The sequence below is a fragment of the Salmo salar genome, chromosome ssa25 (genome assembly GCF_905237065.1).
Source record: "Salmo salar chromosome ssa25, Ssal_v3.1, whole genome shotgun sequence".
NCBI lineage: Eukaryota > Metazoa > Chordata > Actinopteri > Salmoniformes > Salmonidae > Salmo > Salmo salar.
In genome coordinates this window covers 35,980,978-36,269,335 of record NC_059466.1, presented here as the reverse complement: position 1 = coordinate 36,269,335, position 288,358 = coordinate 35,980,978, and the positions used below count along the sequence as shown (strand labels likewise).

Sequence of the window (288,358 nt, the reverse complement as noted above, 5' to 3'; positions counted from 1 at the left end):
CCACGTTTGCCGTTCAACCCGGATTCACTCCAAACTTTGATCTCCTGCTTACATTCATTATAATTTCTGCAGAAAATGGAAACCTATAGGTAAGTTAATGATAATATGTTCATGCAGTATACTTTGACTAGATCGGTAGTAAAACATGGAAGTGAATTTAATGTATTATGTGTGGGCAGAGGGAATTAAGCTATTATTCATATTTCACATCACAAAACATTCACTTCATTTTAAGGGGTCTTTATTACAGTGTGAATACACGTCTTGTAGTTAATTGTCATTACAACATGCAACTAACTGGTGGTAATTTCAGTGTGTAATTACAGGGGTTTTAACAACAAATGTTACCATGCTTGTCGATTTAGTGTTAGTTTCATAACTGCATCTGATTAATTAATAACTGTCACAAGCTTTTAATATCATGTGGACAGATACACTGGGTGTCCAATATTACAAGGGTTGGAGGCTCAATAGGCTCTAATTACCTACCAGTGAATGCGCACTCTTCAAAATCTCTTCAAAGTCGTTGCTAGCACATGCCCCCAAAAAGTGTACCATGTGGGTTAACTTGGTTGTTACATTACAGCCTTATTATAAATTGGATAAAATAGTTTTCCTCCCTCATCAATCTACACACAATACCCCATAATGACAGAGTAAAAACAGGTTTTTAGACATTTTAAGAAAAAAAACTAAACTATGAAATAACACATTTACATAAGTATTCAGACCATTTACTCAGTACTTTGAAGCACCTTTGACAGTGATTACAGCCTTGAGTCTTCTTGGGTATGCAGCGTCGCTGCACAGCTTTTTTCAAGTATCTCCAGAGATGTTCAATCGGGTTCATGTCCGGGCTCTGACTGGGCCACTCAAGGAGATAGAGACTTGTCCCGAAGCCACTCCTGAGTTCTCTTAGATGTGTGCTTAGGGTTGTTGTCCTGTTGGAAGGTGAACCTTCGCCCCAGTCTGAGATCCTCAAAGCAGGTTTTCATCAAGGATCTATCAGTACTTTGCTCCGTTCATCTTTCCTTCGATCCTGACTTGTCTCCCAGTCCCTGCCGCTGAAAAACATCCTCACAGCATGATGCTGCCACCACCATGCTTCACCATAGGGATGGTGCCAGGTTTCCTCCAGATGTGACGCTTGGCATTCAGGCCAAAGAGTTCAATCTTGATTTCACCAGACCATAGAATCTTGTTTCTCATGGTCTGAGTCCTTTAGGTGCCTTTTAGGAAACCAAGCGGGCTGTCATGTGCCTTTTACTGAGGAGTGGCTTCTGTCTGGCTACTCTACCATAATGGCTTGATTGGTGGAGTGCTGCACAGATGGTTGTCCTTCTGGAAGGTTCTCCTGTCTTCACAGAGGAACTCGGGAGCTCTGTCAGAGTGGCCATCTGGTTCTTGGTCACTTCCCTGACCAAGGCCCTTCTCCCCAGATTGCTCAGTTTGGCTGGGCGGCCAGCCAGTTCTAGGAAGACTCTTGGTGGTTCCAAACTTCTTCCATTTAAGAATGATGGAGGCCACTGTGTTCTTGAGGACCTTCAATGCTTCAGACATTTTTTGGTAACCTTCCCCAGATCTGTGCCTCGACACAGTCCTGTCTCGTAGCTCTATGGACAATTCCTTCGACCTTATTGCTTGGTTTTTGCTCTGACATGCACTGTCAACTGTGGGACCTTATATAGACTGGTGTGTGTGCCTTTCCAAATCATGTCCGATCAATTTAATTTACCCCAGGTGGACTCCAATCAAGCTGTAGAAACATCTCAAGGATGATCGATGGAAACAGGATGCACCTGAGCTCAATATTGAGTCTCATAGCAAAGGTTCGGAATATTTATGTAAATAATGTATATTTTTTATAAACTGGCTAAAATCTCTAAAAACCTGTTTTTGCTTTGTCATTATGGGATATTGTGTAGCTTGATGAGGAAAACAATTAATTTAAGAATTTAAAATAAGGCTGTAACGTAACAAAATGTGGAAAAAGGGAAGGGGTCTGTAGACTTTCCGATTGCACTGTAGATGCCCTCACCCGCTAGTGACATAATGCTGACTCTACTTTGGTCTGACCCCGCTACAGGCTTTCCAGCAAGAACCAGACAGATGTGTCCATATTCAGAGTTTTATTCTCTAGTTCACCATCACACATCAGCACACACACACATAGAAGTGATTTTTGTGTGGTTCTAAGGAAGGCAGAATAAACTAACATTAGGATCCATATACAAGAGGCTAATGAAATATACATACAATAGTAAAGAGATGACGTGATATATATGGCATGCTGTTCTAACAGTGGATGCTATAGTATAACATGCAAACACTTGGATATTCACACAGCAGGAATATAGAAGTACCCAGAGAGAGAAATAGAAGGCCTAGGCACTTAAGATTTATGTCCCTCTCTCAGGCCTGGCTACAGATCTTATCTGATCTTAGAAGGCACTGTTACTAGGCTCCTAGGTCATTAATCAAAGTGCACATGCAAATAGTATTTGTCCCTTATGGAACCTCTAGAAACTCTGCAATGTTGCCCTCTGATACAGTAGTATCATCTCTAGGCTATACATTGCAGCGGTAACATACAAACAATATAAACCTTGCTGATACACATACTGAGTATTCAACAATGATAATGACCTTAACACTTATTACAAATGTAGTAATGATAACCACACTAAACCGAGGTAGCATGCACGGGATGCACACAAACAATGCTATCATTAGCTGGAAGCTATCAAAATAACATTACTTATCTACAAATATCTAGCGCAGGGCAGCTATAAACAACAATCATCACACCAAATGTCCCCAAATTTACATGCCAACGGACACACACAACACTCTATTAACCTGTTAGGACTAGGGAGCAGTATTTACACGGCCGGATAAAAAAACGTACCCGATTTAATCTGGTTATTACTACTGCCCAGAAACTAGAATATGCATATAATTATTGGCTTTGGATAGAAAACACCCTAAAGTTTCTAAAACTGTTTGAATGGTGTCTGTGAGTATAACAGAACTCATATGGCAGGTAAAAACCTGAGAAGATTCTGTACAGGAAGTGCCCTCTCTGACCATTCCTTGAGCTTCTTGGCTCTGTTTATTGAAAACTGAGGATCTTTGCTGTAACGTGACACTTCCTACGGCTCCCATAGGCTCTCAGAACCCGGGAAAAAGCTGAATGATGTAATTCCAGCCCCTGACTGAAAAACATTATCGCCTTGGGTAAGTGGCCGATCAGAGGACCATCAGACTGAGGCTCGTGCACGAGGGGATCCCATGTTTTTATTTTCTCTCTCTTTGAACGTAAACACGCTTTCCCGGTCGGAATATTATCGCTTTTTTACGAGAAAAATTGCATAAAAATTGATTTTAAACAGCGGTTGACATGCTTCGAAGTACGGTAATGGAATATTTAGAATTTATTTGTCACGAAATGCGTCGTGCGCGTCACCCTTCTTTACACTTCGGATAGTGTCTTGAACGCACGAACAAAACAGAGGACATTTGAACATAACTATGGATTATTTTGAACCAAACCAACATTTGTTATTGAAGTAGAAGTCCTGGGAGTGCATTCTGACGAAGAACAGCAAAGGTAATAACATTTTTCTTATAGTAAATCTGACTTTGGTGAGGGCTAAACTTGGTGGGTGTCTAAATAGCTAGCCCTGTGATGCCGGGCTATCTACTCACAATATTGAAAAATGTGCTTTCACCGAAAAGCTATTTTAAAATCGGACATAGCGAGTGCATAGAGGAGTTCTGTATCTATAATTCTTAAAATAATTGTTATGTTTTTGTGAACGTTTATCGTGAGTAATTTAGTAAATTCACCGGAAGTTTGCTAGTATGCTAGTTCTGAACGTCACATGCTAATGAAAAAGCTGTTTTTTGATATAAATATGAACTTGATTGAACAAAACATGCATGTATTGTATAACATAATGTCCTAAGATTGTCATCTGATGAAGATCATCAAAGGTTAGTGCTGCATTTAGCTGTGGTTTGGGTTTATGTGACATTATATGCTAGCTTGAAAAATGGGTGTCTGATTATTTCTGGCTGGGTACTCTGCTGACATAATCTAATGTTTTGCTTTCGTTGTAAAGCCTTTTTGAAATCGGACAGTGTGGTTAGATTAACGAGAGTCTTGTCTTTAAAATGGTGTAAAATAGTCATATGTTTGAGAAATTGAAGTTATAGCATTTCTAAGGTATTTGAATAACGCGCCACGGGATTCCACTGGCTGTTACGTAGGTGGGACGAAATCGTCCCACTGGCCCTAGAGAAGTTAACCTCTCTAGGGTCGGCGGGACGAAATCGTCCCACCTACTCAACAGCCAGTTGAATCCCGTGGCGCGTTATTCAAATACCTTAGAAATGCTATTACTTCAATTTCTCAAACATGCATGTTTTGTTCAATCAAGTTCATATTTATATCAAAAAACAGCTTTTTACATTAGCATGTGACGTTCAGAACTAGCATAACCCCCGCAAACATCCGGTGAATTTACTAAATTACTCACGATAAACATTCACAAAAAACATAACAATTATTCTCTATGCTATGCACTCGCTATGTCCGATTTTAAAATAGGTTTTCGGTGAAAGCACATTTTGCAATATTCTCAGTAGATAGCCCGGCATCACAGGGCTAGCTATTTAGACACCCACCAAGTTTAGCCCTCACCAAAATCAGATTTACTATAAGAAAAATGTTATTACCTTTGCTGTCTTCGTCAGAATGCACTCCCAGGACTTCTACTTCAATAACAAATGTTGGTTTGGTTCAAAATAATCCATAGTTATGTTCAAATATCCTCTGTTTTGTTCGTGAGTTCAAGACACTATCCGAATGGTAAAGAAGGGTGACGCGCACGACGCATTTCGTGACAAAAAAATTCTAAATATTCCATTACCGTACTTCGAAGCATGTCAACCGCTGTTTAAAATCAATTTTTATGCCGTTTTTCTCGTAAAAAAGTGATAATATTCCGACCGGGAATCTGTGTTTAGGTTCAAAGACGAAAGAAAATAAAAACATGGGGTCGACTCGTGCACGCGCCTCAGCCCATTGTCCTCTGATAGAGCACTTGCCAAAAGCGCTAATGTGTTTCAGCCTGGGGCTGGAATTACATCATTCAGCTTTTTCCCGCCTTCTGAGAGCCTATGGGAGCCGTAGGAAGTGTCACGTTACAGCAAAGATCCTCAGTCTTCAATAAACAGAGTCAAGAAGCTCAAGGAATGGTCAGAGAGGGCACTTCCTGTACAGAATCTTCTCAGGTTTTTGCCTGCCTGCCATATGAGTTCTGTTATACTCACAGACACCATTCAAACAGTTTTAGAAACTTTAGGGTGTTTTCTATCTAAAGCCAATAATTATATGCATATTCTAGTTTGTGGGCAGTAGTAATAACCAGATTAAATCGGGTACGTTTTTTATCCGGCCGTGTAAATACTGCCCCCTACCCCCAACAGGTTAAGGAAACAGCATAATAAAGGTCCGTCAGCAGCAAACACTTGATTCTTTCTCAAGGTGGCAGGTGAACACGCTCTAACTTGGGCGGAGCCCTGGAGTGCGCCCAAGCGCCCTGATTGGTTGGATGAACAGATGCGTGAAGGGTCTGAAGGCCATTCAGATTGAGAGGGCCGGCTTTTTTCTTTTTACAGCCGCCCCTGGATTTCTGGTGGAAATCCACACATCTTAAAAGGCCTCAATGTGGGACTTAGTTCTGAAAGGGCCTAGTTCTATCCAGCAGGACAGGTAGGGCAGAGGGGCAGAACAGCGAAGGGACCAGACAAGGCCGGGTCCAGTCCTAGTGTGCATCTGGCCGAACTAGAAGGGCAGCTGATCACTTTAGAGGACCATGCGGGCCAGTAGGGTACTGGCTCCGGTGTGCATAAGGGGCTTAGGGGCCGCCCCAAGAAGAAGGTGCACGGAGACGCAGCGACAGTCCTGTGCCGCCCCATGGAATACCACTGGTATGGCGGAGGATCTTCTGACTCAGCTGGTGCTTTGCAGCTGGGGCCCATCCGTGTGCGCCGAGTACAATGCCGGAGGCTGGCTACAGCTGGAGGAGGTAGCTTGCCTACTGCCGCAACGAAATTTGGCATTTCGGCCACCGCTGTCGTTTGCAGGTCACTGGTTGGTGACTCTCTCCCCACTGCTGAAGACGATGGCTCCCATGGTGGAGCAGGTGGGGACCCCTGGACGAGGCTTTTCAGGGATCTGGAGGCAGGTAACGGCTGGGCCCCAGAAACGAGGTCAGGTGGTCTCTCGTGTGGCAAGGGCTGAGGGTCGTCCAAGTCAGGGAGCTGAGGGCCTAGCAGGGCAAGAAACTCAGGGCCTGACACGGCAGGGGACTTGGAACCTACTACTGACACTGAGGACTGCAACCCAGGTATGGAGGGAAGCTGCGAGCCTAGCTGAGCAGGGAACTTTTAGCCTAGTGCTAGTGTAAGTGAATGGGCGCCGGCTGAGGTTGAGGGCTACGAACTGGCTAGGGACAGACTGCATATCTAGAGAAGCAGATAACTCTGAGCCAGCGGGACAGGAAACCAATGGCCTAGAACAAGGGCAGGTGGTTTGGCGTGTAGCACTGAGGGAGCTGACTGCTTTTTGACTGAGGCTGCAGACCAACTGAGGTCAGAGAACCTATTGCCTAGCGGAGCAGTGGACTGAAGGCCGACTAGAGCTGGAGACAGCAAAACTAGAACGGCTGAAGGCTGGGAGCCTAGTGCTGATAGTGTTGGGCCTAACAGGGAAACTGACTCTGGACCTGAGAAGGTCAACGACTGAGGGCTAGTAGAGCTGGAGAAACTGGTACCTTTGAACCTAGCGGGTCAGGAGCCTGATAACCAACCTGGGCTAGGGACTGAGGGCCGACTAATGCTGGAGATAGCTGACCTAATGCAGCTGGAGACTGAGGACCTAGTGCTAGGGACTGAGGACTGAGAACCCAACACAGGTAACTTGTGGTTTAGCAGGGCAGAAGGCTGTAAGCCTCACGGTCTAGGTGTCTGTGGACTGACTGTTTCTGGAGACAGCGAGGCTAGTGCAACGAACTTAGGGCCTAGTAAGGCAGGAGGCTTTAAACCTTTTGAGATAGGCAACTGCCTGCCAACTAATGCAGGGGGCTGAGATCTGAGCAGGACAGGAGACTGCAGACCTGAAGATGGGGCAGATAACTTAGGGCCTAGCATGGCAGGGGGCTTTAAGCCTGGTGGACTAGGATGCTGCATACCCAATAAGGAGTGGTCTGCGGTCCATGCAGGGCAGGATACTTAGGGCCTGGCAGAGCAACAAACGTAGGGGCTACTAGTGCAGGGAACTGTAAACCTAGAAACGGCAGAGGACTGGGGTCTAGCACTATGGCATTAGTCCGGGAACCTAAGTCAGAACAATGTGAACCTGCAACTAGGTGCCAGAAACTGAAGGCCGGGTACTGGCAGAAACTGAGAACTTACCAAGGGGGCAGGATTGACTGGACCTACCGGGAAGGTAGGGAGCTCTAGACTTACTTGAGAGGCAGGAAACTTGAACCCTACAAGAGAAGTAGGGAATTCTAAACCTGACTCTCCCAGGAAGGAGAGTTCCCTTCCCTGACCCTACCGGGAGGGAAGGGAGCTCTGACCCTGTCCAGGAAGGAATGGAACTCTGACCCTACCAGGAAGGAAGGGAACTCTGACCCCCTGGGGGAGGCAGGGAACTGGACAACTAGCTCAGGGGGACATCAGGGGTGATTTCTGATGGGTCACCTGCAGTGATGTCTGGCGGGTCCCCTGAGGCAAGGTCTGGAGGTAGGACCCTCGGTGCTGGAACTAGCTCGGTGTTGGCAGGCGGGGCTGGAGAGGCCCCAGCTTCCTGGCTGCACTTGACATCTGCAGTAGCTGCAGGCTGTGGCACTATTCTAGGAGCGGGCGAAGAATCCATTGCGGGCTTGGGCCTGGAGCAGGGAGGGGCCCCTGAGGGAGAGCAGGTAGAATCTTTGTGGCTGAAGGTTCCACGGTAGCATACAGTCGAACCTCGAGCACCAGAGTGTCTGCCTCGGCCAGCAGGGGGCTCCCACTAGGAGGAGAGGATGGCTCTGCAACGGCAGCCAGAACAGGCCACATGGCAGCGGCTGGCTGTGGCTCCACGACTGGAGCAGGAGTCTACTCAACTGTGGCTAGTCGAGAAGCTGGCTGAGGAGGGGTGCAGACATAGGTGTCGTGGACTGTGCACTCTGGAGTTGCCTTTATCTGATGGGGAGCTGGACAGCAGAAGCGGACCTAGCGATCTGTTGGGTTGGAAGGACCTAACAGGACGTCGGTCGAAATAACCTTTTTGTGCAGCTCATGAAACATAGGACCAACACTTTATATGTGGTGTTTATATTTTTCTTCGGTATATGGCATGCTGTTCTAACAATGGATGCTATAGTATAACATGCAAACACTTGGGTATTCACACAGCAGGAATATATACAACAACAACAAAAAAATGCATGAAATTAAATGTATGCATTCACTACTGTAAGTCGCTCTGGATAAGAGCATCTGCTAAATGACTAAAATGTAAATGTATATATAGTATGTAGCCAGAGAGAGAAAAAGAAGGCCTAGGCACTTAAGATGTATGGCCTTCAAGCCTCCCGAGTGGCGCCGCGGTCTAAGGCATTGTGTCAATACAGGTCCTGGTTCAATCCCAGGCTGTGTTGCAGCCGGCCGCGACCGGGAGACCCATGAGGCGGCGCACAATTGGCCCAGCGTTGTCCGGGTTAGGGGAGGGTTTCGCCGGCCGGATTGTACTTGTCCCATCACGATCTAGCGACTCCTGTGGTGGCCTGGGCGCAATGCACGCTGACACGGTCACCAGGTGTACGGTGTTTCCTCCGACACATTGGTGCGGCTAGCTTCCGGGTTAAGCGAGCATTGTGTCAAGAAGCAGTGCGGTTTGGCGGCGGCATGTTTTGGAGGACGCACGGCTCTCGACCTTCGCCTCTCCTGAGTCTGTACGGGAGTTGCAGCGATGGGACAAGAATGGTACTACCAATTGGGGAGAAAAAGTAATTTTTATATGCACTACTGTAGGTAATCACGCACAGTATTTTACCAGCAACAAGGCAATTTGATGGAAAATGCGCAGGAACATTTGCATATTGTTTTTATGCAGATTTTAGAATATTTGTGTGAAAATCTGTCGCCAATTGGATGGAAACCTAGCTAGTGTTTCCTTTTTACATTTATGTTATAAACAATATCCTAAATCTAAAGCTATCCACCAATCAGACAATATCAAACCACCACCTATCCTGCAATGCAATTTGTGATTCTGTTATGGTTCTTCATGTTGATCAGCAAGCCTCTGACATATGTATCCATTTTCACCTTCAGAACACACATTGTCATGTGGACTGTCCTGTGGTTAGTAGCAGTCTTCCTGTGTGCCTCAGGTAAGTTATTCTCATTGCCTCAATAGAGACATGGTGTAGATGCAAGTTTAGGAGGGGTGGTAATGGTCAGCAATACATCTCAATTGCTTATAGTGTTATGTTGTCTTAAACTCATGTCTCTTGTTGTAACACATCCTTAACCTCTGTGGATATTCAGTATATCTTCAACTGAGACATGGTTCTGAGGTGCATGTTGTTTCTTTTTTCCTCAATGAAGACTGTTAATCAAGCAGAATCTTAATAATTGCAGTTGTCTCTCCTCAAACCTTTTTGTCACACCCACACATTCTCAGTTCTCCTTTCTACTCCCCCTCGTGTGTGTGTGTGTGTGTGTGTTTAAAGTAATATCCCATTCATCCATCTATCTATGTGTGTGTCAAATCAAATCCAATCTAATTTTATTTGTCACATGCTCCGAATATCCTCCCACATGTCACACATCCTCAGTTCTCCTTTCTACTCCCCCTCCTGTGTGTGTTTACAGTAACATCCCATTCATCTGAGTGTGTCAAATCAAATCCAATCAAATGTTGTTTGTCACATGCGCCGAATACAACAGGTGTAGACCTTACCGTGAAATGCTTACTTACCAGCCCTTAACCAACAATGCTGTTTTAAAAAAATAGAGTTAACAAAATATTTAGTAAATAAACTAAAGTAAAAATAAAATTCATAAAAGTAACACAATAAAATAACAATAATGAGGCTATATACACAGGGGTACCAGTATCGAGTCAATGTGCGGGGGTATAGGTTAGTCGAGGAGTTTGTGTGTGTTTACAGTAACATCTCAGTCATCCATCTACGAGTTTGTGTTTACAGTAAAATCCCAGTCATCTATCTACAATACCATTATTATTTTCACATGCACGTATACACTTTTCTTTGTATATCTCAATGAAGACTGTATATCAAGCAGGCCCACACTGTTGACCTTTGAGAGAGAAAGATATAACTTTTGTTATTGCTGCTTGGCAGCTTCAGGACAAGAAGAGACTTCATCAGCAAAAAGTTGTTTACTCCGAATGGGAAACATTTCGCCAAAAAAAAAGGTTTATATTGGACAAATTCAGCCTGGGTCTTACCAGGACACACAGGGAGCCCTGCCACAGGCATCCTGTGTAACACAGCTGAAGTCAAGCCTGGGTGGGGGGGCTTGACTTACTACAAGTTTAGATTACAAATTTACCAATCTAAAAACATTTAGCTGACATGGGCTAATTGAGTGACTGTTCATGCACAACCAAATTTCGAAATTGCACCTTGTATGTTCTATTATTCTAACTCTCAACAGTAAGTTGAGACCCCAACTGAGTTCCTGTGTGTGAAACTGGTCCGCGGGCCTACAGAAGGGGGGCCGCATGCCAGTTGCCCATCCCTGCTCTAGGCCATTGTCATAGTCCTGGAGGGCCGATGCCACTCGTTCCATAGTCAATAAATCCATGAATTCTCTTAACCAAATGTCCATGCTAAGCACTGCGGTTTGCACTCTTTCCATTTCATAAGTATTGTGCATTTGACTGTTAGGAAGGCCAATGCAATGATACATTGCGTGGTTCTAGGTTGGATATTGTCCACCCTACTTCCTAACAGGCACACCACAAGACAAAGTGGGATACATACACTCAAAATTCCAGTCAACATATAATCTACATCACTTTTAACGACTGGACATTTCCAAAACAGATTCATTGGTGTACCAACCTCACCGCAGCCATGCCAACACAAATCTGAAAGGCTTTGATCCATGTTTTTCAACCTGTGAAGTGTGATATAATCCCTGTGCAAGTCCTTCATTTTAATAATTGTATACCTTAGACAGTTAGATATTGATGTTGTGTTTTTCCATATTGCATCCCACTGTGCTGCGGTGAGAGATATACCCAAGTCCTGTTCCCAGTGTATCGGAGTAGGGCTGTTGCTGTTAAGGGAGGAGAGGCGAATGGGCTTGTATAAGGCGGAAACCATTCCTTTCCAATTAGCAGCATCCCTCAACTAAGTCCATCACACGTTTAGATCCCACATCAATACCCTTTGAGGAAATACATTTTATTATTGACTTGAGCTGTAAATAGGGTGGAAATGCTATATCATTCAGGCCAAACTCTGCAATCAAATTTTTAAATGGTATGATATCACCATCCCTTATGACCTGCCTCACCTGAATGATGTTTTGGCATTGCCAGGTAATATTAGCCAATGTCTGTTTCCCAGAAGTAAACAAGGGGTTGTTCCCTATTGGACATGAAGGGAGGAATGCTCCATTGATAAATAACCTTTTATGAAGTATCTTTGCCACTTCACATGGAAACTCCAGTAGTAGGTTATTTATCTTACAGTGGAACTTGGGGTAATACCATAGTGATAAGGAGATTGTCTTATGTTCTGTCACAGTTTTCTCCTCTAGCCACTCCCAGCTGCCTGCTATTGTCCCATTTCTATTCTCCCATGACAATAGGCATCTTGCATTATAAAACAAGTAATACTAATAAACATCAGGAACACCTAATCCACCCTTGCTTCTTGACATGGACAGTTTTTATGGTTAATTCTTGGTTTCTTATCTTTCCACAACAAGCCAGAAAATAAACGACGTATCTCTTTAAACCAGTACTGAGGAAACTGAAGTGGTATCGCTGACCCAAGGAATGATAGTCTAGGGAGGATGTTCATCTTTATCACTGCTCTACCCCATAGTGATGAAGGTAAAACTGTCCATCCCTTAATCTCAACCCTAATGGTTTTTAGGAAACCTGGTCCATATAGATCAAATATCTTACTGATATTTATCCCTAGGTATTTCATACCTTGTGGTTTCCATATGAAGGGAGGTGTGGTGGTTCAGGAATATCCTCACCTCTTACTCCAATTCACTTTATATCCAGAAAATTGGGCAAACCCTCTTATAAGCTGTAGCACCCTCGGTATGGAACAGCTGGGATTTGAAAGTGTTAGTAAGATATCATCAGCTTATAGGTTGGTTTTGAAGTCATGACCATGTTATGTGTGATGATTGTGAGGTGCTATACAAATTCGACAGACAAGATGGGGACTTCAAACAGGCCTATTGTACGTCAAGAGAACTGTAGCCTACAGATGGGTTAAATGGAAACTGAAATCTGGACACTGACTGTAGGTCTATAACCTCTCATATAGCCTTAATATTAACTCCTGCAGAATTAAGCATTTATTGCAGTAAAATGTTACACCAAATGTAGGCAAAATTTTGACTTGGCAACAGGAGAGGAAATATGATTTCTTTCCTTCAGCATCTTGAGAGAATGCAAATGACACCTACATAACGTCTGTAGAGGTGCACCTAGTGTTTTTTTGTTTGTTTTTGTGTTGGAAGGTGATGTCGGACCAGAGTTTACACACCAATCATTTTTTTTATACCACTACATCACTGGCTAGTGGTAGACCTATTAGAAGTTCATGGTAATACACATTGTAGCCTAGTCTAGTAAATTGACCTTGTGTGTTAGGGTGACCATCCCGTTTTCCCCGGGACAATTTCAGCCCTATTTCAGGTGTCCCGACTTTTCAGGCTACAAAAAAGGTAAATTTGTCAGTTTGACGCATCAATTAATGTAGGCCTAATCAATGGCAATCGCTGAATGTCATTAGGCACACATTTTGGTGTTTTGTAAACACCCAATAAAGACCCCCCCCCCCCTTTAATTGAAATCCTATGCAGTCTTGTCTGTTGTTTTGTAGTTTGATATTGAGCTATTGTAATTTGTGCTTTGGTGTAATTGTTATGTATTGAAATCTCAACACTAATATTCAACCTTAAATTGTGGGTTAAGTTTTTCTGGAGGAAAGGAGGGTCGAGGTGAGGAGGAGTATTATTTAGGATACTGTTTGAAGAGGTAAGGTTTCAAATAAAATCTAATTTTATTTGTCACATGCGCCGAATACAAGATGTACAATACATACAATATGACTACAACAACCTTACTGTGAAATGCTTAGTTACAAGCACTTAACTCTTATTTTTGGCTAAGAAAATATTTACGAAATAAAAAAGTAACGAAATAACAATAACGAGGCTATATACAGGGGGTACCAGTACCGATTTCAATGTATGGGGGTACAGGTTAGTTGAGTTAATTTAGGCAATATGTACAATAAGGTAGGTGTAAAATGACTATGCATAGAGAATAAACAGCGAGTAGCAGCAGCGTAAATGTTAAGGGGGGGTTAGGGTAGCCTAGTGGTTAGAGCGTTGGGCTAGTAACCGAAAGGTTGCAAGTTTAAATCCCCGAGCTGACAAGGTACAAATCTGTTGTTCTGCCCCTTCACAAGGCAATTAACCCGCTGTCATTAAAAATAAGAATTTGTTCTTAACTGACTTGCCTAGTTAAATAAAGGTAAAATAAAAAAAATTGATTAGCTGTTCTGCAGTCTTTTGGCTTGTGGGTAGAAGCTGTTAAGAAGCCTTTTGGACCTAGACTTGGCGCTCCTGTACCGCTTGCCGTGTGGTAGCAGAGAGAACAGTCTATGACTAGAGTGGCTGGAGTCTTTGACAATATTTAGAGCCTTCCTCTGACACCACCTGGTATAGAGATCCAGATGTTTTTGGAAGATGGGCAGGGACTCTGCTGTCCTAGCTTCAGGGGGAAGCTGGCTCCACCCTTGGGGTGCCAGGACAGAGCTTGGACTAAGCTGAGCGGGAGCGGGGTGACATGAGAGAACTTGGGAAGGTTGAAAACCAGGTGGGCTGCAGCATTTTGGATAAGTTGCTGGGGGTTTGATGGCATAAGAGGAGAGCCCAGCCAACAGTGAGTTGCAGTAGTCCAGACGGGAGAGGACAACTGCCTGGATTAGAACCGTCACCACTTCCTGTGTGAGGTAGGGTCGTACTCTACGGATGTTGTAGAGCATGAACCTGGAGGAGCGGGTCACTGCTTTGATGTTTACAGAGAACGACAGGGTGTTGTCCAGGGTCACGCCAAGGTTCTTTGCACTCTGGGAGGGTCGACACTGTGGAGTTGTCAACCGTGATGGAGAGGTCTTTGAGTGGGCAGGCCCTCCCCGGGAGGAAGAGCACTTCAAGGTTGCGCTTAAGGTGGTGGGCCTACATCCAAGTTAAGATATCTGCCAGGCCTTCAGAGATGTGTGTCGCCACCTGGGTGTCAGAAGGGGGGAAGGGGGAAAATAGTTGTGTGTTATCCGCATAGCAATGATAGGAGAGACCATGTGAGGATATGACGGAGCCGAGTGACTTATAGAAAAAAGAGGAGAGGGCCTAGAACCGAGCCCTGGGGGACACCAGTAGTGAGAGAGAGAAAAGGAAACAAAGTAGTGATCCGAGACCTGGAGGGGGGTTGCAGTGAGATTAGTAGGTGAACAGAGACCTGGAGGGGGGTTGCAGTGAGATTAGTAGGAGAACAGCCTCTAGTAAAGATGAGGTCAAGCATATTGCCTGCCTTGTGAGTTGGAGGGGATTGGGAAAATGTGAGGTCAAAAGAGGCAAGGAGAGGAAAGAGTTGGAAAGAAATGAATCGAAGGCCGACGTCATGAGGTTATGTGTTTAAAGTAATAACCTGTCATCATTTCTAATCTCTCAAAACATGATGTCAAATATGATCTCAAACACCACCTGCACTGCCAGCTAATTGACTGAACAAAAATAGAAATGCAACATGTAACAATAAAGATTTTACTTAGTTACAGTTCATATAAGAAATCATTCAAATGAAATAAATGAATTACGCCGTGATCTATAGATTTTACATGACTGGGAATACAGCTATGCATCTGTTGGTCACAAATACCTTAAGGTAGGGGCGTGGATCAGAAAACCAGTCAGTATCTGGTCTGACCACCATTTGCCTCATGCAGCGTGACACATCTTCTTTGCATAGAGTTGATCAGGCTGTTGAGTGTGGCCTGATGGCCAACTCCTCTTTAATGGCTGTGCGAAGTTGCTGGATATTGGTGGGAACTGGAATAAGCTGCCGTATAGTGCCTTGCAAAAGTATTCATCCCCCTTGGCTTTTTTCCTATTTTGTTGCATTACAACCTGTAATTTAAATGGAATTTTATTTGGATTTCATGTAATGTACATACACAAAATGGTCCAAATTGGTGAAGTGAAAAAAAAAACAACAAAAAAAAAACATTATATGAAATTAAAAACGGAAAAGTGGTGCGGTCATATGCTATGAAGCCCCTAAATAAGATCTGGTGCAACCAATAGCCTTCAGAAGTCACATAATTAGTTAAATAAATTCCACCTGTGTGCAATCTAAATGTCACATGATCTGTCACATGATCTGTCACATGATCTCAGTATATATACACCTGTTCTGAAGGGACAAAGTTGTGGAGAAGTACAGATCAGGGTTGGGTTATAAAAAAATATCAGAAACTTTGAACATCCCACGGAGCACCACTAAATCCATTATTAAAAAAATGGAAAGAATATGGCACCACAACAAACCTGCCAAGAGAGGGCCGCCAACCAAAACACATGGACCAGGCAAGGAGGGCATTAATCAGACAGGCAACAAAGAGACCAAAGATATCCCTGAAGGAGCTGCAAAGCTCCACAGCCGAGGTTGGAGTATCTGTCCATAGGACCACTTTAAGCCGTACACTCCACAGAGCTGGGCTTTACGGAAGAGTAGCCAGAAAAAAGCCATTGCTTTAAAATAAGCAAACACGTTTGGTGTTCGCCAAAAGGCATGTGGGAGACCCCCCAAACATATGGAAGAATGTACTCTGGTCAGATGAGACAAAAATTGAGCTTTTTGGCTATCAAGGAAAATGCTATGTCTGGCACAAACTCAACACCTCTCATCACCCCGAGAATACCATCATGCTGTGGGGATGTTTTTCCATCAGCAGGGACTAGGAAACTGGTCAGAATGATGGATTGTGCTAAATACAGGGACATTTTTGAGGGAAACCTGTTTCAGTCTTCCAGAGATTTGAGACTGGGACGGAGGTTCACCTTCCAGCAGGACAATGACCCTAAGCACACTGCTAAAGCAACACTCGAGTGGTTTAAGGGGAAACATTTAAATGTCTTGGAATGGCCTAGTCAAAGCCCAGACCTCAATCCAATTGAGAATCTGTGGTATGACTTAAAGATTGCTGTACACCAGCAGATCCCCTCCAACTTGAAGGAGCTGGAGCAGTTTTGCCTTGAAAAATGGGCAAAAATCCCAGTGGCTAGATGTGCCAAGCTTGTAGAGACATACCCCAAGAGACTTGCAGCTGTAATTGCTGCAAAAGGTGGCTCTACAAAGTATTGACTTTGGGGGGTGAATACTTTCTCAAGCCACTGTACACGTCAATCCAGAGCATCCCAAACATTTTTACATTTACATTTAAGTCCTTTAGCAGACGCTCTTATCCAGAGCGACTTACAAATTGGTGCATTCACCTTATAATATCCAGTGGAACAACCACTTTACAATAGTGCATCTAAATCTTTTAAGGGGGGGGTTAGAAGGATTACTTTATCCTATCCCAGGTATTCCTTGAAGAGGTGGGGTTTCAAGTGTCTCCGGAAGGTGGTGGTTGACTCCGCTGTCCTGGCGTCGTGAGGGAGCTTGTTCCACCATTGGGGTGCCAGAGCAGCGAACAGTTTTGACTGGGCTGCGCGGGAACTGTGCTTCCTCAGAGGTAGGGAGGCGAGCAGGCCAGAGGTGGATGAACGGAGTGCCCTTGTTTGGGTGTAGGGCCTGATCAGAGCCTGAAGGTACGGAGGTGCCGTTCCCCTCACAGCTCCGTAGGCAAGCACCATGGTCTTGTAGCGGATGCGAGCTTCGACTGGAAGCCAGTGGAGAGAGCGGAGGAGCGGGGTGACGTGAGAGAACTTGGGAAGGTTGAACACCAGACGGGCTGCGGCGTTCTGGATGAGTTGTAGGGGTTTAATGGCACAGGCAGGGAGCCCAGCCAACAGCGAGTTGCAATAATCCAGACGGGAGATGACAAGTGCCTGGATTAGGACCTGCGCCGCTTCCTGTGTGAGGCAGGGTCGTACTCTGCGAATGTTGTAGAGCATGAACCTACAGGATCGGGTCACCGCCTTGATGTTGGTGGAGAACGACAGGGTGTTGTCCAGGGTCACGCCAAGGCTCTTAGCACTCTGGGAGGAGGACACAAGGGAGTTGTCAACCGTGATGGCGAGATCATGGAACGGGCAGTCCTTCCCCGGGAGGAAGAGCAGCTCCGTCTTGCCGAGGTTCAGCTTGAGGTGGTGATCCGTCATCCACACTGATATGTCTGCCAGACATGCAGAGATGCGATTCGCCACCTGGTTGTCAGAAGGGGGAAAGGAGAAGATTAATTGTGTGTCATCTGCATAGCAATGATATGAGAGACCATGTGAGGATATGACAGAGCCAAGTGACTTGGTGTATAGCGAGAATAGGAGTGGGCCAAGAACAGAGCCCTGGGGGACACCAGTGGTGAGAGCACGTGGTGCGGAGACAGATTCTCGCCACGCCACCTGGTAGGAGCGACCTGTCAGGTAGGACGCAATCCACGCGTGGGCGGCGCCGGAGATGCCCAGCTCGGAGAGGGTGGAGAGGAGGATCTGATGGTTCACGGTATCAAAGGCAGCAGATAGGTCTAGAAGGATGAGAGCAGAGGAGAGAGAGTTAGCTTTAGTAGTGCGGAGAGCCTCCGTGACACAGAGAAGAGCAGTCTCAGTTGAATGCCCAGTCTTGAGGGAGCTCAATGGGTGGGATGTCTGGTGAGTATGCAGGCCATGGAAGAACAAGGACATGTTCAGCTTCCAGGAATTGTACACAGATCCTTGCGACATGGCGCCGTGTATTATCATGCTGAAACATGAGGCGATGGCGGTGGATGAATGGCACAACAGTGGGCCTCAGAATTGTGTCACGGTATCTTTGTGCATTCAAATTAGATCGATAAAATGCAATTGTGTTCATTGTCTGTAGCTTATGCCTGCCCATACCATAACCCCACCGCCACCATAGGGCACTCTGTTCACAACGTTGACATCATAGAACCGCTTGCCCACATGACACCACACACACATTCTGCCATCTGCCCGGTACAGTTCAAACCAGGATTAATCCATGAAAAGCACACTCCAGTGTGCCAGTGACAATGGAAGGTGAGCATTTGCCCACTGAAGTTGGTTACGACGCTGAACTGCAGTCAGGCAAGACCCTGGTGACGACAATGAGCACACAGATGAGCTTCCCTGAGACGATTTCTGACAGTTTGTGCAAAAATGATTTGGTTGTGCAAACCCACAGTTTCATCAGGTGTCTGGGTGGATGGTCTTAGGCGATATAGCAGGTGAAGAAGCCGGCTGTGGAGGTCCTGGGCTGGAGTGGTTACACATGGTCTGTGGTTGAGGCCGATTGGACATACTGTCAAATTCTCTAAAACGACTTTGGAGGTGGCTTATGGTAGAGAAATTAACGTGAAATTATCTGGCTACAGCTCTGGTGGACATTCCTGCAGTCAGCATGCCAATTGCACACTCCCTCAACTTGAGTTAACTTTGGCATTGTGACAAAACTGCACATTTTAGATTGGCCCTCTATTGTCCCCAGCACAAGGTGCACTTGTGTAATTAAAATTCTGTTTAATCAGTTTCTTGATATGCCACACCTGTCAGGTGGATGGATTATCTTGGCGAAGGAGAAATGCTCACTCACAGGGATGTAAACACATTTTTGCCCAAAATTTGAGAGAAATAAGATTTTTGTGCCTATGGAACATTTCTGGGATCTTTAATTTCAGCTCATGAAACATGGGACCAACACTTTCAAAGATGTTGCATTTATATTTTTGTTCGGTATATGTCCCAAATGAATTGAAAAGATCGGCACCACATGCCCCCATGATGACTTCTAATCATTATTGATCCAAGGAGGAGCCCAATGCAGCTAGACGCTGCTTAATGGAAAACATGGTCGTTGTGGATGTTGTTTCAAAGCCAAACAATGAAATGGACATCACTTTCTAAGGTGATGATTATAGTTATAGGGCAGAATTTTATATTTTCATAATTAATAGGCTGACACCAGGGCGGCAGGGTAGCCTAGTGGTTAGAGCGTTGGACTAGTAACCGAAAAGTTGCAAGTTCGAATCCCCGAGCTGACAAGGTACATCTGTCGTTCTGCCCCTGAAGGCCTTCACAACGACTACCTTATACACACAAATGTAAAGGGGTATAAATATATGAATGAGCGATGGCCGTTCAGCATAGGCAAGATGCAGTAGATGGTATAGAATACAGTATATGCATATGAGTAATGTAGGATATGTAGACATGATTAAAGTGGTGTTATTTAAAGTGACTAGTGACTAGTTTTACTGGAAACACACACACACTCGCAGTCTTGTTTAACTTACCTTGTGGGGACACACAATGTACACTGCATTCGGAAAGTATTCAGACCCCTTGACCAAACTGAGTAATCGGGGGAGAAGGGCCTTGGTCAGGGAGGTTACCAAGAACCCATCTCTGCAACACTTCTCCAGTCAGGTCTTTATGGTAGAGTGGACAGATGGAAGCCACTCCTCAGTAAAAAGGCACATGACAGCCCGCTTGGATTTTTCCAAAAGGTACCTAAAGGACTCCCAGACCATGAGAAACAAGAGTCTCTGGTCTGATGAAACCAAGTTTGAAATCTTTGGCCTGAATGCCAAGTGTCACGTCTTGAGGAAACCTGGTACCATCCCTATGGTGAAGCATGGTGGTGGCAGCATCATGCTGTGGGGATGTTTTGCAGGGACAGGGACACTGTCAGGATCGAGGCAAAGCTGAATGGAGCAAAGTACAAAGAGATCCTTGATGAAAACCTGCTCCAGAGCACTTCAGGACCTCAGACTGGGGCGAAGGGTCACCTTCCAACAGGACAATGACCCTAAGCCCACAGCCAAGACAACGCAGTAGTGGTTTCGGGACAAGTCTCTGAATGTCCTTGAGTGGCCCAGCCAGAGCCCGGACTTGAACCCGATCAAACATCTCTGGTGAGACCTGAAAATAGCTGTGCAGCAACGCTCCCCATCCAACCTGACAGAGGTGGAGAGGCTCTGCAGAGAAGAATGGGAGAAACTCCACAAATACAGGTGTGCCAAGCTTGTAACGTCAAACCCAAGAAGACTCAAGGCTGTAATCGCTGCCAAAGGTGCTTCAACAAAGTACTGAGTAAAGGGTCTGAATACTTATGTAAATGTGATATTATGTATTTTTTTTAAACCTGTTTTTGCTTTGTCATTATGGGGTATTGTGTGGAAATTGATGAGGGGAAAAAAACAATTTAAATCAATTTTAGAATAAAAATACCTAACAAAATGGGGAAAGAGTAATGGGGTCTGAATACTTTCCGAAGTCACGGTAAACATTCAAAATCCTATTTTCCCTAAACCTGACCGTAACATTAACCCCAAAATCTAACCTTAACCCTAAACCTGACCGTAACATTAACCCCAAAATCTAACCTTAAGCCTAAACCTGACCGTAACATTAACCCCAAAATCTAACCTTAACCCTAAACCTGACCGTAACATTAACCCCATAAATCTAACCTTAACCCTAACTCCTAAACCTGACCGTAACATTAACCCTAACCTTAACCCTGACCCTAACCTTAACCTAATTCTATCCCTAACACTAATTCTGCCTTAACCCCAAACCCCCTAGAAATAGCATTTGAGCTTGTGGGGACTAACAAAATGTGTTTGTGTTAGTTTACTATTCGTGTGTGGAATATACCCACAGGTATAGTTAAACACATCCATAGATGGATGACTGGGATTTCACTGTAAACACACACACAGGAGGAGTAAAAAGGAGAACTGAGGAAGTGTGGAAGTTTGTGTGGGTGTGATAAAAATGTATAGATACAATTGACTAAGTCAGATTTAAGATTCTGCTTGATAAACAGTCTTCATTGAGATATGAAAAGTGTGTGCGCTTGTGTGTGTGTGTGTGTGGTTCCAATAATGTGATGTGATATTGCACAATAACCGTTATGAGAGAAACCACATGCCTCCTTTTTAAAGCCTGGTTCTTCTTGTTTACTGTACTCCTCTGTGCCAAGGGGAGATTTTGTTGTTGTTGCCATTTCCCAATGTTTGTTCTTATCTTGTTAAAGACCAATGCAACTTCCCTAAAACATGATTGAAATTAACCTTGAACCTGCTCAACTGGGCTTTAAAAAAATATTCTAGCCCATTTGGAGCCGCTCCAAGCTATTGTGGGACAAAACGTCCTTCTGCAATGCCCCTGCAAGAAGAGAAACGAGAGAATGGACATTAAATGGCAGTTAGAAGACCATACCACCGTGCTTCACCACAGTGGGAGTCATAACACCACAAACATCGGGGAAGGATATCAAAACAGGGTCAGTCTCTTTCAGAATGAAGACAAAGACAACTGTTCCCTGCTCCTCTCAGGCATCACTGTCGCAGACAATGGAATGTACAAATGCTTCTTTCAAACCGAGACTTTGGTCTACATTCACATCACTCTGAATGTGGTTGGTAAGACATTGGTTTTGCTTGTTTTTTTGTTCATTGTCATTCTGCTATTGGTTGATTTATTTGTTTTCTCCAGCCCCCTTTTCTACTTCATAAATTACTCCATTTCAGGCATGCTGTAGTTGATTTATCTCTCCTCTCCAGCCAGCTACAGTGTCTGTATGTACCAGGTACTAGACCAGGCTTCGGTGGGTTTCGGATGGGGAGAGGGGTTCGGGGTGTACCAGTGTAAAGCCAACGGGGGATACCCAAAGGGCCAGATTCACTGGAAGATGGGTGGACATCCTCTGGTGAACACCTCCAGGAGGGATGAGACCCACCTGGATAACTCTACAGGACTCTACAGTCTGACCAGCAACCTGACCATGGATCGGAGTCACGGTGAAAAACTGCAGTGTATGGTGGAGAACACAGACCAGGCTTCTAAACTCAACTCCACCTGCAAGGAAAAGCCTGGTGAGTACAGGAGACTAGTGACACCAGTAGCCATAACACAGCAGCAGTAAATCATGGTACTGTAGTCAGAGTGAGGAGTTTCAGCCCCATAGTGATTTCATTGAAGAATGTTGGTTAGAGTCTCAGCTTGTACCCAAAAATCCAAAAACATCTGCATAGGAATGCATGAGAATGAAAAGCTAGGAGTGGCTGCATGCGCATGTGTGTGAAAGTGCATGAGGGTGGGGGAATCTAGGGGCAAGCACAGGCATAAATACAGAAAAGGAAAAACAAACTCTAAGCTAGAGTGAAACTACAGAGAAACAACAGCGTTATCTTTGGGACTAAACTATTAGCATTACCAATGTGTAGATAATAGTGTTTCCTCTGGCTGAACACAAATGTTTGGATAAAAATGTAGAAGCTGGAATACACAGTGATGTGTTGAAGAGTAGTAGACAAAGAAAGTTACACTGCTGTGACAAATAGGGAGGAAGTTAAAGTTTCATTTGGAAAGCCTTCTCACCACTTGGTCAAGTTACACTAAGAGGTCTGCCTTTTCAAATTCCTCAGCTTTTTGGCTTCTCCGTCTCTCATCTAAAACGTGTTTTTGGAGCATTTCATAGTTTGCATTAACTATTTATATGTTTTCTGTTTCCTCCCTGCTTTCCAGTATACATTAGAGAGAGTCTATTGGAGAGTCCTGATAAAGTAGCAGTAGCAGCAGGTGTGTCTGTCAGCGTGGTTGTGATGCTTGTTGCGGGAGTCCTGCTGGTGATCTTCTTACTGACGAGATGTCACCGGCGTGAAACGTCAACGGTGAGCCCTTGTCCTTATTATACCACTGTGATATCAGTCCAAGTGTTAATGCTGCTTGGATCTAGAAAAAATGCCAGCATCTGGGCACAAAACAGAGAGCGAACTGCAAAGGTGTTCGAATTACAAATAAAAAAAGACTAATAACACTAACAAACCTCATACCGTACTTACACATTCAATTTGATATTGATGCACCTAAATAGTGGTTGAATAGAGCAGTTTCAGTCCTTGTGTGTGATTCATGTTTTGTTTTGCCTGGAAGAAGCAGAGAGACATGGAGGAAAGAAGCGTGACCCAGCAGTTGAACATGTATGAACACTGAGTGTGTGGAGCATCTTCTCCCTCTGATACAACAATCTCTCCTCAACTGACGGACGACAAAATGGAGGATGGTGACTTGCAACAAGACAATCTGAAACTTAAAATAATGCCTGTGTTCAAAGTAGCAATGTGGAGCAGCATTGAGCAATGTGTTGTACTGTCATGTCTGAACTATATTCTGTGGTCATTATGCGATGAGGCAGGAAGTGAAAGAGAAGTGGAGAACAGCATGATGGGAGAAATGACTGGTCAAGGGACTGAACATGAGCTGAACTCAGTAAATGAAGTCCAGAGAAATCCCAAGAAATAAAGTAGACCTAAGGCAGCCTGTATATTGCAATTATAGAGTTTACTAACTACAGGTACATTCACATTTCTAAGAAGAGAAGCAGATGATACAGGACTACTATAGTTAACAAGAGTTTCCATGATGGCTGTTACATACATCTACCGCATGTTCCTAGTGTTACCCATTTGAATCATGTTGATAATTTATGTTGATAATTCATGTTGATAATTAGTTTTCATGTACAGCAGTCATTTCGCCATTTAAATGTGAATTTAATTATCTGAATATGTGAAGAATTGGACATGATCAATGTTTTCATTGCTGCTTATTATTTTTATTATTATGTAGCTTGCTGTGAAACAAGCATGTCATGGAATGACTAAATCAAAAGATTAGTAACTCTTTGGTCCAGGGTCCGTTTTGTTGTATTATTAACCATATTGGTTAAGCTTACAACACAGGAAGAGCTGATCGGAAATCAGGGAAATAAAATTACTTTTTATAGGTCTTGTCCCGAGGGACCAATACAAGTTTCACATCTGTGTTCATATTTATTTTGTGAGAAAAAAAACTACAGACATTATACAAATACACATATATCCACCCACCCCTCCCCTTTCCACCCACATGACCTGCTTATTTGAGTACAAATATCAAAGTTGTGATTTTAAACTGTTAATTGTTGGAGTCCCTATGTTGATACTTGGTTGCCTGGGTGGTAGGTACAGTGTAGTTAGTCATCATTAAGCAGTAAGAGATTGGCAAGACAAGGGATTGGTTTAGATAAAATGCTTGATAATGATGAAGCCACAGACTGCCAAAAGGAGAACATCTGTTTTAATATTTTTATACCACTTTTATACCAGTTGTATTTTATGCTGTAAGTGACAATACTGGCTGTTTTTCTGTGTGTGAAAGTATTGTTCAGTCGTTTTTATGTGTTTGTAGTGTTGGAAAGTAGCTGAAATTGTCTGCCCTCTTCCCTCTTGGTGTTTCTTTTTCAAATAAACTGTATGTACTGTGAATATGAAATTAGATAATAAACACTATATTAAATGCCATAATAAACCCTATATTAAAGCACAGCATTGATTGGCACTGCTACGCAGATGATACACAACCTCACATTTCTGTGTCACCAGAGGATTCTAGCTCCACGGATACATTATTAGACTGTTTTAGTGAGTTAAATACTTAGACGGCTCACAACTTCCTCCAGCTAAATCAAAACAAGACCGAGCTACTTATTGTTGGAGCCAAAGCACAGCGAGAGAATCTAGCAGCATATTTTAATTCACAGGCAATAAAGCTAAAACACCAGGTAAAAACCTAAGTGTTATTTTTACATTCCGAAGTAAACTTCGAATCACACATTAGTAATGCGACCAAAATTGCTTTTAACCACCTGAGGAACATTTCGAAGGTGTGGACGTTTCTCTCTCAGGCTGATACAGAGAGACTCATCCATGCTTTTATTACATTCAGGTTTGACTACTGTAATGCTCTGCTGTCTGGTCTACCCAAGAAAGCCATTGGTCAACTGCAGAACATACAGAATGCTGCAGCACGGGTACTGACCGAGAGCACACATTACACTGGTTTTAAGGTCTCTGCACTGGCTGCCTGTGAGTTCTGTAAAGCATGTCTGAAATGTTCTGTATAAAAAAAAGCTTGATTTGATTAAACGTCAAAATATAAATGCAATATTAAATGCTACATTCTAATCGTCCCTCTGTCTGAGATGCCCTCTGTCACATTGACTTTAAGGATTTACTCTTTGCAAGAGTCAATTCAGTTTCAACACTATATTTCCGAGACCAATTTAAACCTCATTAAATTGTTGACTTATCTGATGGCATGCCATAGTTAAGGTAAGTCAAGTAAGTCAACAATTGAATGCGATATCTCAGCTTACTCATCATCATAATGTCATGGGCGTCGTAAGGATTGGACCAAGGCGCAGCGGGTAAAGTGCTCATCTTCTTAATTTATTAAAGAAAACACTTAAACAAAATAAACAGATGACGAAAACAGTTCCATAAGGCACCCAGGCTATACAGAAAATAACCACCCACAAAACACAAACCCAACTAAATATGGCCTCCAGTTAGAGACAACGACAACCAGCTGCCTCTAATTGGAGGTCATTGCCAAAAACCCAACATAGAAATAGAAAACTAGATACACATAGAAAATATAGAACATAAACCAAAAACACCGAACCACACAAAACAAACACCCCCTGCCACGCCCTGACCAAACTACAATGACAAATAACCCCTTTTACTGGTCAGGATGTGACAGTACCCCCCCAAAGGTGCAGACCCCGAATGCACCTCAAAAACAAAAAACCCCAAACTTAAAGGGAGGGAAGGGAGCGTGGCCACCGTCAACAACGGTCCCTGTGCTACACCCCCCCTTCCAATCCTCCCACTACGGAGGTGGCTCTGGCTCTGGGCGTAGCTCCCGTTCAGAAGACCCTAGGCTGGGAAGCGCCGCCGGAGCCTTCCGGCTGAGGAGCGTCGCCGGAGGCTCAGGAGCGTCGCCGGAGGCCCAGGGCTGAGGAGCGTCGCCGGAGGCCCAGGGCTGAGGAGCGTCGCCGGAGGCCCAGGGCTGAGGAGCGTCGCTGGAGGCCGAGTGCTCACAGCAGGCACTGGCTGTACCGGGTTATGGAAGCGCACTGGAGGATGAGTGCAGGGAACAGGAACAGGACGTACTAATGGCAGAGTGTTCACAGCAGGCACTAGCTGTACCGGGTTATGGAGGCGCACTGGAGGGTGAGTGCGCGGAGCAGGAACAGGACGTACTGGACTGGGCAGGTGCACTGGAAGCCTTCGTGCATGAGGCTGGCTTTGGAGGCGCCAGACTAGTAACACGCACCTCAGGGCTAGTACGGGGAGCAGGAACAGGACGTACTGGACTGGCAGGCGCACTAGAGGCCTGACGCGTTGGGACTGGCTTTGGAGGCGCCAGTCTAGTAACACGCACCTCAGGGCTAGTGCGGGGAGCAGGAACAGGACGTACTGGACTGGCAGGCGCACTAGAGGCCTGACGCGTTGGGACTGGCTTTGGAGGCGCCAGCCTAGTAACACGCACCTCAGGGCTAGTGCGAGGAGCAGGAACAGGGTAAACTGGACCGAGGAAATGCACTGGTGGCCAGATGCGCTGCACTTCTCCCTGGCTGCCGGCCAACTCTCGCCTGGCAACGCTGCGGAGCCCTTATTGACCGCACCAGACTGTGCACGCGTATGGGCGACAGTGCGTATCTCTGCATAACAAGGTGCTTGCTTGATCCGTCGCTCCCCATAATAAGCACGGGGAGTTGGCTCAGGTCTCCATCCTGACTCTGCTCAACCCCCCGTGTGTCCCCCCCAAAAGAATTTGGGGGATGCCTCTCGGCCTCATGTAGCTCCCTTAGTTTCCTCTCCCAGAAACGTCGTTCTGCCTCCCACTTCCATCCTTCTCCTCGGTGCTCCAATCCCCGTTGCTTGGTCTTGTTTGGTGGGTGGTTCTGTCATGGGCGTCGTAAGGATTGGACCAAGGCGCAGCGGGTAAAGTGCTCATCTTCTTAATTTATTAAAGAAAACACTTAAAATAAACAGACGACGAAAACAGTTCCATAAGGCACACAGGCTATACAGAAAATAACCACCCACAAAACACAAGCCCAACTAAATATGGCCTCCAGTTAGAGACAACGACAACCAGCTGCCTCTAATTGGAGGTCATTGCCAAAAACCCAACATAGAAATTGAAAACTAGATATACACATAGAAATAGAAAATATAGAACATAAATCAAAAACACCGAACCACACAAAACAAACACCCCCTGCCACGCCCTGACCAAACTACAATGACAAGTAACCCCTTTTACTGGTCAGGACGTGACACATAAATCAGCTGTGGACTGATTTCTACTAGAGCGGGCGGGTATATTGTAGTCTTGTTCATGTAAAGATAAAGGTTTCAAGTTAAGCTATACTAGACCTCAGCTAAAAGCTGCAAAAGAAGGAGTTCTTACTATAACCTTAATCACAAGTTGATAGTTTTATCTATAGTTTTATAATAGATATTAAACGATGTAGCTATATAGTTTACACAGGGCACACCCATACTCATAATAGTTTATACGCGTGTTACAGTAATCACAGGAGTATGTCAACCTCCACCTTCACTGGTTTCTCTTCTAATACTACTAACAGATGGTATTACCTAATATCCATCTACTATGTACTTTGAATGTCAATATTCGACTAATAATAACTTAAAATATATGCATCCTTGACAGATGTCTTTCTACGTGTCCTGGAAGTTTCATGATCAAGATAATGTTCTCTCGGGATAAAATTATCTTTGTTCAAGATAATATCAAAGAATAAAATCTGAAAGGTCAAGAGCACAGGAGGTTGGTGGCACCTTAATTGGGGAGAGCGGGCTAGTGGTAATGGCTGGAGCGGAATAGTATCAAATACATCACACACGATGCCTTTCCATTTGCTCTGTTCTAGGCATTATTATGAGCCATTCTCCCCTAGTTCCTGTGGTGAAGAGTGGATATGAGAGTGTTAGCTACTTCCTGGTTTGCCTAGTTTAATCATAGTCTGTTGTAGCAGTGACGTGTCCAGTTTCGTTGAGATAACTGTTGTTAGAACATGAAATTCCCTCTGCCTCTGTCTAGACAAGCCTGTTTGTGTAATCCTCAGAGGACAACTTCGGCTTAACATTTAGTAATCAAGGGTAATCAATGCTTCCCACAGTTGTGTCAAATTGGCTGGTAAACCATTCTTGATACACATGGGAAAGTGTTGAGCATGAAAACCCCTGCAGCGTTGAACTTCTCTACACAAACCGGTACGCCTGGCACATACTACCATACTTCGTTCAAAAGCACTTAAATCTTTTGTCGTGCCCATTTACCCTCTGAATGGCACACATACACAATCCGTGTCTCAAGTGTAACAAGACTTAAAAATCTTTCTTTAACCTGTCTCCTCATGTTCATCTACACTGATTGAAGTGGATTTAACAAGTGACATCATAAAGGGATTATAGCTTTCATCTGGTCAGTCTATGTCATGGAAAGAGCAGGTGTCCTAAAATGTTTTGAACAATCAGTGTATATACAGTATACAGTTGAAGTCGGAAGTTTACATACACTTAGGTTGGAGTCATTAAAACTCGTTTTTCAACCACTCCACAAATTTCTTGTTAACAAACTATAGTTTTGGCAAGTTGGTTAGGACATGTACTTTGTGCATGACACAAGTCATTTTTCCAACAATTGTTTACAGACAGATAATTTCACTTATAATTCACTGTATCACAATTCCAGTGGGTCAGAAGTTTACATACACTAAGTTGACTGTGCCTTTAAACAGCTTGGAAAATTCCAGAAAAATATTTCATGGCTTTAGAAGCTTCTGATAGGCTAATTGAAATCATTTGAGTTAATTGGAGGTGTACCTGTGGATGTATTTCAAGGCCTACCTTCAAACTCAGTGCCTCTTTGCTTGACATCATGGGAAAATCAAAAGAAATCAGCCAAGACATCAGACATTTTTTTTTAGACCTCCACAAGTCTGGTTCATTCTTGGGAGCAATTTCCAAATGCCTGAAGACACCATGTTCATCTGGTCAGTTAGGATCACCACTTTATTTTAAGAATGTGAAATGTCAGAATAATAGTAGAGAATGATTAATTTCAGCTTTTATTTCTTTCATCACATTCCCAGTGGGTCAGGAGTTTACATACACTCAATTAGTATTTGGTAGTATCGCCTTTAAATTGTTTAACTTGGGTCAAACGTTTCGGGTAGCCTTCCACAAGCTTGCCACAATAAGTTGGGTGAATTTGGGCCCATTCCTCCTGACAGAGCTAGTGTAACTGAGTTAGGTTTGTAGGCCTCCTTGCTTGCACACGCTTTTTCAGTTCTGCCCACAAATTTTCTATAGGATTGAGGTCAGGGCTTTGTGATGGCCACTCAAATACCTTGACTTTGTTGTCCTTAACCCATTTTGCCACAACTTTGGAAGTATGCTTGGGGTCATTGTCCATTTGGAAGACCCATTTGCGACCAAGCTGTAACTTCCTGACTGATGTCTTGAGATATTGCTTCAATATATCCACATAATTTTCCTCCCACATGATGCCATCTATTTTGTAAAGTGCACCAGTCCCTCCTGCAGCAAAGCACCCCCACAACATGATGCTGCCACCCCCGTGCTTCACGGTTGGGATGGTGTTCTTCGGCTTGCAAGCCTCCCCCTTTTTCCTCCAAACATAACGATGGTCATTATGGCCAAACAGTTCTATTTTTGTTTCATCAGACCAGAGGACATTTCTCAAAAAAGTACGATCTTTGTTCCCATGTGTAGTTGCAAACCGTAGTCTGGCTTTTCTATGGCGGTTTTGGAGCAGTGGATTCTTCCTTGATGAGCGGCCTTTCAGGTTATGTCGATAAAGGACTCGTTTTACTGTGGATATAGATACTTTTGTACCCGTTTCCTCCAGCATCTTCACAAGGTCCTTTGCTGTTGTTCTGGGATTGATTTGCACATTTCGCACCAAAGTACGTTCATCTCTAGGAGACAGAACGCCTCTCTTTCCTGAGCGGTATGACGGCTCCATGGTCCCATGGTGTTTATACTTGCCTGCTATTGTTTGTACAGATGAACGTGGTACCTAAAGGCGTTTGTACCCCTGTGTATAGCCTCGCTATTGTTATTTACTGCTGCTCTTATCTCTTACTTTTGTAATGTATTTTCTTAACACTGCATTGTTGGTTAAGGCCTTGTAAGTAAGAATTTCACTGTTGTATTTGGCGCATGTGACCAATAACATTTTATTTGATTTGTATTCCTACAGTTTGTGTAATCTAAGATGAAATGTTTTAGTGGTTTTGATTGTTGCTGCAGGGGGTTGATCAGCTTTAATATTGTGGTTTTTATAAATGTACTTATCTGCATTATTTCCAATATATTTCTGGGTAAATATGTATTTTTGAAATATTTATTATTATTTTCCCCTAACGCTACCACCCCCCACCCCCTAATTGGAGTGAACTAATGGACAAAATACAAAAGGCTTCTACTTCCAGCTTATACATACAATACACATTTTACGGACAGAGTATACACTACTCATCTTGTCTTTTTGTTATTTTTAGTCCAACTCTTGAGCTCCACTCAACCCCTCCTATCTATCCCTAAACACCGTCCAGTTTAGATTTTCCATATATTTTTCAACTGTGCTGTGATGTTTCACAAAAGTTCTGAATGTTTTTATTCTCATAGTTTCTACAGATTGTAAATTAAAGACAATATTTTTTTGTGAAGAGTATTATATTATTCATCGATTGACTATGGCTTTTCAAACCACCCAGCAGTGCTCTTTGCAGAGTTAGCTCCAGGTAAATGTTGCAATTCTTCAGCCATTCCTTAACCTTCGACCAAAAACAAGCTATATATGGGCAGTACCAAAACAAGTGATCTAATGATTCTGTATCTTTGCAGCAAAGTCTTCAGGGTTCGGATGGCTGTATCACCCATACAGTGCATTTGGAAAGTATTCAGACCACTTGACTTTTTCCACATTTTGTTACGTTACAGTCTTATTTTAAACTTGATTACATCATTTTCCCCCCTCATCAATCTACACACAATACCCCATAATGACAAAGCAAAAACGTTTTAATTTTTTTTAATTTTGCAAATATATTAAAAACACTGAAATATGACATTTACATAAGTATTCAGACCCTTTACTCAGTACTTTGTTGAAGCACTTGAGGAACGAACAGTAGCTATAAAAAGTGATTGAGTAGGCTGCATAGATTTCATGACTAGAAGCTCAAAAGACGAAAACGTCTTTTTTTTTGTAAATTGAAATTTGCTATCGTAAATGTTAGCAACACCTCCGCCTTTGCGGGATGCACGGGGGATATGGTCACTAGTGTAACCAGGAGGTGAGGCCTCATTTAACACAGTAAATTCATCAGGCTTAAGCCATGTTTCAGTCAGGCCAATCACATCAAGATTATGATCCGTGATTAGTTCATTGACTATAACTGCCTTGGAAGTGAGGGATCTAACATTAAGTAGCCCTATTTTGAGATGTGAGGTATCACGATCTCTTTCAATAATGGTAGGAATAGAGGTCTTTATTCTAGTAAGATTGCTAAGGCGAACATCGCCATGCTTAGTTTTGCCCAACCTAGGTCGAGGCACAGACACGGTCTCAATGGGGATAGCTGAGCTGACTACACTGACCGTGCTAGTGGCAGACTCCACTAAGCTGGCAGCCTGGCCTGCACCCTGCTGCCTGGCCTGCACCCTGCTGCCTGGCCTGCACCCGATCTCATTGTGGAGCTAGGGGAGTTAGAGCCCTGTCTATGTTAGTAGATAGGATGAGAGCACCCCTCCAGCTAGGATGGAGTCCATCACTCCTCAACAGGCCAGGCTTGGTCCTGTTTATGGGCGAGTCCCAGAAAGAGGGCCAATTATCTACAAATCTATCTTTCTAGCTGATTTACACGCTGAAGCTATGTTGCGCTTGGTGACCTCTGACTGTTTCATCCTAAAATCGTTGGTGCTGACGTGGATAACAATATCCCTATACTCTGTACACTCGCCAGTTTTAGCTTTAGCCAGCACCGTCTTTAGATTAGCCTTAACGTTGGTAGCCTTGCCCCCTTGTTAACAGTGTATGATCGTTGGATGATTCGTTTTAAGTCTAATACTGCGGGTAATGGAGTCGCCAATGACTAGGGTTTTCAATTTGTCAGAGCTAATGGTGGGAGGCTTCGGCGGCTCAGATCCCGTAACGGAAGGAGTAGAGACCAGAGAAGGCTCGGCCTCTGACTCCGACTCGCTGCTTAATGGGGAGAACCGGTTTCTGTTTCTGTCTGGCTGCGAGGACTGTGCGAGGGGATTTATACAACTATCTGTACTTACTGGTGACTCAGACACTGTTTCATCCTTTTCTACACTTAAATTACCCTTGCCTAACGATAGCGTCTGAAGCTGGGCTTGCAGCACAGCTATCCTCGACGTAAGGTGATCGTTCTCCTGTATATTATGAGTACAGTAACTTCAATTAGAAGGCATCATGTTAATGTTACTACTTAGCTTCGGCTGGTGGAGGTCCTGACAAACCACGTCCAGGTAAAGCGTCCGGAGTGAAAAAGTTGAATGAAAAAATTCGAGCGAGGGTAAAACTAAAAATATAAACGGTAATTAAAAAGTAAAAACCTTAAAGTTGGCAGGTAGCAAAGTACGGTTAGCAACAAAACGTACAGCAACACGTAAACAAGTCTACAAGTTGTGTCACTACAAGAGTGTCATAAAGTGTATTTTCTTAGTCCAAGTAAAGTGACACAGGATGGTCATAATGCTTCTTGACAGTGTCAAACTATATTTTCAACAAGTTATTTAAAATATGATGGAAAAAAACATGACTGCAAATAATTAATTACAACAACAACAAAGGATTTAAGAAACAAACTTACAAACGAAAGGAAACTTCTTGGCAGATGGAAAAACACATCTGAATAAATGTGGGTTTTGACACTTAAAAGGTGTCATAACCAGCCATACAAAAACTCAATATATGTCACAACAGGTGTAAATATGTGTTTGATAGTGTTCTGACCATATTATGACAGGTTATAACAAGTTATGTCAGCTGTTATGACATATTATTACATGGTTATGACCGTGTCATAATGTGTTATGACGCTAGGTGTCAAGTGAAGTGTTACCAAACATGCTAATAACGGTCCTCTGAGTACATCAGGAAAACGGTTTGATATACCTCAACTGGTATGCCATCCAGCCCAGGAATTTTCATGGACTTAAAGGCTTCAATTGCATCAAGAAGTTCCTCCTCTGTAATTTGGCCTTCACATGAGTCTTTCTGTACAGCTGTTCATTTTACTTTATTAATTGGAGAGAAAAAAATCGTTACAATTAACTTTGGTTAGTGGAAATTGAAACTAAAACATATGCTTAAAATACTTTACTTCCGCTTTCAAAATATTGTTTGCTGAATCATGGGTGACAAGTTGCAGTAAATTATTTTTGGTAGCATTTATATGTTGAAGATTAACAAAGAATTTGGTGCATTTTTCTGCATATTCCATCCAGTTGCTGCAAACTTAGCTATACTTGAGTGTCTGAATAGGGGAGGAACTGAAGTGGAAACAGGAAGAGCAGATGAGAGGGAGCAAAGATGAGCAGTGAAGCTTAACAAGACACATAATGTTGTGTAAGATATGAAACATATCCATGACGGCCCTCTTAATCCTCCCAGCTGTGTTTGTTTTTGCACTGGAGAGGTAAAGTACACTGTAGCCTAACATTGTCTTGTTCATCTCCCAGGGCTGAGTATTTCAGTGAATCCTATTTCTATGGATTTATGATAACACTTTCCTCATTGTCATTTAATGTAATTTATCCTGATTTAGCCCAAGCCATGTTTATAAGGAGGCTAAATGGTTCAGTTTGGTAAAGCCACAGATTATCCATTACATTGACCAGATCAGTGGCATAGCCAGAAATTCGTTGGTGGGTGGAACAACAGGCACAACTGCGATATACCAGGATGTCACCTGTCCTATATATCAGTACCCTCGTAAGAACCTAAGCATTACAAAAGTTCTATTCGATCAAATAAGCCACATGTAGAAAATAAGCCATTCAATTTGACCCTCTCTCATTGACCTCCATACAAAAACTCCTCTCTTGGTGAGTGAAAAAAACTCAAAGATGCCACCTGCTGGAGAAGACAGATTGTGGGCCCAGTTATCCCTCTCCCTTGGGAAAGACTACGGACATCCCTGGTACCCAAATTTACAGCCTGACACTAAGAAAGCATTGTTGTAGAGCGTTTAACACAAAATCCGGGGAGTGGCCAGCTGAGTATAAGACTATATCATCTGCATATAAATTGATGAGAGAGCTTCCTACTGCCTGAGCTATGTTGTTGATGTAAATTGAGAAGAGCGAGGGGCATAGGATTGATCCTTGGGGTACTCCCTTGGTGACAGGCAGTGGCTGAGACAGCAGATATTCTGACTTTATACACTGCTCTCTTTGAGAGAGATAGTTAGCGAACCAGGCCAAAGACCCCTCAGAGACACCAATACTCCTAAGCCGGCCCACAAGAATGGAATGGTCTACTGTATCAAAAGCTTTGGCCAAGTCAATAAAAATAACAGCACAACATTGCTTAGAATCAAGGTCAGTGGTGACATCATTCAGTCCTCCTGTTAAACCTTCCCAGGTAGTTTTTGCTGGCAACGTCAACAGCATGATGTTAGTTAAAACTTGTAAAATAAAGTTGTTTATTTCGATGGGCGGGGCAGAAATAACTTCTGGATTTGGTCACCATGTCCAATTTCTTCCATCCCAATTGATTTTAGTTTGAGTAGGATAGCAGCCTACACGAGAAATAACTTGTAATATTGGTAGTAACTATTTGGATGTCACTGTGATATCAAAGATAGTACAGTATATAGGCAGAAACTTATTCTCCAATAGAAATCCCAGATCAAGCTTGTAGGCGATGTCATGGTGATGTCATGCAGATAAACATGTCTTCGGGTCCAACGGTCATCTCGCACCGAACTGCCCATGTCTAGGCCATCAAATCAAAGACACTCCTACGATATAAAGTTGTTTTTGACGAAAATGTAAATGTGTCAGTTTGTCTCTTTTACGAGGCTGGAGTAATTGCATGTTCAACTACTTAAGACATTGGCTCGAATCTAGGTTGTGCCTTTAGATTGAGAAAATTAACATCTAAAGTAGAATTCTTCACTTCTCTAATTGACTTCTCAAACTTCAAACGCCGGCCTGGTCAGCTTGGTCTGCTTTGCAAGCGTTCCAGGAAGTCTTGCGATGTTGCACCTTGTTGAACCGAAGACATTAAAACAAGGGTTGCGGTCTAAACACTTAAAAGGACACACCCTATCCCCTCAGACCTAAAATTAAGTGGACACTTCTGATGACATATCATGATGTCTGACAAGTATACACTTGCAGGGCAAGGGGCGAGGGAGGAAGGAATGAATTTTAAATGGACCACCCTTGGCCGGAAATTCGTCACTCGTTCATTCCGCAATTATTTGGTTTTCAGCCACCGGTAGCTTGTGGGTGCTTTATATGCGCTACAGTCAATTATGAGTGCATGTCTACTTACATTAAATATATAATTATTAAAATACACCTACTGTATGACAGCTAGCAAATTAATTAGCTAACTAACATTAGCCTGCCGAGCTACTTCTGAAGAAGGAAAATGTTTTATTTATACAATTTCCAAAAGATAAAAACTAAATATGTTTTTGTTTGGTTATGTAGTAGCAAAATTTCTACCTTATTTGCATTTGTTTTTACTTACACTTGTATGTTGACTTCTCCATTGATGTTGTCTTAAAATTTTCGCAGACTTTTTTTAGCAGGATGTACAATCTTGAATTGAATTATGGGGAGTTTCAGGCCGTAGTGAACATAATTGTACACTTGCAAAGCCGACTAAAAACGAGGGCTGAGGGGCTTACATTGCAAACTTCCCTTGCTTGGCTAATTATTTGAACCACTCTCCAAGATGGAGACGGGGATTCCCCCAAGGGCATAAGGCGAGGGTAAGCGGACGAGGGTGTGTCTTTTAAGTGTTTGGACCGCAACCCAGGTGTTGAACGCACCAGACGCAGTGAGGCTATTCCTGACTACTACAGCAGGAGGCAGCAATAACACCAGATTCTAGAAGAAGACGAAAAGGAAGAAGAAGAAGAAGAAGAAGAAGACGATCTGAAGCGGACCAGGAAGTGACGAGATGTTTTGATTGACAGAAATTTGAATGAAGATAGACTGAGACAAAATGTAGGTTTATATCAAACAAAAAACAATTTCGCTTTGTTTTGAAGGTAAGGTCGTAGTCTCTCAAGTCCTAGTCATCTAAATGTTCTCAGAAGCATTACAGCAAACATACTAGCTAGTTTATCTAGCCTAATTTCTAACTTGCTAGCCACGTTAGCATGCTACCTCCAAGCCACAAATTAATCGGGTATCTATGGGAATCGTTGTCCAAGCCACTACAAAGATGATTCCTCGGCTTGCTAGCAACTGCTTATTCATAGATAACCTATCCATAAGCTTCATTACCAAAGTGTATGTTGTAGTTAGATCAAGTCCTAGGTTAATCTGAGCGGATTGTGTAGTGGTAGCTATCTATTGTAATGTTTAATTGTTTACTCAGGTGCATGGTTCCTCTAAATGTAAGACGCCTGTATGAGTGACGCACACCACCATATAACTCCACCACCATGGGCCAGCGAAGGAGGGGGGCAGCTGTCCACGCTCCCCCAGCCAACAGACACCCTGATGGGCTCACAGTGGCTCCCCAGGCCCCTGCCAAGAAGCACAACATCTGCATGGTGTCAGACTTTTTTTACCCCAACATGGGAGGGGTGGAGAGCCACATCTACCAGCTGTCTCAGTGTCTGATAGAGAAGGGTCACAAGGTGGTGATCGCCACCCACGCCTACGGCTGCAGAAAGGGGGTCCGCTACCTGACCAACGGGCTCAAGGTGTACTACCTGCCCCTGCAGGTGATGTACAACCAGTCCACAGCTACCACCTGCTTCCACAGCCTGCCGCTGCTGCGCTGCGTGTTTGTCAGGGAGCGTATCACCGTGGTGCACGCCCACAGCTCCTTCTCCGCCATGGGCCACGATGCACTGTTCCACGCCAAGACCATGGGCCTCAACACGGTGGGTAGCAGTCTAACAGAGTTGTGGGTAGCAGTCTAACAGAGTTGTGGGTAGCAGTCTAACAGAGTTGTGGGTAGCAGTCTAACAGAGTTGTGGGTAGCAGTCTAACAGAGTTGTGGGTAGCAGTCTAACAGAGTTGTGGGTAGCAGTCTAACAGAGTTGTGGGTAGCAGTCTAACAGAGTTGTGGGTAGCAGTCTAAAAGAGTTGTGGGTAGCAGTCTAAAAGAGTTGTGGGTAGCAGTCTAACAGAGTTGTGGGTAGCAGTCTAACAGAGTTGTGGGTAGCAGTCTAACAGAGTTGTGGGCAGTGAAACTAAGCCAATTTTGACCGAAGGTGGTGCACTTTAGGGAAGATGATGCCATTGCAGGCGCGTCCTAGAGCAAGATGATAGCATATAAAGTTCCTAAAATAGTTTTTGTGTGTCCATTTAGTATAAATAACTACGTTGTTGTCTGTTTACAGGTGTTTACTGACCACTCCCTCTTTGGTTTTGCTGATGTTAGCTCGGTGCTGACCAATAAGCTGCTGACGGTGTCTCTGTGCGACACCAATCACATTGTGTGCGTGTCGTACACCAGTAAGGAGAACACCGTGCTTAGGGCAGCACTTGACCCCGAGATTGTTTCTGTCATCCCCAACGCTGTCGACCCCACAGACTTCACCCCCGACCCTTCCCAGCGCTATGATGACAGGATCACCATCGTAGTGGTCAGCCGCCTCGTCTATCGTAAAGGTAAAGAGGGGTGAGACTATATAATGATAAATGTAGACCCCACATAGCAAAAAGATGAACTATGTGCGCTTGTCATTTATCAATAAACAAAGCCTGTAGATATGATTGTAGGAATGTGAAGTCTCAACTGCTGCTTTTATACTTTTTTTAGGAATAGATCTTCTGGGTGGGATCATCCCAGAGCTGTGCCTCAAACATCCCGATCTACATTTCCTGATTGGTGGAGAGGGACCAAAGAGAATCGTGTTGGAGGAAGTGAGAGAGAAATACCAGCTACACGACAGGTATAATTAATCAGTGATGTGTGTGGGTTGGTATATGTTTGAGGGTGTAGGTGTGTGTGTCTGATTTGCTTCTCTCTCTCCCCAGGGTGCGTCTCCTGGGGGCCCTTGAGCATAAGGATGTGCGGGGGGTCTTGGTCCAGGGACATATCTTCCTCAACACCTCCCTGACCGAGGCCTTCTGCATGGCTATAGTGGAGGGGGCCAGCTGTGGACTACAGGTCTGTTTGCCTACTGAATATTAATCCATATTCATCCTCTGTTGCCCATACCTGGACACAAACTAGAAGGTGGTTGTACTGTTTATTGCTAGGTTTTGGGCAAAACAAAAAAATGATACAAATGCTGATAAATCCAATTGCTGCATGCCAATTGTCTGGCAGAAGAGACATAATACTTTTTAGCCAGTTTATTGCTGTAAATACCGGTTGATGTAAATACATTTGGCTGGTCCTGCTTTTAGGTCTATTGGTTCATTTGCAACATTTAGTGGAATTAAATTGGCGTGTGTGCACAGTATATTCGTTATGTATCTTATTTATCACGTGTACAGCATACAGATACAGATTCTTTGAGCGGAAAATCTGTCAGACAGCGCAAGAGCTACTGCTAAAATATCTCAAACAGCAAATGCATATGCAATGGAAGGCAGGCTACATCAATGTGACACACACCACATTACAATGAGCTGGAGGCAGTATCCATTTTGAAAACATATACTTTATTGTTTGAAATCTAAAAGTTTTACTACATATTATGAGGCATGTCTTACCATGCTTCAATGTAGCCTAGCCAAAATCAGACCATATCTGTAGAGGCAATTATTTTAAATCCACTTTCTTTCATTGTCCATTAGCCAGAGACACAATACTAGTCATATTATCAACCCATGCTAGTTGTTCCGTATTAGATCTCCCCACTTTCTACATTTCGAATGGATATTTTCATCTCTGTCACATGAAATCACTCATGTGCAGTGCGCTTTGGACAATGCTGTTTTCCCACTAATTGCATTACAGAATGAAACGTTTATACTATAGTAGATTGACAGGCTAGTGATTTTGCTGTTTGTGACTGGTCTTGTTGTCTGAGGAAAAGTTAATGTGGACAGTTATTCTAACATCTTCAAAGTGCACATCAGAGTTCAGTAAAAAAGACCGCACATCGTTGCACCCTCATCTTTGAATATGAATGACCATGTTACCACAAGCACCGTGGGTGGACACCCTAATCAGGTTACGCACCCAATGCATATGGGTCTGGGAATTTTCTCAAATGTCCAGTAAATTAAAATGCTGCCTGTCAAATGTCCGGCGCCACATTTTCTTTACGGTAACCCTGGTTGGTATCTGCATGTGGCTGGTTGGTATCTGCATGTGGCTGGTTGGTATCTGCATGTGGCTGGTTGGTATCTGCACGTGGCTGGTTGGTATCTGGTTGGTATCTGCACGTGGCTGGTTGGTATCTGGTTGGTATCTGCACGTGGCTGGTTGGTATCTGGTTGGTATCTGCACGTGGCTGGTTGGTATCTGCGTGGCTGGTTGGTATCTGCACGTGGCTGGTTGGTATCTGGTTGGTATCTGCACGTGGCTGGTTGGTATCTGCACGTGGCTGGTTGGTATCTGCATGTGGCTGGTTGGTATCTGCACGTGGCTGGTTGGTATCTGGTTGGTATCTGCATGTGGCTGGTTGGTATCTGCATGTGGCTGGTTGGTATCTGCACGTGGCTGGTTGGTATCTGCATGTGGCTGGTTGGTATCTGCATGTGGCTGGTTGGTATCTGCATGTGGCTGGTTGGTATCTGCATGTGGCTGGTTGGTATCTGCATGTGGCTGGTTGGTATCTGCATGTGGCTGGTTGGTATCTGCATGTGGCTGGTTGGTATCTGCATGTGGCTGGTTGGTATCTGGTTGGTATCTGCACGTGGCTGGTTGGTATCTGGTTGGTATCTGCACGTGGCTGGTTGGTATCTGGTTGGTATCTGCACGTGGCTGGTTGGTATCTGCACGTGGCTGGTTGGTATCTGCACGTGGCTGGTTGGTATCTGCACGTGGCTGGTTGGTATCTGCATGTGGCTGGTTGGTATCTGCACGTGGCTGGTTGGTATCTGCACGTGCCTGGTTGGTATCTGCATGTGGCTGGTTGGTATCTGCACGTGGCTGGTTGGTATCTGCACGTGGCTGGTTGGTATCTGGTTGGTATCTGCACGTGGCTGGTTGGTATCTGGTTGGTATCTGCACGTGGCTGGTTGGTATCTGCACGTGGCTGGTTGGTATCTGGTTGGTATCTGCACGTGCCTGGTTGGTATCTGCATGTGGCTGGTTGGTATCTGCACGTGGCTGGTTGGTATCTGCATGTGGCTGGTTGGTATCTGCACGTGGCTGGTTGGTATCTGCACGTGGCTGGTTGGTATCTGCACGTGGCTGGTTGGTATCTGCACGTGGCTGGTTGGTATCTGCACGTGGCTGGTTGGTATCTGCACGTGGCTGGTTGGTATCTGGTTGGTATCTGCACGTGGCTGGTTGGTATCTGGTTGGTATCTGCACGTGGCTGGTTGGTATCTGGTGCTGGTTGGTATCTGCATGTGGCTGGTTGGTATCTGCACGTGGCTGGTTGGTATCTGCACGTGCCTGGTTGGTATCTGCATGTGGCTGGTTGGTATCTGCCGTGGCTGGTTGGTATCTGCACGTGGCTGGTTGGTATCTGGTTGGTATCTGCACGTGGCTGGTTGGTATCTGGTTGGTATCTGCACGTGGCTGGTTGGTATCTGCATGTGGCTGGTTGGTATCTGGTTGGTATCTGCACGTGCCTGGTTGGTATCTGCATGTGGCTGGTTGGTATCTGCACGTGGCTGGTTGGTATCTGCACGTGGCTGGTTGGTATCTGCACGTGGCTGGTTGGTATCTGCACGTGGCTGGTTGGTATCTGCGTGGCTGGTTGGTATCTGCACGTGGCTGGTTGGTATCTGGTTGGTATCTGCACGTGGCTGGTTGGTATCTGGTTGGTATCTGCACGTGGCTGGTTGGTATCTGGGCTGGTTGGTATCTGCACGTGGCTGGTTGGTGTCTGCATGTGGCTGGTTGGTATCTGCACGTGGCTGGTTGGTATCTGCACGTGGCTGGTTGGTATCTGGTTGGTATCTGCACGTGGCTGGTTGGTATCTGGTTGGTATCTGCACGTGGCTGGTTGGTATCGGGCTGGTTGGTATCTGCACGTGGCTGGTTGGTATCTGGTTGGTATCTGCACGTGGCTGGTTGGTATCTGGTTGGTATCTGCACGTGGCTGGTTGGTATCTGGTTGGTATCTGCACGTGGCTGGTTGGTATCTGGTTGGTATCTGCACGTGGCTGGTTGGTATCTGCACGTGGCTGGTTGGATGGTAGTCTGCTTGTTATTCTTAGCATCGGTGGATTGAGTATGTATGTGGTTCATGGAAGTGTGTGTGTGTGTGTGTGTACAGTGAGGGAAAAAAGTATTAAAATGCAAATTTATAACATTTTTGACATGCATTTTTCAGGATTTTATTTCTTGTTATTCTGTCTCTCACTGTTCAAATTAACCTACCATTAAAGTTATAGACTGATCATTTGTTTGTCAGTGGGCAAACGTACAAAATCAGCAGGGGATCAAATACTTTTTTCCCTCACTGTAGGTGGTAAGTACGCGTGTTGGAGGGATCCCTGAGGTTCTGCCTGAGGATCTGATCACCCTGTGTGAGCCCACCGTGCGTTCTCTTTGTGCCGGCCTGGACAGTGTCATCGCTAGGCAACGATCGGGCAGCGTCGCCTCCCCAGCTTCCATCCACGCCCACGTCTGCACCCTCTACACCTGGAGGAATGTCGCAGAGAGGACAGAGAAGGTAGGCTCATACATGAGTAATATATTTAGCATGTTTTCTAAATCTAGACTGATACACTGCCATAATACCTTTAATTGACACACTGAGATATTGATGAGGTTTAATTCATTGATACTAACTCTGTGTGTGTGTCTGCTCTCTGTTCTGTCAGGTGTATGACCGTGTGGCTGGGGAGAAGGTTCTTGCTCTGGACAGACGGCTGCTCAGACTGAGAACCCACTGTGGCCCTGTGGCAGGCTCCATCTTTGCCTTCTTCGCTGTCCTTGACTTCCTCCTCCTGCTCCTTCTCCGCTGGCTCCTCCCAGACTGCCTCATAGACGTTGCCATGGACGCCACAGGCCCCCAGGGGCTATGGAGGCAGGGCTTGGGCGATAGGAAAGGAACTCTCTCTAAAAGTGCCATGTTGACAAAGGAGAAGCCAGGTGGTCAAAATACCAAGCTATGATGATAACTCCACGCAAACACAACTCCTTATCCTCAACATAACTGTTTAAAAAAAATCTTAGCTTGACCTCTGACCCCACTACCTAATCACTGTGGATGCTGACCACTCATTGCAGAATATTTTAAGGGTAACCCTGATGTTTACAATAGGATGAGTGTTCTTGCTCAATGCGTTTTATTCTTTGTAACCCCTGAATGAACCCCAAAACTGAAGCACTTCTGTATTAATGTTTCACTCCTAGTTTTTGTATTTTAATTTCTTTATCAATGCTTTGCACTGAAGGTTGGAGGGTATATCGTTATTACAAAAATGCCACAATGAATGCCACTGGTTGCCATAGACAGCAGTATAAACTTTAAGGGGAGTCTGTAATAGCATAGTTTTGTATTCCAACCCCTCCCACTAACCAAGTTCCCTTCCTTGTCCTTTTATGCTTGAATTTCATTTTTTGTAGTTCTCTGCTGTTTAACATTTTTACTCATATCATGCTTTGCCAATGTCTTTGATGGGTGGTTCCTCTGCTTTGGGGATTTGTTTATTTTTACAAATGTTTGTGAGCTCATGCTTAAGGCTGTGTGTACCCTGATGATGCACTGATTCCTGAACCTTGACCTATGATGGAAATAAGTAAAGTCTGTTGCAGGATGACCTATTTTATCACCCTTTTTTCTGATCATGGATTTTCAATAGCTAGGGCCTCAAACTTCTTGTATGTCCTAGAACAAAAACATCACCGTTTTCACTGTAAACATCTTGCCAGACGAAACACATAGCAATGAAAGGGGAGGAGGTAGGAATTACATTCCTATCTTTTCAAGGCTGAGGGTAATGCACCATTCACACATCGTTAGGGTTGTAGTCTGGGTAACGTTAGGGTTGTAGTCTGGGTAAATAGCATCATTGTTGTCACTATAGAAACACATTTTCTGCCTAAAGTGGTTAAGGGTATTCATGAGGGTCAAATGTTTCAAAGAGATGTAGGAGAGAGTATGCAGGAGAGGTTCCAGAGGTGCTGGACACACCCATCCCCCCCTATACATGTAACATACTAATCTAGCTCAATAGTTTTAGAACAAGTCTGAAAAGTCAATATGGTATGTATGTAGCCCTCATTCAGACTGTTTGTGAAGACTGAACCACGGTTTGGTAAAAACATGTTTTTTTGCACTATTGAAAAGTTTTTACTTTCAAAATACCCAACTATTCACATTCCAATGTCGATGTTCTACAGGCACCATGTTTTGACTGGCTGTTTTGAAGTGATGTCCCTGAAGGAAACAGTGAACCGGACTTGAATGATGTAACGACACAGATATGCAGATAGCTTTACTACTCCCCTCTTAAAATTGGCTTTCAGAAAGCCCTAAACAGATTTCTTAAATTCAATCGCACCTTATCCAATTATTTTTTTTCTTACGCCACAAGGTTGTCCTCTGCACATGTTGAAATACCACACCTTATCACCTAGATATCAGAATAGACACAGATGTTCCATTTGTGTGTGTGTGTGTGTGTGTGTGTGTGTGTGTGTCCCCGTGTCTATCCGTCCAATGCTTACCTCTATTATCATGCAACGGGTCCCCAATTCCACGGAAAGGGGGGTTGTAGGGGTGGTAGTCCTTTCCTCAGGGTTGGGGGGAGGAGGTAGCTTGGGGCCTGATAAGAGGTCTGTGAAGGCCAGCAGTGGGCAGACAGGTTTGTGGATCCCACCCATAGCTGGTTCATTCACTGTGGAGGAGGCTGCTGTTGTTTGACCATGGTTGGTGTGCAGACGGAGATGGTCCTGTCCAGTCGGCCTTGGAGGGGACCCTTCCACATCTATGGTGGACTGGCATGCAACTCGCTCATGGCTGGTATGGTTTTCTCTTTTTCTTCTGCTGCTTTGTCAAAGTAAATACTGTTTAGCAAGTTTGTGTTCTGTGAGAGCAAGAAAGTTACACTTACAATTTGAGAGAGGCCAAGAGATCTTCAGTGTGTTCTGTGCTTTTGTCTGTGGTATTGGTGTTGTTCAACAGAGAAGGTTGGTGTCCTGAATAAACACATTATACAGTATGTTTTCTTAAGAGTTGAGAACCAGAGTTGTTTCAGATATTTCAGGAAGTTGGTTGAGGCGATGAGAGAGAGAGAAAATGGAAAGAGAGAGCAGTTAGGTCAAGATATATTGGTGTGTTTTTAGAAGAAGAATACTGTCTACCTACTGTTTGAATCAAATGTTGTTTCCATGTAATTTCAACCAAAAACATTAGATGTGATGACGTTGAATCAACGTGGAAAACTGATTGAATTTGAAGAACAAAAGTAAACAACTTAAGGGAATTTTGTATTTTAAAATGATATGGTGAAATATTTTTGTTGACAAATCCAACCAAATGTAAATGAAAACTAAACGTTGAACTGATATCTGTGCACAGTGGGTAGCCTGATGTATGTCCCGAATAAATATACTGCCTATCATTTTCTTAGTGAAAGTAAGGGAACCAAAGTCTAGTTTAGTAATACCCAGTGGTTATAGTTAATCACGTCCACATACACATACACACTTCTGAAACCATTCATGTTCACCACACAGTGCACATTTTTTATTTCAGTCCATTTCCCATCTTCAGTTTAACCATTCCCCCCACAGAGAGACAAACATATTTGCATGAGGGGGTGTAGAAATTGATAAGCTATATTTGTGATGTTAGCCTGTAGCCTATTGCTTCTCCATGGGACATAGATGTGAGAGTGTTCCATTTAGGATGAAACACATTAGCATTGCCGGTGTAGTCATTGGAAATCAGATTACCCGCTGCTGATGCATTACATGGATCTCTGAATCTGTGTGAGCACTGCAGGCAGGCAAGCAGGAGAGGTGTTGTTCAGCATATCCTAGTAGTACACGAACGGATATGAGGGCTACCCTGAGCGACCTCTGGGATCACTTAACATAAATTGGAGCATTGGGGGTAGAGATGCCTGGGGGCTTTAACACGGAACCCAAACCGGCTGCGCGCGTGCGCCATCGTGCATACATTTATTTTGTCCCCCTACACCAAACGCTATCACGACACGCAGTTTAAAATATCAAAACAAACTCTTGTTGCCTTAGCGATGGCCGGAAACCTTCGCTTAATCTCAGACCGAACACGTTGAGTACTCGATATGTGAGTTCGCGACAGAATCAAGTCCATCTCAAAAGCTAGTTGTCGATTCATCGAGGGCCTTCGGAAGCCTCTTTATCGACAACAGTCACTACTACATTCTTCTCAATTTTTCCCCCAACTTTCCCCACATTTTGTTACGCTACAGCCTTATTCTAAAATGGGTTAAATAAACACATTTCCTCAGCAATCTTACACACAACACCCCATAATGACAAAGCATTTTTTTTGTTGCAAATGTACTAAATATAAAAAAACAGAAATACCTTATTTACATAAGTATTCAGACCCTTTGCTATGAGACACGAAATTGACCCCAGGTGCATCCTGTTTCCATTGATCATCCTTGAGATGTCTCTACAACTTTATCGGAGTCCACCTGTGGTAAATTCAATTGATTGGACATGATTTGGAAAGACAAACACCTGTCTATATAAAGCTCCACAGTTGACAGTGCATGTCAGAAAGAACTAAGCCATGAGGTTGAAGGAATTAGCTGTAGCGCGCTGAGACAGGATTGTGTTCAGGCACAGATCTGGGGAAGGGTACTAAAAATGTTGGCAACATTGAGGATCCCAAAGAACACAGTGGCCTCCATCATTGTTAAATGAAAGAAGTTTGGAACCACCAACAACCACCAAGACAAACTGAGAAATCTGGGGAGAAGGGCCTTGGTTAAGGAGGTGACCAAGAACTCAATGGTCACTCAGAGTTCCTCTGTGGAGATGGCAGAACATTCCAGATGGACAATCATCTCTGCCGCACTCCACCAATCGGTCCTTAATGGTGAAACATGGGGATGGCAGCATCAGGCTGTTGGGATGTTTTCAACGGCAGGGACTGGGAGACTAGTCAGGATCGAGGCAAAGATGAATGGAGCAAAGTACTATGAGATCCTTGGAGAAAGTTTTCAGAGTGCTCAGGGCCTCAGACTGGGGCAAAGGTTCACCTTCCAACAGGACAACAACCCTATGCACACAGCCAAGACAACACAGGAGGGGCTTCGGGACAAGTCTGAGTGGCCAGATCCCGGACTTGAACCCGATCAAACATTTCTGGAGAGACCTGAAAATAGCTGTGCAGTGACACTTCCCATCCAACCTGACAGTGTTTGAGAGGCTCTGCAAAGAAGAATAGGAGAAACTCCCCAAATAAAGGTGTGCTAAGCTTGTAGGGTCATACCCAAGAAGACTCAATGCTGTAATCACTGCCAAAGGTGCTTCAACAAAGTACTGAGTAAAGAGTCTGAATACTTATATTTATGTTCATATAAAATTTGTAAAAGTCAGTTTTTTGCTTTGCGATTATGGGGTATTGTGTGTAGATGAGGGGGAAAATGTATTTAATCTATTTTAGAATAAGGCTGTAACGTAACAACGTGGTCATGGTCTGAATACTTTCTGAATGCACTGTATGTTACAGATACATCAGCATGTAGATATGCAGAGTAACAATACTGTACCTTAATAGAGAATGCCTCAAGTAAATGTGAAAGTCACCCAGTAAAATACTACTTGAGTAAAAGACAAAGTGTTTGATTTTAAATATCAAAAGTATAAGTCATTTAAAATTCCTTTATATTAGGCAAACCAGATGGCACATGTGTATTTGTTATTTACAGATCGTCAGGGGCACATTCCAACACAGACATAATTTGCAAATTAAGCATTTGTGTTTAGTGAGTCTGCCAAATCAGAGGCAGTAGGGATGTGCAGGGATGTTATCTTTGGGGTGTGATTTATTTTTTTAATGTTTATTTTTTTTGGACAATTTTCCTGTTCTCTTAAGCATTCATAATGTAACAAGTACTTTGGGGTGTCAAAGAGTGTATGGAGTAAAAAGTACATTATTTTCAATGGGAATGTAGTGGAGTAAATTGTCAAAATATAAATGGTGAAGTACAGATTCCCCCCCCCAAAAAAAACCCCCCCTGCTGTAGTAAAGTATTTACACCACTGGTAGTACTTGAGTATGTGAGACTACAGTTCCCTTACAGTGCCTCTCATTTGAACTCTCCTGGCTGTTCCAACAGGTTTGTCTGCTGCATATTCATTTACTTCTATTGAGACGAGCCAGTTAGTACAACCAGTTTGGGGAGGAGAGAGGAAGTCGGTGTGGTTGTTTAGTTCTCCCAGGTAGTGTTTTCTGTGATACTGGGGCAGGAACTGGGCTTCAGTGTCTCTGAGGTCCAGGAGATTGATTGTCTGATAATGATGTGCTGTGTTTGGACAGGTTACAGTCTGGGGGACCAGTATGGGAAGAAAAAAAATGTATGAAATGTATGCATTCACTACTAAGTCGCTCTGGATAAGAGCGTCTGCTAAATGACTTAAATGTAAATGAATGATTGTGTGTTTCCACAGACTTGTGGTCAGACAGGACTCCTCTTCACGATGCCGCCTACCAGGGTAGACTCCTGACCCTGAGGACTCTGGTCTCACAGGTACACATTCAAAACCATGTCTTACAGTATAAAGCTGCCATAAAAATCACCTACTGACACTAAAAACACACGTCACATAGACATGAAGTCCTCCATCTTCTCTACTCTCAGGGGTTTCCTGTGGACATGCTGACAATGGACAGGGTCTCTCCCCTCCACGAGGCCTGCCTCGGAGGACATTACGCCTGCACCATGTTCCTACTGGAGAACAGGGCCAATGTAAGGACACCATTTCTTTTCTCTCGCTCAAACTAGGAAGAATCAAAGGTGATAAATGATTTGTGTTTTACCAATATAGGTAGCGTCTAACCTAAAGCCGCTTCATGTGATTGCTCCCTGTGTGTCTGCAGGTGGAGATGGTATCGACTGATGGAGCCACACCCCTCTTCAATGCCTGCAGCAGTGGGAGTGTTGCCTGTGTCAGACTGATTCTACAGTACAGCCCCAACACACATGCTGTCCATCACCTGGCTTCACCCATCCACCAGGCTGCAAAGAGAGGTAAGTGTGCATGTGGATTTATTTTATGTGCAGTGTGACTCAGAATGACCATTTCATGCAGCATGATGGTATAATGGTAGACATTGTACTCAGTAAAAGTTGTTTCCCTCCCCAGGTCACAGGGAGTGTCTAGAGGTGTTGCTGTCCCATGGATTCCACATAGACCTGGAGCTGCCTGGTGTGGGAACCCCTTTGTACACAGCCTGTCTGGCCCAGGCCACCGACTGTGTGGAGAGACTGCTGCAATCAGGTGTTGATGTCCAGGGTGGGTGTGGTCAAGACACACCATTACATGCTGCAGTGCGAGGGGGAGAAATCAGGGTGGTGGAGCTTCTGATGGACTACGGGGCTGATGGGAGTTGTAGGAATTCAGACGGGAAGACTCCTCTGGAGCTGGCAGCTTGCGACAGTACAGTCAGAACTACAATACAGAAAAGAGGTGAAAATACTTGTTTATTAATGCATTCACACGCACATCCACGCATGCATGACTCTACCCAAATGTCCCACTGGGGAAACAATGTTTGAATCAACGTTGTTCCCACGTCATTTCAATGAAATGAACTTGAACCAACATGGGATAGACGTTGAATTTACGTCTGTGCCCAGTGGGCTATTACAGTGTATGTCTACTGATGGAAGGCTATCAACGTATTTTCCATGTCTGACATATCTCCTTCCCCTTCTTCGTTCTACCTCTTTCTCCCCAGGTCCCTGCACTCTCTCTCAGCTGTGTCGGTTCTGCATTCGGAGGAGTTTGGGACAGGCTCGTCTGGACAGAACATCAGCCCTCTTCCTCCCTTACAGACTCCAGGCTTTCCTGCTTTACCAGTAACACTGAAACGGCAACCTTTTTACAAATGTTTGGTCGTTTGTATTTTTTTATAGCTATTTTAATCGACTTCTACTTGTTCAATGTTTTTAGCAGTGAGTTGGTGACTGAACAAATGAATGGTTTTGTTTTTCTTGGTTTAATAGAAACTGGGTTGACTGACTTTTGTAGCGTTTCTCTTCTCAAGGTGCTGTATTTTTCTAATAAAATGATCATATTCAACATATCCAAAGTGGCGTTTCTTTTGTCATAAACCCCTTATGTTGACGTGGACATGTATTTGGGTAACTTAAACAGTAGGGGAAGCCCCATCACATACTGTATCAACCCCTGAACCCTGGCCTAGCCATCTACGCCCTGTCTGGGCATTGCGAGTGCATCTCAACAGTCATCAGTGGCTTCTTCTCCTTGATGCCTTTCCTTTATCTGTGAGAAGAGGGGATTAAGGAGCTGACTGACAAAGGAACAAGAGAAGAGGCATAGCAGATGAGGTGTGACTCCAGGGTGTTTCCTGTCCTCCTCGTAGGCCAGTTAGATTGAGATTGAAAAGGTCATATCGTCAAATGCCTGATGGCCAATCAGGTCTCCTGAAACAGATCACCTATGGCTCATTAATGACATCATGGGATGCTGGAGTAACCATAATGATTGTTGTGATAATTAGAGCCAAAATATCACTTAGGATCTAGACCAAACTATGAATTACCTTGAGGGAGTCCAGAGAGAATCTGCCCTAAGGCCTTTACCATGGAGACAGTGTGTTAAAATTCACTGTCTGGAGTAAATTGGTTGCACCAGATGTCTTCCACTCTCAGAAAGTTTGGTTGTTTGGACCGTTGAGTCATTCACTTCTATTGGTCAGGCAGCTCAGTGGGACTCCAGCAAGTGTTACATTGACTAAATAGATTTTCAACAACTAGTAAACACTTATTGACCCTGTTAGTGTGTCTGAGTCACTACACAGGAGGGTTTACACAGGACATCAAGAATTGAACATGTCCAACTGCCTTGGAAGAGCTGACCAAATAAATATGGCTTCCCTACATGTCACCCTATATAGTATAAACGGTAGGTCTATAGAGCTAATCTACGTCAGTGTTTCCCAAACTCGGTCCTGGGGCCCCCGCTGGGTACGGGTTTTTGCCCTATCACTACACGGCTGATTCAAGTAACCAACTCATCAATCTTTGGTTATTTGAATCAGCTGTGTAGTGCTAGGGCAAAACCAAAAACGTTTACCCAGGGGGGGCCCCAGGACCGAGTTTCGGAAACGCTGATCTACATGAGGTATTGATTTGCCTGATAGTGTTTTGTGCAATGTTCTCAGAGTTGTGAATGAAAACAGAACAGAGCTGGTTCAATCGATTTCCAGAATCAAAGTGTTGAATGACTTCGCAACATCTTCACATTCTATATGACGACCTTAGGATTGAGAGAAAAAGAACTGAAAAAAGTGTGAATAGCAAATGAATAGTCCTAAATAGGGCTGTGTCCAGCCTTAAAGACAAGGTTAAGCTGAATGAAAAGTCAAAACACAACACTAAAGAACATATAGCTATTAATGAAACAATCACTGCAAAACGATAATAGGAAATGCGTGTCCAAGCTCTCATGGACACCAGAACAACTGTGTGTGATTGCTGGTGTCTACACAGCCATCTAAGGTAAGTGATGTAAATTAAGTAAGAGCTTCCTTGATTGGCCTTTAGTGATTTCGAATATATTGGGTTCTGAGCTTGTAACCATGTTTCAGTAGCTCCTTGTTCAATTTATTATTCTAGTCCAGTCCTAAGTGAGGACGTCCAGCACTTTAAGCATCAGCTGTCTGACCAGCTTACCGATCACTGTACCTGTACACAGCCAATCTGTAAATAGCACACCTGACTACCTCATCCCCATATTATTATTGACCCTCTTGCTCTTTTGCACCCCAGTATCTCTACTTGCACATCATCTGCACATCTATCACTCCAGTGTTAATGCTAAATTATAATTATTTTCGCCTCTAGGGCCTATTTATTGCCTACCTTCCTACTCTTCTACTTTTGCACACACTATACATTGACTTTTCTATTGTGTTATTGACTGTACGTTTGTTTATGTGTAACTCTGTGTTGTTGTTTGTGTCTCACTGCTTTGCTTTATCTTGGCCAGGTCGCAGCTGTAAATGAGAACTTGTTCTCAACTGGCCTACCTGGTTAAATAAAGGTGAAATAGAAAATGTAAAAAAGCTGAATAAAGCAAGTGGTTAGAATGTTGAATACTGCATGTTCCCTGGAGGGACATGCTATCAAAATCCAATCAAAGTGTATTGGTCGCATACATAGTTAAGCAGATGTTATAACGGGTGCAGCGAAATGTTTATGTTACTAGTTACTAACAATGCAGTAAAATGTCAAACAGGTACACAAATCTTTAAAATAATAATAATGAACATGTTAAAATGTCTGAACGAATCCAATTAACCCAAATAGCAATGTAACAGTAATCTAAATGCAATCTATATGTATCTACACCAGATTAATTTACACAATATATACTAAGAATGATAAGTACAGCAGTAGCTATATTAGAGTGAGCTATGTCAAGAACCCAGTATATAAATTAATATGCGGTGTGTATAAACAGTGTAACTGCGAGGCAATGTACAATAGTAGAAATGATAGAACGAGCTATGTCCAGAACAAAGTATGTAAATACACAGTGCAAAACCTCATGGCAAAATATACTGGACAAAAATATAAACCTAACAAGCAACATTTTCAAAGATTTGACTGAGTTACAGTTCATATAAGGAACTCAGTCAATTAAAATAAATGAATTAGGTCGTAATCTATGGATTTCACATGACTGGGCAGGGGCACAGCCATGGGTGGGCTTGGGAGGGCATAGGCACACCTACTGGGGAGCCAGGCCCAGCCAATCAGAATGAGTTTTCCCCCACAAAAGAGCTTTATTACAGACAGAAATACTCTTCAGTTTCATCAGCTGTCCAGTTGGCTGGTCTCAGTTGATCCTACAGGTGAAGAAGCCGGATGTGGAGGTCCAGGGCTGGCGTGGTTAAACATGGTCTGAGGCCGGTTGGATGTACGACCAAATTCTCTCAAACGAAGTTGGAGGCGGCTTATGGTAGAGAAATGAACGTTCAGTTCTCTGGCAACAGCTTCGCTGATATTCCTGCAGTCAGCATGCCAATTGCACGCTCCCTCAAAACATCTGAGGCATTGTATTGTGTGACAAAACTGCACATTTTTAAGTGGCCTTTTATTGTCCCCATCACAAGGTGCACCTGTGTAATGATCATGCTGTTTAATCAGCTTCTATATATGCCACATATGTCAGGTGGATGGATTATCTTGGCAAAGGAGAAATGCTCACTAACAGGAATATGAACAGATTTGTGCACAACATTTGAGAGAAATAAGCTTTTTGTGCGTATGGAACATTTCTGGGATTTTCTATTTCAGCTCATAAAACATGGAACCAACACTTTACATGTTGTGTTTATATTTTTGTTCAGTGTAGATAGAATTACAGGAATTTAGCTTCCAGACCAGAGTCCGGAATATACAGTAAATATATACTGCATGTATGAGAATGGTGCGTATAGACATTATGTTAATTGAAAAGGTGTGTAGAATACAGTATATACATATGAAGTGGGTAAAACAGTATGTAAACATTTTTAAAGTGACCAGTGTTCCATGACTATGTACTGTACATAGGGCAGCAGTGTCTAAGGTGCAGGGTTGAGTGCCAGATGGTAGCCGTTTAGTGACCGTGTCTAAGGTTCAGGCAGAGTACTGGGCAGAGGCCGGCTAAGCTGTTTTTCAGTCCCTCTGTACCAGCTTTGATGCACCTGTACTGTCTCTGCCTTCTAGATGTTAGCAGGTTGAACAGCCCGGATGTTGGGGAATGTGTTGATGAAAAGTACAGGACAGCAACATCGAAATGCCACACACCATCACTTTTCAACCATTTAATCAACACTAAACATCATAATGTAGGCTACATAAAAAATATAACAAATGTACTGCTAAAAATATATTGCCACTAATTTTTAACACAATAAAAACTTTGGCACTGTAAACAAGACAACATAAGCTTGTTCTACAAATAAATGTAGATCAAATAACATGATGGCGTGCCAAGCTGTGCTTTTACAGAGACACCAGAAAATGCTCAAACAACAACAAAATATTCAATTCACCCAGAGAGAATTACTTTTTATATTTATCAAACATTGAGAAACACAAGTATCACTTTGGACAACATCAAACTACTCTTGGACATAACTCAATTTTCATCTGACCCAAACAATCAGATATACAGTGCATTCAGAAAGTATTCAGACCCCTTGACCTTTTCCACATTGTGTAATGTTACAAACTTACTCTAAAGTTGATTTAAAAAAATATATATTCTCATCAATCTACACAAAATACCCCATAATGACAAAGCAAAAACATGTTTTTAGAAATTGCTGCAAATGTATTACAAATTAAAACTGAAATATCACCTTCACATAAGTATTCAGACCCTTTACTCAGTACTTTGTTGAAGCACCTTTGGCAGCGATTACAGCCTCGATTCCTCTTGGGTATGACGCTACAAGCTTGGCACACCTGTATTTGGGGAGTTTCTCCCATTCTTCTCTGCAGATCCTCTCAAGCTCTGTCAGGTTGGATGGGGAGCATCGCTGCACAGCTATTTTCAGGTCTCTCCAGAGATGATCGATCGGGATCAAGTCCAGGCTCTGGCTGGGCCACTAAAGGACATTCAGAGACTTGTCCCAATGCCACTCCTGCTTTATCTTGGCTGTGTGCTTAGGGTCGTTGTCCTGTTGGAAGGTGAACCTTTGCCCCAGTCTGAGGCCCTGAGCACACTGGAGCTGGTTTTCATCAAGGATCTCTCTGTACTTTGCTCCGTTCATCTTTCCCTCGATCCTGACTAGTCTCCCAGTCCCTGCCGTTGAAAAACATCCCCACAGCATGATGCTGCCACCAACATGCTTCACCGTAGGGATGGTGCCAGGTTTCCTCCAGATGTGACGCTTGGCATTAAGGCCAAAGAGTTCAATCATGGTTTCATCAGACCAGCGAATCTTTTTTCTCATGGTCTGCGAGTCCTTTAGGCAAACCAAGCAGGCTGTCATGTGCCTTTTACTGAGGAGTGGCTTCCATCTGGCCACTCTACCATAAAGGCCTGATTGGTGGTGTGCGGCAGAGATGGTTGTCCTTCAGGAAGGTTCTCCCATCTCCACAGAGGAACTCGGGACCATCACATCCCTGACCAAGGCCCTTCTCCCCAATTGCTCAGTTTGGCCGGGCGGCCAGCTCTAAGAAGAGTCTTGGTGGTTCCAAACTTCTTCCATTTAAGAATGATGGACGCCACTGTGGTCTTGGGGACCTTCAATGCTGTAGACATTTTTTGGTACCCTTCTCCAGATCTGTGCCTAGACACAATCCTGTCTCGGAGCTCTTGGGACAATTCCTTCGACCTCATGGCTTGGTTTTTGCAATGTCAACTGTGGGACCTTATATAGACAGGTGTGTGTCTCTCCAAATAATGTCCAATCAATTGAATTTACCACAAGTGGACTCCAATCAAGTTGTAGAAACATCTCAAGGATGATCAATGGAAACAGGATGCACCTGAGCTCAATTTTGAGTCTCATAGCAAAGGGTCTGAATACTTATGTAAATAAGGTACTTCTTTATTTTTATTACATTTGCAAAAAATTCCAAAAACCTGTTTTTGCTTTGTCATTATGGGGTATTGTGTGTAGATTGATGATGGAAAAATTGAATTCATCAATTTTAGAATAAGGCTGTAACGTAACAAAATGTGGAAAAAGTCAAGGGGTCTGAATACTTTCCGAATGCACTGTACTGTAGTCTGATCCGTACAATGAACTGTATACAGATATTTATATCTCTTCAACCAATGCTGAGATGTTTATGAGTTGAGATGTCTATGAGTTTGTAGATAGAACGTTTCCAAGCCTTTGATGCAGGACTGACTACTCCTGGGCAGCTGTTGTTAAGGAAGTTGATCTTTCAGTGTAGGCTACAGAATTCAAACACTCATATAAACAACAATCTAATATGTATCTTTCAAAGCACTGAGGTTGTTGGTGTTTTAGTCAGCTGGAGATATCCCTACAGAACTGTCCTTTAGGCGCCGGTACACAACGGCAGCTCCAGTACCTCTCTTCATAACCTTGTCCTCGGCATCTTATTCACACCTGGTTGGGTTGTCATCTTCTCTAAGAACTTCTCTAATGGATCAATACAGTTCTAATGAGAAACCAGAACAGAACTGCATCTCCAGAGGACTGAGACACATTGGTTTGCATACATAGCAGTAGCTGTTAAGATGATAAATTCAAAACTTAAAATCAGAGGTGTAAAGTAACTAATTACAACTACTCCCGTTACTCTAATTGAGTAGCTTTTCCGAGGACTTGTACGAGTACTTTAACTACTTGTAATATTTTTTTTTAACTCAATTACTTTTTCTGAGTACTTTTTAAATTAGCTACTTTTTACTTTTACTTGAGGAGTTTTTTTACACCAGTAAATGTACTTCTTCTTGAGTAAAATGTAGTTAAAGTAACAGTACTTCTACTTGAGTAGGATATTTCAGTACTCTTTCCACCCCTGCTTAAAATAAAACACTTTTTATCAATCATGGATCATGGGATGCATATACTGAAGCCCTGCATATCAACCATAGAATTAGAATGAATGAATGGTGCTACAATAGCAACACTTGGAGTTAGAACACAGGCCCACTACAGTATATGGGTTACAGCCATAAATTACTCTGTGATTTCATTGGGTAGCAGTATGTCAGTCTTGGAATGTCACTTCTACAAGTCTAAAGCATCATCTTTAGCACAGTCACTACACACAGCCTTCCTGACTAACATGAGCCTCGATGACGAGGCTGAAGTTAGCCAGAGACTGATTGTTGCTCTTGACCGAGGTCAGTCGCGTGTTGCTCCGCCCCGTGCTCTGAGCATTACAGTTGATTGGTGGATGACGGCGGCAGTGGAGCTGCTTGTTGAACTGCTTCTGGAAGCTGTTGCTGAGCAGGTAGAGGGCAAAAGGGTTGACACAGGAGTTGGTAAAGGCCAGGACGCGGGCACACACGCTGGCGATGAAGTGTCCCAGGGACGTGTCCACCTGGCCGTAGTGGTAGGAGCGGTACAGGTAGATCACATGACTGGGGAGCCAGCACACAGCGAACAAACCCACAAAAACCAGGACTGTCTTAGCCAGACGCTTCCTGGACTCAATCTGTGGGGATGGTAAAGAAAGCATCATTCAATTGGAGTATTCAGAAGGACACACACACAAACGCATACACACATTTCTTATTTTCCCATTTGACTATTTCCCATGTCTCATTAAATGATAAACACCTAAATGTCCAGTGTCCAGACACACATTCACACACCTGTTTTTTGATGTGTAAGTGTGCCTCCACGGGCATGTCTGAGGCGCTCTGGATCAGGCTGCGTGCGATGAAGCAGTAGTACACAGAGATGATGAGGAGGGGGATGATGTAGAAGATGAGGAAGAAGGCCATGGAGTGGATCTTAGGGTGCAGTTCCCCGGCGTGGGGGTAGGGAGCGCATGTCACAAAGGTGTCGTTGGTCTGGCCGATGTTGAAGGTGTGAAGGTCGGAGAAGACCACCTCAGGAACGGCCAGGATCATGGAGAAGAGCCATATGGCTGCTGCTCGGAAGCAGATCTTAGCTGTGGACGTCTGGATGTCCATGGGTTTGACAATGGCCTTGTACCTGGGACAAGCAGAAAACTAATTTGATTACATTTACCAGTCATTTAGCACAGGGGTTCCCAACCATTTTTCCCCAAGGCCCCTTTTTCACATTTGAAAATAGATAGGCTATTTAATAATTATAATAATAGATAAGGAAAATAAAGTCTAGACCCGATTTCCCCAAATGTTACTCCGTTAGCAAATATGTTTTATTATGATAATTATACATTCTCTTTTACAGAAAGTGAAGAGATCAATTGATAGCGACAGAGCCACACATTGTATAAGATTACTTCCCAAGCAAAGTCCAATTTCGTTGACTTCTTGACTTTAGAAGATCGTAGCTTAGCTTCTGAATATCATAGAGACAAACCAAAGATATTCATTCCCATGTGCATCAGAGTCGCGTCTGTCACGGGCGTCGTAAGGAGTGGACCAAAATGCAGCGGGTATATTGATCATCTTCTTTTAATTTATTAAAGAAAAACACTTAAACAAAACAAACGATGAAAACAGTCCAGTAAGGTGCACAGACTATACCGGAAACAACCACCCGCAAACACAAGTGAAAAACGAACACACTTAAATATGGCCTCCAATTAGAGACAACGACAACCAGCTCTCTCTAATTGGAGGTCATTGAAAAACACAACATAGAAATAGAAAACTAGAATAAACATAGAAATAGAAAATATAGAACATAAATCAAAAACCCTGAAACACACAAAACAAACACCCCCTGCCACGCCCTGACCAAACTACAATAACAAATAACCCCTTTTACTGGTCAGGACGTGACAGTACCCCCCCCAAAGGTGCAGACCCTGAATTCCCCTCAAAACAAAAACCCCACAAAAATAAACCCCCAACTTTAAGGGAGGGTGGCCACCGTCAACGACGGCTCCCGTGCTACACCCCCCCCCCCATCCTCCAACTACGGAGGTGGCTCTGGCTCCGGCCTTAGTCCCTATTCTAACCTGCCCACCCCCGCTGAAGGCTCAGGGCTGTAGACCACTGCTGAAGGCTCTGGGCTGAGGTGCGTCGATGGAGACCTTGGGCTGAGGTGCGTCGCTGGAGACCTCGGGCTGAGGTGTGTCGCTGGAGACCTCGGGCTGAGGTGCGTCGCTGGAGACCTCGGGCTGAGGTGCGTCTCTGCAGGCTCCGGACTGCGGGCCGTCTCTGCAGGCTCCGGACTGTGGGCCGTCTATGCAGGCTCCGGACTGTGGGCCATCTCTGCAGGCTCCGGACTGTGGGCCATCTCTGCAGGCTCCGGACTGTGGGCCGTCTCTGCAGGCTCCGGACTGTGGGCCGTCTATGCAGGCTCCGGACTGTGGGCCGTCTATGCAGGCTCCGGACTGTGGGCCGTCTCAGCAGGCTCCGGACTGTGGGCCGTCTCTGATGGTTCCGGACTATGGGCCGTCTCTGCCGGTTCCGGACTATGGGCCGTCTCTGTCGGTTCCGGACTGAAGGACGTCGCCGGAAGCACTGGACGGGGAACTGTCGCCGGAAGCTCTGGACGGGGAACTGTCGCCGGAAGCTCTGGACGGGGAACTGTCGCCGGAAGCTCTGGACGGGGAACTGTCGCCGGAAGCTCTGGACGGGGAACTGTCACCGGAAGCTCTGGACTGGGACTGCGCACTGAAGGCCTGATGCGTGGGGCTGGCTTAGGAGGCGCCAGACTATTGACACGCACCTCAGGGCTAGTGCGAGGAGCAGGAACAGGACGTACTGGACTGGGCAAGAGCACTAGAGGCCTGATGCGTGGGGCTGGCTTTGGAGGCGCCAGACAATTGACACACACCTCAGGGCTAGTGCGAGGTGCAGGAACAGGACATACTGGACTGGGCAGGCGCACTAGAGGCCTGATGTGTGGGGCTGGCTTTGGAGGCGCCAGAACAGTAACACGCACCACAGGGCTAGTGCGAGGAGCAGGAACAGGATACACTGGGTCTTGAAGACACACTGGAGGTCTGGAGCGCACGGCCTGCACAACCCGTCCTGGCTGAGTTGTTACTGTAGCCCGGCACAGGCGGAGTGCTGGCACAGGGCGAACTGGGCTGTGCTGAGGAATGATGGCTGCCGTGCGTAGAGCAGGCGCAGGGTAGCCTGGGCCTAGGAGACGCACTGGTGGCCAGATGTGCTGTGCCGGCGCACTTCTCCCAGGCTGGATGCCCACTCTAGCACGGCACTTGCGGAGGGCTGGTATCGACCGCACCGGACTGTGCGTGCGGATGGGCAAGACCGTGCGCACTTCCGCATAGCACGGTGCTCTCCATGCCAAACGCTCCCCATAATAAGCACGAGGAGTTGGTTCAGGTCTATTGCCTGACTTACCCCAACTCCCCGTGTGCCCCCCCCCAACAAAAATTCTGGGGCTGCCTCCTCTCCTCATGAAATGGAGGATATAATGCCTCATACCTCCGTCGTTCTGCCTTTGCTGCCTCCAGTTCCTCCTTCGGTCGCCGGTACTCCCCAGCCTGCCTCTTGTTTCTAGCTTAAAGCCCACCCTCCCCCCAGATCCTTTATCATTAAAGAAACAATTGTCTCACATTGCTCTGGATTAAAAGAACCAGAGAATTCAATGAAAAGCAGCTGGTGTTGGCTAGTTGAGTTTGATCATATCTGTAATAAGAGAATATGGATGCAATATACATAAGGGTACTTCAGGACTATCAAAGAGTGCTATAAAGGCATTTGGTAATTAATGTATGAAAAAGAACAACTCTCATAATAAAACATGGATTTCCTGAATCAAAATCCATTGCTTATATGGCATCAAAGTTCTGCAAATAATTACAAAAACCTTTGTTAATACAACAAAAATATATATACGGTACGAGTCAAAAGTTTGGACACACCTACTCATTTTCTTTATTTTTACTATTTTATACATTGTAGAATAGTAGAGAACACATCAAATCTATGAAATAACACATATGGAATCATATAGTAATCAAAAAAGTGTTAAAGAAATAAAATATATTTTAGATTCTTCAAAGTAGTCACCCTTTGCCTTAATGACAGCTTTGCACACTCTTGACATTTTCTCAACCAGCTTCACCTGGAATGCTTTTCCAAGTCTTGAAGGAGTTCCCACATATGCTGAGCACTTATTGACTGCTTTTACTTCACTCTGCGGTCCAACTTATCCCAAACCATCTCAATTGGGTTGAGGTCGGGTGATTGTGGAGGCCAGGTCATCTGATGCAGCACACCTAAGGACAGATTTCCCCTGGTCTAATGTATATTGCTCGTGTTTCTTGGCCCAAGCAAGTCTCTTCTTCTTATTGGTGTCCTTTAGTAGTGGTTTCTTTGCAGCTATTCAACCATGAAGGCCTGATTCACACAGTCTCCTCTGAACAGTTGATGTTGAGATGTGTCTGTTACTTGAACTCTGTGAAGCATTTATTTGGGCTGCAATTTCTGAGGCTGGTAACTCTAATGAACTTATCCTCTGCAGCAGAGGTAACTCTGGTTCTTCCTTTCCTGTGGTGGTCCTCATGAGAGCCAGTTTCATCATCGCACTTGACGGTTTTTGCGACTGCACTTGAAGAAACTTTCAAAGTTCTTCAAATTTTACGAATTGTAATGTCTTAAAGTTTGGAGCGAGCAGTCGCACCACGCTTCGCTCCACAGGTAATATTCCACTTCGCTACATTACAACGGCTTGATTTGTTTGATCTGAGCAATTCTTCTTAGCTAGCTACATAGCCGTCTTTGTATCAAAGATAATTTTGTAGTTTAGAGTAACTGAGTAATTATCGAGGCTAGCTATCTTCGTCCTCCTAACGTAGTCAACACTGCTAGCTGCTAGCTAGCTAGTCATCACCGTTAGCTAGCCAACTTCTACCGACTAGCAGCACCGCAGAAACTATTACATTACAACGCAACGACTTGATTAGTGTGGTGTTAGTGTTGGTTAGCCAGCTACATAGTTGTCTGTGCTGTCTCTGTATCTAAGATAATTGTGTAGTTTGAGTATTATCGAGGTGTGCTAGCCAGCCGCGACGCGGCGCCAGACTTACTCAACACACCTAGTCATCATTAACCCACTGCCAGCTAGCCATCCGTTACCGACTAGCAGCGCTGTAGTTACTAATACTAAACAACGGAACGATTTGACTAGTGCAGTGTTACCTAGCTAGCTACCTAGTTGTCTTTGTCATAACTTGATAATTGTTAATTGATAATTGTTAGCTAGCCAGCCATCGAGGTTAGCTAGCCAGCTATTTCCGTCCCCCGCGACGCCATTTTTCCTAACCTAGCCAACTATTACCGACGAGCAGCATTGTTGAAACTAAATACACTACAAGGAACGTCTTGATTAGTGTTATGTTAGCTAGCTAGCTACAAAGTTGCTTTGTATCATGACAAGGTGTAGTACTGAAACTACCGAGGTTACCTAGCCAGCTACACGTTCAAAGTCAACAACGCAGCCACTGCTAGCTAGCCTACTCCACCAGCCAGCAGTACTGTATCATTTTAGTCAATAACATTTTTGCAACGTAAGCTTAACTTCCTGAACATTCAAGACGTGTAGTCCACTTGTCACTCCAATCTCATTTGCATTAGCGTAGCCTCTTCTGTAGCTTGTCTACTATGTGTCTGCCTATCCCTGTTCTCTCTCCTCTGCACAGGCCATACAAACGCTCCACACCGCGTGGCCGCTGCCACTCTAACCTGGTGGTCCCAGCGCGCACGACCCACGTGGAGTTCCAGGTCTCCGGCAGCCTCTGGAACTGCCGGTCTGCGGCCAACAAGGCTGAGTTCATCTCAGCCTATGCTACCCTCCAGTCCCTAGACTTCCTGGCGCTGACGGAAACATGGATCACCACAGATAACACTGCTACTCCTACTGCTCTCTCCTCGTCCGACTACGTGTTCTCGCATACCCCTAGAGCATCGAGCCAGCGGGGTGGTGGCACTGGAATCCTCATCTCTCCCAAGTGGACATTCTCTCTTTCTCCCCTGACCCATCTGTCTATCTCCTCATTTGAATTCCATGCTGTCACAGTTACCAGCCCTTTCAAGCTTAACATCCTTATCATTTATCGCCCTCCAGGTTCCCTTGGAGAGTTCATCAATGAGCTTGACGCCTTGATAAGTTCCTTTCCTGAGGATGGCTCACCTCTCACAGTTCTGGGTGACTTTAACCTCCCCACGTCTACCTTCGACTCATTCCTCTCTGCCTCCTTCTTTCCACTCCTCTCCTCTTTCGACCTCACCCTCTCACCTTCCCCCCCTACTCACAAGGCAGGCAATACGCTTGACCTCATCTTTACTAGATGCTGTTCTTCCACTAATCTCATTGCAACTCCCCTCCAAGTCTCCGACCACTACCTTGTATCCTTTTCCCTCTCGCTCTCATCCAACACTTCTCACTCTCCCCCTACTCGGATGGTATTGCGCCGTCCCAACCTTCGCTCTCTCTCTCCCGCTACTCTCTCCTCTTCCATCCTATCATCTCTTCCCTCTGCTCAAACCTTCTCCAACCTATCTCCTGATTCTGCCTCCTCAACCCTCCTCTCCTCCCTCTCTGCATCCTTTGATTTCCTCTGTCCCCTATCCTCCAGGCCGGCTCGGTCCTCCCCTCCTGCTCCGTGGCTCGACGACTCACTGCGAGCTCACAGAACAGGGCTCCGGGCAGCCGAGCGGAAATGGAGGAAAACTCGCCTCCCTGCGGACCTGGCATCCTTTCACTCCCTCCTCTCTACATTTTCCTCTTCTGTCTCTGCTGCTAAAGCCACTTTCTACCACTCTAAACTCCAAGCATCTGCCTCTAACCCTAGGAAGCTCTTTGCTACCTTCTCCTCCCTCCTGAATCCTCCTCCCCCTCCCCCCCTCCTCCCTCTCTGCGGATGACTTCGTCAACCATTTTGAAAAGAAGGTTGACGACATCCGATCCTCGTTTGCTAAGTCAAACGACACTGCTGGTCCTGCTCACACTGCCCTACCCTGTGCTTTGACCTCTTTCTCCCCTCTCTCTCTAGATGAAATCTCGCGTCTTGTGACGGCCGGCCGCCCAACAACCTGCCCACTTGACCCTATCCCCTCCTCTCTTCTCCAGACCATTTCCGGAGACCTTCTCCCCTACCTCACCTCGCTCATCAACGCATCCTTGACCGCTGGCTACGTCCCTTCCGTCTTCAAGAGAGCGAGAGTTGCACCCCTTCTGAAAAAAACCTACACTCGATCCCTCCGATGTCAACAACTACAGGCCAGTATCCCTTCTTTCCTTTCTCTCCAAAACTCTTGAACGCGCCGTGCTTGGCCAGCTCTCTTGCTATCTCTCTCAGAATGACCTTCTTGATCCTAATCAGTCAGGTTTCAAGACTGGGCATTCAACTGAGACTGCTCTTCTCTGTGTCACGGAGGCTCTCCGCACTGCTAAAGCTAACTCTCTCTCCTCTGCTCTCATCCTTCTAGACCTATCTGCTGCCTTTGATACCGTGAACCATCAGATCCTCCTCTCCACCCTCTCCGAGCTGGGCATCTCTGGCACCGCGCACGCTTGGATTGCGTCCTACCTGACAGGTCGCTCCTACCAGGTGGCGTGGCGAGAATCTGTCTCCGCACCACGTGCTCTCACCACTGGTGTCCCCCAGGGCTCTGTTCTTGGCCCACTCCTATTCTCGCTATACACCAAGTCACTTGGCTCTGTCATATCCTCACATGGTCTCTCATATCATTGCTATGCAGATGACACACAATTAATCTTCTCCTTTCCCCCTTCTGACAACCAGGTGGCGAATCGCATCTCTGCATGTCTGGCAGACATATCAGTGTGGATGACGGATCACCACCTCAAGCTGAACCTCGGCAAGACGGAGCTGCTCTTCCTCCCGGGGAAGGACTGCCCGTTCCATGATCTCGCCATCACGGTTGACAACTCCCTTGTGTCCTCCTCCCAGAGTGCTAAGAGCCTTGGCGTGACCCTGGACAACACCCTGTCGTTCTCCACCAACATCAAGGCGGTGACCCGATCCTGTAGGTTCATGCTCTACAACATTCGCAGAGTACGACCCTGCCTCACACAGGAAGCGGCGCAGGTCCTAATCCAGGCACTTGTCATCTCCCGTCTGGATTACTGCAACTCGCTGTTGGCTGGGCTCCCTGCCTGTGCCATTAAACCCCTACAACTCATCCAGAACGCCGCAGCCCGTCTGGTGTTCAACCTTCCCAAGCTCTCTCACGTCACCCCGCTCCTCCGCTCTCTCCACTGGCTTCCAGTCGAAGCTCGCATCCGCTACAAGACCATGGTGCTTGCCTACGGAGCTGTGAGGGGAACGGCACCTCCGTACCTTCAGGCTCTGATCAGGCCCTACACCCAAACAAGGGCACTCCGTTCATCCACCTCTGGCCTGCTCGCCTCCCTACCTCTGAGGAAGCACAGTTCCCGCTCAGCCCAGTCAAAACTGTTCGCTGCTCTGGCACCCCAATGGTGGAACAAGCTCCCTCACGACGCCAGGACAGCGGAGTCAATCACCACCTTCCGGAGACACTTGAAACCCCACCTCTTCAAGGAATACCTGGGATAGGATAAGGTAATCCTTCTAACCCCCCCCCTTAAAAGATTTAGATGCACTATTGTAAAGTGGTTGTTCCACTGGATATTATAGGTGAATGCACCAATTTGTAAGTCGCTCTGGATAAGAGCGTCTGCTAAATGACTAAAATGTAAATGTAAATGATGGACTGTTGTTTCTCTTTGCTTATATGAGCTGTTCTTGCCATAATATGGACTTCTTCTATATACCACCCCTACCTTGTCACAACACAATTGATTGGCTCAAATGAATTAAGAAGGAAAGAAATTCCACAAATTAACTTTTATCAAGGCCACACCTGTTCATTGAAATGCATTCCAGGTGACTACCTCATGAAGCTGGTTGAGCGAATGCCAAGAATGTGCAAAGCTGTCATCAAGGCAAAGGGTGGCTACTTTGAAGAATCTGAAATATAAAATATATTTTGATTTGTTTAACACTTTTTAGGTTACTACATGATTCCATATGTGTTATTTCATAGTTTTGATATCTTCACTATTATTCTACAATGTAGAACATAGTAAAAATAAAGACAAACCTTTGAGGTGTGTCCAAACTTTGACTGGGACTGTATATATTCACCTGTAATAACGGGTGACGTGTGAGGAATGTAAAAGTAATCCCTATTTATTTGCCTAGATTGGTTACATTATTGATATTTTCCTTAAATTCTGCTGTTTTAAAAGCATGCGTAGGGCAGAGAACTGCAGTGACAGGTAGGGTGTTAATGCATCAGTTTGAATGTGTATGGTATTGAGTGGGTCGTCTGGGCTAGAGGTCGACCGATTAATCGAAATGGCCGATTAATTAGGGCCGATTTCAAGTTTTCATAACAATCTGTAATCGGTATTTTTGGCCACCGATTTGCCTATTTAAAAAAAACAAATGTACACCTTTATTTAACTAGGCAAGTCAGTTAAGAACACATTCTTATTTTCAATGACGACCTAGAAACGGGGGTTAACTGCCTTGTTCAGGGGGGATTCGGGGATTAGTTTTTTCAACCTTCCGGTTACTAGTCCAACGCTCTGACCACCTGCCTTACATTGCACTCCACGAGGAGTGACAACCTGTTATGCGAGGGCAGCAAGAAGCCAAGGTAAGTTGCTAGCTAGCATTAAACTTATCTTATAAAGAACGATCAATCTTAACATAATCACTCGTTAACTACACATGGTTGATGATATTACTAGTTTATCTAATGTGTCCTGCGTTGCATATAATCGATGCGGTGCCTGTTAATTTATCATTGAATCATAGCCTACTTCGCCAAACGGGTGTTGATTTAACAAGCGCATTTGCGAAAAAAGCACTGTCGTTGCACCATTGTACCTAACCATAAATATCAATGCCTTTCTTTAAAATCAATACACAAGAATATATTTTTAAACCTGCATATTTAGTTAATATTGCCTGCTAACATGAAATTGTGTCACATCTCTAGCGTTCATATGCAACAGTTTAGGCCGCCTGGCTCGTTGCAAACTAATTTGCCAGAATTTTATGTAATTATGACATAACATTGAAGGTTGGGCAATGTAACAGTAATATTTTGACTTAGGGATGTCACCCGTTAGATAAAATACGGAACGGTTCCGTATTTCACTGACAGGAAAAACGTTTTGTTTTGATAGTTTCCGGATTCGACCATATTAATGACCTAAGGCTCGTATTTCTGTGTGTTATTATGTTATAATTAAGTCTATGATTTGATAGAGCAGTCTGACTGAGTGATGGTAGGCAGCAGCAGGCTCGTAAGCATTCATTCAAAACAGCACTTTCGTGCGTTTTGCCAGCAGCCCTTCGCAATGCATTGCGCTCTTTATGACTTCAAGCCTGTCAACTCCCAAGATTAGGCTGGTGTAACCGATGTGAAATGGCTAGCTAGTTAGCGGGGTGCGCGCTAATAGCGTTTCAAACGTCACTCGCTCTGAGACTTGGAGTGGTTGTTCCCCTTGCTCTGCATGGGTAACGCTGCTTCGAGGGTGGCTGTTGTCAATGTGTTCCTGGTTCAAGCCCAGGTAGGAGCGAGGAGAAGGACGGAAGCTATACTGTTACACTGGCAATACTAAAGTGCCTATAAGAACATCCAATAGTCAAAGGTATATGAAATACAAATCGTATAGAGAGAAATAGTCCTATAATTCCTATAATAACTACAACCTAAAACTTCTTACCTGGGAATATTGAAGACTCATGTTAAAAGGAACCACCAGCTTTTCATATGTTCTCATGTTCTGAGCAAGGAAATGAAACGTTAGCTTTTTTACATGGCACATATTGCACTTTTACTTTCTTCTCCAACATTTTGTTTTTGCATTATTTAAACCAAATTGATCATGTTTCATTATTTATTTGAGGCTAAATAGATTTTATTGATGATGTATTATATTAAGTTAAAATAAGTGTTCATTCAGTATTGTTGCAATTGTCATTATTACAAATAAATAAATAAATAAAATCGGCCGGCTTGTTTGGTCCTCCAATAATCGGTATCGGCGTTGGAAAATCATAATTGGTCGACCTCTAGTCTGGGCCAGTAAGAAATTAAGACTGAGTGGACAGCTCTCTGGTTGCTCACTAACTGAGATAGGCCAGTCTGCCTGTCTTCACCTCACTAAAGGAACATTCACTCTCTCTTTCAGCTCTGACTAATAGCCTTCTAAGAACTTTTTGAACTCCAGGTTCCAATGATGAAAGAACTTTGATGGACAAAGAACTCTGCACAGTAAGAACAGAGGAGCTGAGAACATAGTGGGATAGAATAATAGAACAGAATAGAACACAGCTCAGGAGCCTGCTGAGCAGTCACGCCTTTCCTGTTCACTTTTCAATATTTGGTATTCAGTTGTGTAAAGCGCTCTGCAGATGTGGCTACCTTGCGCGCTCTGAATAAATATCATTCAAATGCTGAAAACCCTCCCACTTGCTGGCCAAGAGAGAATGGTTCAGAATATTAAGGATCAATGAAAGAACAAAATCTAAATATATGCCTATTGTCTCTGTTTCAGCACTAATTGGTAGATTTTAAAATACTCTGACCATGTAGATTATTTAGGTTTAGGAAAGTATTTATAATTTCCTGCACTAACCATGGAATTGTTTGATAACACAGCCAAGTTTTGCTCCATATGTCAGGTTCAAACTGTTACCGCTTGGTCAGCGCTAACAATTTAATTAGCCTACATGTCTTTTCCTTATATTATCAACTGTTACTAATGATCCTCAGTAACAACCACACAGACTTGACGGCGTTTACAGAGGAAGCAAATGAAGGTAAACGAAACAATGAAATGAAATGGAATGATAAGGTATACCAACTGAAGGGAACTAACAGTAAATTGGCAGTTGAATATGTGTGGTTATTAGGCCTACTGATGGTCGATACTGATAGTGGCTAATATTTAACATGATAGAAATAGGAAACAGAGAAGGTCGGGGTAGCCTATAATTTAGACATTCCAGAGTGCCCATCCCTGGAAATGTATGCACGTCTAAATCGGGTCGGAATCGGCCCCTTGGTGTACTGTCAAATGCAACAGTTTTCTTTGCATCACGAGGGCAATTCTAAAGCCATTATCAACATGTTGAAAATGGCTTTTATGGTGTCTCTGTGTGTCCTGACAAGTGATTTAATGTCCATGGGACTTAAGCACTGTGAGTTATACACTCTCACTAAAAGCCAAAAGCGGCCATTTAAGGACAAATTCTGCCATTATTTCTAAAAGTGGCGCCACAAATGCCACAAGGGGTGCCATATCTCTTTTTTTCTATTGATTGAAATAACAGAGTTTTGAGGAGTGAATTGATGAATAGGACAAAATAAAAGATTGGACTTGAATTACATTAGGCCTACACAGAATGAACATGTCATGAATAAACAAGATCCCTCTTTATAGTATGCGAGCTAATCCCCACCAGTTCACTCTCTCTTCTGTCTGCAGTGAACAACATCTGCAACCAGGCTGAAAGTGTAGGCTAGTGTAATAATGTGTCACCTAATTACACGACCTGCCTGTTCGTGCTACCATACCTGCCTGTTCATATTACAATGCCAAAGAATGGTTGGAAAACTTCAATGAAGGCTGTTCTTTTGTTTTTACTTTTACTTGAAAAAGTTAATTTAACTTCCCGTCGGAGGGATTGAGAAAACAACACATTTGATTCTAAAAGCCTTACCTATCTGCAGAGAGCGCAGTGAGTGTGAAAACGGAGACGCCGACGGAGGTTAGTTGGATGAACGGGATGAGTTTGCATCCCACCCGGCCGAAGAGCCATTTGTCCGCGAGGTACCGGCTGGCGTCCACCGGAGCGCACGTGACTAGAAGCAGCAGGTCCCCGAGCGCGAGGCTGGACATGAACAGGTTGGGCACCGTCCGCATGGATTTAACTGTGATAAACGTCCTCATTAGCGTGACGTTACCAATAAATCCAATAATAATTATTAATCCGTAGACGGTGGCGATAGCAATACCGGGCAGCCAAATGTAGTGCGTCTGAACCTCTGTGTTGATACTGGACACCTGCGATACGTTAAAAATCATGTTCTCTGGGTTTAAAATGAACGAGTCCTCCAAAGACATAGTTGGTGTCTTCTTTCTTGAAAGTTTGTAAAAAATATATTCATAAAGTTAAATGAAATGTTGTGACTCATAACTCATAACTCCCAAAACCAATTAAAAATAGTGTAATGAAACAGCAGGCAGGGAGCAGGTCTCGAACCCTCGACCTTCAAGCCCGAAGTCCGGCGCGCTATCGACTGTGCTGCAAAAGCATGCTCAAGCGTCAGAGTCGATATCCGCGCGTATAAACCCAGGGTCGTTACAGTAGCCTAATAGCATCATAAAAAGCTGAAACTAAACCTTTAAATATCTGGGCTCATCTGTAAAAGAGACCTTGGTCTCAGTAAAAATTACATAAAAATATAATAATTTGAATGATGCAAAGAATGTCAAACTATCATATATATATATATATATATATATATATATGTATATGTAGGGTTCTCTCATCAACCCTCATCGTATATTGAGTCGGCATCTGTGTGGGGGTTATAAACTCACTGACGGCGTACGTCACTCGCGCCCTGCCCTATTCGGTGGAAAAGTTGCGACAAGTGGATGGATGGACTTAACTCAGGAGATCCGGTCCATCACGCAACCAATGTACACTACTGGGATGTTTGTTTGGTGCATAGACGTAGGTTTGGTGCGCCTTATTCACCTTCATATTCCCTTTGCATTAACTCAGTCCCAATCCAGCCTGTGCTCTGTCTGTCTGACCATTAGAAACACCGTTGTCATGTATAACTGTAATTTGCTTGGGTAAAAAATACCCCAAATAACGGTGATTTAAAAAAAACACAACATTCTATCTACTGTCTCAAAAATTCAACTACATCACATTGTCCTCGTTTATTTTGAGCCTGTGGTAAGTGTTAATTCTCTGATAATAACCCAGCCCACTGTAAATTGGTTTTGTCAAGATCCTCACCAGGAGGCCAATAATTGAGCTGGGATAATGATGGAATTGACTGAATATTCATCACACATGGAATGACTAAGACGTTTTCGTGATGGACACACATGAATTTCCCCTTTCACGTTTCTCATTAAATGATAAACACTAAACGTCCAGTGTCCAGTCTGTTATGTGTATACATAACAGTGAAATTAACTATTTTCTGTGATTCACTGACTGATATTACAGCTCAAAAAATGGGTTATATTGTCACATACACCAGATAGGTGCAGTGAAATGAGTTTTTTTACAGGGTTAGTTATAGTAGTACGGCACCCCTATTGAAAATGTAGGTTAAGTGCCTTGCTCGACGTCAAAACGACAGATGTTTAACCTTTTCGGATCGGATATTCAAAACAGCGACCTTTTGATTACTGGCCCAAGGCGCTAACTGCTAGGCTACCTACCGTGACCGGTCTTTTGTTGAAATACACTGCACTCTATGCCACAAAGACAAGGGGACCGTTGAATTATAGACACACAGGATCTGAATAAAAATTCACCTATGGAAATCAAATCAAATCAAATGAGCAGTAGACAACAATTGTGCAAATCAAATATGCTGATTTCTCAAGAGGTCTGCTGAGAAAATGAAGCCTTTAATGGGCAGCTACTTATTTCAATCCTTACATCATCATTCCCTAATGAATCTTTGTTCTTCTCAATTAGATGATTCATGTTATTCCCTGATTAGAAAGTTATTGTTATTCCCTGATTAGAAAGTTATTGTTGTTAAACCAGCTCTGTTCAATGCTCAGGCTGTGCTGACAAAATGAAGCTTTTAATGGGCAGCTACTTACTTCAACCCTTACATCATCATCCCCTAATGAGTATATTAGATCTATGTGTGGCTGCATACCTGAAGGCTGCCCTAACCCATATCAGTGGAGATACTGCATGCCAACCTCGGTAGTCCCCAGTGTTCCTCCCAAGGATTGGAATATCTCTATTGCTTCTGTCTGGTTGTTTGATATTTATTGAGCACCACAATCAACTCATAGCCAAAGGAGGGTCTGTAATAATGAATTACATCATGAATTATCCAACACCCTCAAGAGTCCACCTGCAACTTTGCATGAATATTTGTTCAGAATTCACAGCATTCAAGGATAAAGTTGACATCAGCAGTTGATGTTAGCATTCCAAGGGTACAACTTTGCTCTCAGGAAATTAAGCTGTTAGTTTATATATGTTTATATATGTACATGTAAAATGTAATATATGTACATAGTTTCATATTTCTACCTCATCACTAGTAGCAGCAGTAGTAGTATGATTATTACAGTGTCTAGTATTATTAGGGTCTAGTATGAGAAACAGACGCCTCACAAGTCCTCAACTGGCAGCTTCATTAAATAGTACACGCAAAACACCAGTCTCAACGTCAACAGTGAAGAGGCAACTCCGGGATGCTGGCCTTCTAGGCAGAATTCCTCTTTCCAGTGTCTGTGTTCTTTTGCCCATCTTAATCTTTTCTTTTTATTGGCCAGTCTGAGATATGGCTTTTTCTTTGCAACTCTGCCTAGAAGGCCAGCATCCCCAGGGGCCTCTTCACTGTTGACGTTGAGACTGGTGTTTTGCGGGTACTATTTAATGAAGCTGCCAGTTGAGGACTTGTGAGGTGTTTGTTTCTCAAACTAGACACTCTAATGTACTTGTCCTCTTGTTCAGTTGTGCACCGGGGCCTCCCGCTCCTCTTTCTATTCTGGTTAAAGACAGTTTGCGCTGTTCTGTGAAGGGAGTAGTACACAGCGTTGTACGAGATCTTCAGTTTCTTGGCAATTTCTCACATGGAATATCCTTCATTTCTCAGAACAAGAATAGACTGATGAGTTTCAGAAGAAAGTTATTTGCTTCTGGCCATTTTGAGCCTGTAATTGAAAACACAAATGCTGCTGCTCCAGATACTCAACTAGTCTAAAGAAGGCCAGTTTTATTGCTTCTTTAATCAGGACAACAGTTTTCAGCTGTGTTAACATAATTGCTAAAGGGTTTTCTAATGATCAATTAGCCTTTCAAAATGTAAACTTGGATTAGCTAACTCATCATGCCATTGGAACACATTAGTGATGGTTGCTGTGATGGTCGCTGATAATGGGCCTCTGTACGCCTTTATTTCTGTATTTCTGATCAATTTGATGTTATTTTAGTGGACAATTATTTTTAGCTTTTCTTTCAAAACAAGGACATTTCTAAGTGACCCCAAACTTTTGAACGGTAGTGTATCTCTTGTCCCCCTATTTTAGGTTGGTATAAAATGCTACCATCTGGCTCGTCACATGCATTGTAGTCCACAGGCAGCTCCTGACGACTTATCCTGAATTTAATTCCGCTGCTCTATCGACCGCTACATACGTTCAGTCTGAATTTGCAAGTTGTTTGTGTGACTTCAAAATGAGGGGTGTTGTATAAAACAAATGATTGGATAATGTCTAGCAAATCTGACCAATCAGAGTATCAAAGTTGACAAAAGTCATCATGTAGGCTGGCTCTGGCCCAACACATCGGTTTCTGAGACCAATCAGAAGTCAGAATGTGTTCCTATTCTAGAAATCATAGGAGAGGGAGGCAAATCTAGAGTCATCGTGGAGAAGAAACCTCAGTTTGGCCGTAGCGATGTGGATGGGTAGCCAGGCTTATACAGCTTATTAAAGAGCCTGATAAAGTGAGTCTACCCAGATGCTGGTAAATGTCACACTGCAGATGATAACCTTTTTTACATGTTGTAATTGTATTTCATGTAAGCAATGTTTTGTATTGCTTTCATGATTAGGGAAAACATTTGAAAACAGTACAACTCAAAGGGGAGCAGTGTGACAGTGAGTCCTGTTTTGTTGCTGGTGATTGTGGCTTGATGTTTTTGGGGTTGGGGCGAAGAGGTGACCAGTAGGGGGTGACCAGTTTAGCCACTTCATTGCTCTCAGTCACGACTCCTTAGAAACTGTAAAATAATAACACGTGAACCGAATGACATTCATCCACTCCATAACAGCACACTAATGGTTTCCCCACGGAGAGTGTTATCCACTGATTGAAGGAGGCACAATAGCCCCTCATACTTGATAAATAGATCTCCAAAGGTCCTCATCATTGCTCGGTACCTCGGACTAAAAGCAGCAGATGATGTCTCATGCCGTGCACCACTTCAGAGAGAGCACACTAGTATCTCACTAAAATAGGTGCAATTTTCACAACTAGGCTGTGTTGGAAGATCCAGTACAGTCATGTGTACCAGTCTAGTTTGTAGTATACTTTGGTGTGAAATAGTCTAATATGCTGCAAAGTCCATATTTTATACCTTAACTGGTCGAATATAGGAATATTCTAAAAACTTTAGGTCACAATCTCAAAACATTTAGGATCCAGCATCCCAGAACATCCTCCTATACCCAGCAGGGTATAAACATATTATAGGAGTAGACATGGCACAAAGCATCTGCGCCTGTCCACGGTTCTGCATTGGCTCTCCCGCATGCCACAGAACTGTGTTAGCCTGCTGAAATAACACCTAGATATTAGAATTTGATTAATCAATCACATGGGTTCTAACGTTTAGTAGTTTGATATTACAGGAGTAAAATCGATTGTCTGTTTTTTCAGAGTGCTCTGTGATATCTGATTACCACTGAGATCTTGCTCAAGCATTGCCAGGCTGGAAGTTATTATTATTAATTTTAGATAAGGAAAGGGCACAGGTTTCAGAGCATTGATGGCATTTTATTTTTCTAACTCAATCACAAATGACATTCAGCCTCTCTCCCTGTCTTCACTTCAATGAAAGGGGACAGAATTTACATCATAGTTCAGATTATTATCTGGATTTCCCAGGCAACCAACGTTCCCCTCTATCGCATAGAGAACTGATTATTTGTGTCTAAAATGAACTCCTCTCTATTGTTCAGTTCATTTGTCTGAAATAGACTGTGGATATCCCAGAGAGAAATCAGTTATTTCTAAAAGCCATAGTTTGAATGACTCATTCAAGACTCCTTATGCAATTACTACCTCCCATAGGGTTAGAACCAGCAGGAAACAATTACCACCTCCCATAGGGTTAGAACCAGCAGGAAACAATTACCACCTCCCATAGGGTTAGAACCGCAGCAGGAAACAATTACCACCTCCCATAGGGTTAGAACCAGCAGGAAACAATTACCAACTCCCATAGGGTTAGAACCAGCAGGAAACAATTACTACCTCCCATAGGGTTAGAACCAGCAGGAAACAATTACCACCTCCCATAGGGTTAGAACCAGCAGGAAACAATTACCACCTCCCATAGGGTTAGAACCAGCAGGAAACAATTACTACCTCCCATAGGGTTAGAACCAGCAGGAAACAATTACTACCTCCCATAGGGTTAGAACCAGCAGGAAACAATTACCACCTCCCATAGGGTTAGAACCAGCAGGAAACAATTACCACCTCCCATAGGGTTAGAACCAGCAGGAAACAATTACGACCTCCCATAGGGTTAGAACCAGCAGGAAACAATTACCACCTCCCATAGTGTTAGAACCAGCAGGAAACAATTACGACCTCCCATAGGGTTAGAACCAGCAGGAAACAATTACCACCTCCCATAGGGTTAGAACCAGCAGGAAACAATTACCACCTCCCATAGGGTTAGAACCAGCAGGAAACAATTACCACCTCCCATAGGGTTAGAACCAGCAGGAAACAATTACCACCTCCCATAGGGTTAGAACCAGCAGGAAACAATTACCACCTCCCATAGGGTTAGAACCAGCAGGAAACAATTACCACCTCCCATAGGGTTAGAACCAGCAGGAAACAATTACCACCTCCCATAGGGTTAGAACCAGCAGGAAACAATTACCACCTCCCATAGGGTTAGAACCAGCAGGAAACAATTACCACCTCCCATAGGGTTAGAACCAGCAGGAAACAATTACGACCTCCCATAGGGTTAGAACCAGCAGGAAACAATTACCACCTCCCATAGGGTTAGAACCAGCAGGAAACAATTACCACCTCCCATAGTGTTAGAACCAGCAGGAAACAATTACCACCTCCCATAGGGTTAGAACCAGCAGGAAACAATTACCACCTCCCATAGGGTTAGAACCAGCAGGAAACAATTACCACCTCCCATAGGGTTAGAACCAGCAGGAAACAATTACCACCTCCCATAGGGTTAGAACCAGCAGGAAACAATTACCACCTCCCATAGGGTTAGAACCAGCAGGAAACAATTACCACCTCCCATAGGGTTAGAACCAGCAGGAAACAATTACCACCTCCCATAGGGTTAGAACCAGCAGGAAACAATTACCACCTCCCATAGGGTTAGAACCAGCAGGAAACAATTACCACCTCCCATAGGGTTAGAACCAGCAGGAAACAATTACCACCTCCCATAGGGTTAGAACCAGCAGGAAACAATTACCACCTCCCATAGGGTTAGAACCAGCAGGAAACAATTACCACCTCCCATAGGGTTAGAACCAGCAGGAAACAATTACCACCTCCCATAGGGTTAGAACCAGCAGGAAACAATTACCACCTCCCATAGGGTTAGAACCAGCAGGAAACAATTACCACCTCCCATAGGGTTAGAACCAGCAGGAAACAATTACCACCTCCCATAGGGTTAGAACCAGCAGGAAACAATTACCACCTCCCATAGGGTTAGAACCAGCAGGAAACAATTACCACCTCCCATAGGGTTAGAACCAGCAGGAAACAATTACTACCTCCCATAGGGTTAGAACCAGCAGGAAACAATTACCACCTCCCATAGGGTTAGAACCAGCAGGAAACAATTACCACCTCCCATAGGGTTAGAACCAGCAGGAAACAATTACCACCTCCCATAGGGTTAGAACCAGCAGGAAACAATTACCACCTCCCATAGGGTTAGAACCAGAAGGAAACAATTACCACCTCCCATAGTGTTAGAACCGCAGCAGGAAACAATTACCACCTCCCATAGGGTTAGAACCAGCAGGAAACAATTACCACCTCCCATAGGGTTAGAACCAGCAGGAAACAATTACCACCTCCCATAGGGTTAGAACCAGCAGGAAACAATTACCACCTCCCATAGTGTTAGAACCGCAGCAGGAAACAATTACCACCTCCCATAGGGTTAGAACCAGCAGGAAACAATTACCACCTCCCATAGGGTTAGAACCACAGCAGGAAACAATTACCACCTCCCATAGGGTTAGAACCAGCAGGAAACAATTACCACCTCCCATAGGGTTAGAACCAGCAGGAAACAATTACTACCTCCCATAGGGTTAGAACCAGCAGGAAACAATTACCACCTCCCATAGGGTTAGAACCGCAGCAGGAAACAATTACCACCTCCCATAGGGTTAGAACCAGCAGGAAACAATTACCACCTCCCATAGGGTTAGAACCAGCAGGAAACAATTACCACCTCCCATAGGGTTAGAACCAGCAGGAAACAATTACCACCTCCCATAGGGTTAGAACCAGCAGGAAACAATTACCACCTCCCATAGGGTTAGAACCAGCAGGAAACAATTACCACCTCCCATAGGGTTAGAACCAGCAGGAAACAATTACCACCTCCCATAGTGTTAGAACCAGCAGGAAACAATTACCACCTCCCATAGGGTTAGAACCAGCAGGAAACAATTACCACCTCCCATAGGGTTAGAACCAGCAGGAAACAATTACCACCTCCCATAGGGTTAGAACCAGCAGGAAACAATTACCACCTCCCATAGGGTTAGAACCAGAAGGAAACAATTACCACCTCCCATAGTGTTAGAACCAGCAGGAAACAATTACCACCTCCCATAGGGTTAGAACCAGCAGGAAACAATTACCACCTCCCATAGGGTTAGAACCGCAGCAGGAAACAATTACCACCTCCCATAGGGTTAGAACCAGCAGGAAACAATTACCACCTCCCATAGGGTTAGAACCAGCAGGAAACAATTACTACCTCCCATAGTGTTAGAACCAGCAGGAAACAATTACCACCTCCCATAGGGTTAGAACCAGCAGGAAACAATTACCACCTCCCATAGGGTTAGAACCAGCAGGAAACAATTACCACCTCCCATAGGGTTAGAACCAGCAGGAAACAATTACCACCTCCCATAGGGTTAGAACCAGCAGGAAACAATTACCACCTCCCATAGGGTTAGAACCAGCAGGAAACAATTACTACCTCCCATAGGGTTAGAACCAGCAGGAAACAATTACCACCTCCCATAGGGTTAGAACCAGCAGGAAACAATTACCACCTCCCATAGGGTTAGAACCAGCAGGAAACAATTACCACCTCCCATAGGGTTAGAACCAGCAGGAAACAATTACCACCTCCCATAGGGTTAGAACCAGCAGGAAACAATTACCACCTCCCATAGGGTTAGAACCAGCAGGAAACAATTACCACCTCCCATAGGGTTAGAACCAGCAGGAAACAATTACCACCTCCCATAGGGTTAGAACCAGCAGGAAACAATTACCACCTCCCATAGGGTTAGAACGCAGCAGGAAACAATTACCACCTCCCATAGGGTTAGAACCAGCAGGAAACAATTACCACCTCCCATAGGGTTAGAACGCAGCAGGAAACAATTACCACCTCCCATAGGGTTAGAACCAGCAGGAAACAATTACTACCTCCCATAGTGTTAGAACCGCAGCAGGAAACAATTACCACCTCCCATAGGGTTAGAACCAGCAGGAAACAATTACCACCTCCCATAGGGTTAGAACCAGCAGGAAACAATTACCACCTCCCATAGTGTTAGAACCAGCAGGAAACAATTACCACCTCCCATAGTGTTAGAACCAGCAGGAAACAATTACCACCTCCCATAGTGTTAGAACCAGCAGGAAACAATTACCACCTCCCATAGTGTTAGAACCAGCAGGAAACAATTACCACCTCCCATAGGGTTAGAACCAGCAGGAAACAATTACTACCTCCCATAGGGTTAGAACCAGCAGGAAACAATTACCACCTCCCATAGGGTTAGAACCAGCAGGAAACAATTACTACCTCCCATAGGGTTAGAACCAGCAGGAAACAATTACCACCTCCCATAGGGTTAGAACCAGCAGGAAACAATTACCACCTCCCATAGGGTTAGAACCAGCAGGAAACAATTACCACCTCCCATAGGGTTAGAACCAGCAGGAAACAATTACCACCTCCCATAGGGTTAGAACCAGCAGGAAACAATTACCACCTCCCATAGGGTTAGAACCAGCAGGAAACAATTACCACCTCCCATAGGGTTAGAACCAGCAGGAAACAATTACTACCTCCCATAGGGTTAGAACCAGCAGGAAACAATTACCACCTCCCATAGGGTTAGAACGCAGCAGGAAACAATTACCACCTCCCATAGGGTTAGAACCAGCAGGAAACAATTACCACCTCCCATAGGGTTAGAACCAGCAGGAAACAATTACCACCTCCCATAGGGTTAGAACCAGCAGGAAACAATTACCACCTCCCATAGGGTTAGAACCAGCAGGAAACAATTACCACCTCCCATAGGGTTAGAACCAGCAGGAAACAATTACCACCTCCCATAGGGTTAGAACCAGCAGGAAACAATTACCACCTCCCATAGTGTTAGAACCAGCAGGAAACAATTACCACCTCCCATAGGGTTAGAACGCAGCAGGAAACAATTACCACCTCCCATAGGGTTAGAACCAGCAGGAAACAATTACCACCTCCCATAGGGTTAGAACCAGCAGGAAACAATTACCACCTCCCATAGGGTTAGAACCAGCAGGAAACAATTACCACCTCCCATAGGGTTAGAACCAGCAGGAAACAATTACCACCTCCCATAGGGTTAGAACCGCAGCAGGAAACAATTACCACCTCCCATAGGGTTAGAACCAGCAGGAAACAATTACCACCTCCCATAGGGTTAGAACCAGCAGGAAACAATTACCACCTCCCATAGGGTTAGAACCAGCAGGAAACAATTACCACCTCCCATAGGGTTAGAACCAGCAGGAAACAATTACCACCTCCCATAGGGTTAGAACCAGCAGGAAACAATTACCACCTCCCATAGGGTTAGAACCAGCAGGAAACAATTACCACCTCCCATAGGGTTAGAACCAGCAGGAAACAATTACCACCTCCCATAGGGTTAGAACCAGCAGGAAACAATTACCACCTCCCATAGGGTTAGAACCGCAGCAGGAAACAATTACCACCTCTAATAGGGTTAGAACCGCAGCAGGAAACAATTACCCCCTCCCATAGGGTTAGAACCAGCAGGAAACAATTACCACCTCCCATAGGGTTAGAACCAGCAGGAAACAATTACCACCTCCCATAGGGTTAGAACCGCAGCAGGAAACAATTACCACCTCCCATAGGGTTAGAACCGCAGCAGGAAACAATTACTACCTCCCATAGGGTTAGAACCAGCAGGAAACAATTACCACCTCCCATAGGGTTAGAACCAGCAGGAAACAATTACCACCTCCCATAGGGTTAGAACCAGCAGGAAACAATTACCACCTCCCATAGGGTTAGAACCAGCAGGAAACAATTACCACCTCCCATAGGGTTAGAACCAGCAGGAAACAATTACCACCTCCCATAGGGTTAGAACCAGCAGGAAACAATTACCACCTCCCATAGGGTTAGAACCAGCAGGAAACAATTACCACCTCCCATAGGGTTAGAACCAGCAGGAAACAATTACCACCTCCCATAGGGTTAGAACCAGCAGGAAACAATTACCACCTCCCATAGGGTTAGAACCAGCAGGAAACAATTACCACCTCCCATAGGGTTAGAACCAGCAGGAAACAATTACCACCTCCCATAGGGTTAGAACCAGCAGGAAACAATTACCACCTCCCATAGGGTTAGAACCAGCAGGAAACAATTACCACCTCCCATAGGGTTAGAACCAGCAGGAAACAATTACCACCTCCCATAGGGTTAGAACCAGCAGGAAACAATTACCACCTCCCATAGGGTTAGAACCAGCAGGAAACAATTACCACCTCCCATAGGGTTAGAACCAGCAGGAAACAATTACCACCTCCCATAGGGTTAGAACCAGCAGGAAACAATTACCACCTCCCATAGGGTTAGAACCAGCAGGAAACAATTACTACCTCCCATAGGGTTAGAACCAGCAGGAAACAATTACCACCTCCCATAGGGTTAGAACCAGCAGGAAACAATTACCACCTCCCATAGGGTTAGAACCAGCAGGAAACAATTACCACCTCCCATAGGGTTAGAACCAGCAGGAAACAATTACCACCTCCCATAGGGTTAGAACCAGCAGGAAACAATTACCACCTCCCATAGGGTTAGAACCAGCAGGAAACAATTACCACCTCCCATAGGGTTAGAACCAGCAGGAAACAATTACCACCTCCCATAGGGTTAGAACCAGCAGGAAACAATTACCACCTCCCATAGGGTTAGAACCAGCAGGAAACAATTACCACCTCCCATAGGGTTAGAACCAGCAGGAAACAATTACCACCTCCCATAGGGTTAGAACCAGCAGGAAACAATTACCACCTCCCATAGGGTTAGAACCAGCAGGAAACAATTACCACCTCCCATAGGGTTAGAACCAGCAGGAAACAATTACCACCTCCCATAGGGTTAGAACCAGCAGGAAACAATTACCACCTCCCATAGTGTTAGAACCAGCAGGAAACAATTACCACCTCCCATAGGGTTAGAACCAGCAGGAAACAATTACCACCTCCCATAGGGTTAGAACCAGCAGGAAACAATTACCACCTCCCATAGGGTTAGAACCAGCAGGAAACAATTACCACCTCCCATAGGGTTAGAACCAGCAGGAAACAATTACTACCTCCCATAGGGTTAGAACCAGCAGGAAACAATTACCACCTCCCATAGGGTTAGAACCAGCAGGAAACAATTACCACCTCCCATAGGGTTAGAACCAGCAGGAAACAATTACCACCTCCCATAGGGTTAGAACCAGCAGGAAACAATTACCACCTCCCATAGGGTTAGAACCAGCAGGAAACAATTACCACCTCCCATAGGGTTAGAACCAGCAGGAAACAATTACCACCTCCCATAGGGTTAGAACCAGCAGGAAACAATTACCACCTCCCATAGGGTTAGAACCAGCAGGAAACAATTACCACCTCCCATAGGGTTAGAACCAGCAGCAGGAAACAATTACCACCTCCCATAGGGTTAGAACCAGCAGGAAACAATTACCACCTCCCATAGGGTTAGAACCAGCAGGAAACAATTACCACCTCCCATAGGGTTAGAACCAGCAGGAAACAATTACCACCTCCCATAGGGTTAGAACCAGCAGGAAACAATTACCACCTCCCATAGGGTTAGAACCAGCAGGAAACAATTACCACCTCCCATAGGGTTAGAACCAGCAGGAAACAATTACCACCTCCCATAGTGTTAGAACCAGCAGGAAACAATTACCACCTCCCATAGGGTTAGAACCGCAGCAGGAAACAATTACCACCTCCCATAGGGTTAGAACCGCAGCAGGAAACAATTACCACCTCCCATAGGGTTAGAACCAGCAGGAAACAATTACCACCTCCCATAGGGTTAGAACCAGCAGGAAACAATTACCACCTCCCATAGGGTTAGAACCAGCAGGAAACAATTACCACCTCCCATAGGGTTAGAACCAGCAGGAAACAATTACCACCTCCCATAGGGTTAGAACCAGCAGGAAACAATTACCACCTCCCATAGGGTTAGAACCAGCAGGAAACAATTACCACCTCCCATAGGGTTAGAACCAGCAGGAAACAATTACCACCTCCCATAGGGTTAGAACCAGCAGGAAACAATTACCACCTCCCATAGGGTTAGAACCAGCAGGAAACAATTACCACCTCCCATAGGGTTAGAACCAGCAGGAAACAATTACCACCTCCCATAGGGTTAGAACCAGCAGGAAACAATTACCACCTCCCATAGGGTTAGAACCAGCAGGAAACAATTACCACCTCCCATAGGGTTAGAACCAGCAGGAAACAATTACCACCTCCCATAGGGTTAGAACCAGCAGGAAACAATTACCACCTCCCATAGGGTTAGAACCAGCAGGAAACAATTACCACCTCCCATAGGGTTAGAACCAGCAGGAAACAATTACCACCTCCCATAGGGTTAGAACCAGCAGGAAACAATTACCACCTCCCATAGGGTTAGAACCAGCAGGAAACAATTACCACCTCCCATAGGGTTAGAACCAGCAGGAAACAATTACCACCTCCCATAGGGTTAGAACCAGCAGGAAACAATTACCACCTCCCATAGGGTTAGAACCAGCAGGAAACAATTACCACCTCCCATAGGGTTAGAACCAGCAGGAAACAATTACCACCTCCCATAGGGTTAGAACCAGCAGGAAACAATTACTACCTCCCATAGGGTTAGAACCAGCAGGAAACAATTACCACCTCCCATAGGGTTAGAACCAGCAGGAAACAATTACCACCTCCCATAGGGTTAGAACCAGCAGGAAACAATTACCACCTCCCATAGGGTTAGAACCAGCAGGAAACAATTACCACCTCCCATAGGGTTAGAACCAGCAGGAAACAATTACCACCTCCCATAGGGTTAGAACCAGCAGGAAACAATTACCACCTCCCATAGGGTTAGAACCAGCAGGAAACAATTACCACCTCCCATAGGGTTAGAACCAGCAGGAAACAATTACCACCTCCCATAGGGTTAGAACCAGCAGGAAACAATTACCACCTCCCATAGGGTTAGAACCAGCAGGAAACAATTACCACCTCCCATAGGGTTAGAACCAGCAGGAAACAATTACCACCTCCCATAGGGTTAGAACCAGCAGGAAACAATTACCACCTCCCATAGGGTTAGAACCAGCAGGAAACAATTACTACCTCCCATAGGGTTAGAACCAGCAGGAAACAATTACCACCTCCCATAGTGTTAGAACCAGCAGGAAACAATTACCACCTCCCATAGGGTTAGAACCAGCAGGAAACAATTACTACCTCCCATAGGGTTAGAACCAGCAGGAAACAATTACCACCTCCCATAGGGTTAGAACCAGCAGGAAACAATTACTACCTCCCATAGGGTTAGAACCAGCAGGAAACAATTACCACCTCCCATAGGGTTAGAACCAGCAGGAAACAATTACCACCTCCCATAGGGTTAGAACCAGCAGGAAACAATTACCACCTCCCATAGGGTTAGAACCAGCAGGAAACAATTACCACCTCCCATAGGGTTAGAACCAGCAGGAAACAATTACCACCTCCCATAGGGTTAGAACCAGCAGGAAACAATTACCACCTCCCATAGGGTTAGAACCAGCAGGAAACAATTACCACCTCCCATAGGGTTAGAACCAGCAGGAAACAATTACCACCTCCCATAGGGTTAGAACCAGCAGGAAACAATTACCACCTCCCATAGGGTTAGAACCAGCAGGAAACAATTACCACCTCCCATAGGGTTAGAACCAGCAGGAAACAATTACCACCTCCCATAGGGTTAGAACCAGCAGGAAACAATTACTACCTCCCATAGGGTTAGAACCAGCAGGAAACAATTACCACCTCCCATAGGGTTAGAACCAGCAGGAAACAATTACCACCTCCCATAGGGTTAGAACCAGCAGGAAACAATTACCACCTCCCATAGGGTTAGAACCAGCAGGAAACAATTACCACCTCCCATAGGGTTAGAACCAGCAGGAAACAATTACCACCTCCCATAGGGTTAGAACCAGCAGGAAACAATTACCACCTCCCATAGGGTTAGAACCAGCAGGAAACAATTACCACCTCCCATAGGGTTAGAACCAGCAGGAAACAATTACCACCTCCCATAGGGTTAGAACCAGCAGGAAACAATTACCACCTCCCATAGGGTTAGAACCAGCAGGAAACAATTACCACCTCCCATAGGGTTAGAACCAGCAGGAAACAATTACCACCTCCCATAGGGTTAGAACCAGCAGGAAACAATTACCACCTCCCATAGGGTTAGAACCAGCAGGAAACAATTACTACCTCCCATAGGGTTAGAACCAGCAGGAAACAATTACCACCTCCCATAGGGTTAGAACCAGCAGGAAACAATTACCACCTCCCATAGTGTTAGAACCAGCAGGAAACAATTACCACCTCCCATAGGGTTAGAACCAGCAGGAAACAATTACCACCTCCCATAGGGTTAGAACCAGCAGGAAACAATTACCACCTCCCATAGTGTTAGAACCAGCAGGAAACAATTACCACCTCCCATAGGGTTAGAACCAGCAGGAAACAATTACCACCTCCCATAGGGTTAGAACCAGCAGGAAACAATTACCACCTCCCATAGGGTTAGAACCAGCAGGAAACAATTACCACCTCCCATAGGGTTAGAACCAGCAGGAAACAATTACCACCTCCCATAGGGTTAGAACCAGCAGGAAACAATTACCACCTCCCATAGGGTTAGAACCAGCAGGAAACAATTACCACCTCCCATAGGGTTAGAACCAGCAGGAAACAATTACCACCTCCCATAGGGTTAGAACCAGCAGGAAACAATTACCACCTCCCATAGGGTTAGAACCAGCAGGAAACAATTACCACCTCCCATAGGGTTAGAACCAGCAGGAAACAATTACCACCTCCCATAGGGTTAGAACCAGCAGGAAACAATTACCACCTCCCATAGGGTTAGAACCAGCAGGAAACAATTACCACCTCCCATAGGGTTAGAACCAGCAGGAAACAATTACCACCTCCCATAGGGTTAGAACCAGCAGGAAACAATTACCACCTCCCATAGGGTTAGAACCAGCAGGAAACAATTACCACCTCCCATAGGGTTAGAACCAGCAGGAAACAATTACCACCTCCCATAGGGTTAGAACCAGCAGGAAACAATTACCACCTCCCATAGGGTTAGAACCAGCAGGAAACAATTACCACCTCCCATAGGGTTAGAACCAGCAGGAAACAATTACCACCTCCCATAGGGTTAGAACCAGCAGGAAACAATTACCACCTCCCATAGGGTTAGAACCAGCAGGAAACAATTACCACCTCCCATAGGGTTAGAACCAGCAGGAAACAATTACCACCTCCCATAGGGTTAGAACCAGCAGGAAACAATTACCACCTCCCATAGTGTTAGAACCAGCAGGAAACAATTACCACCTCCCATAGTGTTAGAACCAGCAGGAAACAATTACCACCTCCCATAGTGTTAGAACCAGCAGGAAACAATTACCACCTCCCATAGTGTTAGAACCAGCAGGAAACAATTACCACCTCCCATAGGGTTAGAACCAGCAGGAAACAATTACCACCTCCCATAGGGTTAGAACCAGCAGGAAACAATTACCACCTCCCATAGGGTTAGAACCAGCAGGAAACAATTACTACCTCCCATAGGGTTAGAACCAGCAGGAAACAATTACCACCTCCCATAGGGTTAGAACCAGCAGGAAACAATTACCACCTCCCATAGGGTTAGAACCAGCAGGAAACAATTACCACCTCCCATAGTGTTAGAACCAGCAGGAAACAATTACCACCTCCCATAGGGTTAGAACCAGCAGGAAACAATTACCACCTCCCATAGTGTTAGAACCAGCAGGAAACAATTACCACCTCCCATAGTGTTAGAACCAGCAGGAAACAATTACCACCTCCCATAGTGTTAGAACCAGCAGGAAACAATTACCACCTCCCATAGGGTTAGAACCAGCAGGAAACAATTACCACCTCCCATAGGGTTAGAACCAGCAGGAAACAATTACCACCTCCCATAGGGTTAGAACCAGCAGGAAACAATTACCACCTCCCATAGGGTTAGAACCAGCAGGAAACAATTACCACCTCCCATAGGGTTAGAACCAGCAGGAAACAATTACCACCTCCCATAGGGTTAGAACCAGCAGGAAACAATTACCACCTCCCATAGGGTTAGAACCAGCAGGAAACAATTACTACCTCCCATAGGGTTAGAACCAGCAGGAAACAATTACCACCTCCCATAGTGTTAGAACCAGCAGGAAACAATTACCACCTCCCATAGTGTTAGAACCAGCAGGAAACAATTACCACCTCCCATAGGGTTAGAACCAGCAGGAAACAATTACCACCTCCCATAGGGTTAGAACCAGCAGGAAACAATTACCACCTCCCATAGGGTTAGAACCAGCAGGAAACAATTACCACCTCCCATAGGGTTAGAACCAGCAGGAAACAATTACCACCTCCCATAGGGTTAGAACCAGCAGGAAACAATTACCACCTCCCATAGGGTTAGAACCAGCAGGAAACAATTACTACCTCCCATAGGGTTAGAACCAGCAGGAAACAATTACCACCTCCCATAGGGTTAGAACCAGCAGGAAACAATTACCACCTCCCATAGGGTTAGAACCAGCAGGAAACAATTACCACCTCCCATAGGGTTAGAACCAGCAGGAAACAATTACCACCTCCCATAGGGTTAGAACCAGCAGGAAACAATTACCACCTCCCATAGGGTTAGAACCAGCAGGAAACAATTACCACCTCCCATAGGGTTAGAACCAGCAGGAAACAATTACCACCTCCCATAGTGTTAGAACCAGCAGGAAACAATTACCACCTCCCATAGGGTTAGAACCAGCAGGAAACAATTACCACCTCCCATAGGGTTAGAACCAGCAGGAAACAATTACCACCTCCCATAGGGTTAGAACCAGCAGGAAACAATTACCACCTCCCATAGGGTTAGAACCAGCAGGAAACAATTACCACCTCCCATAGGGTTAGAACCAGCAGGAAACAATTACCACCTCCCATAGGGTTAGAACCAGCAGGAAACAATTACCACCTCCCATAGGGTTAGAACCAGCAGGAAACAATTACCACCTCCCATAGGGTTAGAACCAGCAGGAAACAATTACCACCTCCCATAGGGTTAGAACCAGCAGGAAACAATTACCACCTCCCATAGGGTTAGAACCAGCAGGAAACAATTACTACCTCCCATAGGGTTAGAACCAGCAGGAAACAATTACCACCTCCCATAGGGTTAGAACCAGCAGGAAACAATTACCACCTCCCATAGGGTTAGAACCAGCAGGAAACAATTACCACCTCCCATAGGGTTAGAACCAGCAGGAAACAATTACCACCTCCCATAGGGTTAGAACCAGCAGGAAACAATTACCACCTCCCATAGGGTTAGAACCAGCAGGAAACAATTACCACCTCCCATAGGGTTAGAACCAGCAGGAAACAATTACCACCTCCCATAGGGTTAGAACCAGCAGGAAACAATTACCACCTCCCATAGGGTTAGAACCAGCAGGAAACAATTACCACCTCCCATAGGGTTAGAACCAGCAGGAAACAATTACCACCTCCCATAGGGTTAGAACCAGCAGGAAACAATTACCACCTCCCATAGGGTTAGAACCAGCAGGAAACAATTACCACCTCCCATAGGGTTAGAACCAGCAGGAAACAATTACCACCTCCCATAGTGTTAGAACCAGCAGGAAACAATTACCACCTCCCATAGGGTTAGAACCAGCAGGAAACAATTACCACCTCCCATAGTGTTAGAACCAGCAGGAAACAATTACCACCTCCCATAGGGTTAGAACCAGCAGGAAACAATTACCACCTCCCATAGGGTTAGAACCAGCAGGAAACAATTACCACCTCCCATAGGGTTAGAACCAGCAGGAAACAATTACCACCTCCCATAGGGTTAGAACCAGCAGGAAACAATTACCACCTCCCATAGGGTTAGAACCAGCAGGAAACAATTACCACCTCCCATAGGGTTAGAACCAGCAGGAAACAATTACCACCTCCCATAGGGTTAGAACCAGCAGGAAACAATTACCACCTCCCATAGGGTTAGAACCAGCAGGAAACAATTACCACCTCCCATAGGGTTAGAACCAGCAGGAAACAATTACCACCTCCCATAGGGTTAGAACCAGCAGGAAACAATTACCACCTCCCATAGGGTTAGAACCAGCAGGAAACAATTACCACCTCCCATAGGGTTAGAACCAGCAGGAAACAATTACCACCTCCCATAGGGTTAGAACCAGCAGGAAACAATTACCACCTCCCATAGGGTTAGAACCAGCAGGAAACAATTACCACCTCCCATAGGGTTAGAACCAGCAGGAAACAATTACCACCTCCCATAGGGTTAGAACCAGCAGGAAACAATTACTACCTCCCATAGGGTTAGAACCAGCAGGAAACAATTACCACCTCCCATAGGGTTAGAACCAGCAGGAAACAATTACCACCTCCCATAGGGTTAGAACCAGCAGGAAACAATTACCACCTCCCATAGGGTTAGAACCAGCAGGAAACAATTACCACCTCCCATAGGGTTAGAACCGCAGCAGGAAACAATTACCACCTCCCATAGGGTTAGAACCAGCAGGAAACAATTACCACCTCCCATAGTGTTAGAACCAGCAGGAAACAATTACCACCTCCCATAGGGTTAGAACCAGCAGGAAACAATTACCACCTCCCATAGGGTTAGAACCAGCAGGAAACAATTACCACCTCCCATAGGGTTAGAACCAGCAGGAAACAATTACCACCTCCCATAGTGTTAGAACCAGCAGGAAACAATTACCACCTCCCATAGGGTTAGAACCAGCAGGAAACAATTACCACCTCCCATAGGGTTAGAACCAGCAGGAAACAATTACTACCTCCCATAGGGTTAGAACCAGCAGGAAACAATTACCACCTCCCATAGGGTTAGAACCAGCAGGAAACAATTACCACCTCCCATAGGGTTAGAACCAGCAGGAAACAATTACCACCTCCCATAGGGTTAGAACCAGCAGGAAACAATTACCACCTCCCATAGGGTTAGAACCAGCAGGAAACAATTACCACCTCCCATAGGGTTAGAACCAGCAGGAAACAATTACCACCTCCCATAGGGTTAGAACCAGCAGGAAACAATTACCACCTCCCATAGGGTTAGAACCAGCAGGAAACAATTACCACCTCCCATAGGGTTAGAACCAGCAGGAAACAATTACCACCTCCCATAGGGTTAGAACCAGCAGGAAACAATTACCACCTCCCATAGGGTTAGAACCAGCAGGAAACAATTACCACCTCCCATAGGGTTAGAACCAGCAGGAAACAATTACCACCTCCCATAGGGTTAGAACCAGCAGGAAACAATTACCACCTCCCATAGGGTTAGAACCAGCAGGAAACAATTACCACCTCCCATAGGGTTAGAACCAGCAGGAAACAATTACCACCTCCCATAGGGTTAGAACCAGCAGGAAACAATTACCACCTCCCATAGGGTTAGAACCAGCAGGAAACAATTACCACCTCCCATAGGGTTAGAACCAGCAGGAAACAATTACCACCTCCCATAGGGTTAGAACCAGCAGGAAACAATTACCACCTCCCATAGGGTTAGAACCAGCAGGAAACAATTACCACCTCCCATAGGGTTAGAACCAGCAGGAAACAATTACCACCTCCCATAGGGTTAGAACCAGCAGGAAACAATTACCACCTCCCATAGTGTTAGAACCAGCAGGAAACAATTACTACCTCCCATAGGGTTAGAACCAGCAGGAAACAATTACCACCTCCCATAGGGTTAGAACCAGCAGGAAACAATTACCACCTCCCATAGGGTTAGAACCAGCAGGAAACAATTACCACCTCCCATAGGGTTAGAACCAGCAGGAAACAATTACCACCTCCCATAGGGTTAGAACCAGCAGGAAACAATTACCACCTCCCATAGGGTTAGAACCAGCAGGAAACAATTACCACCTCCCATAGGGTTAGAACCAGCAGGAAACAATTACCACCTCCCATAGTGTTAGAACCAGCAGGAAACAATTACCACCTCCCATAGGGTTAGAACCAGCAGGAAACAATTACCACCTCCCATAGTGTTAGAACCAGCAGGAAACAATTACCACCTCCCATAGGGTTAGAACCAGCAGGAAACAATTACCACCTCCCATAGGGTTAGAACCAGCAGGAAACAATTACCACCTCCCATAGGGTTAGAACCAGCAGGAAACAATTACCACCTCCCATAGGGTTAGAACCAGCAGGAAACAATTACCACCTCCCATAGGGTTAGAACCAGCAGGAAACAATTACCACCTCCCATAGGGTTAGAACCAGCAGGAAACAATTACCACCTCCCATAGGGTTAGAACCAGCAGGAAACAATTACCACCTCCCATAGTGTTAGAACCAGCAGGAAACAATTACCACCTCCCATAGGGTTAGAACCAGCAGGAAACAATTACCACCTCCCATAGTGTTAGAACCAGCAGGAAACAATTACCACCTCCCATAGTGTTAGAACCAGCAGGAAACAATTACCACCTCCCATAGGGTTAGAACCAGCAGGAAACAATTACCACCTCCCATAGGGTTAGAACCAGCAGGAAACAATTACCACCTCCCATAGGGTTAGAACCAGCAGGAAACAATTACCACCTCCCATAGGGTTAGAACCAGCAGGAAACAATTACTACCTCCCATAGGGTTAGAACCAGCAGGAAACAATTACCACCTCCCATAGGGTTAGAACCAGCAGGAAACAATTACCACCTCCCATAGGGTTAGAACCAGCAGGAAACAATTACCACCTCCCATAGGGTTAGAACCAGCAGGAAACAATTACCACCTCCCATAGGGTTAGAACCAGCAGGAAACAATTACCACCTCCCATAGTGTTAGAACCAGCAGGAAACAATTACCACCTCCCATAGTGTTAGAACCAGCAGGAAACAATTACCACCTCCCATAGGGTTAGAACCAGCAGGAAACAATTACCACCTCCCATAGGGTTAGAACCAGCAGGAAACAATTACCACCTCCCATAGGGTTAGAACCAGCAGGAAACAATTACCACCTCCCATAGGGTTAGAACCAGCAGGAAACAATTACCACCTCCCATAGGGTTAGAACCAGCAGGAAACAATTACCACCTCCCATAGGGTTAGAACCAGCAGGAAACAATTACCACCTCCCATAGGGTTAGAACCAGCAGGAAACAATTACCACCTCCCATAGGGTTAGAACCAGCAGGAAACAATTACCACCTCCCATAGGGTTAGAACCAGCAGGAAACAATTACCACCTCCCATAGGGTTAGAACCAGCAGGAAACAATTACCACCTCCCATAGGGTTAGAACCCAGCAGGAAACAATTACCACCTCCCATAGGGTTAGAACCAGCAGGAAACAATTACCACCTCCCATAGGGTTAGAACCAGCAGGAAACAATTACCACCTCCCATAGTGTTAGAACCAGCAGGAAACAATTACCACCTCCCATAGGGTTAGAACCAGCAGGAAACAATTACCACCTCCCATAGGGTTAGAACCAGCAGGAAACAATTACCACCTCCCATAGGGTTAGAACCAGCAGGAAACAATTACCACCTCCCATAGGGTTAGAACCAGCAGGAAACAATTACCACCTCCCATAGGGTTAGAACCAGCAGGAAACAATTACCACCTCCCATAGGGTTAGAACCAGCAGGAAACAATTACCACCTCCCATAGGGTTAGAACCAGCAGGAAACAATTACCACCTCCCATAGGGTTAGAACCAGCAGGAAACAATTACCACCTCCCATAGGGTTAGAACCAGCAGGAAACAATTACCACCTCCCATAGGGTTAGAACCAGCAGGAAACAATTACTACCTCCCATAGGGTTAGAACCAGCAGGAAACAATTACCACCTCCCATAGGGTTAGAACCAGCAGGAAACAATTACCACCTCCCATAGGGTTAGAACCAGCAGGAAACAATTACCACCTCCCATAGGGTTAGAACCAGCAGGAAACAATTACCACCTCCCATAGGGTTAGAACCAGCAGGAAACAATTACCACCTCCCATAGTGTTAGAACCAGCAGGAAACAATTACCACCTCCCATAGGGTTAGAACCAGCAGGAAACAATTACCACCTCCCATAGGGTTAGAACCAGCAGGAAACAATTACCACCTCCCATAGGGTTAGAACCAGCAGGAAACAATTACCACCTCCCATAGGGTTAGAACCAGCAGGAAACAATTACTACCTCCCATAGGGTTAGAACCAGCAGGAAACAATTACCACCTCCCATAGTGTTAGAACCAGCAGGAAACAATTACCACCTCCCATAGGGTTAGAACCAGCAGGAAACAATTACCACCTCCCATAGGGTTAGAACCAGCAGGAAACAATTACCACCTCCCATAGGGTTAGAACCAGCAGGAAACAATTACCACCTCCCATAGTGTTAGAACCAGCAGGAAACAATTACCACCTCCCATAGTGTTAGAACCAGCAGGAAACAATTACCACCTCCCATAGGGTTAGAACGCAGCAGGAAACAATTACCACCTCCCATAGGGTTAGAACCAGCAGGAAACAATTACCACCTCCCATAGGGTTAGAACCAGCAGGAAACAATTACCACCTCCCATAGGGTTAGAACCAGCAGGAAACAATTACCACCTCCCATAGGGTTAGAACCAGCAGGAAACAATTACCACCTCCCATAGGGTTAGAACCAGCAGGAAACAATTACCACCTCCCATAGGGTTAGAACCAGCAGGAAACAATTACCACCTCCCATAGGGTTAGAACCAGCAGGAAACAATTACCACCTCCCATAGGGTTAGAACCAGCAGGAAACAATTACCACCTCCCATAGGGTTAGAACCAGCAGGAAACAATTACCACCTCCCATAGGGTTAGAACCAGCAGGAAACAATTACCACCTCCCATAGGGTTAGAACCAGCAGGAAACAATTACCACCTCCCATAGGGTTAGAACCAGCAGGAAACAATTACCACCTCCCATAGGGTTAGAACCAGCAGGAAACAATTACCACCTCCCATAGGGTTAGAACCAGCAGGAAACAATTACCACCTCCCATAGGGTTAGAACCAGCAGGAAACAATTACCACCTCCCATAGGGTTAGAACCAGCAGGAAACAATTACCACCTCCCATAGGGTTAGAACCAGCAGGAAACAATTACCACCTCCCATAGGGTTAGAACCAGCAGGAAACAATTACCACCTCCCATAGGGTTAGAACCAGCAGGAAACAATTACCACCTCCCATAGGGTTAGAACCAGCAGGAAACAATTACCACCTCCCATAGGGTTAGAACCAGCAGGAAACAATTACCACCTCCCATAGGGTTAGAACCAGCAGGAAACAATTACCACCTCCCATAGGGTTAGAACCAGCAGGAAACAATTACCACCTCCCATAGGGTTAGAACCAGCAGGAAACAATTACCACCTCCCATAGGGTTAGAACCAGCAGGAAACAATTACCACCTCCCATAGGGTTAGAACCAGCAGGAAACAATTACCACCTCCCATAGGGTTAGAACCAGCAGGAAACAATTACCACCTCCCATAGGGTTAGAACCAGCAGGAAACAATTACCACCTCCCATAGGGTTAGAACCAGCAGGAAACAATTACCACCTCCCATAGGGTTAGAACCAGCAGGAAACAATTACCACCTCCCATAGGGTTAGAACCAGCAGGAAACAATTACCACCTCCCATAGGGTTAGAACCAGCAGGAAACAATTACCACCTCCCATAGGGTTAGAACCAGCAGGAAACAATTACCACCTCCCATAGGGTTAGAACCAGCAGGAAACAATTACCACCTCCCATAGGGTTAGAACCAGCAGGAAACAATTACCACCTCCCATAGGGTTAGAACCAGCAGGAAACAATTACCACCTCCCATAGGGTTAGAACCAGCAGGAAACAATTACCACCTCCCATAGGGTTAGAACCAGCAGGAAACAATTACCACCTCCCATAGGGTTAGAACCAGCAGGAAACAATTACCACCTCCCATAGGGTTAGAACCAGCAGGAAACAATTACCACCTCCCATAGGGTTAGAACCAGCAGGAAACAATTACCACCTCCCATAGGGTTAGAACCAGCAGGAAACAATTACCACCTCCCATAGGGTTAGAACCAGCAGGAAACAATTACCACCTCCCATAGTGTTAGAACCAGCAGGAAACAATTACCACCTCCCATAGGGTTAGAACCAGCAGGAAACAATTACCACCTCCCATAGGGTTAGAACCGCAGCAGGAAACAATTACCACCTCCCATAGGGTTAGAACCAGCAGGAAACAATTACCACCTCCCATAGGGTTAGAACCAGCAGGAAACAATTACCACCTCCCATAGGGTTAGAACCAGCAGGAAACAATTACCACCTCCCATAGGGTTAGAACCAGCAGGAAACAATTACTACCTCCCATAGGGTTAGAACCAGCAGGAAACAATTACCACCTCCCATAGTGTTAGAACCAGCAGGAAACAATTACCACCTCCCATAGGGTTAGAACCAGCAGGAAACAATTACCACCTCCCATAGTGTTAGAACCAGCAGGAAACAATTACCACCTCCCATAGTGTTAGAACCAGCAGGAAACAATTACCACCTCCCATAGGGTTAGAACCGCAGCAGGAAACAATTACCACCTCCCATAGGGTTAGAACCAGCAGGAAACAATTACCACCTCCCATAGGGTTAGAACCAGCAGGAAACAATTACCACCTCCCATAGGGTTAGAACCAGCAGGAAACAATTACCACCTCCCATAGGGTTAGAACCAGCAGGAAACAATTACCACCTCCCATAGGGTTAGAACCAGCAGGAAACAATTACCACCTCCCATAGGGTTAGAACCAGCAGGAAACAATTACCACCTCCCATAGGGTTAGAACCAGCAGGAAACAATTACCACCTCCCATAGGGTTAGAACCAGCAGGAAACAATTACCACCTCCCATAGGGTTAGAACCAGCAGGAAACAATTACTACCTCCCATAGGGTTAGAACCAGCAGGAAACAATTACCACCTCCCATAGGGTTAGAACCAGCAGGAAACAATTACCACCTCCCATAGGGTTAGAACCAGCAGGAAACAATTACCACCTCCCATAGGGTTAGAACCAGCAGGAAACAATTACTACCTCCCATAGGGTTAGAACCAGCAGGAAACAATTACTACCTCCCATAGGGTTAGAACCAGCAGGAAACAATTACCACCTCCCATAGGGTTAGAACCAGCAGGAAACAATTACCACCTCCCATAGGGTTAGAACCGCAGCAGGAAACAATTACCACCTCCCATAGTGTTAGAACCAGCAGGAAACAATTACCACCTCCCATAGGGTTAGAACCAGCAGGAAACAATTACCACCTCCCATAGGGTTAGAACCAGCAGGAAACAATTACCACCTCCCATAGGGTTAGAACCAGCAGGAAACAATTACCACCTCCCATAGGGTTAGAACCAGCAGGAAACAATTACCACCTCCCATAGTGTTAGAACCAGCAGGAAACAATTACCACCTCCCATAGGGTTAGAACCGCAGCAGGAAACAATTACCACCTCCCATAGGGTTAGAACCAGCAGGAAACAATTACCACCTCCCATAGGGTTAGAACCGCAGCAGGAAACAATTACCACCTCCCATAGGGTTAGAACCAGCAGGAAACAATTACCACCTCCCATAGGGTTAGAACCAGCAGGAAACAATTACCACCTCCCATAGGGTTAGAACCAGCAGGAAACAATTACTACCTCCCATAGTGTTAGAACCAGCAGGAAACAATTACCACCTCCCATAGTGTTAGAACCAGCAGGAAACAATTACCACCTCCCATAGGGTTAGAACCAGCAGGAAACAATTACCACCTCCCATAGGGTTAGAACCAGCAGGAAACAATTACCACCTCCCATAGGGTTAGAACCAGCAGGAAACAATTACCACCTCCCATAGGGTTAGAACCAGCAGGAAACAATTACTACCTCCCATAGGGTTAGAACCAGAAGGAAACAATTACCACCTCCCATAGGGTTAGAACCAGCAGGAAACAATTACCACCTCCCATAGTGTTAGAACCAGCAGGAAACAATTACCACCTCCCATAGGGTTAGAACCAGCAGGAAACAATTACCACCTGCCATAGGGTTAGAACCGCAGCAGGAAACAATTACCACCTCCCATAGTGTTAGAACCAGCAGGAAACAATTACCACCTCCCATAGGGTTAGAACCAGCAGGGAACAATTACCACCTCCCATAGTGTTAGAACCAGCAGGGAACAATTACCACCTCCCATAGGGTTAGAACCAGCAGGAAACAATTACCACCTCCCATAGGGTTAGAACCGCAGCAGGAAACAATTACCACCTCCCATAGGGTTAGAACCAGCAGGAAACAATTACCACCTCCCATAGGGTTAGAACCAGCAGGAAACAATTACCACCTCCCATAGGGTTAGAACCAGCAGGAAACAATTACCACCTCCCATAGGGTTAGAACCAGCAGGAAACAATTACCACCTCCCATAGGGTTAGAACCAGCAGGAAACAATTACCACCTCCCATAGGGTTAGAACCAGCAGGAAACAATTACTACCTCCCATAGGGTTAGAACCAGCAGGAAACAATTACCACCTCCCATAGGGTTAGAACCAGCAGGAAACAATTACCACCTCCCATAGGGTTAGAACCAGCAGGAAACAATTACCACCTCCCATAGGGTTAGAACCAGCAGGAAACAATTACCACCTCCCATAGGGTTAGAACCAGCAGGAAACAATTACCACCTCCCATAGGGTTAGAACCGCAGCAGGAAACAATTACCACCTCCCATAGTGTTAGAACCAGCAGGAAACAATTACCACCTCCCATAGTGTTAGAACCAGCAGGAAACAATTACCACCTCCCATAGGGTTAGAACCAGCAGGAAACAATTACCACCTCCCATAGGGTTAGAACCGCAGCAGGAAACAATTACCACCTCCCATAGGGTTAGAACCAGCAGGAAACAATTACCAACTCCCATAGGGTTAGAACCGCAGCAGGAAACAATTACCACCTCCCATAGGGTTAGAACCAGCAGGAAACAATTACCACCTCCCATAGGGTTAGAACCAGCAGGAAACAATTACCACCTCCCATAGGGTTAGAACCAGCAGGAAACAATTACCACCTCCCATAGGGTTAGAACCAGCAGGAAACAATTACCACCTCCCATAGGGTTAGAACCAGCAGGAAACAATTACCACCTCCCATAGGGTTAGAACCAGCAGGAAACAATTACCACCTCCCATAGGGTTAGAACCAGCAGGAAACAATTACCACCTCCCATAGGGTTAGAACCAGCAGGAAACAATTACCACCTCCCATAGGGTTAGAACCAGCAGGAAACAATTACCACCTCCCATAGGGTTAGAACCAGCAGGAAACAATTACCACCTCCCATAGGGTTAGAACCAGCAGGAAACAATTACTACCTCCCATAGGGTTAGAACCAGCAGGAAACAATTACCACCTCCCATAGGGTTAGAACCAGCAGGAAACAATTACCACCTCCCATAGGGTTAGAACCAGCAGGGAACAGTTACCACCTCCCATAGGGTTAGAACCAGCAGGAAACAATTACCACCTCCCATAGGGTTAGAACCAGCAGGAAACAATTACCACCTCCCATAGGGTTAGAACCAGCAGGAAACAATTACTACCTCCCATAGTGTTAGAACCAGCAGGAAACAATTACCACCTCCCATAGGGTTAGAACCAGCAGGAAATAATTACCACCTCCCATAGGGTTAGAACGCAGCAGGAAACAATTACCACCTCCAATAGGGTTAGAACCAGCAGGAAACAATTACTACCTCCCATAGGGTTAGAACCAGCAGGAAACAATTACCACCTCCCATAGGGTTAGAACCGCAGCAGGAAACAATAGGAATAAAAGTAATCATAAGACATATCATTTGAATAATAAATAATCTATTAAAAGCACTTTCCTGAACGTTGTGAACTCTCTGAACTATATTACCATTATTGATATAATGTTGTCTTTGTGCCGCTCATTGTGCCGCTCATTGTGCCGCAATGAGTTTTAGCACCACGGACAGCAACTGGTCCGACGGTCTAGCCGGAACCGCGAGAACATCTGTGCATTCCGCCCTCATCCTCTCCCGTTTGAAAAATATTTCTCAACGGGGGGCTCCGGCCAGCTAAGGCACTCTTGCTTTGATCTGCAACGCAAAAAAACGTGACTACCTTCTGTTTATGGACATCGTGCATCATATATAGCTGAGTCCTGTCTACTCGCATTGCATTCAGTGATCAGAGGGGAATAGAATGTTCCCATAGTCCTTTTTGGTCTATAGGCCTACTAACTATGTCCAACTTTGTTTGGTTTTAAACTAAATGAAAAAAAAGTATACTTTACATTTGACCGTTCATTGCATGATAAACAAACCGTGTGTAAACTTGTGCATATACTACCATCTACTGGTAACACGTCTGTACTTGGAAGGCATGTATGGCTATGAGATAAGACTTTGACTGATTGCTGGTCTGTGATTTTTCTGATCAAAAGTGGTTGGAATAATTTGCTTTAATCGATTGATTAACAAAAATAATTGTCTTCAAACACTAGGCACATGTGATGTTGGAATAATAATAACACATCGGCACTGATTGAGGGGGATAGAGAATGCGGTGTTGAGAATACAAGTCCCATAAATCTTAGGTAGTTTATGGTTGGTAGAATAAGACATTTCCGGGTTCCATGAAGACGCCCGATCATCACCAATATTAGGCTACTAGACATTTTATCCAAGGCGTTTAACAGTCAGTGGTTGGCTATTGGCCAGTGCATTGCTTCTTTCCATTGGTGATGGAAAACACCTGTTGCTTTGCCAACCGTTTCGCCAACTACAAAGGTGCGTTTCTCGTAGGTCAAGGCGTGGAATCGGTGGTACCCACGGTCAATGCCTTTATAGAGAAGATTCTAAACAAGGTGCCACTCGGATCTACCGACTGCGATGGTGGGCTATACGACGGTCCCGCTGGGGTGGCATACATGCTGTACCATGTCTCCGAATGTGCTTTGTTTTCCGACCACAGGGATACTTCTCTCAAAACCTCAAAGCAGATCATTGACGTGTCTGTGGGGTACGTGGATGGGGAGAAGGACACAAACATGCAGGCCTCCTTTCTCCTCGGCGGGGCGGGCATCTATGCCGTCGCCGCGATGGTGTATAAAGCCCTGGGCTTGGCGGACTTTGTCAAGCCGCTTACCAAATTTCGGAACCTGTGGAAGATATGCTCACCCATCAATTTCTTGGAGTGCGGCTCTGACGAGCTGTTCGTGGGGCGGGCAGTGTACCTGTGCGCTGCCCTGGTGCAGAAACAGAAACTGGGGATAGAGGTGAGAGCCTGAGGGAACAGGGAAACTACCAATTACTAAAATCAAAGAATGATTAGGCCTACTGAACAGGAGAAATATGACCTGATAAAATAATGTATCTCTACTGGCTCTCTTGGCTCCATATTCCCTGATCTCAAACATTACTTTAATGAAATAACACTTCTCAAATCTAATTTCACAGATTCTTAGCAAGGATCAGATCCAGGCCATTTGCCAGGCTATCATAGAGTCTGGTAAACAGTATGCCACGCGGAAGAGAAAACCCTTTCCTCTCATGTACTCCTACTATGGGACTGAGTATTTGGGTAAGTAGGCCTACATGGTTGAGTGGCAGGAGGCGGGATGCTAATGAGTTTATATTGTCATGAGGGCCTTAAATGACCTCTTTGTCATTTGTGTGACGCCTTCGCTCTTATCTGAAAGGACTAGATAGGTGAAAGCCCAGTAGCAGCCACAATACCCAGACCCAGACCCACCGCCTTAACAGAACACAGTACCCAGACCCACCGCCTCAATGGAACACAGTACCCAGACCCACCGCCTCAACAGAACACAGTACCCAGACCCACCGCCTCAACAGAACACAGTACCCAGACCCACCGCCTCAACAGAGCACAGCACCCAGACCCACCGCCTCAACAGAGCACAGCACCCAGACCCACTGCCTCAACAGAGCACAGCACCCAGACCCACTGCCTTAACAGAACACAGCACCCAGACCCACTGCCTCAACAGAGCACAGCACCCAGACCCACTGCCTTAACAGAACACAGTACCCAGACCCACCGCCTTAACAGAACACAGTACCCAGACCCACCGCCTTAACAGAACACAGTACCCAGACCCACCGCATCAACAGAACACAGTACCCAGACCCACTGCCTCAACAGAGCACAGCACCCAGACCCACCGCCTCAACAGAACACAGTACCCAGACCCACCGCCTCAACAGAACACAGTACCCAGACCCACCGCCTCAACAGAACACAGTACCCAGTACCACCGCCTCAACAGAACACAGTACCCAGACCCACCGCCTTAACAGAACACAGTACCCAGACCTAGAGCCACTGCCTCAACAGAGCACAGCACCCAGACCCACCACCTCAACAGAGCACAGCACCCAGACCCAGACCCACTGCCTCAACAGAACACAGTACCCAGACCCACCGCCTCAACAGAACACAGTACCCAGACCCACCGCCTCAACAGAACACAGTACCCAGACCCACCGCCTCAACAGAGCACAGCACCCAGACCCACTGTGAACAGAACACAGTACCCAGAACCACTGTCAACAGAACACAGTACCCAGACCCACCGCCTCAACGGAACACAGTACCCAGACCCACCACCTCAACAGAACACAGTACCCAGTCCCACCGCCTCAACGGAACACAGTACCCAGAACCACTGCCTCAACAGAACACAGTACCCAGACCCACCGCCTCAACAGAGCAAGGCACCCAGACCCACCGCCTCAACAGAACACAGTACCCAGACCTAGACCCACCGCCTCAACAGAACACAGTACCCAGACCTAGACCCACCGCCTCAACAGAACACAGTACCCAGAACCACTGCCTCAACAGTACACAGTATCCAGACCCACCGCCTCAACAGAACACAGTTCCCAGAACCACTGCCTCAACAGAACACAGCACCCAGACCCACCGCCTCAACAGAACACAGTACCCAGACCTGGACCTACCACCTTAATAGAACACACGTGTTTCATGTGTCCAGCATTTGACTGCAAGAGTCACATGGAATCAGAGAGGCTGTCTTTTTGAATGGATGCTGGCTATTGAATCGTGCTTTATGTTGGTATGTGCTGCTTGTGTGTGTGTGTGTGTGTGCACCTGTGTTTCTCTCCCCAGGTGCGGCCCATGGCCTGTCGTCGGTGCTGCAGATGCTGCTGTGTTACCAGGAGGTACTGAGTGGAGGTGACAGGGATCTGGTCTGGCAGAGTGTGGACTTCCTCATGAACAAGGAGCAGAACTGTAACTGGCTGGCCGAGCTCGGAGCCATGACAGAGGGGAGAATGAGCTGGTGCACTGGTGCCATGAAGCCCCAGGTACACTTTCAATCTGGCTCTTAAAACCTGTTAGGGACAGACGCCTCACCAATATCCAATGGTATAGAGTGGCGCGATTTACAAATACCTCAAAAATGCAAAAACTTCAATTTCTCAAACATATGACTATTTTACACCATTTTAAAGACAGGACTCTCCTTTATCTAACCACATTGTCCGATTTCAAAAAGGCTTTACAACGAAAGCAAAACATTAGATTATGTCAGGAGAGTACCCTCCCAAAAATAATCACACAGCCATTTTCAAAGCAAGCATATATGTCACAAAAACCAAAACTACAGCTAAATGCAGCACTAACCTTTGATGATCTTCATCAGATGACACTCCTAGGACATTATGTTATACAATACATGCATGTTTTGTTCAATCAAGTTCATATTTATATCAAAAACCAGCTTTTTACATTAGCATGTGTTGTTCAGAACTAGCATACCCACCGCAAACTTCCGGTGAATTTACTAAATTACTCACGATAAACATTCACAAAAAACATAACAATTATTTTAAGAATTATAGATACAGAACTCCTTTATGCAATCGCGGTGTCAGATTTTAAAATAGCTTTTCAGTGAAAGCACATTTTGCAATATTCTGAGTAGATAGCCCGGCCATCACGGCTAGCTAATTTGACACCCACCAAGTTTGGCACTCACCAAACTCAGATTTACTATAAGAAAAATTGGATTACCTTTGCTGTTCTTCGTCAGAATGCACTCCCAGGACTTCTACTTCAACAACAAATGTTGTTTTGGTTCGAAATAATCCATAGTTATATCCAAATAGCTCCGTTTTGTTTGTGCATTCAAGTCACAATCCGAAGGGTGACGCGCCGGCGCATTTCGTGACAAAAAATGTCTAAATATCCCATTACCGTACTTCGAAGCATGTCAAATGCTGTTTAAAATACATTTTTATGCGATTTCTCGTAAAATAGCGATAATATTCCGACCGGGCGACGTTGTATTCGTTCAAACACTGAAAGTAAAACATGGAGTCGTCTTGTGCACGCGCGCTCCAGTGTCATTGTTCTCAGAAGGACCACTCACAAAAACCCCTGCTGTTTTTCGCCCAGAGACTGGAGAGCTATCATTACACTTTCTGGCGCTTTCCTAGAGCCAATGGAAGCCTTAGAAAATGTCACGTTACAGCAGAGATGCTGTATTTTTGATAGAGATGCCCTAGTAGGAGAACAAATTGTCAGACAGGGCACTTCCTGTATAGAATCTTCTCAGGTTTTGGCCTGCCATATGAGTTCTGTTATACTCACAGACACCATTCAAACAGTTTTTTTGAAACTTTAGAGTGTTTTTTATCCAAATCTACTAATTATATGCATATTCTAGTTTCTGGGCAGGAGTAGTAACCAGATTAAATCGGGTACGTTTTTTATCCGGCCGTGAAAATACTGCCCCCTATCCCTAACAGGTTAAAACCTGTTATGGCTAGGGGTTCCGCCTCGACAATATCCGGTGAAATGGCAGAGCGCGAAATAAAAAAGAAATAATTTGAAATATTTAACTTTCATACATGCACAAGTGCAATACACCAAATTAAAGCTTAACTTCTAGTTAATCCAACCACAGTGTCCGATTTCAAAAAGGCTTTACGGTGAAAGCATACCTTGTGATTATGTTAGGTCAGCGCCTAGTCACAAAAAAACATACAGCCATTTTCCAGCCAAAGAGAGGAGTCACAAAAAGCAGAAATAGAGATAAAATTAATCACTAACCTTTGATGATCTTCATCAGATAGCACTCATAGGACTTCATGTTACGCAATACATGTATGTTTTGTTCGATAAAGTTCATATTTATATCCAAAAATCTCAGTTTACATTGGCGCGTTATGTTCAATAATGTTTTGCCTACAAAACAGCCGGTGATTTTGCAAAGAGCCACATCAATATACAGAAATACTCATCATAAACGTTGATGAAAGATACAAGTGTTATGCATAGAATTAAAGATAAACTTCTCCTTAATGCAACCGCTGTGTCAGATTTCAAAAAGCTTTACGGCGAAAGCACACCTTGCAATAATCTGAGTACAGCGCTCAGCCACCAAAACAAGCCATTCAGATACCCTCCATGTTGTGGAGTCAACAAAAGTCAGAAATAGTATTATAAATATTCACTTACCTTTGATGATCTTCATCGGAATGCACTCCCAGGAATCCCAGTTCCACAATAAATGTTATTTTTGTTTCAATAAAGTCCATATTTATGTCCAAATACCTCCTTTTTGTTAGTGCATTCAGTTCACTAATCCAAATGCACAATGCGCGAGCACTAAGTTCAGACAAAAAGTCAAAAAAGTTCCATTACAGTTCATAGAAACATGTCAAACGATGTATAGAATCAATCTTTAGGATGTTTTTATCATAAATCTTCAATAATATTCCAACCAGACAATTCCTTTGTCTTTAGAAAGGAAAGGGAACGCAGCTCGCGCTCACGGCTGCGCACGAGACTTAGCTCATGGCATTCTGCCAGACCCTTGATTCAAACAGCTCTTATTCTCTCCCCTTTCAAAGTAGAAGCCTGAAACAACGTTCTAAAGACTGTTGACATCTAGTGGAAGCCTTAGGACGTGCAAAATGACCCCATAGACACTGTAAATTGGATAGGCAATAACTTGAAAAACTACAAACCTCAGATTTCCCACTTCCTGGTTGGATTTTTCTCAGGTTTTTGCCTGCCATATGAGTTCTGTTATACTCACAGACATCAATCAAACAGTTTTAGAAACTCCAGAGTGTTTTCTATCCAAATCTACTAATAATATGCATATCTTAGCTTCTGGGCCTGAGTAGCAGGCAGTTTACTCTGGGCACGCTTTTCATCCGAACATGAAAATACTGCCCCCTATCCCAAACAGGCTAATTGATTGATGTACTGATTTAGATAATATAGATACGATAAGAGGTAAGTGGTTTCCCAGGTTTCCAATGTAATTGATGCTCATGCCTCTTCCCAGGTGTAGCCTACCTCTTTGCCAAAGCCTATCTGATCAATAGGAAGCCCCAGTACCTGGACACATGCATCCGCAGTGGGGAGCAGGTGTGGCAGAAGGGCCTGCTGAAGAAAGGTCCAGGGATCTGCCATGGGGTGGCAGGCAGCGCCGACGTCTTCAAGTTACTGTATCGCCTCACAGGGAACTTCAAATACATCTACCGTGCTCAGAGGCATGGAGGCTCAGTTGGACAAATCACTGCTGTTCTCTGTTTCCCTCTCTCTCTTTCTCTGTCTGCCGTACTCTTCAAATCAAATCAAATCAAATGTATTTATATAGCCCTTCTTACATCAGCTGATATCTCAAAGTGCTGTACAGAAACCCAGCCTAAAACCACAAACAGCAAGCAATGCAGGTGTAGAAGCACGGTGACTAGGAAAAACTCCCTAGAAAGGCCAAAACCTAGGAAGAAACCTAGAGAGGAACCAGGCTATGAGGGGTGGCCAGTCCTCTTCTGGCTGTGCCGGTGGAGATTATAACAGAACATGGCCAAGATGTTCAAATGTTCATAAATGACCGGCATGGTCAAATAATAATAATCACAGTAGTTGTCGAGAGCGCAACAGGTCAGCACCTCAAGAGTAAATGCCAGTTAGCTTTTCATAGCCGATCATTGAGAGTATCTCTACCGCTCCTGCTGTCTCTAGAGAGTTGAAAACAGCAGGTCTGGGACAGGTAGCACGTCCGGTGAACAGGTCAGGGTTCCATAGCCGCAGGCAGAACAGTTGAAACTGGAGCAGCAGCACGGCCAGGTGGACTGGGGACAGCAAGGAGTCATCATGCCAGGTAGTCCTGAGGCATGGTCCTAGGGCTCAGGTCCTCCGAGAGAGAGAAAGAAATAAAGAGAGAATTAGAGAGAGCATACTTAAATTCACACAGGACACCGGATAAGACAGGAGAAATACTCCAGATATAACAGACTGACCCTAGCCCCGCGACACATAAACTACTGCAGCATAAATACTGGAGGCTGAGACAGGGGGGGTCAGGAGACACTGTGGCCCCATTCGATGATACCCCCGGACAGGGCCAAACAGGCAGGATATAACCCCACCCGCTTTGCCAAAGCACAGCCCCCACACCACTAGAGGGATTACTTCAACCACCAACTTACTATCCTGAGACAAGGCCGAGTATAGCCCACAAAGATCTCCGCCACGGCACAACCCAAGGGGGGGCGCCAACCCCGACAGGAAGACCACGTCAGTGACTCAACCCACTCAAGTGACGCACCCCTCCTAGGAACGGCATGTAAGAACACCAATAAGCCAGTGACTCAGCCCCTGTAATAGGGTTAGAGGCAGAGAATCCCAGTGGAGAGAGGGGAACCGGCCAGGCAGAGACAGGAAGGGCGGTTCGTTGCTCCAGAGCCTTTCCATTCACCTTCACACTCCTGGGCCAGACTACACTCAATCATAGGACATACTGAAGAGATGAGTCTTCAGTAAAGACTTAAAGGTTGAGACCGAGTCTGCGTCTCTCACATGGGTAGGCAGACCATTCCATAAAAATGGAGCTCTATAGGAGAAAGCCCTGCCTCCAGCTGTTTGCTTAGAAATTCTAGGGACAATTAGGAGGCCTGCGTCTTGTGACTGTAGCATACGTGTAGGTATGTACGGCAGGACCAAATCGTAAAGATAGGTAGGAGCAAGCCCATGTAATGCTTTGTAGGTTAGCAGTAAAACCTTGAAATCAGCCCTTGCCTTAACAGGAAGCCAGTGTAGTGAGGCTAGCACTGGAGTAATATGATCAAATTTTTTGGTTCTAGTCAGGATTTTAGCAGCCGCATTTAGCACTAACTGAAGTTTATTTAGTGCTTTATCCGGGTAGCCGGAAAGTAGAGCATTGCAGTAGTCCAACCTATAAGTAACAAAAGCATGGATAAATTTTTCTGCATCATTTTTGGACAGAAAGTTTCTGATTTTTGCAATGTTACAGAGATGGAAAAAAGCTGTCCTTGAAACAGTCTTGATATGTTCTTCAAAAGAGAGATCAGGGTCCAGAGTAACGCCGAGGTCCTTCACAGTTTTATTTGAGACGACTGTACAACCATCGAGATTAATTGTCAGATTCAACAGAAGATCTCTTTGTTTCTTGGGACCTAGGACAAGCATCTCTGTTTTGTCCGAGTTTAAAAGTAGAAAGTTTGTAGCCATCCACTTCCTTATGGCTGAAACACAGGCTTCTGGCGAGGGCAATTTTGGGGCTTCACCATGTTTAATTGAAATGTACAGCTGTGTGTCATCCGCATAGCAGGGAAATTTAACATTATGTTTTCGAATGACATCCCCAAGAGGTAAAATATATAGTGAAAACAATAGTGGTCCTAAAATGGAACCTTGAGGAACACCGAAATTTACAGTTGATTTGTCAGAGGACAAACCATTCACAGAGACAAACTGATATCTTTCCGACATATAAGATCTAAACCAGGCCAGAACTTGTCCGTGTAGACCAATTTGGGTTTCCAATCTCTCCAAAAGAATGTGGTGATCGATAGTATCAAAAGCTGCACTAAGATCTAGGAGCACGAGGACAGATGCAGAGCCTCGGTCTGATGCCATTAAAAGGTAATTTACGACCTTCACAAGTGCAGTCTCAGTGCTATGTTTGGGTCTTAAACCAGACTGAAGCGTTTCGTATACATTGTTTGTCTTCAGGAAGGCAGTGAGTTGCTGTGCAAGAGGAATGGAAGATTCGATATAGGCCGATAGTTTTTTATATTTTCTGGGTTAAGATTTGGCTTTTTCAAGATAGGCTTTATTACTGCCACTTTTAGTGAGTTTGGTACACATCCGGTGGATAGAGAGCCGTTTATTATGTTCAACATAGGAGGGCCAAGCACAGTAAGCAGCTCTTTCAGTAGTTTAGTTGGAATAGGGTCCAGTATGCAGCTTGAAGGTTTAGAGGCCATGATTATTTTCATCATTGTGTCAAGAGATATAGTACTAAAACACTTTAGTGTCTCCCTTGATCCTAGGTCCTGGCAGAGTTGTGCAGACTCAGGACAACGGAGCTTTGGAGGAATACGCAGATTTAAAGAGGAGTCTGTAATTTGCTTTCTAATGATCATGATCTTTTCCTCAAAGAAGTTCATGAATTTATCACTGCTGAAGTGAAAGCCATTCTCTCTTGGGGAATACTGCTTTTTAGTTAGCTTTGCGACAGTATCAAAAATAAATTTCGGATTGTTCTTATTTTCCTCAATGAAGTTGGAAAAATAGGATGATCGAGCAGCAGTAAGGGCTCTTTGATACTGCACGGTACTGTCTTCCCAAGCTAGTCGGAAGACTTCCAGTTTGGTGTGGCGCCATTTCCGTTCCAATTTTCTGGAAGCTTGCTTAAGAGCTCGTGTATTTTATGTATACCAGGGAGCTAGTTTCTTATGACAAATGTTTTTAGTTTTTAGGGGTGCAACTGCATCTAGGGTATTGCGCAAGGTTAAATTGAGTTCCTCGGTTAGCTGGTTAACTGATTTTTGTCCTCTGATGTCCTTGGGTAGGCGGAGGGAGTCTGGAAGGGCATCGAATCTTTGGGTTGTCTGAGAATTTATAGCACGACTTTGATGTTCCTTGGTTGGGGTCTGAGAAGATTATTTGTTGCGATTGCAAACGTAATAAAATAGTGGTCCGATAGTCCAGGATTATGAGGAAAAACATTAAGATCCACAACATTTATTCCACGGGACAAAACTAGGTCCAGAGTATGACTGTGGCAGTGAGTAGGTCCAGAGACATGTTGGACAAAACCCACTGAGTCGATGATGGCTCCGAAAGCCTTTTGGAGTGGGTCTGTGGACTTTTCCATGTGAATATTAAAGTCACCAAAAATGTGAATATTATCTGCCATGACTACAGGGTCCGATAGGAATTCAGGGAACTCAGTGAGGAACACTGTATATGGCCCAGGAGGCCTGTAAACAGTAGCTATAAAAAGTGATTGAGTAGGCTGCATAGATTTCATGACTAGAAGCTCAATAGACGAAAACGTCATTGTTTTGTTTTTGTAAATTGAAATTTGCTATCGTAAATGTTAGCAACACCTCCTCCTTTGAGGGATGCACGGGGGATATGGTCACTAGTGTAACCAGGAGGTGAGGCCTCATTTAACACAGTAAATTCATCAGGCTTAAGCCATGTTTCAGTCAGGCCAATCACATCAAGATTATGATCCGTGATTAGTTCATTGACTATAACTGCCTTTGAAGTGAGGGATCTAACATTAAGTAGCCCTATTTTGAGATGTGAGGTATCACGATCTCTTTCAATAATGGTAGGAATGGAGGAGGTCTTTATTCTAGTGAGATTGCTAAGGCGAACACCGCCATGTTTAGTATTGCCCAACCTAGGTCGAGGCACAGACACGGTCTCAATGGGGATAGCTGAGCTGACTACAATGACTGTGCTAGTGGCAGACTCCACTAAGCTGGCAGCCTGGCCTGCACCCTATTTCATTGTGGGGCTAGGGGAGTTAGAGCCCTGTCTATGTTCTTAGATAAGATGAGAGCACCCCTCCAGCTTCTAATATCTCCTTTCTTCGTTTATCTCACCCTTGATCAAAGTCCATAGCTTCAAGTGGCTTCCTCTCCTTGGTCTGCACTGATCTGAAAACACAGGCTGGGTTAAAGCAACGTAGTGGATTCCTTGCAGCGTTGTGCTTTCACCTGACATGCTCTTTCACATCAGCGCATATGTGGCGATAGGACATGAGAAGAGGAAGCAACTTTTGACTATTGAGATGCAACCCCCTGTCCTGCCCCACCCTCACCAAAGATACTGTATATAATGACGAAATGGTTTTGTCTCCACCCTAACAATGGGAGTCGTTGTCCCAAAGGTGGGAAGACAGGCGATATTCTTATCAGTCTGCTTATTAAGCCCAATGAGCCCATAGAAACACATTGAATAACACTGCGTGGACAGAGGTTGAAGGTAGTGGACCCATCAAGCTTCGCCTCTTCCTCTTCCGCTCTGCCCTGACCCAAGTCTCCTCTTTTCTCCCCACAGGTTTGCAGAGTTCCTGTTTACGGAAGAGTTCAAGGTGGGCTCCTGCTCAGTCACCAGTGTTTATAGTCTGTTTGAGGGCCTGTCTGGAACCGTTTGCTTCCTGGTTGACCTCCTTCAGCCCGACCAATCAGAGTTCCCACTCTTCAGTGTGTTTGTGTGATTAAGGCTACGGTTGAACAATGCATCCTTCCTTCCCAGGGGCGGAAATCCCGGGGGGGAAGGGGGGGACACGACCCCCCCATCCTGGGAAAAATATGATTTGTCCCCCTCAATATATCACTGAAACATAACTATGTAATTTAAATAATATTAATAATATGCAATGAAAGCAATTGTGCTGATTATAGACACTTAATAGCGCGTTTTTAAGTTTCAAAAGATTGCAACCCCCCCCACCCTTTGCCTCACAATGGTTTGATCCACTGCCAGTTCCTTAGCTTGCTAGGTAACAGAGAGGTCGTATCTACTGTCTGAAAGGCACTCAATGCACGTAACTGACGTGAGGTTAATCCAGTCAATCGCGCACACACTAGCTGAATATGCAGAGCTAGCGCGCAAATATGAACTATTAAGCTAGCTAGTACCTATTCCATTTATGTGGCGTCGTCAAAGATGAAATCAGCATGCAGATGATGTAAGTTAGTGCTTCAAAGTCCCTGTGATAAGGTTAGCGATAAACTGAAATCCAAACTGAACAGAACTACACTCTCTTCTACCATTGTCTTAAATATATTTAATGGTCTCGTTGCAAAAGCTAAATTGTCGCAAGTGAACTTTTATTTATTTATTTTATTTCACCTTTATTTAACCCGGGTAGCAAAGATTATAGCAAACACCACTGAAACTGAATTGGTGCTCGCTAGCTTTGCAAATTCAGCTATTGTTGGAAGCCAGCCAATATGAAACAAACTATTAAAATTACAAAAGGTTGCAGCATATGTTGTGTAAATGGTGAACTCATACAGCTGTCAACTCTTGTCATTTTAATCCGTTTCACATTTGCTAGCTACCTTTTAGATCGAAGCCCAAATAGAATGATTGAAGATGATAGAAGCCCATCTCCTACTGTACACTGTGTGTGTAGCCAGCCAGCCAGGTAGAAAAATGGCAGAAAAATAAAAGACGGACATCAGAGTATTTTTCAATACACCAAAACGCATAGTAAGAACCCTAGTAGCCTAATATCTCAAAGACTAGTTGATAAAATGTTCATAAGAAAGAAATGAAATTCTAATGGAAATGTTTCACAATGATGTCATTAGGCAGAGCAGGCAACAGATGGCACACAGACAGCAGAGTTGGGGACAGATATGCAGGGACAGACTGGCAGAGACAGGGCGTCTCAGGTAAGTTTGTTGAGTCTTTGTTTGGCAACATTATGAAAGGTTCTCAATTTTTTTTACTTGTAAAATAGGAACATAATTGGAAAATGCCATGGATACCCCCACTCTCAACTTAAACTGGTGACTGAACTAAGATTTGTTAAAGGCAATGGTATTGCTGTTGTGATTAGTTGTGTAGTTTTGGGTACCGGTAGTTAGGAGTACGGCAAACACCTTATTTCTTTGGTTCCTCAATATACATTTACCATATTACAATGTAGGCTATGTTTTACAGCACTACTTTTGGTGTCCCCCTCAGGAATTGCTCTTGAGAAAATGTCATGTAATTGTCCCCTCCAAAGTTGATATCAGATTTTCGCCAATGTTCCTTCCTAACATTACAAGGATGGCTCTCCACAGAATGAAAACTTAAACTGGTTATGTGATCACTGATTGTTCTTTTATTATTGTGAAGTGTTTATGTGATTCTTAGATGAAATGTGTTGTTAATATCTGAGGGTGTCGCTATCAATGTGGGACATTTCTCCCAGAACAACTATGCTCTGCTGACTTTGACGTTCTGCTTGATTTCCTGTCAGGTAAAAATACGAAGGCCTCATTTCAAATCAAATCAAATCAAATTTTATTGGTCACATACACATGGTTAGCAGATGTTAATGCGAGTGTCGCGAAATGCTTGTGCTTCTAGTTCCAACAGTGCAGTAATATCTAACAAGTAATCTAACAAATTCACAACAAATACCTTATACACACAAATGTAAAGGGATGAATAAGAATATGTACATATAAATATATGGATTAGCAATGGCCGTGTGGCATAGGCAAGATGCAGTAAATGGTATAGAATACAGTATATACAGTTGAAGTGGGAAATTTACATACACCTTAGCCAAATACATTTAAACTCAGTTTTTCACAATTCCTGACATTAAATCCTAGTAAAAAATCCCTGTCTTAAGTCAGTTAGGATCACCACTTTATTTTAAGAATGTGAAATGTCAGAATAATAGTAGAGGGAATTATTTATTTCAGCGTTAATTTCTTTCATCACATTCCCAGTGGGTCAGAAGTTTACATACACTCAATTAGTATTTGGTAGCATTGCCTTTACATTGTTTAACTTGGGTCAAACGTTTTGGGTAGCCTTCCACAAGCTGGGTGAATTTTGGTCCATTCCTCCTGACAGAGCTGGTGTAACTGAGTCAGGTTTGTAGGCCTCCTTGCTCGCAAACGCTTTTTCAGTTCTACCCACAAATTATCTATGGGATTGAGGTCAGGGCTTTGTGATGGCCACTCCAATACCTTGACTTTGTTGTCCTTAAGCCATTTTGGCACAACTTTGGAAGTATGCTTGGGGTCATTGTCAATTTGGAAGACCCATTTGCAACCAAGCTTTAACTTCCTGACTGATGTCTTGAGATGTTGCTTCAATATATCCACATAATGTTCCTTCCTCATGATGCCATCTATTTTCTAAAGTGCACCAGTACCTCCTGTAGCAAAGCACCCCCACAACATGATGCTGCCACCCCTGTGCTTCACAGTTGGGATGGTGTTCTTCGGCTTGCAAGCCTCCTCCTTTTTCCTCCAAACATAACGATGGTCATTATGGCCAAACAGTTCTATTTTTGTTTCATCAGACCAGAGGACATTTCTCCAAAAAGTACGATCTTTGTCCGCATGTGCAGTTGCAAACCGTAGTCTGGCTTTATGTGGTTTTGGGGAAGGGGCTTCTTCCTTGCTGAGCGGCCTTTCAGGTTATGTCGATATAGAACTCATTTTACTGTGGATATCGATACTTTTGTAACTGTTTCCTCCAGCATTTTCACAAGGTCCTTTGCTGTTGTTCTGGGATTGATTTGCACTTTTCGCACCAAAGTATGTTCATCTCTAGGAGACAGAACGCATCTCCTTCCTGAGCGGTATGACGGCTGCGTGGTCCCATGGTGTTTATACTTGCGTACTATTGTTTGTACAGATGAACGTGGTACCTTCAGGCATTTGGAAATTGCTCCCAAGGATGAAGCAGACTTGTGGAGGTCTCCATTTTTTTCTGAGGTCCTGGCTGATTTCTTTTGATTTCCCCATGATGTCAAGCAAAGAGGCACTGAGTTTGAATGTAGGCCTTGAAATACATCCACAGGTACACCTCCAATTGACTCAAATTATGTAAATTAGCCTCAGAAGCTTCTAAAGCCATGACATCATTTTCTGGAATTTTCCAAGCTGTTTAAAGGCACAGTCAACTTAGTGTATGTAAACTTCTGACCCACTGGAATTGTAATACGCGAGTTATAAGTGAAATAATCTGTCTGTAAACAATTGTTGGAAAAATTACTTGTGTCATGCACAAAGTAATGTCCTAACCGACTTCTCAAAACTATAGTTTGTTAACAAGAAATTTGTGGAGTGGTTGAAAAACGAGTTTTAATGAATCCAACCTAAGTGTATGTAAACTTCCGACTTCAAATCTACATATGAGATGAGTAATGTAGGATATGAAAACATTATTAAAGTGGCGTTATTTAAAGTGACTAGTGATACCTTTATTACATCCATTTATTGAAGTGGCCAGAGATTTGAGTCTGTATGTTGGCAGCAGCCTCTCTATGGCTGTTTAACAGTCTGATGGCCTTGAGATAGAAGCTGTTTTACAGTCTCTCGGTCCCAGCTTTGATGCACCTGTACTGACCTCGCCTTCTGGATGATAGCGGGGTGAACAGGCAGCGGCTTGGGTGGTAGTTGTTCTTGATGATATTTTTGGCCTTTCTGTGACATCGGGTGTTGTAGGTGTCCTGGAGGGCAGGTAGTTTGCCCCCGGTGATGCATTCTGCAGACCGCATTACCCTCTGGAAAGCCTTGCGGTTGAGGGTGGTGCAGTTGCCGTACCAGGCGGTGATACAGCCCGACAGGATGCTCTCGATCATCCTTTAGATGATAATGTGCAGTGGCGTAGTGGTCTAAAACACTGCATCTCAGTACAAGAGGTGTCACTGCAGTACTTGGTTCAAATCCAGGCTGCATCACTTCTGGCTGTGATTGGGAGTCCCATAGGGCCCGTCGTTGAGCCCTGTGGACTATGAATCCCATTGTTAGGGCGGAGACACAAGCATCTCGACATTATATCCAGTTTCTCTGTTTACTGTGCTAATGCAAATACGGCATACTTAGCATACTGATAGGTATTAGCCCTACACAGATCAAGACATGGTTCACTTGACGGTGCTGTTAGAATGATGTTAAAATAGGTCCAAATATCATCATTAGTAATCTCGATCAACTCAAACCATTGTTTACCACCTGGGAACTCTTACAACTTTATTGTAACTTTCTTAAGACACATTAAACGGAGGTTTATTGCAACAGGAAATCTGTTGAGGTCAATGTTTCCATGTGTTGCATTGTCAATATGTAGATAGCCTAAAGGCTTCCTGTTCTTTAAAGATAACCTCTTGATAATGTATACTGTATACTATAATATGGGCCTATTGATATTTTCATGTAAAGCCTCCTGTAATATTGTGGCATTTTTTCCTTAAATGTGTAATTCATTGATTTGCAAGATCATTAAAGCCTTCCAAATTGAGGATAATTACTGTTATTTTTGTTGTTGTTGAACAGCGATGAGGGCGCCTCTGAATGTGTATTTATCATTAGTTCTCCGCACACATGAGCGCAATGCGAGCACACCGCGCCACCTACCGGTAATTTCCGGAACAACACCACTAGACGAGAAATAGCCGGTCAAATAGATGAGCCCAAGACACAGCAAGCGCTCGACAGGAGAGCATCTCCCTCTCGGAGTCGGCTCTCGGTTAATGCACGATGGTAGGGAGGAGCGGCCCGCCTTCCCCGATGGCTGAGTGAGTGAGGATGCGACTCCCCAGCTCCATATTTGTGTCGGTGTCTCTGTTCACGGCTGAGACCACGGCAGCCCTCTACCTCAGCTCCACATACCGCTCCGACGGCGACCAGATCTGGCAAGGGCTCACCCTCCTCTTCACCCTAGTAACGTCGGTGCTCGTGCAGCTGACGCTCACCTTCATTCACCGGGACCTTAGCAGGGACCGACCGCTTGTTCTGCTACTTCACATTCTACAGCTCGGACCCATCGTGAGGTAAGTGGCCGGTGGAAGAGGGGAGAGAGCCGTGTTCTCCTACAGTTTCCCGTTATTTATGTGGGCTCTACCATCACCACACCGAGCCACCTCCAGATCCGTAGCATCATGCAGTTGTAAGTAGGCTAGTCCACCACTGCTGATCTCTAAAGTTGCCTGGCTAAGATTGTACAATATCTCGCCTTGAATGAAAAGGTTTGGTAGACAATGACCAAACCGTGGCTGAAATGCGTGACAGCGTCGTGCGTGATTCAATGTTGTTTCAATACAATGGAGATTTAAATTCCCCCACCTGTCGGGGGAATGCTCAATGTGTGATCTCATAAGAAGATTATAGACTGACGATGGAGAATCGGAGCGCAACGTGTCAGTCTTGCTGTCTTTGTTGTTGTGGCCCTTTTGTCTCTTGCTACAGGCCACAATACACACTGCGCCGTGCGCATTAGGGCCTGCAGAGCCAGGGGCGGATTTAGTCATTTGGATGCCCCAGGCAGAGCCCAGGTTTTACAACCTGGACTCAGGGGCAGAGATAACATTGTAAGCGTTTATCTGGGACACCCGAAATAGCCGGGTGTTAAGTTTCGTATGGCATTTATTAAGTTGTGGATGTCCATCATCCATTTTGTATGATATATTATGATCACAATATGACAAATTGCAATTCCTACAATATGTTACAAATTGCAATTCGTACAATATGTTACGAATTTGCTAAACGTATGATATCGTACAAATTCCAATGTTAGCATAGCTAGGTGGCTAATGTTAGCTAGGGGTTATATTTACATTACATTTTAGCAGACGCTCTTATCCAGAGCAACTCACAGTAGTGAATGCATACATTTCATACATTGTTTTGTTGTTTTTGTACTGGCCCCCCGTGGGAATCGAACCCACAACCCTGGCATTGCACACACCATGCTGGCGTTGCAAACACCATGCTCTACCAACTGAGCCACAGGGAAGACAGGTTAGGGGTTAAGGTTAGGGTTAATGTCAGCAGAGGCTCCTCAGAGGAAGAAAGGGAGGACCATCCTACTCAGTGAATTTCCTAAAAATAAAAATAGTGAAACATAACATTTTTTAGCCTTTTTAGATAATACTATATACTAAATATATTCATGTCACCAAACTGATTAAAACACACTGTTTTGGAATTAAGGTTTACTGTAGCCCCAACAGCACTCTTTGGGGTTGCACCATGGTGTAGCCAGAGGACAAGCTATTTTCCATCCGCCTCAGGGTACATTGACTTTAATACAAAACCTATTGAACCCCATCCACAGACTTACACAGTAATTATTAAGACTTACGGAGGATGTCCTCCAACCTATCAGAGCTCATGCAGCATGAACTGACATGTTGTCCACCCAATCAAAGGATCAGAGAATGAATCTAGTACAAAAAGCATAAGCTACAGCTACATAGCACTGCAGTGCATAAAATGTGGTGAGTAGAGAAAGACAATAGTTAAACAGTTTTGAACAAATTAATTTATAAAAAAATTAAGGAGAAGCAGCAGAGAGAGAGAGCTATATTTAGTTATTTTTTTACTTTCACTTCCACTTACATAGCTAGCTAATGCAGCTCGCTAATTTAGCCTACTCAAACACCCAGCTCAAAAAGAGAGAAATCCTATTTATATTCGCTGGCTATCCAACACCGGAACTCTTCCAAGTCAAGGTAAGCTTTCGGTTTTATTAATTTATTGCCACTGGGGCCCGCCGGTGTAACTGCTAAACTGCTTGCTTTACACTGTACTGTGTGATTGTAGTGGGTTTACTAACGCATTAGTTCTAGTAGCTATGTTGACCATGACGTTAGCTAATATGGTGACATTGACAACGATGTAGGCTGTGTGTAGTGGTTAGCGGTTATGGTATTAAGGTTTGGCTTCAAAAGTATTTTTTGCCTGGTCACAGAGAGCTGTTGTGTTGCGCACTGAATTCCACAAGCGAAGGGAAAATGTGAGAGAAGGAGAGCAGGTAGATGCGAGAAGGAATAATACAACGAGCAAAGTGATGTTGCTGTTTGTATGTGGCTGCTATGAAAGTGAACTGTGTGTGCGGGTGATCAGGGGTGTATTCATTCCGCTGATTCTGTTGAAAACGTTTCTTAAACAGAACGAAACGGGGATAATCTACCTGAATTTGTCCAATATAAACTCTCGTTTGCAACTGTTGGACTAATGATTACACCCTACATCAGCTAGATGCAGGCAAGAGTGGGCAAGGCAGTATTGAATGTGTCACTGTCTGTCACCTTGGTTACTCCTATTGTCTCTCGACCTGTGCAACTACATTATAACTTTCATTCTTAGGCTAGGTTGTAGCAACCTCATGATGGGTATAGGGAAAATGATCATGTAGTAGCCTAAACCTATCGATGTTACATTGAGCTGGGTGAATGGAATATGAATGAGGGGGGTGGCCTTGAGTGGAGCATGGGAGGGGGCCTCAAGCGGAGAAATTATACAAAATAAATGATTCCTAGTATTATTTGTTTTAAATTATGCCCAGCTCACAAGACCCCTTGATGATGTGAGGCCTGAGGCAATTGCCTCTTCTGCCTTATGGTAAGTCCGCCACTGTGCAGAGCTGATCAATAGGCCTAGTCCCATGATCAATATAGCACACCGCAAACCACTGCAGCACCGCATGAACAACATACCAACCGTTTTAGCTGCATAGGAAGCCTTGATTTAAAGACCCTGGAATGCGACGACCATTGACCACTCATTACTCTAATCAAATGCCCTAAATAACACATAGGCCTATCAATATACAGTAAATTCATTATGTAGGCCCTAACTGAAAATATATCACATTTGTCCTTGCTATAGCTGTCTGAGTAATAATCCATAGTGCAGGCCTATTGTGAGATATGAACTTGTGTTTTGTTTATATGTCTATTGTCCATGACAGCAGCCCAGTATTCCCATGACTGGTGTTGAATCAGAGGTAATATAACACCCATAGCCATAATCTTCTCCTGCTGAGTCTCTGTTGCTTAATGATTTTCTTGACCTCCCATGGCTCTGCTGTCTTTGTGTGGGAGGGCAAACCTCCAAGAATGCCTCGACAGGTCTGTCCTACTGGAAAAAAGGTATACCCAAACGCGCTTCAGGCCAGCTTAAATGAAAAGAGGGGGGAATCAGGTGCTCGACTGAGGGACTTGAAAATCCAAAGAACGTTCCTTCAACTGGTGACTATCCAGGAGAATAAAGAAAGATTATGGAGGATCACTGTTTCTGTGTCAATCTGATAGATTTATTGACAAGACAAACAGTTCTGTCCTACTGTCATGGTCCCTGACCAATAAATAACTAAGCCGGAATAGCAGTGACTATGCAGTATGTATCCCTGAATAACCCCAATATGTATATAGCCCATATATACCCCATAATAGGCCAGGCCCTATCCTGTCCCAGACACTTAGTTATCAGTTATCAGTAAGCCCAGTGCTGGCCTGGCCATCTGCCCTTCATGGCCAGACTCAGTAGGAATTTATACTAATCCCATCTCTAGAGAGACACACTGACCACAGTTCTTCCTACTGGATGGATGCACCAAATAATCACAGACACGCAGGGTTTTGGAATCTGCAAACCAGAGGACTACAGAATACACCCACCCAATAGCCACAGAGTACACCCACAATGGAACTCACCAGAGCCTTCTGCAATGGAATATGCAAATAGTAGAATCCTTGGGTATTACCCTTGGACTCAAGGTGCTCAGTTGATTTGAGTTTCACTGACCAGGGCCGTAACAACATATGGGGACGCCGAGGTCCGGACCTCAGTAATTTTGTCTAATTTGAAGGAAAAAAAAGAATACAAATATAAATGTTATACACAATAAAGAAAATAATTTACGAATCAACATCTAAATATTGCTCCCAGCGTTGATCAAAGCTCAGAAAGCTTATTTTCTTGATCTGACTGAGTTCTAATCACACAGGTCTGCCTCTTTGCGAATGAGTGGAATCATGAACAGTGGTTTGTTTTTTTATGTTCGCCTGCGTCCGCTCGATTTGCCTTTTTAGCAGCACATTCATCACTCTCTCAAACCGCTTACTCCGCCCTCTCATGGCACAGGCCAAGGGCCTGAGACGTGAAACAAGCCACCCCATCTCGGATCCGACTCAAGTAGGCAACTAGAGACGCTGCTGACATTGCGTTTGCAAGATGCCGGACAAAAGGCCACTTTAAAACCGTCCTGCAACTCATGCCGTGTCAACAGACATCCCCCCCAAACAAACAAAAACCAACTCTCTGAGAATGCACAACTGATAAATAGTCCCTTTTAGATGTCAGTCAGTCAGGGGCCAGTTGCCAGCAGATACTTCTATTGCAATAACGTTGAAGGGCTCTGGCTAGTATTACTTAGCCAGCTAAGCCACTACACCAATGATATTAATACAGAATCGTAAGTCATATTCTAATCATTCATGTGAATGTAATAATACTACAGAGTTTCTAAACCCAGAGGCGCAACATCGCGAGATTTCCGGGAACACTTGCAAAACAGACCAAGTAGACCAGGCCGGGGTTTGGGGTTTATATTTAGTTGGGGTATGACCAGGCCGGGGTTTGGGGGTTTATATTTAGTTGGGGTATGACCAGGCCGGGGTTTGGGGTTTATATTTAGTTGGGGTATGACCAGGCCGGGGTTTGGGGTTTATATTTAGTTGGGGTATGACCAGGCCGGGGTTTGGGGTTTATATTTAGTTGGGGTATGAACAGGCCGGGGTTTGGGGTTTATATTTAGTTGGGGTATGACCAGGCCGGGGTTTGGGGTTTATATTTAGTTGGGGTATGACCAGGCCGGGGTTTGGGGTTTATATTTAGTTGGGGTATGACCAGGCCGGGGTTTGGGGTTTATATTTAGTTGGAGTATGACCAGGCCGGGGTTTGGGGTTCATATTTAGTTGGGGTATGACCAGGCTGGGGTTTGGGGTTTATATTTAGTTAGGGTATGACCAGGCCGGGGTTTGGGGTTTATATTTAGTTGGGGTATGACCAGGCCGGGGTTTGGGGTTTATATTTAGTTGGGGTATGACCAGGCCGGGGTTTGGGGTTTATATTTAGTTAGGGTATGACCAGGCCGGGGTTTGGGGTTTATATTTAGTTGGGGTATGACCAGGCCGGGGTTTGGGGTTTATATTTAGTTGGGGTATGACCAGGCCGGGGTTTGGGGTTTATATTTAGTTGGGGTATGACCAGGCCGGGGTTTGGGGTTTATATTTAGTTGGGGTATGACCAGGCCGGGGTTTGGGGTTTATATTTAGTTGGGGTATGACCAGGCCGGGGTTTGGGGTTTATATTTAGTTGGGGTATGACCAGGCCGGGGTTTGGGGTTTATATTTAGTTGGGGTATGAGAAGTGAAAGATTATTCTTTGGTTGTTCATTTTCTCGAAATCTAAAGACACAACCTAGATTTGAGGCAATGTCTTAAGTAGTTGAACATGTTATTACTCCAACCTCGTTTTCATTTTCGTAAAAAAAACACTTTATGAAATGAAATAATATTTGATTTGTCACATGTGCCGAATACAACAGGTGTAGACCTTACAGTGAAATGCTTGCTTACAAGCCCTTAACCAACAATGCAGTTAAGAAAATACATTAAAAAAAGTAAGCGATAAGAATAACAAATAATTAAAGAGCAGCAGTAAATAACAATAGCGGGACTATATACAGGGGTTACTGGTACAGAGCCATTGTGCGGGAGCCACCGCTGTCGAGGTAATTGAGGTAATATGTACATGTAGGTAGAGTTATTAAAGTGACTATGCATAGATAATAACAGAGAGTAGCAGCAGCGTTCGGGGGGGCAATGCAAATAGTTTGGGTAGCCATTTGATTAGATGTTCAGGAGTCTTATGGCTTGGGGGTAGAAGCTGTTTAGAAGCCCCTTGGACCTAGACTTGGCGCTCCGGTATCGCTTTCCGTGCGGTAGCAGGGAGAACAGTCTGTGATTAGGGTGGCTGGAGTCTTTGACCATTTTTAGGGCCTTCCTCTGACACCGCCTGGTATAGAGGTCCTGGATGGCAGGAAGCTTGGCCCAGTGATGTACTGGGCCGTACGCACTACCCTCTGTAGTGACTTGCGGTCGGAAGCCGAGCAGTTGCCATACCAGGCAGTGATGCAACCAGTCAGGATGCTCTCAATGGTGCAGCTGTATAACCTTTTGAGTATCTGAGGACCCATGCCAAATCTTTTCAGTCTCCTGAGGGGGAATAAGAACAAATTCTTATTTACAATGACAGCCTACCCCAGCCAAACCATAACCTGGACGACTCTGGGCCAATTGTGCGCCGCCCTACGGGATTCCCAATCACGTCTGGTTGTGATACAGCCTGGAATCAAACCAGGGTCTGTAGTGACGCCTCCAGCACTGAGATGCAGTGCCTTAGACCGCTGCGCCACTTGGGAACCCCTATCTATAACAGTGGACGCTCACTGACACTATGGCTAGCCTGGGGGTATGTGTGATGTTGTGTTTCCTAGTTGAACAGATGGATGGATATGTGATGTCATACATCACTCAAAGCTGATGGGGTGTTGTTGAATAATGCTTGGCAGTAATGGCCTCTGGATATATGGCCTGCATCTCTTGAGTCTAAAATGTAATGATGGGACTAAAAGCATGTATCTCTGACTCACGCCCTTGCTCCTCCATTGCACAGGCAGTTCTAAGAATAGCACATGTTGCTGCTTCCTGGTTCTTATCTGTGATAACACAAGTGGAGAAGGGAGGGTATCAGTCTGCACAGAAGCAGAAAGCCACATCCTGAAAACATACAGCATACACTAGACTGTGAAGTGAGGCCAAATGACCAAAGTGTACATTTCTGCTTCTGGAATGTTTGGAGATGTTTAATTGAATAGTTTTAATTACATTTATTTGAAAGGGGCAGTACACAGGAAACAAGTGCCACCATGTGCCAGATTTATCCAAGAGGGCAATTCCCATCGACTTCCTGGGCAGGTGGTTAAAAGCAGCTTCATCTAAATTGCTTTGTTGATGTCTTTCTCAATTAACATAATTGAGTTACCCATTTTGACTTATTAATTTATATTTTATTCACTCTCACCCTAGCTGCTCCAGTCCTCCATTACAAGTCTGTGATCACTTTCCTACTGTTGTAATTATGTTCTAAAGCCAGCCCCTTGCCTGCAGTCTCTAGTTACCACACACACACACACACACACACACACACACACACACACACACACACACACACACACACACACACACACACACACACACACACACACACACACAAACTAATTCATCATACAGGTCTAATTGGAAATGCTTTGCGACGCTGGGACACTAGATCGCTTAATTGCAATTTCAATAATGCTTCACCATCAAGGTAGCTAGATGACGGACTGTATGTAGTATGTAGGGCCCAAAGATGTTTCTTCCCATGTGACCTGAACTATTCTGAGATCTATAGCCTCAGGCCCAGTGTCCTTGTCAGGGCATATGGTCAAGTAAAATGCCTGGGCTTAGACTACTACTGTATAGCATACTGATACGTGTGGGCTCTGATATTTAGCAAGTGTGTTGCTAAAGCTGTTAGGATAGGATAGGGTTAGCAGTAGAGTTAGCAGCGCAGCCTTTTAGCTGATGCATACTGTTACCACTTTGCGTGTCACTGGGATGCTGTTTAGCCTGATAAACAGCCTGTCCCTCACTGGCCCTGTGACCGTAAAGCTCCCTGCCTAGTCTTTTATTGGCGCTGTGAACCAGAGCTGCTTTACCCAGACAGAGTGAATGAGTTATACTGCCCTGGCCCACAGCCCAGTCCCACACCCGCCCACCCGGGCCTTTAGTCTTTAGCCGCATTGGAAGTTGACTGCCTGGAGTCTACTGCTCTACTGAGAAGCCTGGGTAGGTCATGCTGACTAATGAGTGGAGCTGCAACTGGTCAACTCACGGATAGAGTTTGGGGTGTTACTATGGGACGTAGTAGATCCAGCTGGCTGTTGATAGTGGTGTTTATGTTGATAGTGATGCAGGTGGTGTTTATGTTGATCGTGTTGCAGGAGGTGTTTATGTTGATAGTGATGCAGGTGGTGTTTATGTTGATAGTGTTGCAGGTGGTGTTTATGTTGATAGTGTTGCAGGTGGTGTTTATGTTGATAGTGTTGCAGGAGGTGTTTATGTTGATAGTGTTGAAGGTGGTGTTTATGTTGATAGTGTTGCAGGTGGTGTTTATGTTGATAGTGTTGAAAGTGGTGTTTATGTTGATAGTGTTGAAGGTAGTGTTTATGTTGATAGTGATGCAGGTGGTGTTTATGTTGATAGTGTTGCAGGTGGTGTTTATGTTGATAGTGATGCAGGTGGTGTTTATGTTGATAGTGTTGCAGGTGGTGTTTATGTTGATAGTGTTGAAGGTGGTGTTTATGTTGATAGTGTTGAAGGTGGTGTTTATGTTGATAGTGTTGCAGGTGGTGTTTATGTTGATAGTGTTGCAGGTGGTGTTTATGTTGATAGTGTTGAAGGTGGTGTTTATGTTGGTAGTGTTGCAGGTGGTGTTTATGTTGATAGTGATGCAGGTGGTGTTTATGTTGATAGTGATGCAGGTGGTGTTTATGTTGATAGTGTTGCAGGTGGTGTTTATGTTGATAGTGTTGAAGGTGGTGTTTATGTTGATAGTGTTGCAGGTGGTGTTTATGTTGATAGTGTTGAAGGTGGTGTTTATGTTGATAGTGATGCAGGTGGTGTTTATGTTGATAGTGATGCAGGTGGTGTTTATGTTGATAGTGTTGCAGGTGGTGTTTATGTTGATAGTGTTGAAGGTGGTGTTTATGTTGATAGTGATGCAGGTGGTGTTTATGTTGATAGTGATGCAGGTGGTGTTTATGTTGATAGTGTTGCAGGTGGTGTTTATGTTGATAGTGTTGAAGGTGGTGTTTATGTTGATAGTGATGCAGGTGGTGTTTATGTTGATAGTGATGCAGGTGGTGTTTATGTTGATAGTGTTGAAGGTGGTGTTTATGTTGATAGTGATGCAGGTGGTGTTTATGTTGATAGTGTTGCAGGAGGTGTTTATGTTGATAGTGTTGAAGGTGGTGTTTATGTTGATAGTGTTGAAGGTGGTGTTTATGTTGATAGTGATGCAGGTGGTGTTTATGTTGATAGTGTTGCAGGTGGTGTTTATGTTGATAGTGTTGCAGGTGGTGTTTATGTTGATAGTGTTGAAGGTAGGGTTTATGTTGATAGTGATGCAGGTGGTGTTTATGTTGATAGTGATGCAGGTGGTGTTTATGTTGATAGTGATGCAGGTGGTGTTTATGTTGATAGTGTTGCAGGTGGTGTTTATGTTGATAGTGTTGCAGGTGGTGTTTATGTTGATAGTGATGCAGGTGGTGTTTATGTTGATAGTGTTGCAGGTGGTGTTTATGTTGATAGTGTTGCAGGTGGTGTTTATGTTGATAGTGTTGCAGGTAGTGTTTATGTTGATAGTGTTGCAGGTGGTGTTTATGTTGATAGTGTTGCAGGTAGTGTTTATGTTGATAGTGATGCAGGTGGTGTTTATGTTGATAGTGTTGCAGGTGGTGTTTATGTTGATAGTGTTGCAGATGGTGTTTGTTGATAGTGATGCAGGTGGTGTTTATGTTGATAGTGATGCAGGTGGTGTTTATGTTGATAGTGTTGCAGGTGGTGTTTATGTTGATAGTGTTGAAGGTGGTGTTTATGTTGATAGTGTTGAAGGTGGTGTTTATGTTGATAGTGATGCAGGTGGTGTTTATGTTGATAGTGTTGAAGGTGGTGTTTATGTTGATAGTGATGCAGGTGGTGTTTATGTTGATAGTGTTGAAGGTGGTGTTTATGTTGATAGTGATGCAGGTGGTGTTTATGTTGATAGTGTTGAAGGTGGTGTTTATGTTGATAGTGTTGAAGGTGGTGTTTATGTTGATAGTGTTGCAGGTGGTGTTTATGTTGATAGTGTTGCAGGTGGTGTTTATGTTGATAGTGTTGCAGGTGGTGTTTATGTTGATAGTGATGCAGGTGGTGTTTATGTTGATAGTAATGCAGGTGGTGTTTATGTTGATAGTGTTGCAGGTGGTGTTTATGTTGATAGTGTTGAAGTTGGTGTTTATGTTGATAGTGTTGAAGGTGGTGTTTATGTTGATAGTGTTGCAGGTGGTGTTTATGTTGATAGTGTTGCAGGTGGTGTTTATGTTGATAGTGTTGAAGGTGGTGTTTATGTTGATAGTGTTGCAGGTGGTGTTTATGTTGATAGTGTTGAAGGTGGTGTTTATGTTGATAGTGTTGCAGGTGGTGTTTGTGTTGATAGTGTTGCAGGTGGTGTTTATGTTGATAGTGTTGCAGGTGGTGTTTATGTTGATAGTGATGCAGGTGGTGTTTATGTTGATAGTGATGCAGGTGGTGTTTATGTTGATAGTGTTGCAGGTGATGTTTATGTTGATAGTGTTGCAGGTGGTGTTTATGTTGATAGTGATGCAGGTGGTGTTTATGTTGATAGTGTTGCAGGTGGTGTTTATGTTGATAGTGTTGAAGGTGGTGTTTATGTTGATAGTGATGCAGGTGGTGTTTATGTTGATAGTGTTGAAGGTGGTGTTTATGTTGATAGTGTTGAAGGTAGGGTTTATGTTGATAGTGTTGAAGGTGGTGTTTATGTTGATAGTGTTGAAGGTGGTGTTTATGTTGATAGTGTTGCAGGTGGTGTTTATGTTGATAGTGTTGCAGGTGGTGTTTATGTTGATAGTGTTGCAGGTGGTGTTTATGTTGATAGTGATGCAGGTGGTGTTTATGTTGATAGTGATGCAGGTGGTGTTTATGTTGATAGTGTTGAAGGTGGTGTTTATGTTGATAGTGATGCAGGTGGTGTTTGTGTTGATAGTGTTGCAGGTGGTGTTTATGTTGATAGTGTTGCAGGTGGTGTTTATGTTGATAGTGATGCAGGTGGTGTTTATGTTGATAGTGATGCAGGTGGTGTTTATGTTGATAGTGTTGCAGGTGGTGTTTATGTTGATAGTGTTGAAGGTGGTGTTTATGTTGATAGTGATGCAGGTGGTGTTTATGTTGATAGTGTTGCAGGTGGTGTTTATGTTGATAGTGTTGAAGGTGGTGTTTATGTTGATAGTGATGCAGGTGGTGTTTATGTTGATAGTGTTGCAGGTGGTGTTTATGTTGATAGTGTTGAAGGTGGTGTTTATGTTGATAGTGATGCAGGTGGTGTTTATGTTGATAGTGTTGCAGGTGGTGTTTATGTTGATAGTGATGCAGGTGGTGTTTATGTTGATAGTGTTGCAGGTGGTGTTTATGTTGATAGTGTTGAAGGTGGTGTTTATGTTGATAGTGATGCAGGTGGTGTTTATGTTGATAGTGTTGAAGGTGGTGTTTATGTTGATAGTGTTGAAGGTAGTGTTTATGTTGATAGTGTTGCAGGTGGTGTTTATGTTGATGGTGTTGCAGGAGGTGTTTATGTTGATAGTGTTGAAGGTGGTGTTTATGTTGATAGTGATGCAGGTGGTGTTTATGTTGATAGTGATGCAGGTGGTGTTTATGTTGATAGTGTTGCAGGTGGTGTTTATGTTGATAGTGTTGCAGGTGGTGTTTATGTTGATAGTGTTGAAGGTGGTGTTTATGTTGATAGTGTTGCAGGTGGTGTTTATGTTGATAGTGATGATAGAGATGTGTGTTTTTCTAGTAGTGCCATATGTGTGATGATGCTGTTGGTAAGGGAGCTCCGTATCTATGGCTGTTCATTGATGTTTGTTTTTGTTTCTATTGTTGTATGTTATCATCACAGGATTCTAGAGGCTGTATTTCCCAGCGATTGCAGGATAAGATATTGTGTGAAAATACAGAAAAGTTCTTGCACACTGTTAAGAGTTTGAGACACTCCCATGGGTTTGGTATCCACAGCAGTGTTCATAATGTCTTCCACATCTTCCCTCTCGTTATTTTAGTATTTTTGTGCTGCTGTAGGTGTGTGGAGGCCTTGGGTACACTACTGTATTAATCATGTTTTATGTGTGTGTGTTCCTCTGCTGTTGTAGGTGTGTGGAGGCCTTGGGTACACTACTGTATTAATCATGTTTTATGTGTGTGTGTTCCTCTGCTGTTGTAGGTGTGTGGAGGCCTTGGGTACACTACTGTATTAATCATGTTTTATGTGTGTGTGTTCCTCTGCTGTTGTAGGTGTGTGGAGGCCTTGGGTACACTACTGTATTAATCATGTTTTATGTGTGTGTGTTCCTCTGCTGTTGTAGGTGTGTGGAGGCCTTGGGTACACTACTGTATTAATCATGTTTTATGTGTGTGTGTTCCTCTGCTGCTGTAGGTGTCTGGAGGCGTTCTGTATCTACGGCAGTGTGGGGCGGGTAGAGGAGCCGTATGTCAGCATCACGCGGAAGCGCCAGATGCCCAGGGGGGGCCAGTCTGAGGAGGTGGAGAGACAGGTGGGGCAGGCAGAGGGCAAGCTGTTCACCCACCGTGCCGCCTTTGCCCGCACCTCTGTCATCCAGGCCTTCCTGGGCTCCGCCCCCCAGCTCACCCTGCAGCTCTACATCTGTGTCCTGCAGCAGGGGGTGTCCATCGGCAGAGGTGAGTGGTGTGTGCGTGTGTGTGACTCTGTGTGTGTGAGGTGGAGAAGTGTGACTTTTAGTTGTATGTTTCAATGTCAGTGTCTGTATATGTATATGTATGTGTTTCTATGTGTGTGTGTGTGTGTGTGTGTGTGTGTATGTATGTGTGTGTGTGTGTGTGTGTGTGTGTGTGTGTGTGTGTGTGTGTGTGTGTGTGTGTGTGTGTGTGTGTGTGTGTGTGTGTGTGTGTGTGTGTGTGTGTGTGTGTGTTTTCTCTCTGTTTGATCACACTTGAGTCATCTTGAGTTCCATGCGTTGAGGGACAGAGGAGGCCCCCAGCTTTCTCAGTATATAGGAACCTCTTTGAGCCTGCACATGCATATAGTTGTTATATCTGCTGGTTACCCCCTATAGAGGCTCACTACAGAGACACAGTCCTTCCCCCAAATCCCTCCCCTGAGGGAGCAGGCCGGTCCACCCCCCTCAGAGCAGTTTCACTGTGGCGTGGGCTGATTAGCTAAGTGCCATGTTGGAAATAAGCGGATGGTGTTTTCATGACTCAAAGTGGTATTACGCAACACTCTCTAGCACTCTGCTATCAAGGTATTTTATTTAGATCACAGTCTTCAAACTCACTGTTTGAAATAACTGTTTTCATCCACCATCTGAGTCATGATTATGCATAATATAGCAACTAGTATCACAGACACATTTGAGTTATGTCACACAGTCTGCTAATACTTCCCTGTTTTATTTTCTGTTATTGAGAATGTCATTCCAGACTGAGGAACTGCTTTGCTGTGTGAGACTGAGTGTGACCAGAGGAAAAGCTTCAAGCTGTTTTGGTGGTCAGGCAGAATCTATGCTATGCTATCAAAACAAAAGTGTCATGTGTTGACGACGTGAACTATGGCACTTGATATTGCAAATGCTAATCTGTAAATTGATCCAGTGGATCTTGTTGCGATTGTAATGTGTGTACACATTCAAATTTCTCTCAGCCTATCACACAATGTTATGCAAATCAGTTGCTGTATGTGATGTATCACTCTGCCTCCAGCTGGAGACAATGTCAGCATTCCAAAAGAGATGTTTGATTCATTGTGCGAGAGCTTTGCACAGTTGTGGTCCGAGGTACAACATCTGGCAGAGAAGGAGCCACATCAGAGGGAGGCGTATTAGAGCAGAAGATTGTTTCCAGGGTCTTCTACAGCAGCAATGGGAGATCTAGGTTCCCCGGGAGCGACAGAGGACGACCTGCTGGATGAAAAAAGATTGTCCTGACGTGGAAAAGGACAGCACGGCACTTAAACTACACTCACAGCTGACCAGTCCACAGCAAGTGTTGTGGGGAGTGGGGTTTACCTTGAGTGCAAAATGGCTGACTTCGAGTGTGAGGTAATGGTGGACTCAGGGGCCCAGGTTTCCATGGTACACGAACAGGTATGGAGAAACGCTACTGGAGGTAAGAGTGGTACACTGCAACCATACCACAGCACGGTTAAAGTAGCAAATGGACAGTTTCTCTCAGTCCTGGGAAGCTGGTCCACAGTCATGAACATTAACGGTCTGAAACTGACCGGGGACTTTGTCGTTGCTAGTGACGCAGACCAGTGTGCACTGATAGCGACAGACTTCCTGGTAAAATACGGGGCTGTACTTGATTTACAAAAGAAAACATGCTGTGTTTTGGGGAAGTGGATTACACAGATTTTCAGGGAAGAGGCATGGAGAGTGTATAAAGTGATGACTGACACGATTATACCCTCCAGAAGTTACATGTATATAAGTTGAGGGTACAGTAAACAATGACAAAATTGAGGATCTTCTTGAGCCGTGTGCTGAAGTCACTGATACACGTTGGCAGCTCAGTGAAGGGGAATATTCCAGTGCGTGTGAATGTAACCCCTGAATGACAGTTACTGAGGAAGGGCACTGAACTGGGGTTTCTCTATCTGGGAGAAGGGCAGTGAAGACACTATCGCTGCTAGCCTACAGGATTCTAAACCTCCACCGTACTCTCCCACCACAGCAAAGTGGGACGTAGAACAGTTAATGCAAGAGCTGGACATAGATTGCAGCCAGCTAACTGAGGTGCAGCTGAAAGCTGTAAAGGAATAGGTGACACCGTCATAGGATGCCACCTTTCCAACAAGTCAGTTCATCAAATTTCTGCCCTGCTGAAGCTGCCCCAGTTAACTGTAATTGCTATTATTATGAAGTGGAAGCGTCTAGGAGCAACAACGGCTCAGCAGCAAAGTGGTAGGCCACACAATCTCACAGAACGGGACCGCCGAGTGCTGAAGCGCGTAACAATCATATGTCCTCAGTTGCAACACCCACTACTGAGTTCCAAACTGCCTCTGGAAGCAACGTCAGCACAAGAACTGTTCGTCGGGAGCTTCATGAAATGGGTTTCCATAGCCGAGAACCCACACACAAGCCTAAGATCACCATCTGCAATACCAAGCATCGCCTGGAGTGGTGTAAAGCACGCCAGCATTGGACTCTGGAGCAGTGGAAACGTGTTCTCTGGAGTGATGAATCACGCTTCACCATCTGGCATTCCAACGGACGAATCTGAGTTTGGTGAATGCCAGGAGAACGCTACCTGCCCGAATGCATAGTGCTAACTGTAAAGTTTGGTGGAGGACGAATAATGGTCTGGGGCTTTTTCATGGTTCGGACTAGGCCCCTTAGTTCCACTGAAGGGGAATCTTAAAGCTACAGCATACAACAGCTCCCAACTTTGTGGAAACAGTTTTGGGAAGGCTCTTTCCTGTTTCAGCATGACAATGCCTCCGTGCACAAAGCGAGCTCCATACAGAAATTGTTTGTCGAGATCGGTGTGGAAGAACTTAACTGGCCTGCAGAAGAGCCCTGACCTCAACCCCACTGAACACCTATGGGATGAATTGGAACGCCGACTGCAAGCCAGGCCTAATCGCCCTGTTGTGGCTGAATGGAAGGCCATGTTCCAACATCTAGAGGAAAGCCTTCCAAGAAGAGAGGAGGCTGTTATAGCAGCAAAGGGGGGGTGCAACTCAATATTAATGCCCATGATTTTGGAATGAGATGTTCGACGAGCAGGTGTCCACATACCTTTGGTCATGTAGTGTATGTGCGAGAGTGTAGCACTGGTGATTTTAAATTGGGCGGCACAAAACTAGTCCAGCATAATATTAACACATCTGACACCAGGCCTATCAAAATCAGGTTCTGTGTGAATTACAGAAGGTTAAATGAGAACACTGTAAAATATGCATATCCACTTCCTATGATAGATGAGACCTTGAACTCTCTTGCCGGTGCTCAGCAGTTTTCCACTTTAGACTTAGCCAGTGGGTACTGGGAAGTCGAGATGCACCCTTCGAGATGCACCCTGAGGGTCGTAGCAAAACTGCTTTTGTGACAAAGAGAGGGCTTTTTGAAATCCAGGTCATGGGGTTTTGGTTGACAAATTCTCCAATCAGCTTCCAGCGTCTCATGGACCTGGTGTTGGCTGACTTATAGTGGACTGGTGTCTGGTGTACTTAGACGACATCATAGTGTTTGGTTGTACATTCCAAGAGCATGTGAAGCGCTTATAGGAGATTTTCAGTAGATTGGAACAGTCAGGATTGAAGGTGAAACCATCTAAGTGCCATTTGTTCAGGTGACAGGTGAGCTACCTGCGACACATCATCTCGGCTGAGGGAGTATCCCCTGACCCCACGGAAACGAGACGGTCAGGTCATGGCCTAGCCCCAAGTCACAGACAGAGGCAAGACGCTTTTTAGGCCTGGCGTCATACTACAGGAGGTTCATACCAGATTTTGCAGCTATGGCTAAGCCTTTGTACAGAATGACAGATAAGGGGAAAACGTTTGAGTGGAACGCAGCGTGTGAAGTGGCCTTTAATGAACTAAAGTCCAAGCTTACCACATCCCCCATATGTGCTTTCTCTGACCTAAATCTAGATTTCATAATGGATACTGACACATGTGACACAGGCATAGGGGCAGTCCTCTCCCAGAAACATGAGGGTAGGGAGAGAGTAGTAGCATATGCCAGTCGGCCATTGTCAAAACAGGAGAGGATGTACTCCACTACCAAGAAGGAGCTTCTTGCTGTGGTAGTGTTTCTTAAACATTTCAAACACTTTGTGCTGGGGAGGAAATGTCTACTGAGAACTGATCACAGCTCACTGAGGTGGCTGAGTAACTTCAAACAACTTGAGGTACAGTTAGCTCGGTGCCTAGAGAAACTGGAGCAGTAGGACTATGATATTGTCCACAGGCCACTGCACAGTAATGCAGATGGTGTGTCATGCCGACACACTGACAGAGAGTGTAGGCTCAGCCGAATCACTGGAGGCCACTGGCAATCTGAGAGCCATCGTAAACAAGCCTCAGGATGTCACTATTAAGCCTGCAGTCAGAGCTCAAACAAGCCAGACAGCTCCCACAAATGCAGCTTTCCTGTTGGAAGCACAGGATAGAGACCCGGTGGTCTCCCAGCTAAAGAAATTGAAAAAAGATGGTAGAGCAGAGCTGGAATCTGAGCCAACGTCCAAGCATTTCAAACAAGTGTGGGGGGCATTACATGTGAAGAATGGAGTGTTATGCCTTTAGAGTCAAAACTATGAGACAGATGACACCATCTGGAGAGGGATTGTACCAGATGAGCTCGTACATGAGATACTTACCTTTTATCCACAATGATAGAACAGCAGGCCATTTAGGAGTTAATACACTCACCAGTAAAATCAGAGCAAGATGTTATTGGCCAGGCTGGCAGAGAGCCATAAAGCAGTGGTGTAAGGGCAGTGGGGCATGCGCTGAATACAAATTACAGGGTCCAGCCCCCAGAGCGCCCATGACGTTCTGTCACAGCTTGCTCTTTCTAGAGGATATCTATAGAGTTAATGGGATCATTTACAGAGACTGGACGAGGTAACATGCCCATTATGGTAGTGTCAGAGGCATATGCCATACCCAATCAGGAAGCAGTAAAAGCAGACAAGAAACTGGTAGAGGAATTTGTGTTGAAGCTAGGTGTTCCTTGCTCAATCTATAGCAATCCCAATTGGCTGTTACAGTCTGTCTTGTCCCATCACTGAAACTCCCGTATGGACTCGGGAGAGGCGAAGGTCAAGAGCCGTGCATTCTCTGAAACACAACCCCACAATGTGTCAGATGAAACACTGTACAACTGGCAACCGTGTCAGCGTGAAGGCGCCCAGCCCACCACAGGAGTCGCTAGAGCACAGTGGGACACAGACATCCCGGCCGGCCAAACCCTCCCCTAACACAGACGACGCTGGGCCAATTGTGCGACGCCTCATGGGACTCCCGGTCACAGCCGGATGCAACACAGCCCAGTATCGAACCAGGATCTGTAGTAATACAGCTAGCACTGCGATGCAGTGCCTTAGACCGCTGCACCACTCAGAAGGCCCAGGGTTTTAGAGAGATGTGCAATCTTTTGCAAATTAACAAAACAATAACTACTTAGTACTAGAGGTCGACCGATTAAACGTAATGGCCGATTAATTAGGGCCGATTTCAGGTTTTCATAACAATCGGTAATCGGTATTTTTGGGCACCGATTTGCCAAAAAAAAAAATAATATATTTTTTTTTTACACCTTTATTTAACTAGGCAAGTCAGTTAAGAACACATTCTTATTTTCAATGACGGCCTAGGAACGGTGGGTTAACTGCCTTGTTCAGGGGCAGAACGACAGATTTTTACCTTGTCAGCTTGGGGATTCAATCTTGCAACCTTATGGTTAACTAGTCCAACGCTCTAACCACCTGCTTTACATTGCACTCCACGAGGAGCCTGCCTGTTACGCGAATGCAGTAAGAAGCCAAGGTAAGTTGCTAGCTAGCATTAAACTTATCTTATAAAAAACAATCAATCAATCAATCATAATCACTAATTAACTACACATGGTTGATGATATTACTAGTTTATCTAGCCTGTCCTGCGTTGCATATAATCGATGCGGTGCGCATTCGCGACAAAGGACTGTCATTGTTCCAACGTCTACCTAACCATAAACATCAATGTCTTTCTTAAAATCAATACACAAGTATATATTTTTAAACCTGCATATTTAGCTAAAAGAAATTCATGTTAGCAGGCAATATTAACCAGGTGAAATTGTGTCACTTCTCTTGTGTTCATTGCACGCAGAGTCAGGGTATATGCAACAGTTTGGACCGCCTGGCTCGTTGCGAACTAATTTGCCAGACTTTTACGTAATTATGACATAACATTGAAGGTTATTCAATGTAACAGGAATATTTAGACTTAGGGATGCCACCCATTAGATAAAATACGGAACGGTCCCGTATTTCACTGAAAGAAAAAACGTTTTTGTTTTCGAGATGATAGTTTCTGGATTCGACCATATTAATGACCTAAGGCTCGTATTTCTGTGTGTTTATTATATTATAATTAAGTCTATGATTTGATAGAGCAGTCTGACTGAGCGGTGGTAGGCACCAGCAGGCTCGTAAGCATTCATTCAAACAGCACTTTCGTGCGTTTTGCCAGCAGCTCTTCGCAATGCTTCAAGCATTGCGCTGTTTATGACTTCAAGCCTATCAACTCCCAAGATTAAGGCTGGTGTAACCGATGTGAAATGGCTAGCTAGTTAGCCGGGTGCACGCTAATAGCGTTTCAAACGTCACTCGCTCTGAGACTTGGAGTAGTTGTTCCCCTTGCTCTACATGGGTCACGCTGGTTCGAGGGTGGCTGTCATACAGGAGTAGTGTTCAATCTTCCACAGAGTTCACACCGTACAAGGTGCTGCTCGGTACTCAAATGACTACATGTTGATGTGGTTATGGGAACACAACAAAATGAAGGGAAACAATATGTTTCTCAGTATGTGCAAAAGGTACAAGGGTATTTAAGCACTGTAAGGGCCACAGGTAAACAAAAGCAATACTTTGGTCTAAAGGTGACACCACAGAGGTATGAGAAAAATGAGTGTGTGTGGCTAAGAGACTACCAGAGGAAAATGGAGTTGTCACCCAAACTAAGAAAGAAATTCAAGTCAAACTGTCAGATGTACCATATGAAGTAGTACAGTGTAATGGACCATATCATGCCGTGGTAAACTACAAAATGCTAAAACAACTGAAATGTGTCTTCTGCATTTCACCCAACCCCTCTGAATCAGAGAGGTGCAGGGGGCTTCCTTAATCAATATCCGGGGAGCAGTTGTTGTTGGGTGTTAAGTGCCTTGCTCACAGGAAGAACAGCAGATTATTCCACCTTGCCGGCTCAGAGATTCAAACCAGCGACCTTTTGTTTACTGGGCCAATACTCTTAACCGCTAGGCTACCTGCCACCCTGCCATTGGGGTAGCAGGTAGCCTAGTGGTTAGAGCATTGAGCCAGTAACTGAAAGGTTGCTATATTGATTCCCTGAGCTGACAAGGTAAAAATCTGACGTTCTGCCCCTGAACAAGGCAGTTAACCCACTGTTCCTAGGCCATCATTATAAAAAAGAATTTGTTCTTAACTGACTTGCCTAGTTAAAAGAAGGTTAAATAAAAAAATATAGAGGAGGCTGTTAATGTGTCAGCTGAAAAGTAACTAGACACTGTCAGGACCGAAAGCTCAGTCAAAGACACAGTGACTCATGTAAACACTGAAATTCCCTGTGCACCTGCAGGAGAAAGTGTTTTGGGAGACGGGTCAAGCACCTGAGTCAGCAAAAGGTCACATGGGTCAGGGAGGTATTACTATTAGGAAGCCTGTTTGGCAAGAGGGCTTTGTGTTGAACACGGTTATTCAACACAGGGTGTGTTTTAGTCTGAGAAGGGGGTAATGTAATGTGTGTACACATTTGAATGTCTCTCAGCCTATTTCACAATGTTATGCAAATGAGTTGCTGCATGTGATGATGCTGGGGGCATGCTGAGTCACAGTGAGTTTGGAGAGGCACTTGTGTTCGTTGGGTTGGTGCTGGGGTGTACTGTGTTCATCCAAATAAACGACAACTTCATTATTTCATGGGAAATCATGGTCCTAGACTGTTTATGCTTGTTAACAAACTGTGAGTTTTGGTGGCTTTACAGGCTGTTTACACTATGTAGAGTTAGTGAATGAATGAACAGTCATATTAATTAAGAGCTCAGCCTCAAATGACAAAACAATATTGAATGGAATATTCTGAATGGTCTCTCTCTCTCTCTGTTTCTCTCTCACTCCCAGGCACCCTCATGGTGATCTCCCTGCTGTCCATCGTATATGGTGCCCTGCGTTGCAACATCCTGGCCATCAAGATCAAGTATGACGACTACGAGGTGGACGTGCGTCCCGCCGCCTACCTCTGCATATTCCTGTGGCGCAGCTTCGAGATCGCCACGCGCGTCACCGTCCTGGTCCTCTTCAGCTCCGTACTGCAGCTCTGGATCCTTCCTGTGGTTCTGCTCAACTTCTTCCTCTTCTTCCTCTACCCGTGGGTGCTGTTTTGGCAGAGCCACTCGCCCTTCCCGGAGAACATCGAGAAGACCCTAACACGGGTGGGCACCACCATCGTCCTCTGTCTCCTCACGTTCCTCTACGCAGGCATCAACATGTTCTGCTGGTCGGCGGTGCAGCTGAAGCTCAACGATCCAGACCTGATCAACAAGTCTCAGAACTGGTACCGCATGGCCGTGTACTACATGCTGAGGTTCGTGGAGAACGCCTCTCTGCTTCTGCTGTGGTACATCTACAAGACAGACTTCTATAGGTTCATCTGTGCTCCGTTGTTAGTGCTGCAGCTGCTGGTGGCCTACGCTATGGCCATCTTCTTCATGCTGGTGTTCTATCAGTTCTGCCACCCGTGTAGGAAGCTCTTCTCCTCCAATATGACCCAAGGCCTGTGGGACTGCTCCGCCCTGCTCTGTCTAGTCTGCTACGCTCCTGACAGGGACGCCATCAGGCCAATAGAGAAGGCTGGTCTGGACCCTCTGACCCCCGATCCCACCCCCCACACGGAGACAGCCAATGACACGTCATATGATGTGGTCAATGACACGGCATACACCATGCCCAATGACACAATGACCTATGACATGCCCAATGACACGACTCATGAAGTGTTGAGCGAGATGAACGGTGACGTAAGCCACAGTCTGTCCAGCAACACTTAAGGAGCCGTGATTGATTGTGTGTAGGGTAGGGCTGCACGATATGGGCAAAAACTCGAATTGCGATTTTTGGACCGAACATTGTGATTGTGATTTGACTTGCGATATAGATACAAAACCCTTGGCTGAACTGTTGGAATCATTGAAATAGAATGACTTATATTAAGAAACAAAGTGGAAAGTAGCGTTGGCCTTGTTTGGAACTGTTGACTGCGTTTGACCTAACAGAACAGCATGCAAATGTATAGTGAATCTAACAGCAAGGAGGAGGAACTGCACTGCTTGATTGACCAGGGCTGGAGCTTGGTGTGTGTGTGGGAAGCAGTCGCAATAGAAGAGGGAGAGAGACGACAGAGTCAACTATAAAAATGGACGATACACACAGCTTAGTGCCGTTTCAAAATATTGCATGCGATATGGATCTCTTGCGATATGGCTTTTGCAAATGACAATATTGTGATTTGATGTGAATTCTATTAATTCTGCAGCCCTAGTATAGGGTCAGGAGTATTCCTAAACTTGTGACTGAACCAGGTAGAGGCTTTCCTGTTCAGGTCATGTGGTCTGGAAATCCTCCTGGTCCTAGTTATGTGCCATTCAGAGGAAGGTGGATACACAGAGCAACATTTGCTGTACTGTCTCATTCTGTAATCCTTTAAGTGCCATATGAACCCCTCTGCCCTGTCAGTTAAGTTTACACTGAACTAGGGTTGCAAAATTCCGGTAACTTTTCAAATATTCCTTGGTGTTCCAGGAATCCTGGTTGGAGGATTCCCCTATTTCCGGTTTATTCCCTCGTAATTCCAGGAATCTTCCAACTAGTATTTCTGGAAAACCTGGAATTTTGGGAAAGTTACTGGAATTTTGCAACCCTACTCTGAACCGTAATCTGAACTATACTCTGAACCATACTCTGAACCGTAATCAGATCTATACACTTAACCATACACCAAACCATAATCTGAACCGTAATCTGAACCATACACTGAACCATACTCTGAACCGTAATCTGAACCATACTCTGAACCGTAATCTGAACCATATACTGAACCATACACTGAACCATAATCTGAACCGTAATCTGAACTATACACTGAACCATACTCTGAACCGTAATCTGAACTATACACTGAACCATACACTGAACCATACACTGAACCATACTCTAAACCATACACTGAAACATACTCTGAACCATACACTGAACCATAACCATAATCTGAACCATACTCTGAACCATACACTGAACCGTAATCTGAACCGTACTCTGAATCGTAATCTGAACCATACTCTGAACCATACACTGAACCATACACTGAACCATACTCTGAACCATACTCTAAACCATACACTGAACCATAATCTGAACCATACACTGAACCCTACGATCTTAACCCCATACCCATAACCTTATTCTACTGTGTGTCTCTAACCAAATAACTTGAATGCTATCATTCTGTTTAACCCTTAACCCCCGTTCTGTTACCAAACCCCCAAACTGTAACCCCTTACTCCCCTAACCAATGCTGCGACGGCAGTATCCCCTTGCCATGGAGAGAGACTACAGTTGAACATTGCTGTGTTGACAGCTTCACTGTTAGTGTATAATGGAAGAACAGGCAATGTATGATATTGTCCACCAGCCGGCTCTCTCTGAATTTAGCCAGGGGATGAGGTTAGGCAATGTACAGTGATGCTGACGAAGTAGTTCTTGTGAGAATGTCCTCACGCAGTCCGTGATGTTTATTCTACCTAAGCCAGTATTACCGACCAACTACAGACAAATCATTGGATGTAGGGATTCTTCAGCAACGAACTCAACTACTGACATAGTATCAGTGTTTAACAGACTTTCGTACAACCAGAATGTAACTTGTCTGCAGCCTTTTCTATGGAAGTCAAGTCCTGGCGATATGGACAGAATGCTACACAGACAGATTCAAGTGGTCCGAAGTGAGTCTGCCACAATAGCTTTTCTAATGAGGTTTCTTCATTTGGTTACGCATTTCATAGAACTAAATACTTGTCTATACAGTCACTCACATTAATCAATCAATCAAATATATTTATAAAGCCCTTTTTACATCAGCAGATGTACAGAAACCCAGCCTAAAACCCCAAACAGCAAGCAATGCAGATGTAGAAGTACGGTGGCTAGGGAAAAACTCCCTAGAAAGGCAGGAACCTAGGAAGAAACCTAGAGAGGAACCAGGCTCTGAGGGGTGGCCAGTCCTCTTCCAAAGGACTTATACATTGCATTACTACATTACTCATCAAAACTTACCAAGTATTTGGGAATTAGTGTATATACAGTGTTTCACATTGGCATGGGGGTGTGCATGTACTGAACTGGACCCATCACATACAAATTTGAAAGCTTTGTGTGGTGTAATGTAAATATTAGGTTGGGTTTACAGTTTTTTTCCTTTGTACACTCTACTCTTACGGCTGTGACCAATGCTGCTTTTATACTTCCTTGAAAAAGAGCTTAATCATTGATGTGCACGCTGCTTCTGTGGTGTTTCTAAGTGCTTGTGACATGGGTGACAGTGATTTCTAAGCCAGCACTAGAGTACATGTAAAGAGACCCATCTCTCATCAAACAGACAAACACATAACTGTATTTCAGACAGGAAACACCACGTGTTTGTTTAACCATTTATTATAAAAGATTACAATACATGCAATACGTTAGTCTTGGCATTAGAAGGTCTGCTCCTTCGGGGTAGCTCACTGCCAGAGCATGCATAATGTTAAGATAATAATAATTACAGGCAGAGAGAAAGGTATTCTGTACCATTCCCCCTGCAGGAAGGGAACAGAACCAAGCAGGTGGACATGGGTGGGAAAGCAGAAAACAGACATGCATGGTGATTAACGCAGGTCATAGCAATAGCATGTCAGCAAGAACACCAGTGCATAGTTTGCGTCCGGCAGCCATCAGAGAAAGTGTGTGTAGAGCCTGGTGGACTAAATAGACTGCCATATTAATGTAGAGTGATGAATCTAATTGCTGCAATATCAGCTGCGGTTGATGTACTGAACCCACCGCATGACCATGGCCACCAACACACTATCTGGGCGCGTTCGAGCGGATCACATTTGTCAAGTCGGTGACCATCGTCACCACCTTTCAAAGTGTGTTGCATTATAGAGGTAAAAATTGTCCGACTTGCATGAACTTTGTGATCAACCATGTGAACAAAGGTCGACTGCTTGAACTTTACAACAACCATGTGATCAGAGGTCGACTGCTTGAACTTTACAACAACCATGTGATCAGAGGTCGACTGCTTGAACTTTACAACAACCATGTGATCAGAGGTCGACTGCTTGAACTTTACAACAACCATGTGATCAGAGGTCGACTGCTTGAACTTTACAACAACCATGTGATCAGAGGTCGACTGCTTGAACTTTACAACAACCATGTGATCAAATGTCATGAAGTTTCAACTGCAGTCGACTTCGATTTTCTGCAGTTGCTCCTCACCAGCTGCAACTTGCAGCCATCGCCTGCATTGTGGGAGTCACTATTTGTCAACCAATCATGACAGTATTTTTGTTTGACCCATGCAAACAGGACCACAGATGTGAACAAACAGGAAGCAACTTTGCTACGATTCATATGTACAGTGCATTTGGAAAGTATTCAGACCCCTTGACTTTTCCCACATTTTGCTACGTTACAGCCTTATTATAAAATAGATTTTTTTCCCTCATCAATCTACACCCAATACCCCATATTGACAAAGCAAAAACTGGGTTTTAGAAATGTTTGCAAATGTATAAAATAAAAAATATATATATATATAATTTACATAATTATTCAGACCCTTTACTCAGTATTTTGTTGAAGCACCTTTGGCAGCGATTACAGCCTCGAGTCTTCTTGGGTATGACGCTACAAGCTTGGCACACCTGTATTTGGGGAGTTTCTCCCAATCTTCTGTGCAGATCCTCTTCGAGATCTGTCAGGTTGGATGGGGAGCGTCGCTGCACAGCTATTTTCAGGTCTCTCCAGAGATGTTAGATCGGGTTCAAGTCCGGGCTCTGTCTGGGTCACTCAAGGACATTCAGAGACTTGTCCCGAAGCCACTCCTGCGTTGTATTGGCTGTGTGCTTAGTGTCGTTGTTCTGTTGGAAGGTGAACCTTGTCCCCAGTCTGAGGTCCTGAGCGCTCTGGAGCAGGTTTTCATCAAGGATCTTTCTGTACTTGGCTCCGTTCATCTTTCCCTTGATCCTGACTAGTCTTCCAGTCCCTGCCTCTGAAAAACATCCCCACAGCATGATGCTGCCACCACCATGGTTCACCATAGGGTTGGTACCAGGTTTCCTCAAGACGTGACACTTGGCATTCAGGCCAAAGAGTTCAATCTTGGTTTCATCAGACCAGAGAATCTTGTCTTTAGGTGCCTTTTGGCAAACTCCAAGTGGGCTGTCATGTGCCTTTTACTGATAAGTGGCTTCCGTCTGGTCACTCTACCATAAAGGCCTGTTTGGTGGAGTGCTGCAGAGATGGTTAACCTTCTGGAAGGTTCTCCCATCTCCACAGAGGAACTCTGGAGCTCTGTCAGAGTGACCATCGGGTTCTTGGTCACCTCCCTGACCAAGGCCCTTCTCCCCCGTTTGCTCAGTTTGACCGGGCGGCCAACTCTAGGAAGAGTCTTGGTGGTTCCAAACTTCTTCCATTTAATAATTATGGAGGCCACTGTGTTATTGGGGACCTTCAATGATGCAGAATTCTTTTGGCACCCTTCCCCAGATCTGTGTCTCAACACAATCCTGTCTCTGCGCTCTACGGACAATTCCTTCGACCACATGGCTTGGTTTTTGCTCTGACAACTGTGGAACCTTATATAGACAGGTGTGTGTCTCTCCAAATCATGTCCAATCAATTGAATTTACCACAGGTGGACACCAATCAGGTTGTAGAAACATCTCAAGGATGATCAATGGATACAGGATGCACCTGAGCTCAATTTCGAGTCTCATAACAAAGGGTCTGAATTTTTTATTTTTTTCACCTTTATTTAACCAGGTAGGCCAGTTGAGAACAAGTTCTCATTTACAACTGCGACCTGGCCAAGATAAAGCAAAGCAGTGCGACAAAAACAACAACACAGAGTTACACATAAACAAACGTACAGTCAATAACACAATAGAAAAGTCAATGTACAGTGTGTGCAAATGTAGAAGAGTAGTGAGGTAAGGCAATAAATATGCCATAGAGGCAAAATAATTACATTTTAGCATTAACACTGGAGTGATAGATGTGCAGATGATGATGTGCAAGTAGAGATACTGGGGTGCAAAGGAGCAAGATAAATAAATAACAATATGGGGATGAGCTAGTTGGGTGTGCTATTTACAGATTGGCTGTGTACAGGTACAGTGATCGGTAAGCTGCTCTTAAAGCTGATGCTTAAAGTTTGAGAGGGAGATATAAGACTCCAGCTTCAGTGATTTTTGCAATTCGTTCCAGTCATTGGCAGCAGAGAACTGGAAGGAAAGGCGGCCAAAGGAAGTGTTGTCTTTGGGGATGACCAGTGATGGGTGTTGCTATGGTGACCAGAGAGCTAAGATAAGGCGGGGCTTTACCTAGCAAAGACTTATAGATTACTTATATAGATGACTTATGGAAATAAGGTATTTCTGTTTTTGCTAAAATTTCTGAAACTGTTTTTGCTTTGTCATTATGGGGTATTGGCTGTAGATTAATTAGAATCATTTTTTTTAAATCCGTTTTAGAATAAGTCTGTAATGTAACAAAATGTGGAAAAAGTCAAGGGGTCTGAATACTTTCCGAATGCACTGTATACAGTAGATATGTACAAATGAATGTGCTATTTGAGGCTCTCTCATCAATTGATATTACATGCATATATTTACAGTTTGTGAGTGTGTGATATGGGGGTTGGAGACGTGTTTATTTTGATATTACAAAGAACAACTTTTATAAATGATGGCAACACTGCCATGTTGTGCTGAGCCTTGCTGTTGGAAAACCACATCAGTGTCCCGACTTTCGGCTGTAGCAGATGCACCTCCCCCGACTTCACTTCTTGACTTTTGTCTGCAGTCGGTTGCTTCAGCCGTACCACTCACTCTCTGTCTCACACTTTTGCACGTTTCCAGCACGCTTTGATTCAGCTTTGTAAGGGCAATAGTCAGCAGCAGCTGTTGTTGATGTGGCGCCAGTGAGATGCTTTGATTGGATGTCTATGGGTTTTGCTCATTCATGATGTGCTATTGTATGTCTCTGAGTCTGTCTGGTGTTTCATTATGTATTGTAATATACACACAGACTTGCACAATATCTATTTGAAATGTGTTTAATATTTGTAATGGTAAAAAGTGTCTTTGCATAGCTTTAATCTTACATGTATTAATGTGTGTGTTGTATATTTATTTTATATGTGTCTTTATTTGCACTAGCTCTTCTTTTGCAATGCAGTTGCACAGGGCTTGACGACATTTAGTATCATATGAATGCTTCATATAGTTTGTATTAAAAAAGACAATCTTTGAAGCCAAACAGAATTTTTGATATCTAGAAAAATCTAATGAACACACAGTATTGTGAATCAATTTCAGAGAGAATAGGATTATTAAAAGTTGAAATTCAAACAATATGTGAAGTACATTTATATTTATGTGACTTATTGAGTGATTGTTTTGTCATCATCGGACCCCATATACGGACTTATACTGACCCCTAGTGGAACAGTACAGAAACACGACTGACTGTGTAAATCCATCCATCAAGACCAGAAAGGATGACAGGGGTGGAAAAAGTACCCAATTATCATACCAGTAAAATACTACTTGAATAAAAGTCTAAAAGTATTTGGTTTTAAATATACTTAAGTATCAAAAGTAAATGCAATTGCAAAAATATACTTAAGTATCAAAAGTAAAAGTATAAATCATTTCAAATTGTTCATATTAAGCAAACCAGACAGCACAATTTTCTTATTTATTTTATGGATAGCCAGGGACACATTCCAACATTCAGACATAATTTAAAAACAAAGCTTTTGTGTTTAGTAAGTACTCCAGATCAGAGGCAGTAGGGATGGCCAGGCATGTTCTCTTGAAGTGTGTGAATTGGACCATTTTCCTGTCCTGCTAAGCTCAAGTACTTTTGTGTGTCAGGGAAAATGAGTGAAAAGTAAATTATTTTCTTTAGGAATATAGTGAAGTAAAAGTTGCAAAAAATATAAAATGTACTGATACCCCCCAAAAACAAGGAGAGGTAGCAAGTTTTGACAATGGAATCCAGCCAAGAACATTCCTCTAGATTGTTAGGCTGGGATCAAATTCTTTACAAGTTCCATTTCTCCTACTCTCCATCCTTGAAGTAACTCATCTGCCAAGCTTTGCTTGGTGAACAGAATAGTATAGAAACAGCTTTCACTTCTACAATGAGTGATTACCTCAAGTGAGGGACAACAAAATGCTGAAAGCGGGGCCACAATCTTCCAAATGAGGAAATCATTTTCAAAAGATTTCTTCGGTAAACGTTTAGTTCCACCAGCCATAACTTCACTCATTAGGCTCGGGATAGCCTTGCTTCATCAGACCTGTACAGGCACTCATCAGGCTCAGGATAGCCTTGTTTCATCAGACCTGTACACAGACTCGGGATAGAGCTGTACACAGACTTGGGATAGCCTTACTTCACCAGACCTGTACACAGACTTGGGATAGCCTTACTTCACCAGACCTGTACACAGACTCAGGATAGCCTTGCTTCATCAGACCTGTACAGGCACTCATCAGGCTCAGGATAGCCTTGTTTCATCAGACCTGTACACAGACTCAGGATAGCCTTGTTTCATCAGACCTGTACACAGACTCAGGATAGCCTTGTTTCATCAGACCTGTACACAGACTCGGGATAGCCTTGCTTCATCAGAGCTGTACAGGCAGACTCATCATCAGGCTCAGGATAGCCTTGTTTCATCAGACCTGTACACAGACTCGGGATAGAGCTGTACACAGACTCGGTATAGCCTTGCTTCATCAGAGCTGTATACAGACAGATTCTCATGTGTTGACCTCTTTTCATGCTCATTTGCCTTAATGAAAAATGAATAAACTCTGAGACAAGCTAGTCATGTGAGTTTTAATAGATGAGGTGAGTCTGTATGTTTAGACATTAAAGGCTTAAAGAAGATTTGCAGCGCTCGTTTTAAACATCTGTGATTAGTAAGCATCCTAATTCCTCTTGATCTTATTTTAAAATCCCATCTGGTACATAGAATTGATTAGTACAACAATGCAGCAAATAGATCATTTGTAACAAAAGATAATTCTAACATAACTACCTCAACCCCCTTATGTACAGGAATGTGTGTAAGGTAAGAAACCAGCAGTTGCACTTGTTTCACCCCATCCTAAACCTCACTAGCTATTCTGTCACACTGCCTTACTGGTGAGACATCTCAATTAAACACCAGGAAATCATGTGACGATAGTTAAATAATACATTTAATGACAAAGGTCAATGGACAAACACGGTCAGTCACAAGTCATACTTGTAGTGTCATGAGCATTTTCAGTCGATTTAATATCACAAATGATATAAGGGCTAGTGAGGTAAATGTGATACAACATGCAGGAGAGCTACAACTTCAACAATCTAGAGGGAATGGTCTTAGAATAAATATAATACACATTTTTAAAAAGAAAGTACACCATCATAAACCAACAATGCTCCAACGGAACCGCCAATGTCTGTCTCTGCACTCTGTTAGGAATGTATTAAACCTGACCTCTCTGCTTTGAGACTCCAATTATTATTTATTTTTTATAGTGGTTCAACTACGACACACTATTGAAAATGTAAATGGGATGCATTGATTTAGTTAATACTATTATTCCACATGTATAGCATAGTTGATGATGTTCTGTAATTATTCAACGAAGAATCTTTACCAGTGTGGTTAGTTTCATTTTCTAAGTTCATGCTGAGCATATCTCTAGAACTACTGGTCTATTTAGATTTACACACAGACAACACTATGCATCCACCACTTACAGCAACATCACTGAATTCCCATCCTATGGTTCCCATTGGGAGTGGTCAAAGTTTGTGAGTGTGGGGTTGAAAGATGTTGTACAACAGACATTTACTTTCATGGGTAATCAGCATTGGATCTTCAAGGCTTGGTGGTGCTGGTGCATGCCAGGTTGTGTTCGGGGGGGGGCGTGGGAAGGGCCCATGTTAACAGGTCAAGGCCACGGCGAAAACACTCACCACACAGTACATTGTGCGGTTCTCCCACCTGACCGTGCAGCTTCCTGTGGGAGGACACCACAAAGACCAATCAGGTCAACCCACTAGATCTCAACCAATCAGAGTGAACACAACATCAGAACCAATATGGACACAAATACATTCCAACATGTGGCTTCTTCTGTGGAGAGCAACATTTCAAAACATACGCAGATAGAAACAGAAATTGACCAGATTCCTGTTTCCAGAAAATCACAGGGAATCATGTAGGTCCAGTACAATACTTTTCTATTAGAGCCCGACCAATGGTTTTTTTGGAGGGTCCAATACCAATTGGGGGGACAAAATGTACCAATATATCTGCCGACATACTATTTTACAGCGGGAAAATGAAAAAGGGTCATTTTTCCACACTGAGTTCTCATAAATTGCCATCCCAAAGAGCAATTGTCCAAGAAATATGCTTCAAATATTGATTTCCTACATTGTGACAATAATGAAACTAGGGCTGACCCCATTTAGTCGACTGGTCGATAGGCTGTTGGACGACCGAGATTTATTTAGTCGAGCAATAGCAATAAAAGAAATTCGTAATCATGATGTACAAGACAGATTGGCTCCTGTCTGAGTGGACTGATCCATTGTGGAGGCCGGTGGGATGGCACACTCCATCAGTCTAAGACGTGCTATTGAAATATAACCATATGAAATTATGTAACAATGGTACAACACAAATAAAAATGTGAATATTTTATAACAAATGCCTAACTGTTACATGTGACTGGCTTTATAAATCTATATAGAGAACCAGTCAAAAGTTTGGACCCACCTACTCATTCAAAGGTTTTTATTTTTACTATTTTCTACATTGCAGAATAATAGTGAAGACATCAAAACTATGAAATAACATGTGGAATCATGTAGTAACCAAAAAAGTGTTACAGAAATCAGAATATATTTTACATTTGAGATTCTTCAAAGTAGCCACCCTTTGCCTTGACAGCTTTGCACACTCTTGGCATTCTCTCAACCAGCTTAATGAGGAATGCTTTTCCAACAGTATTGAAGGAGTTCCCACATATGCTGAGCACTTGTTGGCCACTTTTCCTTCACTCTGCGGTCCAACTCATCCAAAACCATCTCAATTGGGTTTGAGGTCAGAAAGTAGTAAAAACCCTGGAATGAGTAGGTGTGTCCAAACTTTTGACTGGTACTGTATATCTACAGAAATAAGAAAGATTCTGCTTCCGTTGCCTGTTTGAGTGTTTGGTTGGTTGATTCCACGAGAACCAAGCCTCACGCAACAACTTCACAAATTCTGCTATTTTTCATCTTTGCTATGCTGTAATAAAGGCTTTACACTTTTCCCCTCTCGTTAGACCAGCCTTTCTGGTATTATTTATCATACATTTGGTGTTGTTTACACTGTTCCAAATTGTCAGAAATATTTATAATAAAAATAACTCTCCTTTTTCCTTGATCTGTTTATTGCTATTATAATAAGTAATGTCATTATCATTAGTGGTCTGAGTATAGTATCCTTGTATAACCATCAAGCTGTAGACCTAAGAGCGCATCCTGTTTAGTCTTAATACCATAACTTACTTAGGTCTGTATTTCAATAGTTATATAGGCTAATCAATCATTTATTTGTTCATGTCGACACACATGTGAAATGCGACCAATGACTAATTAGAATGAATAGGCCTAAACCGTTCCATTTCACGGATGAATGAGACTGTTGTAATAAAGGCTTTACAAAAAAACGTTCCAATATTGAGGAAATAGGGAATGTTTTGACCAAACAAATCAGGGATTTCGTCAACATCACTTTTCAGTCAAATGTCTAATTATGTTGCGGCTTCAGCAACACGGACAGCGCTGCACACACTGATGTTCTGTGGTGGTCGCTGCAGCAGGGAGGAGAGAGAGACAGACAGCACTATACACACTGATGTTCTGTGGTGGTCGCTGCAGCAGGGAGGAGAGAGAGACAGACAGCACTATACACACTGATGTTCTGTGGTGGTCGCTGCAGCAGGGAGGAGAGAGAGACAGACAGCACTATACACACTGATGTTCTGTGGTGGTCGCTGCAGCAGGGAGGAGAGAGAGACAGACAGCACTATACACACTGATGTTCTGTGGTGGTCGCTGCAGCAGGGAGGAGAGAGAGACAATCGGTGCTAGTCACAGTCACTCAGTTTTTAGTTTTTTTAACAAAACGCAGCAAATCTGAACCAGGCGGCACAATCAAATCAATTGCGGTCAGACTCCCTAGTCATATGTGTGTCTTAATTATTTAATCAAACAGTTCGCTTAAAGCATCAGACATGCACAGTGCATATAGCGGATTTGATTAAAACATAGGATGTGTCTATATATGGAAAAATACACGTTTTAAAATTTCAACCAATCGATTGGTCAAAAGAACAGACTTGGTCGACCAAGATTTTTTGTAGTCGGGGACAGCCTTAAATGAAACAGAATGTTCAGATAAGCATGAGATTGCCTTTTTTTCCCCCCATTCTATTTATTAAATAGAAGTTATCGGTGGAATTATCGCCGATACCGATACAGCGCTAAAAGGTCAATATCGGTCGGGCTATACTTTGTTGCACCCTTCTGAATGAGCCAAAACGTAATACACTGTTCATTAGCACAACAAAAGCAAATGCCTGTTCAAAGGTTAGTACAGTATGCGTGGGGGTTTCCTCTCTCTCACCATCAGTAGCAGTGTCCCAGTAGCAGGAGTTAGCCGTGTGGAGACCAGCACCACTCTTCTGCATGATGGCACAGTTCACTGGAACACAAGACAATGTTGAAGATACATTTCCTGCTGTAAGCTTTCTGTCATGCACAGGGCTTTGCTTCTGGTCACAAAGGCTATCATAGATATTATACCTCTATCATACAGCACTTTGTGACCGGGAGCACACGAAGGGCCCATCATCCAGCTTGTTAAGGGCGAAGTAGAGTAGCCTTCTTCTAAGGCAGTGGTCACCGACTTGTCGATCTCCAAGGCATTTCTAGTCGATCACCAAACATTTCTGTAAAAAACCCAATGATAAAGCCTTGTGTTCCTATTTCTTTATTTATTAGCCTCGGGCTGTTGGTGGTAGGTGCAGCCAATTCAGCTGTCCTGTGCGCCGGGTAGGCAAACTGTTGCCATTTCATGTGACTGAAGGTACAAACTGTCTTCCCGGTGGGCCTGGAGAGGAAATCAAGTGCACTGTCACCGCTGGCCAATCAGATTGCTCAGATGACCGAGTCTGCAGTAACGTAGCAGGGATAAAGAAAGCTACGGCAAAATTGATACTGAGATTTTAAAACGTTTAAAACCATGACTAGAGAGAAACTGTCAACGAATAGAGCAGAGCTGCTGTTTTTATGACTGACTTCATGTTTAAGTTCTTATTCAGTACTGTCAACACTTTGTATTCAACACTTTTACAACCCATAAAATGCACATACTTCCTATTTCCACTCAGCGCTACAACAATCCCTGCAGTAGTAATGAATGAGTAGGAAAGTGCATCGGTAGGCTTGCGTTGTTGTTAATATTAGCGGCTTGGGTCTTTTTTAATAAAGGAATATTTCACTTTCTCTGTTCATAGAAGTAACAACTTGAATTTGTGCATGAGGCAGAAATAATGCGGCGCGATTCGAGTTTCCCCATCAGCTGGAAGACGGTGTCCCTTTTTGGTCAGTGTCAGTGGAGGAAAGGAAGAGCGGAGGGATGTTGAGAAACGGACCCTCAGTCTGCTGCTCTCTCCCTCCTCTGAGACTGACCATCAGATGCAGGGACCATCAGATGCAGGCACCATCAGCCCAGTAAAATAAAAGCAAATTATTTAAATGTATGCTCACTCAGCTGGTTGGTGACCACTGTTCTAAGGGATACCAACAACTTCAACTTTTACTGCATCTACAGTACCAGTCAAAAGTTCGGACACACCTGCTCATTCAAGGATTTTTCTTATTTTCTACATTATAGAAAAATAGTGAAGACATTCAAACTATGAAATAACACATATGGAATCATGTAGAATCCAAAAAAAGTGTTCAACAAATCAAACATATTTTATATTTGAAAATCTTCAAAGTAACCACCCTTTGCCTTGATGACAGCTTTGCACACTCTTGGCATTCTCTCAACCAGCTTCATGAGGAATGCTTTTCCAACAGTCTTGAAGGAGTTCCCACATATGCTGAGCACTTGTTGGATGCTTTTCCTTCCCTCTGCTGTCCGACTCATCCCAAACCATCTCAATTTGGTTGAAGTCAGGTCATTGTGGAGGCCAGGTCATATGATTCAGCGCTCTGGTCAAATGGCCCTTACACAGCCTGGAGGTGTGTTTTGGGTCATTGTCCTGTTGAAAAACAAATGATAGTCCCACTGAGCCCAAACCAGATGGATGGCGTATTGCTGCATAATGATGTGGTAGCCATGCTAGTTAATTGTGCCTTCAATTCTAAATAAATCACAGACTGTGTCACCAGCAAAGCACCCGCACAACATCACAACTCCTCCTCCATGCTCCACGGTGGGAACCACACATGCAGAGATCATCCGTTCACCTACTCTGCATCTCACAAAGACACGGCGGTTGGAACCAAAAACCTCAAATTTGGACTCATCAGAGCAAAGGACAGATTTCCACTGATCTAATGTCCAATGCTCATGTTTCTTGGCCTAAGCAAGTCTCTTATTATTATTGGTGTCCTTTAGTAGTGGTTTCTTTGCAGCAATTTGACTATGAAGCCTGATTCACACAGTCTCCTCTGAACAGTTGATGTTGAGATGTGTCTGTTACTTGAACTCTGTGAAGCATTTATTTGAGCTGCAACCTGAGGTGCAGTTAACTCTAGTGAACTTATCCTCTGCAGCAGAGGTAACTCTGGGTCTTCCTTTCCTGTGGCGGTCTTCATGAGAGCCAGTTTCATCATAGCACTTGTTAGTTTTTGCAACTGCACTTGAAGAAACTTTCATAGTTTTCCAGATTGACTGACCTTCATGTCTTAAAGTAATGATGGACTGTCGTTTCTCTTTGCTTGTTTGAGCTGTTCTTGCCATAATATGGACTTGGTCTTTTAACAAATAGGACTATCTTCTGTATATGACCCCTACCATGTCACAACACAACTGACTGGTTCAAACGCATTAAGAAGGAAAGAAATTCCACAAATTAACTTCATCGGGGTAGGGGGCAGTATTTTGACATCCGGATGAAAAGCGTGCCCGTAGTAAACTGCCTGCTTCTTAGGCCCAGAAGGTAGGATATGCATATTATTAGTAGATTCGGATAGAAAAACACTGACGTTTCTAAAACTGTTTGAATGATGTCTGTGAGTATAACAGAACTCATATGGCAGGCAAAAACCTGACAAAAAATCCAACCAGGAAGTGTGGAAATCTGAGGTTTGTAGTTTTTCAAGTGATTCCCTATCCAGTATACAGTGTCAATGGGGTCATTTTGCACTTCCTAAGGCTTCCACCAGATGTCAACAGTCTTTAGAACCTTGTTTCATGCTTCTACTGTGACTGGGGAGAGAATAAGAGCCATTGGAATCAGATGACTGAGAAAATGACATGAGCTCAATCGCGCGCACTCAGGTGAGAGTTAGCTGTGTTCATTTCCTTTTTTGAAGACAAAGGAATCATCCGGTTGGAATATTATGGAAGATTTATGATAAAAACATCCTAAAGATTGATTCTATACATCGTTTGACATGTTTCTACAAACTGTTGTATAACTTTTTTTACTTTTTGTCTGGACTTAGTAAGCGCGTGCCTTGCATTTGGAATAGTGAACCTAACGCGAACAAAATGGAGGTATTTGGACATAAAGATGAACTTTATCGAACAAAACGAACATTTATTCTGGAACTGGGATTCCTGGGAGTGCATTCCGATGAAGATCAAAGGTAAGTGAATATTTATAATGTAATTTTTGTCATTTCTGTTGACTCCAAAATGGCGGGTATCTGTATGGCTTGTTTTGATATCTGAGCGCTGTACTCAGATTGCAAAATTTGCTTTCGCCATAAAACTTTTTGAAATCTGACACAGTGGTTGCATTAAGGAGAAGTATATCTATAATTCTTTGAATAACAGTTGAATATTCTATCAACGTTTATGATGAGTATTTCTGTAAATTGATGTGCTCATTCACCGGAAGTTTTGGGAGGCAAAACATTTCTAAACATTACACGCCAATGTAAAAATGGGTTTTTTGGATATAAATATGAACTTTATCGAGCAAAACATACATGTATTGTGTAACATGAAGTCCTATGAGTGCCATCTGATGAAGATCAAAGGTTAGTGATTAATTTTAGCTGTATTTCTGTTTTTTGTGATGCCTCGCCTTGCTTGGAAAATGGCTGTGTGGTTTTTCTTGTCTAGGCGCTGTCCTAACATAATTTCATGTTATGCTTTCGCCGTAAAGCCTTTTTGAAATCAGACAATGTGGTTGGATTAACGAGAAGTGTATCTTTAAAATGGGATATAATAGTTGTATGTTTGACAAATTTGAATTATGAGATTGTTGTTCTGAATTTGCCGCCCTGCTATTTCACTGGCTGTTGAATAGTGTGTCCCGCAGGCGTCCCACATACCCCAGAGAAGTTAACTTAACAAGGCACACCTGTTAATTGAAATGCATTCCAATTGACTACCTCAAAGCTGGTTGAGAGAATGTCAAGAGTGTGCAAAGCTGTCAAGGCAAAGGGTGGCTACTTTGAAGAATCTTAAATATAAAATATTTTGATTTGTTAAACACTTTTTTTGGTTACTACATGATTCCATGTGTTATTTCATAGTTTTGATGTCTTCACTATTATTCTACAACGTAGAAAATAGTAAAAATAAAGAAAAACCATGGAATGAGTAGGTGTCCAAACTTTTGACTGGTACGGTACGTTTTCTCACCACTTCGATGTGACTAATTGTTGAGTGACTCTCATAATACCATAGCTTCCTTGTGTTATAACATCCTTACAATCATACCTATGAACTTGAATGGTCTCCCTTGCTTGACCAGTTGGGTGAGAGAGTGCTCCACGATGCTGGCAGTCCACTGGTTCACTTTGTTCTGATTGTAGTCTAGTCCTCCAATGATGCCTTCGATACACTGAGACACAGACACCAAACAGTCAGCAAGGAAGACAATACAGTCAAGCATCTATGAAGGGATAATCAGTGTTTTTGATCATCTTTGCCATCCAAGAAATAAGACTGCTGACAAACATGTTTCAAATATCCCTTTACCTCTTTAACTGAGACACTGGCCTCATCTGCATTGAAGGACACCTGTGATTCCAAACGATATAAAAAAATATATAAAAAGAGTAATTATGAAAAACATTAACATAAAGCGTGGATTACTTTGTTATGATACAACTTAAAACAAAAAGCTTGTGCTGTTGAGTGTTGGGCATTCATTCACACAAAAGGAGGTGACCTAGTTTTTCCTGGCTGCTTGCGCAACAAATGAGGGTACACAGACAGACAGTCCACTCTGTGAGAACTTAGTCGACACTATAGCTGTCAAGACTGGATATCAAATGCCTTCAGGCAAGCCCCGGGAGGAAGGACTGCTGCAATAAACTCATAGCTAACTGTTGATAGGATCTTCAGAATAACTTGCACAGAGAAAATGTGAATTGCAGCCTGCTACTACTGGAAGATTTATAGCTAAGTAGATTCAACGTTACGTATTTAAACTCTTAGAAAAAAAAGGTACTATCTAGAACTTAAAACGGCTCTTCGTCTGTCCACATGAGAACAATTTTGGGTTCCATGTAAAACCCTATGGGGACAGCCGAAGGCTTCACCTGCATAATACTGTAGAGATGCCTATGCTGAATGTTGATAGATGCTAGCGCGTTACTAATCAAGTCCTGCCCAGCCCAGTCTGATTGATTTGACCACACCCAGCTAGCTGCTAAACTTACAAATTCCCCACATGCAATAATATGACAACATTTGCATTACAAATGTTTGCAAGGTGTAAATTATCTTGTCAGTTTCATTTGACTACTTAAATACTCATGTACTCGTCAGATTCGTTTTTAAAGCCAGCACCCGCAATGCATGCTAACATTAGCTAGCTAGCTGACCATTCATCTAGCTAACTCGGCCGTTTGAAATCAGTGTCAAAGTCTGAAATAATACATATGTATCTAGCTTAATACACAATCTACCTCCTCTCCGGAATTGTACTCCTCCATTGCTTTAAAAGCAAAATTCTCCTCTTTCGACAAGGTTCTTCACCGACTCTGTTGTTCTTTCTGATTAGCTGTCACCGAGATTGAGATAATCAAAGAAAGTGAGGCAAGACACACCCACAACGACTGCAAGTGAGAGTAGTAGATTATATTGACTGCCACCTGGCGGTGAGAGGTATTCGAGATTTTCTGGAAATTAACGATAGGAAATTAACGATAGTGGATCATAACTAGGCTATGATAAAGGATCAATAACTATTTTATCCACAGAGATCCTATAAATCATTGGTGGTGATATAGTGGTAAACAATGTTGTATGTACTTTTTTATTTGATTGTAATGTTTGTTTATTGTTATTATTTGATTTGTATGTGTTTGTGTTTTATATTGTGTTGTTGACCGAGGTTGGGGATGGTGTTGGGCCGCCAGGGGTGCGTTTGTATTCTAGTAGCCTAGTGGTTAGAGCTTTGGACTAGTAACCGAAAAGTAGCTAGATCGAATCCCCGAGCTGCCAAGGGGAAAAATGTCGTTCTGCCCCTGAACAAGGCAGTTAACCCGCTGTTCCTAGGCCGTCATTGTAAATTAGAATATGTTTTTAACTGACTTGCCTATTTTTTTAAAAGGAGGCATTTTATATATATTTTTATATTTTTTAAATTGGTCTAAAGAAAACAATTGTTCACAAAAAGAAATCCTATAATTCAGTGTTCTGTGTAATTCTATAATTGTGATTATATAATTGTAACGCTATAATTCTATCTCGTACCAGCTAAGGGCAGAAGTATGGTACTATACCACAATCTGAACCTAGATCTGGAACACTTCTATCTCACGTTTTTAACACACACACACACACACTGGCGCAAAGAAATACACGTGGGCACACACACGGAGAAAAAGAGGGGAAAGACACACATAGACACACAGAACGAGAGGGGGAGAGAGGGAGAGACATCTGAACAAATAAGGTGATACTGCCGTATGACTTATTCAGTCAATTGGATATGATTAGGATATTGAATATCACGGTACATTGCCACTGGATAAATAACATCCTAAATAGGGTTCAGCAGACAGCAGAGAAGCTGCCCCAGCTAGCTCCCCGAAACGGTGACCACGCCCCCTACACACCGGAGCACCGGGCTGCTGCACGGAGCGGGGCTGTTGATACCACAGCTGTGATCACACGCCACAGAGACGGACTGACTGCACAGGCTCCACCACCAGCCACTCTCACGACACACCAAGCCACCACTTGCTGTAGTGCAATTCTCAGGTAAGAGGGGGTTTCTGTTGCAATCCTTACAGAAACGTTGTAATTTTCTGATGGTGGTTGTGTGAAACATGCACTGCGGTGTCCCATAATGAATATGACAAGGGGGTTCCCGACGAAGACGTAACAAACGACAAAGACCACAGCCATTCCCAACGCGATATCATTATTAGAATGGTTAAAACTCATAGGATAGCCTAAACTACAAGCAGTTTTTGCTACTAATTGCGGTTAGACTATATTCATTGATTTCATACTGTAACTTGTTACAAACATTCAAAATATTTCTATGATGGAAAATTCATTTAATAATATAGTCATTATAAAATTAAACGTTTCAGTTCAGGTGAGGTCTCAACTAACCTACATTCGCCTACAAATGTTTGTTTGGACAGGTGCAATGCAGCAAAATGGTTTTTTTGTGCTCTCCACCCACGTGAAAAATACTATAGTATACTATGGTAAAAATACTGTAGTATTACTATATTTATATTCTATAGTATTCACTGTAGCCTAGTGTTTTTTTTTACTTTTTTTTTTACTGTAGTATTAACCTAACGTAACAGGTGTAAAATAAATGTCTGAAACTAGAACTCCTACATACTTGTCTTGACAAGAAGAAAAATACTGCCGGGAGAGGTTCTCTTCTGCACTGTTCAACCAATACAGGAAAATGTGGACGAGTTAAGATGGAGTGTTGCCTTGTTAACGTCCAAAAGCTGAAGTTGCTCTTTCCATTTCCCCTGAAAACCGGACCATCCAGTGGTTAGGGACTCCGAAAGGCTACTGTAGTATTTTTGTTATTTTTTTGGTGCAGTAAAATGTGCTGTAAAAGGTTTAAGTGCCTTGGTCATCGGGTATTCTATCCAGCAACCTTTCAGTTACTGGCCAAACACGCTAAACGCTAGGCTACCTGTCGCCCTGTGGTGTTTACTGTAGTGTTTTGGCATTCATTGGTGGTATACTGTAGTATTTACTGTGGTGTTTTGGCATTCATTGGTGTTATACTGTAGTATTTACTGTAGTGTTTTGGCATTCATTGGTGGTATACTGTAGTATTTACTGTAGTGTTTTGAAGAAACCTGTAGGTAGGTAGTAGAGGGCAGCATTCCCGCAGGATTGCCCCCCCCCCTCCCCCCCCACCAACCTACCACCCACCACCCCTACCCTAATTGGAGTAAACTAATATATAAAAATATTTATACTGCTACTTACAGCTATTTCGCTCACATCTATGGTAACTGTAGTTAAAGAATTATACATATATTCCTAATTTCCAATTTGTTCAAGTGCTGGATTCTCACCCACCGCGGCCAATCCACCATTCATTCAGTTCTTAACTCCAACCCTCCGATGTCCACAGATTTACACATTTTTCCCAGTATAATGGAAACGGTCGTCTTTCTGCTTTGTATGCGTTAGCTTAGGCCTGCCTATTGTATTTAAAGCACGTCTCTGTCGCATTATTCACACACTCAGAATTCACTGCTCCAAGTTAAGGAGCTTAAGGAGCCTACCTCCTCTCTTCTAGTTGGGTGTGCGAGACCAAGAGCGCGTATACTCTATGTTTGGTCTCAATGAAATAAAGTAGGCTGCCTATGCATGGGTGGAGAATCGCGTGGCAATCATCTTTCTAAGGAAATTAACTTAAATATGATTAGACTATATAGTTTGCTACAGTGTGTGTGAATAAATATCCATACTGGGATGAAGTGGAGGGCGCTCACCGAACGTGGGTCGAGGTGTTGTTGCTAATCGTCGACAAGGAAAAAGCGCATCGCGCTCACAGGCTACCATGGTGAGCGAGCCATTTGTTTTTCATGACATATTGCTATGGTGGAAAAGCACCCAAGTGTCATACTTGAGTAAAACTAAAGAAACCTTCATAGAAAATGACTCAAGTAAAAGTGAAAGTCGCCCAGTAAAATACTACTTGACTAAAAGTCTAAAAGTATTTGGTTTAAAATATAATTAAGTATAACAAGTAAATTGAATTTAAAAAATATACTGCGTCAAAAGTAAAAGTAGAAATTCTTTCAAATTCCTCATATTAAGCAAACCAGGCGGCACAATGTTCTTATTTATTTTATTTTACAGATAGCCAGGGGCACACTCCAACACTCAGACATAATTTACAAACGAAGCATTTGTGTTTAGTGAGTCCATCAGATCAGAGGCAGTAGGGATGACCTGGCATGTTCTCTTGACAAGTGTGGGAATTGGACCGTTTTCCTGTCCTGCTAACCTCTTAAAATGTGACGAGTACTTTTGGGTGTCTGGGAAAATGTATGGAATAAAAAGTACAATTTTTAATTTTCAGATAGCCAGGGGCACACTTCAACACATCATTTACAAAGGAAGCATTTGTGTTTGGTGAGTCAGTCAGATCAGAGGCAGTAGGGATAACCTCTCTTGATAAGTGTGTGAATTTGACAATTTTCCTGTCCTGCAAAGCATTCAAAATGATGAGTAATGAGTACTTTTGGGTGTCAGGGAAAATGTATAGAGTAAACAGTACATTATTTTCTTTAGAAATGCAGTGAAGTAAAAGTTAATAAATATAAATAGTATAGTACGGATACACCCAAAAACTACTTAAGTATTACTTAAAAGTATTTTTTACTTAAATACTTTACGCTACTGAAATATTGGTTAACCATTTATATGTCTCTGCCTGAAAATCGTCCTCCTAAAAGGTAGGCTATATCCAATAAGCAAAACGTAGCTCAAGAAAAAATGCAAGTGTCCACTGTCATCATTCTTGCTGCTTCAAGTTCAGTAGCCAGATGTGGAGATCAGGTGCACCTGTGGTCTCAACTAAAATAGTAGGCTATAGCCTATGCATGGGCGGAGAAAGATGGGGCTGTTATAGTTCCAAGTAAATTTACTTCCTGAATATGATTAGATTATAGTTGACTATTGCCTATGTAACCGATGTGAAATGGCTAGTTAGTTAGCGGTGGTGCGCGCTAATAGCATTTCAATCAGTGACGTCACTCGCTCTGAGACTTGAAGTAGGGTTTCCCCTTGCGTTGCAAGGGCCGTGGCTTTTGTGGCGCGATGGGTAACGATGCTTCGGTGGGTGTCAGTTGTTGATGTGTGCAAGGGTCCCTGGTTCGAGCCCGGGTTGGGGCGAAGAGAGGGACGGAACCTACACTGTTACATTGGTGCCGTGACCCGGATCGTTGGTTGCAGAGGAAAAGGAGGAGGTCAAAGGGGGGGTAAGTGTAACCGATGTGAAATGGCTAGTTAGTTAGCGGTGGTGCGCGCTAATAGAATTTCAATCAGTGACGTCACTCGCTCTGAGACTTGAAGTAGGGTTTCCGACTTTTGTGGCGCGATGGGTAACGATGCTTCGGTGGGTGTCAGTTGTTGATGTGTGCAAGGGTCCCTGGTTCGAGCCCGGGTTGGGGTGAAGAGAGGGACGGAACCTACACTGTTACACCTGGAAATAAATATTGATCACCCATGTTTGTCTCCATCTGAAAATTGTCCCACCCCTAAAAGGGTATAAAACATAGCTCAAGAGAAAGTGCAAGTCTCTCCAACTCTGTTCTCTTCAGACTACGTCTAGCCTATTGGCTGATGCAAGTGTCTATTTGTGTTGTATTAACCTTTTTGTGTAGTATTTAACCTTTTTGTTAGGTTATTTTTTGCACATGTTGATATGGTCTTTAGGGCATAAAATTGCTGCGATCATTGCTGGCAAGTGGGCTGGGTCATTTACGCCTAAAATAGAATTGCAGGAATGCAGTTGTGGGTGGGAGTTAGACAGAAAGCCAGTGGGTGGGTGGGTGGGTGGGTATGAAAAGCTCAGGGTGCAGGCGGAAGCGGGATGAATAAATCATTCCTGAGCAGACCTCTAGTAGGTAAGACTGGAGTGTAAACGATAGTTTCACTTTAGGGAACACAATTTATGGTCTATACTTGCCATGTACAGTAGGGTTCTCAATCATGGGTGGCACAAATTGGGCTATGGGGAGGGGAATGGGGAGGGTATATGCAAATTAAATACTGTAGTATTACTATAGTGAAAAAAGCGGTCGCGTTTTTGCTAACACTAGTGCTTTTGCGGACATTACTGTAGTATTTACTACAGTGTTTTTTTTGCAGATAATACTGTAGTATTTAGTTAGCACTACACAATTAAGGGATACTACAGTGTGTAATATAGTATTATACAGTATACTATACAATTCTATAATAAGCACTACATGATCAAGCAATACAACAGTGGGTAGTATAGTATTCTACAGTATACTTCTGGCCGGGTTAGTTTTGTGAAGAGCTAACGCTTGCGGTACAGTTTTCGAAACATATGGAATTATCTTTCATACCAGCGAGAAATAACAATAAAAAAAGAAAGATTAAATTACTACACACCTTTATAGGGTTAGGGTTCTCACTCGGCCATATCTCCATGTTACAGCGCTTGTTTATAGAAGACAGACAGAAAACAGAGATGACCACCTGTGCTAATTAGCTATCTAGTGTGCTCAAACACCTGTGTGTAAGCATAACAGGGGAGGAAGTGTAGTGGAAGTGTAGTTTGCCGGCTGGAGGGACACATCCGTATGGATCTGACCTGCTACAGTAAGTGTATCTTTTTCATTTGAAAGATGATTTCTCGCTGATATGAAAGATAATTCCATATGTTTTGAAAACCGCATCATAAGCGATGATTATTGACGTTTCTAAACATTAAAACAGAGCGTAGGGATTGTAGTTCAAATGGTCCCACTGGTAAGTGGTGCTTATAGCTGAGAACCCTTAGGATAAGGTACAATGTCTTCTTAATTACATGTAATGCCTTGGGTTCTCGAGAGCAAGTAGGCCTACTAACCTAGTAATTAGTAGGCTATAGCCGCAGGGACCAGTCTTGCAATAGCAATAGCATGAACTGAACCTATCAAAATGTTTCATATTAACATAGCACGTTTTAAACTTACATTGCTTCAAAGTTACATGGCCACAGGCAAGTGTGACGGTCATTTTAATTGAAAAGATTCAACTGGATCATTTGTAGGGCCTAGTCTAGTGGATTTTTCAAAACCAACAAGAGCGAATTTGACAGCGCAATGCAAGCTTGTCAAGCGAAAGCCTCGTGCTCATCACAAAGGATGGAGAGGAATGGGAGAGAAATGGAAGAAGTGTCCAAGGAGATTATCAATGACCCATCAAAAAGACAAATAGTTTTCCTGTGCTATTGTTTGTTCAGATACCCATGTGACATTGGTTAGAATAATCTGGTTTTAGAATTATTGTAGCTCTATTTTAAACTTCATAAAAACATTCAATTATCAAAAATATGTCTCCAGCACAAGACCAGCACATTATAATGTAGTATTGTAGTCATTATTTCCCCAGCCATGAATCATCTGCAGAACATTTATGAGGGCCGCCTAATGTCCCTCTAACCACGAACAAGCACTTAGATAAGTCACACACAGGAGAGAAGGGTGAGAAGGAGGGGGAGATTAGTGTGTGTAAGAGAGAATAAAAGCAGGGGAGGGGGATGCAGGAGAGGGAGAGGGGGAGGCAGGAGAGGGGGAGGTAGGGCAGGAGAGGGGGAGGCAGAGAGCTCATCCATCAGAGAATCCAGTCACAGGGAATTAGACATCAACCTCTGCAGAGCTGTCTAGGAGACCAGGGAATGTAGGATTCAACACACAGGGAGGTGTGTGTGTGGCTCTAGGTGTATATGTGTGTGTGTGTGTGTGTGTGTGTGTCTCTGTCTCTGTCTGTATTGTCAGTATTTGTTCTGAGACTGCCTCATAAACCTCTTATGATACTATTCCCTTGGCTCCTCCAGCCAGTGGCTACTTGGCCAGTCAGCCTGGATTGGGGCCTGTGCTTGGGCCAGGTTTGTGCCTTTCATATGATGTGGTTTTCTGTTTGCAACTGGGAGTGGGGTGAACTTGTGCCCTGACAAAGACATGAGATGATTACGGTAATTAAGTCTTATCAATGCCATGAGGGATTGATAAAGTCTCATCAAATTAAATTCCGTTGAATTTAATTGCTGCCATGTGCTTTGCTGAACCGTGCAGTGTGTGGTGTTCAAAGCTGTGCTACAGTGTTCCAGACTGTTCTAGAATGTTCTGGAGTAATGTTGTGTTGGACTGCAATTAATACACCACGCTGGTGGGGAAATGCTGCATAGTTGTGCCTGTGATGTGCTGTGTTTTTGTGTCGTGCTGGGTTTCCCTCCCTCCCACTCGCTGGCTTTGATCCCTGCTCCCCCTCTGAAGTGTGCACACCGCAACGCTGCAACTCCACTGCCGTTTGGTATGAAGTGTGGAGCCCTGAGTCGTGGGCTCAGAAGACTGTGGCGGTCTCCGTTCAATTGCAGCCAGCCAGCAAGGCAATCAGGGAGAACCCCGCTTCAGCAGGACCAACTACTGAACCAAACAGCCTTGAAGAAGCTGCAGCAGCAGGGGGATAAAAGTCATTTTCTACACATTGCAGAGGACAAGTGACTGGACTGGATAATAGATTGCCAATCACGATGCACTGCCCTGCCATGCATCCCTCTCTCAGCTCCCTCCCCATGTGTACACCTCTACCTGTTACCCCCCCTCTCCCTACCACCGCCCATCCCGCATAAAGGCACAAAGGTCCTTCTGCCCACCCCAGGGGAAGGGATAAGAAGGGAGGGGTGTAGAGAGGGATGGAAGAGGGGAGTCTTCTGTCTAGTAATTACCTGGTGAATGCCGCTGAACTCTACATTTCTTTAATCTCACACACACATGGCACACACATCACGGAGACGCGCATGCGCGCGCGCACACACACACACATACACACACACACACACACACACACACACACACACACACACACACACACACACACACACACACACACACACACACACACACACACCTCAACGGGATTCCCTGCTCAGGCTCAGCCCTGCTCAGTTATTCAGCAGCCAGCCTCGTCTTTGAGAAGCGGAAGTACATTTAAAAGCAGCAGTGAATCTGAAATGGGTTCTATTAAATATTCAGTCTGGTGCTTTCTGCCGGAGGAGGAGGAGGCTGTTTATGTCTCCAGCCTCTTTCAGTTCTCAGTAAGACCGCAGCACTCCTGAATCTGGGTTAATAGGATGGACTCATCTTTATCCAGCACAGCATCTCTCTGTTCTGTTCTAAGCGCTCCACCAAGATGGCGTAGCAGTCAGACGTCTTTGTGTTTGTCCTGTCGTGTCCCTTGTATATATATTTTGACATCTTTTTCTTCACATATATTTTAAAAATATTTTCCTAAACCCCAACTTCTAAATACTCTCCTGCAACCCGCCTCACCCAATGTGGCGTGGACCTGTTTTAAAAAAAACTAAAGTATTTCTATTTACTTCGGATCTGAAGCTAGGCAGCTAACTACCTACCAGCTATCATTCAGCAAACCATTGCTAGCGGTCATCAGCTAGCCTTTAGCTCGGAAAGCTCTCGCCAGTTTGAACAACGTGACTCAAACCAGAGCATAACGGACCTATTATTATTTTTAAAAAATTCCCTCCATATCCCCGGATTCCAACTGCAAACTCTGAACATTTTCATCTGGATCTTCGTAACTAGCTCACCGCAATCCCGGGTGACTACTCCTGGCTACTCCTGGCTAGCGTTTCCATCCCGGAGCAAGCACCAATTAGCCTGAAGCTTGCCCGGCCAGGGCTCCTGTGCTACCACCGAAGCCCACTCCTGGGCTACAATATCCGGACCCCTTCTACTGCCGGTACGGGGCACGGAACCCCACCGATCCTCTACGACTGGAATACCGACATAATCTGCCCGAGGATTCCAACAGGCCCATCAGGCGCGACGTCCGCTGAAGGCCCATTCTGCTAACTGCAGCCTACTAGCTACCTAGAGCTACTTTGAACCCTACTAATTCCCCCGGTCTGTTAACTGCTAGCTTGCTCACCCCGGTCTGCTAACTGCTAGCTTGCCTGCCCCCGTCTGCTAACTGCTAGCCCCGGTCTGCCAACTGCTTGCTTGTTTAGCCCCGGCCTACTAACTGTTAGCTTGTTAGCATCGGCCTGCTAACTGTCTGAATCGCCGTGTCCCCAGTCAGCCCAACCACTCACTGGACCCATATGTTCACTTGGCTACGCATGCCTCTCTCTAATATCAATATGCCTCGTCCATTTTAGTGATCACTGTTTAATTTCACTGTAGAGCCTTTAGCCCTGCTCAATATGCCTTAACCAACCATGTTGTTCCACCTCCCACATATGCGATGACATCACCTGGTTTAAATGTCTCTAGAGACTATATCTCTCTCATCATTACTCAATGCCTAGGTTTACCTCCAATGTACTCACATCCTACCTTACCTTTGTCTGTACACTATGCCTTGAATCTATGCTATCGTGCCCAGAAACCTGCTCCTTTTACTCTCTGTTCCGAACGTGCTAGATGGCCAGTTCGTATAGCCTTTAGCCGTACCCTTATCCTACTTCTCCTCTGTTCCTCTGGTGATGTGGAGGTTAATCCAGGTCCTGCAGTGCCTAGCTCCACACCCACTCCCCAGGTGCTCTCATTTGTTGACTTCAGTAACTGTAAAAGCCTTGGTTTCATGCATGTTAACATTAGAAGCCTACTCCCTAAGTTTGTTTTACTCACTGCTTTAGCACACTCTGTTTTACTCACTGCTTTAGCACACTCTGCCAACCCGGATGTCTTAGCCGTGTCTGAATCCTGGCTTAGGAAAACCACCAAAAACCCTGAAATCTCCATCGCTAACTATAACATTTTCGGCCAAGATAGAACTGCCAAAGGGGGCGGTGTTGCTATCTACTGCAAAGATAGCCTGCAGAGTTCTGTATTACTATCCAAGTCTGTACCCAAACAATTCGAGCTTCTACTTCTAAAAATTCACCTTTCCAGAAACAAGTCTCTCACTGTTGCCGCTTGCTATAGACCTACCTCTGCCCCCAGCTGTGCCCTCGATACCATATGTGAATTGATTGCCCCCCATCTATCTTCTGAGCTCGTGCTACAAGGTGACCTAAACTGGGACATGCTTAACACCCCGGCCATCCTACAATCTAAGCTTGATGCCCTCAATCTCACACAAATTATCAATGAACCTACCAGGTACAACCCCAAATCCGTAAACACGGGCACCCTCATAGATGTCATCCTAACTAACTCCTCCTCCAAATACAGCTCTGCTGTTTTCAATCAAGATCTCAGCAATCACTGCCTCATTGCCTGCATCCGTAATGGGTCTGCGACCAAACGACCACCCCTCATCACTGTCAAATGCTCCCTAAAACACTTCTGCGAGCAGGCCTTTCTACCCCGGCCAGGTATCCTGGCCGGGGTATCCTGGAATGACATTGACCTCATCCCGTCAGTAGATGATGCCTGGCTCTTTAAAAGTGCCTTCCTCAACATCTTAAATAAGCATGCTCCACTCAAAAAATGTAGAACTAGGAATAGATATAGTCCTTGGTTCACTCCAGACCTATCTGCCCTTGACCAGCACAAAAACATCCTGTGGCGTTCTGCATTAGCCTCGAATAGCCCCCGTGATATGGAACTTTTCAGGGAAGTTAGGAACAAATATACACAGGCCGTTAGAAAAGCTAAGGCTAGCTTTTTCAAACAGACGTTTGCATCCTGTAGTACTAACCCAAAAAGTTCTGGGACACTGTAAAGTCCATGGAGAATAAGAGCACCTCCTCCCAGCTGCCCACTGCTCTGAGGCTAGGAAACACTGTTACCACCGATAAATCCACTATAATTGAGAATTTCAATAAGCATTTCTCTACGGCTGGCCATGCTTTCCACCTGGCTACCCCTACCCCGGTCAACAGCCCGGCACCCTCCACAGCAACCCGCCAAAGCCCCCACCATTTCTCCTTCACCCAAATCTAGATAGCTGATGTTCTGAAAGAGCTGCAATATCTGGACCCATACAAATCAGCCGGGCTTGACAATCTGGACCCTCTCTTTCTAAAATTATCTGCTGAAATTGTTGCAATCCCTATTACTAGCCTGTTCAACCTCTCTTTCGTATTGTCTGAGATTCCCAAAGATTGGAAATCTGCCGCGGTCATCCCCCGCTTCAAAGGGGGTGACACTCTAGTCCCAAACTGCTACAGACCTATATCTCTCCTACCCTGTCTTTCTAAGGTCTTCGAAAGCCAAGTTAACAAACAGATTACCGACCATTTCAAATCCCACCGTACCTTCTCTGCTATGCAATCTGGTTTCAGAGCTGGTCATGGGTGCACCGCAGCCACGCTCAAGGTCCTAAACGACATCATAACCGCCATCGATAAGAGACAATACTGTGCAGCCGTATTCATCGACCTGGCCAAGGCTTTCGACTCTGTCAATCACCACATTCTTATTGGCAAACTCGACAGCCTTGGTTTCTCAAATGATTGCCTCGCCTGGTTTACCAACTACTTCTCTGATAGAGTTCAGTGTGTCAAATCGGAGGGCCTGTTGTCCAGACCTCTGGCAGTCTCTATGGTGGTGCCACAGGGTTCAATTCTCGGGCCGACTCTCTTCTCTGTATACATCAATGATGTTGCTCTTGCTGCTGGTGATTCTCTGATCGACCTCTACGCAGACGACACCATTCTGTAACTTCTGGCCCCTCTTTGGACACTGTGTTAACTAACCTCCAGACGAGCTTCAATGCCATACAACTCTCCTTCCGTGGCCTCCAACTGCTCTTAAACGCAAGTAAAACTAAATGCATGCTATTCAATCGATCACTGCCCGCACCTGCTCGCCCATCCAGCATCACTACTCTGGACGGCTCTGACTTAGAATACGTGGACAACTACAAATACCTGGGTGTCTGGTTAGACTGTAAACTCTCCTTCCAGACTCACATTAAGCATCTCCAATCCAAAATTAAATCTAGTATCGGCTTCCTATATCGCAACAAAGCATCCTTCACTCATGCTGCCAAACATACCCTCGTAAAACTGACTATCCTACCGATCCTCGACTTTGGTGATGTCATCTATAAAATAGCCTCCAACACTCTACTCAACAAACTGGATGCAGTCTATCACAATGCCATCCATTTTGTCACCAAAGCCCCACATACTACCCACCATTGCAACCTGTACTCTCTCGTTGGTTGGCCCTCGCTTCATGCTCGTCCCCAAACCCACTGGCTACAGGTTATCTACAAGTCTCTGCTAGGTAAAGCACACGCTCCAGCAGGTATATCTGACTGGTCACCCCCAAAGCCAATTCCCCCTTTGGTCGTCTTTCCTTCCAGTTCTCTGCTGCCAATGACTGGAACGAACTGCAAAAATCTCTGAAGCTGGAGACTCATATCTCCCTCACTAGCTTTAAGCACCAGCTGTCAGAGCAGCTCACAGATCACTGCACCCTTACATAGCCCATCTGTAAACAGCCCATCTATCTACCTACCTCATCCCCATACTGTATTTATTTATTTATCTTGCTCCTTTGCACCCCAGTATCTCTACTTGCACGTTCATCTTCTGCACATCTACCATTTCAGTGTTTAATTGCTATATTTGAATTACTTCACCACCATGGCCTATTTATTGCCTTAACTTACCTCATTTGCACTCACTGTATATAGACTTTTTGTTTTCTTTTGTTCTACTGTATTATTGACTGTATGTTTTGTTTATTCCATGTGTAACTCTGTATTGTTGTATGTGTCGAATTGCTATGCTTTATCTTGGCCAGGTCGCAGTTGCAAATGAGAACTTGTTCTCAACTAGCCTACCTGGTTAAATAAAGGTGAAATAAAATATATAAATAAATAAAACACAGAAAAACTATAAAGCCATCATTAACCACTGCAGTAAAGAACAAAGGGTTCTTGCATCCTAATCTTAGCAGGGGAGTTGTCATGTCTGATAGATCTTAAAGATCAGATATGTAACTTAATCCCTCTTGCTTCATCACAGTTTTATCAGAGTGAATAATCTATCTTTGATTCTAGCTAATCTAGCCCAGGCCAGGGTTCCCAGTTGTATTCTCACTTTTTGTTTTGAACTGTCGTTAGTTTCTAAAGAAGTTTCCCACTGGGAACAAAATGTTGTTTCCACTGTGTTTAAAAAAAGTTCAATGTGATAATGTATAAACAAAGGAAAACTTAGAGATGCTCAAAGTCATCACCAAACACGATTATCATCTTACTTGAACTCAATCTTAAATAAAAAGTAAACAACGTGCCTTGGTGTTTCTTGAGTCTACACTGAATTCACATTAGTCCACAATTCCATGACGTCTCTCAAAACTGGACGTTGACGTCTGTGCCCAGTAGGTAGTTATTAAGTAATGAACTGATAAGCTGATAGACCGCTCACCTCTGCACTACAGATGACGTATTTTGGAACCCAGCTTCTCACCACTCCTTGTCATGACTCTGCGGCAAAGGATAGAAACAACACAGCCATAACTGAGTTCATTCTCCTGAGTTCATTCTCCATTCTCCAGTGAAACAGTCCATTTCACTGGACACCCCCACTGGCCAATAGAGTTTTGCTTCTGTATTCATTACATTGATCTGCTGGTCACTCTCTATGTGCCTGTTCTATAGGATAGCCATATTATTAAATATCAAAAATGTTTTTGTACTTTTACCCCTTTTTCTCCCCAATTTCTTAATAGACAATTGGTAGTTACAGTCTTGTCCCATCACTGCAACTCCCGTACGGACTCGGGAGATGCGAAGGTTGAGAGCCATGCATCCTCCGAAACACAGCCCTGCCAAAACACACTGCTCACTTAACCCGGAAGCCAGCCGCACCAATGTGTCGAAGGAAACACTGTACAACTGGCGACCGGGGTCAGCTTGCAGGTGCCCAGCCCACCACAAGGAGTCGCTAGAGCGCAATGGGACAAGGACATCCTGGCCGGCCAAACCCTCCACTAACCCAGACGACGCTGGGCCAATTGTGCGCCGCCTCATGGGTCTCCCGGTCACGGCCGGCTGTGACACAGCCTGGGAACGAACCCGGGTATGTAGTGATGCCTCAACCACTGTGATGCAGTGCCTTAGACCACTGCGCCACTCGGAAGGCCCAGCATAGCCATATTAGCCAGGCCCTGATTAGGTTAGAAATCCGATGGATTATCGTCACCCAGAGCTGATTGGTAATTAATTTGAGAACAGCAGAAGAGTTGGAAAGGTGGAGGAGAGGGCTTCTAAGTACAAGTGTTGATTTCAGTGTTACTTGTGTATCATTTTGAACAAAGACTTAGTGTTTTCGGAATAGAAGAAAGTTTTCAAAGACAGCTGGGTTTGGCTGTTTAACAAACCAGAATCTCTCTTTGACTGTGACTCAACCAGCATGATGACTCCTTGTAGCAACATGTCATGATAGATATGACGGCGAAAACCCAATCATTGTTCGATAATGATATCATCCCATTGTGTTTTGTTCTCAGCATGACTTGGTTTATTTCTGTCTCATCGTTGCCAAGGCTTCTCCTCAAGGACTCATAACCAATCCCTCCCTGGCATTCACAATGTCACAGAATATGACACATACACTCTTAGAAAAAAGGGTTTGAAAACAGTTCTTCAGCTGTCCCCATAGGATAACCCTTTTTGGTTCCAGGTAAAACCCTTTTTGGTTCCAGCTAGAACCCTTTTGGGTTCCACTTAGAACCCTCTGTGGAAAGGTTTCTACATGGAACCCGAAAAGGTTTTAGTTAGAACCAAACAGGTTCTACCTGGAACCAACAACAGTTCTTCAAAGGGTTCTCCTTTGGGGACAGCCGAATAACGCTTTTAGGTTCTACATAGCACCTTATTCTAAGAGTGTACAACAATACTATCAATGATAAAGGTCAAAGGTGATTTCTTTCTACCGTTCTCTCCTCCCGCCACCGCTCTTGATATTCCTTCATTTTCTTCTCTTACATCTCTCTCTCTCTAAATCTCTCTCTGTCTCTATCCCTCTCTCCCTTTCTCCCTCCTCCTCCTGTCTTTTTTCTCTCTGTGGGTGTGTGTTTGATTGAAGGGGACTGTCATCTCGGTGCATAGGCTTTGTGTTTCCATGCTAATTTTGGCCTGTGCATGCTGGCATCTCTCATTTAGAGGACAAAAGACACGCAGGTCATTAACAGCATCGACGAGGAGATGCATTCCTTCAGGGGCAGTAGGAGAGCAGATAACAAGAGAGGAAATGAGGAGGGAGATGGAGGAAGCCAACAAAACTGATGATAGGGAAAGGGGGAAAGTAGAGGGGGAGATGAAGAATAGAGAGATGAGAGGAGGAGGAGTAATGAGGAATGGAGTGGACAGGTTTGAGAGGAAAGGAGAAAAGATGAGGAGAGGAAAAGAGGAGGAGAGCGATGAGGAATAGAGAGGACAGGTGCCAGTACAAAGGAAGGGGGGAAGTAAGTCTATAGAGACAAAGGCTCAGATGGCTTAATCTATTTTTCCAATTTTCTGCTCCATTGAGCCCCACAGGAAGTTGCAGTGGCCTTGGACATGATTTGGTGATTACTCAGACTCGGTACGATGGGTTGTAGCCAAATTGCTGCAGGGCAATGATGTTCCATTGTTACTGCTGTATGTGTGTCCTTTATTACATACATATAACAAGTGACCCTGTCCAGACCTGTGTGTGTGTGTGTGTGTGTGTGTGTGTGTGTGTGTGTGTGTGTGTGTGTGTGTGTGTGTGTGTGTGTGTGTGTGTGTGTGTGTGTGTGTGTGTGTGTGTGTGTGTGTGTGTTGTAGGACTCTTTATTTATTCGGCCCCCTACCCCAGTGAATGTCAAATGAATTGAGGCAGCAGAACCTCGCCGAACACACAGATGTTGAATCGGCGTACTACCCCCAATCCTAATTTTTAATATAGGGTAGGAATACTTGAGGTTGATTAACATCTAGGGGAAACTTCATCCAACCGCCACTTGCAGTTATTTCATCGCAAAATGGCGGCATATGTGGACTGTGTATTTTTGGAATGTCAGGGTCGCATGATGACTGAAACATAATTTGAATGTATACAGTGAGGGAAAAAAGTATTTGATCCCCTGCTGATTTTGTACGTTTGCCCACTGACAAAGAAATGATCAGTCTTAGGTTTATTTGAACAGTGAGAGACAGAATAACAACAAAAAAATCCAGAAAAACGCATGTCAAAAATTGTATAAATTGATTTGCATTTTAATGAGGGAAATAAGTATTTGACCCCTCTGCAAAACATAACTTAGTACTTGGTGGCAAAACCCTTGTTGGCAATCACAGAGGTCAGACATTTCTTGTAGGTGGCCACCAGGTTTGCCCACATCTCAGGAGGATTTTGTCCCACTCCTCTTTGCAGATCTTCTCCAAGTAATTAAGGTTTCGAGGCTGATGTTTGGCAACTCGAACCTTCAGCTCCCTCCACAGATTTTCTATGGGATTAAGGTCTGGAGACTGGCTAGGCCACTCCAGGACCTTAATGTGCTTCTTCTTGAGCCACTCCTTTCTTGCCTTGGCCGTGTGTTTTGGGTCATTGTCATGATGGAGTACCCATCCACAACCCATTTTCAATGCCCTGGCTGAGGGAAGGAGGTTCTCACCCAAGATTTGACGGTACATGGCCCCATCCATCGTCCCTTTGATGCGGTGAAGTTGTCCTGTCCCCTTAGCAGAAAAACACCCCCAAAGCATAATGTTTCCACCTCCATGTTTGATGGTGGGGATGGTGTTCTTGGGATCATAGGCAGCATTCCTCCTCCTCCAAACACGACGAGTTGAGTTGATTCCAAAGAGCACAATTTTGGTCTCATCTGACCACAACACTTTCACCCAGTTGTCCTCTGAATCATTCAGATGTTCATTGGCAAACTTCAGACGGGCATGTATATGTGCTTTCTTGAGCAGGGGGACCTTGCGGGCGCTGCAGGATTTCAGTCCTTCACGGCGTAGTGTGTTACCAATTGTTTTCTTGGTGACTATGGTCCCAGCTGCTTTGAGATCATTGACAAGATCCTCCCGTGTAGTTCTGGGCTGATTCTTCACCGTTCTCATGATCATTGCAACTCCACGAGGTGAGATCTTGCATGGAGCCCCAGGTCGAGGGATAGTGACAGTTCTTTTGTGTTTCTTGCATTTGCGAATAATTGCACCAACTGTTGTCACCTTCTCACCAAGCTGCTTGGCGATGGTCTTGTAGCCCATTCCAGCCTTGTGTGGGTCTACAATCTTGTCCCTGACATCCTTGGAGAGCTCTTTGGTCTTGGCCATGGTGGACAGTTTGGAATCTGATTGATTGATTGCTTCTGTGGACAGGTGTCTTTTATACAGGTAACAGGCTGAGATTAGGAGCACTCCCTTTAAGAGTGTGCTCCTAATCTCAGCTCGTTACCTGTATAAAAGACACCTGGGAGCCAGAAATCTTTCTGATTGAGAGGGGGTCAAATACTTATTTCCCTCATTAAAATGCAAATCAATTTATAACATTTTTGACATGCGTTTTTCTGGATATTTTTGTTGTTATTCTGTCTCTCACTGTTCAAATAAACCTACCATTAAAGTTATAGACTGATAATTTCTTTGTCAGTGGGCAAACATACAAAATCAGTAGGGGATCAAATACTTTTTTCCCTCACTGTAACTATACTATATTTTTCTACAAATAGAATTAGAATGTTGTACCTTTTTATCACTGGTTTCCAACAGATTCTCCGTCTTGGTATAGCACCGTGGTTATTTCTCTCAGACATTTGCAGTGATTGTCAAGCTTAAATGGGATCGTGATTGGCATGAAATAATTAGCAGTATTTCTCAACAGGTATTGGCATGCGTGTCTAACAGCATGAGTGAGTGAGATTGATAGGTATGTAATTGTATTCTTAGACTTTCTAGACTGATTGACGGTAGCAAGGAGAATGTGACTGACAGGTCTGAGATGGTCATTAGTTCACTCTGATAGCTCTGCTACCGGCCACGGGGCAGTGTGTGCGTGTGTTAAGTCAGAGTGTGTGTGAGTGTCTAGTTGTGAATTTGGAGTCTGTGGGTGTGTGAGTGCCTAGTTGTTAAATTGGAGTGTGTGTGAGTGACTACTTGTGAAGTCGACACAGGCAAGGACCATTCCGCTCGGTCAGACACGTCACCTATCATCAAGTCTCGCAGTGCTCCCTCCTCCATACCCAACAAGCATTTCATCCCAGAAACATTCCCAATCTCCCTGCAGCATGCCAGGTCTTATCTCCGGCTGGCTGTAAACGGGCCGGCTGGCCATCGATTGCACCTCATTGTACAAAGAGACTGACATCCTACCTCAGTAGGTGGATTATATGCAGTAAGATAGACAGCAGAGAATTAGATTTGTTGCGTTTCCCCGTAACTTCAGATAAAGTTTATATTAAGTGTGTGTGTATTTCTAGAGGCCTTTTAGTGAAGATTACATATTAAGTCTAAAGGTTAGGTTTCATTGATGAGCAATCTCATTAAATATAACTAGTTATTCTAATTGGAAATGTCCTAAATGTCCCAAGGCTAAAACATCCAGAAATAGTCATTACAGTCAACCTACTGTCGTGTCTTTGGCATCATTAAACTGAAGACATGTTTATCAAATAACTCTCTATAATTATTATTACGCGATTAAACTGATTAATCATGTAACTGTAATTAACTAGGAGGTCGGGGCACCAAGGAAAATATTCAGATTACAAAATTATAATTTTCCTAACATAACTTTCAGATATTATAATATCTGATCTCTGAGTCCTCTGATTAATGATGTGTTATTTACCTCGTCAGTCTCATTCCAAACGTCGTAAATTGTTGGTTATCTGCACGAACCCAGTCTTCACGATGAGTCATCCATACATCAATTGTCTAAAAATAATTTATTTACTAATCTAAGTAATTCACAGAAATGCATAACAAACAGATATGGTTACAAGGAAATGATAGGAGAATGTGCCCTAGTGGGCTAAACCGGCATGGCGGCTTGTTACACAAAGAAAGGGGGTTGGGCTTGAATGAAAGAGCGGGAAGACTGAGGAACCAGAAAACAGCCATGCCATCGTAAATACAGTATCGTATACATTCTAAATTACCGCCCAAGGAAAATGCAATAAATATTTACTCCGAGCTGCGCTTCGGTAGGTTGGTCGTAGATGCTGGCCGTGTTGGCCAACAGAGATCTTCCTGTCCTCGGAAGAATGTCACTGGTTGTAAAATGGATACGTTGTAGTATCTTCGTTGTGTGTTAGACTGGATACGTCGTCCGTCCTTTCCTAGCCCACGTCTACAGCGGCCGCTGCTAACTCAACGGCTAGGAAGTATCACTTCTGTAGTGAATAAGAGTTCACAGTTCATACCATTCGCAACCAAAGCTCACGCTGAAGTTGGCTTAGTTCTGTACTTGACATGTGAGTCCTTTTAACACAGAGGCTGCAGACGTCACGTAGCCGGAACAGACTGGTTACATTTTCATCACTGACTTATATAGTGGCGAGGGGAGAAGGGTGTGTTTCATCGTTTATAACACCTGTCTCTTCACAGGGGCGGGCCACTGATTGAGAAGGGCTCTTTCCTTATGAAAACCCAATTCTCTCATTTGGAAGCTAAAATTACATTTAATCTCCTAACAAACAGTTTCAATATCAAACATTTAAATTGCACAACAATTCCATGTGAATCTGATAACTAGAATGTGTAGACTTTCCCAGGTACAGTTTGTCGTCCTGTCATCAGTCATAATGCCTCAGATGACAACCAAACTGATATCCATACTCATTAAGTACCTGGTATATTTCCAACTGGTTCTATTTCCGAAATATGGTTCCTTTCCCCCAACTTGTTTGATGTTCCCAGACTCTCCATGTTTAACAAAGGCTATTCGAGAGTCCTTCAGTAGGGTCAGAGAGAGAGGGGAACGGAGAAAGGTATTTATGGGGGGGTCATAAACCTTACCCACAGGCCAACGTCATGACACTACATACAAATCAATCAATCAGTCAATCAAATGTATTTATAAAGCCCTTTTTACATCAGCAGATGTCACAAAGTGCTATACAGAAACCCAGCCTAAAACCCCAAACAGCAGGCAATGCAGATGTAGAAGCACAGTGGCTAGGAAAAACTCCCTAGAAAGGCGGGAACCTAGGAAGAAACCTAGAGAGGAACCAGGCTCTGAGGGTTGGCCAGATTGTACATGGCCATTTAAGGCCAGATTGTTCTTCAAGATGTTCAAAGACGACCAGCAGGGTGGTTTTAGGGGGTGCAAAAGGACATTACCTCAGGAGTCAAATTAAATGTTATTGGTCGCATACAGTTGAAGTAGGAAGTTTTTATTTATTTATTTTATTTCACCTTTATTTAACCAGGTAGGCAAGTTGAGAACAAGTTCTCATTTACAATTGCGACCTGGCCAAGATAAAGCAAAGCAGTTCGACAACATACAAAAACACAGAGTTACACATGGAGTAAAACAACATACAATCAATGATGCAGTAGAAAAAAAAATAAGACTATATACAATGTGAGCAAATGATGTGAGATAAGGGAGGTAAAGGCAAAAAAATGCCATGGTGGCAAAGTAAATAAAGTATAGCAAGAAAAACACTGGAATGGTAGATTTGTAGTTTGAAGAAAGTTCAAAGTTAAAATATAAATAATATGGTGCAAAGGAGAAAAATAAATAAAATAAATAAATACAGTAGGGGAAGAGGTAGTAGTTTGGGCTAAATTATAGATGGGCTATGTACAGGTGCAGTGATCTGTGAGCTGCTCTGACAGCTGGTGCTTAAAGCTAGTGAGGGAGATAAGTGTTTCCAGTTTCAGAGATTTTTGTAGTTCGTTCCAGTCATTGGCAGCAGAGAACTGGAAGGAGAGACGACCAAAGGAGGAGTTGGCTTTAGGGGTGACCAGAGAGATATACCTGCTGGAGCGCGTGCTACAGGTGGGTGTTGCTATGGTGACCAGTGAGCAGAGATAAGGGGGGACTTTACCTAGCAGGGTCTTGTAGATGACCTGGAGCCAATGTGTTTGGCGACGATTATGAAGCGAAGGCCAGCCAACGAGAGCGTACAGGTCGCAGTGGTGGGTAGTATATGGGGCTTTGGTGACAAAACGGATGGCACTGTGATAGACTGCATCCAGCTTGTTGAGTAGGGTATTGGAGGCTATTTTGTAAATGACATCGCCGAAGTCGAGGATTGGTAGGATGGTCAGTTTTACGAGGGTATGTTTGGCAGCATGAGTGAAGGATGCTTTGTTGCGAAATAGGAAGCCAATTCGAGATTTCACTTTGGATTGGAGATGATTGATGTGAGTCTGGAAGGAGAGTTTACAGTCTAACCAGACACCTAGGTATTTGTAGTTGTCCACAAATTCTAAGTTAGATCCGTCCAGAGAAGTGATGCTGGACAGGCGGGCAGGTGCAGGCAGCGATCGGTTGAAGAGCATGCATTTAGTTTTACTTGTGTTTAGGAGCAGTTGGAGACCACGGAAGGAGAGTTGAATGGCATTGAAGCTCATCTGGAGGGTTGTTAACACAGTGTCCAAAGAAGGGAAAGAAAGTTTACATACACTTAGGTTGGAGTCATTAAAACTAGTTTTTCAACCACTCCACAAATTTCTTGGTAACAAACTATAGTTTTGAGAAGTCGATTAGGACATCTACTTTGTGCATGACACAAGTAATTTTTCCAACAATTGTTCACAGACAGATTATTTCATTTATAATTCACTGTATCGCAATTCCAGTGGGTCAGAAGTTAACATACACTAAGTTGACTGTGCCTTTAAACAGCTTGGAAAATTCCAGAAAATGATGTCATGGCTTTAGAAGCTTCTGATAGGCTAATTGACATCATTTGAGTCAATTGGAGGTGTACCTGTGGATGTATTTCAAGGCCGACCTTCAAACTCAGTGCCTCTTTGCTTGACATCATGGGAAAATCAAAAGAAATCAGTCAAGATCTCAGAAAAAAAATTGTAGACCTCCACAAGTCTGGATCATCCTTGGGAGCAATTTCCAACTGTCTGAAGGTACCACGTTCATCTGTACAAACAGTAATATGCAAGTATAAACACCATGGGATCACGCAGCCGTCATACCGGTCAAGAAGGAGACGCGTCCTACATACTTTGGTGCGAAAAGTGCAAATCAATCCCAGAACAACAGCAAAGGACCTTGTGACGATGCTGGCAGAAACAGGTACAAAAGTATCTATATCCACAGTAAAACGAGTCCTATATCGACATAACCTGAAAGGCCGCTCAGCAAGGAAGAAGCCACTGCTCCAAAACCGCCATAAAAAAGCCAAACTACGGTTTGCCACTGTACATAGGGACAAAGATCATACTTTTTGGAGAAATGTCCTCTGGTCTGATGAAACAAAAATAGAACTGTTTGGCCATGATGACCATTGTTATGTTTGGAAGAAAAAGGGGGAAGCTTGCAAGCCAAAGAACACCGTCCCAACCGTGAAGCACAGGGGTGGCAGCATCATGTTGTGGGGGTGCTTTGCTGCAGGAGGGACTGGTGCACTTCACAAAATAGATGGCATCGTGAGGAAGGAAAATTATCTGGATATATTGAAGCAACATCGCAAGACATCAATCAGAAAGTTAAAGCATGGTTGCAAATGGGTCTTCCAAATGGACAGTGACCCCAAGCATGCTTCCAAAGTTGTGGCAAAATTGCTTAAGGACAACAAAGCCAAGGTATTGGAGTGGTCATCACAAAGCCCTGACCTCAATCCTATAGAAAATTTGTGGGCAGAACTAAAAAAGCGTGCGTGTGCAAGGAGGCCTACAAACCTGATTCAGTTACACCAGCTCTGTCAGGAGGAATGGACCAAAATTCACCCAACTTATTGTGGGAAGCTTATGGAAGGCTACCCGAAACGTTTGACCCAAGTTAAACAATTTAAAGGCAATGCTACCAAATACTAATTGAGTGTATGTAAACTTCTGACCCACTGGGAATGTGATGAAAGAAATAAAAGCTGAAATGAATCATTCTCTCAACTATTATTCTGACATTTCACATTCTTAAAATAAAGTGGTGATCCTAACTGACCTAAAACAGGGAATGTTTACTAGGATTAAATGTCAGGAATTGTGAAAAACTGAGTTTAAATGTATTTGGCTAAAGTGTATGTAAACTTCTGACTTCAACTGTATTTAGCAGATGTTATTGCATATGTAGCGAAATGCTTGTGTTCCTAGCTCCAACAGTGCAGTTGCATCTAACACTTCACAACAATACACAAAATCTTAAAGTAAACGAATAGAATAAAGAAATATATAAATATTAGGACGAGCAATGTCAGAACGTTATTAACTAGATTACACTAGAATATACACTGCTCAAAAAAATAAAGGGAACACTTAAACAACACAATGTAACTCCAAGTCAATCACACTTCTGTGAAATCAAACTGTCCACTTCGGAAGCAACACTGATTGACAATAAATTTCACATGCTGTTGTGCAAATGGAATAGACAACAGGTGGAAATTATAGGCAATTAGCAAGACACCCCCAATAAAGGAGTGGTTCTGCAGGTGCTGACCACAGACCACTTCTCAGTTCCTATGCTTCCTGGCTGATGTTTTGGTCACTTTTGAATGCTGGCGGTGCTTTCACTCTAGTGGTAGCATGAGACGGAGTCTACAACCCACACAAGTGGCTCAGGTAGTGCAGCTCATCCAGGATGGCACATCAATGCGAGCTGTGGCAAGAAGGTTTGCTGTGTCTGTCAGCGTAGTGTCCAGAGCATGGAGGCGCTACCAGGAGACAGGCCAGTACATCAGGAGACGTGGAGGAGGCCGTAGGAGGGCAACAACCCAGCAGCAGGACCGCTACCTCCGCCTTTGTGCAAGGAGGAGCAGGAGGAGCACTGCCAGAGCCCTGCAAAATGACCTCCAGCAGGCCACAAATGTGCATGTGTCTGCTCAAACGGTCAGAAACAGACTCCATGAGGGTGGTATGAGGGCCCGACGTCCACAGGTGGGGGTTGTGCTTACAGCCCAACACCGTGCAGGACGTTTGGCATTTGCCAGAGAACACCAAGATTGGCAAATTCACTACTGGCGCCCTGTGCTCTTCACAGATGTGTAACGGCTGTCTTCTGAAATGAACCAAGGCGCAGCAGGTATGTGAATACTCATTTTTTAATTGCCCAACAAAAGGAGTAAAGCATCCACAGGAAACAATAAACGTGACAGCAGCAACAGTTTGCAGGCTAAAAAACGCAGTGCAAAACAACCATCCACAAACCCCAGTGACAAACAACTCCTACATATATGACTCCCAATCAGGAACAACGATTCCCAGCTGTTCCTGATCAGGAGTCACAAGACACACACAAGACTGCCACGTCCTGACCCCCAAACTACTACACCAGCTCCATCTGCTGGTCAGGACGTGACAAGATGAAAGCAGGTTCACACTGAGCACATGTGACAGACGTGACAGAGTCTGGAGACGCCGTGGAGAACGTTCTGCTGCCTGCAACATCCTCCAGCATGACCGGTTTGGCGGTGGGTCAGTCATGGTGTGGGGTGGCATTTCTTTGGGGGGCCGCACAGCCCTCCATGTGCTCGCCAGAGGTAGCCTGACTGCCATTAGGTACCGAGATGAGATCCTCAGACCCCTTGTGAGACCATATGCTGGTGCGGTTGGCCCTGGGTTCCTCCCAATGCAAGACAATGCTAGACCTCATGTGGCTGGAGTGTGTCAGCAGTTCCTGCAAGAGGAAGGCATTGATGCTATGGACTGGCCCGCCCGTTCCCCAGACCTGAATCCAATTGAACACATCTGGGACATCATGTCTCGCTCCATCCACCAACGCCACGTTGCACCACAGACTGTCCAGGAGTTGGCGGATGCTTTAGTCCAGGTCTGGGAGGAGATCCCACAGGAGACCATCCGCCACCTCATCAGGAGCATGCCCAGGCGTTGTAGGGAAGTCATACAGGCACGTGGAGGCCACACACACTACTGAGCCTCATTTTGACTTGTTTTAAGGACATTACATCAAAGTTGGATCAGCCTGTAGTGTGGTTTTACACTTTAATTTTGAGTGTGACTCCAAATCCAGACCTCCATGGGTTGATAAATTGGATTTCCATTGATTATTTTTGTGTGATTTTGTTGTCAGCACATTCAACTATGTAAAGAAAAAAGTATTTTATAAGATTATTTCATTCATTCAGATCTAGGATGTGTTATTTTAGTGTTCCCTTTATTTTTTTGAGCAGTGTAGTATATACTGTACATTTGAAATGAGTAAAACTGTATGTAAACATTATTAAAGTGACTGGTGTTCAATTATTAAAGTGACCATTGATTCCATGTCTATGTACATAGGGCAGCAGCCTCTAAGGTGCAGGGTTGAGTAACCGGGTGGTAGCTGGCTAGTGACAGTGACTAAGTTCAGGACAGGGTACTAGGTGGTAGCTGGCTAGTGATGGCTATTTAGTAGTCTGATGGCCTTGAGATGAAAGCTGTTTTTCAGTCCCTTGGTCCTAGCTTTGAACTGTACTGACCTCGCCTTGTGGATGATAGCGGGGTGAACAGGCCGTGGCTCAGGTGGTTGATGTCTTTCGTAATCTTTTTGGCCGTCCTGTGGCATCGAGTTCTGTAGTTGTCCTGGACGGCAGGCATTAAGCCTGTCACTCCTTCTAGTCTGCCAAGTAGACTTGTAGATTCAACTCAGGCATTTCCCAGTCTTACACATGGTAGAGAGATCCCAGAGGATGACAAATCCATTCCTTCCTCTCCCTTCATTAATACTAGTGTATAGATTTAGACACTAGGGTTAAACAGCTCAGCCAGCTTCTCCCTTCATTAATACTAGTGTATAGATTTAGACACTAGGGGTTAAACAGCTCAGCCAGCATCTCCCTTCATTAATACTAGTGTATAGATTTAGACACTAGGGGTTAAACAGCTCAGCCAGCATCTCCCTTCATTAATACTAGTGTATAGATTTAGACACTAGGGGTTAAACAGCTCAGCCAGCTTCTCCCTTCATTAATACTAGTGTATAGATTTAGACACTAGGGGTTAAACAGCTCAGCCAGCATCTCCCTTCATTAATACTAGTGTATAGATTTAGACACTAGGGGTTAAACAGCTCAGCCAGCTTCTCCCTTCATTAATACTAGTGTATATATTTAGAAACTAGGGGTTAAACAGCTCAGCCAGCTTCTCCCTTCATTAATACTAGTGTATAGATTTAGACACTAGGGGTTAAACAGCTCAGCCAGCTTCTCCCTTCATTAATACTAGTGTATAGATTTAGACACTAGGGGTTAAACAGCTCAGCCAGCTTCTCCCTTCATTAATACTAGTGTATATATTTAGACACTAGGGGTTAAACAGCTCAGCCAGCTTCTCCCTTCATTAATACTAGTGTATAGATTTAGACACTAGGGGTTAAACAGCTCAGCCAGCTTCTCCCTTCATTAATACTAGTGTATATATTTAGACACTAGGGGTTAAACAGCTCAGCCAGCTTCTCCCTTCATTAATAATAGTGTATATGTTTAGACACTTGGGGTTAAACAGCTCAGCCAGCTCAGACCTCTAGCCCCTAGGTACAAGATACCCAAACCTTGAGACCTAGCTGGATATACTAGTCTAGATATTTTCATACCACTGGGGGTGGGGTGAAAGAGATAACTTCTTACAATTCTACAAATTTTGCCATGGGGCAGAGAGAGAAAAATGTGCAGATTTATAGCGAATCTCATGCTCTTCTACACATTTTTCAATGAGGCTGACAGTATTTTGCATTTAAAGCTAATTTCCTGATATTCTACACATTTTGCCATTATGACATGTTCATATGCTATCTAGGGAGGGGGGGCACCTCCTTTTTTGGGGGGTTGGGGGCCCTCATTTTTTATAAAAAATGTAACATAATGAGTTTTCTGTCACTACTCTGAGCTGAGGTTGTGTGCTTCTCTGGCTTTTCCCGACAGGATTAGAATATCTGACATAGAACTCTATGGATCTATCCTTAAACCAGAAAGAATTGAGTAGGAAATTGTTACGCTGCACAATTAACTTACACTCTAACCATTGTTGCGCATGATTCCAAATCTCTCTTTCTGTAATAGTCTGTGGTACCATCCACTGTTGCAGGAGATTCCATCCGTACAGAATGCTGTTTTCTCTGCAGTGTAATGTAGTGTCGGTTAAGTGGGGGCCCTCTGCTGTTTATTGCTCTCCTGGGGTGTCACTGGGTCGAGATGCTCTGACATTCACCATTCATCTGTGTCCATGTCAGATTGGCATAAAACCTTTCAGAGACAGCCTGGATGGACATTCACACCACACACACAGAGGATGTACTGCATAATAACAGCACAGAATGCAACGGAGCTGAGCAGTACATTATTGTAACACTACACATCACAGTAGGACTGGGCAAAATATATCATATTTTAAGGTATACCGGCATAGATCCACATACCGGGTGGATCTGTACAATACTGTCGATTATTATAAAAATATTTTGATGCAGTGCTAAATAAAGCAAAACTTCTACAAATTGGACTACTTAACTGTCAGGTTTGTTCTAGTCTGGGTAAGTATAAAACCATCAGAATGGAGAACGCCCATTAAAACCACTTAGAATTCATTTGTTGCAATCCTGGGGTCATGCACTACTCGTAAAACATGCTGTATTTAAAAAAATGTATCATTAAAAAACATAAAATACTGTCAAATACCACCATACCGCTAAAATTAAGAAAAATATTGTGATATGACTTTTTGGCCATATAGCCCTTCAATTATGCCAGAAAAGCTGGTGTTTGGAGGATATATTGGCACGGGTGTTGTTAGGCCCAGTAGCTGCATTTGCATAAGCTGTTTTCTAGTGACATTTATTTTGATACATCCATATCAATGAACTAATGAGGCATGATTTCGCCTGGCATAGAGAATGTGCTCTCTTGTCAGGACACTGTTGTTCAAAGAAGCTAGCCAACAACACATCTAACACAATTACTTCAAACAGAAGCTGAAAGACTGCAAACTAGCTGCACTTCTTTTCATTTGACCTTTTTTCGAATGACATTTCTTTGTATATATCCATAAGAATTATGCCAGCTGATTCATGATTTCAACTGGCTGAGAAACGCTGCCTGCCTGTCTGTCTCGTCCAGACTCCCAACACTTTCATTACTATGGGACAGCTGCAGATGGAATTTGAATACTGAAACAATGTTGCAAATGTCAGAGAGACAGACAGCAAGGTTTATACAAATCTCTGCTGTTGAAAACTAAGTGTTAGTCTAAAAGAAATGTGAGATGTCTAGATGCTTTTTATAGTGGAGATCAAGTTTATAAATTGCCTGGCAGGGCTGATGAGACAGTGGATTGCACAGTCAGATGGAACAGAGTAAAAATAGGCATTTTAACGTCATAGATGTAGCCGGTGGTAAATTGTGGAATAGACACTGGCTGGAATGCGGTTTTAACTAATCAGCATTCATGATTCGAACCACCCTTTGTATAATGCAGTACAGCCATACAGTCAGACAATAATTGTCTTACAAATAAAATAGAGTTATTACAGTTATACATTTAGAACATAAGCTAATAATAATAGAACAACAATAGAATCCACCAATAAGGGCATAATCCAGTCATATTTTAGGTATAAAATAGACCTACTACATTAAGAACTGAGTACAGTATACATCAACCACAGTCCATCTACATGAATAGATTCCAGCTTTGCATTATTAGCAGAATCCATCTATACATTAACAGCAGGAAAGAGTAGACTCTTGTTCAAGGACAGAGTTCTGCATTAAGAAGAGAAGAATGAGACAGACAGGCATGGCCCCCAAACTGCTTGTCACAAACCCTTAAGCATAGGCCGTACCCCCGAGAATTACGTTACATCTCAGTGTGTCCACGGTGAAATTATCTTGTAAGATACTGTATACCTGCTTCTCTAGAGATGAATGGAAAAAGATCTGTGAACTGAAATATATTTTATTTATGATGAAAGCCCCACTGATTTAAGGCCAAAGAAATACTCCAAAGTCTGAGAAATATGTGCTGATCTTAGCTGAAATAATGAGGCTGAGACACTAAGGCCTCTGGGAGATCTGCTGTGTTTTCCATGGGATTCATGGGATGACGATACAGGGTGGTCCACATACACACATATACTGTAGAGGGGCATTTCCATGTAAAATTACCCATGAGCACCAACATGTGAAGTTCATAGGAGCATATCTAATTGGGTGTCAAATGAAAGCTAATAGTCTATATTTTGGGGGAATTAAGGCCTTCGGAAAGTATTCAGACCCCTTGACTTTTTCCGCAAAAAAAATACTCAGCAATCTACACACATTACCCCATAATGACAAAGCAAAAACAAGTTTTTAGATTTTTTTTGCAAATGTATAAAATTACATTTAAAAAATACCTTATTTACATAAGTATTCAGACCCTTTGCTATGAGACTAGATATTGAGCTTAGGTGCATCCTGTTTCCATTGATCATCCTTGAGATGTATCTACAACTTGATTGGAGTCCACTTTTGGTAAATTCAATTGATTGGACATGATTTGGAAATGCACATACCTGTCTATGTAAGGTCCCACAGTTGACAGTGCATGTCAGAGCAAAAACCAAGCCATGAGGTCGAAGGAATTGATTGTGTTGCGGCACAGATCTGGGGAAGGGTACTAAAACATGTCTGCAGAATTGAAGGTCCCCAAGAACACAGTGGCCTCCATCATTCTTAAATGGAAGTAGTATGGAACCACCAAGACTCTTCCTAGAGCTGGCCGCCCGGCCAAACTGAGCAATCGGGGGAGAATGGCCTTGATCAGGGAGGTGACCAAGAACCCGACAGTCACTCTGAACACCTCCAGGCTGTGTAAGGTCTATTTGACCAAGAAGGAGAGTGATGGAGTGCTGCATCCGATGACCTGGCCTCCACAATCACCCAACCTCAACCGAATTGAGATGAGTCGGACCGCAGAGTGAAGGAAAAGCAAGTGCTCAGCATATATGGGAACTCCTTCAATACTGTTGGAAAAGCATTCCCGGTGAAGCTGGTTAAAAGAATGCCAAGGGTGTGCAAAGCTGTCATCAAGGCAAGGAGTGGCTATTTTGTAGAATATCAAATCAATTTTGATTTCTTTAACACTTTTTGGGTTACTACATGATTCCACATGTGTTATTTCATAGTTTTGTTGTCTTCACTATTATTCTACAATGTAGAAAATAGTAAAAATAAAAAGACAAACCCTTGAATGAGTAGGTGTGTCCAAACTTTTGACTGGTACTGAACATCAAAACATAATAATGTTGACATAAAGAGCTATGCCAACTAATAGCAACACATATTTATTTTTGGAGAAATTGTTTACATCTTGTAAGTTTAAGAAATACTGCCTTGTACCATGTAATTCCGTTACCAAAAACTCATATATTTTATAAGGTGTGCAATCAAAAACGCATCTTTTGACCATTGGGTAAAATATTATTTGTGTAGATACTCGTCTAAAAAAACTATGGGCCAAACCTCATGTCTCTATCATAATCCGTTCAAAAGTTATTGGGGTTTTTACCCTTGTATGAACGACAGAATTAGGGTGACTAAATCAATGGAGGCCAGAGAATAAAAGCAGAAAGAAATCTCTGTGGGTAGAGACCATATATCTTTAAGATATTATCCCTCATGAGTAAGGAAGATAATGAAAGTTCACAGAAGTAACAGGTAATCACCAATTAGTTATAGTGATTTTACTGATATCAATTTTGTTTCTGAATTATTAAGTGATTAAAACTCAGAATTCCATTACCAAATTGGTAACAATGGGTGATTCATAATCGACACAAACCACAGTTAGGTCACCTGATACTGTCCTCCCTTCCACTGGCATGCTGTTATGTTCAGCTCATAACAGTTTTTTTGTCTTTCTGTCATCTGGTAGTCAAACCAAGAGTGTTAAAACAACCTGGACAACCTCTCCCTCTCTCTCTTCCTCTCGCTCTCGCTGCCTTTCTCAATATCCAGTTAATGTCACCTCTCCCAGATCTTACTGACACCTACCCAGGAGCCTCCTCTCTTTCCATTTACTTTAACCAGCATCCTCACCCACTGAGCACCGACCAACACCGGACATCTATGGACGTTGGAAAGTAGTTGAAATTTGGTCAGTCCACCCTGGCCTTGATGTTAATGTCTACAGATGAACCAGACTAGACCAAATCTGAACCTATCATAGACACATGTTTCACAAGTTTGGATAGCACAGTACAGCACAGTGAGTACAGCATAGTAGAGTATAGACCAATAAGTACAATACAGTACAGCACTGAGTACAGTACAGTAAAGAAAAGTAGAATATAGTAGAGTAGAGTATAGTATATTGTACTAAATCATATGTTTCACAAGTGTGGACAGCACAGTACAGTACTGTGTACAGTACAGTAAAGAAAGGTATAGTACAGTACTATACAGTGAGTAGAGCACAGTAGATTACAGTACAATGTAATACAGCACAGTAAAGAAAAGTAGAGTACAGTATATTGTACTGTATTCTCCTGTACTGAACTCTACTGTACTCTACTGCACTGTACTGAACACTACCCTACTCTGCTCTGCTGTGTGGTACTCTACTGTACTCTACTGTGCTGCGCTGTGATGTCCAAACTTGTAAAACGTGGAGAATGACTTTCATATCCATAATTATGCATTTCTGTATAATCAGTGTTGGAAAGATACTCTGAAAATATAGTTTACCAAGCTACAAATTACTTCACATAGGAAGAGGTTAGTCTACACTGAAGCTACCCTTATTAAGAAACATATAGTTTACTTACCTAAAGAATAAGTAGTTTACTACATCCAAACTATTTTGTGAAAAATTATCATATCTAAATCTGAAATGTCATAGACTACACATTGCAAGAACAGATCACTCTGCAGTCAGATGTTAACATAATGTGAATTAGGCTGGTTTGATACAGAAAAAGAAAGGAAATCTTGCCTACTTTTCCCATGTAGTTAGTTACACCACTACATGGCAAAAAAAAAAGGATTAAAGATGCAGTATGCGTAAATCTATCCGCCATTTCCTGGTTGCTAAAACGAAATGGACAGCGCTTTCTAAGGTGATGATTCATTCAAAGCACCCATATGCATATTAGAGCTTATGCATAAGCTTATGAGTCCAAGCCCTCTAAAAAAAACGTCATTTTAATTATGATTGTGCCATTATTGTCACGTCTGCTCCCGCTCCCCCCTCTGGCGCTCGAGGTCGCCAGGCTGCTTATCATTACATACACCTGTCATCAATGTTACGCGCATCAGCGCTTCATCGGACTCACCTGGACTCCATGAAGCTATTACCTAATTACCTCCCCTATATCTGTCACTTCCTCAGTTTCTTTCCCGAGTCAGCATTAATGTCGTTATGTGTCCCTTGTCCAGACGCTGTTCATGTTTTGTTTCCTGTCTGTTTATTCATTAAATATTCACTCCTTGTACTTGCTTCTCGTCTCCCAGCATCTGTCCTTACAGAATTCTGACTCCACAATTTGAAGCATCAGGGAGTTTTTTGTTTTTGTTGGTGATGTCAAGTCCGGTTGGCGCTGCCAAAGCAACCGGAGATGCCTCAGCTGGCTCGTAAGGCTCCCATGCCTCAGCTGGCTTGAGATGCTCACAAGCCTCGGTTGGCTCTGCACGCTCCTACGCTGCGCCTCAGGCAGCTCGTCAGGCTTCCACGCCTCAGCCGTCTTGTCAGGCTCCCGCGCCTCAGCCGGCTCGTCCGGGTCCTACGCCTCGGCCGGCCTGTCAGGCTCGCCCAGGTGGGACGCCAGGTGGCACCCCTGGAGGGGGGGGTACTGTCACGTCTGCTCCTGCTCCTCCTCTCTGGCGCTCGAGGTCGCAAGGCTGCTTATCATTACGCACACCTGTCACCATCGTTACGCGCATCAGCGCTTCATCGGACTCACCTGGACTCCATGAAGCTATTACCTAATTACCTCCCCTATATCTGTCACTTCTTCAGTTTCTTTCCCGAGTCAGCATTAATGTCGTTATGTGTCCCTTGTCCAGACGCTGTTCATGTTTTGTTTCCTGTCTGTTTATTCATTAAATATTCACTCCTTGTACTTGCTTCTCGTCTCCCAGCGTCTGTCCTTACAATTATACAATACATAGCGTACCACATTACCATGGCAGAAAAAAAATACAACAAAACTGATTTAAGTTGTCTTTGATACATAATTGGTCTAGGTTTTGAGTGTGGACTGTATTATTATATATACTGGATGGACCGGTTACCTTATGCTGCGCTCCAAAATGTACTGTATATCCATTAGTCTGGGAGAGAACGTATAACCCTAGGCGATGTTGTTGGTTCATTTATTGTGCAGTTAGCCTACAATTAGTGAATATGTATTTGAATAGCCTAGTAATAGGGAACGTTTATATTTTCAGAATTAATTGGGTGACACATTACCTTTAGCTACACAGAATATCTCACCACCATGCGTTTTCATATCCTCCTCTCTATCCTTTACTATTTTCTCGAGCGCGCAGATGGGCTGCTAACAGTTTAGTGAAATATATTTCATTGCCATGTTTTCGAACAGATTTCACTGGGTTTCCCAAATTAACTACTGGGTAGCTGCCTGAACATGATCGGAGAGCCCATGGAATACAGAGTTTGGGCGGAATATCACCTGTCGGCCAGCGCGAGCATGTTCAAACAGTGGTTGATGCATGGCTGAAATAAGTGTTCTTATATTTATCTCTCAGCAGCTCATATTAAACACAGATCCACTATAAAACTGAAGTAGCCTACAAAACGAACCGGCGGGAAAGTGCATGCCTCCTTTCGCTATTCAAGTGCATACAGATTACATGTTTTTTCCCCTGCCCCTGTCCCTGCCCATTTGATAATGGGCCATTATAAATCGAAACAAGTTTTACATATTAGTAAAAATGAGATTAAATTGAGAATAGTCTGATACACTCGCATTAACATCTGCTAACCATGTGTATGTGACCAATACAATTGGATTTGATTTGATTGGTGAAAATATGATCACTTGATGAGAGAACAGCTGTGCAGTCTGAGACAAAGAACTGAGCAAGCTTTTTTTTGCTACTTTCTCAAATCATCAACAGCCTGTAGGTGCACCATGCAGCCCATATATGTTCTGATTTCTAAGTCATTCTAAGGTTTGTGTCATTCACAACTAAAGTTGGTAAATAACTCTAAATCTAGCATACAGGACCAGTTTCAAATGATCACTTTTACGCTCAACATATCCATTTCATATGCACACTCGCGACATAATGGAAAAAATATGGTAAGTTCAATTATATTCTTAATATAAAATCATCTAAAACAAAATAATGAAATGGGACTTATAAGCATATCTTGTCAGCTAAATGAACATCCTATGGCATGGAGCATAGCCAGATAACATAGGCCAACTCATATTCTGTTCTTCTGAAATACATTATCTTCATATCATAATATTTCTTTAGACCTGACTAAAATAATAACTAACTTATTGTGATGGTGTATATTAAATAGATTTATTAGACTTTGTTAAATGTAGACGTTCCAAAGGCAGCATCAGCAGCTGGTATGCTGGAGGCCTGGAGATGCTCAACGTGTTTATGTTCATTAACGGTCAATTACCGCGAGACCGGCAGACTTTTGCATGACAATAACCAGCTGATAAAATTTCATGACCACCACAGCCCTAGTACCGACAACCTGGATGGTAAATTGCTAAGGTTGGTAGCAGAATACATTGTGACTTCTGTTTGTGTAACGGCTGTCTGGAAGAGGGAACCAAGGTGCAGCAGAGGATGTGTTCATCATTAGAATTTTAATTCAAAAAACAAGAGAACACTACAAAATGAACAAAAACGACAGCAAACAGTCCTGTTAGGAAAATACTCAAAACAGAAACAATTACCCACAAAACCCAAAGGAAAAACATGCTCCTTATGTGTGACTCCCAATCAGCAGCAACAAGCTTCAGCTGTGCCTGATTGGGAGCCACACACATGGCCCAAAACAAAGAAATACCAAAACATAGAAAAAGGAACATAGAACGCCCACCCAATGTAACACCCTGGCCTAACCAAAATAAAGAACAAAAAACCCCTCTATGGCCAGGGCGTTACAGTTTGCCACATCTTCAATTTAAGCCTAGAAGACAGTGTGCCCTCAGACATGGAGGTAGGCAAAAGTCATTCCACTAGCCAAGAATAGCAGAGCACTATTTAAGGGTTCAAACAGCCGACCAATCAGCCTGTTACAAGTGCTTAGCAAATTTTTGGAAAAAAATGTGTTTGATCAAATATTAAGTTATTTCACAGAAAACAAATTAACAACAGACTTTCAGCATGCTTATAGGGAAGGGCACTAAACATGCTCAGCATTGACACAAATGACTGATGATTGGCTGAAAGAAATTGATAATAAGAAGATTGTGGGAGCTGTTCTGTTAGACTTCAGTGCAGCTTTTTATGTCATTGATCATAACCTATTACTGACAAAATGTAGGTGTTATGGATTTGCATCCTCTGACTTATTATGGATTGAGAGTTACCTATCTAATAGAACACAGAGGGTCTTCGTTAACGGAAGCCTCTCATGCAAATTCAGTTGAATGTGGTGTACCGCAGGGCAGCCGGCCAGGGCCATTATTGTTTTCTGTTTTTACTAATGACCTTTCACTGACCTTGAATAAAGCCTGTGTGTCTAATTACGCTGACGACTCAACAGTATACACATTGCTGCAACAGTAAAATAAATAACTGAGACACTTAACATAGAGCTCCAGTCAGTTTTAGAATGGGTAACTAGCAATAGGCTGGTGCTAAATATCTCAAAGCATAATTTTTGGGACAAATCACTAAAGCCAAACCTCATTTAGATCTATGACGTATGTGACGTTTCAAATGTACAGTGGGGGAAAAGAGTATTAGATCCCCTGCTGATTTTGTACGTTTGCCCACTGACAAAGAAAGGATCAGTCTATAATTTTAATGGTAGGTTTATTTGAACAGTGAGAGACAGAATAACAACAAAAATATCCAGAAAAACGCATGTCAAAAATGTTATAAATTGATTTGCATTTTAATGAGGGAAATAAGTATTTGACCCCCTTTCAATCAGAAAGATTTCTGGCTCCCAGGTGTCTTTTATACAGGTAATGAGCTGAGATTAGGAGCACACTCTTAAAGGGAGTGCTCCTAACCGCAGCCTGTTACCTGTAAAAAAGACACCTGTCCACAGAACCAATCAATCAATCAGATTCCAAACTCTCCCCCAGGGCCAAGACCAAAGAGCTCTCCAAGGATGTCAGGGACAAGATTGTAGACCTACACAAGGCTGGAATGGGCTACAAGACCATCGCCAAGCAGCTTGGTGAGAAGGTGACAACATTTGGTGCGATTATTCGCAAATGGAAGAAACACAAAAGAACTGTCAATATCCCTCGGCCTGGGGCTCCATGCAAGATCTCACCTCGTGGAGTTGCAATGATCATGAGAACGGTGAGGAATCAGCCCAGAACTACACGGGAGGATATTGTCAATGATCTCAAGGCAGCTGGGACCATAGTCACCAAGAAAACAATTGGTAACACACTACGCCATGAAGGACTGAAATCCTGCATGCCCGTCTGAAGTTTGCCAATGAACATCTGAATGACTCAGAGGACAACTGGTGAAAGTGTTGTGGTCAGATGAGACCAAAATGGAGCTCTTTGACATCAACTCAACTCGCTGTGTTTGGAGGAGGAGGAATGCTGCCTATGACCCCCAAGAACACCATCTCCACCGTCAAACATGGAGGTGGAAACATTATGCTTTTGGGGTGTTTTTCTGCTAAGGGGACAGGACAACTTCACCGCATCAAAGGGATGATGGACGGGGCCATGTACCGTCAAATCTTGGGTGAGTACCTCCTTCCCTCAGCTAGGGCATTGAAAATGGGTCGTGGATGGGTATTCCAGTATGACAATGACCTAAAACACACGGCCAAGGCAACAAAGGAGTGGCTCAAGAAGAAGCACATTAAGGTCCTGGAGTGGCCTAGCCAGTCTCCAGACCTTAATCCCATAGAAAATCTGTGGAGGGAGCTGAAGGTTCGAGTTGCCAAATGTCAGCCTCGAAACCTTAATGACTTGGAGAAGATCTGCAAAGAGGAGTGGGACAAAATCTCTCCTGAGATGTGTGCAAACTTGGTGGCCAACTACAAGAAACGTCTGACCTCTGTGATTGCCAACAAGGGTTTTGCCACCAAGTACTAAGTCATGTTTTGCAGAGGGGTCAAATACTTATTTCCCTAATAAAAATGCAAATCATTTTATAACATTTTTGACATGCGTTTTTCTGGATTTTTTTGTTGTTATTCTGTCTCTCACTGTTCAACTAATCCTACTATTAAAATTATAGACTGATCATTTCTTTGTAAGTGGGCAAACGTACAAAATCAGCAGATGATCAAATACTTTTTTACCCCACTGTATGTAGTTCAGTCCTGGACTAATAATGTTCCCTACTATGTATTATGTCATGTTTCATGTGGAACAGAGGAAGAGTAGCTGCTGCTTTTGTGGCGGCTAATGGGGATCCTAATAAAATACCAAAACTACTGAAAACCCTAACAAGATTTGAATTTAGTTGAACTACCACCAAGCTACTGCAAAATGTAATTAAATGATTAGTTGAACTACCACCAAGCTACTGCGAAATGTAATTAAATGATTGGTTGAACTACATGTAGTTCACTACTCCCCGTCACAGTGTGTAGTACAGATCAAGGACGCATGATGTAATTCCATTACCTTAATTTAATTCTGTTACCAGGTGTAAATCCTCTTCACTTACTGTAGTTAAATAACCAAACTCAAGGCTGACAACCCATTCTTTCTGCCTTTTTTACATTTTAATTCGGCGCATTACACTATATATACAGAAGTATGTGGACATCCGTTCAAATTAGTGGATTTGGCTAATTCAGCCACACCCGTTACTGCCAGGTGTATAAAATTGAGCACACAGCCATGCAATCTCCAAAGACTAACATTGGCATTAGAATGGCTTTACTAAACAGCTCAGTGACTTTTAACATGGCACCGTCATAAGATGACACCTTTCCAACAAATCAGTTTGTGGAATTTCTGCATCGCCAGAACTGCCCCGGTCAACTGTAAGTGCTGTTGTTGTGAAGTGGAAAAGGCTCAGCCGCGAAGTGGTAGGCCACACAAGCTCACAGAATGGGACTGTGCTGAAGCGCAGAGTGTAAAAATCAGCTGTCTTTGGATGCAACGTCAGCACAAGAAGTGTTCGTCTGGAGCTTCATGAAATGGGTTTCCATGGCCGAGCAGCCGCACACAAGCCTAAGATCACCATGCACAATGCCAAGCGTCGGCTGGAGTGGTGTAAAGCTCGACACCATTGGTTTCTGGAGCAGTGGAAACGCATTCTCTGGAGTGATGAATCACGCTTCACCATCTGGCAGTCCGACGGCTGAATCTGGATTTGGCGGATGCCAGGAGAACGTTACCTGCCACAATGCATAGCGCCAGCTGTAAAGTTTGGTGGAGGAGGAATAATGGTCTGGGGCTGTTTTTCATGGTTTGGGCTAGGCCCCTTAGTTCCAGTGAAGGGAAATCTTAACGCTACAGCATACAATGACAGTCTAGATGATTCTGTGCTTCTAACTTTGTGGCAACAGTTTGGAGAGTTTTTAGAAAATGTGGTTGCAAAAAAACCTGAGAGAGATTTTACCTTAATTCCAGTACCAAAGTTTGCATCTGCATAGTTCTTCCACTAAATTAGTTTTTGCACATTTTTCTATGTAAATTGTTAAAATAAGTCACTGTGCAAAGAGTTTCATGGTTTGTTCAACTGTGAAATCATTGATTTTTGTTTGATATACATTTTAGAGTAAAATAAATTAATCAAAACGTAATTCAGTTACCATGGATTGTCCAGAGTTCACACACAGGCACACAGTTGCATTGCACACATGCGCATGCATGTATGCGTGAACACACAGGCACACATACACGTACACAAACACATGCACACACATAGAGAAGAGTGTGTTACTGTTATCTGTAACGCTGCTCCTCGCTCTAGAGCTCTACAGTATAGCGCTGTGCCCAGAGGCTGTCTGTAACGCTGCTCCTCGCTCTAGAGCTCTACAGTATAGCGCTGTGCCCAGAGGCTGTCTGTAACGCTGCTCCTCGCTCTAGAGCTCTACAGTACAGGCTGTCAAGGGATATGAAAGTAGAAATGAGAGCTGAGAGAATGGGAGAAAAAGGGTGTGGGAAAGAAATGCTCTTCGAAAAGCTCATTACATTTGTAGGGGAATTGTTTGTCTACCATAATGGGTTTTAATCATTTTTGTGTTGTTTTAGTCGTGTGTGTGTGTGTGTGGTTCGTGTTTGCTATAAAGTACTAGATGTCCTGTTCTCATTGATAGTTGGCGTGTTATCACTCTACACATAATTTCATTTGGTTTTTGTGCTTCTTGCCAACTGGGACATGGCCACTCTACTTTGCACTCCTGTGGTGGGTAATAAGTAGATAGATCCACCTGCTGCAGTGAGCCAAAACATCTCCCGGGTATCCACAGTCCATTCTCTCAGATAGAAATGTAGTTGTAAACCATATGGAACCAAAGAAACGAAAACTTCATACCCTTGGCTCAAAGTCACACTGTGATGGGCCCAGCTGATAGTTGATATGTGGTGGGTGAGCAGTCTGGTGCTCACAAGGCTGCCGTGCGTCACCTAGGCAGATGAGATGCTTCACATTGGTAGCGGAGGAGGTGACCCACCTTTAAAGGTAAATGGCAGAGGCCTCCGAAATCTGCTACATGAATCCAGTCCATCAGCAGCTGCCCAGTCACCCAGGTAGCAACAGGCCTTTCCCTATGATGGAAATGCAGTCGTAACCCACATGATGAAACAAGCGAGAAAGGACACCTCCCTTCCACATGTTAACATAGATTGCCATTCAAGAAGCCACAGACTTTGTGGTGACTCATGCCTTTCTGCCTACCCACTGTGGTATAGAAGCTATATTGACAAACCATTAGTCAAACCATGAACTGTAGCCTTGTGCTACATAATGCTGTAACAAGGGACGAAACTCCCTCCACTTCCACTCCCACACTGAACCAAGAAATCTCTGTATTTATTGTATGTCTTGACTCATGACCCAGAGGTATTTAGATCCTGGCCTGCTGGTTTCTATCCTTCACCTCTAATCAGGTACTGATTCAGACCTGGGACCTCGGCTGAGTGGACAGTGAATGGTCAATCAATGACATTAAGCAATTAGTTAATGATCAGAGAGAGAAGTCTGAGAAACAGAACTGAAGAAAACAAAGATGAGGAGACAAGGAAAGAAACAGTAAGTCAAGACCCGGATTTGGAAGGCTTTGTCCTAACCCTTTATTGGTTGAGTGCAGAGTGCGATGCCTCTGCTTAGACGCTGAGGATTAGACCTTTCTGGACATTGTATTTGCTCAAGGCAGAGACGACTTCAGAGAGGCTGTTACAGATGTAGGATCTTCATTTGAGCCAGTTTTCTACAGCAGGAAAATGATCCTGCAGCAACAGGAAATGGGAATTATTATGTGGATTATAGTTAATGGACATTTATTTAGGGGTTGGATTAGATTTTTGTATGGAAAATTGTCAGAAATTTCTAAGTGGAAATTACAAACTTTAGAAGCTGTTTTAAACCTCAAATACACTACAAGTTTTACATTTCCTGCATTTCAGGAACATTCTCCTACAGCAGGGTGATCAAATGAAGATACTACATCTGTAGTGTGTGTGTAACTGTGTACTGAAGGAGGGCTCCCACTCCCACACAATACCATAGCAGCTGCTGTATCAACAGTCTGGTGTAATGAGACAGGTACTGTAGACACAGTAGTGCACCACAGCACCAAAATGAATGGCACAAAGTCAAATCAAATAAAAACATGTATTGAATCAATAGACATTGTTGTTCAAGGCTGCTAACATGAGTCACCTCTCACACGCCATAGATCAAATCAAAAGGTATTGGTCACATATGCATATTTAGCAGATGTTAACGCAGGTGTAGCGAAATGCTTGTTTCTAGATTCAACGGTGCGGTAATACCTGACCGTACAAAACAATACATGTTCATTTAAAAAGGGATTAAAAAATATAAAATATTAGAACGAGCCATGTCATCGTCCGGTATATAAATATACACTGCTCAAAAAAATAAAGGGAACACTAAAATAACACATCCTAGATCTGAATGAATGAAATAATCTTATTAAATACTTTTATCTTTACATAGTTGAATGTGCTGACAACAAAATCACACAAAAATAATCAATGGAAATCTAATTTATCAACCCATAGAGGTCTGGATTTGGAGTCACACTCAAAATTCAAGTGGAAAACCACACTACAGGCTGATCCAACTTTGATGTAATGTCCTTAAAACAAGTCAAAATGAGGCTCAGTAGTGTGTGTGGCCTCCACGTGCCTGTATGACCTCCCTACAACACCTGGGCATGCTCCTGATGAGGTGGCGGATGGTCTCCTGAGGGATCTCCTCCCAGACCTGGACTAAAGCATCCGCCAACTCCTGGACAGTCTGTGGTGCAATGTGGCGTTGGTGGATGGAGCGAGACATGATGTCCCAGATGTGCTCAATTGGATTCAGGTCTGGGGAACGGGCGGGCCAGTCCATAGCATCAATGCCTTCCTCTTGCAGGAACTGCTGACACACTCCAGCCACATGAGGTCTAGCATTGTCTTGCATTAGGAGGAACCCAGGGCCAACCGCACCAGCATATGGTCTCACAAGGGGTCTGAGGATCTCATCTCGGTACCTAATGGCAGTCAGGCTACCTCTGGTGAGCACATGGAGGGCTGTGCGGCCCCCCAAAGAAATGCCACCCCACACCATGACTCAGCCAGGAAGCATAGGAACTGAGAAGTGGTCTGTGGTTACCACCTGCAGAACCACTCCTTTATTGGGGGTGTCTTGCTAATTGCCTATAATTTCCACCTGTTGTCTATTCCATTTGCACAACAGCATGTGAAATTTATTGTCAATCAGTGTTGGTTCCTAACTGGACAGTTTGATTTCACAGAAGTGTGATTGACTTGGAGTTACATTGTGTTGTTTAAGTGTTCCCTTTATTTTTTTGAGCAGTATATATGTATATAATGGTGTGTATACTCTAGAAATTATGGGCAGTATATGAATAGAAAAGGTGTGTACATCAAATGTTATATAGAATAGGCCTTAACTAGAATACAGTATATACATATGAAGTGAGTAAAACAGTATGTAAACATTATTAAAGTGTACATAGGGAAGCAGTCTCTAAGGTGCAGGGTTGAGTATCAAGTGGTAGCCGGCTAGAACAGTGACTAAGGTTCAGGGCAGGGTACTGGGTGGTAGGCGGCTAGAACAGTGACTAAGGTTCAGGGCAGGGTACTGGGTGGTAGGCGGCTCGAACAGTGACTAAGGTTCAGGGCAGGGTACTGGGTGGTAGGTGGCTAGAACAGTGACTAAGGTTCAGGGCAGGGTACTGGGTGGTAGGCGGCTAGAACAGTGACTAAGGTTCAGGGCAGGGTACTGGGTGGTAGGCGGCTAGAACAGTGACTAAGGTTCAGGGCAGGGTACTGGGTGGTAGGCGGCTAGAACAGTGACTAAGGTTCAGGGCAGGGTACTGGGTGGTAGGCGGCTAGAACAGTGACTAAGGTTCAGGGCAGGGTACTGGGTGGTAGGCGGCTAGAACAGTGACTAAGGTTCAGGGCAGGGTACTGGGCGGAGGCCGCCTAGTGGTGACTGTTTCACAGTGTGATGGCCTGGAGATTGAAGCTGTTTTTCAGTCTCTCGGTCACAGCTTTGATGCACCTGTACTGACCTCGCCTTCTAGATGGTAGCGGGGTGAACAGGCTGTGGCTCGGGTGGTTGTTGCCCTTGATGATCTTCTTGGCCTTCCTGTGACACCGGGTGCTGTTGGTGTCCTGGAGGGCAGGCAGTGTGCCCCAGTGTGCCCCCACTGACCGCACCACCCTCTGGAGAGCCCTGCGGTTGAGGGTGGTGCAGTTGCCGTACCAGACGGTGATACAGCCCGACAGGATTTTCTTAATGGTGCATCGTAGAAGTTTGTGGGGGTCTTAGGGGCCAAGCCAAATTTCTTCAGCCTCCTGAGTTTGAAGAGTTGCTGTTGCACCTTCTTCACCACACTGTCTGTGTGGAAGGACCATTTCAGGTTATCAGTGATGTGCACGCCAAGGAACTTGAAGATTTTCACCCTCTCCAATGTGGCCCCGTCAATGTGGATAGGGGTGTGCTCCTACCTTGTGTTGTTGCCTACCTTCACCACCTGGGGACGGCCTATCAGGAAGTCTAGGACCCAGTTGCAGAGGGCGGGGTTCTGACCCAGGGCCCCAAGCTTAGTGATGAGCTTGGAGGGCACTATGGTATTGAAGGCTGAGCTGTAGTCTGAACAGCATTCTTACATAGGTATATATCTTATCCAGATGGGATAGGGCACTGTGCAGTACGATGGCGATTGCATCATCTGTGGATTTTTTTATTACATTTTTATTTCACCTTTATTTAACTAGACATCTGTTGGGGCAGTATGCAAGTTGTAGTAGGTCTAGGGTGTCGGGTAAGGTGGAGGTGATATGATCCTTAACTAGCCTCTCAAAGCACTTTATGATGACAGAAATGTTCTGCTATGGGGCAATAGTACTTTAGTTCAGTTACCTTCGCTTTCTTGGGTACAGGAGTAATGATGGATATCTTGAAGCAAGTGGGGACAACAGACTGGGATAGGGAGAGATTGAATATGTCCGTAAACACTCCAGCCAGCTGGTCTGCACATGCTCTGAGAACGCGGCTTGGGATCCATCTGGGCTGGAAGCCTTGTGAGGGTTAACTCTCACATCTGCCATGGAAAACGAGAGCTCCCAGTCCGCGTGATTGGTGGTGGCCCACGTTGGCTGCACTGTGTTTTCCTCGAAGCGGGTAAAGAAGGTGTTTAGATTGTCAGTGTCCGCGATGTGGCTGGTTTTCCCTTCACAATCCGTGATTGTCTGGAGTCCCTGACACATACGTCTCGTATCTGAGCCATTGAATTGCGACTCCACTTTGTCTCTGTACTGACATATTGCCTCTTTGATTGCCTTATGAAGGGCATAGCTGGACTGTTTGTACTTGTCCATGTTCCCAGTCACCTTGCCAGGATTAAATGCGATGGTTTGTGTTTTCAGAATACTGCCATCTATCCACGGTTTCTGGTTTGGATAGGTTGTAATCATCACAGTATGGTTGTCAAGAAGTGCACTGAATCAGTCCGGATGTTGGGATGTTGGAAGATATTGCAGACAAAGTGTAACTACAGGTTACATAAGATGAGGACCTTAGAGACATGTGTGTGTATACAGTGGCTTGCAAAAGTATTCACCCCATTGGCATTTTTCCTATTTTGTTGCCTTACAACCTGGAATTAAAATAGATTTTTTTGGGGGGGGTTGTATCATTTGATTTACACAACATGCCACTTTGAAGATGCAAAATATTTTTTATTGTGAAACAAGCAAGAAATAAGACAAAAAAGAAAACTTGAGCGTGCATAACTATTCACCCTCCCAAAGTCAATACTTTGTAGAGCCACCTTTTGCAGCAATTACAGCTGCAAGTCTCTTGGGGTATGTCTCTATAAGCTTGGCACATCTAGCCACTGGGATTTTTGCCCATTCTTCAAGGCAAAACTGCTCCAGCTCCTTCAAGTTGGAGGGGATCCGCTGGTGTACAGCAATCTTTAAGTCATACCACAGATTCTCAATTGGATTGAGGTCTAGGCTTTGACTAGGCCATTCCAAAATGTAAATGTTTCCCCTTAAACCACTTGAGTGTTGCTTTAGCAGTATGCTTAGGGTTATTGTCTGGCTGGAAGGTGAACCTCGGTCCCAGTCTCAAATCTCTGGAAGACTGAAACAAGATTGCCTCAAGAATTTCCCTGTATTTAGCCCCATCCATCATCCCTTCAATTCTGACCAGTTTCCCAGTCCCTGCCGATGAAAAACATTGTTTCTCGGGGTGATGATAGGTATTGGGCTTGCGCCAGACATAGCATTTTCCATAATGGCCAAAAAGCAACATTTTTGTCTCATCTGACCAGAGTACCTTCTTCCATATGTTCGGGGAGTCCCCCACGTGCCTTTTGGCAAACACCAAACGTGTTTGCTTATTTTTTTCTTGAAGCAATGGCTTTTTTCTGGCCACTTCCGTAAAGCCCAGCTCTGGGGAGTGTACGGCTTAAAGTGGTCCTATGGACAGATACTCCAATCTCCCTGTGGAGCTTTGCAGCTCCTTCAGGGTTATCTTTGGTCTCTTTGTTGCCTCTCTGATTAATGCCCTCCTTGCCTGGACCGTGAATTTTGTTTTGCGACCCTCTCTTGGCAGGTTTGTTGTGATGCCATATTCTTTCCATTTTTTAATAATGGATTTAATGGTGCTCCATGGGATGTTCAAAGTTTCTGATATTTTTTTATAACCCAACCCTGATCTGTACTTCTCCACAACTTTGTCCCTGACCTGTTTAGATAGCTCCTTGGTCTTCATGGTGCTGCTTGCTTGGTGGTGCCCCTTGCAAGTGGTGTTGCAGACTCTGGGGCCTTTCAGAACAGGTGTATATATATTGAGATAATGTGATAGATCATGTGACATTTAGATTTCAAACAGGTGGACTTTATTTAACTAATTATGTGACATCTGAATGTAATTGGTTGCACCAGATATTATTTAGGGGCTTCATTGCATATGCGCGCAGCACTTTTCAGTTTCAATTTTTGAGAATTTTTTTAAACAAGTTATTTTTTTCATTTCACGTCACCAATTTGGACTATTTTGTGTATGTCCATTAGATGAAATGCAAATAAAAATCAATTTAAATTCCAGGTTGTAATGCAACAAAATAGGAAAAATGCTGAGGGGGATGAATACTTTTGCAAGGCACTGTATGTGTGTGTGTGTTGTGAAGTCTGAGTGTAAACTCATACAGAGCAGAGCGTGTAATGAGGATTGTATTTGCTTCTGTTCCCTCTGAGTCAGAGAGAAACAAAGGCACAGTGCTACCCAAGTCCTACCACATAAGGGTGTGCACTGACAACACACACAACAGTGCACGTACACACACACACACACACACACACACACACCTTGATTCCTCGTCATTTCAACAAAACAATTCAATATGAATCAATGTGGAAAACTGATTGGATTTTTTAAAAGTCATCAACGTAAGGAAATTTCATATCTTTTTCACCCAACTTGTAACCTAAATCCAATGTCATGGTGACATTTTTTGGTGATTTCACATTTAATTCATCTTAGTTGACAACTCAACCAAATGTAAATCGAAAAATAGACGTGTGTGTGTCCCCAGTGGGACACACACACACACACACACTCTCACTCATCCACACACACGCTTGATCTCACTAAGTTGGAATGCACTCACATTTACATTAACAAGACTTACCAGACAAAGTCTTGGCGGAAACATTTTTTCTGAGTGACTAAAAGAATTCCCCACAAGTGAAGCAGGAAATGGTAACTCATGTTGTAGAGTAGACTGTGAAGTGTGTATGTTCTCAGAATGCAGGACTCTGGAGAAATTCTGCAGTGCAGTGTACTGTTTGATACTCAGATTGACTCAAACCAAAGGTAAACCTTGTTGATGTTCACTGTCTGTCGCTTAACCAAACAGCCATTTAGTGTCTCTGGCTGTTGATTCATCTGTCAGTTGTTGTGGAGGAGCAACGCAGCACCACTTGATATGCTAATCACAAACACCCCAGTGTCTCCTGGGCTGAGACAGATGTGACAGAGGTGGCTGTGCCTCTTCATTAGCTTCTAGTTTATGTAAAGAGGGGGAGTGGAGAGGGGATGAGAGAGAGAAGACAGGATGAGGATGAAATAGACAGGTATAAATGGAGGGATGGATGGATGGATGATGGCATCCTCTCACTTTCATCTCATCTTTCACTCAAATCTATTAACAAATCTAACAATATAAAACAATACACGCAAATCTCCAAAAAGAAAAAGAAAGGTGCAGTTGCCGTACCAGGCAGTGGTACAGCCCGATAGGAGGCTCTCAATTGGAGACGTGCGTGGCCAAGTAGTCATGGGTGAACAGGGAGTACAGGAGGGGGCTGAGTACATACCCTTGTGGGCCCACGTGTTATAGATCAGCGTAGCGGAGGTGTTGTTGCCTACCTTCACCACCTGGGGTCGGCCTGTCAGGAAGTCCTCCCCCTCCCTCCCTCCCTCCCTCCCTCCTTCTCTCCCTCCCTCCCTCCCTCCCTCCCTCCCTCCCTAACACACACACACACACACACACACACACACACACACACACACACACACACACACACACACACACACACACACACACACACACACACAATCTACACACACCTAGCACACACACAGTGGATGTGTGTTGATTTGTTTTCATAATGTGATTTAAGTTTTTCACACGGTACAAAGAATAGAACAATCAGGTTGCTTGTCTAGATAAATCACTAGCGGACACGTATTGGTGTTTATGCCTTTGGTGAAGCAATGTATCACTGCTGTAGCTATAATAACTTCATCTGTAAATGTGCTTATATTGTACTCATTTGCATAAAGGCATACACCATTTTTGGGCATCAGAAACCCCAGTCTTTCACACCTGTGCAATCATGTTAGTCTTGCTTGGTATGATACCATGTCCATTTTGCTTATATTTCCATGGTCTTCACAGACAGAAGACCTAAGTTTTCTCACCTCTCCCTCACTTGCTCTCTTCTACTCTCCTTGTACCTGTTTTGTTCTCCACTTTATCTCTCCTCTCCTCCCATTCCTTTCAGTCTGTCTGCCCCCTGATTCATTCCTTTTCTTCTATCTCCATCACTCTCCCATCTTTCTCGCCCTCCGTCCTTCCGCCACTTCGCTGACCTGTCTCTCCTATGTTATTTTATCCCTCCATCACCCTCTCCATCTCTCTGTGTCAGCGACTTGAAAGCAGATCATCAGCCTTTGAAAAGCTGAATCATAATTACAGGATGGACCAATGTCACTTCAGTCCCTATTATTCTCCGGTGTTATTCAGGGAACGATCAAAGCGGAACATCTGTAAACAAAATCATTACATTGTATTCATTTTTCCTTTTCTCTCTCACTCCAGTAGAGGAGGGTGCATATAGATTAGACAATTAACTATTGATCAAGGCTGCTGAAACATATTGGGTAATCACCCAGATTCTTCTAAACTACAGATTTGACACAGATAGCACAGCTGGTGTATATACAAAAATGTTGGTGTACTTTTTCTGTTAGAACTAATCAAAGAAGACCATCCAGTGTGTGTGTGTGTGTGTGTGTGTGTGTGTGTGTGTGTGTGTGTGTGTGTGTGTGTGTGTGTGTATGTGTATGTGTGTGTGTGTGTGTGTGTGTGTGTGTGTGTGTGTGTGTGTGTGTGTGTGTGTGTGTGTGTGTGTGTGTGTGTGTGTGTGTGTGTGTGTGTGTGTATTGTGTGTGTGTGTGTGTGTGTGTGTGTGTGTGTGTGTGTGTGTGTGTGTGTGTGTGTGTGTGTATGTGTATGTGTGTGTGTGTGTGTCTTTGAAATAACAGCAGTACTCAGTGTTGACAGTGGCGTGCAGTAATGAGCCAGTTAGCATTCCCATGGTGCACTGCAGCAGGAGACGGCTGACATTTGCACCGCCGCTGAAGGCCAAGTACCCAGTGGACTTATTATCGGTTAAGAGGACAGGTGCATACTGTGTGTGTCCAAGCGCATGCCTGCGTGCGTGTGTAGCCATTAGTATTAGCAGCTATTAATTAGACTAATTTGGCAGGTAATTTGATAAGGTTAACTGGTATAGAGTGATGAAGGTGATGGCGTGTGTTAAGCCTGGGGTGTGAGATGTTCAGACTGATTGGCTGATGGTGGGATTGTCAGGGGCCGTTAGACTGTAGTAGTTACCATGGTAATCCTCCTGACAATCAATATCAACTGTCTGTTCATTAGAGCTTCAACACTGTGGGAATGTGATTAGACCAGAGATTAACTACGAGCTCAATAGGTTGTTAGACCAGACTGTAACATCAAGGGTCAGCTGCAGACTCTAACTTCAGAGATCCCTAACAACAGTTTGTGTTGTGTTGTGTTTTGAACAGGATCAGGTTTAGGATGGCTGTGGACCAGTCTTTGGGGATACAGTAACTGCTGTGTGATTGGCGGTTTGTCTGATACACCAGAGAGAAACAAGATAAGGAGAAGAACATACTAGAGGAACCTTGGAAAATCTGGAGAACATCCTGCTTTACACAGAGACCATGATAACGCTAACAGAATGCTAACTGAAACCTAACGGAATGCTGAGTGAGGTCATGTAGCTGCCCTCTGACACCCTTGCATCACCACGGCTTTTCTAATTGGCTGGTTTGGAGAGCGACGGACCAATGGAGAAGAGTGCTGAGGAGCTGAACCTCTCGTTCCTGCTGGAGCATGAGCGAGAGATGATCCTCGGAGTCCTGCAGAAGGACGAGAAACTGAGGAAACTAGAGGAGAAGAGGATACGGTGAGGGCGGAATAAGTCTTCATCATTTTCATCATCATCACAGTACAATCCACTACAATGATACATCTACTACTACAACTTCCTTGATGTTGATGAGGATTTGTTTTTCGTAATCATCATCCTTATTCGTACCTCTGCAATCACAACTTCACAACTACTACAATCACAATATGACCACAACTTCACAACTACTACAATCACAATATGACCACAACTTCACAACTACTACAATCACAATACGATCACAACAACTACTACAATCAAAATAAGACCACAACTTCACAACTACTACAATCACAATAAGACCACAACTTCACAACTACTACAATCACAATACGACCACAACTTCACAACATCTACAATCACAATATGACCACAACAACAACTACAATCAAAATACGACCACAACTTCACAACATCTACAATCACAATATGACCACAACAACAACTACAATCAAAATAAGACCACAACTTCACAACATCTACAATCACAATATGACCACAACAACAACTACAATCAAAATAAGACCACAACTTCACAACATCTACAATCACAATATGACCACAACAACAACTACAATCAAAATAAGACCACAACTTCACAACTACTACAATCACAATATGACCACAACAACAACTACAATCAAAATAAGACCACAACTTCACAACTACTACAATCAAAATACGACCACAACTTCACAACATCTACAATCACAATACGACCACAACAACAACTACAATCAAAATAAGACCACAACTTCACAACTACTACAATCACAATATGACCACAACTTCACAACATCTACAATCACAATACGATCACAACAACTACTACAATCAAAATAAGACCACAACTTCACAACTACTACAATCACAATACGACCACAACTTCACAACAGCTACAATCACAATATGACCACAACTTCACAACATCTACAATCACAATACGATCACAACAACTACTACAATCAAAATAAGACCACAACTTCACAACTACTACAATCACAATATGACCACAACTTCACAACATCTACAATCACAATACGATCACAACAACTACTACAATCAAAATAAGACCACAACTTCACAACTACTACAATCACAATACGACCACAACTTCACAACAGCTACAATCACAATATGACCACAACTTCACAACAACTACAATCACAATACGATCACAACTACTACAATCAAAATAAGACCACAACTTCACAACTACTACAATCACAATAAGACCACAACTTCACAACAACTACAATCACAATACGACCACAACTTCACAACTACTACAATCACAATACGACCACAACAACTACAATCACAATACGACCACAACTTCACAACTACAATCACAATACGACCACAACAACTACTACAATCACAATACGACCACAACTTCACAACTACTACAATCACAATACGACCACACCTTCACAACAACTACAATCACAATACGACCACAACTACTACAATCACAATACGACCACAACTTCACAACAACTACAATCACAATACGACCACAACTACTACAATCACAATACGACCACAACTTCACAACAACTACAATCACAATATGACCACAACTTCACAACAACTACAATCACAATACGACCACAACAACTACAATCACAATACGACCACAACTTCACAACTACAATCACAATACGACCACAACTTCACAACTACAATCACAATACGACCACAACAACTACTACAATCACAATACGACCACAACTTCACAACTACTACAATCACAATACGACCACACCTTCACAACAACTACAATCACAATACGACCACAACTACTACAATCACAATACGACCACAACTTCACAACAACTACAATCACAATACGACCACAACTACTACAATCACAATACGACCACAACTTCACAACAACTACAATCACAATACGACCACAACTTCACAACAACTACAATCACAATACGACCACAACTACTACAATCACAATACGACCACAACTTCACAACAACTACAATCACAATATGACCACAACTACTACAATCACAATACGACCACAACTTCATAACTGCAATCACAATACGATCACAACAACTACTACAATCACAATACGACCACAACTTCACAACTACTACAATCACAATACGACCACACTTCACAACTACTACAATCACAATACGACCACAACTTCACAACTACTACAATCACAATACGACCACAACATCACAACAACCACTACAATCACAATACGACCACAACATCACAACAACCACTACAATCACAGTACGACCATAACATCACAACAACTACAATCACAACAACTACCACAATCACAATATGATCACAACAACTACTACAATCACAATAAGACCACAACATCACAACTACTACAATCACAATATGATCACAACAACTACTATAATCACAATATGACCATAACATCACAACAACTACTACAACCATGGTCATAATAATTAGTGAAAATAACAAACTTGATAAGTGTTCTTCCTATGTTTCTCTCTGTTGTAGGAAGCTGAAGAATGAGCTGGTGGAGATCAGGCGTAAGGGTTCGCGGCGCCCCCAAGAGGTTGGGGAGCGTCAATGCGCCCGTTGCCTGAAGGGCCTGGGCCTGATTTTCGACCGCGGGGAGCTCTGTGAGCAGTGTCTACAGCGTGTCTGCAGCGACTGTCGCGTGATGGCCCCTAAAGCAAAGCATTGGAAGTGCTCCATCTGTGCCAAAGTCTTGTGAGTCTGGGCAAAGGCATCAGGGGACAGGCCACGGTTTAGCACTACTAACAGTTGGGTGTGTGTGTCTGTGTGTGTGTGTGTGTGTTTTAATTAACGCCAGATGGCTCCTATTTGTTGTTTAACCACTCTGCAGCTGTCTTCATTTGCTCTGTCACATGGCCTTATCACTTATCAGGGCCTATTGACGTGAACATAAGAGCCGGTTAAAGCCAGGGTTAAAGTTGAGAGGTCAGTGTACCGTACAGGGGTCAGAGGTCAGGGGTCCCCTGTGTCTCTGATTGGCAGGGAGCTGAAGGTGGTGACCGGGGAGTGGTTCCTAGAGGAGCGGTCCAAGCGGTTTGACAAGGGGACAGTGCTCAGCAGTGATGTGGTCAAACAGTGTATCATGAGCAGCCCCGCAGAAAGCCCCCACAGGAAGTCCCCAGTGCCAGCTGACACACCTGAGAGGCCTGACACCCCAAAATCAGGAAGAAGCGCCGTGAGGAACCTGGTGGATGGTGCCAAGAGGAAAGGGAAAGGGTGAGAAACATACACACATACACACAAATACACACACATACACACACATACACACACATACAAACACATACAGTATGTACACGAACAGGTTTGGGCTGGATTACTTCAACATGTAATCAGTTGTCAATCACAGTTCAACAATTTACAATATAATTAAAGGACACAGGAGAAGATCACTGCACAGATTTAATATAAAGAGTAATCTACTACACAGGCAAGTGGAGAGTTGGGCTTCCATCAGAGAATGGGTTTCGTATTGCATTCACACACACACACACACACACATGCACACGCACACGCACACACCACAGTCTGATGTGTGTGTAGTGACGAGTTGTGTTGGATCCTAGGATGTTGATGGATAAGAAGGGCAGCCGTCCCAGCCTGAAGCCAGAGAACGGGATGCAGGCTGGGAGTGTGTGTGCTCCTGTCCCCGACACAGACACACACAGCGTACGCAGTGCCCGGTCTGCACCACGCTCCACAACCCGCTCTGCGCCTCACTCACATAGGTGAGGACAAACCACCAAACCACACCCATGCAAGTAACACCCACCACAGGCACATCTCCACTGTCTAAAGGAACTTCTTTACATCGTCTCCTTAAGTTCATCAACTCCTTCCTTGCCTTGTCTCCACTCAGTTGATGTTACTGGATAGGTGATAGAAACACCGCTGTTTTAGGCTACAACTAGCACTATAGAGATTGGGTGTGACTAAAAGATGATGGATGACCAGTGCTACTAACCCTAACTTCATTTCTACACCCTGGTTCAATCCTAACCCTAGCTTCATGTCCATACCCTCGGGTAGTGATGTGTAATGTAATGGTGTATTCTGTCTTGTCCTCAGGGGTAGTGATGTTTAATGTGATGGGGTGTATTATGTCTTGTCCTCAGGGGTAGTGTTGTGTAATGTAATGGTGTATTCTGTCTTGTCCTCAGGGGTAGTAATGTGTAATGTAATGGGGTATTCTGTCTTGTCCTCAGGGGTAGTAATGTGTAATGTAATGGTGTGTATTCTGTCTTGTCCTCAGGGGTAGTAATGTGTAATGTAATGGTGTGTATTCTGTCTTGTCCTCAGGGGTAGTAATGTGTAATGTAATGGTGTATTCTGTTTTGTCCTCAGGGGTAGTGATGTGTAATTTAATGGTGTATTCTGTCTTGTCCTCAGGGGTAGTAATGTGTAATGTAATGGTGTGTATTCTGTCTTGTCCTCAGGGGTAGTAATGTGTAATGTAATGGTGTGTATTCTGTCTTGTCCTCAGGGGTAGTAATGTGTAATGTAATGGTGTGTATTCTAGTAATGTGTAATGTAATGGTGTATTCTGTCTTGTCCTCAGGGGTAGTGTTGTGTAATGTAATGGTGTGTATTCTAGTAATGTGTAATGTAATGGTGTGTATTCTGTCTTGTCCTCAGGGGTAGTGTTGTGTAATGTAATGGTGTATTCTGTCTTGTCCTCAGGGGTAGTAATGTGTAATGTAATGGTGTGTATTCTAGTAATGTGTAATGTAATGGTGTGTATTCTGTCTTGTCCTCAGGGATAGTGTTGTGTAATGTAATGGTGTGTATTCTGTCTTGTCCTCAGGGGTAGTGTTGTGTAATGTAATGGTGTATTCTGTCTTGTCCTCAGGGGTAGTGTTGTGTAATGTAATGGTTTGTATTCTGTCTTGTCCTCAGGGATAGTGTTGTGTAATGTAATGGTGTGTATTCTGTCTTGTCCTCAGGGGTAGTGTTGTGTAATGTAATGGTGTGTATTCTGTCTTGTCCTCAAGGGTAGTAATGTGTAATGTAATGGTGTGTATTCTAGTAATGTGTAATGTAATGGGGTATTCTGTCTTGTCCTCAGGGGTAGTGTTGTGTAATGTAATGGTGTATTCTGTTTTGTCCTCAGGGGTAGTAATGTGTAATGTAATGGTGTGTATTCTGTTTTGTCCTCAGGGGTAGTGATGTGTAATTTAATGGTGTATTCTGTCTTGTCCTCAGGGGTAGTAATGTGTAATGTAATGGTGTATTCTGTCTTGTCCTCAGGGGTAGTAATGTGTAATGTAATGGTGTGTATTCTAGTAATGTGTAATGTAATGGTGTGTATTCTGTCTTGTCCTCAGGGGTAGTAATGTGTAATGTGATGGGGTGTATTATGTCTTGTCCTCAGGGGTAGTAATGTGTAATGTAATGGTGTATTCTGTCTTGTCCTCAGGGGTAGTAATGTGTAATGTAATGGTGTATTCTGTCTTGTCCTCAGGGATAGTAATGTGTAATGTAATGGTGTGTATTCTAGTAATGTGTAATGTAATGGTGTGTATTCTGTCTTGTCCTCAGGGATAGTGTTGTGTAATGTAATGGTGTGTATTCTGTCTTGTCCTCAGGGGTAGTAATGTGTCATGTAATGGTGTGTATTCTGTCTTGTCCTCAGGGGTAGTGATGTTTAATGTGATGGTGTATTCTGTCTTGTCCTCAGGGGTAGTAATGTGTAATGTAATTGTGTGTTCTGTCTTGTCCTCAGGGGTAGTGATGTGTAATGTAATGGTGTGTATTCTGTCTTGTCCTCAGGGGTAGTGTTGTGGCTCTGGAGTCTTCAGGGATACGTACCGTACCTAACAACCTGCGGTCCCAAACCCTGGAGAGGGACAGGTCCCCTACACCCAGCAGCAAGAGCAGGAGGGTCAGGGTCAGCAACCCAACAGACACACACACACACACAGACACACAGACAGACAGACAGGCAGGCAGGCAGGCAGGCAGGCAGGCAGGCAGGCAGGCAGGCAGGCAGGCAGGCAGGCAGGCAGGCAGACAGACAGACAGACAGACAGACAGACAGACAGACAGACAGACAGACAGATACACACACCAATAATCCTTTTACAGCATTATAAGGCTGCGTTGAGACAATGACTTATCAATGACCCAAGCCCAACTCAGCTAATCCCTACCATTGTGATGCAGAGTTGTCATAATGCTTCAGCAAATGTACATTACATCAAGGGCGTTGGTAGACGCAATGTAAGTAACCTAATTTATGTCCCTCTAACTGCCCTGAATGTCTCTGCTGATCCTACAGCTATTGTATGCAGTAATCATGTGCCTATGAACCAGATGTATACTGTTAGCACTGAGACGGTATGCCCTAGGAGGAAGTCCACTGTGTGCACTAAAATAAATAACATGAGCATATCTACTTCTGCTAAGCTTCCCAGTAAAGCAATGAAAATAAGTAAGCATGGTAGAAGGCCATAAGCAAAGAACAAAATGCTCTTCCAGAAGCGGTGCTCCTAGTGGCCGGGGACTTTAATGCAGGCAAACTTAAATCAGTTTTACCAAATTTTTACCAGCATGTCACATGTGCAACCAAGGAAAGAAAATCCTAGACCACCTTTACTCCACACACAGAGATGCAACAAAGCTCTCCCCCACCCTCTATTTGGCAAGTCTGACCATAATTCTATCCTCCTGATTCCTGCTTACGAGCAAAAACTAAAGCAGGAAGTACCAGTGACTCGCTCAATACGGAAGTGGTCAGATGACGCAGATGATACACTACAGGACTGTTTTGCTAGCACAGACTGGAATATGTTCCGGGATTCATCCAATGGCATTGAGGAATACACCACCTCAGTCATCAGCTTCATCAATAAGTGCATCAATGAAGTCGTCCCCACAGTGACTGTACGTACATATCCCAACCAGAAGCCATGGATTACAGGCAACATCCGCATCGAGCTAAAGGCTAGAGCTGCCGCTTTCAAGGTGCGGGAGACTAATCCGGACGCTTATAAGAAATCCCACTATTTCCTCAGACGAACCATCAAACAAGCAAAGCGTCAATACAGGATTAAGATTGAATCCTACTACACCGGCTCTGACACTATTACGGACTACAAAGGGAAACCCAGACGCGAGCTGCCCAGTGACACGCGCCTACCAGACGAGCTAAATGCCTTTTATGCTCGCTTCAAAGCAAGCAACACTGAAGCATGCATGAGATCACCAGCTGTTCTGGATGACTGTGTGATAACGCTCTCGGTAGCCGATTTGAACAAAACCTTTAAACAGGTCAACATTCAAGCCGCTGGGCCAGACGGATTACCAGGACATGTACTCAAAGCATGCGCGGACCAACTGTCAAGTGTCTTCACTAACATTTTCAACTTCTCCCTGACCGAGTCTGTAATACCTACATGTTTCAAGCAGACCACCATAGTCCCAGTGCCAAAGGAAGCGAAGGTAACCTGCCTAAATGATTACCGCCCCGTAGCACTCACATGCAACCAGTCAGGATACTCTCAATGTTGCAGCTGTAGAACCTTTTGAGGATCTCAGGACCCATGCCAAATATTTTTATTTTCCTGAGGGGGAATAGGCTTTGTCATGCCCTCTTCACAGCTGTCTTGGTGTGTTTGTACCATTCTAGTTTGTTGTTGATGTGGACACCAAGGAACTTGAAGCTCTCAACCTGCTCCACTACAGCCCCGTAGATGAGAATGGGGGCGTGCTCGGTCCTCCTTTTCCTGTAGTCCACAATCATCTCCTTAGTCTTGGTTACGTTGAGGGATAGGTTGTTATTCTGGCACCACCCGGCCAGGTCTCTGACCTCCTCCCTATAGGCTGTCTCGTCGTTGTCGGTGATCAGGCCTACCACTGTTGTGTCATCTGCAAACTTAATGATGGTGTTGGAGTCGTGTCTGGCCATGCAGTCGTGGGTGAACAGGGAGTACAGGGGGGACTGAACACGCACCCCTGGGGAGCTCCATTGTTGAGGATCAGCGTGGCAGATGTGATGCTACCTACCCTCACCACCTGGGGCGTCCCGTCAGGAAGTCCATGATCCAGTTGCAGAGGGAGGTGTTTAGTCCCAGGTTCCTTAGCTGAGTGATGAGCTTTGAGGGTACTATGGTGTTGAACGCTGAGCTGTAGTCAATGAATAGCATTCTCCCATAAGTGTTCCTTTTGTCCAGGTGGGAAAGGGCAGTGTGTAGTGCAATAGAGATTGCATCATCTGTGGATCTGTTTGGTCGGTACGCAAATTGGAGTGGGTCTAGGGTTTCTGGGATAATGGTGTTGATGTAAGCCATTACCAGCCTTTCAAAGCACTTCATGGCTATGGACGTGAGTGCTACGGGTCTGTAGTCATTTAAGCAGGTTGCCTTTGTGTTCTTGGGCACAGGGACTATGGTGGTCTGCTTGAAACATGTTGGTATTACAGACTCAATCAGGGACATGTTGAAAATGTCAGTGAAGACACCTGCCAGTTGGTCAGCAAATGCCCAGAGCACACGTCCTGGTAATCCATCTGGCCCCGCAGCCTTGTGTATGATGACCTGTTTAAAGGTCTTACTCACGTCGGCTATGGAGAGAGTGATCACACAATCGTCCGGAACAGCTGATGCTCTCATGCATGCCTCAGTGTTGCTTGCCTCGAAGCGAGCATAGAAGTGATTTAGTTCGTCTGATAGGCTCATGTCACTGGGCAGCTCGCGGCAGTGCTTCCCTTTGTAGTCTGTAATAGTTTGCAAGCCCTGCCACATAAGACCAGCGTCGGAGCCGGTGTAGTATGATTCAATCTTAGCCCTGTATTGACGCTTTACCTGTTTGCTGGTTCGTCGCAGGGCATAGCAGGATTTCTTGTAAGCTTTCCGCACCTTGAAAGCGGCAGCTCTACCCTTTAGGTCAGTGTGGATGTTGCCTGTAATCCATGGCTTCTGGTTGGGGTATGTACGTACAATCACTGTGGGGATGATGTCCTCAATGCACTTATTGATAAAGCCAATTACTGATGTGGTGTACTCCTCAATGCCATCGGAAGAATCCCGGAACATATCCCATCTGTGATAGCAAAACAGTCCTGTAGTTTAGCATCTGCTTCATCTGACCACTTTTTTATAGACTGAGTCACTGGTGCTTCCTGCTTTAATTTTTGCTTGTAAGCATGAATCAGGAGGATGGAGTTGTGGTCGGATTTACCAAATGGAGGGCGAAGGGGAGCATTGTACGCGTCTCTGTGTGTGGAGTGCAGGTGATCTAGAATTTTTTTCCCCAAACTGGCTCTAACCAGAATAAAAACAGGAGTGAAGGCCCCGGTGCACAACTGAGCAAGAGGACAAGTACATTAGAGTGTCTAATTTGAGAAATAGACACCTCACAAGTCCTCAACTGGCAGCTTCATTAAATAGTACCCGCAAAACACCAGTCTCAATGTCAACAGGGAAGAGGTGACTCCGGGATGCTGGCCTTCTAGGCAGAGTTCCTCTGTCCAGTGTCTGTGTTCTTTTGCCCATCTTAATCTTTTCTTTTTATTGGCCAGTCTGAGATATGGGTTTTTCTTTGCAACTCTGCCTAGAAGGCCAGCATCCCATTGGAACACAGAATATGTGTTTTTCTTTCAAAAACAAGAACATTTCTAAGTGACCCCAAACTTTGGAATGGTAGTGTATGTACAGTGCCTTTGTAAACTATTCAGACCACTTGACTTTTTCCACATTTTGTTAGGTTACAGCCTTAATCTAAAATTGATTAAATCATTTTTTCCCTCATCGATCTACACACAATACCACATAATGACAAAGCAATAATAGGTTTTTAGAAATTTTTGCTAATTTATTTGAAAAAAAAAAAATAAACTAACACATTAACATAAGTATTCAGATCTTTTACTCAGTACTTTGTTGAAGCACCTTTGGCAGCAATTACAGCCTCGAGTCTTCTTGGGTATAACGCTACAAGCTTGGCACACCTGTATTTGGGGAGCATCTCCAATTCTTCTTTGCAGATCCTCTCAAGCTCTGTCAGGTTGGATGGGGAACATTGCTGCAAAGCTATTTTCAGGTCTCTCCAGAAATGTTAGATCGAGTTCAAGTCTGGGCTCTGGCTGGGCCACTCAAGGACATTCAGAGAATTGTCCTGAATCCACTCATGTGTTGTTTGGCAGTGTGCTTAGGGTCATTGTCCTGTTGGAAGGCGAACCTTTGCCCCAGTCTGAGGTCCTGAGCGCTCTGGAGCAGGTTTTCATCAAGGATCTCTCTAAACTTTGCTTCATTCATCTTTGCCTCGATCCTGGCTAGTCTACCAGTCCCTGCTGCTGAAAAACACCCCCACAGATTGATGCTGCCACCACCATGCTTCACCGTAGAGATGGTTCCAGGTTTCCTCCAGACGTGATGCTTGGCATTCAGGCCAAAGAGTTGAATCTTGGTTTCATCAGACCATAGAATCTTGTTTCTCATGGTCTGAGGGTCTTTAGATGCCTTTTGGCAAACTCCAAGTTGGCTGTCATGTTCCTTTTACTGAGCAGTGGCTTCCATCTGGCCACTCTACCATAAAGGCCTGATTGGTGGAGTGCTGAAGAGATTGTTGTCCTTCTGGAAGGTTCTCACATCTCCACAGAGGAACTCTAGAGCTCTGTCAGAGTGACCATCTGGTTCTTGGTCACCTCCCTGACCAAGTCCCTTCTCCCCCAATTTCTCAGTTTGTCCGGGTGCCAGCTCTAGGAAGGGTCTTGGTGGTTCCAAACTTCTTCCATTTAAGAATGATGGAGGTCACTATGTTCTTCGCGACCTTCAATGCTGCAGACATTTTTGATACCGTTCCCCAGATCTGTTCCTCAACCCAATCCGGTTACAGAGCTCTACGGACAATTCCTTCAACCTCATGGCTTAGTTTTTGCTCTGATATGCCCTGTCAACTGTGGGACCATATATAGACACGTGTGTGCCATTCCAAATCATGTCCAATCAATTGAATTTACCACAGGTGGACTCCAGTCAAGTTGTAGAAACATCTCAAGGATGATCAATGGAAACAGGATGCACCTGAGCTCAATTTCGAGTCTCATAGCAAAGGGTCTGAATAGTTATGTAAATAAGGCATTTCTGTTTTTTATTTGTAATAAATGTGCAACATTTTATAAAACCCTGTTTTCGCTTTGTCATTATTGGGTATTGTGTGTAGATTGCTGAGGGGTTGTTTTTATTTAATCCATTTTAGAATAAGGCTGTAACGTAACAAAATGTGGAAAAAACTCCGCAGCGATGAAGAAAAAGCTTCAAACTGTAACCAGTGCCTGCAACCTGGTTCAGTTTATCAGTCAATCTACCAGGGTAGTTACAACAGCACATGAATGAAGTCATCAACATATATTGATCACATCTTTACTAATGTTGCAGAAAGGTGCTTGAATCAGTATCCAGATCCAGCGAATGTAGTGATCACAATATAGTAGCCATATCTAGGAAAACCAAAGTTCCAAAGGCTGGGCCTAATATAGTGTACAACAGGTCATACAAGAAGTTTTGTAGTGATTCCTATGTTGTTGTTGTAAAGAATATTTGTTGGTCCGTATTGTGTAATGAGGAGCAAACAGACGCTGCACTTGACACATTTATGAAATTGCTAATTCCATTTACTAATAAGCATGTACCTTTTAAGAAAATTATTGTAAAAACTGTTAAATCCCCATCGATTGATGAGGAATTGAAAAATTGCATGGTTGAGAGGTATGAGGCAAAAGGAATGGCAAATAAGTCTGGCTGCACAACCGATTGGCACACGTATTTCAAATTGAGAAATCATGTGACTACACTGAATAAAAAGAAGAAGAAACTACACTATGAAACAAAGATTAATGGCATAAAGAATTATAGTAAAAAGCTTTGGAGCACCGTAAATGACATTTTGGGGAAAAAGGCAAACTCAGCTCCATCATTCATTGATTCAGATGGCTCCTTCATCACAAAACCGACTGCTATTGCCAACTACTTTAATTATTTTTTAATTGACAAGATTAGCAAACTTAGGCACAAACGCTGACACTACACATCCAAGTATATCTGACTCAATTATGAAAGACAACCAATGTAATTTGAATTCCGTAAAGTGAGTGTGGAAGAGGTGAACAAATTATTGTCTATCAACAATGACAAGCCACCGGAGTCTAACAACTTGGATGGAAAGTTACTGAGATAATAACAGACAATATTGCCACTCCTATTTGCCATATTTTCAATTTAAACCTACTAGAAAGTGGATGCCCCCAGGCTTGGAGGGAAGCAAAAGTAATTCCGCTTCCTAAGAATAGTAAAGCCCCCTTTACTGTCTCAAATAGCCGACCAATCTGCAAACTTTTGGAAGAAATTGTGTTTGACCAGATACAATGCTATTTTACAGTAAACAAATTGACAACAAACTTTTAGCATGCTTATAGGGAAGGACATTCAACAAGCACAGCAAAAATGACTGATGATTGGCTGAGAGAAACTGATGATGAAAAGATTGTGGGGACTGTTTTGTTCGACTTCAATGCGGCTTTTGACATTATCGATCATAATCTGCTGCTGGAAAAACGTATGTGTTATGGCTTTACACCCCCTGCTATATTGTTGATAAAGAGTTACCTGTCTAACATAACACAGAGGGTGTTCTTTAATTGAAGCTTCTCCAACATAATCCAGGTAAAATCAGGATTTCCCCAGGGCAGCTGTCTAGGCCCATTACTTTTTTCAATCTTTACTAATGACATGCCACTGGCTTTGAGTAAAGCCAATGTGTCTATGTATGCGGATGACTCCACACTATAAATGTCAGCTACTACAGCAACTGAAATGACTGCAACACTTAACAAAGAGCTGCAGGTAGTTTCAGAGTGGGTGGCAAGGAATAAGTTAGTCCTAAATATTTCTAAAACTAAAAGCATTGTATGTGGGACAAATCATTCACTAAACCCTAAACCTCAAAGAAATCTTGTAATAAATAATGTGGAAATTGGGAAAGTTGAGGTGACTGAACTGCTTGGAGTAAACCTGGATTGTAAACTGTCATCGTCAAAACATATTGATACAACAGTAGCTAAGATGGGGAGAAGTCTGTCCATAATAAAGCGCTGCTCTGCCTTAACGACACTATCAACAAGGCATGTCCTACAGGCCCTAGTTTTGTCGCACCTGAACTACTGTTCAGTCGTGTGGTCAGGTGCCACAAAAAGGGCCAATTGCAATTGTCTCAGAAGAGGGCAGCACAGCTGGCCCTTGGATGTACACAGAGAGCTAATATTAATAATATGCATGTCAATCTCTCCTGGCTAAAAGTGAAGGAGAGATTGACTTCATCGCTACTTGTATTTATGAGAGGTATTGACATGTTGAATGCACCGTGCTGTCTGTTTGAACTACTGGCACACAGCTCAGACACCCATGCATACCCCACAAGACATGCCACAAGAGGTCTCTTCACAGTCCCGAAGTCCTGAACAGACTATGGGAGGCGCAGAATACTACATAGAGCCATGACAACATGGAACTCTTATTCCACATCAAGTAACTGATGCAAGCAGTAAAATTTGATTAAAGAAACAGATAAAAATACACCTTATGCAACAGCGGGGACTGTGAAGTAACACACACATAGACAGACAGACACACACACACACACACATTGCATGCACTCATAAACACACACACCTCATAGCACACAAACCTCATTAACATGTGTGTGTGTGTGTGTGTGTGTGTGTGTGTGTGTGTGTGTGTGTGTGTGTGTGTGTGTGTGTGTGTAGCCGGACGGAGCGGAGAGCGTGGCTAGTTTCCGCTCCAGCGACAGCGTGTTTGACAAGATGTCCGACACCATCACCGGGCATGGCCGGACAGGGTCTGATACCGCCCCACCCACCATTGCTGTCTCCAGGGCCTCCGTGTCATCAGGTATCGTCATGATAACACACTCTTCACACCTCCAACGTGTGTATCTGAACACTTATAGAGACTGGATTCTCTCTGTTTCACACCTCCAACATGTGTGTATCTGAACACAGTACAGAGAGAGACAGGATTCTCTCTGTTTCACAGAGCCCAGACAAAGTTACTTAGTTTGAATCTGACAGGGAAGAAGATTAAGCATTTAATAAAATAGCTTTTAGGGTGATGTTTCAGAACTTTGGAAGTGTTCTATTAGACTGGGTGCATGGGAGCATGTGTTAGGAAGTGTTCTATTAGACTGGGTGCGTGGGAGCATGTGTTAGGAAGTGTTCTATTAGACTGGGTGCGTGGGAGCATGTGTTAGGAAGTATTCTATTAGATTGGATGCGTGGGAGCATGTGTTAGGAAGTATTCTATTAGATTGGATGCGTGGGAGCATGTGTTAGGAAGTGTTCTATTAGATTGGGTGCATGGGAGCATGTGTTAGAAAGTGTTCTATTAGACTGGGTGCATGGGAGCATGTGTTAGGAAGTGTTCTATTAGACTGGGTGCGTGGGAGCAGGTGTTAGGAAGTGTTCTATTAGATTGGGTGCGTGGGAGCATGTGTTAGGAAGTGTTCTATTAGATTGGGAGCATGTGTTAGGAATTGTTCTATTAGACTGAGTGTGTGGGTTAGGAAGTGTTCTATTAGACTGGGAGCATGTGTTAGGAAGTGTTCTATTAGACTGGGTGCGTGGGAGCATGTGTTAGGAAGTGTTCTATTAGACTGGGTGTGTGGGTTAGGAAGTGTTCTGTTAGACTGAGTGCGTGGGTTAGGAAGTGTTCTATTAGACTGAGTGCGTGGGTTAGGAAGTGTTCTATTAGACTGAGTGCGTGGGTTAGGAAGTGTTCTATTAGACTGAGTGCGTGGGTTAGGAAGTGTTCTAATAGACTGAGTGTGTGGGTTAGAAAGTGTTCTAATAGACTGAGTGTGTGGGTTAGGAAGTGTTCTGTTAGACTGAGTACGTGGGTTAGGAAGTGTTCTATTAGACTGGGTGTATGGGAGCATGTATTAGGAAGTGTTCTGTTAGACTGGGTGTGTGGGTTAGGAAGTGTTCTGTTAGACTGGGTGCGTGGGTTAGGAAGTGTTCTGTTAGACTGGGTGTGTGGGTTAGGAAGTGTTCTAATAGACTGAGTGTGTGGGTTAGGAAGTGTTCTAATAGACTGAGTGTGTGGGTTAGGAAGTGTTCTGTTAGACTGAGTACGTGGGTTAGGAAGTGTTCTATTAGACTGGGTGTATGGGAGCATGTATTAGGAAGTGTTCTGTTAGACTGGGTGTGTGGGTTAGGAAGTGTTCTGTTAGACTGGGTGCGTGGGTTAGGAAGTGTTCTGTTAGACTGGGTGTGTGGGTTAGGAAGTGTTCTGTTAGACTGGGTGTATGGGAGCATGTGTTAGGAAGTGTTCTATTAGACTGGGTGCGTGGGAGCATGTGTTAGGAAGTGTTCTATTAGACTGGGTGCATGGGAGCATGTGTTAGGAAGTGTTCTATTAGACTGGGTGCGTGGGAGCATGTGTTAGGAAGTGTTCTATTAGACTGGGTGCGTGGGAGCATGTGTTAGGAAGTGTTCTATTAGACTGGGTGCATGGGAGCATGTGTTAGGAAGTGTTCTATTAGACTGGGTGTGTGGGAGCATGTGTTAGGAAGTGTTCTATTAGACTGGGTGCATGTGTTAGGAAGTGTTCTATTAGACTGAGTGTGTGGGTTAGGAAGTGTTCTATTAGACTGGGTGCGTGGGAGCATGTGTTAGGAAGTGTTCTATTAGACTGGGTGCGTGGGAGCATGTGTTAGGAAGTGTTCTATTAGACTGAGTGTGTGGGTTAGGAAGTGTTCTATTAGACTGGGTGCGTGGGAGCATGTGTTAGGAAGTGTTCTATTAGACTGGGTGTGTGGGAGCATGTGTTAGGAAGTGTTCTATTAGACTGGGTGCATGTGTTAGGATGTGTTCTATTAGACTGAGTGTGTGGGTTAGGAAGTGTTCTATTAGACTGGGTGCGTGGGAGCATGTGTTAGGAAGTGTTCTATTAGACTGAGTGTGTGGGTTAGGAAGTGTTCTATTAGACTGGGTGCGTGGGAGCACGTGTTAGGAAGTGTTCTATTAGACTGGGTGCGTGGGAGCATGTGTTAGGAAGTGTTCTATTAGAATGGGAGCATGTGTTAGGAAATGTTCTATTAGACTGGGTGCGTGGGAGCATGTGTTAGGAAGTGTTCTATTAGACTGGGTGCGTGGGAGCATGTGTTAGGAAGTGTTCTATTAGACTGGGTGCGTGGGAGCATGTGTTAGGAAGTGTTCTATTAGACTGAGTGCGTGGGAGCATGTGTTAGGAAGTGTTCTATTAGACTGGGTGCGTGGGAGCATGTGTTAGGAAGTGTTCTATTAGACTGGGTGCGTGGGAGCATGTGTTAGGAAGTGTTCTATTAGACTGGGTGCGTGGGAGCATGTGTTAGGAAGTGTTCTATTAGACTGGGTGCGTGGGAGCATGTGTTAGGAAGTATTCTATTAGACTGGGTGCACTTTGTAAGAATGAAGTTTACACGTTAAACTGTCACTAAAACTGCCAAGGGCATAAGTTATTACAGCTCCTATGTTATTCTCTCCCTCCCTCCCACCCTGTTATCTCTCTCTCTCTCTCTCTCTCTCTCTCTCAATTTAAGGGGCTTTATTGGCATGCCAAAGCAAGTGAAATAGATAATAAACAAAAGTAAACTATCAAAAATGTACAGTAAATAAACATAAATATAGGTTGTATTTACAATGGAGTTTGTTCTTCACTGGTTGTCCTTTTCTTGTGGCAACAGGTCATAAATCTTGCTGCTGTGATGGAACACTGGTATTTCACCCAGAAGATATGGGAATTTATCAACATTTGATTTGTTTTGGAATTCTTTGTGTGGTCTGTGTAATCTGTGAGAAATATGTGTCTCTAAGGAGGTTAGGAAGTGCAGCTCAGTTTCCACCTCATTTTGTGGGCAGTGTGCACGTAACCTGTCTTCTCTGGAGAGCCAGGTCTGCCGTCGGTGGTTTTTCTCAATAGCAAGTCTATGCTCATTGAATCTGTAGATTCATTGAATCAAAGATTTCCCTAATTTTGGGTCAGTCACAGTGGTCAGGTATTCTGCCACTGTGTACTCTTTGTTTAGGACCAAATAGCATTCTAGTTTTCTCTGTTTTTTTGTTAATTCTTTCCAATGTGTCAAGTAATTATCTTTTTGTTTTCTCATGATTTGGTTGTGTCTAGTTATGTTGCTGTCCTGGGGCTCTGTGAGGTCTGTTTGTGAGCAGAGCCCCAGGACCAGCTTGCTTGGTCTCTCTCTGTAGGTGATGTCTTTGTTATGGAAGGTTTGGGAATGGCTTCCTTTTAGGTGGTTGTAGAATTTAACTGCTCTTTTCTGGATTTTGATAATTAGCAGGTATCGGCCTAATTCTGCTCTACATGCATTATTTGGTGTTTTACATTGTACACAGAGAATATTTTTTGCAGAATTCTGCATGCAGTCTCAATTTGGTGTTTGTCCTATTTTGTGAATTCTTGGTTGGTGAGCGGACCCCAGACCTCACAACCATGAATTGCAATGGGTTCTATAATTGATTCAAGTATTTTTTGCCAGATCCTAATTGGTATGTCAAATTTGATGTTCCTTTTGATGGCATAGAAATCCCTAGATGGAATTTGTATTCGTGGTCCTGGCAACTGGACATTTTTTGGAACACTATTGTTTTTGTGTTACTGAGATTTACTGTCAGGGCCCAGGTCTGACAGAATCTGTGCAGAAGATCTAGGTGCTGCTTTAGGACCGCCTTGGTTGGTGACAGATGCACCAGATCATCAGCAAACAGTAGAGATTTAACTTCAGATTCCATTAGGGTGAGGCCGGGTGCTGCAGACTGTTCTAGTGCCCTCGCCAATTCGTTGGTATATATGTTGAAGCGGGTGGGGGTTAAGCTGCATCCCTGTCTCACCCCCCGGTGCTGTGGAAAGAAATCTGTCATACGATCATTTGGTAAAAAGCCAATATGACATTTGCTCAGTACATTGTTTTCACTGAGGAAATGTACAAGTCTGATGTTAATGATAATGCAGAGGATTTTCCCAATGTTGCTGTTGACACGTATCCCCCGGTAGTTATTGGGGTCAAATTTTTCTATACTTTTGTGGATTGGGGAGATCAGTCCTTGGTTCCAAATATTGGGGAAGACGCCAGAGCTGAGGATGATGTTAAAGAGTTTAAGTATAGCCAATTGGAATTTGTGGTTTGTATATTTTATCATTTCATTTCAACCCCACATGCCTTTTTGGGCTGGAGGGTTTGTATTTTGTCCTGTAGTTCATTCAATGTAATTGGAGAATCCAGTGGGTTCTATTAGTCTTTAATAGGTTATTCTAAGATTGGTATTTGATCATGTATATGTTTTTACTGTTTGTTCATTGTTGTAGAGCCAAAAAGATTGGAGAAGTGGTTTATCCATACATCTCCATTTTGGATAGATAACTCTTCGTGTTGTTGTTTGTTTAGTGTTTTCCAATTTTCCCAGAAGTGGTTAGATTCTATGGATTCGTCAATTACATTCAGCTGATTTCTGACGTGCTGTTCCTTCTTTTTCCGTAGTGTATTTCTGTATTGTTTTAGTGATTCACCATAGTGAAGGCTCAGGTTTTCTGGGTCTCTATGTTTTTGGTTGGATAGGTTTCTCAATTTCTTTCTTAGGCTTTTGCATTCTTCATCAAACCATTTGTAATTGTTGTTTTCTTAGGTTGTCTGCTTGAAATTTTTAGATTTGATAGGAAAGCTGAGAGGTCAAAAATACTGTTTAGGTTTTCTACTGCCAAGTTTACACCTTCACTATTGCAGGAAATTGTCTAGAAGGGATTGAATTTGTTGTTGCCTAATTGTTTTTTGGTATATTTCCACACTATCTTCCTTCCATCTATAGCATTTCTTAATATTATTCAGTTCCTTTGGCTTTGATGCCTCATGATTGAGTATAGCTCTGTTCAAGTAGAGTGTGATTTTGCTGAGATCTGATAGGGGTGTCAGTGGGCTGACTGTGAACGCTCTAAGATACTCTGGGTTGAGGTCAGTGATAAAGTAGTCTACAGTACTACTGCCAAGAGATGAGCTATAGGTGTACCTACCATATGAGTCCCCTCAAAGCCTACCATTGACTATGTACCTACCCAGCGTCCGACAGAGCTGCAGAAAAAAAAAGGTTTTGTTGGTTATGTTGTCGTAGTTGTGTCTAGGGGGTTATATGGAGGAGGGAATGCTGTCACCTCCAGGAAGGTGTTTGTCCCATTGTGTGCTGAGGGTGTCAGGTTCTTGTCCATTTAGGTCACCACAGACTAGTACATGTCCCTGAGCCTGGAAATTGTTGATGGAGAAGCTGTCATCGTTAAAGTATGGGGATTCTATTGGGGGGATATAGCACAAAGGAGGACATTTTTCTCTGTTAAGATCATTTCCTTATTCATTTCTAGCCAGATGTAAAATTTTCCTGCTCTATACCAAATTAGCATAACCCCACTGGTTCCCTGTTTCACACCTGGTAGTTTGGTGGATGGGACTACCAGCTCTCTGGAACCTAGAGGGCAACCAGTGGGTCCGTCTCCTTTATACCATGTTTCATAGTGTCTAGTGTTGTTTTTCTGTGGTTTAGGCCCGGACCATCACAGTAGGTGTGAGCAGATCATGATACATACTTCTTAGGTTGCAGTATGGGGCTTGGGCAGGTATAATTGTTGCTCTGCTCACAGCCTGGGCATAGGTCCTGCTGTCATGTTGAGGTCCTTGCCGCAGGGGCATTGGGTGGGCAGAAGGGGCATAGTTCTGATATGGGGGGGTCTATATAGGGTGTGACCAGGGTTTGCTTGGGGTGGTCTTAGATGGTTGTGGTGTGGCTGGTGATGCTGTGGTCTGGGTGTAGGTCCTCTTGGTGTGGCTGGCGATGCTGTGGTCTGGGTGTAGGTCCTCTTGGTGTGGCTGGTGATGCTGTGGTCTGGGCGTAGGTCCTCTTGGTGTGGCTGGTGATGCTGTGGTCTGGGCGTAGGTCCTCTTGGTGTGGCTGGCGATGCTGTGGTCTGGGTGTAGGTCCTCTTGGTGTGGCTGGTGATGCTGTGGTCTGGGCGTAGGTCCTCTTGGCGTGGGTTCTCTCGGTGCAGGTCCTTCAGGAGGGGGTCTTACAGGTCTGGGAGGGTGCCTCGCTGGTCTGGGTGGGGTGTCCATTGCTCTGTTGCTTCTTTGTGAGGTGCTGGGGCTGCGGTTGAGGGTAACGTCCTTCACTGTCCTGACAAAAGTTGGGATTGCTGCCTGGTAGAGGTTGACCTGGTTGTAAAAGCTGTTAAAGTCCATGGCGATGTGGTGGGCCAGGTAGACATTAGGTTTTGAGACACAGTCCTGGGAAATGCTTTCATTCACCCGCTGTATGGTGGCTGGGTGGAAGTATTTTTGTGGTAGCAGGGTGGAGACAACCACTTGTGCATTGGGGAAAGTGGAAGAAGCTTTATCAGTGACTCCCTTGAGTGCTGTTGCCACCCTTTCCATCTGGGCCCTTTGGTCCTTTGTGCCCGTGTGAATTATGATGTGGCTGGGGGACTCGAGTCTGTCCTCTGACAACAGCTCCAGGGCATGCCTAGTGTTTAGGCACCAGAGTTTAGCCACTTTGTGTTTGTGAAAAAGTTTATCCTCTTGAATGTATTTGTCATTGGAGTCATGAGGAGCACAATCTCTGGCTTTTGTGTGTCCTCAGTGGATGTGGGGTGGTTGTCAGGAGGGCTATCAGGGGAGCTGACAGGAGGGCTGTTAGGAGGGGGTTGGGTCTGTTGGGTTGGTGGGTCCTGTGTTGTCTGTCTCATTGTGGTGTTGAGGTTGTGGTCCGGGTCTGAGGTGGGCTGTTCTGCTGGCTTCTCTGAGGGAAGTGTCCTGCTCTCTGTTACACCTCAGCTTTCTGACCTCGTCTTTTAGTACCGTGTGTGCCTCCTTAAGTTCTCTCACCTCAGTCCATATAACAGCCAGCTCTCTCAGACAGCCGTCCATCTCCACCTTCTGCCCTACGGGTCTTGTTGGGGGGTGTTGTTGTGCTGGTCTGTTTTGTGGGTTTGTTCTGTCTGGATTGTGTAGACTAGCTCTCTGAGCTCCACCATGTCTCTCTCCAGCTCTGTGAATTTATCCCTCTCTCTCTCTATTTATTTATCTCTCTCTCCTCATACTCCTCTCTTCCTCACTCTTTCTTTCTTACTCTCACTCTAGACCTCTCTTGATCTCTCTCCTACACTCACATACTCCCCTGTTCTTGTTCCTCTTCTACTCTTTCTCTTTCTTTCTTTCTCCCTTTCTCCACTCAAACACTTTTCTCATCTTCCCCTGGTAGCAGCTGGCTGTTGTAGCAGCATATGGTGCTCTGTCACATGATAGCATTTCATAACAAGTCTAATTAGTGTCATTAGGCATAGCTGTGAAATAACTGAAAATAACAGTCTTTATGTGTGGCTGTGGGGAGGGAATACCTTGTCACTTCCTCCTCTCATCTCTCTCTCTCTCTCTCTCTCTCTCTCTCTCTCTCTCTCTCTCTTCTCTCTCTCTCTCTCTCTCCCTCTCTCCATCTCTCTCTCTCTCCCTCTCTCCATCTCTCTCTCTCTCTGTAGATCGTAGTCGTTCTGAGGTGGACCTGTCTGTTCCTGGTTCTGCGAGTGATGAGGCCCTCAGTCTGAGGAGCCGCTCTGTTCCTGGGCTCAATGACACGGTACACACACACACCTCTTGTCCACCTCCACACACCACACACCTTACCCCGGAATAAGTCAACATATTTTGTGTCCATCTCAATGACAACATAACCATGATCTTTGATCCATACAGATAGTGCACAGTACAGTGGACTTCCTCTAAGTTATTAAAAACCCCAAACTACTTTTTAAGTGAGAATAGGCATTGGTCGGAAGCAAAAAAAGAAAGGAAATTCACAAGCACCACAATGCCTATTCCACCCATGCTCTGCCAAGGTTTTCCAGCACACAGCTTTGACCTACTACAGTATGTTGGTATTTTACTATGTGTAGGCACGATACTTAGGATTCAAACCTTCTCAAACAGCCTCATTCATACTCTTCAGAGGGATAATGGACTTTACAGTATCCTGCTATTAAAATTATGTATACCAGTATTTTACCCTTGTGCAGCCCCCAGACTACATTTTACTTTTGCATGGCAATGCTGTCAGTTGAGTCTGGTAAATTGATGCTAGCATGCATAACTGAGGTTCAGTTTAAATGTGCGTTATGGGTTCAACCAATTACTAAATGAGGTTCATAACTAGCTTAGTTTCTTAACAAAACAATTTGTTTTCTCTGCTATGGTTGGTGTGGTCTTGGTTATTCTTCGAAGGAAACGTAGCGTAGCTAATTGCAGTGTTTGTTCTGTCTTAAAACTAGCTCAAAAACAAATTCACAGCAAGAGAGGCGTTGCTACATTCATCCTTTTTCAATAATTTTATCAAGCGAATTAAGAAGGAATATCGATGTCATTTTTAACAATGTAGGCTAAGAAGCAAAATTCGGTTTTCCAGTAAAATAATGATTCTTGTGAGTTTAAGAATATGTCACAAGAGAAAAGATAAATCGCCCTTATTAAACTCTCCAGATCATTTGCCATCAATGGATGCCGATTTAACTTCTTTTGACTGCTATGATTAAGCAATAAGGCCAGAGGAGGTGTAATGAATGGCCAATATACCACGGTTAAGGGCTGTTCTTAGGTCATAGCCCTTAGCCGTGGTATATTGTCCATATATCACAAACCCCTGAGGTGCCTTATTGCTATTATAAACTGGTTACTAACGTAATTAGAACAGTAAAAAGTATGTTTTTGTCATACCCCTAATACACGTCTGATGGCTTTCAACCAATCAGCATTCAGGGCTCAAACCACCCAGTTTATAATTGTAAATAAATCTTGTTTGCGCATGTACATCACTATAGATAAATCCGACTGGAGAGCGATGAAAGTTGGACAGAGGATCTCAAAATCTCTGCGCAAGAAACACTTGGACGTCTGGCATCTGGACAAAATTGAATGTTAGGCTATTTTCGGGCAATTGTGTTGTTATTATGTGCCAGATGCTAACACTATAAACTGTTATAAATGGCCTATTTTCAAGATTGTCTTGTTATTTCAATAGGCATAGGCTACTTACTAAATTCTGTTTTTTTAATTGCAATTAAACTTTGCTAAGCTAGATGCAGGTAGCCTATAGCCCAGGGGTACTCAACTACTATTTGAGAAGGCCCAGTGACACACATTTCCTAGGTGGCAAAGGTCCGGATGGATATCGTCCTTTATCGGCACTGTGGTACAGTGTAGTAACAAAGCTAGTAGTCTACGACTTAGGAAACATTTTGTTATATAACATTTAAATGAAATACATTAAATTAGACTAATAACTACTATGAATTACTACTTCTTTTGAATGTAAGAATGTGCAATATTACATCAACATTGCTGAAGAATGAAAGTGGTTGCATAATTGTCTATCTAAAAAGTCCACCGTTGTACATGGACCTTGAATTAAACAATAAATGTTTTATCAAATAAAGTGCATGTTTTCTGGAGAACGAAGGAGAGTTGAACAAAAATAAGAATCTGAATTCACAGAATGTCAATGTTGGCCGTGCAATATTCATGTAGAAGTCACTCTGGGCATTGCCCTTGCATCAATGAGAGAAATTACACTTTATGTCTACTGCTAATGGTTTGAACTTTGGCGCAAATGGTGTGAGAGAAACTCTGAGACATTAGTACAGGTGTTCATTGGTAAGCCTGGTGCGGTATTTGTTTTTAATAAAGTTCATTGTGGAGAGGCTGTATTCACAGCTGTATGCGGAGCCAAACATTGACAGGGTGTACAGTGCCAGTTTCTTGAGAACAGGGACAGCAGCTGAAGGCACCGTCTTTCCCCAGAAAGTGACAGGGTCACAATCACCAGCCTGCTCCTTCAAAGCCACATTTTCTTGCAGCTCAATCAACTCATTTTTGGGGTACCCATATGAAGATCTGTTTTGCTTCTTTTGACAACTTTGTCACTTTTGTGACCAAGGAGGGGTTCTGGATGAGCAGCAGCAGTTCTCTTCCAACCGTGAAGTCATCAAAGCAAGCCTTGAAGTTATCCATCAGCTTCTGGATGAAATCAACATGATTTGGAACATCTTTATCTCCCTGCGTTTGCACCATAAGACTGGGGAAGTGGACAAGTTCTCTCTGAAGATCATTCTTGAAAATCTACAATTTCTTCTGGAAAGCCTGGACTACTGTTATAATATCACACCATGTGTTGTCCTGTCCCTGCAGCTTAACATTCAGTGGATTAAGGTGTGATGTAATGTCTGTCAAAAAATGCAACTGTTTCCATCTTCTCCTCATCTTCCAAAAACTCAGAAAACTGAGTTGCCTTGTCACTCTTTTGCTCTGATAAGAAAGCTTTGATTTCCTCCTGAATGGCCCAAAAGCATTCCAAAACCATGCCTTTGCTGTGCCATCTGACATTGTTGTGCAGTAGTAACTCATCAAAACTGGCATTGACCTCTGTCAGAATGCCTCGTAGCAGGAGGTGTTGTAGGGATGATGTTGCTCTCAAAAAGTTTATTAGTTTTGTCATCGTTGTCATGACCTCAGAATACTATTTTCCCAGACTGGCACACAGGACAGATTGATGGATGATGCAGTGATATGATGTCAGGTCAGGGTGGTCGTCTTTCAAACGTGCAACCAGTCCCCTCCCTCATGGCTGGACCTCCATCTGTGGTGATGGAGACCTCTGACTACAGATCTATCCCCCTTTTTGTCAGCATCCCATTGATGGCCTCATGGATATCCTCTCCCCGTGTGTGCTTCTAGATCTGTTAAGCCCAACAGCTCCTCGCAGAATTCCTTCTTTGTTTCGTTATAAAATCTGACAAACACCAGACGCTGGGCATTATCAGTGTGATCTGTTGGTTCATCCACAGCTAAAGAAAAGCATGGTGCATTCTGAATGGGCTCATCCAGGCTGTATCACATCTGGCCGTGATTGGGAGTCCCATAGGGCGGCACACAATTGGCCCAGCGTTGTCCGGCTTTGGCCGGGGTAGGCCATCATTGTAAATAAGAATTAGTTCTTAACTGACTTGCCTAGTTAAATAAAGGTTAAATTAAAAAAAATACATTTAAAAATGTCAAAATAAAGTTGAGTTAAATCTTCAGCTAATATTTCAGTTGTCCTCATTGTTGTGGAATGTGACAGTGGGATCTGTTTGATCTTTTCCCTCAGCTCATCTTTTTGTTTACCTTCAAGCAAGGTGTCAGCAACTTCGCACAAAAAAGTATTTTTGTGTTTTCCCAAAACCCAAGCTATCCTCAGTGAACACTCCATTGCATGTCGTTGGGCTCTCACTGAATAGACAAGGACTTTGGTGGACCTCTCATAGTGGTGGACCTCTCATAGTGGTGGACCTCTCATATTGGTGGACCTCTCATAGTGGTGGACCTCTCATATTGGTGGGCCTCTCATATTGGTGGGCATCTCATATTGGTGGACCTCTCATAGTGGTGGACCTCTCATGTTGGTGGACCTCTCATATTGGTGGACCTCTCATATTGGTGGACCTCTCATATTGGTGGACCTCTCATATTGGTGGACCTCTCATATTGGTGGACCTCTCATAGTGGTGGGCCTCTCATATTGGTGGACCTCTCATAGTGGTGGACCTCTCATAGTGGTGGGCCTCTCATATTGGTGGACCTCTCATATTGGTGGACCTCTCATAGTGGTGGGCCTCTCATATTGGTGGACCTCTCATAGTGGTGGACCTCTCATAGTGGTGGGCCTCTCATATTGGTGGACCTCTCATATTGGTGGACCTCTCATAGTGGTGGGCCTCTCATATTGGTGGACCTCTCATATTGGTGGACCTCTCATAGTGGTGGGCCTCTCATATTGACATTTGAGTTGGTTAATCTTGTTTGATCTCACCTCCGTGTTCAGGGGATCCATTTGATCTAATTTACTATGCCTGATGTCATAATGCCGCTTAACATTGGCACTTTTCACGAGAGCTACGGACTCGCTGCATATCAGGCACATTGGTTTTGTGTTAGTTGCGGGGAGAATGAATATATACTGTTCCGTCCACTCGTCTTTGAATTTATGGTTTTCAGAGTCAACTTTTCTTTTTTTTAAACAAACCATATTAACAAAGATACTGGTAACTAAGGTCCTTCTATCTGTGATAGTAACAGTTGAACCGCGGTCAAATTTTTCTGTTTCTTTCTGCCTGCTTGTCCCAGGGTTCTGCAGAGGATATTTGGATTGATGTAAATGGGCCTCTTGTATTTGCATATAACCATGCAATTGGATTAGACGGGGCACTAGTAGAGGTGCTGAGTTAAAGAGGCCACTGCACCCAGTAGATTTTTTAAAGCTGTCTAAAAATAGTTTATTGACTTTTATATATAACAAAATGCAATGTTGTCCAGATTGACCCTTCTCTGGATCGGGTCCAGACCACGGTTGCCAGTTGAGTTTGTCTGCAATAGCCCCTGATAGGCCAACATCTTATTTCAGGGAAAGGTCCACAATAAAACTGACATTAAATGTGGAGAATGATACATTTGTGATAGAGCTGTGACCATGATCACAATTTATAACTTCCAATTTAATTAACTAAACTTGGCCATTAATAATTGCATAATAACACAAGGCTACAACAGCAAACTGAGTTATAGGCTATTTATGAAATCAGTTTGCCAGCTCCAGGTAGGCTACACTAGTGGCACAAATTGATTTGCAAGGACTCCAGTGATATCTTAATTTCAATATATATTTATTGTATCAAATGGAAGGCTACAGTAGCCTGCAATGGCATACAATTAATGGCCTACTTGATTACCAACTGATGCAAATGTAGCCTATCATTCTCCACATTTCATGTCATTTTCATTGTGGTCTTTTTCCCCATAACACAAGCACGCGAGGGAGTTCCATAATATCCATTTCAAATTTCCACTCGCACAGCTCTCCAAACCCTAGAACTGAGCACGAGTAAAACCCTTTGCTTGATACTCTTCTCCATAAGAAAAGTTGACATTAGAATGCAGGTTACTTCAAACCACCTCTGAGTGAATTTATCTAAAGAGCTCTAGTGCACCTAAAGTAGTTTCCCAATGCTTTGTCTGTTCTATCAGTTGTAGATGGTTAATATGTTTTGTCTCCATAATGACCAATCTAAATGGCCTGGTAAAAAGTTGTCATGACGTGTGCGCATGCTGCTCTGTCTCCTTGACTCTGTTCTATCAGTTCCAGATGGTTAATATGTTTTGTCTCCATAATGACCAATCTAAATGGCCTGGTAAAAAGTTGTCATGACGTGTGCGCATGCTGCTCTGTCTCCTTGACTCTGTTCTATCAGTTCCAGATGGTTAATATGCACTCAATCAGTACCAGCCTGCTCACTGCCTGATAGTCTGCAGCAGCAGGTCACATTGAAATACACACTATTGTTCCCAAAAAAATTATCCATTAAAGTAACATCAAATTGATCAGAAATACAGTGTAGACAGTGTTAATGTTGTAAATGACTATTGTAGCTAGAAACGGCTGATTTTTTTATGGAATATCTACATAGGCGTACTGAGGCCCATTATCAGCAAGCATCACTTCTTTGTTCCAATGGCACGTTGTGTTAGCTAATCCAAGTTTATCATTTTAAAAGGCTAATTGATCATTAGAAAACCCTTTTGCAATTATGTTAGGACAGCTGAAAACTGTTGTTCTGATTTAAGTAAGCTATAAAACTGGCCTTCTTTAGACTAGGTGAGTATCTGGAGCGTCAGCAAATGTGCTTTTCTTTCAAAAACAAGGACATTTCTAAGTGACCCCAAACTTTTCAACGGTAGTGTATATACAGTATCAGTCAAAGGTTTGGACACACCTACTCATTCAAGGGTTTTTCTTTATTTTTACTATTTTCTACATTGTAGAATAATAGTGAAGACATCAAAACTATGAAATAACACATGGAATCATGTAGTAACCAAAAAATTGTTAAACAAATCAAAATATATTTTATATTTCAGATTCTTCAAAGTAGCCACCCTTTGCCTTGATGACAGATTTGCACACTCTTGGCATTCTCTTAACCAGCTTCATGAGGAATGTTTTTCAAACGAAGGAGTTCCCACATATGCTGAGCACTTGTTGGCTGCTTTTCCTTCACTCTGCGGTCCAACTCATCCCAAACCATCTCAATTAGGGTGAGGTCAGGTGATTGTGGAGGCCTGGTCATGTGATGCAGCACTCCATCACTCTCCTTCTTGGTCAAATAGCCCTTACACAGCCTGGAGGTGTGTTGGGTCATTGTCCTGTTGAAAAACAAATGATAGTCCCACTAAGCGCAAACCAGATTTAACATTGATTTTCAATCAATGCCTATACATTGTGGGGGCTATCGCCCAGTTAAGAGCTCATTAGTGAGTGTTGCCTCATATCAAAGCCTGTAGCAGCAGCTGAGTAGCAAGGCTGGAGGCTGTGTGGTGGAACAGGTGTACATAAGAACCACTGGCTCAGGGTCACTAATCCGTATTTACTGTGGGAGAGCATTTAATTAAGTTGTCTGATCTTTCTACACACGTGAGTACACAATCACACACATACACACACAATCACACACATACACAGACACACACACACAATCACACACATACACAGACACACATACAATCACACACATGCACGGACACACACACAATCACACACATACACAGACACACACACAATCACACACATGCACGGACACACACACTCATAAAGAGCCCAAAGACAATGTGTGATAAGCGAGTAATCTAATTAGCACCCTGACCTGTCTGATTAAATCCTGAACTGTCTGATTGAATCCTGACCTGTCTGATTAAATCCTGACCTGTCTGATTGAATCCTGACCTGTCTGATTAAATCCTGACCTGTCTGATTGAATCCTGACCTGTCTGATTAAATCCTGACCTGTCTGATTGAATCCTGACCTGTCTGATTGAATCCTGACCTGTCTGATTAAATCCTGACCTGTCTGATTAAATCCTGACCTGTCTGATTAAATCCTGACCTTTCTGATTAAATCCTGACCTGTCTGATTGAATCCTGACCTGTCTGATTAAATCCTGACCTTTCTGATTGAATCCTGACCTTTCTGATTGAATCCTGACCTATCTGATTGAATCCTGACCTGTCTGATTAAATCCTGACCTGTCTGATTAAATCCTGACCTATCTGATTAAATCCTGACCTGTCTGATTGAATTTGAAGTTGCCACAGAAAACTGACTGATGTGTTTACACTGTATTGCCTTATTACTGTGAATCTACAGAGAGATCCCATTGGTTGATGTCTCCTTTGATGGTTTCTGTGTTCTCCAGGAGTTTGATGATAAAGACGAGGACATCGATGCTCTGATGTCGGCACACAGCAAGGCCGCCAGCCGACGCATGAGCTGCGCTGTGTCTACGGTAATACCCTGCCGTATAGTAAACACAGACACACACAAACGCACTCACACACACATAATGGACACAAAGATGCATCTGCCATGCTCTGGCACACAAGAAGACAGACTGGCAGGCATACTGGCACACACACACATATCCCATAAAGAGGATTGATGAGTGAGTCATGGCTAGGTTGAAACCATTGTGTGAACAGTGTCAATAGCGCCAGTGACCTCAGGGCTGAGGAACAGCAGGGCAGTGTCTCACACACACACACACACACACAGCACAGCTCACAGCACAGCACACAGCACAGCTCACAGCACAGCTCACAGCACAGCTCACAGCTCACAGCACAGCTCACAGCACAGCTCACAGCACAGCTCACAGCTCACAGCACAGCTCACAGCACAGCTCACAGCACAGCTCACAGCACAGCTCACAGCTCACAGCACAGCTCACAGCACAGCTCACAGCACAGCTCACAGCACAGCTTACATATATACATTTACTAGGAGCCAGGAAAATTTGCCTAAACTCACAGGTGTGTATACTGTATATCATTTGTATGTGTGCTATGCTCCGGTAGAACCTAGCTTAGAACAACATTTCTGTTTATTTTCTCACAACACTAACCTAAATAATTAGCTGAGTTTTGTGATTGACAGAGTCATATTGACAGACTCTCTTAAGTTCAGATATTGAAACCTAGGTCTCTTTTACAAATGAGCCCTGCAGAATACAAACATACACACATCCCACTGGGCACAGACTATTCCCACATTGGTTCAACATCATTTTGTTGAAATGACTTGGAAACCACATTGATTCAACCAGTGTGTGCCCAGTGGGATCAAATACCAAATGCAATCAATAAATAGGAAATACCCCCAAAAATATAGAAGAGATAAAAAACACAATCATAAAAAAAGAACAAATCGAAGACATTGTTAGGTTAACAGGCGACACACACCCCCTGCCTGTCTGACATTTCTAATTTCACCCCAGACATGACTAACGACATTAATTCTGGCCGTGGGCTCTGCTCTCAATAACAGCAGAGGTGGAGGACCATGATTACAGAGATTATGGAGATGAATGATGACTGGCTTCTGTGAATCTCCCTGCTTGAAAATATTGTATGAATAGAACAGAATGAATATAGGGGTGGATGAGGGAAACACACACACAGTAGATATCTATAGCAGCAATTCTTCCTATAATGTTAATGTACACTGTGAGTAATATTCATCATAACTGAAGCATAACTGAAGCCGGTGTTCTGGTTCTGGTTGCATGCATTAAAACGTGTGGTTCTCTCGTGGCTTTCCTTTGCAAAATAACTATGAATTATTGGACTTATTTTCAAATAATTGTCAACATTTAACATCACATTAAGGTGTGGGACGTTCACTGTAATACAAGGAACAATAGCAGGTCTATTTCGCTCCAGCAGCTGGCATATTCTGTCAGTTTACCATTCACCTGTGGGAACATGGCTGCTCCGATGGGTGGGGGGGAACAACCAATGGGGGTTGGGGTCTGAGTGGGAAACAACCAATGGGTGGGGGGTTCTGGGTGGGAAACAACCAATGAGTGGGGGGGACCGGGGGATGACAACCAATGGGGGGGGGCGTTCTGAGTGGGAAACAACCAATTGGTGGGGGGTTCTGGGTGGGGAACAACCAATGGGTGGGGGGTTCTGGGTGGGGAACAACCAATGGGTGGGGGGGTTCTGGGTGGGGAACAACCAATGGGTGGGGGTTCTGGTTGGGGAACAACCAATGGGTGGGGGGGTTCTGGGTGGGGAACAACCAATGGGTGGGGGGGTTCTGGGTGGGGAACAACCAATGGGTGGGGGGGTTCTGGGTGGGGAACAACCAATGGGTGGGGGGGGTTCTGGGTGGGGAACAACCAATGGGTGGTTTTCCCTGTGGCTCCTGCTTTTTGTTTCACATCCATGGGGTTATTAACACTGAAGATAACAATGACATCATTAATATTACATTTTAAAAAATTAAAATGGCTACCCTAGCTATTCTCTTTTGGAATTTGAAAGGTCTAAACTGTCTTATTAATCGTTCCAGCTGTCTTGATATCCTGGCAAGAAACCATGTCAATATAGCAATGCTCAAAGAAGCTGGGACTGAGAGACTAAAAATCTGACTGTTAAATAGCCATCACTAGCCGACTACCAACCGGCTACTCAACCCTGCACCTTAGAGGCTGCTGCCCTATATACATAGACATGGAATCCCTGGCCACTTTAATAATGGAACACTAGTCACTGATAGGAGAAAACTGAGGATGGATCAACAACATTGCAGTTACTCCACAATACTAATCTAATTGACAGAGTGAAAAGAAGGAAGCCTGTACAGAATAAAACATATTCCAAAACATGCATCCTGTTTGCAATAAGGCATTAAAGTAAAACTGCAAAAAAATGTGGGAAACCAATGAACTTTTTGTCCTGAATTCAAAGTGTTATGTTTGGAGAAAATCCAATGCAACACATTACTAAGTACCACTGTCCATATTTTCAAACATAGTGCTGGCTGCATCATGTTATGGGTATGCACGCCCACTCTTTGACTGGAGGGAGAGTGAGTGCACAATTTTTTTTGAGTGAATTGTTTGTTGCAGAATGTTACGTTTAACAGTTTAATTTAAAATGTATTGTGTGTACTTTCAGACAGACTGTATAGGTCCAGAAAAATACAAGTTATTTTATTTTTTTATTGACATTTTTTATTCTCCCTGTAAATCGCTATCTCTGCGACATGGAATGAGTATATTTGTTTCCTCCCATGGAGGCTTCCCCGTTAAGAGGAAAAAGCAAGCGTTTCATGCACTGCAGGAGCTGTATTTACTATGCTCTCTCCCGGGACACTGTGGACCGACCGGAATTCCTATGCAACAATTGTTTACTCGCGGAGGACTATAGAGAATAAATGGCTACTCTTAGCAAACAGATTTAGAACTTGAACAATCTACTGGGGAACGCACCCTTACATACCTTCTCCTTCTCTACACCACAGGCTGGACGCCACTCCGATGTGTTGATAGTATAACCGCCATGGCAACACTCCTTGACTGACTGTTAAAACTGCCAAATCCCCATGGATAGATGATGAATTGAAAAACTGTGTTGCTGAGAGGGCTGAGGCTAATGGAATGGCAAATAAGTATGGCAACACAGCAGATTGGAAAACATTCAGTAAATCGAGAAATCACCTTACTAAACTAAACAAAAATAATAAAAAACTATTCAAAGATAGATTATATAAAGAATGATAGTAAAAATGCTCTGGAGGACCTTAAATGAAATTCTAGGCAGAAAAGCTAACTCAGCTTCCAACCTTCATTGAGGCTGATGGCTCATTCATAACAAAACCCTTTGATATTGACAACCACTTTAATCACTTTTTGTTGACAAAATTAGCAAGCTTAGGCATGACATGCAAACAACAAATGCTGAGCCTTCATATTCATGCAAAATGGACCAAATAATGAAAGACGAGCACTATAGCTTTGACTTCTGCAGTTAGTGTTGAATAGGTGAACAAATGATTGCTATCTATAAATAAGGACAAACCACCTGGTACCGACACCCTGGATGGTAAATTACTGAGGTTGGTAGAGGAATACATTGCGATTCCTATTTGCCACATCTTCAATCTAAGGGGGTCATTCCAATACCCAAAAATAGCAAAGCACCCTTTAATGTAGGGTTCCCCAACTGGGGTTTTCTTAGCAAAAAAAAATAAATATATATATTTAGAAATAAAAACGTTTTTTTTGTTTCAAAACACCAGGAAATCAGCGCAAAGTGATTTTAATTTAAGAACTCTGTTCCCAAGTTTTCCCACGTATAATAGAGACACGTGAACGTATATAAATGTAAGCAAGGTTTGAAATGATAATGTTTTATGCAAACATACACTATATATACAAAAGTATGTGGACACCCCTTCAAATTATTGGTTTGGCGGATGCCAGGAAAACGCAATCTGCCCCAATGCATAGCGCTAACTGTAAAGTTTGGTGGAGGAGAAATAGTGGTCTGGGGCTGTTTTTCATGGTTCGGGCTAGGCCCCTTAGTTCCAGTGAAGGGAAATCTTAACGCTACAGCATACAATGACATACTAGACGATTCTGTGCTTCCAACTTTGTGGCAACAGTTTGGAGAAGGCCCTTTCCTGTTTCAGCATGACAATGCCCCCGTTCACAAAGCGAGGTCCATACAGAAATGGTTTGTTGAGATCGGTGTGTAAGAACTTGAATGGACTGCACAGAGCCCTGACCTCAACCCTATCGAGCACTTTAGGGATGAATTGCAACACTGACTGCGAGCCAGGCCTAATCGCCCAACATCAGTGCCCAACCTCACTAACACTCTTGCAGCTGAATGGAAGCATGTCCCTGTAGCCATGTTTCAACATCTAGTGGAAAGCCTTCCCAGAAGAGTGGAGGCTGTCATAGCAGCAAAGAGGGGACCAACTCCATATGAGTTGGAATGAAATGTTCGATGAGCAGGTGTCCACATACTTATGGTCATGTAGTATATCTGTTTGCGCTTCTTGCTGTCAATTTGCAGTCTACAAATTATTTGTAATTGTGTTCCCACCATCCATTCAAAAACAAAAAAGAGCTGGCCGCCCAGCCAAACTGAGCAATCGGGGGAGAAGGGCCTTGGTCAGGGAGGTGACCAAGGCCAATCAGGCCTTTATGGTGGAGTGGTCAGATGGAAGCCACTCCTCAGTAAAAGGCACATGACAGCCCGATTGGAGTTTGCCAAGAGGCACCTAAAGGACTCTCAGACCATGAGAAACAAGATTCTCTGGTCCGATGAAACCAAGATTGAACTCTTTGGCCTGAATGCCAAGCTTCATGTCTGGAGGAAACCTGCCATCATCCCTATGGTGAAGAATAGTGGTGGCAGCATCATGCTGTGGGGATGTTTTTCAGCAGCAGGGACTGGGAGACTAGTCAGGTCTCTGATTGTCATTGAGTGGTCCAACCAGAGCCCGGACTTGAACCCAATTGAACATCTCTGGAGAGACCTGAAAATAGCTGTGCAGCGACGCTCCCCTGACAGAGTTTGAGAGGATCTGCAGAGAAGAATGGGAGAAACTCCCCAAATACAGGTGTGCCAAGCTTGTAGCGTCATACCCAAGAAGACTCAAGGCTGTAATCACTGCCAAAGGTGCTTCAACAAAGTACTGAGTAAAGGGTCTGAATACTTATGTAAATATGATATTTCAGTTTTTTTGATTAGATTGATGAGGGGAAAAAACGATTTAATCAATTTTAGAACAAGGCTGTAACCTAACAAAATGTGGAAAAAGTCAAGGGGTCTGAATACTTTCCAAAGGCACTGTATTTGGATCTGTGGCATTCACTTTGAACTGGACTGTGTTTACAGCATGAGCGGTCATGAGTAGATGCGCATGTTTTGAGATCAAAGCCAGAGCTGCATGTAGCCATGTGTGCAAATTTGTTCATATCCTTTTATAGTTAGTGAGTTATTAGTCCAGTTATAGTTCATTTGTAGTCCGCAACAGCAGCGTGATTGCTAAACATCTTTGAAAAGCGAGTCGGTTAAAGAATTTTTTTGTCTTAAAAGAACAGTGTTTCATTTCGAGACGTACTTGTAAAGGCTAAGTTGCAAATAGGCAGAGGGTAGCATAATTTGTCTGATTCTCTGTAATAATGTCATGGGAATAATAATGCATTTTATTTTGTAAAGTGGTTTCTTGCATCAAACAACGCAGAAACATTTTCAGTCACCTCCTTGTCTCAAGGACAAGTGGATAAACAGGTTAATGTCAAGCCCTGCATGTTTTTTCAAAAGTCTCATGGAATATAGGCCTACATTGAACACCACACATTGGCTGCTACTGTAGGATGAATGATAGAACAGCTATTTCCATGTTAAAATGTTATGGGATGCATTTTCTCCATTGTTTTTGATGGTAGGCCACTATGGTAGGCCTACATTATGCTCAAATAGCCACGGTAGCCTACTTAGCCACTGTCTGAAACTGTAACTTAAAGCGGGTACAGCCTCAGTGTTCGCAGTAAACACGTTTGCGCTCAGCAGACCTGACATTTGTTCAGTGACAAAAATGATCTTAATCTTAATCTCATTATACGCAGACAATATTTGACCATATCTAGACTATGTATTTCAAACTCTCCCAAAGGCACTGAAGATCATATATACAGTATATTCATCTTAATCTCAAACTATAAAATCTATCAAACCAAATCAGCCCAACAGCCTCCTCCCTGATGGAGGACTCCATCTCTATTTATGGAATCCCAATTGTTTCCCATTTTAAATATTTGGGTGTATATATATTTATTTCTTTAGATAAAACCAGTGGCAGAAACTTTAACAGGACGCTCAAAATTCAATCCGACCTCAGTAGATGGGATGGGGGGGGCTAGGCGGGTGCGAGGCATGGTTTCTGGGTGGGGAGGGAGGATGCGGGTGGGTGGATGGGGACTGAGTTGGGGTTATCTTTGTATGCATTTCTTTGATAGTATTTTGTACCTGTAACCCCCCCCCCCCCCCCCTAAAAAAAAGACAACACTAAATAAAAAGTTGGTCCCCCAAAAAAATTATATGAAGCCCAGAAGGCTGATTCTCTTGTATCTACTAACACCGGAAATCCATTGATCCCGGATATGTTGCTTTGGTGTAAGCACCTGTGTTTAGTTGTCTTTGATATTTACTTTTGCTTTCAGCCTGTCCGCTGTGTCCGTCTCTGTTTATTCATTGAGGAGTTCTAATCAGGTCCTGCTTCATCTGATAATCACCATGGCAAACCTGAAAGATTCAATTTTGTGTCAGTGTCTGGTGTCTGGGGTTTCTGCCCTGGTACATGGGGTCTGTCCTCTCGTCTCTGTCCTCTTTACACTTTCACATGTATCCCTCCTCTCTCTCACCTCTCTACTCCTTCCCTCTCTCCTCCTTCCCTGTCTCCTCTCTTTCTATCTCCTCTCTCCTTCACTCTCTCCCTCCTCCTTCTCTTTCTCCTCCTCCCCCTGCTGGTTCGGGTTCTATTCGTCCTCTGGCTGCTAGTCTTCTACTCCCGGCTCAGAGAGAAAATGGGGCTACCTCAGTGTTCCTGGCGACTCGGACGCAGAAACTGTGAGTTCTTGCCTCCTTGTGTATGTGTGTATGTGTGTGCCTGCATGTGTGTACCCCGCTTATTGTGAATATGTTTCCACCAATCGGTGCCTCTCTGCTCCCATCGCTGCAACTGACTGCCTAAATTGGTCATTCATCATACTGGCTCACTCTATGACATAAATTAGATCAACTTTAGTGTTTTACATTCCCTAGCCAGACCCATCTCTCACCAAATGACTCAATCTGTCCATTCTGCATTTTTACCTGCACAAAGATGAAAGGCTATCCCTGCCTTCATCTGTCTTCCTCCTTTTCCCTCCACTCCATTCTTAATTTCTCCCCCGCTCTGGCTCTCCTCTTCTCTCCCTCATCTGTTCTGATTCTCTACCCCTGATCCTCTACTTCTCTGTCCTCCATTCTGATATTTTCCTCTCCCTTCTTCCTCCTCCTCTATTACACTCTTTTAATAATTTTGCTCTCTCTCTCCCTACCCATCTCCTCTCTCTTCTCCCTTTATCCTATCTATTCTCTCTCCCCTTCTCCTCTCTTCCCCCTCTCTTCTCCTCACAGAGCAGTCTGAACAGTATGATGAGTATGTACAGTGAGACTGGTGACTATGGCAACGCCAACGTGAGTGGCGAGCTGCTGTTGAACATCAGCTACAGCTATAAGACAGGCGCTCTTAACGTCCTGGTGAAGGAGTGTCGCAACCTGGCCACCGGCGATGAGAAGAGGCAACGCACAGATGCGTAAGGGCACACACACACACTTTTTCTTTCATTTCACCTTTATTTAACCAGGTTGGCCAGTTGAGAACAAGTTCTCATTTACAACTGCGACCTGGCCAAGATAAAGCAAAGCAGTGCGACACAAACAACAACACAGAGTTACACATGGAATAAACAAACATACAGTCAATAATACAATAGAGAAAGTCTATACTTAGGGTGTGCAAATGAGTTAGGATAAGGGGGGTGAGGCAATAAATAGGCCATAGTGGCAAAATTATTACAGTATGGCAAATTAAACACTGGGGTGATAGATGTGCAGAAGATGAGTGTGCAAGTAGTGTGCAAAGGAGCAAAATAAATAAAATAAATAACAATATGGTGATGAGGTAGTTGGATGGGCTATTTACAGATGGGCTATGTACAGATGCAGTGATCTGTGAGCTGCTCTAACAGCTGGTGCTTATAGCTAGTGAGGCAGATATGAGTCTCCAGCTTCAGTGATTTTTGCAGTTCGTTCCAGTCATTGGCAGCAGAGAACTGGAAGGAAAGGCGGCCGAAGGAGGAATTGGCTTTGGGGGTGACCAGTGAAATATACCTGCTGGAGCGCGTGCTACGGGTGGGTGCTGCTATGGTGACCAGTGAGCTGAGATAAGGTGGGGCTTTACCTAGCAACGACTTATAGATGACCTGGAGCCAGTGGGTTTGGCGACGGATATGAAGCGAGGACCAGCCAACGAGAGCATACAGGTCGCAGTGGTGGGTAGTATATGGGGCTTTGGTGACAAAACAGCTGGCACTATGATAGACTGCATCCAATTTGCTGAGTAGAGTGTTGGAGGCTATTTTGTAAATGACATTGCCGAAGTCAAGGATCGGTAGGATGGACAGTTTTACTAGGGTATGTTTGGCAGCATGAGTGAAGGATGCTTTGTTGCGAAATAGGAAGCCGATTCTAGATTTAATTTTGGATTGGAGATGCTTAATGTGAGTCTGGAAGGAGAGTTTACAGTCTAACCAGACACCTAGGTATTTGTAGTTGTCCACATATTCTAAGTCAGAACCGTCCAGAGTAGTGATGCTGGACAAGGTGGGTAGGTGTGGGCAGCGATTGGTTGAAGAGCATGCATTTAGTTTTGCTTGCATTTAAGAGCAGTTGGAGGCCACGGAAGGGGAGTTGTATGGCATTGAAGCTCGTCTGGAGGTTAGTTAACACAGTGTCCAAAGAAGGGCCAGAAGTATACAGAATGGTGTCGTCTGTGTAGAGGTGGATCAGAGAATCACCAGCAGCAAGAAAGACATCATTGATATATACAGAGAAGAGAGTCGGCCCGAGAATTGAACCCTGTGGCACCCCCATAGAGACTGCCAGAGGTCCGGACAACATGCCCTCTGATTTGACACACTGAACTCTGTCAGAGAAGTAGTTGGCGAATCGGCCAAGGCAGTCATTTGAGAAACCAAGGCTGCCGATAAGAATGTGGTGATTGACAGAGTCGAAAGCCTTGGCCAGGTCAATGAATACAGCTGCACAGTATTGTCTCTTATCGATGGCTGTTATGTTATCGTTTAGGACCTTGAGCGTGGCTGCGGTGCACCCGTGACCAGCTCGGAAACCAGATTGCATAGCAGAGAAGGTACGGTGGGATTCGAAATGGTCGGTGATCTGTTTGTTAACTTGGCTTTCAAAGACCTTAGAAAGGCAGGGTAGAATAGATTTTGGTCTGTAACAGTTTGGGTCTAGAGTGTCTCCCTCTTTGAAGAGGGGGATGACCACGGCAGCTTTCCAATCTTTGGGGATCTCAGACAACATGAAAGAGAGGTTGAACAAGCTAGTAATAGGGGTTGCAACAATTTCAGCGGATAATTTTAGGAAGAGAGGGTCCAGATTGTCTAGCCCAGCTGATTTATAGGGGTCCAGATTTTGCAGCTCTTTCAGAACATCAGCTATCTGCATTTGGGTGAAGAAGAAATGGGGGACGCTTGGGCAAGTTGCAGTGAGGGGTGCAGGGCTGTTGACCGGGGTAGGGGTAGCCAGGTGGAAAGCATGGCCAGCTGTTGAAAAATGCTTATTGAAATTCTCAATTACCGCGGATTTATCGGTAGTGACAGTGTTTCCTAGCCTCAGTGCAGTGGGCACTGGGAAGAGGTGCTCTTATTCTCCATGGACTTTACAGTGTCCCAGAACTTAGTGTTACAGGATGCAAATTTCTGTTTGAAAAAGCTAGCCTTTGCTTTCCTAACTGCCTGTGTACATTGGTTCCTAACTTCCCTGAAAAGTTGCATATCGTGGGGGCTATTCGATGCTAATGCAGTGCGCCACAGGAGGCAGTACGCCACTGAAGAACCTATGCTTACTGTGAAATTACACACACTTCATTATCACACATTCACACTTGAAAAAGAACACACACCTCTTAACATCACAGTTTCTGACCGTCAGCTCAACTTGAACCAATCCATGAGTGGCGTGTGACCTCAACATGACCCACAATAACTGTGACATTCATGGTATGTCAGAGTAACCTTAGTGAAGCTTTGGGGTGATCATATGGATCACGGCACACAGGTCTTCCTATGGAGTGTGGCTGAATGTCTTTTCCATTGGCAGCTATGTGAAGGCCTACCTCCTCCCAGACAAGTCTCGCCAGAGCAAGAGGAAGACCAGAATCAAGACCAACACAATCAACCCTGTATTCAACGAGAACCTTAGGGTGAGGGAGTGTTTTGCGTGTGTGTGTGTGTGTGTGTGTGTGTGTGTGTGTGTGTGTGTGTGTGTGTGTGTGTGTGTGTGTGTGTGTGTGTGTGTGTGTGTGTGTGTGTGTGTGTGTGTGTGTGTGTGTGTGCGTATGAACTTGTGTGTAGCTTGGGAAACAGTAATATTTAATGAGTTTGTTTTTGTGATCATGGGAATGTGTGTCCTTGGATGGGATCAAGTTGCCTGGAGACAGTGTGTGTGTCAACAGGAGTGTGTCAGTCAGCAGGTGTTCATACTGATGTAGGAGCTTAACTTGATCACCCTGTTGCAGGAGAACTTTCCACATAATAATTCACATTATTTATTTTCCTGCTGTAGCAAACTGAATTAAGATCCTACATCTGTACAGTATATAAAGAAATGAAGCCTGCTCCTCCCATGTGTTTTCATTAACCTGTACCACCATACCTACAGTGTATAGCCGTCAATAGACTTCACCTCAAGCACCCCTGCTGTACATGTGTTATTCCTGTAAGAGCATCGGCAGGAACTGATTTTTGTACTCGGTCCTACTCTCCCGTCGTCACGCTCTCCTGTGCTGTGTTTGTGTAGTATGTGATCAGCCACTCCCAGTTGGAGACACGAACGCTGGAGCTGTCTGTGTGGCACCATGACCGCTTCGGACACAACAGCTTCCTGGGGGAGGTGGAGCTGACCTTTGACTCCTGGGAGTTTGACAGCAACACGGAGGAGTGGTACTCTCTGCAGCCCAAGGTATCCTGTGTGCAGATGGACAATAGTGTATATGTGTGGATTTATACAGCACTGTATGTTTATCAGTGGTTAATACTGTAAGTAGATTTGTTTTATGTGCAGCTGGACAGTAGTATGGACTCCACGCTCCAGTATAAAGGGGAGCTGACCGTGGTTCTGAAGTACATCCCTGCAGAGAAGAACCTCATGCTACCCCTGGACCAGGTCCAAGGTGCTCCACAAGATCCTTCTGTTTTAATTGCTCCAACCCATCACTAACGCATATCATTCAACTAATGACATTTTATGAAAGACTGTTTGGAATTTTGCTCATTCACCTCTCTCTTCCTGTCCTCCTCTCAGTGAAGAAAGGCTTTCTGAAAGGAAAGAAGACCAGCATCAAGCTGCCTAAAGGAGGTATGGTGGAACTGCTGGTCAAGGAGGCCAAGAACCTGACCTCTGTCAAGTCTGGAGGCACTTCAGACCCCTTTGTGAAAGGGTGAGACCCAGATAGACCCATTCAGTTTCATCCAGCCTTCATTCCTAGTAATAATGATGGGAAGGACCTACTACCTACCTAATTCCAATTCCTCTTGACAGTTTTGTATGTCTTGTTTCCTGTCTCCACATCCATCCAGGTACCTGCTCCCTGACAACAGTAAGTCCACCAAGCACAAGACGGTGGTGGTGCGTCGCTCAGTCAACCCCCAGTGGAACCACACCTTCACCTACTGTGGCCTGCAGGCCGGAGACCTGAACAACGTGTGTCTGGAGCTCACCGTCTGGGACAAGGAGGCTCTGGCCAGCAACGTCTTCCTGGGGGGAGTCCGACTCAACGGAGGGACAGGTCTGTCTGTCTGTCTGTCTGTCTGTCTGTCTGTCTGTCTGTCTGGGAAGAACCAGGGGCTGGGATGGGCTGTTTGGTATTGGACTTCTCTGCTGTTCTCTCTTCTTTTGTTCTGTTCTCTGGTCTTCTCTTCAGTTTAACTCTAGTCTTCACTTCTCTTCTTTTCTCTCTTCTCAGAGGTTATGGGGATTTGTAGCATATTCAGTCAGCATAACGCCGTAGGGATTTGGAGTGTATGGAACAGTGTATGGAACAGATAGAGATGATCTATTGTCTCCCTACAGGCCAGAGCTATGGGAACGAGGTGGACTGGATGGACTCGTACGGAGAGGAACAGCGGCTATGGCAACGCATGATTGACAACCCGGAGGTCCCCCAGGAGTGTACACTGATGCTGAGATCCAGCATGTGCAAGCACAACACATGAGATGGAGGGAAAGAAGGACAAAGAAAGAAGGACAGAGAGGTGGCAGAAAAGAGAGAAACAGTGGAAGGAAAGAGGGGGAGAGAGAAAAAGAGAAGAAAAGAAAGAGAAGGACATTGGTTGACAGTGCTCCATGTCCAAGCTCAATCCCGCAATACAGAGCTGATGACATCACCCCACTTCCTGACCCTTGAACCCTAACCTCTGAGCTACCCTGATCCTGCACTGGGGTTCATAGTCCTCTACCTGGTAAAGAGGTCAACCAGTCATGCCTTACACACACATGGCCATACCCAGCCAAGACCAAGCACTGCTGCTGCTGCTGCTGCTGCTGCTGCTGCTACTGTACATTATGACATGGACAGGTAACTGCTAAAATAATGGAAACACTTGAGTAAATGAGAGATACAATGTATATATCCCTCCAATAGAGTTCCAGACACTTATAGAAGATGGTGGCCCAACGCCCTATTAAGACACTTTATGTTGGTGTTTCCTTTATTTTGGCAGTTACATGTATGTAACATAATGAACAAGCACATTGTCATTTGTATGATCTGATCTGACTATGCACAACGCTCTCCTATCCCTGTGTTGAGACTACTTGAGGTAGAAGTTGTTCTTAACCCCAGATCTAGGATCAGATTGCTCTGACCTGCTCTTAACCATAACCATTTAGGGGGAAGATAATTTATCTGACCCCGCATCAGTGGCTCAGGGTAGCTTTTACCTAGGCTTTGACTCAATTAGAACCCACGTTGGCAGACATCCTTCGTGTCCACGATAAGCTAACGCATGGAGCCGCTTGTGGATTTTCAGCTCTAACGCAGTTCCACTTCAGACACCGCCGAAACAAACGATATGGGGATCTAATAGAATCTAGTCCCTACTCTCATAAGGTAACTTCTCCAAAGGCACTTAGGGGTTGATGCATGCTGAGTAGATTTAAACATTCCCATAGTATACTGTAAAATGATAATAAGGGTGTGTTCAAGATTGCATTGTTTAATGCAATAATGTTATTATGCAACATTTTTTAACTGATAAACCCCAGTTTCAAAGTGTTGCAAAATTGAAGTAACTAATCCTGAACACACCAATGGTTTTACTGTAGTTTTAATAAAGCACACATGACGAGTAGAGTGGCACAAATAGCCACTTCATCAACAGATGTTTTTGGACCTCATTTTGGGTGGAAACAGAGATTAAGGCAGAAATCTAAACAGAGATCCAGCAGCACCAAATTGCTGATAGAAATGTATTGTGTCAAGTGTGGAATAGAGAGTCAGGGGGGCAGTTATATCTACACCACAGGAAACGTTTTGCCCCAGGAGCCTTGGGGAGATGGGAGCAGGATTGCATGTTCCAGAGTGAACCCATGTCCAGGCCACCCTCTCAGTCATAGGGAGGACTCAATTGCATACTCCTCCCGTCCTCTCTCCTTGCCTCCTTCTAAAAACCCACTGGAGGAGAAAGTCAGAGGGGAGGGACCTTTGGCTTTTTAATCCAATGGGTTTTGAGAAGAGAGGACGTGAGGAGAATGTAATTCTCTCTATGACTCATTGAATAGAACACATCCGTCAGCCTGTCTGTCCCTGTAGCCCAGGCCACTGTGACCCGTCTGTCCCTACGACCTCATTGGATGAGTAATAGCACTTCTAGTATCCCCCCATAAGTGGTTCTGAAGTCTTGGCACGCACCTCAAATGGCACCCTGTTCCCTATATGGGTGATTCTACAGAAGTGGTGCAAATTGGGGGTTGGGAAAAAAAATCACATTTGTATCCTATTTTTCCTAAACTTTTAGCACACATCTCATATGTCAGATAGACATATATAATACTCACACACTGTTTGTATTGCAAATTTGAAGTATTGTCCTGAATTTCTTACCAGGCAAAAAATGTTTCACTACCGAAACATACTGAAAAAGTATAAATACATGGAGAAACATGCACAGCATTGATCATTTGGATTAACCTTCTATTAATGTTTTGCAAAATTGTCAAAATAATAAAAACATGATTTTTAACCGGACTTTCAAAACCTTTAAAATTAATTTAGAGAAATATAATCTCTATTGTTCTTCTGTAAAATGTTCAATGTTGATTGTAGTATCTAAAATGTATTGATTGATTTAATTACTTATGTATCTAATTCATTATGTTGCTTGATGTATAAATTGTAACTTTTCCTATCTTTATTTTAGCAAAATAAACAGTGTCAATGGGTATATATTTTAGGTTAGACATTACCATTGAGGGCTTCCATCATTTTAAAGTAGTCAGCTGGATGGAGATTCCTATGGGTTGGGAGCATTGTCTTCTTCAAATTGAGTTGCCTATGGTTTGTAAACCAAAGACTAAGGTCTTGTCCGAGAGCATGAGCCAAGACCAAGATTTAAACCAGGACATTGGTCCCAAGATCCATACCTAGGGAGTTGAGACCATGACAAGTTAAATACAGAATTTATGTGGACTTGAGTGGTCTCAAGACCAAGACCACAAGATCAAGACTCCATGGGCCCTTTCTTCAATTCTAAGAGACTTGAGTGGAGTAAAGTAGAGTATAGTTCACTGGAGTACTGTATAGTACAGTACAGTAGAGAAGAGTACAGTACATTACAGTACAGTACAGCACAGCACATTATAGACGTCTATGTTTGGGCCAAATAGATGTCAATGTTTGGGCACTTTAAGGATTGGAGCCCTTCTGCTGGCTATTCATCTTAATACACTTTTTTCCTGAAGCGTGCTCTTGACCACTACCTACATGGTTGCTCAGGATATAGAGCATGGCGCTTGCAACTTTAAAATGGAGATAGCCTCAATGGCGCTGCCTGTGCTGGCACAGATGCCATAATGGCGCAGATACAAAGACAAGACCTCTATCAATCTCTATGGTGTCAATTGTTTCTGCTCTGACCGTTTTGGTTGGACAGTTTAGACCAATTTAGACTTTTGGACAGATGTACATCCCACCAAACACATATTCTGGTCCCAAAACCATACTTTACATATTTCTTGAAATATTAGTAGTGACACTTCTTAAAAATACATGAAGATTTATTAAACCTGCTCACAAACTTTATCCAAAATGTTTGCAGACAGACTACTCACTATGTGGCCATGCTAGAGACAGGTGCAATCCCATCAGCTGGAGATATATGTAGGGGTGTGGCTTAATGCAGATTCATTCTAGAGTCTTTTAATGTGTGTGTTTTATCAGTCTTTTAATGTGTGTGTTTTATCAGTCTTTTAACGGTAGTGACATCAAAAGGTGGGCCAGCATTTTTTTGAGAAGTATGTTTTAAAATAAACAAATCTACTAATTATACCAGTATCTTTCAATGTAATAATAGAACAACTCAAGATGTTCTGTTGAAATAATAATACTAAAACTATTTAAAAAATCATGAATTGCTGTCACAGGTGTCGTAGGGTGTAGACCAAAAACGCAGCGGGAAAATGTACACTCATCTTCTTTTATTATAGTGAAGAAGGAAAACACAAACAACGTATACAAAACAAACCAAACTTGACAGTCATGTCAGGCAAAACAGCTAAACAAGAACAATCTCCCACAAAAACCCATGAAAAACAAACTCCTAATTATAGGACCCTCAATCAGAGGCAACAATAACCAGCTGCCTCCAATTGAAGGTACAACCCCAATTAACTAAACATAGAAATACAAAAGACTAGATAGAACATAGAAATATACTAACATAGAACAATGACTAACAAACCCCGGACTAATAAATCAAATACCCCTCTACCTAAACACATACACAAAACACACCCTGAACCACATAAAACAAACACCCCCTGCCACGTCCTGACCAAACTACAATAACAAATAACCCTTATACTGGTCAGGACGTGACAATTGCTTTATTTTCAAACATGAAGTTTAGGAGTCAGGGTGTGAGACAGACATCTCTCAATAGAAACAGGTATATAAACAATGACTTTGTACTATATTAATTGAACAATATGTTATTTCCTTGAAGTGAATTAGAATATATCATGATGTAATGAAATGTACTAAGTTTGGAGACTTAAATGTTTTTCTAAATCTTTTTTTTTCTTTATGTGGTACAGCAATTTACAACACTTCCGTAGAATACCCCAAATACTCTATAGGGAAAAGGATGCCATTTGGGCTGCAGGCTTGCTCTCTGTGTAGTCACAGCCTACTGTCACAACCTACAGTCTCCTGTGGAATGCAAGTCTACATATTCACCATTGTCTGAGTTCCTGTTATGCTCTGAATTCTGAGTGTAAACAACCATTGAAAACTACAGAATACAGTAATAATAATACTATTAAAATGGCATTTACTGTGTAGATGAGTTGCGTGCAATACCCTGCTACTGAAGAAACACTTGACGTGTCTAACAGCATGTTATTGTCTCTGTTTTAATGTCCTCTCATTCAAATCTAGATTGTTCGATTTGACATGGCAATGTGACTGAATCAATCTGTTATTTTGTTTAAAATGTGTTATCAGAATATTTTGAAGAAATAAAAAACACATATCATTCCTCAGATGACTTCTATGTATGTTGAGAACAAACTTTTCTGTGTGTTGTGTAACTGTCGGTATCAGATCCAGTGTGTGTGGGCGTCCAGTGTGAACAAATTATGATTAGTGTTATTTCCTGATAGTTGCTGGTTGAAAATACATTCTATACAGGACCATCTAATCAGCAGGTTTACATGGGCAGGAGTTTCAGCTTTCCATGGTAACTTCACCATGCGGTAAAATGGTTAAAGCTGCAATATGTAAGTGTGAGTTATAGATCTGTCATTCTCATTGAAAGCAACTCTAAGAAGCAATAGATTTGTTCTATGGGCGCTATGTCTATGCTTCCCATTCTTAAGTTTAGTTTTTGCATCTCTTACATTCGGTTTTGTACACTAGCTTCAAACAGCTGAAAATACAATATTTTTGGTTAGTGAAAATATATTTCACAGCAGTTTATATGGTACAATGATTCTCTACACTATACTTGCTTGTTTTGTCACACAAACTAAAATTAGGCGAACTATTAGAATTGTAGCAACCAGAAAATGGGAGCTATTTCTGCATATTCCACCTTTATTAGACAAATAACAGATTGTTTTCAGTTTTCCAAAACCCACTCAGACCACTCCCAACATTCATGCTTAAGAATTTTTTTTTGTTTTTAAAAATCTATTTTTGCACATTTTTATGGAAGTCTATTGCAGTAAGGTATTTCATTGTTACCCAGAAATTATTTGATGGGCCTTTAAAAAACAAACATACAAACTGACGAGTACAAGAATCAATATGATTGTGATGGATGACCCACTCTGCCTAGGCCCTCTAACTGCTGTAGTATGCAGTGATGGAAGAGAGAGTAATATTTCCATTCTAATCATCCTGGTTTCAATGCTTCACAGCTTAAAGTCCAATCAGGTGTTCCAGTACTAATGGTTCCTACTTAGCAACGGCTATCATAAACACACACAAATAAAAAAAAGATAATCAAGGACAACTATCACCCAAGCCACTGCCTGTTCACCCTGTTATCATCCAGAAGGCGAGGTCAGTACAGGTGCATCAAAGCTGGGACTGAGAGATTGAAAAACACCTTCTATCTCAAGGCCATCAAATTGTTAAACAGCCATCACTAGCACAGAGAGGCGGCTGCTTACCTACAGACTTGATATCATATCATTGGCCACTTTAATAAATGGAACACTAGTCACTTTAATAATGCCACTTTAAGAATGTTTATATATCTCACATTACTCATCTCATATGTATGTACTGTATACTGTATCCTTCACTATCTATTCTATACTATCTATTGCATCTTCGCCGCTCTGTCACTGCTCATCCATGTATTTTATACGTGTATATTCTTATCTCATTCCTTTACTAGATTGTGTACATTAGGTTTTGTTGTGGAATTGTTAGATATTACCTGTTAGATACTGCTGCACTGTCGGATCTAGAAGCATAAGCATTTCGCTACACTCGCAATAACATCTGCTAATCATGTGTATGTGGCCAATAAAATGTGATTTGATTTGATTTATTGAACCCCCTCTCTCCTCACAATGAGAAACGCTGTTAAAGTGGCACTCCAGTCTTCTTTTCACCTCAGTCAACACCTGATTTAGACGTCCTCCAGCGATGTTTGAATTTTTACTGTTGAAAAGCGATTTCCCAAATATAAATACAGTAAAGTACACACACTACAAGGTAAAAAAAAAGGCCCGTCACAATAGGTGGTCCAGGTATTTGATGACAAGTGGGGGGGTGGACATTTCCTCTTTGGTTCTCTATTGTTCCTCAACCGAGACGTTTCAGATTCACATCAGACCAACTCCTGGAAGTTTGTCTAAAAAACACTATTATCAGGAATCAAGGTAAGACCCAGGTGCAGACCGTGTCGAAGTAACAATGTTTATTACAGCAACAGGGGCAAAGGTACAGAACGGCAGGCAGGCTCAGGGTCAGGCAGAGTGGTCAGGCGGGTTGCCATACAGGGTTAAGGACAGGCAGGGGTCAAAAACCAGGAGGACGAGAAAAGAGCGACTGGGGAAAAGCAGGAGCTGAATACAAAAATGCTGGTTGACTTCACAAACAAGACAAACTGGCAACAGACAAACATAGAACGCAGGTATAAATACACAGGGGATAATGGGGAAGCTGGGCGACACCTGGAGGGGGGTAGAGAAAAGCACAAGGACAGGTGAAGCAGATCAGGGTGTGACAAGTATTTTGCTCAAAAGTTGTTTTTACCCTTTAGTTTGTGTTTACTGTATTTATAGACGGGGAAACTGTTTTCAACAGTAAAACTTCAAACATCGCTGGAGGACGTCTTTAATTAACTGAAAGGCGTTACATTGGTGGGAAATGCAGGGTTTAAACATTTGAGGGAGTCTCCTAGTGAGGGACAAGTTGACTAGCTGTGGTCTGATATGGGGAAGTGGAGGATGGGAGTCATGGGTTCAGGTAGTAAGCTTGAGCGACAGTTTGGTTTAAGTAGTAAATTGGGTTTAAGTGACAGAAGGGTCTTTGTTGGGATGGGGAGGACTGTCCCATAGGGGGAGGGAAAGGGGGTGGGGGTGTAAAGAGACAGTTGGGGGCAGAGTCATATATATATATAGAGAGAGAGAGAGAGTTGGGCCAATGCGCATTGTCTGAACGGAAGCGGCACTTTCTCTTCCATAGCCGTTACTAAGTGAATATTGACGCTTCCACGTTATGCTGATAGTTTTCTAAACCTATGAAGATGTCTAGTGAAAGCAGATATGCAATTTGTTGACGCCACAACACAGTACAGACTTCAATACACATAATTATCCCAAATACTGATCAATAAAAATGTCTGTTAAACACAAAACACTGCTCTGTTGTTATTGTTTACAGCAAGAATGAAGGCACTAACATGGCAGCCGTTCTAAAACCTGGGCCCACTCTCTATATGATTCTGGTTGGGGGTAGTGGGCTTTTTTTGGGTGAGGGCATTGTGGAGCTGTTGTACTACTGGCAGGTGTGGCCTGCCTCCTGCTGCTGCACCATCTCATCTATGCGTCCCTGCCAGGTGTCAATGGTGGTGAAGATCTGGGCTGAGGTGATGGGGTACATGTAGCGCTCCCTGTCCATCCCCTGCTTGTCAATCATCACCATGTTGAAGTTATTATGGGAGATCTGGAGTAATAACCTAGACAACAGCCATCAACACTTCCATCAGGTCAAGGCTGAACACACAATGGTCAGTCTGAAGAATGCTGTGTAAATTAGTTGTAGGTTTGTTATGAATGATGATGGTGTGTGTGTGTGTGTGTGTGTGTGTGTGTGCACCTGAGTTGTAGGGCCAGCCCTGGAGGGATAAGTCTGTGGCGGATACGGCCGATCTGTGCTGGGTAAATCCCCACCAGCTCAATCATTGTCACATGCCTGAGGTCCAGACCACACTGGGCATGCTGGAACACGCACGCATGCACGCACGAATGCGCACACACACACACACACACACACACACACACACACACACACACACACACACACACACACACACACACACACACACACACACACACACACACACACACACACACACACACACACACACACACACACACACTAATATCATAAACACACAAATAACATTGTACATACACTAGCACAGAACATGAAAATGTACTCACATAGACATTTCACTGAATCTATCACCTGGACAGTTAAAAGGCGAGGTTGGAATGACTCACAGCATATGACAAGAGCCACCTCTTTCGTGACACTTTTAAAGGTCAGGCCTTTAATAGCTTTTTATGGCAGAGAACCCTCCAAACAGCCTGAATTTACAGAGAGCACTGGCCTTTTTTTACTCTGCGCCATGACATTTTCTGTTTAGCAGGAACTGTGGCACTACACACCCCATCAGCACAACCACTTCAAACACACGCATTCTGCTGCGGCGCTCAATAAGCAGAATTATACCTACGCTCCCACTCAGTCTCTCCTTTCTCTCAGCCTCCCTCCCTCCCTCCCTCCCTCCCTCCCTCCCTCCCTCCCTCCCTCCCTCCCTCCCTCCCTCCCTCCCTCCCTCTATCCATCTATCCCTCCCTCCCTCTGTCCCTTCCTCTCCCTCTATCCATCTATCCCTCCTTCTCCCTCCCTCCGTCCCTTCCTCTCCCTCTATCCATCTATCCCTCCATCCCTCCCTCTATCCATCTATCCCTCCTTCTCCCTCCCTCCGTCCCTTCCTCTCCCTCTATCCATCTATCCCTCCATCCCTCCCTCTATCCATCTATCCCTCCTTCTCCCTCCCTCCGTCCCTTCCTCTCCCTCTATCCATCTATCCCTCCATCCCTCCATCCCTCTGTCCCTCCCTCTCCCTCCATCCCTCACTCTCCTCTGTCCTCCTTCCTTGCCTCTCTCCCTCACCTGTAGGTCAGTCATCTGGAACCTGTATTAATGATTGGCAGCTGTGGGAGCAGAGATGATGAGGAGACGTTGTTTCTCATAGAACTGGTCCAACAGACCCGAGGCCGTACGCACCCCCACGTTGATGTTCATAGCTGTGACATGACATAATAAAACACTATATACCATTGCATCATATCACATCATCATGTTTTATGAAAGTAAATTATGTTCTTTTTGTAAACAATTGAATTGCAATTGCCAATAAAAAAATATATACATTTATTTCATTGCTGTTTTACTCTGTACTGGTCTTGTTGCGAGAAGCATTGCTAGCTTATGATCCAGAGCGTATAAGAAGTGCTATGTGGAGCATCACTATATTACACAATACAATAGAAGTATAATACACCTCTATTCGACATTATAAACTGGGTGGTTCGAGCCCTGAATGCTGATTGGCTGACAGCCGTGGTATATTTAAGCAATAAGGCATGAGGGGGGTGTGGTATATGGCCAATATTCCACGGCTAAGGGCTGTTCTTATGCACGACGCAACGTGGAGTGCCTGGATACAGCCCTTAGCGGTGGTATATTGGCCATATACCACAAACCCCAGAGGTGCCTTATTGCTATTATAAACTGGTTACCAATGTTATTAGAGCAATACAAATAAATGTTTTGTCATACTCATGGTATACGGTCTGATATAACACGGCTGTCAGCCAATCAGCAATCAGGGCTCGAACCACCCAGTTTATTACAGGCCATATACCACAGGTATGACAAAACATAATTTTTTACTGCTCTAATTACGTTGGTAACCAGTTTATAAGCTTAACATCCTTATCATTTATCGCCCTCCAGGTTCCCTTGGAGAGTTCATCAATGAGCTTGACGCCTTGATAAGTTCCTTTCCTGAGGATGGCTCACCTCTCACAGTTCTGGGTGACTTTAACCTCCCCACGTCTACCTTTGACTCATTCCTCTCTGCCTCCTTCTTTCCACTCCTCTCCTCTTTCGACCTCACCCTCTCACCTTCCCCCCCTACTCACAAGGCAGGCAATACGCTTGACCTCATCTTTACTAGATGCTGTTCTTCCACTAATCTCATTGCAACTCCCCTCCAAGTCTCCGACCACTACCTTGTATCCTTTTCCCTCTCGCTCTCATCCAACACTTCTCACTCTCCCCCTACTCGGATGGTATTGCGCCGTCCCAACCTTCGCTCTCTCTCTCCCGCTACTCTCTCCTCTTCCATCCTATCATCTCTTCCCTCTGCTCAAACCTTCTCCAACCTATCTCCCGATTCTGCCTCCTCAACCCTCCTCTCCTCCCTCTCTGCATCCTTTGATTTCCTCTGTCCCCTATCCTCCAGGCCGGCTCGGTCCTCCCCTCCTGCTCCGTGGCTCGACGACTCACTGCGAGCTCACAGAACAGGGCTCCGGGCAGCCGAGCGGAAATGGAGGAAAACTCGCCTCCCTGCGGACCTGGCATCCTTTCACTCCCTCCTCTCTACATTTTCCTCTTCTGTCTCTGCTGCTAAAGCCACCTTCTACCACTCTAAACTCCAAGCATCTGCCTCTAACCCTAGGAAGCTCTTTGCTACCTTCTCCTCCCTCCTTAATCCTCCTCCCCTCCCCCCCTCCTCCCTCTCTGCGGATGACTTCGTCAACCATTTTGAAAAGAAGGTTGACGACATCCGATCCTCGTTTGCTAAGTCAAACGACACTGCTGGTCCTGCTCACACTGCCCTACCCTGTGCTTTGACCTCTTTCTCCCCTCTCTCTCCAGATGAACTCTCGCGTCTTGTGACGGCCGGCCGCCCAACAACCTGCCCACTTGACCCTATCCCCTCCTCTCTTCTCCAGACCATTTCCGGAGACCTTCTCCCCTACCTCACCTCGCTCATCAACGCATCCTTGACCGCTGGCTACGTCCCTTCCGTCTTCAAGAGAGCGAGAGTTGCACCCCTTCTGAAAAAACCTACACTCGATCCCTCCGATGTCAACAACTACAGGCCAGTATCCCTTCTTTCCTTTCTCTCCAAAACTCTTGAACGCGCCGTGCTTGGCCAGCTCTCTTGCTATCTCTCTCAGAATGACCTTCTTGATCCTAATCAGTCAGGTTTCAAGACTGGGCATTCAACTGAGACTGCTCTTCTCTGTGTCACGGAGGCTCTCCGCACTGCTAAAGCTAACTCTCTCTCCTCTGCTCTCATCCTTCTAGACCTATCTGCTGCCTTTAATACCGTGAACCATCAGATCCTCCTCTCCACCCTCTCCGAGCTGGGCATCTCCGGCACCGCGCACGCTTGGATTGCGTCCTACCTGACAGGTCGCTCCTACCAGGTGGCGTGGCGAGAATCTGTCTCCGCACCACGTGCTCTCACCACTGGTGTCCCCAGGGCTCTGTTCTTGGCCCACTCCTATTCTCGCTATACACCAAGTCACTTGGCTCTGTCATATCCTCACATGGTCTCTCATATCATTGCTATGCAGACGACACACAATTAATCTTCTCCTTTCCCCTTCTGACAACCAGGTGGCGAATCGCATCTCTGCATGTCTGGCAGACATATCAGTGTGGATGACGGATCACCACCTCAAGCTGAATCCTCGGCAAGACGGAGCTGCTCTTCCTCCCGGGGAAGGACTGCCCGTTCCATGATCTCGCCATCACGGTTGACAACTCCCTTGTGTCCTCCTCCCAGAGTGCTAAGAGCCTTGGCGTGACCCTGGACAACACCCTGTCGTTTCTCCACCAACATCAAGGCGGTGACCCGATCCTGTAGGTTCATGCTCTACAACATTCGCAGAGTACGACCCTGCCTCACACAGGAAGCGGCGCAGGTCCTAATCCAGGCACTTGTCATCTCCCGTCTGGATTACTGCAACTCGCTGTTGGCTGGGCTCCCTGCCTGTGCCATTAAACCCCTACAACTCATCCAGAACGCCGCAGCCCGTCTGGTGTTCAACCTTCCCAAGTTCTCTCACGTCACCCCGCTCCTCCGCTCTCTCCACTGGCTTCCAGTCGAAGCTCGCATCCGCTACAAGACCATGGTGCTTGCCTACGGAGCTGTGAGGGGAACGGCACCTCCGTACCTTCAGGCTCTGATCAGGCCCTACACCCAAACAAGGGCACTCCGTTCATCCACCTCTGGCCTGCTCGCCTCCCTACCTCTGAGGAAGCACAGTTCCCGCTCAGCCCAGTCAAAACTGTTCGCTGCTCTGGCACCCCAATGGTGGAACAAGCTCCCTCACGACGCCAGGACAGCGGAGTCAATCACCACCTTCCGGAGACACCTGAAACCCCACCTCTTCAAGGAATACCTGGGATAGGATAAAGTAATCCTTCTAACCCCCCCCTTAAAAGATTTAGATGCACTATTGTAAAGTGGTTGTTCCACTGGATATTATAGGTGAATGCACCAATTTGTAAGTCGCTCTGGATAAGAGCGTCTGCTAAATGACTAAAATGTAAATGTAAATGTAAATGTATAACAGCAATAAGGCACCTCTGGGGTTTGTGGTATATGACCAATATACCACGGCTAAGGGCTGTATCCAGGCACTCCGCGTTGCATCGTGCGTAAGAACAGCCCTTAGCCGTGGTATATTGGCCATATACCACACCCCCTTGGGCCTTATTGCTTAAATAACCCACATAAGTATGTGTCACAGGCAGTGCTGGTCGATTTCAGAGCAGGCGCTATTGATCTTCTGGATCTCTGTGATCGATCGACAGCCCACCCTGGCCGAGGGAGACATGCCCATTTTCACCTCCAGTGAACCCCTCAGCACACCTGACCACCGCTTCATTACTGCTAAACACAACATGGTGGATGTGTCATGTACGTTTGTGTGGTGTCTGTGTGTGTGTGTGTGTGCACAGACACGTACCTGCACAGTTGGTTTCCGTGCCGACCAGGTGAGACCATGCTGGCACACCCTCGCAGCGCTGCCCTGCAGCTCATACCCTCCTGTACACTTGAACTCACAGGTTGCTCCATAGTTATTACCATCGCTATCACACTTCATAAAACTGTTGTCTGGAGGGGTCATGGGGCTGCAGCGACGCACTGGTGGCACAAAACAGATTCAGAAAGCCACTTTCACAGGAAAAATGTGTAAGTTACGTGATTGTTCCTTCAAATGTCAGAACATTGCCCCAGTAAATTTCAAACTGGCCCTAATGTTGGGGGGCCACCTCGTACTCTGACAGAGAAGCTGCAGCTGCCCTTATTCCCGGCGCGGTCGTAGACGGTGTAGGACATCTTATGGAGACCCTCAGGGAAGTGTCCAGGAGGCTTCCCTTTCAATGTAACACTGTAAAAAGCCTCAGTCAAAAAAGATTTACCCTACTATTACTGCTGCTACCCTTTTTAACTTCCTGAGAGTCAGATAAACTGATGGATACTATTGTTATCTGCGTGCAGTTTGAAGGAAGTTGCTAACTTCCGCAATGTTGTGCTAACACTAGTTAGCAATGGCACATGAAACTACTTTCAGACTGCACGCATGGACATACAAATGGCATCCATGAGCTTATCTGGCTCTGGGTAAGTAGAACATGGGCTTAATTGCCAAAATCTCACAATATTCCTTTAATGCTACATGTTAAAGGAAGGGGTTAAGGGTCAGGGGTCAGACTGACTCGGTGAGGATGCCGTCAGCCGTGTCCTTGCCCTCTGGTGTGTCCCAGGTCACCCTGGCTGTGAGCCTGCTCGGCTCTGCTGTCTTCTCCTTCAGGTTAGGACACTTTATTATTGGGACGTCATCTACCAGAGGGGGGGGGGAGAAGTAGAGAGAGGGGGAAGTAGAGGAGAAAAGGAGATTTCGGGAGACAGAGACAGGAGAGAAACAGGAAGAGAGAAAAATAAAAAGGAAAACTGTTATCCAGAGTGATCCCCCTGTTCTGTTCTGCGATGTTGTGTCCTGTCTATGTAACTGGGCTGAATCTAGACTAGAGAAGCTATTGTCACCGCAGACCAGGAGAATCAATGTAATTTCACTAGAGCAGAAAGCACTCTACTCCATCACAGCTATGTGTGTCAGTGTGTGTGTGTGTTACACAACCTGTTCTCTGATCGAAATCACTCAAAAAGTCAAAATCTGACTTTCTTGGACAAAAGAACATGCAATATGATGTGTTGTCTTGAACGTCAGTGATACATTTTTGCGTCTCAGGCTTAGCCACAAAAACACACACACACACACACACACACACACACACACACACACACACACACACACACACACACACACACACACACACACACACACACACACACACACACACACACACACACACACACACACACACACACACACGCACACACTTCAGCCATGCTTATAATTACATAAACACAGTCATTGAACATCTACTTTCCCTGTGAGATTGCTAGTTGTCTGCTGGGTGTAATTTGCTGGTGGGGATGAGGAGGGAGGAATCTGAATCTCACCATATCCATCGTCAGTAATGAAGACAAGCTACAGTGAACAATGTCTCCACAACTGCATTAACAAATCACACACCACCTTAATTAAAATGTGTTTGCATACGAGATGCTACTCCAGTTGTTCTGAGACTGGGATTGTCATAGTTCATAGTGTGTCATGCTTGAGCTAGCAGCACAGGCTTATGGTTACTCACCCTTACACTGTGTGTGTGTGTGTTTGTTTGACTTAGGTCTTCATTAAACCTGTCTATAATTACGCCTCTTTCCCACAGAGCAGTAAGTCATTAAGTCAGTCAGGATTCAGAGTGAATGTGATTTATCATTTAATTGATCCCATAGTCTAGAGAGCAGCCTATATGCAGCCTATAAACTGTTAAACCGTGTGGGGGTTGGAATTAGGATGTGGCTAAATTCAATGTGCTTTTGACGTGGAAAACTCAATAATAATCACATAGCTACAGACACGCACACACACCACAAACACACTGTACATCTGTAAATGCACGCACGAACACACACACACTCTCTGACTCACCCACACAGACGCTCTCTCCTGAGGTCCAGGTCTTGTGGTACTGGCAGGTGACAGTATTGGGCCCCTTCAGATTGTATCCAGGGGAGCAGAAGAACTCACAGCGGGAGTTAAGGTAGGAGCCGTCTGAACACGTATAGCCCCCGTTCACAGGCATCTGCAGCTTAGGACACCGGATCTCTGACAGAGAAACAATGAATAGTCCATACATGTCTGATTGTCAGGTAGATGGTCAGGTAGCTGGACACACACCTCTATTTTTGATGTAGAGGTGTGTGTCCAGTGATGTTGTGTCTCGCCAGTAGTACAGGTGTGTGTGTGTGTGTGTGTGGTGGTCTCACCCCTGCAGGCGTAGTTCCCTGACCAGTGTTTGCTGGCCAAACACACCACCTCCGCGTGTCCATGCTGCATCTCGTAACCCCTCTTACAGTGGATCTTACAGCGGATCTTACAGCGGATCTTACAGCGCGATCCCATCACGTTTCCATAGTATTCACATCGCCGTGCTTCACCTTGATGGGAGCGCACCAAGGGGTCCCTAAACAGGGGTGGGAAGGGAGTTAGAGGGAGAATTACAGTGCATTCGGAAAGTATTCAGACCCCTTGACTTCTTCCACATTTTGGTTCGTTACAGCCTAATTCTAAAATGGATTAAATAAATGTTTTTCATCAATAATCTACACACAATACCCCATAATGACAAAGCGAAACAGGTTTTAGACATTTTTGCACATTTATAAAAAACAATAAAAACAGTCATTGCTATGAGACTCGAAATTGAGCTCAGGTGCATCCTGTTTCCATTGATCATCCTTGAGATGTTTCTACAATTGATTGCAGTCCACCTGTGGTAAATTCAATTGATTGGAAATGATTTGAAAAGGCACACACCTGACTATATCAGGTCCCACAGTGGACAGTGCATGTCAGAGCAAAAACCAAGCCATGAGGTTGAAGGAATTGTCTGTAGAGCTCCGAGACAGGATTTTGTCGAGGCACATATCTGAGAAAAGGGTACCAAAAACGTTCTGCAGCATTGAAGGTCCCCAAGAACACAGTGGCCTCCATCATTCTTAAATAGAAGAAGTTTGGAACCACCAAGACTCTTCCTAGAGCTGGCAAGCCAGGCCAGACTAAGCAATCGGGGGAAAAGGGCCTTGGTCGGGGAGGTGACCAAGAACCCAATGGTCACTCTGACAGAGCTCCAGAGTTCCTCTGTGGAGATGGGAGAATCTTCCAGAAGGACATCAATCTCTGTGGCACTCCACCAATCAAGCCTTTATGGTAGAGTGGCCAGAGAGAAGCCACTCCTCAGTAAAAGGCATATGACAGCCTGCTTGAAGTTTGCCAAAAGGCACCTAAAGGACTCAGACCATGAGAAACAAGATTCTCTGGTCTGATGAAACCAAGATTTAACTATTTCGCCTGAATACAAAGCATCACGTCTGGAGGAAACCTGGCACCATCCCTATGGTGAAGCATGGTGGTGGCAGGATCATGCGGGATCATGCGGTGACTAGTCAGGATCGAGGGAAGGACCTCAGGCTGGGGCAAAGGTTCAACTTCCAACAGGACAATGACCCTAAGCACACAGCCAACACAACGCAGGAGTGGCTTCAGGACAAGTCTCTGAATGTCCTTGAGTGGCCCAGCCAGAGCCTGGACTTGAACCCAATCGAACATCTCTGGAGAGACCTGAAAATAGCTGTGTAGTGACGCTCCCCATCCAACCTGACATACCCAATATAATAATAATAATAATAATAATAATAATAAGACTCGAGGCTGTAATCTTTGCCAAAGGTGCTTCAACAAAGTAAAGGGTCTGAATACTTATGTAAATGTGATATTTCAGTTTTTTATTTTGAATACATTTGCAAAAATGTCTAAAAACCTGTTTTTACTTTGTTATTGTGGGGTATTGTGTGTAGATTGATGAGGGAAAAAACGATTTAATCCAGTTTAGAATAAAGCTGTAACGTAACAAAATGTGGAAAAAGTCAAGCAGTCTGAATACTTTCCGAATGCACTGTATACCATTCATATAAAAGAGTGAAATAAAACCTACTGGTTCAGCTATCCATCCATAGAAAATATTAATATTATTTTTGCATCAATGTAACTAGGGTTGTGTGGACATCCATGTTTTCTTACCTTACACACAGAGACTCTCTTAATTTTAGAGAGAGCAGGCACTGACTTACCCATAGCAACATACATAACCTATACCCACTGACCACAGGATAGTGTTTACAGCATAGACTAGAGAGATAAAAGCTGCAGTGCTAGTGTTTAGCCACCAATCAATCATCACAGGTAGATAGACAGATACAATGGGTTTGTCACTTACCATAGTCCACACTGACATAATAGAAATGCTTGCTTGAATAAAGAAGAGACAGAGGGGTTGAGAGAGAAGGAAAAAGTGTGTTTGAGTGTGTGTGTGTGTGTGTGTGTGTGCGTGTGCTTGTGTTCGTCTGTCCTTGGTCGCTGTAGATACAGTGGATTAAAATGGGATCATTCCATCATAGTGTTGATTAGAGCTACTTAACCCCTTCAATTCAACTATCAACAAATAGAACCTTCAGAATAGAGGCTGAAGTGGATGATAATTAAGAGCTGATTTACAGCAATATGGTCATAATCGAATCAAACTTTATTTGTCACATGCGCCTAATACAACAAGTGTAGACCTTACCGTGAAATTACCGTGAAAATAATAAAAAGTAACACAATAACGAGGCTATATAAAGGAGGCACCAGCACCGAGTCAGTGTGTGGGGGTACAGGTTAGAGGTCATTTGTACATTTAGGTAGGGGTGAAGTGACTATGAATAGATAATAAACAGCGGGTAGCAGCGGTGTACAAAACAAATGGGGGGGTCAATGTAATAGACCGGTGGCCATTTGATTAATTGTTCAGCAGCCTTATGGTTTGGGGGTAGAAGCTGTTAAGGAGCCTTTTGGTCCTAGACTTGGCGCTCCGGTACCGCTTGCCGTGCGGTAGCAGAGAAAACAGTCTTATATTGGGTGACTGGAGTCTCTGACAATTTCATGGGCTTTCCTCTGATGCCGCCTATTATATATGTCCTGGATGTCAGGAAGCTTGGCCCCAGTGATGTACTGGGCCGCACGCACTACCGTCTGTAGTGCCTTACGGTCAGATCCCGAGCAGTTGCCATACCAATTGGTGATGCAACCGGTCAGGATGCTCTCGACGGTGCAGCAGGATGCTCTCGATGGTGCAGCCCGTGTGGCTCAGTTGGTAGAGCATGGTGTTTGCAACGCCAGGGTTGTGGGTTCGATTCCCACGGGGGACCAGTATGGAGAAATAAATGTATGAAATGTATGCATTCACTACTGTAAGTCGCTCTGGATAAGAGCGTCTGCTAAAATGTAAAACGTAGACATTTTTGAGGATCTGGGGACCCATGCCAAAGCTTTTCAGTCTCCTGAGGGAGAAAAGGTTTTGTCGTGCCCTCTTCACGACTGTCTTGGTATGTTTGGACCATGATAGTTCGTTGGTGATGTGGACACCAAGGAACTTGAAACTCTCGACCCGCTCCACTACAGCCCCATCAATGTTAATGGGGGCCTGTTCGGCCCTCCTTTTCCTGTAGTCCACGATCAGCTCCTTTGTCTTGCTCACACTGAGGGAGAGGTTGTCCTGGCACCACACTGCCAGTTCTCTGAGCTCCTCCCTATAGGCTGTCTCATTGTTGTGATCAGGCCTACCACTGTTGTGTTGTCAGCAAACTTAATGATGGTGTTGGAGTCGTGTTTGGCCACGCAGTCGTGGGTGAACAGGGAGTACAGGAGGGGACTAAGTACACACCCCTGAGGGGCCCCAGTGTTGAGGATAAGTGTGGCAGACGTGTTGTCACCTACCCTTACCACCAGAGGGAGGTGTTAAGTCCCAGGGTCCTTAGCTTAGTGATGAGCTTCGTGGGCACTATGGTGTTGAATGCTAAGCTGTAGTCAATGAACAGCATTCTCACATAGGTGTTCCTTTTGTCCAGGTGAGAAAGGGCAGTGTGGAGTCAGATTGAGGTTGTGTCATCGGTGCATCTGTTGGGACGGTATGCGAATTGAAATGGGTCTAGGGTATTCGGGAGGATGCTGTTGATGTGAGTCATGACTAGCCTTTCAGAGCACTTCATGGCTACCGACGTGAGAGCTACGGGTGGTAATCATTTAGACAGGTTACCTTCGCTTCCTTGGGCACAGGGACTATGGTGGTCTGCTTGAAACATGTAGGTATTACAGACTCAATCAGGGAGAGGTTGAAAATGTCAGTGAAGACACTTGCCAGTTGGTCCGAGCATGCTTTGAGTACACGTGCTGGTAATCCATCAGTGTGAATGTTGACCTGTTTAAAGGCCTTGCTCACATCGGCTACCGAGAGCGTTATCACACAGTCATCCAGAACAGCTGGTGCTCTCGTGCATGCTCTGGATGACTATGTGATAACGATCTCGGTAGCCGATATGAGCAAGACCTTTAAACAGGTCAACATTCACAAAGCCGCGGGGCCAGATGGATTACCAGGACGTATAATAATCGTGAGGGATAAAGATTTGTCAGAAGAAAACTAAAGTTGCCTCATCTTTCCTCTGCCAGTTGGACCACTCTATCCATTCCTCCAACGCTTTTGTAAAGATTCCTTTAGAGAATGTGAAGTTTGAGGGGACACCAGGTTCGTATTCCAGGGAAATAAAATCTGCAGTGCATTTCCCGCTGGCTCGGAACACACACACATCCTTGTACGCACACATACACACTCTCAAACACACACTAGCCCAGGCTAATCTCCAGCTGGACAGGAGCAGGTGTGTGTTTGTGTTGGCTATATCTCCTGAGTAAGATAACACAATACTATGCATCTCTACAGAGGAGAAAGAGTTTGGTTTGGCCTAGAGGGTAAGGTTCCATGTCCAACTGACCTCAATGAGAAGTTGGAAGTTAGTTTGACATAATTGTGTCAGTTTGTAAAACACAGTGAACGGATGCAGAATATCGGCATCTTGTGGAAAGAAAATGAACCCAAGTGTAGACATTACATTGCTCGGCTATTCAAATAACAATTTTTCCCCCGTGTTTTTAAAAAGTAAAAAGTTATTGCTTTGAGTTTCAGAGACTTACGTCAACCCTAAACTCTCCTGCATGTTGAAAGCAAGTGTCTGAGAGTGTGGAAAAGTGTGAGAGCATGTGGCAGCAGAGCTTGATCAAAGCATTCACCTCCACTTCTACGAGCATACGTGTCTTCATCATCTCCATAGACATAGTAGGCCGACCCTGGGAAAATATGAGGGCGAAGAAAGCAGTTAGTTACCAGGCAAGGAGAGAGCAAGGCTGTGTTCAGGATAAGAGTAGGGCTGCATTCAAAGGGTTTAGCAACGTTTCAAAACATGACGTAGGCCTCATCCTTGAGCAAGAGTTGGTTTGGATTTTACTGGTGTTTTGCAAGAGGGAATTATTAAATCAAGGCTATCACTGTTGGAAAATATTGCTGAACTATTCCTCCAAAGAGAACCCCAGGTTGGACCATAAGAGAGATCTCTTGAAAAGGGGTGGCAGGTAGCCTAGTGGTTAGAGTGTTGGGCCAGTAACTGAAAGGTTGCTGGATCGAGTCCTTGAGCTGACAAGGTAAAAATCTGTTGTTCTGTTGTTCTGCCCCTGAACAAGGCAGTTAACCCACTGTTCCCAGGTAGGCTGTTGTAAATAACAATTTGTTCTTAACTGACTTGCCTAGTTAAATAAAGATTCCACAACACACAGAGAGAAGATAAACCCCATGGGAGCCTTTCTCCCCAGCAGGTTTGCTCTTAGTGAAACTTTGCTCTAAAACCAGTGGTGCAATAGCCACCTCACACTGGGTTCACATTCAGTAAGCATGAATGTGACCCAGGGTGTTGTTGTGCGGTCACCAACATACTTACTGTGATGTTGGTTTCCTCTTCTTCTTGGTCACTGATATGAGAGAGATAGAACGATGACAGCAAATAATGGCCTTCAATTGCTTTCACCTGTCAAGTTCTTTGATAATAGTTGTCAAAAGGAAAGAAGATAAGAGTATTGGGACATCACTTGTCAAGCAGACAATGCTTCCCTGTCACAGCAAAATTACTGCATGATCCAGAACTTTCTGCTTCAAAATTAAACATAACCATTCAATGGAAAATAAAGGAAGAGTGGCATGAGGGAGAGAGAATGGGTGATAGAAGAGAGGAGATGGGGAGAGAATGGGTGATAGAAGAGAGGAGATGAGGGAGAGAGAATGGGTGATAGAAGAGAGGAGATGAGGGAGAGAGAATGGGTGATAGAAGAGAGGAGATGAGGGAGAGAGAATGGGTGATAGAAGAGAGGAGATGGGGGAGAGAGAATGGGTGATAGAAGAGAGGAGATGGGGAGAGAGAATGGGTGATAGAAGAGAGGAGATGGGGGAGAGAGAATGGGTGATAGAAGAGAGGAGATGGGGGAGAGAGAATGGGTGATAGAAGAGTGGCATGAGGGAGAGAGAATGGGTGATAGAAGAGAGGAGATGGGGAGAGAATGGGTGATAGAAGAGAGGAGATGAGGGAGAGAGAATGGGTGATAGAAGAGAGGAGATGGGGAGAGAATGGGTGATAGAAGAGAGGAGATGGGGGAGAGAGAATGGGTGATAGAAGAGAGGCATGGGGAGAGAGAATGGGTGATAGAAGAGAGGAGATGGGGAGAGAATGGGTGATAGAAGAGAGGAGATGAGGGAGAGAGAATGGGTGATAGAAGAGAGGAGATGGGGAGAGAATGGGTGATAGAAGAGAGGAGATGGGGAGAGAGAATGGGTGATAGAAGAGAGGAGATGGGGGAGAGAGAATGGGTGATAGAAGAGAGGAGATGGGGGAGAGAGAATGGGTGATAGAAGAGAGGAGATGGGGAGAGAATGGGTGATAGAAGAGAGGAGATGGGGGAGAGAGAATGGGTGATAGAAGAGAGGAGATGGGGAGAGAGAATGAGTGATAGAAGAGAGGAGATGGGGAGAGAGAATGGGTGATAGAAGAGTGAGGAGATGGGGGAGAGAGAATGGGTGATAGAAGAGAGGAGATGGGGAGAGAATGGGTGATAGAAGCGAGGAGATGGGGGAGAGAGAATGGGTGATAGAAGAGAGGAGATGGGGGAGAGAGAATGGGTGATAGAAGAGAGGAGATGGGGGAGAGAGAATGGGTGATAGAAGAGAGGAGATGGGGGAGAGAATGGGTGATAGAAGAGAGGAGATGGGGAGAGAGAATGGGTGATAGAAGAGAGGAGATGGGGGAGAGAGAATGGGTGATAGAAGAGAGGAGATGGGGAGAGAGAATGGGTGATAGAAGAGAGGAGATGGGGGAGAGAGAATGGGTGATAGAAGCGAGGAGATGGGGGAGAGAGAATGGGTGATAGAAGAGAGGAGATGGGGGAGAGAGAATGGGTGATAGAAGAGAGGAGATGGGGGAGAGAATGGGTGATAGAAGAGTGAGGAGATGGGGGAGAGAGAATGGGTGATAGAAGAGAGCAGATGGAGGGAGAGAGAATGGGTGATAGAAGAGTGAGGAGATGGGGGGGAGAGAGAATGGGTGAGGGGAGTGACCAGCTGAGGACATCATGGACCCCAGCCCAGTATGAATCTGTCCCCTGTTCTGAATCCTTGAGGGACATAACAGACAGAGAAGAGTTTCACTCCTGCTACAAGTTCTCCGCCCTTTGGGTGTATACGTTAGCCACATGTCTATCAATGGCTGTCTGATATTCTAATTACATTCTGTCACTGAGACGTGAGTGTCGGACATTCCTCTCCTCAACGTGGCTTTTCTGTCAAACGAACACGACCTGTCTGGAACAAATCACAAGGGTTTGATGTTCCTCAAAGGGGAATTCTTTCACCGCTGCGGTCTGAGGAGAAGCTAGATGACTGCTGCAGTGCACCCTTCTTTACTTTGTGCCTCCAGCTCTGTCAACACACGCACACACACACACACACACACACTGCAGTTTTAGCAGTCAGATCACACTGCTATTGAGGACATCCTCACACAGACTTTGATCCGATTTAGCTGGCTGAGGGGAAATCTCAAGCTTGCAGACAATTCGCTGCCTACAGTGAGGTTGTATAATATGACCTTACATAGTACAAGCACCCCACAGCAGAGAGCACATGGAGCTGCACACGGAGCTACACACGGACATACACATCTCTACTGGGCTTGGTTATGGAGCCATAACAACAGATAGAGTCAAGCTAACACAAACATAGGCCTTCATTTCTGTCTATACCGAGACTGTTCTACAGATTGCTATCCTGCTTCAATAATGAATGTTCTGCTCGGAAAACCTAATTTCCTAGTTTTGTTTTTCCGTAATAAATAGACTCCTACATGGGCCCTACTGACATACACCATACCAGCAGAGAGCCAGCACAGAGCCTATGGCAGGTTGATATTTCCCCAGAGACAGAGCTCCACATGCACATCCTTAGAGACAGCCAGGTAGACTGTGTCAGGCGGTGGGTGTAGCTGGTGCATGAAGTCAGGCGCAGGAGAGCAGAGATGAGTGAACAACGCACTTTACTAGAGAAAATAGCACAAAGTAACAATACCAATGTGCGAACAATAACGGTTGCCACAAAGCACGGGTGAAAACAGCACCCGGGAAAAACCAGCCGGAAACGTACCGACCTGAACAATAAACAATCACACACAAAGACATGGGGGAAACAGAGGGTTAAATACATGACCTGTAATTGGGAAATGAAAACCAGGTGTGTGGGAAACAAAGACAAAACCAATGGAAAATGAAAAGTGGATCGGCGATGGCTAGAAGACCGGCGACGTCGACCGCCAAGCGCCGCCCGAACAAGGAGAGTCGTGACAGACTGACACTCACATCCCATCCAGGGAACTGCAGCAGAGGGCCTAACACATTATTATAGACTGTCAATCTCTCTCTCCCTCCCTAATATCTTACAATAAAGCTGACTCCAGAACAGCCAGGGGTAAAATAACACTTTGATTGACTTGAAACTATCTCATCCACATCATCAACACGAGCCAGCCTTGAATACAAGCTGATATGCTGAAAGGTTGACACTATAAAGGTTCCTTTTATTACTTATTTCCCATTTGGTTAACATCAGTGAGTGAATACAGGCTAGATCCTGATCATACAAGATCAAAGAAAGAGACAACTTACATCCACTCCAAATGGTATGTCTCTCAGATAGCATCCCGACCCTAGCTCTCTCTTTCTCTCTCTCTCCTCTCTTATTTTTTCTTCTTCTCTCACAGTGAAAACGGCTCCTCAGAGGGTGGAAAGACGTCAGAGAGGACAGTGTTTATATATATATATATATATATATATATATATATATATATAAGAGAGAGAGAGAGAGAGAGAGAGAGAGAGAGAGAGAGAACAACAGGACCATAGGGAACACAAACGGAGGTTCCAATCAGATCAATAATGTAGAAACATGCCAGGAGGGGAACTGAATAGATAAAACAACAGAGGCTGTCTGTACTATCTGGGAACAAGGCAACAGTAAACACGGGCCAATTAGTAACAATTATTCAAACGTATGTTGTGTGGATTAATGAGAGAGAAAAAACATATATACTGTATATGCTTGTTCAATGTTTGGTGGGAGACAAACAGTCCCTGACTTTAGCTCAAACGGGACAGGAGACACCAAAAGTATGTGGACACATGCTCGTTGAACATCTCATTGGGCATTAATATGGAGTTGGTCCCCCCTTTGCTGCTATAACAGCCTCCACTCTTCTGGGAAGGCTTTCCACTAGATGTTGGAACATTGCTGAGGGGACTTGCTTTCATTCAGCCACAAGAGCATTAGTGATGTCAGGCACTGATGTTGGGTGACTAGGCCTGGCTCGCAGTCAGCTTTCCAATTCATCCCAAAGGTGTTTTGATGGGGTTGAGGTCAGGGCTCTGTGCAGGCCACTCAAGTTCTTCCACACCGATCTCAAGAAACCATTTACGTACGGACCTCGCTTTGTGCACAGGGGCATTGTCATTCTGAAACAGGAAAGGGCCTTCCCCAAACTGTTGCCACAAAGTTGGAAGCACTGAATCAACTAGAAAGTAATTGTATGCTGTAGCGTTAAGATTTCCCCTCACTGAAACTAAAGAAAACATCCCCAGACCATTATACCGCCTCCACCAAACTTTACAGTTGGCACTATGCATTCGGGCAGGTAGCGTTCTCCTGGCATCCGCCAAACCCAGATTCTGGGACTGCCAGATGGTGAAGCGTGATTCATCACTACAGAGAGCGAGTTTCCACTGCTCCAGAGTCAAATGGTGGTGAGCTTTACACCACTCCAGCAGACGCTTGGCATTGCGCATGGTGATCTTAGGCTTGTGTGCGGCTGCTCGGCTATGGAAAACCATTTCATGAAGCTCCCAACGAACAGTTATTGTGCTGACGTTGCTTCCAGGGGCAGGTTGGAACTCGGTAGTGATGCAACCGAGGACAGATGATTTTTACGCGCTACGTGCTTCAGCACTCTGCGGTCCCGTTCTGTAAGCTTGTGTGGCCTACCACTTTGCAGCTGAGCCGTTGTTGCTCCTAGCTGTTTCCATTTCACAATAACAGCACTTACAGTTGATCAGGGCTGCTCTAGCAGGGCAGAAATTTGATGAACTGACTTGTTGGAAAGGTGCCATCCTATGACGGTGCCACATTGAAAGTCACTGAGCTCTTCAGTACAGGCCATTCCACTACCAATGTTTGTCTATAGAGAGTGCATGGCTGTGTGCTCGATATTATACACCTGTCAGCAACGGGTGTCCACTAATTTTAAGGGGTGGCCACATACTTAGAATTTCAGTTGATTACCATTGCAACCCCTTGGGCCAATCAGTGTAAATGTCATATTTCTATGGCAAGACGCATCATTCTGTCACGTCCTGTCCGGTATAGGGGTTATTTGTTATTGTAGTTTGGTCAGGACGTGGCAGGGGGTGTTTGTTTTATGTGGTTCAGGGTGTGTTTTGTGTATGTGTTTAGGTAGAGGGGTATTTGATTTATTAGTCCGGGGTTTGTTAGTCATTGTTCTATGTTAGTATATTTCCATGTTCTATCTAGTCTTTTGTATTTCTATGTTTAGTTAATTGGGGTTGGACCTTCAATTGGAGGCAGCTGGTTATTGTTGCCTCTGATTGAGGGTCCTATAATTAGGAGTTTGTTTTTCATAGGTTTTTGTGGGAGATTGTTCTTGTTTAGCTGTTTTGCCTGACAAGACTGTCAAGTTCGTTTTGTTTTGTATACGTTGTTTTTGGTTTCCTTCTTCACTATAATAAAAAGAAGATGAGTGTACATTTTCCCGCTGCGTCTTGGTCTCTACCCTACGACACCCGTGACACGTTCAATCAAGTTTTGTTAAAATCGGGCCAGTGGTGTCTGAGGTATCGCGTGTGATTAACGTACGTACTATCGTACATGCAAACGGACGGAAACAGATCCATAACCGCCGCCCCCAATCAGAAACACATAGACTGAAGACAGGGGAATGGTTCTACCATCTCTTTCTCTCTGCCTATGTGCACATCTTCCTCAACTAGTGGCGTGTATTCATGGATGCCAAGAGAAACCAGGCTTCCCCAGTAAAATGTACACACAAAAAACATACAAAATAGTGTTTCAGAAATATCTTTCAATTCGCAAGAGACTGAATGTATCTCAACGGAGAAAGCATCCAAGTGAACAAAATTGCGTCCCTCTGTCTCAGTATGTGTAGCCTATCTGATGCTGTCTGGTCAAAATGAGTATGACATTGTTGCCGCCTGTAGCATTGAATGCAAGGGAAGCCAGCAAGCATTTCGCCTCCCTTGATAAAAAGTAAAAAATAATAGTCAATCAATTTTGAGCTAAACTGAGTGAGCTCAGCTTTGAAAAAAGTGTAAAGGAAAGTGCTTCACACCAATCACATCATATCAAAAGCCAAACTTGGAATTGAAAAATGGAATTGTTGCATCATCTCGTTGTGTCATTGTCCTCGGGTGGCTAGCTAGTTAGCTAAAATTGTCCCTTTCCTAAATTAGTCCTGGATGGAGATAGGGATTTGGAGTGTGGTTTTACTTAATTCTCCATACTGGCCAATGATTATAACGGCGATTCTGATCCAACCATAAATTCATACATTGTGCCTCTGGCCTGACAGGAGGGAAGTTCAACATGTAGCTAGTAGGCTAATGTTAACTAGCTGGGTCATCGTTACCAATAAAAGAAAGTTAGGCTAGTGAGCAAGAACTTTAGCCAGGTAGCCTAGGACAACAAAAACTAAAAGCATGTACTGTATGACAGAGTCATAGACCGTTTAGGCAACATGAAAGAGAGGAGGATGGCATTTTTCAACAAGTAGGGTGTCAACATGTTTTTTTTTTCTACTTTCATGCACACACACACACACACACACACACACACACACACACACACACACACACACACACACACACACACACACACACACACACACACACACACACACACAGAAAATGGAAAGGCACATCATATTTAGCATATGTTGATTGGACTAAATCGTTTTTGGTATCTTTTAGATGTATATTTTAAAGGTGATTAGATGATGTTGAAATGTTGAAGTTGAAATGGTGCTGGAATAGTGGAGGCAGCTCCTGTTTACTTTGTGACTTGAGGTAACTCTCTGTGGTTCTAAATCAATAGTTGTTTAGTAGTCTGAAAATGTTGGAAACATGAACTTGTTTGATCTGCTGAAGGTCATGTAACTGTTTGTTCCATGCAATATGTTTTGTGGACTTCACCGGACTTCATGTTGCTCTGGTTTTGTTATGAAACAAATGTGTGGTTGAATTTATCATGCCACTGTGTCTTCTTATTGTCTCAGCGTTAGGCCTATAGAGTGCCTTCGGAAAGTATTCAGACCCCTTGACTTTTTACACATTTTGTTAGGTTACAGCCTTATTCTAAAATGTATTTTTTTTATTCCTCATCAATCTACACACAATACCCCATAATGAGAAAGCAAAAATGGGATTTTAGAAATGTTGACTAATTTATATATACTGCTAAAAAAAAATAAAGGGAACACTTAAACAACACATCCTAGATCTGAATGAAAGAAATAATCTTATTAAATACTTTTTTCTTTACATAGTTGAATGTGCTGACAACAAAATCACACAAAAATAATCAATGGAAATCCAATTTATCAACCCATGGAGGTCTGGATTTGGAGTCACACTCAAAATTAAAGTGTAAAACCACACTATAGGCTGATCCAACTTTGATGTAATGTCCTTAAAACAAGTCAAAATGAGGCTCAGTAGTGTGTGTGGCCTCCACGTGCCTGTATGACCTCCCTACAACGCCTGGGCATGCTCCTGATGAGGTGGCGGATGATCTCCTTAGGGATCTCCTCCCAGACCTGGACTAAAGCATCCGCCAACTCCTGGACAGTCTGTGGTGCAACGTGGCGTTGGTGGATGGAGCGAGACATGTTGTCCCAGATGTGCTCAATTGGATTCAGGTCTGGGGAACGGGCGGGCCAGTCCATAGCATCAATGCCTTCCTCTTGCAGGAACTGCTGACAAACTCCAGCCACATGAGGTCTAGTATTGTCTTGCATTAGGAGGAACCCAGGGCCAACTGCACCAGCATATGGTCTCACAAGGGGTCTGAGGATCTCATTTCGGTACCTAATGGCAGTCAGGCTACCTCTGCCAGCACATGGAGGGCTTTGCGGCCCCCCAAAGAAATGCCACCTCACACCATGACTGACCCACCGCCAAACTGGTCATGCTGGAGGATGTTGCAGGCAGCAGAACGTTCTCCACGGCGTCTCCAGACTCTGTCACGTCTGTCACATGTGCTCAGTGTGAACCTGCTTTCATCTGTGAAGAGCACAGGGCGCCAGTGGCGAATTTGCCAATCTTGGTGTTCTCTGGCAAATGCCAAACGTCCTGCACGGTGTTGGGCTGTAAGCACAACCCCCACCTGTGGACGTCGGGCCCTCATACCACCCTCATGGAGTCTGTTTCTGACCGTTTGAGCAGACACATGCACATTTGTGGCCTGCTGGAGGTCATTTTGCAGGGCTCTGGCAGTGCTTCTCCTGCTCCTCCTTGCACAAAGGCGGAGGTAGCGGTCCTGCTGCTGGGTTGTTGCCCTCCTACGGCCTCCTCCACGTCTCCTGATGTACTGGCCTGTCTCCTGGTAGCGCCTCCATGCTCTGGACACTACGCTGACAGACACAGCAAACCTTCTTGCCACAGCTCGCATTGATGTGCCATCCTGGACGAGCTGCACTACCTGAGCCACTTGTGTGGGTTGTAGACTCCGTCTCATGCTACCACTAGTGTGAAAGCACCGCCAGCATTCAAAAGTGACCAAAACATCAGCCAGGAAGCATAGGAACTGAGAAGTGGTCTGTGGTCCCCACCTGCAGAACCACTCCTTTATTAGGGGTGTCTTGCTAATTGCCTATAATTTCCACCTGTTGTCTATTCCATTTGCACAACAGCATGTGAAATTTATTGTCAATCAGTGTTGCTTCCTAAGTGGACAGATTGATTTCACAGAAGTGTGATTGACTTGGAGTTACATTGTGTTGTTTAAGTGTTCCCTTTATTTTTTTGAGCAGTGTATATTAAAAAAACATGGATATGACTCTACAAGCTTGGCACCCGTGTATTTGGGGAGTTTCTCCCATTCTTCTCTGCAGATTCTCTCAAGCTCGGTCAGGTTGGATGCGGAGCGTTGCGCACAGCTATATAATAAGGTAATAAGGTATTTCTGTTTTTATTTTTAATACATTTGCAAAAATGTCTAAAACCTGTTTTTGCTTAGTCATTATGCGGTATTGTGTGTAGATATCTGAGTATTTTTATTAATTTAATCCATTTTAGAATAAGGCTGTAACGTAACAAAATGTGGAAAAAGTCAAGGGGTCTGAATACTTTCTCGAAGGCACTGTATATCATGGTCACAAGGCATATGAACTAACAGGTTAAAGAGCAAACAATGCAATTATCACAACACAAAATCGAGGTTGTAATATGGATTTTCCCCCCTGGCTTGACTTCCCTGGTGATTTTACAAACACCGCTACTGTCCTCAATCAACCCCTCTCTCTATCTCCTCTTTCTCTCTCTAACATCACATGCTCACCGACACCTTTCTTATTGCATCAATCACTCACTCTCTCACTGTCCTTCACTCTCTTTCTCTCTCTCTTTCATCATGCACAATGTGAAGAACCAATACTTCTGCTATTTCAGTAGTATTAAAGGCGTTGCATAGTCAATCTCAATTGGCTGTACAGCATTTACAGTGATACGGCCTCTGCAGGGCATTCACACTTCTTGCGCTTCACAGAGCTGTTGTGAAGGATGTTGTCGAGGAAGTGAGTTTGTGTTTATATAGGACCTCCCGCCCCCACCTACCGTCAACCATGTCAATGCTGAGCTATATGGAGCCCTCCACATCGTTACAACATTTGGGAGACACACGGTGATGCGATACAGATATGTATTTGGCCTCTGAATGCCCCCAGAGGCAACACAATTGCGTTACACCCTCCATATGGATCAAGCATCAAGCATAAATTGGCTTTCAGTAAATTGTCCGGCTTAGAGATTTCCCTGGGTTACATCACACTGTGTTATAACTAGTTATTGGGGGAAAATCGATACAGTTACATATCGCAATATTATTCTGTATAATATTATTTGATACTTTGACTCCAAGTATCGATTAGTATATATTTATATTTTGCTAGTTAGTGTTAGGTAGTGCTATTTGTCTCTCTTTATATAATGTTTTCATAACCTACATTACTCATCTCATATGTATATACTGTACTCTATACCATCTACTGCATCTTGCCATCCTGATGTAATGTATCACTAGCCACCTTAAACAATGCCGCTTTATATGTTTTCATACCCTACAATACTCATCTCATATGTATATACTGTACTCCATACCATCTACTGCATCTTGCCTATGCCGTTCGGCCATCACTCATTTATATATTTTTATGTACATGTTCGTATTCATTCCTTTTACACTTGTGTGTGTATAAGGTAGTTGTTGTGAAATTGTTAGGTTAGATTACTTGTTAGATATTACTGCATGGTCGGAACTAGCATTTCGCTACACTTGCATTAACACCTGCTAACCATGTGTATGTGACAAATAAATTTGATTTGATTTGTCGTGGTGTGTGTTTTGTCCTATATATATATATATATATATATATATATTTTTTAAGCCCCCGTCCCGCAGGAGGCCTTTTGCCTTTTGCTAGGCCATCAATGTAAATAATAATTTGTTCTTAACTGACTTGCCTAGTTAAATAAAGGTTAAATAAAAATAAAATAAATGTTTGGAACATCAAATCGCAATAAATCACAGTATTGAATCGCAATACATCTAGAATCTTAAGAATCGCGATACATATTGTATCGGCACCTAAGAGAACCAACCATCAAACACTTCCCTTGCCAGTTGCCACCCACCTTCATATAATGCCCAGGAAGTAACATCAACACTCAGCCTGTCTGTCAGTATAGACACCTCAATGTACTTACTGTACACTACCATAGGAAAGAGAGGCTGCCAAATAAAGACTAGAAAACCCCAAACCATCCCTCCTCCCCTTCTCAACCCCCTTTAACACACACATACACACACAAACAAACACACACAGATGCTGCCACATAAACAAAGAGTCTAACTAACAACCCCTAAACCAACACCCTTGTTAAATCAACGCCCCATTAACACCACACACACACACACACACACACACACACACACACACACACACACACACACACACACACACACACACACACACACACACACACACACACACACACACACACACACACCAGTGACATCAGTTTCAGCTATCTGAGTCAGTTTGACAAGCTGTGTTTACCCTGTCAGTGTAAATCTACAGTAATTCCAGTGGCGCGTGTATGTACTTGTTCCAGCCTGTGGCTCAGACAGAAGTGGTGAGCTGTGCCACCACTGAACAAGACATTTTAATCTTCAACACAACACCCTCACCCACTCTCAAGAACACACACACAATCTCTCTCTCTATTTGACAAACCGCTATCTTTGGTATGGGCATCCATTGCATATATACACCGTGACACACATAAACATATACACTAGAGATGGGGGCAGAAATAGATATAGTTACATGTTGGGATGTTATTTTTGACCATATATCGTATCGTTTTGACAATATCACAATACTATTGTTGCGGTCATTTGCTGTACCTGCTCGAAGAGATCAAAACGTCATTATAAACTGGGTGGTTCGAGCACTGAATGCTGATTGGCTGACAGCCGTGGTATATCAGACCGTATACCATGGGTATGACAGAACACTTATTTTTACTGCTCTAATTACGTTGATAACCAGTTAATAATAGCAATAAGGCACAGGGGTGTGTGATATATGCCAATATAACACAGCTAAGGGCTGTATCCAGGCACTCCGTGTTGCGTCGTGCTTAAGAACAGCCCTTAGCCGTGATATATTGGCCAAATACTGTACCATACCTCCTCGGGTCTTATTGCTTAAATGTATCATGGCTTAATTGTGACTGACTGACTGATCTACAAATAATAATTGTTATTTATGATGCAAGGTTATTTGTATTTCAGTCAGTCCGCAGTTGGCTGCAGTCGTTTTTATGCGCTCGAACACCGCCAATGATATGCTATGATTTCTCTCTAGAGAAACGGTGTGTTGGGCACCAGAAAAAACAAAAAACTAAATGGAATTCAAGTAGAGGAGGCTCATCAGATGAGGAAGGGGAGGACCAATCTCCTCAGGGAATTTAATAAAAATAAAAATTGTAAAACATTAAAAAAGTTATCCCTTTCACATAAAACTACACTAAATATATTGACTAAATAATTGACTAAAACACACTGTTTTGCAATGGTCTATAGTATCCTCAACAGTACTCTGTGGGGTTGCACCAAGGTGTAGCCGGAGGACAGCTAGCTTCTGTCCTCCTCTGGGTACATTGACTTCAATACAAAACCTAAGAGGCTAATGGTTCTCACCCCCTTCCATAGACTTACAAAGTAATTATGACAACTTCCGGAGGACATCCTCCAACCTATCAGAGCTCTTGCAGCATGAACTGACATGTTGTCCATTCAATCAAAGGGTCACATAATTAATCTAGTACTGAAAGCATAAGCTATAGCTAGCACTGCACTGCAGAAAATGTGGTGAACAGCTGTTTCAAAGAGAGAGAAAGACAATAGTTGAACTATTCTAAACAAATTAATGTATTCCTAAATAAAAAAGAGATGAAGAGAGAGATAGAGATTTTGTATTTTTTTCACTTCAGTTTCAAATGCAGATAACTAGTTTAGCCTACTCAAAAACCCTGCTCAAACTGAGGAATGCTATGTTAGCTAGCTGGCTATGACTATCCAACACAACACTATAGCTTTTCCAAGTCAAGGTAAGCTTTTGGTTTTAGAAATATATTGCCACCGGGGCCCGCTTACTGACTGTACACTGTAAAGTTACTGCATGATCGTAGCGGGTTTACTAATGTCATAGTTCTATTAGCTATGTTGAATATGATGTCACTTTAGTTAATATGGTGACAACGATGTAGGCTGTGTGTAGCGGTTATGATATGGTTTGGCTTGGAATTTTTTTTTGCCTGGTCACATACAGCTGATGTGTTGTGCATTGAAGTCCACAAGCGAAGGGAAAAGATGAGAGGAGGAGAGCGCATAACTGCGAGACGGAATACAACATGGCTGCTATGAATGCGAATTGTGTTTATGCGTGATCAGGGGTGTATTCATTCCGCCAATTCTGTTGAAAAACTTTTCTTAAAAGGGAACAAACGGAACAAAACGGGGATAAACATACCTGAATTTGTCCAATAGAAACTCTCATTTGCAACTGTTGGACTAATGATTACACCCTAGATCAGCTAGATACAGGCAAAAGTGTGCAGTTTACTCCAATTAGGGGAGGGGTGGTAGGGTAAGAAAGTAATAAAATGAAATATACTTTAAAAAATGTTTGCATATATGTATTTATATGTATGTATCTACAGTACCAGTCAAAAGTTTGCGACACACCTACTCATTCAGGGTTTTTCTTTATTTGTACTATTGTCTACATTGTAGAATAATAGTGAAGACATCAAACCTATGAAATAACATGGAATCATGTAGTAACCAAAAAAGTGTTAAACAAATCAAAATATATTTTATATTTGAGATACTTCAAAGTAGCCACCCTTTGCCTTGATGACAGCTTTGCACCCTCTTGGCATTCTCTCAACCAGCTTTATGAGGTAGTCACCTGGAATGCATTTCAATTAACAGGTGTGCCTTCTTAACCTCTCTGGGCTAGGAGGGACGAATTCGTCCCACCTACTCAACAGCCAGTTGAATCCTGTGGCGCGTTATTCAAATACCTTAGAAATGCTATTACTTCAATTTCTCAAACATATGACTATTTTACAGCATTTTATAGACAAGACTCTCGTTAATCTAACCACACTGTCCGATTTCAAAAAGGCTTTACAATGAAAGCAAAACATTAGATTATGTCAGCAGAGTACCCAGCCAGAAATAATCAGACACCCATTTTTCAAGCTAGCATATAATGTCACATAAACCCAGAAGACAGCTAAATGCAGCACTAACCTTTGATGATCTTCATCAGATGACAACCCTAGGACATTATGTTATACAATACATGCATGTTTTGTTCAATCAAGTTCATATTTATATCAAAAACCAGCTTTTTACATTAGCATGTGACGTTCAGAACTAGCATACTCCGGTGAATTTACTAAATGACTCACGATAAACGTTCACAAAAAACATAACAATTATTTTAAGAATTATAGATACAGAACTCCTTTGTGCAATCGAGGTGTCTGATTTTAAAATAGCTTTTCGGTGAAAGCACATTTTGCAATATTCTCAGTAGATAGCCCAGCCATCACGGCTAGCTATTTAGACACCCACCAAGTTTAGCCCTGACCAAAGTCAGATTTACTATTACAAAAGTTTGATTACCTTTGATGTTCTTCGTCAGAATGCACTCCCAGGACTGCTACTTCAATAACAAATGTTGGTTTGGTCAAAAATAATCCATCGTTATATCCAAATAGCGGCGTTTTGTTCGTGCGTTCAAGACACTATCCGAAGTGTAAATAAGGGTCACGAGCATGGCGCAATTCGTGTCAAAAAATTTCTAAATATTCCATTACCGTACTTCGAAGCATGTCAACCGCTGTTTAAAACCCATTTTTATGGCATTTTTCTCGTAAAAAAGCGATAATATCTGCGTTTAGGTAAACAGAGGAAAGAAAACAAAGCATTCGGTCGACGCGGGCACGCGCCTGAGTCTCACAGTACTGTAACCAGCCACTACCCAAACGCGCTACTTTTTTTCAGCCAGAGCCTGCAAAGCCACGATTCAGCTTTTTGCCGCCTTCTGAGAGCCTATGGGAGCCGTAAGAAGTGTCACGTTATAGCAGAGATCCTCAGTCTTCAATAAACAGAGGCAAGAAGAACGACACCTTGTCAGACAGGCCACTTCTTGCATGAAATCTTCTCAGGTTTTTGCCTGCCATATGAGTTCTGTTATACTCACAGACACCATTCAAACAGTTTTAGAAACTTTAGGGTGTTTTCTATCCAAAGCCAATAATTATATGCATATTCTAGTTACTGGGCAGGAGTAGTAACCAGATTACATCGGGTACGTTTTTTATCCAGCCGTGTCAATACTGCCCCCTAGCCCTAACAGGTTAAAAGTAAATTTGTGGAATCTCTTTCCTTCTTAACGCGTTTGAACCAATCAGTTGTGTTGTGATGTGACAAGGTAGGGGTGGTATACAGAAGATAGCCCTATTTGGTAAAAGACCAAATCCATATTACGGCAATTACGGCAAGAACAGCTCAAATAAGCAATGAGAAATGACAGTCCATCATTTTAAGAAATTGAGTTCAGTCAATACGGAAAATGTCAAGAACTTTTAAAGTTTCTGTTCAGAGGAGACTGCGTGAATCAGGCCTTCATGGTCGAATTGCTGCAAAGAAACCACTACTAAAGGACACCAATAATAAGAAGAGACTTGCTTGGGTCAAGAAATACGGGCACTAACCATTAGACCGGTGGACATTTGTCCTTTGGTCTGGAGTCCAAATTGGAGATTTTTGGTTCCAACCGTCATGTCTTTATGAGACGCGGTGTGGGTGAATGGATGATCTCTGCATGTGTATTTCCCACGGTAAAGCATGGAGGAGGAGGTGTTATGGTGTGGGGGTGCTTTGCTGGTGACACTGTCTGTGATTTATTTAGAATTCAAGGCACACTGAAACCAGCATGGCTACCACAGCATTCTGCAGCGATACGCCATCCCATCTGGTTTGGGCTTAGTGGGACTATCATTTGTTTTTCAACAGGACAATGACCCAACACACCTCCAGGCTATGTAAGGGCTATTTTACCAAGAAGGAGAGTGATTGAGTGCTGCCTCACATGACCTGGCCTCCACAACCCCCCGACCTCAACCAAATTGAGATGGTTTGGGATGAGTCGGACTGCAGAGCGAAGGAAAATCAGCAAACAAGTGCTCAGTATATGTGGGAACTGCTTCAAGACTGTTGGAAAAGCTTTACAAGTGAAGCTGGTTGAGAGAATGCCAAGAGTGTGCAAAGCTGTCATCAAGACAAAGGGTGGCTATTTTAAGAATCTCAAATATAAAATATATTTTGATTTGTTTAACACTTTTTTGGTTACTACATGATTCCATATGTGTTATTTCATAGTTTGGATGTCTTCACTATTATTTTCCAAAGTAGAAAATAGTAAAAATAAAGAAAAACCCTTGAATGAGTAGGTGTTCTAGAACTTTTGACTGGTAGTGTATATGTATTTCCCCAAAAATATATGGGGGATTGGAAGTGATACAGACAATTACATTGATGGGAGCTACAATCTATGTGCAATATTAAAGCTGATCTACCCCCTAAAAAAAACTGTGCAAGGCAGTATTACATTTGTCACTGTCTGTCCATGTGTCACTGTCTCTCACCTACATTTTTTATCTCACCTGTGTGCACCTACATTGTAATCTTTCATTCATACGCTAGGTTGTACCAACCTCATGATGGGTATAGGGCAAATGTGACTATCATGTAGTAGCCTAAACCTATCGCTGTTACATTGAACTGGGTGAATGGAATATGAATGACAGTAATCCAACAGGCTGTAATAGAAATAAGGCCATGCTCTTGGGAAAAACAATCGTCCTCAATCATCTTAAACAGCACCGACCACCACGGAATTCAAGTAATTGAACTGACGTTGGTAATTAGTTGTTTAATAACACAAAAAAATAAAAATAAGTTGGTTAATCGCTCAGCACTAACAATATGTTTGGAACATCTAATTGCAATACAATCCCAGTATCGAATCGCAATACATATAGAATTGTGAGAATAGCAATGCATATGGTATTGGCATATGTATCGTGATAATATCGTATGGCGAGGTCCCTGGCAATTCCCAGCCATAGTATACACCCATGCACACAAACTCTTATCTGGTCCCATCCTGTCTTTGAACTTATCTCAGCTTCTCATTACTCCCCAGTAAATGTTTCACCGCAGGCTACTGTCCCTGCCCTGTTTGCACTTGTCTATCTGAAAGATGTGTGTGTGTGTGTGTCTGTGCGCCCTGCACGCATGGTGTAACCTTCCTAAGATGAAAGAACACTACATGGCATCACATCCATCAATCAGCATATAACAACAATAATGGGCTCCATCCCATCATGGCGTAGGGTCAGTATTTAATCAGTGGTATGCTATGGACTGTTGACGGTTTGATTCCATCTGATACATGGTCCTCCTGTCACCCTCGTCTAGATGGCAGCCCCCCATACCTCTCTGATTCAGAGGGGATGGGTTAAATGCGGAAGACAGTTCATTTGAATGCATTCAGTTGTACAACTGACTAGGTATCCCCCTTTCCTTTCCTTTACCCTCCGGAGACCCTGCAGTCGTACTCTTATCAAACAAAAACACCTAGCACGTTTCAGAGACTGACTGCACATACCTGAAGGGTTCTGTGTGCAGCGAGCTATGAAACCTGAGGAGGGAGTCCGAGCAAATGTGCGGTTAGTCCGAACACAGGAGCCCTTGTGTGGCTTGTGACTGCCCCAACGTCCAGGAGCTATGGGCTCTGATTGTAGGGCACTGAAGCTCCAAAGATTGTCACACTGGCCTGGAATGTATTTGGGAAATGTTGACTGGAGAGGTGGAATTATCTAGGCTACTGGATCTAGGAACTTCAACGTGATTCGCTTCTGTAGGGTGACAGAAATCACAGACCGTTATAGACTGACCACACCACATTGCAAAATAAATTTAGAAATCTATGTTATTCAATTATTGCACCCACACTGCTCGCGAGCGTCAACAAGCGTATGCGTTGCCAAGGGCTAAAACAGAAGTCCCTTCTATTTCTGACACAGATCGCGCTGCAAGTCCTGCCTCTCCCATCTCCTCATTGGTTTATAGAAGCAGGTACCCACATGCCATCTCCTCATTGGTTATACCCACGTGTGTGTGATTGAAAGATGAACTGTGTTGCCAGTCAGTGTAGTAATACTATGAAAGTTTTGATGCCAAGCACCATATAAGTTCAAATATGAAAAAGCCTGGAAGGAGGAGAGATGACTAGAAACGATTCGGTTGACCGTTTTATGTGTGGATTAATTGTCGGAGTAGAGGACCTTGTGCATTTCAGGCAAAATCACAACTCAATGTTTATATCTGTCACGTCCTGACCAGTAAAGGGGTTATTTGTTATTATAGTTTGGTCAGGACGTGGCAGGGGGCATTTGTTTTATATGGTTTTGAGTGTGTGTTTATGTAGAGGGGCGTTTGATTTATGTATTCCGGGGTTTTTGGTTTAGTTCTATGTTGTATAGTTCTATGACTGTTCTAGGGTATTTAGATCTATGTTTAGGTAATTGGGATTGGGGCCTTCAATTGGAGGCAGCTGGTTATCGTTGCCGCTGATTGAAGGTCCTATATTTAGGAGTATGTTTGTTATGGGTATTGTGGGAGGTTGTTATTAGCACTGCTGTATTTAGCCTGCAAGACTGTTAGTTAGTTTCTTGTTTTGTTTATTTAAGTGTTCACTAATAAAGTTAAGATGAGCACTCGACCCGCTGCGCCTTGGTCCATTCACTACGACGATCGTGACAACATCCCAGGACAAATTTCCTAGCAACAGCAAGCTAGCTAAATAGGACAAATTAGCTAGCAAGTGCAAGCTAACTAGCTAAATTGCCATAAATGTTTAATGCTTTTCGACCTGTTCCCAAATTAATGTAATTGGTTCAGAGTTTGTTTTGATATTTTAACCTGCGTGTTGTTTGGTGTAACCTGCATCGCGTTTGGTGTAAGGGGACAAAATAAATGTATGCATGATGGTGCGCGCGCACAGCCGGTTTGGGTTCCGTGTTACGCCTCGATCATACCGATAGTGACACACAAAATGTGACACACAAAATATGACGCATCATCTGGATATGTATGCAACAAAAGTTCAACATTCAACTTCTGCTAACATTTCTGCCAAGCCATCTACGCATACAATTTGAGCAAACGTTTGATAAATCGAACATAATCACCACACAGAGCGCAATGCAACTGCCATTGCAAAGCAATGCTGCAAGGCAAACAGCGTTCCATTGAAAATGAATGTACTTCTGGTGTACCCAAATGCAGCTGTCTTCATTAGGGTACCAACATACAACCACACTGTCGGTGTGGTCGAGGCGTTAGGTCAACACTCCTAGGCACGTTTTATTCACAGATCTCCTCGGTAAAATAATGGACATCAACTGTTCAACTCATTATGGATATTGTAAAATGGTTACTTTGCATGGCAAAAAGACTTGAAGGATTTCGAATAATAAATGTTTATCTAACCTGAGGCACGAAGGTAAACTAAGTCACCGAGTAGAATGCTGCTTTTAGTGTAAATCTTAACCCCTCGCTTTCACCCCAGCCTCAGCTCCCTCCACGTAAACTGAAATGTGGCTCACCAAACAATAGCATTTGGATATAGCAGATAATTAATGCGCAATAAACTAACCAATTGCAACAACTGCTACCCAAATCATTCAAATTCCAACGCATTCATGTATGTCTAAAAACGTTTAGTTTGTTTGAGAAATTATCGGACCTTGTCCGTTTGGACACTCGTGGGTTAACTAAATCCCTCTGGTCCGCAGGATTGAACATATATGCCATTCCTTACCTTCATAGTCTAAACTGAAGCAGAACTGGACATACACGAACAGAGACACTACCAGCCAGGTGTCCATATTCACGCACGGGACACCCTTCAACATCTTTGGAAAGTATAAGAACACTTCCAACGCATTCAAACTTTCCAAAGACCCGCCTACTGCTCCAGAAACGAGAGGATTTTCCTCCGTCCGAATGGATCCTAAACGAATCTGGCCTGTGAAGCAACACTGAACAATAGCCCCTGCAACCCATTCAAACAAATAATTAGAAAATAAAACAAAGTGACTCAGTTGCCAGTGCTGCTGGGGCAGTAGCCTACATTCCCCAAGTTGAAAGAAAACTAAAAGCCCAACCAAATAAAAGCATCTCAAACACCTAAGTGATACATCAATGCTGGACATACAGTACACACAAACACCCCACTACTGGGCACAGACATAATTTCAACACCCATTTGGTTAAGTTGTCAACTAACATGAATTCAACGTGAAATCAACATAAAACATTGTGCCAGGTCATTGTATTTAGGTGAAAATTTGGGTGAAAAAAATAGAAAATTCCCTTAAGCTGATTACATTTTGCAAATCCAATCAGTTTCCCACGTTGATTCAACATCACATTGAATTGTTCTGTTGACATGACGTGGAAACAATGTTGATTCAGACTTTTTGCCCAGTGGGGTACGGCCTTGGCCTCCTGCCAGTTCTCTCTAGTGTTGGTAGGGGTCTCCACATAAAGGTGTTAAAGTGCTCCTTGTCTTCACAGGAAACAGAAGAGCGGAGTGTGAGCCAAATAGAGCTTCTGTGCAGCCGCCTCTATAATAACATTAACACCCAACCAGGCTGAACTAGGCTATGAAGCGCCCAATCAGCTCACAGAAGGCCACACCAGGCCAAAGCACCCATGTTACTCATGAGTGTGTGTTTGTGTGTGTGTGTGTGTGTGTGTGTAAGCACGTGTTTGTTTCTTCTACATGTACTGCAGAAATTGATGTTTTAGATTCCAGCAGTGGATCACGTCTTCTGCTGGCTCCAAGTGTCTTTCCAGACAATCATAGTACATTCATCCATAATTAGGGTATAATGACAGTATACTAACTCTACAGGTTACTCATACCCTATCACCCAGGAATAGAGACAGAACAATCCAATTTTACTGTCTATATACAGTGCCTTCGGAAAGTATTCAGATCCTTTGACTTTTTCCACATTTTGTTACATTACAGCCTTATTCTAAAATGGATTAAATAAAAAAAAATCCTCAGCAATCTACACACAACACCCCATAACGACAAAGTGAAAATAGATTTTTAGACATTTTTACAAATGTATTCAAAATAAAAAACAGATACCTTATTTACATAAGTATTCAGACCCTTTGCTATGAGACTCGAAATTGAGCTCAGGTG

General features: G+C 43.9%; 9 protein-coding genes across 19 annotated transcripts in view; 6 read left to right on the top strand and 3 right to left on the bottom strand.

Annotated features, from left to right (window-relative positions):
* Nucleotides 1-24,875, top strand: part of LOC106586686 (butyrophilin subfamily 2 member A2) — a 25,240-nt gene extending 365 nt beyond the window's left edge. Inside the window, exons 1-6 of one of the 5 annotated variants that reach the window (XM_045707503.1) lie at nt 1-89; nt 9,391-9,449; nt 21,855-21,941; nt 22,083-22,394; nt 23,047-23,192; nt 23,455-24,875. The exon at nt 1-89 is cut by the window's left edge and continues 363 nt beyond it. In XM_045707503.1, coding sequence (XP_045563459.1) covers nt 76-89; nt 9,391-9,449; nt 21,855-21,941; nt 22,083-22,394; nt 23,047-23,192; nt 23,455-23,514 — 678 coding nt within the window. In that variant the 5' untranslated portion in view covers nt 1-75 and the 3' untranslated portion in view covers nt 23,515-24,875. Of the gene's footprint in view, nt 90-9,390; nt 9,450-21,629; nt 21,942-22,082; nt 22,395-23,046; nt 23,193-23,454 lie in introns of all 5 variants that reach the window. The other 4 variants (XM_014174222.2, XM_014174224.2, XM_014174223.2 and 1 more) reach the window with 4 other exon arrangements.
* Nucleotides 24,876-36,558: 11,683 nt separating this feature from the next.
* piga (phosphatidylinositol glycan anchor biosynthesis, class A) lies at nt 36,559-43,541 on the top strand. 2 transcript variants are annotated; one of them, XM_014174218.2, is made up of 7 exons: nt 36,559-36,730; nt 37,063-37,576; nt 38,039-38,309; nt 38,461-38,593; nt 38,679-38,811; nt 42,242-42,448; nt 42,600-43,541. In XM_014174218.2, the coding sequence occupies exons 2-7, from the start codon at nt 37,130-37,132 to the stop codon at nt 42,891-42,893; spliced, it is 1,485 nt and encodes a 494-aa protein (XP_014029693.1). In that variant the 5' UTR covers nt 36,559-36,730; nt 37,063-37,129; the 3' UTR covers nt 42,894-43,541. The 2 variants fall into 2 exon arrangements, with proteins under 2 accessions (XP_014029693.1, XP_014029695.1); XM_014174220.1 differs by having other exon boundaries at nt 36,571-36,686.
* Nucleotides 43,542-44,519: 978 nt separating this feature from the next.
* On the top strand, nt 44,520-50,038 carry asb11 (ankyrin repeat and SOCS box containing 11). The gene is made up of 6 exons (XM_014174221.2): nt 44,520-44,746; nt 48,400-48,479; nt 48,591-48,698; nt 48,830-48,980; nt 49,096-49,419; nt 49,691-50,038. Exons 1-6 carry the CDS (start codon nt 44,650-44,652, stop codon nt 49,813-49,815), a joined length of 885 nt encoding a protein of 294 aa, XP_014029696.1. The 5' UTR covers nt 44,520-44,649; the 3' UTR covers nt 49,816-50,038.
* Nucleotides 50,039-55,648: 5,610 nt separating this feature from the next.
* On the bottom strand, nt 55,649-69,804 carry grpr (gastrin-releasing peptide receptor). The gene is made up of 3 exons (XM_014174216.1): nt 69,330-69,804; nt 57,277-57,622; nt 55,649-57,116 (listed from the first exon to the last, which is right to left on the bottom strand). The coding sequence occupies exons 1-3, from the start codon at nt 69,731-69,733 to the stop codon at nt 56,721-56,723; spliced, it is 1,146 nt and encodes a 381-aa protein (XP_014029691.1). The 5' UTR covers nt 69,734-69,804; the 3' UTR covers nt 55,649-56,720.
* Nucleotides 69,805-99,425: 29,621 nt separating this feature from the next.
* LOC106586670 (lanC-like protein 3) lies at nt 99,426-110,234 on the top strand. The gene is given in 6 exon segments (XM_014174187.1): nt 99,426-99,959; nt 100,141-100,264; nt 101,840-101,995; nt 101,998-102,036; nt 105,033-105,240; nt 110,075-110,234. Coding segments are annotated over 6 exon segments (1,221 nt in total).
* A 4,947-nt stretch (nt 110,235-115,181) lies between these two features.
* On the top strand, nt 115,182-139,938 carry xk (X-linked Kx blood group (McLeod syndrome)). 2 transcript variants are annotated; one of them, XM_045707498.1, is made up of 3 exons: nt 115,182-115,535; nt 127,870-128,132; nt 136,329-139,938. In XM_045707498.1, the coding sequence occupies exons 1-3, from the start codon at nt 115,291-115,293 to the stop codon at nt 137,252-137,254; spliced, it is 1,434 nt and encodes a 477-aa protein (XP_045563454.1). In that variant the 5' UTR covers nt 115,182-115,290; the 3' UTR covers nt 137,255-139,938. The 2 variants fall into 2 exon arrangements, with proteins under 2 accessions (XP_045563454.1, XP_045563455.1); XM_045707499.1 differs by having other exon boundaries at nt 115,369-115,651.
* Nucleotides 139,939-145,368: 5,430 nt separating this feature from the next.
* Nucleotides 145,369-154,848, bottom strand: LOC106586680 (dynein light chain Tctex-type 3). Of its 2 annotated transcripts, XM_014174208.2 has the most exons (5): nt 154,704-154,848; nt 153,769-153,810; nt 153,508-153,631; nt 149,221-149,298; nt 145,369-146,560 (listed from the first exon to the last, which is right to left on the bottom strand). In XM_014174208.2, the coding sequence occupies exons 1-5, from the start codon at nt 154,728-154,730 to the stop codon at nt 146,484-146,486; spliced, it is 348 nt and encodes a 115-aa protein (XP_014029683.1). In that variant the 5' UTR covers nt 154,731-154,848; the 3' UTR covers nt 145,369-146,483. The 2 variants fall into 2 exon arrangements, with proteins under 2 accessions (XP_014029683.1, XP_014029684.1); XM_014174209.2 differs by lacking the exon at nt 153,769-153,810 and having other exon boundaries at nt 154,704-154,846.
* Nucleotides 154,849-155,637: 789 nt separating this feature from the next.
* sytl5 (synaptotagmin-like 5) lies at nt 155,638-251,237 on the top strand. 4 transcript variants are annotated; one of them, XM_014174206.2, is made up of 17 exons: nt 155,638-156,003; nt 204,219-204,622; nt 207,137-207,352; nt 207,641-207,874; nt 208,225-208,386; nt 210,428-210,539; nt 218,418-218,562; nt 226,234-226,331; nt 234,026-234,115; nt 241,188-241,256; nt 241,809-241,987; nt 244,578-244,680; nt 245,277-245,438; nt 245,541-245,649; nt 245,781-245,916; nt 246,056-246,264; nt 246,549-251,237. In XM_014174206.2, the coding sequence occupies exons 2-17, from the start codon at nt 204,504-204,506 to the stop codon at nt 246,689-246,691; spliced, it is 2,286 nt and encodes a 761-aa protein (XP_014029681.1). In that variant the 5' UTR covers nt 155,638-156,003; nt 204,219-204,503; the 3' UTR covers nt 246,692-251,237. The 4 variants fall into 4 exon arrangements, with proteins under 4 accessions (XP_014029681.1, XP_014029679.1, XP_014029682.1 ...); XM_014174204.2 differs by having other exon boundaries at nt 155,639-156,003; nt 210,428-210,545; XM_014174205.2 differs by lacking the exon at nt 155,638-156,003 and adding an exon at nt 157,505-157,798 and having other exon boundaries at nt 210,428-210,545.
* Nucleotides 250,940-287,051, bottom strand: LOC106586669 (sushi repeat containing protein X-linked). The gene is given in 11 exon segments (XM_045707436.1): nt 250,940-254,392; nt 254,533-254,654; nt 255,619-255,752; nt 259,149-259,170; nt 259,521-259,678; nt 259,807-259,925; nt 260,254-260,377; nt 261,594-261,770; nt 261,932-262,128; nt 266,849-266,885; nt 286,958-287,051. Coding segments are annotated over 11 exon segments (1,365 nt in total). The 3' UTR covers nt 250,940-254,211.
* Nucleotides 287,052-288,358: the final 1,307 nt, after the last annotated feature.

What these genes read in the sequence shown, in the direction of transcription:
- piga (XM_014174218.2), top strand. Translation starts at nt 37,130, where the DNA reads ATGGGCCAGCGAAGGAGGGGGGCAGCTGTCCACGCTCCCCCAGCCAAC. An exon ending in AGACCATGGGCCTCAACACG is followed by an intron (nt 37,577 to 38,038) that starts GTGGGTAGCAGT and finishes GTCTGTTTACAG; the next exon opens with GTGTTTACTGACCACTCCCT. An exon ending in AAATACCAGCTACACGACAG is followed by an intron (nt 38,594 to 38,678) that starts GTATAATTAATC and finishes CTCTCTCCCCAG; the next exon opens with GGTGCGTCTCCTGGGGGCCC.
- asb11 (XM_014174221.2), top strand. Translation starts at nt 44,650, where the DNA reads ATGGTTGGTGTGCAGACGGAGATGGTCCTGTCCAGTCGGCCTTGGAGG. An exon ending in TACTGGAGAACAGGGCCAAT is followed by an intron (nt 48,699 to 48,829) that starts GTAAGGACACCA and finishes GTGTGTCTGCAG; the next exon opens with GTGGAGATGGTATCGACTGA. An exon ending in CCACCAGGCTGCAAAGAGAG is followed by an intron (nt 48,981 to 49,095) that starts GTAAGTGTGCAT and finishes TTCCCTCCCCAG; the next exon opens with GTCACAGGGAGTGTCTAGAG.
- grpr (XM_014174216.1), bottom strand. Translation starts at nt 69,733, where the DNA reads ATGTCTTTGGAGGACTCGTTCATTTTAAACCCAGAGAACATGATTTTT. An exon ending in ACTGCGCTCTCTGCAGATAG is followed by an intron (nt 57,623 to 69,329) that starts GTAAGGCTTTTA and finishes TGCTTGTCCCAG; the next exon opens with GTACAAGGCCATTGTCAAAC. An exon ending in ACTTACACATCAAAAAACAG is followed by an intron (nt 57,117 to 57,276) that starts GTGTGTGAATGT and finishes CCATCCCCACAG; the next exon opens with ATTGAGTCCAGGAAGCGTCT.
- xk (XM_045707498.1), top strand. Translation starts at nt 115,291, where the DNA reads ATGCGACTCCCCAGCTCCATATTTGTGTCGGTGTCTCTGTTCACGGCT. An exon ending in CAGCTCGGACCCATCGTGAG is followed by an intron (nt 115,536 to 127,869) that starts GTAAGTGGCCGG and finishes CTGCTGCTGTAG; the next exon opens with GTGTCTGGAGGCGTTCTGTA. An exon ending in GGGGGTGTCCATCGGCAGAG is followed by an intron (nt 128,133 to 136,328) that starts GTGAGTGGTGTG and finishes TCTCACTCCCAG; the next exon opens with GCACCCTCATGGTGATCTCC.
- LOC106586680 (XM_014174208.2), bottom strand. Translation starts at nt 154,730, where the DNA reads ATGGAGGAGTACAATTCCGGAGAGGAG. An exon ending in GAGACCATTCAAGTTCATAG is followed by an intron (nt 149,299 to 153,507) that starts GTATGATTGTAA and finishes CTTGTGTTCCAG; the next exon opens with TGAACTGTGCCATCATGCAG. An exon ending in CTGGGACACTGCTACTGATG is followed by an intron (nt 146,561 to 149,220) that starts GTGAGAGAGAGG and finishes GTCCTCCCACAG; the next exon opens with GAAGCTGCACGGTCAGGTGG.
- sytl5 (XM_014174204.2), top strand. Translation starts at nt 204,504, where the DNA reads ATGGAGAAGAGTGCTGAGGAGCTGAACCTCTCGTTCCTGCTGGAGCAT. An exon ending in GCGACTCGGACGCAGAAACT is followed by an intron (nt 241,257 to 241,808) that starts GTGAGTTCTTGC and finishes TTCTCCTCACAG; the next exon opens with AGCAGTCTGAACAGTATGAT. An exon ending in GGTACTCTCTGCAGCCCAAG is followed by an intron (nt 245,439 to 245,540) that starts GTATCCTGTGTG and finishes TTTTATGTGCAG; the next exon opens with CTGGACAGTAGTATGGACTC.